Source organism: Alexandromys fortis, unplaced genomic scaffold, assembly GCF_014885135.2.
Source record: "Alexandromys fortis isolate MF-2015 unplaced genomic scaffold, M_Fortis_MF-2015_v1.1 scaffold_39, whole genome shotgun sequence".
NCBI lineage: Eukaryota > Metazoa > Chordata > Mammalia > Rodentia > Cricetidae > Alexandromys > Alexandromys fortis.
Genome location: NW_026067918.1, coordinates 8,987,193 through 9,255,554, shown reverse-complemented (window position 1 = coordinate 9,255,554; position 268,362 = coordinate 8,987,193). Strand labels below are relative to the sequence as shown.

Below are 268,362 nucleotides of genomic sequence, written 5' to 3'. Positions count from 1 at the left end.
TATTTATTATGTATATAGTGTTCTTGGCACCAGATCTAATTATAGATGGGTGTGAGCCATCATGTGGTTGCTGGGAATTGAACTCAGGACCTTCAGAACAGCAGTCAGTTCTTTTAACCTCTGAGCCATCTCTCCAGCCCATCCCTGAATAAATTCTTGAGAGACTTTACCCAACTCTCGTGGCATCTCGCTACCAAGGAGCATGAGGCAAGAAAATGACTGAGACTTCAAGGCCAGCCAGGGTTATAAAAGCCACTTTTGTTACAGGTTTAAAACAGGGAGGCTGAATAGCACCCCTTCCTTGCCATTGCTGTGTTAATTTTTAAACTGGCTTCTCCTGTAGCTCCTTTTCCTACCAAGACCCCCTAGCACACTTTCTATAGTCTGGGGGTGTCTAATGCAGTAGCTCAGGCCAGACAATGGCTCCCATGAATTCTATTTAAAATTAAATCTGACTTCAAGTCCCCACAAGCCAGGATTTATGCTTAAAAAGAGTCCAAGGGCAAGCCAGGTGGTGGTACAGAGCGGGTCTAGGACATCCAGGGCTACACAGAGAAACCCTGTTGTGAGAGTCTCGGGGGTTCCCCCTTTCCTGAGCCTCAGGCACCGCCTCTGGTCCTCCGTCTTTCTGAGAGGCTCCAGGCACTGGACACAACTCCTCTCTCCCCAGGCTGGGGCACTCAGGGACACTCCAGCTTCTCGCCTCTGTGAAGCCTTGATTCAATAATAAAAACCTCCTAAGGGACTCTCAGGTCCCCAGGACATGTCCCTGTGTGCCCTCTCTGTCTTACGGCGACATGCCTGAAAGTAAGAGTCAGCTTCTTTCTAAACGAGGTCACTTTGTCCTTTGTTTACACAGCATTAGATTATGCTCTTGTCTTCACTCTCCCATGAGCCTTTAGAAAGAAGTTTCGAGGGCTGCCAAGGTCCCGGGGTCTGAAGGGTTCATTATTTATTTATCCAGCCACCCTGCTCTCTTGGGCGTTCAGCACCGAGTCTAAGTTCTCCAACGTTGAATGGAACACATGCTCAACAGGCCTGAAACCCTGTCTGTGAATTAAGGTCCAAGTTGTTCAGTCACTTCTCTTCCCAGGAGAGACCTTGTAGTGTTGCCGTGCGTGTGTGCGTGTGTGCGTGTGTGTGTGTGTGTGTGTTGGTGCACGGCCGATGAGATGGTGCAGCTCGGTAAAACCACTTTCTAACAAGGCTGAAAACCTGAGCTCAATCCCCAGGACTTACATGGAGGAAGAAATGACCCCCATAATTTGTCCTCTAACCTCCAATTTTTTATTTTAACTTTGTGTGTGTGTGGGGGGGGGGGGGAGACAGGTCTCACCGTGTAGTCCAGGGTGGCCTCGAACTCACAGGGATCTGCCTGCCTCTTCCTCCTGAGTGCTGGGATTACTGATGTGTGCCACCATGCCTGGCCATCTCACATGGTTCTTTTTTTCTTTTTTTTTTCTTTTTTTTTTTTTGAGACAGGGTTTCTCTGTGGTTTTGGAGCCTGTCCTGGAACTAGCTCTTGTAGACCAGGCTGGTCTCGAACTCACAGAGATCCGCCTGCCTCTGCCTCCCGAGTGCTGGGATTAAAGGCGTGCGCCACCACTGCCCGGCCTCTCACATGGTTCTTGAAGCTGGAAGTCCCATGGGGGAGCCAGTATGGTCGGTTCTGGTGAGGAGGATTCTCTTCCTCTCAGTGCCAGGCAGCTACCTACTCACTGTGTCCCCACATGCCGAAGAAAGGGGACACTCTGGTGTCTTTTCCTCTCCTCAGTGATGCCCCCTTGTTGGGGTTCCACCTTCATCTATGCCCCGTTACTGCCCCAAACCTAAAGTCATCTCCTGGGGGTCGGACTTCGACATCTGAACTTGGGGGCAGAGACCTTCAGTCAGTGACAATGAGCGCCAGCCAGACGAGGCATCTGGGGGCTGTTGCAGGGCCTAACCTGGTGCTGGGGGCACTATGGGGTGACCAACTGCTCTCCTTCCGGAGCATTGAGCGGCTAAGGTGGAGAGGACGCCTCCTTTGCAGCTAGGCTGACCCTGGCACGGAGGGGCTCCTGGGGAGCTACTTCCCCTTTCTTCTTGTGGAAGGGAAAGACGGTAGGACTGCTTCGCGCTCAGGAGCTGGGAGCAGCCGACCTGTCTGCTCACTGGATCCCTGGGTGACTTTGTGGACTGGCGCCTACTTCCCTGCCCCCCACGGGAAAAAAATGCCGTGCACACGTTCCGAAACTCCCTGCGTTATTTCTTCAGACGTTTATCCTCTGCCTTCTCGGATAAGACTCAGGCTTCCAAATTACTTTATTTCAAAGAGGTCAGAGGAGAGTGGGCGGGGAAGGGAGATAGGGGGCGGAGCTCAGTTGGTAGTGTTTGCCCGGTGCGCACGAAGCCCTGGGTTCCATCCCTAGCAAGGCACAAACTGGGCAGGTGTGACGTAGGCCTGTGGACGCAGCACCAGGGCTGTGGAGGCAGGAAGGTCAGAGTTCAAGGTCGTCCTCAGCTACACAGTGAGTTGAGGCCTTTGGGCTACAAGATAACTTGTTTCCCCACACACCCCTTAAAAAAAAGGCACGAGTGGGTGTCACCTACAGGACCGGCTGCTTACTGGTGAGAAGGGAGGGCCACACTTTTTGAGATCACAGAAATCTATATGGAGTGTGGCAAGAAAGTAAAGGAAAACGGTTTGGTTCTCCTGTCCTAGAGTTTGTTTTTATTCTAAAAATTGCTATTCTAAACAATGGGGATCCGCCGATTTCTTTTTGAGAGGGGCTTCCGATCAGTTCCTCATGCACGGGGCTCACGCTGGCTGACGTGTGGAGGCTGGACCGCGAGGTTCGCGTCTGCTTAAGCATAGCGAACAGAAGCACAGACTTGGATCTGTGGGGTGGGTGCGGTGGGACCCGTGGGATGCTCCCATCAGTAAGTGCTGGAGGTCTGAGATGTAGGGAGGCTACTGTGGATGGATCCCACGAAGGAGCTCTTGGTAGCCCTAGTCAGGAGACTTGTGAATGGGGAAGGGGTTGGAAGGAGTTACCATACACTTTCACTATTACACTATTCCATTTTTGGCTCAGACCTGAAGCAATGGGTCCAGTCAGCGCTGGACTGGAGCTGGCAAAACCGCACATAACTCCCCATTCGGTCTCCCTCGGGTATCTGTCACAGCATGAGATCAAACACATTCTCTGACAACTGAAGGTAAGACTAGCTGTAGTGTTAGCGGTCACCCAGGGACCCCAACAGTGGGTAGGCTGAGGCAGACATTGAGTTTGGTGTCACCTGGGCTACATAGGGAGGTCCGGTCTCAAAGGAAAAAAAAAATAGCCAAAGAACTTGATCATAGGGGGAGAGCTTTAGGAAGGGGGTCACCTCAGAGAGAGGGGCCACAGCACTGGTCACAGACGGGGTTTCACAGAAACAAGGCAAGGGGCATGCTTTCATGTGGCTGCTAGGGTCGTGAACATGGAGTGTTTGGGGGTTTGTGTTGTTGCTTTTAGAGACAAGGTTTCTCTGTGTAGCCTTGGCTGTCCTGAACTCGCTCTGTAGCCCCAGCTAGCTCTGAACCCACAGAGATCCGCCTGCCTCTGCCTCCCAAGTGCTGGGATTAAAGGCATGCGCCATCACTGCCATGCCTGAATGTGGTATTTTTTTAAGTCCCTTCCTTGCATAAGCTATTTATCAGTGGGGCTGGAGAGATGGCTCAGGGGTTAAGGGCAGTGACGGCTTTTCCAGAGAACCTGGGTTCAATTCCCAGCACCTACATGGCTGCTCACAACTGTCTGTAGTTCCAAGAGATCTGTCACCCTCACATAGACATGCAGGCAAAACATCAATGCATATAAAATAAAAATAAATCATTTTTAAAAAGCAATTATTTTAAAAGCAATGAGTCTATCCTGGCAGACGCTGTGGTTCCACCCTTGTGTTACTGCCCCTGGTATCTGGTCCTTGGGTAACACAGAAATGGCAGGGCAGAAAGGGTTGGAGGGGAAGGGGGGGAAGGACTGGTACCGTGCCTTAGTAGGAAGCAGATTCTAGAGTAAGGCCAGAGTGCTTAGGGTCCTCCTCTCGTGGTCCCCGGAGCTTACATCCTTGCTTGAGAGGGAGCTGTGTTTCACAAGTATAATCAGGCCTGAGGCTCACAACCTGTGCTCCCTCAATGAGCCAATTAAAGCCGCTACATCAGGGCCTGAAGAGATGCCTCGACAGCTAAGAGCACTGGCTACTCTTCCTGAGGATCCAAGTTCGGTTCCCAGCACCCCTTAGCTTCGTGCCTGGAGTTCTAGCCCCAGGGGATCTCAAGCCCTTTTCTGACCTCACATGGTGCACAGACAGACATGCAGGCATAACAGGTGGTGGTGGTAGCCTTTAATTAATCCCAGCACTCGGGAGGCAGAGGCAGGCGGATCTCTGTGAGTTCGAGGTCAGCCTGGTTTACAGCGGGAGTTCAGGACAGCCAGGGATACATAGAGAAACGCTGTGGGGGGAGGTAGGGGGAGTCAACGTGGAAAGCAGAAAACGGAGATGCACTCAATGTGGCCACATCGGGGAAAGGGAACCCCCACAAGCCTGTATCCGGGCTAAAATTTAAAGAGCAGGCCAAGGATTTGCCCCTTGACCACTGACCCTTCCCTGCGGGAGCCAAGTCATGGGAGCTGGGTGAAATCTCTCTGCCAGAGACAAGTCCCCCTTGCTGGTGCCTTTTCCTCCTCCCAGCCGGACGTTCCCGATAAAGGAAACCCCCATTTCTCTGGGGTCCAGAGACACAAATGTCTCTCTGGAATGGCTTCACGTCGGGCGTCCCGCGTCCGCACCGGGCTCGCCGAGGCTGAGGCGCTCTCTGCTGCTGGGGGCCAGGAGCGGCTGTGATTGAGGAGCCAAACTGGCGGGAATGCAAGCTCGCCTCACATGCAGACACACGGGTAGGGCCTGGGGGACGGCTCCACGACGAGGCTCTGGAGCATTTCAGGACGATTGCCAGAATCCAGCGAAAATAAAGCCCGGCTTGTTCACTCGGGCAAGGGGCGGAAGCCGAGCGCCGATTGACCATAGAGGCGCCAGGCTAGACTGTCTCCGGGCTCTGCAGCGGACATCTTGACTCCTGGCAAAAAATACTTTTGAAAACGTCCGAGGCCTCTACTAAGCTGGTTGCACCACCCCAAACCGTGAAGTTAAATACCTGTCCCGGGAGACTCAAAAATCAAGCGTCCACGCGAACCAGTAGCGCACCCGTCAGAACTGGCTCTCGAGGCGACGCCGCCATCCCTGCCCTTTTCCGAGATGGCGGCGGCGAGGACGCTCTAGCCGCCGGCCTGGGTTCCGCGGAGGCGTGGGGACGGCGGCGGCTGCGCGTGGGTGTCCCGCCCCCTCCCTCCCGCACCTTCGCCGGTCGCCGCTGTCGTCGTCACAACTGCGCCCGCGTCCGGCCCCGCGCCTCGGGCCGGAGGATGCCCAGGAGGCTGCTGCTGCCGCCCCCGCTGTCCGCGTGCTCGGTCCTCCGCCTGCCGCGGGCTCGCCCCGCCGCCCCGCCGGCCATGAACGCCGCCCGCACCGGCTACCGAGTCTTCTCGGCCAACTCCACGGCCGCCTGCACCGAGCTGGCCAAGCGCATCACCGAGTAAGCCGGGGCGGTCTCGGGGTCAGACGCTTCGGGCCGACTCCCATCCCAAGCTCGGAGGTGACCGTCCCCATTTCCAGCCGTCCCTAACGGGACCGGCTCGGTGGGTCGAGCCTCGGACCGAAGGCGTTGGAAGGGCAGGGAGAAGGAACTCAGAACTACAGTGGGGTGGGCAGAGAGAGCTATGATTCCAAGTACGTTGATCAGTTGCACATACACACACGCACACACACACAGGCTTTGCCTAGGGGTGTGTGCAGGTGTGACTTCAGGGGACCTTGGGGGGGTTTGCCTGTCGTCTGTCACCTCGCTGACACTGGGTGAGGGACGTGGTTGGTTGGTTGGTTTTGGTTTTTCTAACCTTGTAAAATATTAGTGATTCTATGGGACAGGGATGGGAGTGTGAGCCTGAGCTTAGTGGGAAATATTGGAGGTGAGTCCTGCAGGTCGGGGCGTCCCAGTGGCCCCCGATAGCACACGTCTCGTGTAAGACCCCTTTGCTCCTTTAGAGAAAACTAGAGCCCTCTTATAAAGCGCCGTAAGGGCCCTTTTTAAAATAAACTTTTTAGAAATATATAACAAAATTTGTCCCCACGTTGTTTAACTTGTTCTTTGGGCTTTGTTCGCTGCTGAGGAGGCTTCGTTCTGGCTCTGAGCGGACTGGCCTTGAACTATCCGCCTCCCTTTGCAGCAGAGCAGGAATAGTGGGATTAAAGGCCTTATGCCACCACACCCATCCTTAGTTTTTGATTTTTGAGATAAGATCTCTGTGACCTAGGCCAGCCACTGTTACCTTCTGGCCTTAGCCTTCCAGACGCTGGCCTCACCTGTCTGTCCAGGCTTAAATGGCTTGACTTTGAACATTTAAGGTCATTTTCCCGTGTTGGGAATTCTTATCTCCACCTGTTGTGTTAGCACTTGGACTTTGAGGTGGGTTTAAGAGAGTACAGGAGGGCAACTCTGCATTCTGCTGCCTGCTTTCTGCTTCTAAGCCCTGTTTATGGCCTTTCTAGTCAAGGCCAACCACGGGGCTCACTCTGAAGCCTCAGTTTGTTTACCTTGGGTCATATTTACTCGGTTATGAGCTTGCCTTGAGTAAGCCTAAGGGAAGGCTTTAAAAATGAGTGGTTTGCCTTTTTTGTTATGCTAATGGTTCAGAAAGCCTTGAAGTTGTATAACAAACCTTGTTAAAACGCAGTGTCTGTTATTACATGGTAGAGCTTTTGCTGCGTTTATGACTGTGCTCTTTTTGAAGTCTTGGCTGGCCTTCACATTACAGCAATCCTCCTGCCTCAGCTTCCAGAATGCTGGGTTGATTAATCCCCGACTCCCTTTTTCTTGTGTAATAGGCGTCTTGGTGCTGAATTGGGGAAATCTGTTGTGTACCAGGAGACCAATGGAGGTAAGTTAGAGTCTTTTTGTTTCATTTAGGGTTTGTTGCTGCCCTTTGGGCAGCGTCTCATAGCCTAGGCTGGCATGACCTTGATCCGTCTCCCTGGTGCTGGGATAGCGAGCATGCCCACTACTCTGGCTTCATTTCCTTTCTCCATTAGATAGAGAGGCATCCAGGCCTCAGCTCAAGATCCTCTTGCTTCTGCGTCTCCAGTAATACCACATTGGCGTTGGGCTCCTTCTCCTAGGAATCAAACGTGGGTCATCAGCCTCAGTACTGAGTGCCTTTACCTTCTGTGCCATCTTGCTGGATCAGCCCTTGTTGGTTTGGAACTGTTAATGCCCAGATCACAGAGTCACCCCCAAACCAACTAGGAGATCGAGTCTTATCCGTAAAAGCTGAGAGCCTTCATTCTTACACAAGTTTGCAAACTCCGTCTCTGTGTGTCCAAAGAATTGCAGTGATCAGAAAGCCCTTAGTTCCGTTAGGGTTGGGTTTTTATAGTAGCCCAGGTGGGGGCGGGGATGAGGGATTTCTAATGTTCAGGACCCCTGATTGGCTGACATTTGTTTCGGGCTGTCCTGGTGAAAAACGATGGGTGTCTACAATGGTTGGAACGTTAAGAATTTTCTTTGGATGACCTGTTCCTGGGTGGGGCCTGGGTGGTCTCCATTTTTCTTGGAACCAGGTATTGCTTTAAACTACTGAGACTCAGGCCTCTGTTGTCAAGGCTGGGTTCTCCAGGAATCTGCTACAGAACTGAGGATGGTTTTGAGTTTCTTATCTGCCTGTTTTAGCCTTCCTTGGTCTGGGATTGTGGGCATGTACCTGTTGTTGGGTTTTATTTTTACTATCTGCTCTTTGGGGGCCCCCTCCCAGCTCCCAGGTAAATACACAGAGACTTATTCTCACTCATGAATGCCTGGCCTTAACTTGGCTTATTGGCCAGCTTTTTGTTTTGTTTGTTTTCTCGAGACAGGTTTTCTCTGTAACTTTGGAGCCTGTCCTGGAACTCACTTGGTAGACCAGGCTGACCTCAAACTCACGGAGATCCACCTGCCTCTACCTCCCAAGTGCTGGTATTAAAGCCATGCACCACCACCTGGCTTAGCCAGCTTTTCTTAACTTAAATTATCCTTCTACCTTTTGCCTCTGGAGTTTTACCTTTCTCTGTGCTAGAGGCCTTTCTTTCCTCTTACTCCATTGCTGACTGCTGAAGTTTCTTTCCCTCCCGGTCCTGCAGCCCAAAGTCACACAGAGGTCTACATTAATTATAAACTGATGGGCCCATTAGCTCAGTCGTCAGCCAGACGCAAAGGAAGTCAGACACAGAGCAAGCAAGATGTGACTGCCTCGCTGAAAAAGGTATCAAGCCATATGGCTGACATACACAAAAATTATGGTTTGTAGCCAGGCGGTGGTGGCGCATACCCTTAATCCCAGCACTGGGGAGGCAGAGGCAGGCGGATTTTTGTGAATTCAAGGCCAGCCTGGTCTATAAGAGCTAGTTCCAGGGGGGCTGAAGAGATGGCTCAGAGGTTAAGAGCACTGACTGTTCTTCCAGAGGGCCTGAGTTCAATTCCCAGCAACCATATGGTGGCTCACAACCATCTGTAATGAGATCTGGTGCCCTCTTCTGGCCTGCAACATACATGCAGGGAAAACTGTATACATAATTAATAAATAAATCTTTTAAAAAAAAAAAAAAAGACTGTGGGAGCCTGAAGTGACCCCTGCATGATGTGACGGGGCCAGCCAGCAGCTGGGGGGAGGGGGGACTCCCACAGCTTTCAGCAGAGGGAAAAGAGCCTGAGCAGAAGACAGCAGGGATCAGAGGTGACTATCTGAGGAAGACACAGAATGGCAGACAATACTTTGGATTTCTTCTGTTTCTTTTCTTATTGTAGTTTTCTTGTAGCTTTGAGACAGACTCTCAGGTGTAGCCCAGGAGCACCCTAGACTCTCCCCTTCCTTCTGGTTCCCAAGGGCAGGAATCGGAAGGACTTCTTCCTTAGAGGGCTAAATCACATGGTTCACAGTTTTTCTCTTTTTGCTTCTTCTACCAAAAAACTTGGGGCTTGTGTTTAGTTTCCAGCTGCCTGAGGGTTTCTTCTCTGCTGGTTCCTGGCACAGCTGGGTTTTCTGTCCCGACTCCAGGCTCACACTGTTGCAGTGAGCAGAGGCCACAAGGGTTGCAGTGAGGGAGTGTCTGCTCGAGCAGAGGCCTGCAGCCTGCAGGTAAAAACTCTAAACTCAGACGGGTGGGGTTGGCACCACACCTAGCCGGTCCAGATCTCCTCACTTGAGCACTCCTCATGTCCCTTCTGCTAGGTTGTGACACTTGGCTCAAGTCTGGCTCCTTCTTGTTCCATAGAATTCAAGGCCACCAGGGGCCCAGGGAGGTGGGGGAGGTGAAGGCAGGTGACAAGCTTGGGCCCCTCAACCCTGGGTCCAACCTTCTGTGAACAGGGCACAGGCATGGGGTGTGCACCTCCACAGGCATTTTGGGGACAGTGTGTGCAGGGCACACATATAGCAAGTGGTCAATCAATGCTCACCCACTGGATGGATGTGGCTATCTGCCATGAGAGCCACCATGTCTTCAGATGTGTTGGGACAAACAGGGTCCAGGCAAGGGGCAGAACACATAAGCACAGTTCGTGGGGGCCTGGCCTCAGGGAGTTCTAACCAAAGGGAGGAGGCAGCTGTAGGCCTCTGGCATCAGAAGAGATGGAGACAGAGACACAAAGACAGAGGGCAGACAGGGAGACAATACAGGGACAGAATGTGAGGGCTGATCTTGCCAGCTCACCACATCTGGAACAACGAGCCCAAGCAGCTGGGCCCACCTGTAGAAGACTCTCTTGACTGGACCCTAACCTGGCCACACCTTCTGGTGGCAGCCTGCATAAAAGGGCACAGAAGGAATCGTTTGCTCTCTGCCTGCTTGCCCTCTCCCNAAAAAAAAAAAAAAAGAAAGAAAGAAAAATAAAAAACAAACAAAAAAAAAAGAATTATGGGTTGATATAAATTGTAAGAATTAATAAGAAGCCTGAGCTACTGGACTAATCAGTTCATAATTAATGTAGGCCTTTGTGTGTTTATTTGGGACTAAACGGATGTGGGTCCTGCTGGGACAGAAACCTCTGGGTGGCTGGGCGACTGGCCCTTGGCATCCTCCTCTCTTCCTCTTATGCCTCCCTCTTCTCTTCCTTCTTCTATTTATTCTCTCTGCCTGGCAGCCCCGCCTGTCCCTCTCCTGCCTAGCTGTTGGCCATTCAGCTCTTTACTAGACCATCAGGTGTTTTAGGCAGGCAAAGCAACACCGCTTCACAGAGCTAAACAAATGAAACATAAAAGAATGCAGCACATCTTTGCATCACTGAATATTCCACAGCACAAACAATTGTGACACATCTTAAAGTCATATTCCACAACATGCCCAGCTTGATGGGTTTTGTTAGTTTGTTTTTAACATGGTATTGCTTTGTTTCCTTGGCCCAATAGGATTTGCCACCCAGGCCTGGAACTTGGGGTCCTCCTGTCTTAGCCATGTGGAACCGTCACACCTCAAAAGCTGGCGTATTTTTACAAGTAGATAGCGCTTTAAGTTTTGTTTATGTGTGGTGGTATGCAGGTGTGGGGGTGAGTGCATATGGTGGTGTGTGTGTGTGCACGCGTGGAGTGCACATGGTGGTGTGGGTGCACTTGTGGAGTGCACGTGGTGGTGTGGGTGTGGTGCATGTGCAGAAGTCAGGATGAGCTTTGGGGCTCAGTTCTTTCCTGTTTTGTTGAAGCAGGTCTCCTACTGTTCCTGATGCTTTGCACATACAACAGGAGTGCTGTGGTTATGGATACCAGGCACTGTGTGTCACCATGCATGTGTGTTGTGTGTATGCATGTTTATGTTTGCATGCCTGTGTATGTATGTTAGGGACTGAGCTCAGATCTTCAGTCTTGCATAACAAGTGCTTGTACTCACGTGTGTGAACTTTCTAGCATTAGAGGTCTGTGTCCTTGGTCCTCCTGTCTCTTTAGATTCTGACTGTTCCTCCTTGCTGCCCCCTCCTTCCACTTGGGTGCACATAACAGTGTAACACGTAGAGGAGAGACATGTAGAATGTCTTCTACTCTGGGTTCTGTTTGGTAAATATGTCTTAGGCTTGTCTCACCAGGACATCAAATGATAGCATGAGCAGTCTGGTGTTGGGAACAGGACTGAACTTCCTCCTTGGTGGGGGTGGAGATGGGCGGTGGATTAGTAGTGGTGCTTGTACCTGTGATGTCAGCGCTGGCGGGGCAGATGCTCACAGGCCAGCCAGCCTAGGAGTGCCGTGAGCTGAGAACGAAGGTGACACACACACTCACACTGCATGGCCACCTGTGCGTGTGCACACACATATACATACACACACCCACACTGCACGGCCACCAGTGCGTGTGCACACACAGACATACATACACATGATTCTCTTTCAAATTCTGTCCTGTTTTCTTTCTTTTTTTAATCCAAATGTATGGATTGTTACGCTGGGTTAGTGGCCCCGTTTGGCTTCCCTCTGGGTTGTGTGGAAAACTAATTATAACATGAATGTTTGAAGGTGATGGCACTCCTAGGCTGACTGTCCTACATAATCAGGAGAGCGCCATACCTCGGGGCAACCTGCTCTTCTTTTGGGGAGAGGGTAGTCTAAGATAAGGTTTCTTTGTGTAGCTTTGAGCCTGTCCTGTAATGCGCTTTATAGACCAGGCTGCCCTGGAACTCAGAGATGAGCCTGCCTCTGCCTTCTGAGTGCTGAGATTAAACGCGTGCACCACCACTACCTGGCATCGTCCTGCTTTTATTTGAGTGGAAACAGACATTGAAGAGCCAGGTGTTGTGGTTCACGTCTATGATCTCAGCTCTGAAAAGGCTGCAGCAAGAGGAATGCCATGAATTTGAGTCCATTCTGGGCTATACAGGGGGACAATCCGTCAGGCTTACCAAGTAAGGCCCTGCCTCCAAAGCCAAAATCAATCCCAGGGTCATAATGACATTTAAGGAGTGCACACTAAGAGAATGTGTGAAGGTCATGCATTTTAACTAGCATCCTGTGTCCTTCAGCCAGCTTCTAAGCAGCTTTCTTCGTTCAAGATTTTGTGTGTGTGTGTGTATGGGTGAGAGAGGGGGAGGAAGGGAGAGGTGTGTGGTGTCAAGAGGCTAGGAAAGGGCATCGGCTCCCAGGCTGTCCAGTGGGTGCTGGGGGTTGGGAGGCTGGAGGAGGAGGATGCTGAAGAGGCTCTCCTTCCTCTGCGTCATTGCTGTGGGTCTCTTCGTCTCTGGGACTGCAGCAGTGTTCCAAGTGTCAGCAGCTTTCTGTCTAGCCCACTCCATTCCTATGAAAATACTTTCAGATCTTTTTTGGGGGGTGATAGGGGACTAGTTGAAGGGATTGAATCCAGGATTTCACCTTGTCCGTGCCAGGGAAATGTTCACTACTCAGCTACTTCCAACCCTAAGATGCAGATATTCTTGAGCCGCGGTTGGCTCCTCCTGCACTGAAAGGCTGGGACTGGAAGTGCTGCAGATCTAGGCTGCCGGTGATGCATTTCACATCTGAGGTGCTGCAGGGTCCACAGCGTCCCAGGGCTTTTAGCTTTGGGAATAGTTTGGATTTCAGATTTTAGATTAAGATGCTCAGCCTTGTGCACCCCCTGGTCTCCAGTCGGGTGGGTCACATCCTGAGCTCTGCTTTTTCCACTGTCTCCTTGCCCGACCTGTTTCTCACAGCAGCCGGCAGCCTCCCCCTCCCCCAGCTTTGGGTGTCTCACATTTTTTATGTGTATTAGTGTTGTTCTACTTGTGTGTCTGTGTGAGTGTGTTGGGACCCCAGGAAATGTAGTAACACACAGTTGTGAGCTGCCATGTGGGTGCTGGGAGTTGAACGTGGGTTCTCTGGAAGAACAGCCAGTGCTTTTAACCTCTGAGCCATCTCTCCAGCCCTCAAAAAGCTTCAGTGGGGATTCTTTCTGTTTTGTTCGGTTGTTTTTGAGACAGGGTTTCTCCCAAACATAGCTCTTCTGGAACTTGCTTTGTAGACCAGACTGGCCTGGGCTTATAGAGATCTGCTTGACTCCCTAATACTGGGATTAAAGGCGTGTGCACCACACCAGCTCTGTGTTGTTGGCCTCTGGCTTCCTGACCCCTGCATCTTCTTTCTCATAGTCTGCATCCCAAGTGGTCCCCAGTGCTCCCCGCTTCTTGTAAGACTGCTGTTCTTGCCTTGCTCTTGGTGACCTGTCTGTGGCATGCTGGACCATCCCATTGGTCTTGGTCCCCTCCGGGACCAGCGCAGGCCCGCCACGGATGCCCCAGTGTGTAGAAACCTAACTCGTCAAGCTTCGGCTTCGTTACCTGTCGCAGCCCCTTCCTTCAGCATCTCATTCATGTCTTCGTTTGGTGATAGCTTTTGGAATGGTTTGGACTATTTGACACATTTTTCTTGATTTTTGTCTTTTTTTTATATGTTTTTTTTTTTAGATTTATTTATTTATTATGTATACAACATTCTGCCTCGATATATGACCGCACGCCAGAGGAGGGCGCCAGATCTCAGTACAGATGGTTGTGAGCCACCATGTGGTTGCTGGGAATTGAACTCAGGACCTCTGGAAGAGCAGCCAGTGCTCCTAACCTCTGAGCCATCTCTCCAGCCCCCTTGGTTTTTCTCTTTTACCCCCAGCCTGGCCACTCTGTGTATGAGTATTTTAGCTACGACTTGGATTGTCCTGGGGTCGGGGAGCAGCACTGTTTAGAACCCTTATTATTCTACCTGTTGTCTGTTTATTGCACCGTGGACTGTTTAAACTCTAACACTTTTTTTTTTTCCTTCAGAAACAAGAGTTGAAATCAAAGAGTCTGTTCGTGGCCAAGATATTTTCATTATACAGACGATACCCAGGTAAGACTTGGTGCCCCTTGGGGAGTCCATTTCCTCTGAGAACAACAATCCAGGGTTGGTTTCTGTTACTGTTTTGTCTTAAAATATAAATTTGTGCTTGACTGGAGACCAAGGCAGAAGGATAATTCAAGGCCTTCTTAGATTATGGAACCAGTTTAAAGCCAGACTGGACAACTTAGTAAGACCTGCCTCAGAAAATAAATGAAATTGCCAAGCATGGTGGCACACACCTGTATCTTAACACTCAGGAGGCAGAGATGGGCAGATCTCTGTTTCAGACTAGTCTGGGCTGCATAGCAAATTCCAGCCAGCCAAGGCTACCTAGTGAGACCCTGTCCTAGAAAAAAAGCAAAAAAAAAAAAAAATTCTTAGCATTTATTTAATGGAGGGGGGCTGGCTTAGAGGTTAACACTGGCTGCTCTTGCAGAGAACCTGGAACCAACATCCACATGGTGGCTCATAACCATCTGTAATGAGATCTGGTGCCCTCTTCTGGCATGGAGGTGTACATGCGGGAGGAACACTATATATAATAAATACGTCTTAAAAAAAAAAAAAGACCATTATGGAGGTGAGGGTTCTGTGTGCCGTGTACATGGAGAGAGCCGAGAACAGCGTGGAGGAAGACCTTCTCTTGTTCTCCCGGGAGTCCTGGGATGGATCTAACCCGGGTCATCAGTGCTAGCCGCAAGCAACCTTACTCACTGAGCCTTCTCACTGGCCTCCCCAGTGGTTTTGACATGCATTTTAGAAGTGAGAGCGAAGGGACTAAGGTAATAGCTCGGGGTGGAGTACTTACCTGGGTTCAGTCCCTAGCACCGTCGGGAATATGAGAGAAGACCTGAGGGAAATGGGTTACAGTCCTGTGCTTTTCCTCCTTTACCAGCCTTGGACGAGGGACCTTCAGTCAGAAAGCACGGAAGCACTTTGCAATCTTCCTGGACACTGCTAGGTGTAGGCCCAGGGCCGTCTTAGCTGAGTCTCAGTGCCTTGTTGTCTTTCTCCTGACTGCGGGGTTTTGATGATGACACATATGTTCGCCTGATGTTGTCTCTGTTCTAACCCTGTCTCCACTAGACAGCTGACTCCTGAGCCAGGTAACTGAAGCTCTGCCTAGACATGTCTTCCCTGAGGAGCTGATAGTTGGTTCAAACAGCGTATGATTAGAAGGCTTTTGTTTCCTAGGTCCTCCTCGGCTTTAAGAGCCTGGTCCCATGGCTGCTCTGGGCCTCCTTCAGTTTATCCTTTGGCAGCGAGCAGTGTGGTGCATTGTCATCTCCTTTCTCTGATGCAAGATTCTCCAGGAGAGAAAGCAATTTTCATGGAATCCTAGGCCCTTAGACTGCCTGACTGTGGAGCCCTTCAGCCCCAGGCGACCCAGCGTTTTCACTAATCGTCCTCCAAATACAAAGGTCTAAGTCCAAAGACAGGGCCAGGTGGCAAAGAGACACTCTTGGCTGCCCTGACTGGCTTGTGGAGGCACAAGGGTGCGTCTTAGACAGACATTGAGGAATCTTGGCTGCACTAAGCCTTGGGCTGCAATAGAAGCTGGAACTGGAGCTTTGCTTTCCTTTTTCCTTCCGGAAAGTCATGCTGGCTGCTTTTGGGGTGACTAGTGAGCCGTGAGCAGCCCTTAAGTGTAGCTGTTAGATTGTTTTCATGGTGTGTTTGGATGGCTGAGACTCTTGATGCCTGGGCAAGGTATCTTCTGATATTTATTTCCCTTAACCGCCAGGGGCCACATTCAAGTCTTGATGTTAGGCAGTGACTCACCAGGCTATTCCACCTGCTTGTTTTTGTTATTCGAGATAATGGTTTCTCTGTGTAGTCCTGGCCATCCTGGAACTTGGTCTGTAGACCAGGCTGGCCTTAAACTCAGAGCCACCTGCCTCTGGCTCCCCAGTGCGGGGCCTAAAGGTGTGCCGACACTGCCTGGCTAAGTACTTTTCTTAATGGTAGGATTGACCTGACAAGACTGAGTCTCTTCTGATTTCTGAAATAGGATCTTGATGTGCAGCGCAGGCTAGCTTCCAGCTCGAGTTGCTCCCCACAACCTCCTGAGACCTAGGATGGAGGTGTATATCACCAGGCCAGCAAAACAACTTTGTTTTTCGGAGACAGTGTCACTCCTTAGCCCAAGCTGGCCTCAAGCTTCTGACTTCTTGTTCTTCGCTTCCTAAATGTTTATTACAAGCCTTATTCCACCAAGCCCACAGGAGGCTTGCATGACGCAGTTCCCAAGACTATTTGGTGTTAGTTTCTCGTTGCTGTGTCAGAACACATTACACATTAGCTGGACGATGCAGAGCATTGTGGTACTTGGGAGCCCCAGGCTGCAAGTCACGCTGCAGGTGCAGACAGGAGGCGCAGGCGCCAGCTTGGTTCTAAGAATTACTTTTTAATTTACGTGTGTTTGTGTGTCTGTGCATGTGGCGGTTCAAGCCTTTAACCCAAGCACTCAGGAGGCTGAGGCCAGCCTGGTTGGTCTGCATAGTGAGTTCTAAGGTGGCTATAGTGGGACCCTATCTCAACAAAACAACCACAGCAGAAAGCAGTGATCCTCCTAAATTAGGCATGTGCCCTCCTCGTACTGACTCAAAATTTTGGATTCTGTATATTTTGAAATCATTTGTTATTACTATTATTTATGCATATGGGTGTTTTTTGCTGTGTACCACATGTGTGCCTGGTGCCCACTGAGGTCAGAAGAGAATATTAGATCCCCTGGAACCAGAGTTCCAGTTGTGAGCTGCTGTGTGGGTACTGGGAACTGAACCTGGATCTTGTGGAAGACCATTGAGCTATCTCTCCAGCCCCTGAAGTTCCCTCAGTAGCCAGGTTATTATTCTTATGTGTCATTGTCAGTGTGGAAGTCACAGTCCTCTGTCAGTGGGCAAAAAAATAAAAACCCTCAGTGTTTTCAAATTTTATTTCCTTTTGTGCATCTAAGGCAAGGTCTCCAGCACTGAGCTGCACGTCCTACTTGGTCCTTCCCTGGGGGTCGCCATCCAGGTGCTGGTCTCAGTGTGGGAGAGCACTGCCAAGGTCCTTTGTGGGTGGAGGTTTGCCCTGACACAGTTTTTGTTCTTAGCCTCTCACGGAAGCCAAGAGTGCTCAGAACAAATATTTAAGCCAGGCTTGTGGAGTGACCCCGGGACCGTGACAGAAGACAGCGGCATGATCAGATAGCAAACAGCTGGCACAGGTCTCAAGTTGAAGTCTGGGTGAACAGCCAGGAGAATTTTATTTAAACCCAGTGTCTCTGTTTGTAGCCCAGACTGTCCTTGAAGGAGGAGCTTGGGTACAGATGTGAGCCTGTCTTGAGGAGAAGAAGACTTTCCTTTCCTTCCTTGAGTTTGGGGATTTAAAAGTCACGGTTCTCTTGTATTTGTTAGGCAGTGTCAAGGCAAAACCCAACCTCTCCAGGTATTTCCTGTCTTCTCCCAACCCCCCATGTCTTTTTAGATCTGTGTGTGCACACATGCACCACGGTGTGTGTGTGATGTTAGAGGCCGACTCTTGGGGGTTCTCTGGTGCTGTTGTGTGCGTCCTGGGGGTTGAGCTCAGGTCTTCAGGCGTCACAGCTGCACTTTACCACACACCTAATCCCATCACTCAGCAGGTAGGGGCAGGAGGATCTCTGCGAATTCAAGGCCAACCCAGTCTACAAAGTGAGTTCCAGGACAATCAGGACTGTTACACAAAGAAACCCTGTCTCGAAAAACAAAAACAGAACACCATGTAGAGGGCAAGATAGGTCAGTGGGTCCCTTCCATCAAGCCTGACAGCAGTCCGGACCCTGCATAATGGATCTCTACGTGGGTGTTAAGATGTGTGGGTCTGCATACACACACACACACACAAATAATATTCTAAAAATTAAGTAGAATTGCAGCAGCCTGGTCTACAAGAGCTAGTTCCAGGACAGGCTCCAAAAGCTACAGAGAAATCCTGTCTCGTAAAATCAGGAAAAAAAAAATTGAGTAGAATCCGCATAGGACTTACTTGCTATAGATAGTCAGTTGGTGAAGTGGGGTGGGACTAGTGCTTTTTCAGGTCCAAACAGTCTTATGCACACACACACACACACTACACATTGTGCCTTACTTCCCTACCCCAAATTAATTTCTGTTTATTGAAAATGAGAGTCGTCAGAGCTGAGTCTAATGTGAAGTATAATTACCCCAAAGAGAGACAAGACTGTTGGTGAGATAGTTCAGCGTGTCCCACTTACACATGTGACTACAAGAACCAGCAGGATGAGCTTGGAACATTCCTAACAGACAAAGCAGAGGCTGCCTGCCAAGTCCTCTAAACCCTGCTAGCCACAAAACAACCGCCTGTGTTCGGTTTGTCTCATGTCTCAGCAGTGGATAAAGCCAGCAAGACAAAGGCTCCATTGTCACTTTCCTGATGATACAGGTTGAAGACTTGAGGATATTACTCTTTTTGTTCTGTTTTTGAGACAGGGTCTCCGTAGCCTTGGGTGCTTGGAGCCCACTGTGTAGCCTAGGCTGCCCCCAGACTCACAGAAATCCTCCTCCTTCTACCTGAGAGCTGGCTTTGAGAGCCACGTCACCACGCTCGACCATGGTGGGGAATGTTTTGGTATGTTACTGGGAAGAGGAAAGATGGAAGTAAGATTATTATGTAGGAAATGGTGAATTCTGAGATGGGGATCTCAAGGTCAGTTCTTATTGGCTGGCCCTTCCCTTAGTGCTCTGCAGAACCCATGGCATCAGGCCGATGTGTATAGCACATGCTATAACAAGGCCAGCTATCTTTATCTTCTTCCAGCTCTGCCTGGGTTCTTGTTGAGGGTCGGTGTATATAATGTTGGTAAGGGAAGAATAAGTATGGACGTATAATTTTGGATGAGGAGCATTGCTACTTGAATTACGTACGCTGCTTAGGATAAATGCCTATGGCAAGAGTGGTCGTGTGTTCTGATCTTCTCCCAAGATGGGCTGCCTCCTGGCTGTTTGTCCCCAGCCTCACCGAGCGATAAACTCAGGCTGCTCCATGCATAATTGATGGTTGAACTAAAATTAGCCCAATGGTAGGAATTCCCAAGTGCCTGGAAAGTGTTTGGTTGATTTTTGTTGGTTGTACCAAGACTGTCTTCTGATCCTTTATGCTAGCCTTAACACTGTTCCCTTGGAAAGAAAAAACTGTCAAGGAAGGGGACTCAACCAGGGAGCCCCTGGTTGTCTTGAAGATGAGCCTGTAAGTCAGTTGTACATACTTGCACTCTGAGAGAAGTGTTTTGTGTTTCAGATTTATTATTGCGTGTTTGTGTGCAAGTGCCCTCAGACCTGACAGGGCATTGGATCTTTTTTTTTTTTCCAGAGTTAAGAAAAAAAGCTAAAAGCTTTTTATTTTTAACCTTTTAAGTTTATCCTCTTACTTGCGGGCATTCTGTTTATCAGGCAAACGCAGAAACCTGCCTTGCCGTTGCTCACAAAGGACAGTGGCGCTGCCTGGTGCACATCTTCGCTGTTGGTGCAGTTGAAGTTTCTTGTAGCCCTCCAGCTCAGAAGAGGTTTGGAAATCTTGTCCTGGCAGGTCTCCTCCCATCATCACTTGACCAGACATGGCCTGTGTGTCTCCTGGTTCACCCTCAGACAGCTGCCATTGCTGAACCAGACATGGCCTGTGTATCTCCTGGTTCACCCTCGGACAGCTATCATTGCTGAACCAGACATAGCCTGTGTGTCTCCTGGTTTACCTTCAGACAGCTACCATTGCTGAACCAGACATGGCCTGTTTGTCTCCTGGTTCACCCTCAGACAGCTACCATTGCTGAACCAGACATGGCTTGTGTGTCTCCTGGTTCACCTTCAGACAGCTGCCATTGCTGTTGGCATTGGATCGCACAGGGGATTGTGTGGGAGCCCCTACACTCAGGATCTACAAGGACGTTATACACTTTTACTGCTGAGTCGGAAAGATGTTTATTTATTTATTTATTTTTATTTATTTATTATGTATACAATATTCTGTCTGCATGTATGCCTGCAGGCCAGAAGAGGGCACCAGATCTCATTACAGATGGTTGTGAGCCACCATGTGGTTGCTGGGAATTGAACTCAGGCAATGCTCTTAACCACTGAGCCATCTCTCCAGCCCCCATGTTTTTTTTTTTTTCAAGACAGGGTTTCTCTGTGTAGCTTTGGAGCCTGTCCTAGAGCTTGCTGTGTAGTCTAGGGTGGCTTTGAACTCACAGAGATTTCACCTGCCTCTGCCTCTTGAGTGTGCCACCTACCACCCACCACCCTGGCGAGAGATGTTTTTTAATCAAAGACTCCTATAGCGATGAGGTGGTTTGAATGTAACTGGCCCCCATAAGTTCATAGGCAGTGGCACTATTAGGAGGTGTGACCTTGTTAGGTGTGTCAGTGTGGGGTGGACTTGGAGGTTTCCTATGCTCAGGATACTGCCCAGTGACAGTGACCTTCCTCTTGCCTTCTCGTCAAGATGTAGATTGAACCTCTAAAATTGAGTCCCCCAATTAAATGTTTTCTTGTAAGAGCTGCCTTGGTCATGGTGTCTCTTGACAGCAGTAAAAGCAGCCCTACCTAAAATAAGTGGTTATGACAAATGGGAGGAGTGGGTTGTTGGGGTTATTGTCAGTGTGGGCTGTGTCTGACAGTTGATGGGAGTTAGAAGCAGGAAGCACTCAGTGTCTTTGGTAGCTGTTTGTTTCGAACTTGAGTTACAGGTAGTTCGCTGTGTGACCAAGTTCAGGGTCAAAGCGACAGGCAGGGCAGTTTCAAGTCCCAACTTATTTATTAGATAAAACTTTGAGTCCTGAAAGTAGGGTAGGAAATCTGGGGAGGGGGCAAGTCCCAGCCTATGGAAAAAATGACAGAAAATTTCTCTCTATTGGGGGATTTTTTTTAAAAAATGCTGTCTTGCTCTAGGTGGTGGCGGTGCACACCTTCCAGCAGTTGGGAGGTAGAGGCTCTTGAGTTTGAGGCCAGCCTGGTCTACAGAGTGAGTTCCAGGACAGCCAGGGCTACACAGAGAAACCCTGTCTCAAAACAAAAAAACACCACCATCTGGGACAAATCAGCACATATATTGTCTGCCTTTCCCCTATGCCTGTGTCCTTTTCTGCAGAACTCTTTCATTTTTTTTTTTAATTTTGTTTTTTCGTTGTTGTTTTGTTTTGGGTTTTTTTTGGCCAGGCCAGGGTTTCAGCATGTACCCTGGTTGTCCGGGAATTCTCTGTGGACAAGCTGTGGAACTCAGAAAGATCCACTGCCTCTCCCTCCCATTGCTGGAGTTCAAATGTGCACACCATGCCTGGCTCAGAATCAGAACTGGGTCTAAGAACTGCCTTGTTCTCCCTAGTCTCTGGAGTTTGTGATGATCTCATTTCTAACATAGAGTCCTTCGAGGTTGGGCATTTCTTGAGTTTAATATTGGAGGACAAAGCTGTCAGTAAGAGGACGTCCTTGCGTCTGCTGTCAAGAGAGGCAGCCAGCCTGCTCAGCACAGTGGCTTCCAGGTCTGCCCAGCAACCTAGACAGACCCTGTATCAGGGAGGGAGAAGAGACGGGAAGAGCCTAACTGTCCTGCAGATTCAGTGGCCGCATTGGATTCCGCAGCAGGGGGATGGTAGATTGCACTGTCTTTATGTGGGCAGCCAGCCTCCTCCCTGTCCTCTCCAGAGCTGCACCTGGAAAGTCTGCGGTCCCAGAGAACAGGGATTTGAGAAGGAGGTGGTATCTGCCAGAGAGTCAGAGAATCGGGACAAGAGCTTGAGATCTTCCAGAAAAGTCCATCACCTCTGCAGAGTGACATTGGTTCCCACAAGGACAAGCCTTTCTCAGACTCGCTTCAGGGTCAGGTTTCCTTCTCTTGTCTTTCTCAGGAATGTGCGAAAGGAAGAAAGGAAAGGGGGGTTGTGAAAAGTTCCAAGACTTCCCCACTCCTTTCTACCTTCCCTGTGAGAAAGACAAAATGCTTTCTGTTAATGACAGCTGTGGCCTACGTCTGAATTCTTGACTGAGTACCAGCAGGTGTCAAGTGCTATGGTTACTGACGTAGAAGAGACAGGCAGAGATGAGAGCCGGGTCACTGCTGCAGGTGTGAGTGACCGCAGCTGAGAACTCCACCTGACCCAGCTGAAAAGGGTCGTCATTGCAGCCCGCGTAAGGGTGGAGTGCCCGTCCCCCAGATGCTGGGGCCCTGCTGGTTGTTACTCCAGGGTAATTTTTATGTTTTAGAGATGTGAACACAGCCGTGATGGAGTTACTGATTATGGCCTATGCACTGAAGACCGCCTGTGCCAGAAACATCATTGGTGTCATTCCCTACTTCCCCTACAGCAAGCAAAGCAAGATGAGGAAGAGGGGCTCCATCGTGTGCAAGCTCCTGGCTTCCATGCTGGCGAAAGCCGGTGAGTGTGACCAGAGGCCTGGGGTCCCAGAGCTAGATGTAGCCCCTCCCTCCCGCAGGTCAGGTTCCACCTCCGTGTCTGGTTTGGGACCTGTTTCTCTACAGACTCGCTAATGACACCTTGTTTCCTGTCTCGTTGTTCGGAGGGGCATATTCTTGGTTCCCCTCTGTCTCTAGCAGGCGCTGCTTTAGCATTTTCTCTGACCTGTTTGTATTACTTGGCCGCCATTTGTCATCTGTATTTTAACTGGCAGGCTTGTCGTTCTTGTGACCTCCTGCTTCAGGCCGACTCTTTGTTTGCCTCAGTTGGAGGTGTAATTGAAGAGACTTTCTGTCAGTGTCTCCTCTCCCCTCCCCAGCTCACACTCATGTCCTGGGTAGCCTCCCACTCTGTTCCTCGTGTAGAGCAGTGCACACTTCCTGTCTGCTGTCTGAACAGTACTGCTTCTGTGGTCCGGGAGAGCAGTGACCTTTGACAGCATGCAGTGTGTCTGTAGATGTCCCTTTTCCCTGAGAACGCCCTCACACATCCTTCCATTGTAGAGAGGCACTGGGCGCCTCCGTGTCCTGCACTTGTGCCGAGTCTCTTGTTCCTTTGCTTGTTTCTGAGGTAGCCGTGGTCTCCAGCCGCTGGTTTAGATTCTTTCTGAGGGCGAGGCTGTCTTATTTCTCTGCTGCTTCACATGTGCTCCGTATCCGTATTTGATTTCGCTCTTCCTTCTCTCTTTTGACCGCACTGAGGATAGTGCAGCGAGCTCGCCCTTCTGCTGTAGCTCTTGGTCACTCTACTCCATGCTGTTCCTTAGACTGACAGTAGACCTGTGTCCCTGGTTCCCAGTAGCCCTGCCTTCAGGCTTCTGGTAGGAAGCAGGAATTGAACACCTAGTTTATGTCCACTGTGGCCGTTAACTTGTAGGGGAGAACTTTGTAATTTTTTGTTTTAAAATTTCAGGTTTAACTCACATTATCACTATGGATCTTCACCAAAAGGAAATACAAGGCTTTTTCAGCTTTCCCGTGGACAACCTTAGAGCCTCACCTTTCCTGCTTCAGTATATCCAGGAAGAAGTGAGGAGCCTCCAGCAGACCCCATGTCCTCAAAGACATGCTATTTAGTTCCCCTGGCCTCAGGTCTCGCTACTGAAGGCACTTCCCAGGAGGAGCTCTCCGAGGCTCAGGGCCTGCCACAGCCAGAGGGCATCTAGGCACGGAGGGCCATGTCTTCAGACATTAAAGAACAGGCCCTCTTAGCGCCTTCACGCGTGTGTTTTCTAGAATGAGGGCTTTAGCAGTTTTGTCCTGATGTAGCAGTCAGTGCTTTTGCAGCGATGAGCTGGTGATGACAGTCAGCATGAACGCTAGCACACCGATTGCTGGCGTGGGTTCTTAGAGGTCCTGAGCAACCATCCAGATTTAAGTGGTTTTATTTTTTTAAATAATGTTTCAGTACTTTTTTATTTTTCCTCCAAATCTAGATTCCAAATTACAGAAATGCAGTCATTGTAGCTAAGTCTCCTGATGCTGCAAAAAGGTAAATACCCCAGTCGTTTCTGACCCCTGTGGCTACTTCTAAAGTTAGAATTAGTTTGGGAAGCCAGAGCTCTCAGTGTGACCAGTGAAGGTTCATGGGTTCCCATTTCCCACCCCACTGTCGGATCGTCCCTGCGGCTTCGTCTCAGCGCCCCAGACTGCACCTGAGCGCAGTTACTGTTTTCCTCTGGGGGGGCATGGGAACTAGGGAATGCTTTTGGGCAGTGGTCCTAGGTGGTTTCTTAGGCAGTTTATCGGGCATGTATCCCGGGCTGCTTTAGGTTTCCATCATAGCTAAGGGTGACCTTGAAATTCTGAACCTTTTGCCTCTGCCTCACACGCTGCTTGGTTTACATAGTGCAGGGAATCAGACCCAGAACCTCAGTCATGCTAAATGAGGACTCTGCCAACTAAGCCACGACCCCAGCCTGGCATTGATTTTGAAACATCGTTTGAACAAAGCTCTAGAAATGACTTCGTGGAATATTGGGGAGAAGGAACCCAAATTACCCAGAACCCAGCAGTAGTCCTGGCGCTGTTTATTTTAGGATTATTCTGTGTCCCCTCAAAGATGACTGTGGTTTGTCCTGGGATTGCTGCCGTGGCACCAGGGGCTGTGTGTTCTCACCAGTGTTACCATTGCCAACCGTTGTCTTCCTCAGGGCTCAGTCCTATGCTGAGAGACTGCGCCTGGGGCTGGCGGTGATCCACGGAGAAGCTCAGTGCACGGAGCTGGACATGGATGATGGTCGACACTCGCCCCCCATGGTCAAGAATGCTACTGTGCACCCGGGCCTGGAGCTTCCCCGTAAGATTCACTCTGTGGCCTCGCTTTTATTTTATTTTTTTTATAGATTTATTTATTATGTATAGTATTCTCAGTATTCTGTCTGCATGTATGCCCGCACGCCAGAAAAGGGCACCAGATCTCATTACAGATGGTTGTGAGCCATCATGTGGTTGCTGGGAATTGAACTCAGGACCTTTGGAAGAGCAGGCAGTGAGCGCTCTTAACCTCTGAGCCATCTCTCCAGCCCCACATCTTCACCTATAAACAGAAGAAAATTCTGAATAGTATGAATGGCTAAGAATCAGCTCTAGGCTCTTTGGTGTTCAGCTATTTTTAAATAACTGGGTACTGTTGCCTTCACGACCCCTTTGTAAAAGGAGAGCTAGGTGTCCCAGCAGGATGGGTAGGACAGGGCTTGTCTTAACTGACGTCTAGATGCAGTGAACAGCTGTATGTGATGGTGTGGAGTCCAGAGCCTTCGGGTTTACTTTGGTGACATAGGCTTTGGCATCAGGCACCTTTAGTTTGATTAGTGGGGTAGCTCTTTGACCTGATACCTGACTGACTTGCTCCTCTTACTCCACATGTGCAAGCAATCACTCCGCAGACTCTGACAAGTGTGTGCTGCAGCAAGGCTTAAGATGTTTGGAGGAAAAAAAAGTTTCTCTCTCTCTCTCTCTCTCTCTCTCTCTCTCTCTCTCTCTCTCTTTTTTTTTTTTCAAAATTATCTTTGCTATAGCTCAGAAGCAAAAGGTAATGGGGGGATCAGAGTTGGTTTCGGGACCCAGCTCAAGTGTGTGTGTGTGTGCGCACGCTCTCCATCCCATCCCTTTAACACTCTGTTGCTTTTTTGGGTTTCACGACAGAGTTTCTCTGTGTAGACCAGGCTGGCCTTGAACTCAGAGAGATCCCCCTGCTTCTGCCTCTCAAGTATACCACCACTGCCTGGCTGTTGCTTCACTTTCATTTCTAGTTTTGTATATATTTTATATATAAAGAGTTTGTAATGTGCTTTTAATTTTACTTGGGTATTTTGGGTTTTTTTTTCTCGCTTTTTGAGGATTTCATAATTTTATTTATTTATTTTTTTTTGGTGCTGGCTGTAAAAAGAATTTGGCTCTGTCCCTTCCTCCGGCTTACACTGTTGTAGTTTGGGTGCCTTGAGCCTGAGCTCTGGTGCCGTTTGATCCTGAGTACTTGACTGTCCAGATGAGACTGATTCTCACTCGACCTTAGCTCTTAGCTGTGTGCTCTGGAACTGGAGGGAAACCTTTGTTTTGTTTTTGTTTTTTGTTTTTTTTGCCCAGGGCCTGACCTGTGGCTGCACATACTTAGTTGGCATTTCTGTGGCCTCAGTTGATCCAGAGTGGCTCCTCTCTTCTTTGTCGCTGATGACCTTGACACTGAGAGCAACACAGCGGTTATTTTGTAGACTATCCCTTAACTGGGACTTGCTTATGTCCTCACGCTGAGATTCAAATTTGGCAGGAATGGCACAGGAAACACGTGGTGTCCCCTTGCTGGAAAGGCTGATTTTGGCATCTTGGTTGAGCTGGCACTTGGCAGGCTTCCCACTAGGAAAGTTACTTTTTCCTTGTCGGTAGCATACTGTGAATACCCCTTCTCATCATTCGCATCTGTTGACAGCTCTCCTGACTCAGTTATTGAGGTGGCTGTTGACAGGTGGTGTCTTCTGCTGTTGCTAGTTTTGAGACAGTCTTGGCTCTGGAGCCTGGGCTGAGATCTTTCTTCTTCAGCCCCTCCCCCCCCACACACACACAAAGTGCTAGGACAACTAGCGCGCACCACCATGCCTGGCCCCTCTTCCCCAGAGAGTGTGTGTGTGTGTATACTCATGTGAGGTGCTTCCCTGAGGCTGAAGTTAGAGGCATTTTGAGCCGTCTAATGCAGACGCTGGAATCCAAACTCTGGTCCTCATGATTGAACAGCAAGCATTCTTAGCCACTGAGCCATCTCTCTAGCCACCCCCTACCCCACTCCCTTTTTAAGATGCTGTCTTAACGTGTTGCCTACCTGGTCGCAAACTTTGGAGCTGAATGTTACACTTGTTTCAGCCTCCCACATAGCCCCACTTAACATGACCAAGTAGAGCTGAATTCTGCTGAGAACAGGGTCTTGGTGTGTGTGGCCTGAAATTCTCCATCTTCCCGCCTCCACCTCTGGGATTATCATATGTCACCATGTCAGACTGTGTGCAGAGCATTTGTGACTGGGGCATCCTGGTACTGTGGGAAATGAAGAAGGACCTGTTAAAATTGGACCAGAAAATGGTCCAGGACTCCTGCTCAGCCACTAGAAAATTTAAGGTCACTTTTCCGTCTGGCGTCCTGTTTCTGTGAGCAGGGCTGCTCCAGCTCTTTCTCTTGAGTGAGTCAGTCAAGGAGGGTTCTGTGTGTCAGGTTGTGTAGTCGGCTGTGGCTTGCCACCAGGTCATTATTACATTTTCCCCGGTACTTGACTAACTGGGTCCTGTGATTTGTTTCCTAGTGATGATGGCCAAAGAGAAGCCCCCGATAACGGTGGTTGGGGACGTCGGGGGACGCATTGCGATCATAGTGGTATGGAACTCCTCATCATCTTTCACTGTCAGAGGTGACACTGGTGGCTTAGTCAGTGTGGGTTCTCTGCACCCATCTGCCCTTCCTGTTCAGTCTCCTTTAAGAAAGTAATAGAATTTTTACAGAAATGAATGGAAATTAATGGGTAGCTGACAAAAGCCTAGTGCCTCCCACGGGAAATTCAGTACACCATGACCTTCATCTAGGGGTTCCGGGTCCCCTCCGACCAGTTCACACCATCATCCTCACATTTCCGGGCCGTAGGATAAGCTGAAGATGGGGCTTTTCCGATTGTCAGCAGTGGCAGCAGATGTCCCAGTGCCGTCCGCTCTCACACATGAGAGAGTCACATCGTCAGTGGCTCCTTTATCTCTCTCCTTTCTGTGTCACCCTGTCTTGGGACAAAGTAAGCAGCATGCTGGCTCAGTGGAGTGAGTCAGTCAGCTTCAGCTGCCATGTCGCACACACCTAGGACTGGGGCCTTGCTCTTTCTGCTGTCACTCACCCTGCACAGGTGCACCTTTGCTGTCCCAGGGAGCTCCGCTCTTGGCCCGGGCATGTTTTCTAATGTTACTGAAACCATGTGCAGCAGAGAGATGGCGGAGGCAGAGGCTGCTTGTTCGCTTCCTGGCTTCCCAGACCTGAAATAATCACTCAGGAACTGTACTGATTAAATCACTGCTTGGCCAATCACTTAAGCATATTGCCAGCTAGCTCTTATATCTTAAATTAACCCATTTCTATTAATTTGTGTATCGCCACGAGATCGTGGCTTACCAGGCAAAGCTCGGGCGTCTGTCTCCTGGCGGCTACATGGCATCTCTGACTCCACTTATTTTCTCCCAGCATTCAGTTTTCCTGCCCTATCTATTCTGCTCTCTTATATTTCCTGCTCTATTATTCATTAACCAATAAAAGCAACACATATACAGAAGGACTTCCCATAGCAAGATTACATACAACAAAACAGTTATCAAGCAAGAATTATAGTTACAATATTTAGTCCATTTACATCTGGCAAATTAATGAAAATACTCTTATCATCTATTTTATTTTTGTGAGTCTATAAAGTTTTATATCTATCTTTTATTATAACTAAGGAAAACTATAACTACCTATTTCTCAACTTCATCAAAGACTCCAGAAAGGATAACATTACCTAAGTTAGCAGTGCATTGTAAGCAACTTCCAAAACTCCAAAATTGACAGACATCTCGCTGCCTGGACATTCACCTAAAGTTCTTCTGTGCCATTGGGGCATCCATCTTCAGCCACAGATGCATAGTATCTGGCAGATTCTTTCATGAAGCAGGAACTCCAAAGGATCATCTCACCTTTAGGCAAGTTCAGCAGTCATCTCTCTGCGGGTCCTGCATGTCCAGTTCATACAGCATACCATCAAGCAGTCCAGGCAAGAGCAGTTTCTTGCCCAAATGACTAACAAACTCCATGAGGAATCTCTCTGGTGCCCATCTTCCTCTTGAAGTAGCTTGGTGTTGTCAGGAACAGATGTGTCTCACTGTCCTGTAAAGTCCTAAGTTCTTAAAACATTTTAAATGCCATATTCTGTAGTCTTTGAAAAGTTTGAAGAATACCTATCTATTTGAAATATATCTCTGTACATCTAGAAAACCTAATTAACATTACTATTATAGATGATTTTCTATTAATAATTTTACATTGCATTTTTAAATGAATTGCACAAACACAGTACCTTAATCAAGAGCAGAAATATATATAATAACAAAATTGACCTTAAATTTGTATCAATAAATCAAGATCCATACCAATGCAAAGTACCTCTATAGCATATCCCCCTTTAAATGTAAACAAACATTTATAAACAATATTTGGGAATTTGGGTGTAGTTCTATACAAATTGCTTCCTGCTTTTTGTTGGGCGAAGTAATTTTGGGGTTTGCGGAGACCTTTGAGAGGGTCTTGTTCCATCAGATCACATTAGTCTGGAAGCAATCCACAGGTTCTCATCCTCTGTGGAAACAAAAGCAGAACCTCTTTTCCAAAGCAATAAATCCTTAGACCCAGATTTTGAAGTCAATATGCCTTTAAAGTATATATGTTGTTTAGCTTAGCAGCCCATACAATAAAATGTCTCTGTGTACTCATTCACAGTCAGAAAATTCAGAGAAAACACAATAATGTACATAATCCAGACTCTCTGTGTGTTTTCCATCTTTACTCTTTTAATCTGTGATTATCTGAACTCTCTCTTTATTTAAAGACTTTGTTTTAATTTTTAAAACCATTTAACAGTTTATATTCTTTGTCAGGGTCCAGCCCAGACATAAACCGTTTTTCATACCCGAGTGGAGGCGTGGGAATAAAAAACAGCTCAAATGATTTTATCAGGAGGGAGCTTTCAAGGATCCTTCATGAAATCCTGAATTCACATACTGAAAATCACCCGCGTTTATTCTCCAAACAGCTTTTAAACCAAAATGTGAACTGAGGGGAAATCCATTAGCATTCTGTTTTCTAGGTAGTGGGGAGAATGACTGTGGTCACTTCTGCCAAGTGTTGACTGAATTGACACCTCTTCCCAGGTGACCTCCTAAATTACAATAGGAGGAGCAGAGGACATTAGCACATCCTGACCCTTTGCTTATGATGACGTCACCATCACATTGTCCCAAAAGGCTGGGTGACGCCTTCTGTGTGACAGGTGCAAATTGTGCCTTGAAGGTTGCTCAGAATTTTGGCCGCCATAAAATGTAGAAAAATGGGCCTATATAATCCGACCCCTACAATTCATTTTCTTCTCTCTCTCTCTTCCTCTCTCTCTCTCTCTCTCTCTCTCTCTCTCTCTCTCTCTCTCTCTCTCTGAAGCCTATGTACATTTATCCAACACTGTGACCCATTTCGAGGTCTTTTTCCATCTGAATTTGTCTTTATTGTGTGTATATCTGTAATTATTTTCCAACCAGGGGTGTGGGGTTTTTGTTTGTTTGTTTTTTTAATGCTGACCAGGCATGGCTAGGACCAACTCTGAGCTTTGCCTATTGGTTCTGCCTAGTCCAGCATGGCAGAGGCATGCTCACTGCCTCTGAGAGCCATGCACACTGTTCAGGCTTTAGGGTCGCAGCAGATCTATATCACCATTAAGCAATTTGTAACACGCTGCTCACAGACCCCATTTAAGTGCTCGGCCTCCTAAAGAGCCAGAGCTGTTCCTGCAACCAGTATGAACCGGGAAGCCACTGTTTTAAAACTGCAAGGTTTTTTTTGCTGCTAATACTGAGCCAGGAAGACCTCTCTTAAAGAAGCTGCCAGCAAACAGAGCCCATCTGGGGGGAAAACTACGGCTAAACTTTTTGCATGTGTGTCTAGGATTCCTTTCCAAGCTCTCCCAGGTTTTATGTGGATTCAGCTGGCACACGTTGGTACGCCATCTGTAGTTGGAGGTGCTGGCTGTTTATTTCCTGGCTGCCCAGACCCTAATCACTCAAACTGTATTAATTAAATCACTTAAGCATATTACTAGCTAGCTCTTACATCTTAAATTAACCCATTTCTATTCATCTGTATATCCCCGCGAGGTCGTGGCTTACCGGGCATCTGGTTCCTCTGGTCTCACTGACTCCACCTTCTTTCTCCCACCAGTGAGTTTAGTTTTCCTGCCCAGCTCTATTCTGCCCTATCACAGGCCAAAGCAGCTTCTTTCTTCATTAACCAATAAAAGCAATACATACAGAAGGACCTGCCACACCAGGTGGGTGTCTTTCTCTGTGGGGTGGAGAGTGGGTGAAGCCACCTCTCTTTGTAGGATGACATCATTGACGACGTGGAGAGTTTTGTGGCTGCTGCAGAGATCCTGAAAGAGAGAGGAGCTTATAAGATCTACGTCATGGCCACACATGGTATCTTGTCTGCTGAAGCCCCCCGTCTGATTGAGGAGTCCTCCATTGATGAGGTTTGTCTGCCTTAAAGGGCTTAGGACATTCAGCTTGAGTCCAGGCTGCCAGTGCAGTTTCTGGGAATAATAAAGTCGACTCTGTTAAGTTGCCATGCCCCTAGCTAGGCTGCCAACCTGTCAGCAGTACTTTTGGTAGCAGCCACGTTCAGGCAGGTATACATTTAAAAACTCATGTTGACAGTAGAGTCACATTTGGTACCTGATAATGGTTAAGTTTTGAATGGGGCTGGACATTCTTACCTAAGTTCTGAGCCCCTGGACGCCCAGTTTGTAAAGTCTGTACATTGGCCAGGTGGGGTTTACGCTTACAGTCCAGCACTTGAGAGATGATTATAAGTGAGCTTTTTTTTTTTTTTTAAATATTTACTTATTTATTATGTATACAATGTTCTGTCTGTGTGTATGCCTGCAGGCCAGAAGAGGGCACCAGACCCCATTGCAGATGGTTGTGAGCCACCATGTGGTTGCTGGGAATTGAACTCAGGACCTTTGGAAGAGCAGGCAATGCTCTTAACCTCTCATCTCTCCAGCCCTATAAGTGAGCTTTAATCGAGGTCACATATCGAGACCCTCTTGAAATTCAGAACCAAGGTTGGGCTGTAGCTCAGCAGAACACACTGGGTGTATGAAGGGTTCAGCCCCCATACCACTAAAGAAACGTTTTGTTTAGAGCTGGAGCTAAGGGCTCTAAATTAAATGTTAGGTTTGCTTTTCTTTATAGCCACCCCTGACAGACGTGTAACTGTGCTCTCTCCATTGCTTCGCATCCAGGTGGTGGTGACAAACACTGTCCCTCACGAGCTCCAGAAACTGCAGTGTCCCAAGATAAAGACTGTGGACATCAGCTTGATTCTTTGTGAGGCCATTCGGAGGATTCACAACGGCGAGTCCATGGCTTACCTCTTCCGGAACATCACGGTGGACGACTGACCTGAGTGGCCGTGACCCTAAGCCTGCACAGCCATGTGTCGGCCTGGAAGTGGGCTGCGGTAGAAAAAGTCTCTACAGGGCTCGTGAGGAAGAGACTCTAAGATAGGAAAGAAGGCAGGACTAATAAATAGATGACATAACCTTCTCTGTCGGCCATCATCGGCACTGTTCCCTAACCCTGAGCAGACACTGAAAGCCCTACTGAGGTGGAAGAGAAGCCAAAGGTGGAGGCTCCCTGCTCCTTCGGCTCAGAAGTCAGCTCTAGGGAAGGCAAGTGGGGTACTGAATTTGGCCAGGGAGCTGAGTGTCCTCACCCTGGACCCAGGCCTAACATGTCTTAGAGAATCACTTCTCCTTCAGAAACCCCTGTGCCAGCTGCCATTAAACAGAAGCATCTGTGTCTGCCCTCCCTGAGCTAGTCAGGTTAGAGAGGACCCTGTCCCCAACAACTGTGTTGCTCAGAAGTCGCAAATAAAGGTTTCTTGTCTCTCTAGTGTCTTGTCTACTTTGGGGCTCCCTGCTCCCCCTAGATTGTGACAAACCCTGTCTGTTTTATGTGGGAAACTGGGTACAAAACAGGGTGGGCAGGGTCCGTGGTGGAATGGACCACAGATACGTCTCCCGCAGGCTCCATCCCCTTCCTAGGCACTGAGGGCAAATCTGCGTGTGTGTCTGTTCTAGAGAGTGCCGCAGGCCTCCCCCACGCTAGGCAAGTGTTCCATCACTGCCCTGTCTAGAGAGGTGGAGTGAGCAGTGTTGGTTGCCTTGCTTAAGAGATTACACTTAGCATCATGGTTCCAGTCCACACGGTCGGGAGGGCTGCAGACAGCAGAGCTTTCTGTCTAAGCAACTCCAGGTCAGGCCAGGCATCACAGAGATGAGGCTTTCTTGGGAAAGGAAGTGGGCTGGCTTATGGGCTTTGCTCGACAGGAAGGAGTCTTAGTTGTACAATTGTATCTCACCACAGGGAAGTTTCCTCCCCTCTCTTACCCCTTAATGAGAAGGAGGGTTCCCATCCCACAATTAGGACTTGGTGCACAGTGGTCTTTTCAAGCACACAAGTTACCTTCTGTTAACGATCCACATACGGAAAATTGAGCAAAGAACTCAGCCATTAAGACAATTAGCTTGGTGGTAGAAGAAGAAATGTGTGTGTGGTGGGGTGCTCTAGACGTGAACCAGTGCTTCCCTTGGTCAGGTGGCTGACTGGCCTGTGAGCTCCCGGTGCTAGTGTTCCAGGCACGCTTGCCTTTCTGTGTGGGTTTTGAGGATTTAGACTCCTGTTCTCAAGGTTGAGTCGTGAGTGCTTTTACCCTCTGAGCCTTTTCCCCAGCTTCATGGTGTATCTGAAAGTTTTCTGGGTTCCACCTGGTTCCATCCCTGCAGCTGCTTATAAAATAAGCTTTTTGAGACTTAATTATAGTTGTTTGTCTGATGGCTCAGGCTTCTTATTGGCTAGCTCTATATATAAGCCAACCCATTTCTAATCTGTATTGCCACAGGCCCTATTGCTAACTGGTAGCTCTCATTCCTCTGAGGCTGCTAGCATCTCCCTGACTCCACCCTTTTTCTCCCTGTATCTCTGGATTTCCCACCTGGCTCATGGCCAGATTAGCTCTTTATTAACCAATGGTAGTAAAACATTCACAGCATACAGACATCTCACATCATGGGGCTTTTTGTTTGTTTTCTTTTTCGAGATAGGGTTTCACCAGGCAGCCCTGGCCATCCTGGAAGTCACTCTGTAGACCAGGCTGGCCTTGAACTTGGAGATTCACCTGCCTCTGCCTCCCAAGTGCTAGGATTAAAGGCACGTGCCATGAGGTTTGTTCTTAACTAGTCAATTTAGATAACTAGCTAGGTCTGTAGTTTTGAGCTAGGGAGTTAACTCAGTAAAGTCCTTGCCTCAGAAGCATGAGGAGACCTGAGTTCCATCACTGGCACCTATACAGAAGACCAGACACAGTAGCATTCACTTGTAATTCAAAGCACTGAGGGGAGGCAGAGAAGGACTGGAACTTGCTGACTCGCTGGAGGTATCATGACACCCAGTCCTTTTTTTTTAATTCTATTTTTTAAATTTTATTTATATAATTTTTATGTACTCTGCATGTACACCTGCTGGCCAGAAGAGAGCATCAGATCCTAATACCGATGGTTGTAGCCACCATGTGGTTGCTGGGAACTGAACTCAGGACCTCTGGAAGAGCCATCTCTCCAACCCTGACACCCAGTCTTAAAAAGCAAGGTGGAGCTCTTGTGGAGCTCACAGGATTGGCTGACCTCTGAGCCACACATGCAAAAGTAGAGTTGAAAACTAAAGTCCTTTTCAATTCTAAAATTACATTTATATTTCCAGCTATTATTTTCATGTTTCCCTGGTTTAAAAAAAAAAGATATTTTAAGATTTATGTAGCAAAGATTGCTAGCAACCTAGACCAGAGCAGGTTTGAAGCAGTGAACCCCGAAAGCAGGACTGAGCTAGCTACCTGGGTCAGAATGGGCCTGAGACAGCTCCATAGGATCAGGAGCAGATCCAGACCAGGGACATTTTGTGGAGGCAAGATTGAGCCAGCCGCCTGGGCCAGAGCAGACCTGAGGCAGCAAACACCACAGAAGCAGGTACAGGGAGCAACTGCTGAGCAAGTGGGCCGGAGCCAGAGACCACTGTGAGTCTGGGACGTCAAAGGGAGTAGGCAGAAACCAGAAACCTCTGCTGGTCCAGGCGTGAGTCTGGGACCTCTGAGGAACTAGGCCTGAGCCAGGTCCTCTGTGGGTCTGGGCACACCCGAGTCTGGGACCTCCAAGGGAGAAGATCAGAGCCAGAGACCTTTGCAGGAACAATCCCAAGCCAGGGACCTCCACAGGAGCAGATCCAGACCAGGGTCATTTACAGAAACAGGTCTGAGCCAGCAACCTAGACCAGAGCAGGCCTGAAATGACAAACTCCACAGGAATGGAGCAAACCCTGGGAACGCTAAGTGACCCAGGAACACAAAGTGACCAATGGGGTAACTAGAACCATGGCACTGACTGTACCAGGAGGAACAACCATTTGAGGCTTGGATCCACTGGCATTTAAAAGATTAATCACCAGAGTCATAGACAGCTCCAACCACATCAATTAGAGGAAAAAATGAGTAGACAAGGTAAGAACACACACAACACCACAAAGAACAACACGACACCAGTAAAATCTAGAGACCCTACAACAGCAAGATTGAATAACCAAATATAGATGAAGCAAAAGAAAATTACCTAAACAATAACTTCAGGAGAATGTTTAAAACTCTTAAAGAGGAAATGAGAAATTCCCTCAAAGAAATAGAGGAAAAGACAAAAAAAATGGAAGACATTAGCAAATCCCTTAAAGAAAACCAAGAAAAATTAAACATATGAAAGAAACTATTCAAGACTTGAAAACTGAAATAGAGACAATAAAGAAATCAATCACAAGCCGAGGGAATTATAAAAACAGAAATCATGAGAAAATGATCAGGTACCACAAACACAAGCATAAACAGCAGAAGAGATGGAAGAGAGAATCTCAAGCACTAAAGATACAATAGAGGAAATAGACTCATCAGTCAAAGAAAACATTAAATCTAACAAAAGTTTAACCCAAATATCCAGGAAATATGGGACACCATGAAAAGACCAAACCTAAGAATAATAGAGATAGCAGAAGGAGAAGTCCAACTCAAAAGCACAGGAAATATATTTAACAAGATCATAGAAGAAAACTTTCCCAGCCTAAAGAAAGATGTGCCTATGAAGATACAAGAAGCTTGTAGAACACCAAGCAAGATTGGATCAAAAAAATAAAAAGTCTCCTCAACATATAATAATCAAAACACTAAACATACAGAATAAAGAAAGAATATTAAGAGCTGCAAAGGAAAAAGGCCAAGTGTTGACTGAGTTTTCTGTCCTGCCTGGTTCCCACAATCATTAAGTCCCAAAGAAATCACACAGAGGTCTACGTTAGTTATAAACTGATTGGCCCATTAGCTCAGGCTTCTTATTAACTCTTATAACTTATATAGCCCATTATTCTTGTCTGTGTTAGCCACATGGCTCAGTACCTTTTTCAGTGAAGCAGTCACATCTTACTTCTTCTGTGGCTAAGTCAGGGCTACAGACTAGGACTTCCTTCTTCCTAGAATTCTTCTGTTCTCCTTGACCCACCTCTACTTCCTGTCTGGTTGTCCCGCCTATATCTACTGGCCAATCAGCATTTATTTAAAATATAATTGACAGAATATAGACCATTGTCCCACACCAGGGTTAAAAGCACTGGCTGCTCTTCCAGAGGACCCTGGTTCAATTCCCATCAGTCACAGGGCACATCACAACTGTCTGTAAGTTCAGTTCCAGGAGAACCTGACACCCTCACACAGACTTATTTGCAGGTAAAACACCAATGCACATAGAAATAGATAAACAAATAGATAAATTTTGTTTTGGTTTGGTTTTGGAAACCGCCTTCAGGAAGCAATCAGGAGCCATTCCTGTGCATTCAATAGCCCATTAGGAGTGAGTTTGGGTATCTCCCTCCACCATGGGAGGAAGTGCCACCTTGTGTTTTGTCCTGGGAAATTGTCAAAGTCTTTTTGTGTTTGTTGTGGTAATTGTTGCTTTGTTTTCTTTCTCTCTTGACTTATATCTTCAACTCTTCTCTTCAGCAATGGGGAATACCTCATCAACACCCCTAGATTTAACTCTTGCTCACTGACAGGACGTCCAGGATACCGCCAGCAACAACAGTGTGATTGTCAAGAAGAAGAGGTGGGGCCGGGCGGTGGTGGCGCACACCTTTAATCCCAGCACTCGGGAGGCAGAGGCAGGCGGATCTCTGTGAGTTCGAGGCCAGCCTGGTCTACAAGAGCTAGTTCCAGGACAGGCACCAAAAAACTACAGAGAAACCCTGTCTTGAAAAAATCCAAAAAAAAAAAGAAGAAGAAGAAGAAGAAGAAGAAGAGGAGGAGGAGGAGGAGGAGGNCAGAAGAGGAGGAGGAGGAGGAGGAGGAGGAGGAGGAGGAGGAGGAGGAGGAGGAGATGGGTCACTTTTTGTTCAGCTGAGTGGCCCACCTTCAAGGGCAGGTGGCTAGCAGGCAGAACCTTTGATGCAGCAACTATCCACCGGGTGGAGGAGATCATCTTCTGCCCCCGCTATGGCCATCCTGACCAAGTCCCCTGTATGGTTACTTGGAGGGAGCTAATAGACTAGGTAGGGGCACACTTTCCTTAGATTGAATCCTTCTTACTTCCACAGAAGAGCCAAGAGTTTCGGCTGCTAAGACTAGGGCTCCCTCAACTGGTAAAAATGAGAATAGGACAAAGCCTGCTGCTGTATTCCAGGGGGGAACAGCCGAGACAAAGCTTTTTCCACCTCCCTATTTCCCTCAGTCTCCCCTAGCACGTCCTATGGCTCCTGTAGAAGAAGCCCCAGTCCCACAACCGTCAGGGGAGGAGAGCCACCAGCATTTTCTACTCATACCAGGAAGGCAGGGACCCCACACCCGGACTCCATGGTGGCCCTTCCTCTCAGACCCGCTGGCCCTCCTGATGATTCAGGGAACCAACCCTTCCTGGCCATTTGCTACCAGTGACTTGTATAATTGGAAGGCTCAGAGCGCACCACTTTCCAAAGACCTCCAGGATTTGATTAACCTGTTGGACACTTCCTTTTTAACCATGCCCCTACGTGGGACGTTTGCCAGCAGTTGTTGGGGGTTCTCTTTATGACTGAGGAGAGAAGCAGAATCTTAGAGAACGCCCGGAAGCTGGTCTCAGGACATACAGGCACCCCTCTAGCGGACCCTCTGCTAGCCGCAGAAGCCTTCCCACCAACCCGGTCTAACTGGGACCCCAACACACAGCAGAAGGTAAGGGGTCTCTGTATCTACCACCAGGCTCTATTGGCAGGTCTCAAGGCTGCCGCACTCAGGCCTACTAATACAGCAAACATTTATGATGTAAGGCAGGGAAGGGATGAGAGCCCGGCTGCATACCTGGAGAGGTTGATGGGGGCTTTCAAACAATACTCCCCCTACTACCCGGAGTCTGGGGAAGCGCAGCAGGCCGTTATCTTAGCCTATGTCAATCAAGCAACACCAGACATTAAGAGAAAATTACAGTCATTAGAAAGACTAGGAGAGAGGGGCCTAAGAGTCTTAGTGGCTGTGGCGGAAAAGGTTTACAATAAGAGAGAAACAGAGGACCAGAAAGAAGAGAGAAGGGAAAGAGAACGTCGAGAAAGAGAGGAGAAGAGGGACAAAAGACAAGAGAGGAACCTAACCAAAATATTGGATAGGCAGCAAGCTCAAATGGAAAGAGTACTCCTCGTCACTGAGGCAGGGGGACAGGAGGGAAGTATACAATTCCAGCCTAAGCTAGGAAAGAATCAGTGCAGGTATTGCAAGGAAAAAGGACTGGATATTGGGCCAGAGAGTGCCCCCAAAAAAAGGAACAAAAGAGGCATTGGGACAGGCAGTGATGGCTCATACGCCAGGCGGTGGTGGCGCATACGCTGCCAGGTGGTGGCCCACGCCTTTAATCCCAGCACTTGGGAGGCAGAGGCAGGTGGATCTCTATGAGTTCTAGCCCAGCCTGGTCTACAAGAGCTAGTGCCAGGACAGGAACCAAAAAGCTGCACAGAAACACTATCTCGAAAAACTAAAAAAAAAAAAAAAAAAAAAAGAGGCATTGGCAGGATTGGGAAAAAAGTCAACTCCCATCCTTGCTGCCTTGGAAGAAGACAGTGACTAGGGGAGATGGGGCTCAGCCCCCCCCTCCCCAAGCCTAGGGTAACCCTAAGAGTGGAGGGAAAACCTATCTAATTCATGGTGGATACAGGGGCAGAAAGTTCAGTACTTTTGACACCCGAGGGCCCCGTCAAGGAAATAGACCTGGGTGCAAGGTGCGACGGGCACCGAACCTTATAAATGGACTACCCGAAGATCGGTGGACTTGGGAGTGGGACGGGTAACCCACTCATTCCTAGTCATTCCTGAGTGTCCATACCCTTTGCTGGGGCATGACCTGCTCACCAAAATGAGAGCACAGATCCATTTCACCGAAGAAACTCCGTTCACAGGTGGGAGCAGTTTCGTGCAAAATGGGCACAGGTACGCTGAGGCTGCAGGGACAACAGCCCACACGGTAATCTGGGCGGAGGCCCTGCCCACTGGCACCTCGGCCCAGAAGGCCGAACTGATAGCATTAACAAGGGCCTTGCAGCTAGGAAAAGACCAGAGAATCAACGTCTACACGGACAGCAGGTACGCATTGCCACCTTGCACATCCGTGGGGCGATTTACATGGAAAGGGGGCTGCTCTTTCCACTGCAGAGGGAAAGACTATCAAAAATAAACAGGAAATATTAGAATTGCCAGAAGCACTCTGGCTTCCCAAGAAGCTAGCAGGAATGCACTGCCCAGGACATCAGACAACCTAGCAGACCAAAAAGCAAAGGAGGCGGCGACTACAGTGACTCTGCCCCTACTAATTGATCCAGGTCCTCGTAGCTTGCCTCTCTAGCCGAATTATAATTCGGATGAAGAAACCTGGGCTGCCCAAATAGAGGGAGCCTATAAAAAAGATAAATGGTGCTTTCCAACAGGAAAGGTGCTCCTTCCAAGACTGTTAGGGAAGCACCTACTCCAGAGAATCCACTGAACCTCCCACTTGGGAACTCGGAAACTTCGAGAACTGATCTCTGGATCTCCACTAAAGATTCTACAAGCAAACTGTCTTACTGATAAGACTGTAAGAGACTGCAAAGCGTGCCAACTGGTAAACTCCTATAAAACACAGGGAGAAGGGGGGGGGTCCGAATAAGAGGAACTCCCCCAGGTACGTACTGGGAAGTGGACTTCACAGAAGTCAAACCAGGTAAATATGGATATAAATATTTATTAGTCTTTACAGACACTACAGACTCAGGACTGAGGCTTATCCTACCAAACACGAGACTGCCTATGTGGTGGCTAAGAAGTTACTTGAAGAGATCCTTCCCAGGTTTGGCTTCCCACACATGATAGGGTCAGACAATGGCCCTGCCTTTGTCTCACAGGTAAGCTGGGGAGTAGCCACTGCACTGGGGTGTTGACGTATTCGGTCCGTATGATAAATAACCAGACCAGCTCAAGAACAGTTCTCTTTTTAATAATTGAAAAGGGGGGAACTCATGCTACCAGAGTTCCAAAATGGTCCGGCGAACACAGCGGGGGAGAGGGGGGCAAGCGCGCCTGCATCTTCCGGTTTTTCTACCTGGGCTCCAGGCGGCCACACCCTAACCAGATGTGATTGGTTGAACTTCCCCATCACTGGGGGCTGATGGAAATTACATTGTGCTTACCGCCCTCAGAGTTGAGGACAGGTTGAGAGAATAACTCGGACCCTAAAAGAGACCCTTACCAAACTAGTCCGGAGATTGGCGGTGATTGGGTGGCTCTCCTCCCCTGAAATTCCCCATACCAGATGGGGCTGGCCCCTTTTGATATAATGTATGGTCTACCTCCACTCCTTGTGCCTAGCTTGCAGGACGAGTTAATCCTGCCTTTGGAAGAAGTGAACCTCCTAGAGAGCCTAGAAGTGCAGCCCCAAATACAGGCAGATATCTGGCCTCAGGCACTATATTCATCTTCCTCTTCCCATGAGCCCCACAGTTTCGAGCCTGGCAACTGGGTCCTGATCCGCAGACACCAATGCAAGTCCCTGGAGCCACAGTGGAAAGGACCCTATGCTGTCTTCCTAACCACCCTAACTGCTCTCAAAGTGGACGGTATTTCCACCTGGATTCACCACTCCCACGCCAGACCTGTGGCGCCTACAGCTGAGAACTCTAACCAAACAAGTGAAAGATTTGTATGACAAGAACTTTAAATCTTTGAAGAAAGAAATTGAAGAAGACACCAGAAAGTGGAAAGATCTCCCATGCTCTTGGGTAGGTAAAATTAACATAGTAAAAATGGCAATCTTACCAAAAGCAATCTACAGATTTAATGCAATGCTCATCAAAATCCCAGCAAAATTCTTCACAGACCTTGAAAGAACAATACTCAACTTCATATGGAAAAGCAAAAATCCCAAAATAGCCAAAAACAATCCTGCACAATAAAAGAACTTCTGGAGTCATCACAATCCCTAATTTCAAACTCTACTATAGGGCTACAGTACTGAAAACAGCCCAGTACTATCATAAAAACAGACAGGAGGACCAATGGAACCGAATCGAAGATCTGGATATCAATCCACACACCTTTGAACACCTGATTTTTGACAAAGAAGCAAAAAATATCAGATGGAAAAAAGAAAGCGTATTTAACAAATGGTGCTGGTGTAACTGGATATCAACATGTAGAAGAATGAAAATAGACCCATATATATCACCATGCATAAAACTCAAGTCCAAATGGATCAAAGACATCAACATAAAGCCAGCCACACTGAACCTCATAGAAGAGAAAGTGAGAAGTACACTTGAACACATTGGCACGGGGGACCACTTCCTAAATATAACCTCAGTAGCGCAGACACTGAGAGAAACAATAAATGGGACCTCCTGAAACTGAAAAGCTTCTGTAAAGCAAAGGACACAGACAGCAATTCAAAATGGCAGAATGGGAAAAGATCTTCACTAACCCCACATCAGACAGAGGTCTGATCTCCAAAATACACAAAGAACTCAAGATATTGGTCATCAAAAGAATAAATTAATCCAATAAAAAAAAATGGAGTACAGACCTAAACAGAGAACTCTCAATCAAGGAATCTAAAATGGCTGAAAGACACTTAAGGAAATTTTCAACATCCTTAGTCATCACAGAAATGCAAATCAAAACAACTCTGAGATTCCATCTTACACCTGTAATAATGGCCAAGATCAAAAACGCTGATGACAACTTATGCTGGAGATGTTGTGGAATGAAGGGAACACTTCTGCATTGCTGGTGGGAGTGCAGGCTGGTACAGCCCCTTTGGATATCAGTGTGGCAATTTCTCAGAAAATTAGGAAACAGCCTTCCTCAAGACCCAGTAATACCACTTTTGGGTATATATCCAAAGGATGCTCAATCGTGCCACAAGGACATGTGCTCAACTATGTTCATAGCAGCATTGTTTGTCATAGCCAGAACCTGGAAACGACCTAAATTACCCTTGACCAAAGAATGAATAAGGAAAATGTGGTACATTTATTCAATGGAATACTATACAGCAGAAAAAATAATAACATCTTGAAATTTTCAGGCAAATGGATGGAGCTAGAAAACACCATTTTGAGTGAGGTAACCCAGACCCAGAAAGACAATTATCACATGTACTCACTCATAAGTGGTTTTTAAACATAAAGCAAAGAAAACAAGCCTATAAATCACAATCCCAGAGAACCTAGACAATAATGAGGACCCTAAGAGAGACTTACATAGATCTAATCTACATGGGAAGTAGAAAAAGACAAGATCTCCTGAGTAAATTGGGAGCATGGGGGCCTTGGGAGAGGGTTGAAGGGGAGGGAAGAGGCAGGGAGAGGAACAGAGAAAAATGTAGAGCTCAATAAAAATCAATAAAATTAAAATAAAAAAAGAAAAACCAAAAGAAGTTTATGTATTTTCAAAATGAGGGGACCAAACACCAATGGAAATTAATGGCCCAGGTAACCCATCATTTCCAAATGCCTCTGCTAGAGTGTCCTCAAAACTCTGCATCCACAACACTTTCAAGGCTGCTGGCTGAGATGGTCCAACCTCATGGACTACTGCAGCTCAGGGCTCATTATTATCCCAGTTTTCTCAAGGGTCCACCAAAGATAGCACCCCCAGACAACAAGAAAAGCACCCAGATTCCCAAAATATTGGTTATAGATGTTTGTCATCATTTAAGGGGATTGGTTACAAGTTGTTATTGGTAAACAAAAGCTGAGAAAAGAAGATTAGATTCAGGGATCTTGTTCTAAAAAGAAAAATGGGGAGGGGGATACAGAAATAATAGGATAAAAGCATAGATTACGGAATCCACCTTAATCTAAAAAGCAACTACTAGTCTTAAATATTTTACACTGCTATGGATTTTTGTATATTGATACAAATTTTTTTTCAGGTTATTTTTGTTAGAGCGTACTGAATATATGTTCCGACTCATGTTTAAGACATGCAGCTCATTTAACAATTTAATATACATTTTTAGTCGTTGAAAATTACTGCAAACTGTTTAGGATAATAGAAAAATGCAAGTTAGTAGTGAATCGCCTATTAAAATCAAATCTGTAGTCATGTTAAGTATGTTTTCAAGGTCATACACTGATATATTTACATAGATAGACAGGTTGATAGATGATCTTCAAACACTTCAAAGACCTATAGAACTTGGCATTTAATATGTTTAATAACTTAAGGCTTTTCATGACAGTGAGACATGTCTGCTCCTAACAAGACCCATTTACTTCAAAAGAAGACAACAGATATCAAAGAAACTTTGCATGGAGTTTGCTTTCTTTACGGCAAAAGCTAATTATGTGGGCAAAGAAACTTCCCTTGCCTTAATTGCTGACAGTATACTGTCCATGATAAATATATATACAATTAGCCAGGTGGTGGTGGCGGCACATGCCTTTAATCCCCTTACTCTGGAGGCAGAGACAGGCAGAAAGATTTCTGTGAGTTCAAGGCCATCCTGGTCTACAGAGTGAGTTTCAGGACAGGCTTCCAAAGCTACAGAGAAACCCTATCTTGTAAAACAAAAGACAAAAAAAAAAATCACAAAAGTATGACAAAAAGGGAAATTAGATATGAAACTTTAGACTCACAAAGATAAAATAGATAACAATATTTTCTCTGAGCTTTGCCAAATACAAATGGACTGGATATTCTAACTGTAATTTCTACTTGATACCTGTTTTGTTGTATATAATTTAATTATGTTAAAGTTAAAACCTTCCTTTTTATTTAGACCAGAAAGGGGAAAATGCTGTCGGATACTGTTTTCTGATAGAAGACTTCAGCTGAGTTCTGTTTTGAGCTGAATGAGGGTAGGACAGCCTTGCCAGACTCTTGAGTGAACAAAATTATCTAGAAACGCCCCCAAAGAGATGAAAAGACCCCCCTTACCCCCCACACACCTGCCACGGGCACTATATCCCTTAGACCTGCCTACCTAGCTGCAAGTCGCCATGATACCCCTTAAATCATTGTGTGCCTGGTGGCCTACAAGAGCCACCAGGATCTATCTGGCTTTCTCTGTTGAGAGCCTGGAGTCTGGTGGACCCACAGAAAGACACCGCAGCCTCTCCTTCCAAACCGACTTGATGCTCTTGGCCCAGGCCCATTACCCCTTCGTTGGGAGCATTACTGAAAAACTGGAGGCACCTTGGGGTGTGGTCTAAGCCTCCACCGTGAGTATGGTCGCAGTGAGGGCTGGCCCCAGCGCACGTTCTTAGTTAGAATCTCTGCAGTCCCGCGCCTCAGCAACGCGGGGGCTGCAAACCGTGCGCCCTCGTTCCAAACGTCCACTGGCCGGAACGGAGGAGAGGAGCCTAGGGGTCCAGTTTGGAGGCCACAAAGCCACAAGCAGGGTCACCTGCTGAGAGCCCTGGTGGCCCCTTAGTTCTGCAAGGAGCAAGCCGAGCCCTGCTCGCCCTTCTTCCCTGGGGCTCCCCGCGGATCCCAACAGCACACAATGCCGCCCTTAGCAGCCAACAGGGTCACCCTCCGGGAGCTGGCCGACTTGGCGATTGGCACTCCAGAGGTGGGAGCGGTGAACTTCACGGCCCTGCATACCCTGATAGTGGCCATACTCAAGAGCCTCAACCTCCAACAGGTAGCGATTGACTTCCACAACCCGTCGGCGACTGAGCCTGGCCCCTCAGCTGAGTCGATCCGAGATGCCATCAGCACCCCACAAGTGCCAAGCAGCAAAGAGAAGCGCCGGAGTGTGACCAAACAGTCATCTCAGCAGACCCTGGAGAGCCAGATGAAGGACCTGGGCAGCCAGGTCCTGGACCTCAGCAAGCAGCTTAAGAATATGGACAACAAAGTGCAGGGCATTGCCACGCAAGTGGAACACATCTCCACAGGCACTGACCTCTTCCAGGAGCTCCCCAAGACGGAAGAGGAGACGGCTCTGCTGGCCCCACATATATCCCCACGTATATCCCCACAGACATCTCTGACAAAGCCCACAAAGATCTACGAATCCACGGAGATGGTGGACAAGTCTGAGCCCACAGTGGGGATGCCCCCCAAGACAGAACCAAAGCTCGTAAAGACTCAGGAAGATACCAGCCCAGCCAAGGTAGGTAGACTGACCCTGCGGAGCCTCTGTGCCTTCTGGCTACCCTGCAGTTCCTAAGCTGATAGAGGTGCTAGTCCCGGCTTCACACGGCTCCTACTCTCTCGCAGTCCTCGAGTGTGCTCCAAGACCTCATAGAAGAGGTGAAGGTTCTGAAAGAAGCCCACCAGAAGGCGCAGGAGTCACCTGAGCTGAATGTCCAGGTGAGGACATCCCAGGGGCCATACCCCACAAGTAGAGTGATCCTTTGACACAACTCTCCTTTTTTCTTTTCTTTCTTTTTTTCTTTCATTCTCTCTTTCTTTTTTTGTTATTGTATGTTTGTGATTTTTTTTTTTCTTTTCGAGACAGGATTTCATGGTGTCGCCCTGGCTTTCCTGGAACTAGCTCTTGCAGACCAGGCTGGCCTGAACTCCCAGAGATCCGCCTGCCTCTGCCTCCCGAGTGCTGGGATTAAAGGCGTGCGCCACCACCGCCCGGCTTTAATTTTACTTTTTGTGTATGAGTGTTTCGCTTGCAGGTGCGTGCACCCACAATGCATGCAGTGCCTGAGGAGTCCAGAAGAGAGCGTCAAATCCCTGGAACTGGAATTACCGATCTTGACCTTAGTCCTCTACACAAGAGCAGCCGGTGCTCTTACTTGCTGCACCACTCTGCAGCCCATCCCGTTTCCTAGGATCACTAATAACACATCAAGAGGGAGATAGTAGCCGGGCGGTGGTGGTGCACGCCTTTAATCCCAGCACTCGGGAGGCAGAGGCAGGTGGATCTCTGTGAGTTCGAGGCCAGCCTGGTCTACAAGAGCTAGTTCCAGGACAGGAACCAAAAAGCTACGGAGAAACCCTATCTTGAAAAATCAAAAAAAAAAAAAAAAAGAGGGAGACAGTGGTTGGGCAGTGGTGGCGCACGCCTTTAATCCCAGCACTCTGGAAGCAGACTGAACTCCAGGACAGGCTGCAAAGCTACACAGGCCACACAGAGAAACCGTGCCTTAAAAAAAAAAAAAAAAAAATCAAAATAATAAATAAATAACCTAGAGACTTGGTTCAGAGGTTAAAGCATAGGCAGCAAAGGAACGAGGAACGCACACACACACACACATACACACACGTGTGCACGCGCACACACATGTGTACACACACACACACACACAAAGGGGGTGGGAGTTGGGGGTTGGGTTGGGGGGAGAAAGTTGAGATTGAGTAGTACAGGCTCTCAGAAAAAGGAACCACCATCCCGAAGTGTCTTTATCATGTACAGCGGAACAAAGCAGCAGAGTTGTTACATACAGATAAATACGGACGTGGGTGTAGCCAGTGTTAGTTGGAGCGGTCTGTAGGGCAGCAGCCTTCAGCATGTAATTTTTTTTTGGTTGACCTGAACTCAGAGACCCACCTGCTAGGATTAAAGGCATGTACCACCACTGCCCGACTATTTGTTTTGTTTTATTTTGATTTGATTTTTTTGAGTCAGGGTTTCTCTGTATAGCTTTAGTGCCTGTCCTGGTAACTCACTCTGTGGACCAAGTTGGCCTCGAACTCACAGAGATCTGCCTGCCTCTGCTTCCTCAGTGCTAGGATTAAAGACACGCATCACCACCCAGTTCCCACTATTTTTCTTTTTTCTTTTATATTTTATTTATTTTATTATGTATACAATATTCTGTCTGTGTGTATGCCTGCAGGCCAGAAGAGGGCACCAGACCTCATTACAGATGGTTGTGAGCCACCATGTGGTTGCTGGGAATTGAACTCAGGACCTTTGGAAGAACAGGCAGTGCTCTTAACCTCTGAGCCATCTCTCCAGCCCCCCACTATTTTTCTGAAACAAGGTCTCCTTGTAGTCCAACTGGCCTTGAATTTAACTGTGTAGCCAAGGCTGGCTTTGACCTCCGGATCCTTTTAGCCACCTCCCAAGGACTGGGATAATAGGCACGCAGCACCATGCCCGGCCTTTTCTAGATTTTTGAGTTTGGAAGATCTGTTCAGAATCTAGTCTTAGATCCTGGCGGTCAGCACACGTCGTAAAGTACAACTGAAGTGTTGGTCACTTGCTGGGACCCTTGAGAGCTTTTCTCCTGCCCCGGCTCAGACTGGCGGGATGCTGAGGGACCTGGTATTTGATTCTGGAGAGTCAAGGTAGGCCCTGTGCTGCAGGGCTGGAAGCTTTGGCAGTGGGCAGTGTGAGGTAAAGCTAAGGCTAGCGGTCTCAGCCCCACATGAACACGGACTGGGCACACCGGGCACTATTGCTACTGCTGCCTCGGCAACCCACTTCCCTCCTTCCCACTGACAAGGAAAAGAATTGGGAACCTGGCTTTACCTCCCAGATAAAACTGGGCAGAAACCCGGCCCTTCACTGAGAGCCACACACACCTCGTTTCCTTCTCTGCTTTGTTCCGAGGCGCTGTGCATGTGTGTGTATGTGCATGTGTGAGCGTGTGCATGTGTGTACATGTGCACGTGGTGCAGACACGCAGGCTGAGTGACGGCCCATTCCCAAACTCTGCTTCCAGGAGCTCCTTCAGCGTGTCAATGAACTCGAGAAGGTAGTCAAAGACCGAGAAGAATACCTGGTAATATGGACAAGCCCTGGGGAAAGGGCCCCGAGTAGAGGGTTTCTCTTCAGTCTGGTTTCTCTCTAGAGATGGTCCCAACTCCCCTCCCCCACGCCAGTATCTATGTCCTTTCGGGATGAGGTTACAGGCACTCTGCCCCTAAGAGACACCATGTCTGGCTAGTGGGGAGAAGAGATGGCCTTGCCATCTCTGCTCAGGGCTCTATCCAGAGTCGATGGGAGACAAACCAACTGGCCGGTTCTGCCCTCCTGGCTGGTGGCTGAAAGCCAGTGAATCTTTCTGAGGCTGGGAATGGTGGTGGCACCCGCTCAAGCCTGTGGGTCAGCTCTGCAGGATGAATGTGTTATGTGTACTCATGTTCGCACATGTGTGTGTCCGTGTCTCGATCTGTTCCTGACAGGATCAGTTGAATCGGAGGCTGAATCTTGCTCCAGGTACTGAAGAACTCACCTTGGTCACCTGGGAGGAGCTGGAACAAGCAATCACTGATGGCTGGAAAGCTTCAAGAGGGGTAAACCCACAGGGGTCCTGGGCAGTGGCCTTGGGCGGGGTTCCAGAGAACACATCTTATAGTTACCACCGTTCCATATTCTGGTATTTGCATCTTCATGATTTATTCTGTACATTCTATGTTGCAGAGATCTAAAATAATTTTCCCAGGAAAATTGACCTGAGTGAACCGGATAAATTCCTGGGTTTGGGAAGCACACCTTCATGCTCTGTCTCCCTATTGCGATTGTATGTTGCCCCAGCTTAGAGTCCAACGGCAGCGTGGAGAGAGATTAAGCCTCCTCGCACCTAGACTGCATGCCAGTGCCCACACTGTCGAGCTCTGCCAGTGCACCGTGTAGAGGATGCTGCCCCTTCTCCTTTGCTTCTCTAGCTTTTCAGACTTCCTTTACAGCCCATCCTAAAAAGCATTCATTCCTTGACCCTTAGGACCAGGCTGATCAGAACCCCGGAGTGTGACCTAGCAAGAGGCCCCCCGATAATGTGTCTGTCCATCCTGAGCTGGTACACGTGATTGCCACACGCTTGGCAAGCCTAGTTATTTTCACATGACCTTTGTAGACAGGATTCGCTAGGCCACATGAAGAGTTCCAGGTCAGCCACGACTACATAATGAGACCCTGTCTCAAAATAGCTAAATCATAAAAATCTTAATTAAAAAAAAAAGGCTAAGAAGCCGGGTGGCAGTGGCGCACGCCTTTAATCCCAGCACTCGGGAGGCAGAGGCAGGCGGATCTCTGTGAGTTCGAGGCCAGCCTGGTCTACAAGAGCTAGTTCCAGGACAGGCTCCAAAGCTACACAGATAAACCCTGTCTCAACAAACAAAAATCATCAACAACAAAAGCCAAATTGGGTGGTGGTGGCACATGCTTTTAATCCCAGCACTCGGGAAATAGAAACAGGAGGATCTCTGTGAGTTCGAGGCCAGCCTGGCCTACAGAGTGAGTTCCAGGACAGCCAGGAATACAGAGAGAAACCCTGTCTAACAAAAACAAAACAAACAAAGCCTATGAAACACTGAGCTTTGGTGCCTCGCAGGCTAAAGGTCTAAAGGTAAAGCAAAAGACAAAAGTCTTAAAGCTACAGAGAAACCCTGTCTTGAAAAAAACAAAAACAAAAAAAAAGTCCACTTTTCAAGTCCCTGTTGAGAGCCAGGAAGAAGAGAAAAATCCAGGGTAGGCTGGGAAGAGTCAGTCAGTGAGCAAATGCCACTGTCCCGGCTCAAGTTTCGTTTTCCTTAGGCTGCCGCTCTGCCCATACATGAAGCATCCTCAGACAGGCGTGGGCCTCATCTGACACCCTTGACAAAAACAGCATCACCTTGTCTAGGACTCTGTTTCCCACAACTTCTGTCGCTGCTGTGGTCACTTTTCTCGGATTTCGCAGAATGTGTCTTTAGTCTCTGTGCTTAGCTAAATAGCCCCCAAGAACGTCGTTCCTAAAAACCTTCATTATTCCCTCTCAACGACAAGAGACTTTGCAGGTCTGATGAAGTTAAGGATCTTGAAGGAGAATCCCCTGGATCCTGCAGATAAGACGTTTTTACCACAAAGGTCTTTGTAAGAGGCAGGGAGACTGAGGAAGGAAAGTTGTAAATTCAAAGCCAACCTGGGGGTTGTCTTAAAAAGCCACGCCAGGGGCTGGGGCTGTAGCTTGGTTGGTGTTACTTGCTGAGCATACACAGAATGCTGGGGTCAGTCCTTGCACCACTGACAAACTGCGCATAATGGAGCACGGCTGTAATTTCAGCACTCCAGAGGTGGAGGCAGGAGGATGAGAAATTCAAGGCCAGCCTAGATGATTTATGGAGCCCCTGCCTCAAAATAAAGAGTAAAAACAAGGGACTCAGAATACGGCTCAGTGGTGGAGGACCTGCCTAATACTTCCACAGCCCAGGTTTAATGCCCAGCATCACACACTCGCACTCTCTCACACACAGACACACACACACACACACACACACACGCACGGGGCTGCTTTTCTGCAAGGGCCTTAAGTCATCCTAGCCAATACCCAAGATAGCCTTGCTTTCAGCTTCTCCAGTTTCTTAGCGACTGTAACCACTCTCCCTCCTCTTTCCCCAGAGCTCAGATTCATCGTCGGCAACGCTTGGCAAGCGTAAAATGACATTGTCAACATCAAGCGACCTTCCAAGTGGACTGTTTCCCAAGACCCCCGCTGATGGCCAGGCTCTGGGTTCCGCTGGTGGCCCAGAAATGATGCTAGCCAGCGGTGTGGAGCGCCCCCCTGAGAGGATCGTTAGCAGAGACCAGAGCAGAGCCAGAGATCTGCCCTCACGGGCCCGGGAGCCATCCCAGGTCACATCACAAGCAGATCGCCAGAGGATGAGAGAGTCTGCGGCTCCCACAGGCAAAAGAAGAGACGAACAACAGCCTGGCCCAACCCCAAAAGTCGTACCTCCAGTCAGAGACCAGCATGTTGGGGCACCCGCTAGTCAGGACCAAGTCTTGCCAAGTCCAGAGGAGCGTAGGATCGCACCATTTGGCATGGATCAACCTCCAGGGCTCTATCCTGGCCCTTATCCTCCAGCTGTGATGCCCCTCACTATACCTCAGCTGGGTGTATTACCACCAGAGATGGATGAGCAGGGATTGATGCCTCTCGCTATGGATGAGAGTGGTGTAATGCCACCGTCGGTACCTGACAGGGGTCAACAAAGACTGGAAAAAGCTAGTACAACTCAGCTTGCTACAGTTCCACTCAGCATGTATCAGCAAGCCGTGATCCTTCCTAGAACAGACCAACCTGGCATGGAACAGGCTATCACGTATGACAGTGGTGTGGTACCATGGGACACGAGTAGACAAGGGTTGATACCAGTTGGCATAAATCAGCATGGATTTGTAATATTAAGCACAAGTCAGCAAGGACTAATCGCCCCTGGTGTGGATCAGCAGGGATTGGTAATGCCTGGCATAGATCAGCGTGCATTCCCTCCATCTCTTCCAGATCAATATGGCTTGATGTCACCTGGTTTGATGCAAGTTAGTACAGATCGACAAGGCTTTGGACAGCCCAGCTTAGCAGCACCAGGCTTCGCACAACCTGATGTAGATCAGCGAGGCTTGGTGCAGCCCGGCGTCGACCAGCGTGGCTTGGTGCAGCCTGGTGTAGATCAGCGAGGCTTGGTGCAACCCGGTGTAGATCAGCGTGGTGTAGTACAGCCCATTGTCGATCAGCGTGGCTTGGTGCAGCCCGGTGTAGATCAGCGAGGCTTGGTGCAGCCCGGTGTAGATCAGCGTGGCTTGGTGCAGCCCAGTGTAGATCAGCGTGGTGTAGTACAGCCCATTGTCGATCAGCGTGGCTTGGTGCAGCCCGGTGTAGATCAGCGTGGCTTGGTGCAGCCCGGTGTAGACCCGCGTGTTTTGATGAAGACTGGAACAGATAGACGTAGTTCAGCACCTGTTGGGGCCGATCAGCGGAGTTCCGTGCGGGCTGAGGCAGAGAGGCGAAGTTCAGCACCTGTTGGGGCAGAACAGCGGAGCCCAGTGCAGCCTGAGGCAAGCTGGCAAGCTTCAGCACATCCTGGAACAGCTAGGCCGAGTTCAGTGCAGCCAGGGGCAGAGCAACGTGATTTGGTACAACCTAGTGCTGATTGGGATGGTTTGGTACAGCCCAGCACAGACCAACAGCTGGTACCTCCTGATACAGGCCAGCCTAGCTTGATTCAGCCTGGTGTATATCCACCTGATTTGACACAACTTGGCACAGGACAAGGTTTAGTGCAACCTGGCACAGGTCAGCCTGTTTGGGTTCAACCCAGCACAGATCAGCCTAGGTGGGTCCAGTCTGGTGCATTTCTGCCTGGTTTGGTACAACCTAGTGTAGAACAACATGGTTTGGCACAACTTGGAATGGGTCAGCAGGGATTGGTACAACCAGGTGCTTATGCCCCTGGGTTGATGCAACCTGGTATAATTCAGGATAGTTTGGTACAACCTTTTGTGCAGCCTGGTGCAGACTGGAGTTATGCGCAGCCTGGTGTAGATGGACTCGATATGGCACAACCAGGCGCAGTTCAGCGTGGCCTGGTGCAACCTGGGACATTCCCTGGTGGTTGGATGCAGCCTGATACATATTCACCTGGCTTGGTCCAACCTGGTATAGGTCAATATGGTTTGGTTCAGCCAAGTGTAGCACAACGTGGTGAAGATCAGCGTGGTTTGATGCAACCTGTCGTAGATCAACTCGATTGGATGCAACCTGGAATAGATCGCAGTAGTTCGGTACCACCTGGTGCAGAGGAGAGCAGCTTATCCCAACCTGGGATGGGTCAACAGGGTTTGACACAACCTGGCATGGATCAGTATGGTTTTATGGAACCTGGTGCAATTCGGCAGCCTGGAGCAGTTCAGCATGGCCTGGTGCAGCCTGGCTCACTACAGCCCAGGGTAGATCAGCCTGGTTTGTTGCAGCCCAGGGCAGCTGGGCTTGGTATGATGCAACCAGGAATAGTTCAGCCTGGTGCAGGCCTTCTTGGCTTGGTTCAGCCTGGTGTGGGCCCTCTTGGTTTGGTTCAGTCTGGTGTGGGCCCTCGTGGCTTGGTTCAGCCTGGTGTGGGCCCTCTTGGTTTGGTTCAGTCTGGTGTGGGCCCTCGTGGCTTGGTTCAGCCTGGGGCGGGCCCTCGTGGCTTGGTTCAGCCTGGGGCGGGCCCTCGTGGCTTGGTTCAGCCTGGTGTGGGCCCTCGTGGCTTGGTTCAACCTGGTACAGGCCCTCTTGGTTTGGTTCAGCCTGGTGTTCACATGCCTAGCTTGGCTCCACTTGGTGCATACCCTCCTGGTGCTCCTCATCCACGTGGTTTGAGACAACCCGTTTCAAGTCAACCAGGCTTCATAGCACCAAGCATAGAGATCCGTGGCTTTCCACCAGATCTATATCTAACTCCTGAACAAGCCAGGCAAGATAAATTTCCTGTCACGGACCGTCAGGGCCCAGATCATCAAGGCCCGAGAATCCAGTATGACCAAACACAGGCTGTCCTGGGTTACCCTAGCCGAGGACACATGGTTGATGTGTCTAGCCAGGCCTCTTGGGATCCGAGCAGGAAACATGCCTTTGTTCAATTTGAATTGGCGACCCCAGACCAAGACACCACTGACTCCAGCACTCGCGTGTCCTTGAGCTACCCCCAGCAAGTCTCCTCAGGCAGTGAGGTCCACAGCGAGCGGCAGGAGTCGCTGGAAAAATTGGCCCCAAGTTTCCCCATGGCGGTGGAAACATTCCGCCTGATGGGCGAGCTTATTAGCCTTTATATGGAACTGAAGGAGCACATGAAGGATTTGGATGAGCAACTCTCTGGCCAGTCGGACTTGGATAAAGTCCAGTACCTCCTCTCCATGATGGGTGAGTGTCACCGCCTGTGGACGGAAAGCAGCCTTGGCCTTCCTCCTGGGTGTCACCCTATCCCCACCCCCACAAGCAGAGCACGCTCCTGCCCAGATGTGACTCCTCTCACACCCACAGCCGCTGGGGAGGCCTGAGGAACAGACAGGAAGGTGTGAAACTAAGGCAAGGTGGGGGAGGGGAGGGACTGGCCATGTGCCTCACTGGAGGCCAGAGCCTGGAGGTGAGCAGCAAGCGAGAGAGTTCTAGAACGAAGCTTAATGTTTGCTCACTCACACAGTGGTAGATGAGAATGACGGGGGGGGGGGGGGCAGCGGGTGAGACTCTGGGCACATACCGGTCCTCCCCGCTTCCCCTGCCTCCTTGCTCAGTCACCAGAGAAGCAGGACCAAGTCATCTTTCCGCTTAACCTCTGGGGTCAGTTCCTCACCAAGGGAAGGGACTGGAAACAGGCGGGGAGACCAATGGGAACCACACCCTGATGGCAGTCTCCGTATCCCACAGTCAAAAAGACCATACCTCAGGACCTGCAGGAGCAGATGAAGAGCCTAAAGACCTTGACCAAGGAAGTGCGGAAGGACAAGGACAGAGTGCGTAAGGGAGGGTCAGCCTCCTTAGAGTCCTGAGGTGAATCAGAGACTGGGTGGTTTCTGCTAGGCTGGATGCCCACAGGCCCTCCCCCTACGCTGGGGTCTCAGCGGATCCTTATCACCCAGTCATATAGAAAACACAACCCCACCTCAGCCGTGAAGATGGGTACGCAGAGCCTTTAAAATACAGGGGGCCCTGGACACGCATTTGCTCCTCATGTCACATCTAGAGAGAGAGGCCACTGTCAGAGCTTCAGCCGTGAGATGGCAGAGGGCTGGATCTCTCGAGGGCCGCCTTTGGCAGCAGACACTCGGGTCCGCCTGACAGCTGGCCTCCCTGCTTTCTATTTGCAGCTGGAGAAGATACAGAGGCTGATAGAGGGCGACAGCTCTTCAGGGAAGGAAATGAAGCCCAGTCAGCTGACTTTGCAGCTGGGCATCCTCAGGTGACACCCTCTCTCCGCTGGCACCCTGGCTGTCGTCATGGTTAAAGCCCAGGCGGTGGAGGTGGCCTTCTGCCTCCCCCGTGTAGTGACCAGTGTCTCTCGCCTGGATTGTACCAACTCTTCAGGTTACCCTAGTCTGTTCGAGGCCTGGCAGACATCAGCACCAGGACCTGGAGGAGCCCAGAGATGCTATGTCTCCACCACAGGACCCCATTTGGGACTCTTAAACAGGGGTTCCAGATGTTCTCGTCCTGCTGTGTCCCCGACAGCCAGGCCTCTGCATGACTGAGCCCGGAACCGCTGTCCTTTGACATTGCAGGGTCACGGTCTCCGATATCGAGAAGGAGCTGTCTGAGCTGAGGGAGAGCCAAGAGCGAGGCAAGGCTGCCATGGAGAATTCAGTCTCTGAAGCCTCCCTCTACCTACAGGATCAGGTGAGCGGTCCGTGGTCAAGGCCCCAGGGCCTCCACCCCCACCCCCAGAGTTCGAGGCAGAGAGCAGTCCTCCCCCAGTGGAGACCAGTTCCGAGTTACTTTTCTGTTGCTGTGGTAAAATGCCATGACCAAAAGCAGCTTAGAGAAGGGTAGAGTTTGCCATGACGAGGAAAGTATGGCGGCCAGAACAGGCAGCTAGCAGATTCTGTTTGCGTCTGCACGAAGGGAGCAACAGCTGTGGAAACAAGGGTTCGGTTCAGACCTCTGGGGGATGCTTCCTAGCCAAAGCATTGCAGGATGGGAGGGGTTATGGGCTGGGGACAAGGGCATCAGTGTAGGAGTGTAGGAGCTGAGATAGGTTCCTTCACTGCCTCTTTCCTTTTGTGTATTTCTTGTAATTCACCTGTCATAAAATACATCTTTTAGGGGTATTTTATTATTTTTGATCATTTTCTTCCTGCTTTTTGTGATAATATAATTACATCACCTCCTCCTTCCCATTCCTTCCTTCAAGTCCTTCCATAAGCCCTCCCTTATTCTCTTTCAAATTGATGGCCTCTTTTTCTTCCATTGCTGTTGGTGGTCGGTGTGTGCATGCGTGTGCGGTATGTGTGTGTGTGTGTTCATAAATATAAAAGTACAGGGGTCTGAAGAGATGGTTCAGAGGTTAAGAGCACTGCCTGCTCTTCCAGAGGATCTGGGTTCAATTCCCAGAATTCACATGGCAGCCCACAACTGTCTGTACCTCCAGTTTCAGGGGACCTGACACCCTCACACAGCTATACATGCAGGCAAAACACCAATACATATAAAATAAGAATATATAAATCATTAAAAACAAAAAGTACAACCATCTCGGGCTGGAGAGATCGCACAAGGGTTAAGAGCGCTGGCTGCTCTTCCAGAGGACCGAGGTTCAATTCCCAGTCTCCACATGGCAGCTCACAGCTGTAACTCCAGTTCCTGGGTAGCCAGCATCTTCCTAGAGGCAAAACACCAAGGCACATAAATAAAAAGTACAGCCTGCTTAGTTCATATGTCACTTATATGTATGTTTTCGGGGCTATGTTACCATTTGGTATTGGTGTAGTTTCCCTGGAGGAGACGCTGTCTTCTGCTCAGTTTTTTTCGTTTTGTTTTGTTTTGTCTAAGACTGAGGCCCCAAGAGCTCTTCTTTTCTGCACAAGCTTGTCTCTTGGTGACTCATGTGCCACGGGTGTGTGGAGGGAGTGCTGCTCAGGGGGCAGAGGCGTCAGGTTCCTGGAGCTGGAGCTCGAGCTCAGGGGACTCAGATACCTGCTGTGGGTGCTGTGGGTGTAAACTCAGGCTCTCCGGACAAGTCACACAGTCACACGTGCTCTCTGTCACTGAGCCATCTCTCCTGCCCTTCATTCTATTTTTCATCTTTATAAATTGATTTTTATTTATATTCTGGTTCTTTTGTCCTTGCGTGTCCACACGCATACCATCCCCTCAGAGTACAGAAACAGAGGGCCTGGGTTCTGCACCCTCATAATGGCTCACAACCATCTGTAAGGGCAGGAAGAGGCTCAAAGAGTCAAGGGACTCCTGCCAGCCCCAAGTTCACATTGACTCCATAGAGAGCTACCCTACCCAACCCCCACCTCCTCTGCAGTGTTTTTGTTTGCTTTGCTTTTGTTTTCTCTCTGCAATGCTGGGAGGGAACCCGGGCTCCCGGACAAGCCCTCCATACCTGGGCTCCCGGTAGCCCAGCATCCTTTCCAGAAAGTTTCACCTTCCATGCCTCCTGCACTGCCAGGCTCTGGCTACCTGGCCTTCCTGCCTTTCTCCTAACACACTTAAGCTGTTCTTTCTGGCATGTTGCTGGTCCTCATTTCCCAGGAATTCGCTTTTTGTTCTCGAAGGCTCCACTGAGACAGCCAACTTTCCTGAGGACTGACCCAGAGAACCGGGTGCCTTTTTTTTCTCCTAGCAGCCTTCAGCCACGCTGGCCTTCGTTCAGGACCCTTTCTTAGGAAGCTGATGACTGTGTGACCCCAGAACAAAAGGGCAATGCGTTGCATGTGGGCCTGCAGGAGCAAACCCCAGTCCCAGGCAGCCTGAGGCAGGCAGCTCGCCCTGACCTCCCGGGCCTGGCTCGTATGTGTACCTTTCTTCTCGTCCATCCTGGCTGTGCATACCTTCCTCCATTCTGTCGCCTAGCAACACGTGTGTCTCTCACCCTCTCAAATATCTTCCCTAAGCTCCGGCACCATCTGTTTGGTGTCACTGCCCAACAAGAGGGGATGGTGTCCCTTCGTGGAGCCGGGCAGCATCCTTAGCCGGCCTAGGTTGGTTGCTCTTGAATCGAGCTGGCCACCCAGGACCAACCATTGGTGGTAACACACTAAGACCCTGGGAAGAAAGGCAAGGCGAAGGGCCAGGCTGAGCAGCTCTCCCTGGAAGGAGCTTGTGCCTTCAGACCCCAAGAGATCCCTAGCTGTATTTGTGCTTCTCACATTGGCTTATCCTTAAGAGTTTCCATCCTGGCTGAGAGAAGAGACTGCATGTGTAAAAAGCCCGCTGTCCGCACCCCCAGTGCTGAAAGAGCATTGCATCACGGGAGACCATCCTTTTAGAATTTAGCTACAGAAGCTGCGTCCTCACGCTGGACCCCCAGACTGGCTAGAGGGATCTCCCCACACAGGTGCTTCCTTTGTCATTAATGCTGCCCACTGGCCAAAAAAAAAAAGTGTTTGAAAACTGTTTGATGGGGGAGAGTTCAACTGTCTGCTGTGTGCCTGCGGTATCCTCTGTGAGGTGCTGAGGAGGCAGTAACTGTCCTGTGTCAAAGCGGGGCAGAGGCTGAATGTGCAGCGGCAGTGGTGAGATGTGACTTTGGCCGACCTTTCCGCCCCCTTCATGTCTGCCTTGCGTCTAGCTGGACAAGCTCAGGACCATCATTGAGAGCATGCTGAGCTCCTCCTCCACGCTGCTGTCCCTGAGCATAACCCCGCACAAGTCCACCAGCACCCTGGTGCCCGGCCAGATCGACCCTGAGGCCACCTGCCCAGCCTGCAGTCTGGATGTGGGCCACCAAGTCAGCCTGCTGGTCCAGCGCTATGAGCAGCTGCAGGACATGGTCAGCAGCCTGGCTGCCTCGAGGCCCTCCAAGAAGGCCAAGCTGCAGAGCCAGGTGAGTCTTTGCTCGGCTCCTTCACAGGCTGGCTGCAGGTGGCCCCCTGGAGTGGGCCCACAGAAGCCGCGTGGGTCAGGCTCCCACGCTGGCACCCACCCGTTAGCCAGATCCCACATAAGGCTGGTTCTTACCCAGCTCGCCGTGAAGACAGCAGCAGAGCTGGCTTTGAAGAGAGCAGAATACAGGGAGGGTGGTGGACCAAGGCTGAAACAGTGCCCGCTATGGAACACAGGGGCACTGGCACAGCTCCAGGACACAGCTTCCCTCACTTGCCAGCGTTTCCAGAACTTTCTAGACGTCCCCAGGAGGGAAAGCTTGCGGCTGGGGTAGGGGTCACCACCAGATCCTGGTTTCTGCTCTTGGACTCAGGGTTTCAGATGGAGCCCAGATGGTTGCCCACACCTCACCTCTCAGGGACCGTGGGGCAACGTAGCACATCTCTAATAAGCCTCAGTCACCTCTCTGAGGACTCCAAAGGCCACCGATGCCAGTCCATCAACATGTGGGGGACGGGTGACGACATCCAGTTGAGGGACAGAACTGTCAGTGAATGCCACTTGGGGAAGCCAGAATGACTTTGAAGTGAGCATATGTGTTGGGTGATGGTTTTGTTTTTAGCATTTATGAGTTTATTACACACACACACACACACACACACACGCACGCATGCATACACGCATGCATATCACGGCATACTTGCAGAAGTCAGGACGACTTGCATGAGTCAGTTCTTTCTGTCCACCATGTAGTTCCTCGGGGTTGAAGTCAGGTCACCAGGCTTAGCAACAATGATTTTACGTGTGGGGCCACCTCCCGAGCTTTGTCCTTCTCTGTTAAGCCTCACTGCGCAGCCCAGACTGTACTTGAACTTCCGGTCACTCCGCTTCCTGAGTGTTGGGACGACAAGCCGGCATGACCACACCCGACTTTTGCTTGTAGTTCTAAAAGGCAGCCTCCTGCTTATAGGGGCTAAAGGGGGACTGCTTACGGCCCAGCAGCCTCCCAAGAGCCTCCCTGTCACCGCTGCAGGACGAGGAGCTGCTGGGTCACGTGCAGAGCGCCATCCTGCAAGTCCAGGGCGACTGCGAGAAGCTCAACATCACTACCAGCAACCTCATTGAGGACCATCGGCAGAAGCAGAAAGACATTGAAGTGAGCAGGCCCAGGGCACCTGGGGTGGAGCCGAGGCTCATCCCATCCTGCCCACCCCCGCCACTCAGCATCGCTGACTCTGCCTTTCCTCTGTCCTGTGGGTCCCCAGGTGCTGTACCAGGGTCTAGAGAGGCTGGAGAAGGAAAAAGCTGACCGAGATCACCTGGAGATGGAGATCGATGTAGTGAGCGTCTCACCCCGGGAGCCTTCCTGTCTCCTCCCCCGCCAGCGCAGGAGGATGGGATGGGGCAGACTCCGGGAGGAACACTCACGCCCCCCGCGCCGATCTCTGGCAGAAAGCAGACAAGAGCGCCCTGGCGTCCAAAGTGAGCCGGATCCAATTTGACGCCACCACCGAGCAGCTGAACCACATGATGCAGGAACTGGTGGCCAAGATGAGCGGACAGGAGCAGGACTGGCAGAAACTTCTGGACAAGCTCCTGGCGGAGATGGACAGCAAGGTGAGGGCGGGAGGAGGCGCAGGGCGGGCTGGGCTGCTCTCCACGCAAGGTCCTGCTGTCAGACACGCCCACTTTCTCCAAGGCTAGATCCCTTCCCCCATCTACCTGCTGCCTTAAACTCACACGGTGCCCATCTCCCAGCTGGACCGCCTGGAGCTGGACCCACTGAAGCAGATGCTGGAGGACCGCTGGAAATCGCTGCGGCAGCAGCTCAAAGAGCGCTCTCCACTCTACCAGGCAGACGAGGCAGCTGCCATGCGCAGGTGAGTTTCAGGAAGACTGGGGAACCTACAGGTGGCACGCTGGGCAGCCCCAGAGGGCCTTTTCTTCCCAGGACTGTCAATCAGGCGGAGGGACTGCATTTTAGAGTTGAATAACTAAGCAGGGCGTGGTGGCCTTTAATCTCGGTACTGAGATGCACGGGCAAGGGGATCTCTGCGAGTCTGAGGCCAGCCTGGTCTACATGCAACCTGAGTTCCAGGACAGCCAGGGCTACTACACAGAGAAACCCTGTCTTGAAACCCCATCCCCTCAAAAAGTTGGTCGTATCCTTCAGATCATGGTGGAGAGAGGCAGTAGGAGGTGCAAGGTTCTTGGTGTTGAGTTGTGCTTGCTACCCTGAGGCGTGAAGATGGCTAAGACGACCCTTGGGAACCAGAGCCTGGAAATCCCACTTGTGACCACCAGGGGGCACCAGAGGCATACAGAATGCTACAGAAGGCACTGAGTTGGACAGCTGATTCAGGAAGTGTGCCTGGAAGGGATGGTTAGGGCCAGGTGAATGCCCAGGAAGTAGAGCAGGATCTGCCACCTCGTGGACTGAGCTGCCAGGCAGGCCCATCCTACGGGGGAGCCAAACTCTCTGGAGCTCACCTGCTGTGCTGTATCCCATTCCTGACAGGCAGCTCTTGGCTCATTTCCACTGCCTGTCCTGCGACCGTCCCCTGGAGACATCGGTGACTGGACAGTGAGTGTTCACACCTCACCCACAGCATCTGGTGGTAGGGAAAAGACAGCACAACCGGGGGTGTGTCTCCCCGTCCCCATCACCTCACCTCCTGTCCTGGGTCCCCTTCTGTCCCTGGTCCTTCCTAGGGGCCCACGCTGAGCCATTAGGAATGTTCTTTAGAACATGGCAGTGGGTGGCTAGCGCTACCGAGTGGTGGGATTTCTCATGCCCTCCCCTGCTTCTGTCCTGCCCAGAGTCCTCTCTATGACCCCTGTAGTTCCCAGCATGCCCGGGCACCGTTCTATCCGGCCTTATACTGTGTTTGAGCTAGAGCAGGTCCGACAGCAGAGCCGCAAGTATGGGACAGTGGGATCCTGGGTAGGGCAGGGGTGGGGTGGGAGGGGGACTGACTGAGATGGCTCCAGAGGGCACCCTGGGAGGGCTGCTGAGAGTCTCTGCTCAGGATTGGGATGGGGGCGGGCACTAGATTAACTGTGTTGGTTTTGTATGTAAAGTTTTTGTTACATTTTAAGTATTTGTTTTGTGGGGGAAGAGGGCTTTTGAACCTAGGGAAAAACCTTCTGCCAGTCTGGTCCCTCCAGTGACACCTCAGCCCTCAGTCAAGGGCCCATCCATGGTGTGGGTCCCTAGACCAGTTGACACAGGGTCCTGCGGAACAGGGTCCTGGAGCCAAAGGAAGCGTGAAGACAAGGTCCAGGAGAAAAACCTCCGGAGCTCTGTCCAGCCCTGTGACCTGTTTCCCTCTGCCCCGTCTCACAGCCTAAGGCTGGGGGGCAGCTTTTCTCGGGGTGATCTGTCCCAGATGGACCAGAGTGTGGGGCGCCTGCGCAGTATGCACTCCAAGGCGCTGATGGACGTCGAGACCCTGGGTTGACCTCTTTCCTGCCTTCCCCCCCACCCCCCCACCCCGCGTCTCACAGCCTGAAGCTGGGCGGCAGCTTCTTTCGGGGCGATCTGTCCCAGATGGAGCGGAGTGTGGGGCGCCTGCGCAGTATGCACTCCAAGGCGCTGATGGACGTCGAGACCCTGGGTTGACCTCTTTCCTGCCTTCCCCCCCACCCCCCCACCCCGCGTCTCACAGCCTGAAGCTGGGCGGCAGCTTCTTTCGGGGCGATCTGTCCCAGATGGAGCGGAGTGTGGGGCGCCTGCGCAGCATGCACTCCAAGATGCTGATGGACATCGAGAAGGTGCAGATCCACTTCGGAGGCTCCGTGAAGGCCAGCAGCCAGATGATCCGAGAGCTGATGCACGCTCAATGCCTCAGCCACCCGTGCTACAAACGGTAAGAGCACAAGAGTCCCGGGGACACCCAGGTCCCTGAGGACCAAGCTTGGCCCCGGGGGTAAGAGCAAAGGCCTCACCCCATCGCTAGGGATGGGGGGTGGGGTGGGGAATGAAGGGTGAGAGTGTGTGTGTGAGAGAGTGCCCGTGTGAGAGTGTGTGTGCGTCAGAGTGGCACGTATGCGTGGTGTGTGGTGTGTACAGCCTCAGGCTTATACACCAGCCTGTCGCCGGTAACACTTCTGGTGACTCAAAGCGACTCCCGTGTCTGCATCCTAGGGGGGTAGATACGGCAGACTATACCTACTCCACGGTGCCCCGGCGCTGTGGGGGCAGCCACACCCTCACCTACCCTTACCGCCGAAACCGCCCTCAGCACCTGTCTCCGCTGGAGGAGATCCAGATTGCCATGAAGGTCTGATGGGCCGTGGGGAGGATAACCCTGCTAGGCCCCTTCTGGAAAGCCACCCAAAGCCCCATCACTTGGCCCTCTGCCCTGAGCCCCCTCTACCTTCCTTCTCTTCCTCCCTGTCCTAGGGGTTGCTAGGCAAGCATCTCCCCAGTTTCTGTTTACTTTAAAAAAAAAAAAAGATTTATTCATTTTTATTTTATGTGTATGTATGTCGGTGTGAGAATGCCCTGGAATGGGAGTTACAGACAGTTGTGGGCTGTCATGTGGGTGCTGGGAATTAAACCCAGGTCCTCTGAAAGAGCAGCTAGTGCTCTTAACCGCTGAGCCATCTCTACACACACACACACACACACACACACACACACACACACACCCGCCACCTCTTATTTTTGAGACATGGTCTTCTCACAAAGGTGCTCAGGCAGGCCTTGAACTCAGGATCCTTCCGCCTCAGCCTCCCAAAGTAGCTGGGATGTACAGTCCTCGCCCAGTTCAAGCCCCGGGCTCTCTGATGAGTAGAATCCGTCCTTCCTCCCACCCGACTCCCAGACACCACACTACTGCCTTCTGCCACAGGCCTTGGAACACCACTCTCCCTCCCTCCAGCTTGCACTCAGCCCAGACTCCACACAGGGGTCTTGCTTTTTATCGTCCTGGCTGAGCTGGGCTGGTACTAGCTTTATCTCTGAGACTGGCCTTCAAGTCAGTGGGATGCCTGCTGCCTCAGTCTCCCCAAAGCCAGGGCTACAGGCAGGTGCCCCCCTCCTCCACTCCCAGGGAGGGCCCTGAGCATGGCTTGCTGATGGTGTCTATACTCTAAGCCTCCGTGGAGACTCAGAATGTTACAATGATAACGGGCACGCATCTCTCTCCGTAGCATGATGAGGTTGATATCTTGGGCCTTGATGGACACATCTACAAGGGACGAATGGATACCAGGTTGCCAGGCATCCTAGGGAAAGACGGTGAGCTTCCAGACAGCCTTGACTTCCTTCTGGGTTCTTGCTTGGGTTCCAAAGGACATTTGTCTCTCTTGGTACAAGCGTGTCTGGACCATTGGGCCCCAAGCATTTTCTTTCTCCTCCCCAGAGCCAGGTGGCTGTTTCCCGGTGGAAGGCAGCAGCCAGACCCAGCCAATTGCCCAGCAGAGGCTCTATCTTTTCTCCCTGGCCTTCATCCTCACTCACACCCCCACCTCGGAGCTTTCCTACCTCCGACTCAGTTCCCTTGTCAATGCGGTCCAGCCCTAACTGACTTTCCAAAACTCAACAAAGGGCCGTTATCTGATTCCAACACCAAGCCTCCTGAAAGCCCACTTCCAGTTCATAACGGACCATTTCCCATCATGCCTTGAGCCCTCCCTGTTGTCTGCTTCCTGAACCGGGAGCCTGGGCCAGAACTCTCAGTCCCTACACAAGGCTGATGTGTACAAGTCCTCAGAGAATCTGGGCGATGGGTGCATGGAGGGACAGACAGACAGGCAGGTAGATAGGCAGATGAACCGAGTGTTTCTAAGGGGCGTAGCCACAAATTCAGGCTGTAAAAGATCCCACCCTGGCTGGCTCCTCATCGCCATGGGTCCCCACAGCTCTGTGTTGACCTGCCTCCTGTCCTTCCCTGCCCCAGGAATGTCAAAGCACAAGTCCAAGCAGCTGCAGCAGCTCCAGCAGTTACAACAGCTGCATCAGCTGCAGCAGATGCAGCAGCTTCAGCAGGCTCAGCAGGCCCAGCATGCCCGGCCCCACGTGCACAGACAGCCTTCCCTGGGCAACGGCGGCCTGCCACCCTCTCGGCCTCAGAGTGCACAGATGCTGGCTGACAGCAATTCAGGTAGCTTCCTTCTGGAAGCCTGAACGCTACCCCCAGGCCTTTCCTTCCCTCCGGACAGCCTTCTCTTCCAGCCCAGGCTGGGCACGGGAGGGAGAATGGAGAGAACTCAGGTGCTGAATGTTTGGTGTGTGCCAGGTCTGTGAGGTGAACACCGCTTCTGTCCTTCTCCACACAAGAGGACCTAGGGACAGATGCATGCCGTTCTCTGGCTCCAGGCACACAAATGTTCTAAGAGCCAGGCTGTGGGCCCAGGACACAACCACCCCCTCCAACCTCCGCCACTCTGACCCTATCCTATAGGTGTCCTCTAGTCTGGAAAGCCCCCAGAGTCCCTGGTCTCCTCTGAGAAGCTAGACCAGAGAGAAGGCCAAGGGGCTAGGGGCCTCTGGGTCCTACCACACAAGGCCTGTGGTCCTCGCTGGAAGGTGAGGCTAGGGCCTACACCACCAGGTGACGAAGCCAATCTCTCCCCACATCTGTCGTGGGTGTGTGTGTGTGCAGGACCAGCACCCCTAAGAGGCAGGGCGGCTTGCTACCAGTCTGCACACACAGTGTCTTGCGAGGGCTTACAGGAGACCCAAGGATCTCGACACTCGTTCACCGTCCCCGCACCCCAGTTAAGACCTTTGAGCTCTCTGTACCATACCTCCATCCCTGCGCCCATGAGAGCCTGTAGCAGAGATGGGAGGGTAAACTATAAAGGTGGGCACGGCGGCCATGGTACCCCACCGTCACTAAGGGCTTCTCGCTGGCCAGGCTGGTCAGGTGGTTTTGTCTATGAGCCGGTTTTAATTCACACACCTACACTAAAAGATAGAAGCCAACATTAGCCCAGGAACAACTAGGGAAACAGTGTGTGTGTGGGGGGGGCACTGAGAAGGGGAACAGGAAGTGGCCAAGCTGGGATTCAAGGGCTGGCACTGGTAACTAATGAGAATAGGCCACGACAGCGTGTTTCTGTGACTTTCTCCTGGGTCCCTGGCTTTCTTATCTCAGGCGCTTTCTACTTAGAAATACTTAGCATTTAGAAGTTGGAGACTCTGAGTGATGTGGAAAAATTTCTGGTCCTGTCTGAGTGTTGCCTCTCAAAGAACAGGAGGTGTCATCAAAGAGGCTGTTTCTTCCTGGGAAGAAAGGCCGTCCTCCTGCAGGGGGACGTTATTACTAAGGGCTCCCCTCCAAGGATCCTGGAAGGGACTTAAGCATTTACTCAGAAACACCCATGAATGCTTGCACTGTGAGGCCCAGCCCAGCAGCCTGGCTAATGTGGTTCACAATTTGCTTAGGCCTTGGGCAAGCTAGAGGGGACCTTGGTGGGCATGGGGGATCAGGCAGAGCAAGCTGAGCCCCTCCTGTCTTTCAGTTCCTTCAGGGCAAAAGAAAGACAGACCCATCTCCTCTGAGGGGCGTCTCTCCCAGCCGAATGTGGCCCACGCATCCATCCCCACAGAGATGGCAGGTCTGCAGGGCAGCCCATCTGGTCTGAATGTCCACATGGATGTGCCTCCTAGGGAGGGGATGGAGGAGCCCACCCGAGGCCCGAGGTCCACCACTGCTCACTAAATAGAGACAGAAATAAAAGTTTTGAAAAAAAGAGTCTGAGTGCCAGGAGACTTCTCTGCTGTCTTGCTTCAAGGAGGATGGAGTGAGCAGGAGGCAGGTACCCGCTGCTGGCCAAGCAGCTGGGCTTCGGGGCCTTCCCCCATCTGAAGAGCAGACTGTTCCCTGGACAGCAAGTCCAGTTTATGGTCAGAGAGAGCTAGAACTCCAGCTCCAGTGAGTTGTTCTAAGGATACAGGAGCTCAGAAAGGGCAGAATGTTGTACCCAGGGCAGGGAGGATAGCTGGAGCAAGATGCCCGACCTGGTTCTGGGAACCAGGGGACAGGCTGGGCGTCTGGAGGACCAGCCCCAGGCGTTCTGAGTAGGCTGGGACCCATGCTGTTTGCGCACTAGCTCTACTTGGAGGTGAGGTGTATCTGCTGCCTGCTCCCTGGCTGCTGCCTCAGGGCAGCTCCTGGCTCCACACACAGCTTGCAGCCAGAAGAACAAACCCACACTGCTGGGCAGATTTCCATCAGCCATGTTCCACAGCCCTTCTGGATGAGTTGTTGCAGATGTAGCTTGAAAGGCAACCCTGTGGAGGGGCTCAGTGCCCGGCTGTCTGGAGAGCAAGGGGGTGAGCAGCAGAACTCTTAACTGTATGAGGCCGAGGGTTCTGTTGCCCATGGCCACTCAGCCCAGTGTGCTCACCTGCGTTCACCACTGTCCAGGATTCCCGAGGCTCAGGGTCTGGACAGATCAGAGCTCCCGGCACCGCTGCCAGCCAGCTCAATCTTGAGCTGGGGCCTCCAGACAGTTCCTAGGTGCCCCCCACCCAAAAAAAAAAAAAAAAAAAAAAAAAAGACTGGTCCATCTTGAGTTCAAGAAACCCTGAATCGTCAAAGCAATTTCTGGGGGAGTGTGGAGGGACACCCCTATAACCCTACCCCTCTAAGCATCTCAAGGCAGGAGGGGCCAGAGCTCAAGGCTACATGGCAAAACCGGTCTCAAAACGAAGCGGTTTCTATTCCCACCTCAGAATGAGGTGTGCGGAGTGGAAGATGGGGCACCCCCACGGCAGTTTGCATCACTCCCTCTCACATGGGAAAGCATCTGGGGCAAGATGTTCACTTTGAGGTGTGAGAAGAGGGGGCGACAACAGTCACACAGGAAAAAGTGTGGTAGGAAACGGCCAAGAAACGGGTTTCTCACTGCTGGTACCGACAGGCTTGGCCAGGGGCGTCATGAGACGGAGGCTGCCCCGGGAGTGCCCTCCCTTCTCTGCATCTTTCCGGGATCCTGCTTGTGACTGGGTGGAAAGAGCGGCTTGGCCAACGAATCCCGTGGGCACCCCTGAAGCAAGGGGCAGAGCCAGCCCCACCCCCTCGGCTCCTGTTTCTCTCACATTGGTCCCTCTCTGGCAGTGAAATGTCAGAAGGTCGGCTCAGTTTCCCTGGTCTAGAAGCCAAATTCACAAGCCTCACAGGGACACTGCACAAGCATGCCCATGACTTGTCTACAGCCATGAAGGGACAGGAGCCACATTCCCTAAACTAGAAGGGTCAGCCCCCACCACTCCATACTTGGGTATGGCTTGCCCTACCCTTTCTCCAAGTTGGCCCTGCATCTGAATGGACCCTGGCCCATGTCCCAGCAGCCCCTGTCAGTCAGGGATTTCCCCTTACTGCCCGGGAAAGCACAGGTGGGCAGGGGCAGCTCTGGGAGGAGGCCCAGGGGGTTACAACCAGGAAACAAAACCGAAAGGCCAAACCCAAGCTTGTTAAGTCCAACCACGTGTCACAAGCAATGGAGGGTAGCAGGCCCATCACTCTACCCCACCAAGGGGTGGGGTGGCTCTGGCTGGGCCCTAAAGTTTCACTTCACTTGGGGCACTACCCTCCCTCCCCACTCAGTTCTGCATCCTACTCCCTAACGCTCAGGAGTGGCGGGAAGGGTTTAGACCCATGGGAACAGTGTGAGGAAGGGCTCCAGGAGTAACCTCACTCCTACAGCCAGGCAAGCATGCTCAGCCTTACCTAACATTCTGCTTGAGGCTGAGAAGTATGGAGCCACCACCCAGCCCTTGAGGGATCCAGTCTTTGTGGCACCGAGACAGCCTTTGTTGACACATTTGGGTCAAGGCCCCAAGAAATCTGCCCAGTAGAGCGGTTAACAGAGGTAGAGGCCTGAAGGCCACAGCCATTGAGAAACCACACAGCCCATGGTAACAATGGCTTCTAGGCTGAGGGAGAGGGAGGGTACAGCAACTAGGGAAGGACTTGCCCCCTGCCTCTACTCTCCAACAACTAAGCAATGGGGATCAGATCATGTACCCTTGCCAAGGAAATACAACAGCCGCACGACAATACCACTGCTGCCCCAGCCAGAGCCCCAATTGACCTTGCCCACCAAAGCAAAAAAAAAAAAAAAAAAAAAAAAAAACCACAAGCCAGGGAAGTTAGAAAAGTCTTTAAGTTTTTAAATTAAAATTGCACCCTGGTGAGATGTGATTTTTAATCTAGGAACTCAATCCAAAGAGCTCTCCTGAGTTGTCCTCCTCTGTGGCTAGCCAGAGGCTGGAGACCTGTGGGACAGCCAGGACAGTAAGGGATGGGACAGCCAAGTGTCCACTCAGAGGTCAGCCAACTCTTCAGTCCTAGGAGCTCAGCACACTCAGCTGGGGACAGGGTGATGAGTTTCAGGGCCACTGAGGCCACCACCAGCTGAGATGAAAACGCCATCTACCAATGATGGGGCAGGAAAGTCGATGATTCCAACAGGACCCTTTTGGGACCTCCCTTTGGGGTGGGGGCTCCTAATGGCCAACGTGACTTTAAAGGCAGCATATCCACCCAGCTGCAAACTCACTCCATCTGAATGAGCACCCTTGTTACCCCAAATTAGGCAGAGGAAGGTGTTGACAAGGAGAGATTCCCTCACGCGCAGGCCCCCTCACATACATTTATATTCATATATATTATAGTTATATATTAAAAAGAGGAAAAAACTTTCCCAAAGAGAAACTCCTGAAGAACCCAAGTGGCTCAGGATGTTTACTGTACCCCCACCCACAAAAATTCTCCTAAAAAATCTTCCAGTGCGATCTTCAAGAAACCCCGCCCTCATGTCCCCCTCCCCAGCCCTGCTCTGTGTCCCCACAACCCTGGACTGCCCCTGCTCCAGCCCAGTGCCATCCAGTCTCATCTCTGGCCGTCCATGGCTGCCATGGCTTTCTGCTGGGTGGGCCCCTGTGCCGCTCCAGGGGGCCACGTGGGCTGTGGGCAGTGCAGATGATGGAAGGAGTTGGGGGAAGAGGGTGGGATCCAGGGCGTCTGGTGGTTGGGTGGGGATGCGGCCCAGAAGGGGCTGAAGTTTGCAGGGGGCGAGCAGGCCACCGCTGTCATGGGGCTGTTGCTGCTCTGCAGGCTCTCAGAGGCTCGAAGCTTGGAGAACATGGCTAGTGCATCAGGGAAGTTAGGTGGTGTGGCAGGGGTGTTGCTGGGAGTACACATCTGTGGAGAGAAAACAAAGTGTGGGTGAGAGCTACCTGCAAGGTCTTGGTGCCTCTAGTACAGACAGCGTCAATAGACCACCCATCTCCCTCAGTCAAGAGCAAAATCCAAGGGTGTTACCCAGTGTTTGGAAACACCAAGGGGCATGGGAAGCAATGGTTAATTCCAACTCAAAGCTAAGGTGTCAACATGAAAGGACAAGGAGCAGCCCAGGACATCACAGCCCAGCTCCTTTCCTGACTAGGGGAGCCAGCTGGCTTCCTCCACAATCCACCCTCAGATGGCCCCAGGGTGTTAGGCACCATGGAGCAGGCCAGATGCAGGGTCTTTTCCAGTACCAGCCAGGAAACCTGCACTTTCTTGGGGTTTCCATTCATTCCGCACGTTCAGCCAACAGGTCTTGGACTCTGGCCCCCTCCACTCAGATTTCCTACAAGTAGACTTGTTAGCTCAATTCTTCTTTCCGTATTGCAAATGAGGAAACTGAGACCCAAGGGTTAAGTCACGACAGCACGCACCCACAGTAGGTGCAAACTGTGCAGGGTCCCAGGCGTGCAGGTGCTGAAGCCTCTGCCCAACAGCACTCTGCATTCAGGGTTAAGAGCCACTCAGGTCTGGGCTCCCGCACAAACATGCACTCTGCCATGCCAGCCCCAGATGCTAGCAGCACACTCCTTGGGGGTAACGAGTGCCACTGCCTAACCCATGGACTGGGAACAGGTGGATCAGAGCCCAAGACCTACACTACAGGAACCGATTCTGACCTCAAAGCCTTGTCTCCCTTCCTCGGGAGACCGGGAGTCCTTTCAGCTTCTAATTTTAGCAACACTGGCTCCTCCCCAAGGCACAGGGCACTGGGGGGTAGGGGTGGCAGACACAGGACAGGATGCTAGAACTCTGTCACTCCAGTTACAGCAAAGTCAGAAAGTGAGGCAAGGACCCCACCTCAGCCTGTCCTTTGACGCTGTGCCACATCAGCTCCCACGGAACTTGGACCACTGTCTGCTCCAAGGCCCCTACAAGGAGGCCAAAGGCCGCAACTGGGTCTAGCCCCACCCAGACACTTCCCTCCTCCCATCATTGCGCTGCCCACCCCCATGACTTGTCTGCTGCAGGAAACAATGAATGGGGGGTTGTGAGCGGGCAGGGCAGTTGCATCACAGCCCCGTGACTGACTTCCCCAGTCCTCAACAGTCGGCCTGCTCTGGAGAACAGCCTGTGCCCACCTGCCCGAGTCACTTCAGGCAGAGCCCTGGGCCTCTCTGCTTTTAAGTACACTAAAGGCCTCCTGTGATCTCAATGTGTCCCTAGCTGGGCCAAGGTCCTCAGGCTTCCCCTCTGTAACTGCCCGCCTTGCCCCTCCCCCCACAACTGGGGACCCTTATCATTTACAATGCTTCCGCAAACCAAGGCTGGCAGCATGTAGGACAGTCCTTTAGCAGTTATGGCCACTTGGTGGTGACTGGTCTGTAGAGACTGTGTTCATCTCAGAAAGGATCTTGCTAGACAGAGCTCAGACTGACCTGGAGTTCACAGCAGTCCTCCTGCCTCAACCTCCCAAGTGTTGGATTTTCACATTTTTATTAAAGTTTTCTAATTACTTTGTCTCAAAAACAGGACTCCCAGATCAGGGCCGGTGTTCCCTACTGTGCTGGGGAAGCACCCAGCACGTGTCCCTGATGGATGCACTGATTATAACGTCTGTGTTACAAAACCAGCCATCTCCCTCCCCAAGGGAAGCTTCCAAAGGGTATCTCTCACACACACCCGGATGTGCAGAGGTGGGGGAGGGGGAGAAGGAACCAAACAGGACTCCAGTTCAAGCTGGGGCCTGCCAGCTTCCTTGTTCCAAGCCCCTAAGCATGGCTGTGCTTCTCTGAGTGGCCTTGTGGGCAGGAAGGAATTTGGAGTAGGAATGGAGGCAGAGTATTCTCAGGTCCAGGAAGCTAAGTCTGTGCGCGGCTGGCTGCAGGAGAGGGGTCTTGAAGACGATGAATCCTAAGAGCTTGGCTTCAGCACCTCTCACTTTCCCAACTTGCTCCTAGGCTAAGAGCTAGTTTAAATCAAGGCGGAGGCCTTGCTGATTGAAAGAAAACAGTGCCAAAAACAAGACACGGTAGAGGAGCCATATGCAGCTTGTCCCTTGAGAGAGCCAGGGACAAGGACGCTCCAAGAAAAAAATGCCAAAAATGTCCAACAGCAAATCTCGGGAATAATGTTTTACCACCCCTCCCCTGGGCTCAGGCCCTCCTACTTGTTCGGAGCTAATAGATAACTAGGGATTGGAGTGGAGAAGGGATGGCCTGGGCCTCAAGGAAGCAGAGTACCCACTGACCAGGAGGGCAAAGGCTTTAGCCTGGAGCCAAGCTGGAATGAGAAGACAAATGCAGGTTTGAGGCACTTCTGTTTCCTGGACTGTTTGCTTTTTAACGGCCTGAGATTAAAAGAAGTCTTGACCAAAACAAAAACAAAACAAAACAAAACAAACCACTAGCCCAGCGGTGATGGCACACACCTTCAGTCCTGGCACTCCGGAGGCAGAGGCAGGCAGATTTGAATTCGAGGCCAGCCGCCTACAAGAGCTAGTTCCAGGACAGGATCCAAAGCTACAGAGAAAAACCAGTCTCGAAAAACAAAACAAGAAAAAAAAAACCCACAATCTTATCTCGGGTCTATAAATCTGTATATCCTCCATACAGGGCATGTTCCCCCGAAGCTTTGGAAGGGCCATCCAACCTTCGGGGACAGAGCTGGGCTTCCGGAGCCAGGGTGGATCTATGCCTTCCCTGCTTCCTGCAGCACTGGTGTGTGTGTGTATGTGTGTGTGTGTATGTGTCTGCGCGTTGCAGAAACCCACAAGTCCCTACTTCGGTCTCCCTCCCCTGGGCTCCCCAGAGGTCTGATTATCAACGAGTTCCTTCCCCATCTTCTCTACCAGACTCCCCACTCCCTACCCGTACAGGGGACCGTTTCTCCTCCCTCCCCTTCACCTCCCCTCCACCCGGGCCCCTAGGCCCAAGGCACAACGCCCGGCGCAGGGCCTCAGGCCCCGATCCAGGAGGCTGGAGGCGGGTCCCAAAGTTGGGCGAGCCAGCGCCGGCCTGGGAGCGCTCTTTCCTGGAAGACATTTTGGCTCTTTGTTTACATTCGCGGCGCGCCGCTCCCCGGCAACATGGCTGTCACCGGCGCCCTGACAGCGACCTGCCGCACCGGGCGGCCCCGTCCGCGGACCCGAGGGGCACTTACCATCTGCGGGTGGTGGTGGCTGTTGGGAATGTTGCTCTCTTGGAAGAACGTGCTCAGGGCGGTCTGCGGACAAACACGGGCCGCGGCGGCGTGAGCGAGGCCTGGCCGCCCCGGCCTCGCCGCCACCACCGCCGCCGCGGCCCACGCGCGCCCCGCGCTCCCCCGTTCCCTCCCCCGCCGCGGCCCCGGCCCCCACGCGCACCTCGAACTGCCAGTGCGCCGCCTGCAGCAGCTGCTGCGCCTGGTCGGCCGCGCAGCCCGCGGCCAGCACGAACTGGTTGATCATGACCTGGTGCCGCAGCTCGTCCGTGTTCACCGACATGGCGCTGGGCGGCCGCCCCGGGCTCGCGCTCGCAGCTCCGCCGCCGCCGCCGCCGCCGCCGCCGCCGCCCGGCGAATGTTGTGGTTCGGCTCGCGCGGCCGCGCCGACGCCGCAAACAACAGCGCGGGGCGGGGCCGCCGGGCCCAACGTTCGGGGACCGCGAGCCGCCGCCGCTGATTGGCCCGCGCGCCGCCCGGCCGGCCGCCGGCTCCCACACGGACGTTCGATTCGAATCCTGCGGCGGGCCCGGCCACACTGTTGCTCTTCGGGCCCGGCCGCGCCCATTGGCGGAGCCGACGCCGCGGGGGCGCCCTGGCATTGGCCGACCTCCGTGTTTTGGCTCCTCCTGGTCGGTGGTTGGCTGGGGCCGCCGTCGGGGGGCGGGGCCTGGAGCGCTGATTGGCCTACCGCAGGCCCGTTTGAACGCAACTCGAAAGCCTTGAGTGCGCGCTGATTGGTGGAGGCCCCCAGTGTTTGCTGTTGTAGGCGTGGGGGGTGGTGCTGGCCAAGTTCATTCATTACTTCATTGAAACCGAACATGCTCAGCTGGAAAAGCAAGACCGAGTGGCTTTGACTCATTTCCTCTGAAAGATGTGGTCATCTCGAGAAACAGAACGATCAAAATAGAAAACACAGAACCTTTGCGAGCTACTCGACTCTCAAGGGTATTTAAGTTTTAAATAGCTTCTAAACAGTCTCACTTTAAAAAAAAAGGGAGAGAGAGAAAGAAAACTTCTGAAACAGCGCACAGCGTGAGGTCCTGGGTTCAATTCCAAAAAAGGAAACAAAACAAAACAAAACCAAAAACACCACCAGCAACGAAAGAGCCGGGTGTAGTAACGCGAGCTTTTAATTCCAGCACTCAGGCGGGGTGGGGGGAGGGGGTGGCGTAGGCAGGCGTTTCTTTGAGTTGGAGACCAGCCTTGTCTGTGTAGTGAGTTCAAGAACAGCCAGGGCTAAGTCAAGACAACATCTCAAAAAGAGCCAAACACAGGCACACCAAAGAAAGAAAGGCCCTGGTCAGTGGCCGGGCATGCCTTGTATGAACCAATCTCAGGGTTTAAAAACCCAGTGTTTAAAAAAAAATTTTTTTTTTTTTTTTTTGCAGGGCAGTGGTGGCGCACTCCTTTAATCCCAGCAGAGGCAGGCTGGTCTCTGTGAGTTAGAGGCCAGCCTGCTCTACAAAGTGAGTTCCAGGACAGCCTGATTTACAAGAGCTAGTTCCAGAACAGGCTCCAAAACTACTGAAAAACCCTGTCTCCAAAAACAAAAACAAAAGCAAACAAACAAAAAATGTATATGGTTTCAGCATGAAGGTTTTTTTTTCCTTGTCATCCACTATTCCCTGAGCAACAGTGTATGGCACATATATCCATAAAATTTCCATTGTATTGGGTATTAAACTGACTTAAAGATGACTTAAGATACACGGGATGATGAACTTGGCTTATAGGTAAATACTACACGTTGTAGAGTAAAAGCCTCACATATCTGTGGCTCTGTGCCATGGGGAAGGGGGCCTGGGACGATTCCCTCCCTGATCTAGAGGACAGGATTAGGGACTTACTCTAGGAGCCTCTGGTTCCAGACGACTTACACTGTTTTTCATCAGAACTAATTACAGAGTGTATTTTAACTTGTTAGGGGTGTGTAGAACAGAAGGACAACAAGAAGAAAGCAAGCCCTGTTCCTATCCACTCAGCTGCGGGAGGCAGGTGTGTGGGAGTCCGGTCTCCCTGCGTCACCTCCACAGCCCTGTTTTTATTTTACTTAAAGGGACTCGATTTTCCATCTAAAGACACTTGACCGATTTTGAGAAGGATATACAGAAGGGTAAGGTTACAGCCAATGTTTGCATACCAGTTAAAGCGCTGCTAGGAGTGAACCCAGCGGCGGACAGTTTGCCTAGCGCGCAGGAAACCCTAGCTCTCTCCCCAGGGTCCAAGACAACAAAACTGCTTTGGGTGCTGGAACGAGTTAATCTCCTGTGATTTGTCTTTCAGTTTGTTTGTTTGTTTGTTTGTTTTGAGGAAGTAGGAGTGCTAAAATTATTCCTGGTACCCCAAAATTCCCATGGGCTGAGGCCATGAGTGTTGTCGGACAGCCTCAACATCCATGTTTCAGGGGCCCCTAGAGTGACCAAAATCTGTGGACACTCAACTCCTTTTATATAGCACAGCATAACATAGCATAGCATTTGTACATAACCCCTACACATATATTTTAAATAATTTCTAAAACACCCCATGATGATTAACAGGATGTAAACACTATTAAAATAGTTGTACTGTGTTGCTCAAAAAATAAGAAGAAAAGTGTCTGCGTGTTTTAGAAAAGTCCGGACAGACACCGTTTTCTGTCTGAATGTTGTTGTTGTTGTTTTAATTACAGTTTGGTTGGATGCAGAGATGTGGATACACAGAGTGGGCGGCCACTGAACAACTTCCAGCTCTTCTCTCCCAGGTAATTGCAAGGTGAAAACAAGGGACCAGCCAGCAGTCTGCACTGCCAGGCTCTAGGGCCAAGAGCTGCCCAGAACAAGGAAGCACTGTCATCGTGGGCTCCGGACTTTCACAAGTGCATCTAGGTGCCAAACGTGCCCGGGTGGTGAGTAGCAAGGTCTAGCTTGGGTCTAGCCATTTTAAGAGAATGTGCCTATAGCCTCCAGGTCTCAATTGAAAAGCTCTCATGCACACCATGGCCTGTCATCCCAGCCTTTGGGAGGCTGAGGCAAGAGGCTCACGAATTGGAGGCTAGCCTGGGCTATGTAGAGAATTCAAATCCAACCCTCAAGGGAGGTAATAGTTGAAAGCTGACAAACCTGTTATTTCCTGGACATCAAGGCAATTTATCTCTTCCCTAAGGATTATCTAATGTTTTCCCTGTGTGGACACAGCTGTGGACACCTGGGATGGGCGTAACAGTGGGGCTCAGGAGATCTGTGGTCTAAGGTCATTCCAGGAGAAGGCAGGAGAGCTCCAGAGCTGCGCCTGTGATCCGCGCTCCTGCCAGGTGGAAGGGCTTAATCCATACTTAGGCTTCTGAGAATCTGGTGGAAGATGAATGGCTGGGAGCCGAAGGAGTGCCCGGCTCCCTGGACCAGGGAAGAATGAATGAGGTCATGTTTGCGGAGGACTTTGAGCTCTTGAGATGAAAGCAAATCAAGAGGAAGGTGTTATTAACTGAAGGTGTTATTATCTTAATCGGAGAGGACAATGCAAGGCCAGTGAAACACTGCCATAAAAACATGCCCATTAATAACAAATGAAACACAGCGATAGCCTCAGAACAAAATCCTGGCTGCATCAACGGCAGGGCAACAGAGCTGGCGATGATGCAGCAACAATCTGAGTCTGTCTTTCCCTGTGTGGTGCACATGGAACAAGATTGTTGTGAGCCAGCCCCAAAGCAGGCTCACAGCTGCTGGATCCTAACTCTAGGCAGCCCCATGCTCAGCACTTCCGGGGAGCTAGGCACCTCTCCCTTTCATGTGGGGGCCACCAGGAATCCCATTTTCCGGGCGAGGCACTGAGGGACACGGGAGGAAAGGATTCTGCCCAGCATCACGTAGTGACACGTGGTGCTGCACCCCGCTACCTCCTGTACGACCAGTGATCACTTCAGTGGGGCTCAAGTGGTTTCAGAGGCGCTGAGGTATCCGCCGGGGAGGTCCTGAGGGGCAGAAGGGTACCCGCTTGTTTCAGTAATGATAGAGGATAGAGAGCCGGCGGTCCCACCCTCGCCTTCACAGCACCCTCGATTGATTTCCTGGCTATTCCTTTCTCCTTCCTTTCCACATCTTTGTCCATTTTTGTTTTTACTTTGTTCTTTGAGATGGAGTCTTCACATTGCCCAGGCTGGCTTTGAACTCACTAGGCAGCCAAAACTGACCTTGGACATCTGATCCCAGGGTTGGGATCAGAAGCCCACATCAGCTTCCAGGCTCTTCCTCCTTTCTACCTCTTATGCCCTGGACTCAAACAGCTCCAACAAAACAGAGAGAGAGAATTTAAGGGTGCCGAATTCAAGCCAGGTGGTGGTGGCACACACATTTAATCCCAGCACTTGGGAGGCAGAGGCAGGCCTATCTCTGTGAGTTCAAGGCCAACCTGTTCTACAAGAACTAGTTCCAGGACAGGCTCCAAAAACTACAGGGAAACCCTGCCTCGAGAAGAGAGAGAGGGAGGAGGGTGCAGAATTCCTAAGAAGCCTAAAGCTTGGGGAACACACAGAACCCTCCTAGGCAAGGTCAGGTAGTTACCATCACTACGAACAAGATCAAGGTTGGGTGTGTCAGGAAGTTCATTTCATCCCCCACCCTCCTTTCTTCCCTTCCCTCCCTCATTTCCTGCCTGCCTGTCTTCCTCTAATACTTCCACTTTTTTTAATAAAAGGCAGGGTCTTCCTATGTAGCTCTGCGTGGCCTGGAACTTGCTGACTTCAGGGCAAAACTGAGATTTGAGTCCACACCCCCGTGTCTACAATCAAAGGCAATGCTGTCTACCTACCCCTCGCTGTCCTGAAACTCAGTGTGTAGACTCACTATGCACATGCCCCTAAACATACGTTCTACTTTCCAGTCCAGTCAGCCTGCTGGAATCTCCCTAGGAAACACCTTTCCTCTGTGTTGTTGCAGACAGAAAACCACGGCTAATCCCCCAGGGATGAGTCCCTGCTGGTTTATACCAGATTATGTTTTCCACAAACCATCACGAGCCTCACAAAGGACAAAGGCCAGACCACTCCCCGCCTAGGTAAGGCCATTCCCCCAAAGCAGCGCTGTGGCCTGAACACCCTGTGCTGTACCTGGCGGGCAGGTGATAAGACAGCCCCACCTCGGGTTGCTAGGTGTGTCTTAGTCCTCAGAGGAAGGGAGACAAAGGGAGGGAGGGTTGAGGGACTGCCTCCCGCACAGTCTCCTCCTCCTCAAACTAAACTACTGCTTCCTGTTCAGTCGCCAGAATCTCCCTGGGAAAGTAATGCGGAGGCCTCAGAGCTGGGCATTCCAGCTCTCTGATGAGAACAGCTGTCCACTGAAGAGGCTGCGAGCCAGCTCGGCCCTAGCTCTCTCTGTTCTTCACTCTCCTCACTTAGTAGAGCAATATATATGAGAAACAAAGACCCAAAGCCTGTACATCACACACCACACACACACACACACACACACACACACACACACACACACACACACACTCTAAGGAGCCATGCAGGCATCCTCGTACTTTCCTACTGAGCACAATTCAAGAGGTCTAAAGCCGGCACCTTTGCAGTCCCCGGGAAGACCCTTCCCAAATTCCTGCTCTGCTTTCTTCACCTGTCGTGATGGCAAAATTCCCATCAGTCATTCTCCAGTTCTCAATTCCTGACCTTCCAGGAACTACAGTGGCTTTGGTCTGCCTATCGGTGAGACTCGGTTCATCCCTCACATCTCCCTCATATTAGTGGCAGCCCCGAACCAATTGGATACCTCTCTGAACGAGCTGGCTTTTCATCCTTTTCGTGACTCAGTGAGGCAATTCTTATCAAGCTAGCAATTATAGATCATAAGGAAATAGTCCGAGGAGGCTCGTTAGAGCAGAAGCAGGGATGGATTTGGGTAAATAAAGGAAATGGAAGTGGGTCGTAAGCACTCGGGAGCTGAGTGTGGTGGGATATATCTGTAATCCCAGCACTCAAGAGCTCCAGGCAGGAGGACCACTGTGAATTTAGAGGCTAGCCAAGGATACATAGCAAGACCCCCATCTCAAATACCCAAGGAGACCCAGCTCTACCACTCCTGGGTGTGGTAGACTCCGAGACCAAATACTCCTGGGTATTTACCAGAAGGCCTCCAGGACAACATGTCACAGACACTTGCACATCCATGTTGACCGCAGCAGTGTGCACAACAGCTGAGTCATGGAACCAACCTTGTCCAAGAAAAGGAAAGGTGAAGGAAGATGCACTGGACATACACAGTGGAATAAAATATTCTTATACTTATTATCCCATGTGTATGAATGTTTCCCTGTGGGCCTGTGCACCAAGTGCTTGCCGGGTGACCACAGAGGTCAGAAGAGGGCATTGGATCCCATGAAACTGGAGAGACAGGTAACTGTGAGCCACCATGTGGGTGCTGAGAATCAAACCCAGGCCCCTGGAAAGAGAAACGAGAGCTCTCAACTGAGCCATCACCTCTCCAGCTCCTGCACAGCGGAGTTTCTGTCCGCCATAATGAAGAACAAAGTTGCGGGACAGGGGTAACACAGGCCTTTAATCTCAGCACTCAGGAGGCAGAGGCAGGTGAATCTCTGTGAGTTCAAGGCCAGCCTGGTCTACAGAGTGAGTTCCAGGACAGGCTCCACGTATCCTTGCAGAAAACCAGAGACAATCATAGTAAGTGAAGGAAGTTAGTTTCAGCAGGACAAGTACGGTGTACTGCCTCTTATCTGTGTTTCTAGATTTTTATATAGTACACAAAATTGTACACGGATAAATGAAGGTGGAAGTGTGATTGTCCAGGGGAACCGAGGGGGCTGACAAGAAGGGGCAAGGGGAGAGAAGTGAGGGGGAGTGTGGGAGGGGACAGGGCACACCTTAAAAAATTGAAAACAAAAGCCAATGTGGCGACTTGGGAAGTTGACTCAGTTGGTGAAGCATTTGAGATGCAAGCACCAGTCCTCACACCAATAACCAAAATAACACCAAAAAAAAAAAAAAAAGCCTGGATGGGGATGGCGCTCAAAAAGCCCCACTTCAACACATGTTGGGAAGGTGGTGGGCCTGCAGGAGGACTGAGCTGGGGGAGCCCAGGCTTGGTCGGCACCTGCTCTGGGTGTGGAGGGGTGGTCCTTCCTCTCTCTGGGGAAAAAGTGTTGACAAATTGGCCCCAAGATTTTTCAGGCTCACCAGGTTAGACTAAGTTAAGTTGCTGTAACTCAGTGCTACCGTTTTACCTCTCACCCAAGCTAAGGTCAGTGGGTCGAGAAAAACTACCCTCAGGGCAGTGACATCATTTTCCAGACGGTTGACTCTTCCAGCTGGCTAGCTGAAGCCCTGGGGCCTGTTTTTGTAAATAAAGTTTTATTGACACACAGCTGTCCCTATTGTTTGTCATCCTGGTGCTAAGGTTGAGTCAAAGCAAAGTTGCTCCTCCACAGACCACAAAAGCCTACGAAGCTTTCAATCAGCTCAGAAGGAGCACGCTCTGTTACTTCCAGAAGGGTCATGTGATTTCTCTGAAGTGGAGGAGGAAAGGGTGTCATTGGTTTCAGACAACTAGGCTCTTGGGCAATGGTGTAAGCTCAAGATTGTTCACTTATCTCTGCATCTGGGAGTTGATTATTAGCTAATTACCAGTTGACTTATTTTCATTTTCTTTTTTGGTTTCTCTGTGCAGCCTTGGCTATCCTGGAACTCACTCTGCAGACCAGGCTGGCCTCGAACTCACAGAGACCCACTGACCTTTGCCTCCTGAGTGCTGGGAATAGAGCCGTGCACCCAACCCAACTTCCTGCGGTAGCCTACCGAGTGCTGGGATGGCGGGTGTGTCTGTTATGAGTGGCTACGGGTTCACTTATTTTTATTTAGTTAGTTATTTTTCGAAATAGGGTTTCTCTATGTACTTTGATTGTCCTGGAATTTGCTCTGTAGTTCAGGCTAGTCTTGAACTCAAAGATCTGCTTGCCTCTGCCTCCTAAGTGCTGGAATTAAAGGTGTGTACCACCACTACTGGGCCTGAGTCTTGGTCTTTAGACCAGTCTGGTCTGGAACTCATTATGTAAAGCAGACTGGTCTTGAAGTTCGGGTAATCCTTCTGCCCCAGTCTCCTGAGTTCTGGGATTAAAGTCATCAAGTTTAGTTTTATTGTTTTATTTGATTATTGTTTTGCAATACTAGGAGTCTTAGTTATTGTTCTATTGCTATGAAAAGACACCATGACCAAGGCAGCTTATAAAAGAAAACATTTAATTGGGGACTTGCTTTCTTACAGTTTCTGAGGGGAGTCCACGGTGATCACGGCTGGGAACATGGCGGCAGGCAGACATGGTGCTGAAGCAATGGCTGTGAGTTTACATCATTCCCACAAGATGGAGGCAAAAAGAAAGTGTGCCTGGGCCCGGTGTGAGGCTTTTGAAACCTCACAACTCCTCAAACAAGGCCACACCTCCTAATTCTTCCTAAACAGTCTACCAACTAGGAACCAAACATCCAAATGCAAGAACCTATAGAGGCCATTCTCTCTCAGATGCAGGAGCCTAAGGAGGCCATTCTCTCTCAAACCACCTCCTTCAGATTAGAATTCATGGTAAACAGTCACTCTATCATTGAGCTGTACTCCAGCCCCGTGCAGGGATTTTTTAAAATTATTACTTGTTTTATTATTTTATTTGCCTGTATGTACATATTCACATGAGGGTTGTGTGTGCATATGCATATGGAGACCACAGGGTTTTTTTTTGTTTTTTGTTTTTTTTCTGGATTATTTTGTTTTTCAAGACAGGGTTTCTCTGTATAACAGTCCTGGCTACCCTGGAACTCACTTTGTAGACCAGGCTGGCCTTGAACTCAGAGATCTTGCCTTTGCTTTGCAAGTGCAGGGATTAATGGCGTGTGCCCAGCCATGTATGTATGTATGTGTGTGTGTGTATATATATATATAAAATCTCCCTATGCAGCCCTGGCTGGCCTCAAACTTACAGTGATTTCCCTCCCTCTGTCTCCTGAGTACCCCTGAGGATGATGCCATTCTCTAGACGAGGTAGGGGGTGGGGAGCCTGGAGGGTGGGCTACCCAAGTCCAGGATAGGAATTCAAACTGACCAGGACCCAGCAGAGAAGAGAGCAATGTTAAAAGAGATACAAGTTTCTCATAAGACAATAAGGTTCCAGTAACTTCCAAGGCCCTAAGAAGTAATTGGGTGGTGAAGAGGGGAGCATGGGGATGGGGGAGAAGGGGAGACAGGCCTTGTGAAGTGGGGAGGGGGCGGGGAATTGAGAGAGATTGATCTTGGAAAAGTCAGGCATAGGCTCACATCTGTGATCCTAGCAGTCAGGAGAATGAAGCAGGGAGATTGCCAAGAGTTCAAGGTTAGTCTGGAGTATATAGCATGTTTCAGGCCAGCCTAGATTACAGAGTAAACTATGTCTCAAAAAAAGAAAAGAAAAGAAAAAGAAAATCCTGGACCAGAGCTTATTTAAGATAAAGCTCCGATTGTTTTACAGTTCGGTAGTGAAGCTTCCCTGTCCGCAGTGAACAAACCGCGGAGTGCTGTTCCCTGACTCCCAGACGGCAGAGCACACTGATTACTCTCTGGACCCAGCGTGCGGCTGTTCATAAACACAGTGCAGGGTTTGGCCAGAAGAGGAAGGAAGTGCTTAGTGTGCACAGGAGCACTGGGTCGTGCACACAGAAGTGGGAAACCCCCAGGATGTGCCTTGCCAGGTCAACATGCTTGCCCGTCTTGGCCGGGTTGGCTGCGCTCTGAGGCTCAGGGGCAGCTAGAGCAGCCTTGTGTCCTGCCTTCCGGCGGCTTCTAGATCAGAACAGAGCCACTGTCAGAGTTGTGTTTGGAGCCTGAGTGTCAGGACGCACAGAGTAAAAACAACCCCCAAAACCCAGACTGAACCTAAAGGGAAAGAACTGAGCAATGAGATAGGGTGCCTGCCTGCCAGGCCTGGCTGGGAAATGGTTTCAAAAGCACAGAGTTCGCAATTGCATTTCAAGGCGGTTCCATTACTTCTCTGCCAGAGTTCTTGGAGAAAGGTTGAAGACCAGGAGTCTGTGTGGGGGTGGTGTATACCTGGAATCCCATCACTTGGTAGACTGAGGCCAGAGGATTTTAAGTTCCAGGCAGAAAGAGATTCTGTCACAAACAAAACAACCAAAAAAAGACTTCCACGAAGGCAGGCAAGACGATGCGTGACTGAGATCAACATGTACCCGCAACTGGTCTCAAATTCACATTCTTTATCCTACCTCAGCTTCTGCAGGGCTAGGATTTTAGGTGTGACCCGCTAGGTTTGATCCAGGACTTAGTTTTTAAAAAGACGGCAGCCGCAAGGAGGTGAGTTGGGGGAAAGAGAAGAGCAGAGTGTGCGGTCCAGCCAACAATCCCAGCACTTGGGGGGCTGTGCCAGGAGGACTGTGAGTCTCCCATCACCCTGCCTGCCATGGAGACTCTGCCTCTGAAAACCAAAGAAAAAGACAAATCCACCGGGGCTGGCCTGGTGTGCTGGTTGGCTCTGTCATCCTATCTCCCGAGGAAACTGAGGCAAAAGGATCATTTGAGCCAGGAGCTTGAAATCTGCCTAAACTGCCTAGAAAGAGCCGGTCTCATGTGCTGGAAAGATGGCTCACTGGTTAAGAAAGCTTGCTGCTCTCCTAGAAGGGCTGAACTCAGTTCCTAGCTCCTACGTTGGGCAGCTCACAACAACCTGTAACTCTTAATTCCAGGGAATCCTTTGTGGGCAATGCACTGGTAACACATACACACATATATAAATAAAAAAATAAAACTTTTTTTTTTTTTTTTTTTGGTTTTTCAAGACAGGGTTTCTCTGTGGCTTTGGAGCCTGTCCTGGAACTAGCTCTTGTAGACCAGGCCGGCCTCGAACTCACAGAGATCTGTCTGCCTCTGCCTCCTGAGTGCTGGGATTAAAGGCGTGCTCCACCACTGCCAGGCAAAAAGCAACATCTTAAAACCAAAACCAGACCCTGTCTCCAAGAGGAGGAGGAGCAGTGAGCGTGGAGAGAGGCAAGGTAGCGGTCACAAGGACAGTGAGTAGGCCTGAGTCACTGTTGGGTCGCTGCAATAGGCTTTCCCTGTGAGGCTGGTGGACTGGCCATGTTTGAGGGAGACCTGGCTGTGGACTCCTATGAACCTCAGGTGAGTTCCTGCTTCCTGTACCTGGGTGAGCTGCAGCATCTTCCTATTGGAAATGGGAACAATATGGGCACACGGTACCTATTCCTTTTGACTTTGGAGGCTTGGGAGCACCTACGTGTAGCAGGTGAGTTCCTACACTCAGCCTTCTGAGGGAGAAAAGCAGCCATGAGCCATGGGCTCACAGGTTGATGTCAGGGAGCAGGTGGGATTTGAGCTGAGATGGAGTTCGCCTTGAAAGACAGGCATGGGAAGGGCATGCGTGGAAGGCGGTTTTCAAAGTAACACTGTGATCAGGAACAGCAGGCTGTTTTTGGGATTCAGGGGAAATAGAGGGAGGAACTTGCTTGGGGGTGAGTGTCTTTCATAAAGTAAGAGCCACAGAAGCTGGCTCTTTTCCAAACTTTTTTTTTTCTTGGTATGGAAGAGCATATACTCAGGGATTAAAGCATGTGTCACCATACCTAGCCTTTGAGGATTCTGTTTTGAGACAGGGTCTCAGGTAGCTCACTCTGGCCTGAGGAGGATGACCTTGAATTCTCCTACTTTGTTCAGCTGCAGCCTGCTGTATGCTGGAATAACAGGCGTGGGCCGTGGCTTGCTCAAACTCCTTTTCATACATAGATTTCATCTTGAACTATAGAAGACTAAGCAAATAATAAATACACACCTCACGGTGCGTAGGAGGGGCCTAATCCTCCCAACAGCACCTAGATGGTAAATGCTAGCTCTGTTTATTGTCTGGTGGGGCTCTCCCCAGTCTTTGAAGGGCCCTAAGCAGACAGTTATCACTTATATAAACAAGCAATTAGCTGGGGAGTAAATGTGTTATTGTAAGGAACTGCTGGTCAGTCAGCAGTGGACCAGGACAGACTGCCAGTTCCTCCATGCTCACGAGGTACTTGGGAGCTGCTGTCCTCACCCTCAGTGCTGCCTCACCTGGCTTTTTTCTTTTGCTCTTTGGTCTCTTTGCCTGGGAGGGGTTAGATGGCCATGGGGGTTGGGCTGATGGGTTAATGAGTTCATGGACTGCAGCCCTGGCCTCTACTCCAGTTTCCGAGGAGGAAGGCTATGGGATCTCTCTCTCTTGATGTCTCCTGAGCTCACATGTGAGAGTGCATGCTTGTATGTGAAAGAGCATGCAGGCACGTCTGCAAATCAAATGTCATTCACTGGACAGTGGTGGCGCACGCCTTTTATCCCAGTACTCGGAGGCAGAAGCAGGCGGATCTCTGAGTTCACAGGATAGCTAGGGCTGTTTCACAGAGAAACCCTGTCTCGAAAAACCAAAAAATAAAAAAAAAAAAAGAATTAAAATAATCATGTCTCAGGTGCTACCCACCCTGTTTTGTGAGGCTTGATCTCAGTGGGACCTGGCATTTGTTGGGTAGGCCAGGCTGGCTGGCTGCTTAGCCAGCCCCAGGATTTGCCTCTTCCAGCTCCCTAGCACTGGAACTGCGATCCGATCCTGTGCCACAACAATGTTTGGCTTTTTAAATGCGGGTTCTGGGGATCAAAGTCAGAACCTCGTGCTTAAAGACAGGCATGTTACCAACTGGGCTACCTCCCAGCTTCAGCTTCCCTTCCCCTCCACTTTTTTTTTTTAAAGACTGAGTCACTTGATACAGCCTAGGTTGGTTAGAAACTTAGAAACTGTGTGGCCGAGGATGACCTTGAACTCCTGATCCTTCTGTCTCTGCTTCTGAATTAACCTTTCCTCCTCTCCTTCCTCCTTTTTTTTTTTTGAGACAGGCTCTTGCTACTTAACCTAGGTTGGCCTTGAACTCACAATCCCCCAGATTTAGCCTCCTAAGTGCTGGGGATGATCACTCCTGTGAACCACACCTCAAAGTAACAGGGTTTTCTTTAAATTTTTTTTAAACTTATTTTTATGTGTCTGTGTTCTTGTATGAGCTTAGGTACACATATCTGTAGGGGTTCATTGAGGCCCAATGGTGTCAGATCTCCCGGAGCCATCTCTCCAGCCCCAAGAGTGGTTTTCTTCTTTCGATTTGAGCACAGGCACAGAGAAGTTCGTGGGAGTGGAGTGGAGTACACCGCTTGCTGGCGCTGTGATGGGGACAGCTGGGCATGGACACACGCTGGGATTGGGTTTCTGAACTCCTCCCTGAGCTGACTAGTCCTCACAGTTCAGCCTGATAAAACAGAGCCAGAGAGAGGGAAGCAGGCAGGCCAGCAAGTGCAGCACACAGGGAGACTCCTGGGTCCTGAGGTACTGCTGTCGGCTGGCTGTAGCTCTCATTGATCAGGATTGCCTAAGATTCCTTCCAAGTTAAATGATCCAGCCAGTACAGGCATTTTGAGGAAACTCTAGGAGAGGCTGAGGGGGTAGGGACTCTGTGGCCCTGCTGTTGGGGGAAGTGGGAGGGGGGGGACGACAATGAAAGGTGTGTGTGGTGGTGGAGGGGTGGGGAGAATAGAAACACAGAAACACCCTGGGAGAAGGAAGAGAATTTGTTCTCACTTTCCCCCTTTGATCTTCTAAGCAACCGCAGTTGAGTATTTATTTTGTTAGAGGTCTGGGCTGTCACTACACTGCCTCCCCCAGACTCCAGCTTCTCTTGGTAAAGAGAGACAGATGCTGGGCTCTGCGCCTGCCTGGTCCGTTTCCGTTCCTTGGAAGGGTGTGGAGGCAGATGAGTGGATACTGAGCTGAAACATTAGTAGCGCATTCTTTGCTCATTGGCTTTGCTGAGCAGAATGTGTAGCCCCAGGTGGAGTTAGCCCCAAACCAAAGGAAGTCAGGCCAACAATGAGGGAAGTGAAGACAGAAATGGACTGGAGTACAGAAACAAGCTTACAAGGTCTGGTATTTGATGGAAACCATCTGTCATGCCAATGTAGCAAACCAGAACCGACCTCCTAACTCCCGACTTCGCTTTGCTTCTCCTTTTATTCCCCACTCTCCGTCTGTGTGTTTCCCAGCGCATACATGCAGAGGCCAGAGAATAATCTCCAGGAGTTGATTATCTCCTTCCACTATAATGGTTCCGATGAGAGAGGGTTTCAGTTGGTAGACCAGATTGGACTGAAACTTACCACATAGCTCAGGCTTTCCTTGAATTCCACAGAAATCTTGCCTCAGACTCCCAAGTGTTGGATTATAGACAGGAACTACCGTGTCTGGCTTCATCGAGATCCTCTCATAGATGTATTTATTATATTCACCCCTATTTTTTTTCAAAGTAATCCCTGAGTGGTGTGGGAGGTCCTTCTGTCTATGTGTTGCTTGTATTGGTTAATTAATAAAGAACTGGCTTGGCCTATAGTATGGGAGGAGGAAGGTGGAGTCAGAGAGAAGCCATGGAGCCGCACGTGTTGAAACTTTGCTGGTATGCCAGAATCTTGTGGTGATGCACAGATTACTAGAAATGGGTTAAATTAAGATGTAAGAGTTAGCCAACAAGAATTTAGAGCTAATGGGCCAAGCAGTGTTTTAATTAATACAGTTTCTGTGTGATTATTTGGGGGCTGAGCAGTCAGGAATGAACAAGCAGCCTCCTCCAACACCTGAGCAGAAATAATATAAGAGGACTCTCACTTTTCCAGTGCCAGATCCTGGAGCAACAGGTCAGAAACACAGCAAGGCAAGATGGGGACCATGATGCTAAGGGCAAGGTCTACCCTGGACGTCCACCTTGGAGGAGTCCCTGCTATTCAGCGCTGTATAAACACCATTATTCACTTTGTTCTTGACTGGAAAAGTGAGTTAAGTTATAGACCCACCTGAGGTTTGCAGCCACTGGAGCAAAGAGTTCTGTGCTGGAGGACCAACCTGACAATACTTGTAAAAAGGGTGAATTCATATCTGGCAAGAGACGAAATGGGATCCAGGTGTAGGGTGCATATTTGTAACCCCAGTACTTGGGAGGTTGCGGCAGGATGATTTCTGCAAGTTCAAGGCCAGCCTGAGCTACATGGGCCTTAGTCAGAGGTTCCAAAGCCTTTAGGATAGCTACTGCCTGTATTAGTATAGGCTGCTCACCTGAGCAAGATGCACAACTATCTGCAGATGACACTACAAATGGGTGTGTGTGTGTGTGCATGTGTAAACCAGAGAACAACCCCAGTGTAGCGTCAGGAACACTGTCCACCAATGAGAGCTACTGTTTCAAGGGAGGTGAACAGCAACAGCGTCTCTCATTGGTCTGGAGTGCATCATGTAGGTTAGGTTGGCTGTGATCTAGGAATCACTTGTCTCCCTGGGACTCAGACAAACACTTGCCACCATGTCGGGTTTTGTTTTTGTTTTCTTTTATTTATTTATTTTTTCCAAGACAGGGCTCTTCTGTAGCTTTGGAGTCTGTCCTGGAACTAGCTCTTGTAGACCAGGCCTGCCTCTGCCTCCCAAATGCTAGGATTAAAGGTGTGTGCTACCACCACCTGGCTGTGCCGAGTATTTTTATGTGGCTTCTGGGAATCAAATTCACGCTCCATCCAACTTTTGAGACAAGCACTCTACCAACCATATTGTCTTCCCAGCCCGATGTGGGCTTTAGCCAGCTGAAGCCAACGACCAAGGAAGGGATCAGAGCATGTGTGTTGCTGGACAGATCTGGCTTTGGGAGACATCTGTGTTTCTTCAGAGGGACCCACCCCCAATCTTCTGGCCCAGTATGAACTCTGACAGATCTCCCGAGGCATGCGTTACCTCCCTGGCCCCGCTGCCTGCATAATGCTGTGCTCCAGGGTAGTATCTGTCACCTCCTGCCTGCAGGCCCCAGTTCTTCCTGTTGGGGGAACTATCGAAATGAGCACACGTGTTGTGTGTGGAAAATGTACATGTGGGTTGAAAGCAGGGCAGCCAAAAGGAACAGAATGGAAACTCAAAGGGACTAGTTGTCCTAGGTTCTTTTGTCCTGCGTGTCCACCATGCCCGGGACCCTGGAAGGCTGGTTCTCTGAGGGCGTTCTCTCAAGGGACGCTGAAAAATACAGGGATTTACACAAATGAGGAGACATGCTTGGTATTCACACATAATCTCCCTGCACACAGTTGGACCCTCCCTGGACCAGGTTTTCAAGTGAAAAGCGTTTTTATAGCTTGCCTGATAGCTGTCGCTTCTGGATTTTTCCTCTCCTCTGAGTCTTCTCTCTCAGGCATTCTCCCTGGCCCAGATCTCCAGGGAGAGAACAGAAGGAAGCTAAGGAAGGTCCAGGGAGGAATGCAGGCCTCTGCAGCTCCAGGCCAGGCTCCTTGGAGAGATTAGCTGATTACCTCCCCTTTGTCCTAGGCGCGGACTGAGGCTCTTTCCAAAACTTTATCAGTGTGTTTAGACCGTAGATGAAAATTCAAACTCAATTCACAGAAACTTTTGTTGATCCAGAACTTTCTCCAAAGTAGCTATCCCTTTCTCTTTCTCCCATTGTCACTTTCTATAAACAAGTCTTTGGGGGCTGCCATACAGCTCAGTTGGTAGCTTGCTTGCCTATATCCACAAAGCCCTGGATTCACTCTCCAACATCCTGACCACTGAATAGATTGGACATGCTAGTAAACCTAGCACTTGGGAGGTGGAGGCAGGACTAGAATAGAAAAAGGATATATTTTAAAGATTTATTTATATGTATGAGTGTTGCTAATTTTTGTTTGTTGGTTTTTTTTTTCCAAACAGAGTGCCAATACATAGCTCTGATTGTTCTGGAACTTACTCTGTAGACCAGGCTGGCCTCAAACTCAGAGATCCGCCTGCCTCTGCCTCCCATGTGCTGATATTGAAGTTGTGCACCGTTGTGCCTGGCCCTGTATAAGTGTTTTGCTTGAATGTATGTCTGTGTACCATGTGCAGTTCCTTGTGCCTCAGGTCAGAAGAGGCCATCAGATCCCCTGGAACTAGAGTTACAGATGGTTATGAAGCACTGTGTGCTGGGAATCAAACCTAGGTCCTTTGTAAGAAAAGAAGATGAGCCATCTCTCCAGAGTCACCAACAGGGGATCTTGTCATTGTCAGTACTTAGATGGGAGACCCGCATCTTGAAAATAAAAATTGATGTGTTGCTTTTGTTTGTCTATCTGTGGTTTCTGTTGTTTTGTACGAGGCGAGGTTTTATGTAGCCCTAAGCTAGCCTTGAACTCGATGCAACTGAAGTTCCTAAGCCTCCTTTTCTACCTCCCAAAGGCTGGAATCACATGGCTCTAGAGTCTCGGTCCCTGGTGGTTTACTGTCACCTAGCAGGTGCAAGGAAGGACCTGTGTGCAGAGAAAGGAATACGGCTTCAGTTCCTTCCCTAAGATACATCTGGAAGCCCATGGTTAGGCCAGGGGCTGCGGGGAGAGTTCCAAACTCTGCCAGGAGTTCTGGGCCCTGGATGAGTGTGTTTGGAGCAGAGACTTGGCCTCCCTCGGCAACAGCCAACATGAGTGACAGGGAAGGGAGAAAACCAAGGCGGTGGTTCATAACTTTAGCAAAGACAGTTGGTCACTACTAAGAGGATGAATGAGAATGCAGAATACACTTGGGAGGGGGAGGCAGGAGAATCCAAAGTTCAAGGTCAGCCTTGGTAACTGGAAGTACTAGGCTGAGCCAGAAGGTGGTGGCATGGGCCTTTAACCCCAGCACTTGGGAGGCAGCAGCAAGCGGATCTCTGTGAGTTCAAGGCCAACCTGGTCTACCGAGCGAGTTTCAGGACAGCCAGGCTGTAACACAGAGAATCCCTGTGTGTGTCAGGGGGAGTTCTGGGTCAGCATGAACTATACGAGATCTGGTCTCAAAAAGTGGGGGCGGGTGGCAGGGTAAAGGTGCCCGCCAAGCCTGAAGAACTGAGTTCTATCCCCCAAACCCACACAACTGAAGAAAAGACTTCTGTAAGTTATCCTTTGACTACTGGAATCATCTGGTGGCACAGGACACCCACCCACAGGACACAAATAAAATGTAATTAAAAAAACCCAAAGCTTAAATCACAGTCCCCTTACAAACTCCACACACACACACACACACACACACACACACACACACACTAGGAGACAGCTAGAGCTATAAAACAGTTTTACAAACCTAAACAAGGCAAGCAAGCCTTCACTCCAAACTACTCTGTGTGTTGCTGAATATTGAAGTCATGCTGAAACAGTTCAAATTCTTCCTGATCAGTCTCCCCTCCAGGGAAACAAAAACAAACAAACAAAAATATTCCAAAACCTCATCAAATCCACAAATACCGAAATGTCTGTAATTAACTGAGCAATGACGTCTTCTGCATGCCCGAGCTTCTGTTTCGTGGTGTGGTGTGTGTGTGTGTGTGTGTGTGTGTGTGTGCGCGCGCAGGCGCGTACACGGAATCCCTAGGTCTGCTCTAGCTAGGTCTGACCCCCTTTTTGTTCGGGAACTCTTCACCCATAGGCCACACATAGGCCTTTCCAAAGTCTCCAAAGAACAATTCAAAAGGGACAGGCTTGAAAGTGACAATCTTGAGTTGATGCTCGACCAAGTCAAACCCAAAGGCTATCTGAGCTATAGAGGGAAGGGGGCACAAACGGCTTACACAGAGGGGACGGCCACATCTTAGCGGGTCACCCAGCCACCCCCATGCAGTCTTGCTGACCATTTGGGACGCTGGGTTGTCAGAGCATTTGGGGTTTGGCGGGAGGGGCACGAGGGAGGTGGATGCTCCCCGTTGGGGTCTGACCTCGACAGATGCACAGGAGGTGGGGCCCTGGCTGCCAGGGCGGGGCGGCTCGCTTTGGGATTCAGGGACAAAGGCGCGCGAGCTCGAGGCAGGCCTCCCCGGGGCCACGGTGATCGAACCGGGACCCTGCTCGAGCCCGGAGGGGACCACGCTCCTCCCGCCTGGCGCAGCCGGGGCCTCTCGGCCATGGCGGGGCAGCTCCAGGAGATCCAGATGCTTGCCCAGCGTTGCCGCTGAGCCCCGGGTCGCGTCCGCGCCGCAGCCTCCGCGCGAAGCACGCGCCGCCGGCTCCCACCGCAGCTCGCTTCCCATTGGCTGGCCGGCCCGCGGGCGCTCCCGCCCCGCCGCCCCATTGGCTGAGGCCGTCGCGGTCCCTCTCCCGCCCCTCCCTCGCTCGCCAGCCGCCGCTGACATCACGCGGCCTGAGGCGGCGGCGCCCCCCGGCTCAGCCCCGCAGCCCCCTCAAGGTAGAGGCGCCGCCGCGGTGCCCGGCGGAGAATGGTGCGCGCCCTGCAGGCCGCTCCCCGCCGCCTCCGCCGCAGCGCCTCAGCCGAGCGGGCCGCGGCTGGACGCCGACCCCCGCATCGGGCGTGCGGCCGGCCGGCGCGCTGAGGCGCGGAGACGGTAGCCCGGCGACGCCGCGGTCGCAGCCGTCATGGGGGCCCTGACGAGCCGGCAGCACGCGGGCGTGGAGGAGGTGGACATCCCGTCCAATTCCGTGTACCGCTACCCGCCCAAGTCCGGTGAGGGCCGGGCGCGCGCCGGGGGGCCGGGCGGAGGGGAGGGCGAGCGACGCGGCGGTGGCCCGGGCGGTCCCCGAGTCGGCCTCGGAGCGGGGCAGGTCGCGGGGGTAGAGGGGGTGCAGGGCTGGGAGGTGTCCTCCATCCCGGACCCCGGCGACGCCGCGCGGGGACTGCAGGTGCCTGCGGGGTCACCGAGGTCACCGTCCAGCGAGGACGGCCTCGGTGGTCTTCTCTGCTCTGCGCCAGGGACGCGCGCCGCATGCCCGGGATGCGGAGTTGCAGCGACTGCGGGTTTGGAGAGGCATCCCTGACAGGCAGGCACCTGTGCCAGGTGTCGTCCCCGGTTTGGCTCATCCTGGCCGCAGGGCCGGTTAGGAGTGAGTTTCTGTCGGCATGGGGCGGTGGGGGGACGGATGCGAACTTGCTCCTGCAGTCCTTAGCTTTTTCCTGAGGTGTGTGTGTGTGTGGGGGGGAACACGACGACGACGAAGTGAGCAGAAATGTATGGGAATTGGACAGAGTCACTTGGTTTACCCCTTTGCTAGTTGCTGGCAACGGGATGGCTGGGAACAGGGCAAAAGTGTTTTTCAGGCGCATGCCGTCCCTCGAAAAGGTGAATGAATGCCTTCCTCCATCCCCAGCGTCAGCATTCGCATTGCGGGACAGTTTTGACAGCAGAAGAGAGAGAATGACAAAGTAGTCGAATTGAGCGAAGGACAGCCGCTGAGCTGCTGGCGAATGACCCCGCTATCTGTCCTTTTTGAATTAATTAATTTTTTACTTGCTGTTCTCAAGACCCCTGGGGACCCAAGTCTACCGCTTTCCCTCTGTCTTGAGGACCTGCTGGGGCGCTCGATGACAGCAGAGTGTGAGGTGCAGAATTGGAGAGGATTCCGCTTTTCCTTTGATAGGATAAAGACACGCTAATGAGTCGAGCTGGTTTCTCAGCAGTCCATCGGGTTTCTGCCAGGTGGAAGCTGGGACTAGACAATGAACCTGCCTCCCTGCCCGAGTGTGTACCAGCCACTCTGGTGCTCGCTGCTTTTGTGCCAGAGAATGAGCGAGCCCTTGCAGTAAGAGCTGCTGTAGACAGGCCTGAGATGAAGCTGCGGATCCTTAGTGTTTTAATAAAGCTCTTGCTAATTATGACTGTACTTTTATCTCTTAAAAATGCATCCTCAAACCCTGGAGGCTGAGGCAGGAGGATTATTAAGTTTGGGGTCAGCCTGGGCTACACAGTGAGACTGACTCGAACAAAATAAAGCCAACACAACAACAAAAAGGAAAGTATAATTAGCCCCCCCCCCTATGGTGGTAGGATTAAAAATGTCAGCCACTATACCTGACTTGCATTTTGTTTCTTAAAAACGAAAATATGCGGTAGTGGTTTGGTATTTTTTTCTTCCCTAAGTCGCTCAGCTTTTATTGATCAGAATATGGATCATGTTTTGCTGAGCTTGGAGCTTTCAGTAGGGCTTGTTGCCTCAGGAGAGAGAACATTTGCCCTTCCTCCTCCACGGATGGATGGAAATTAGCGATGGTAGATGTTTGAAAGGCTGTTCCCGAAGGATGGTTAGAGAAATAGAAACGGTGTGCAATAGAGTAATGGACCTACCTAAAACCTTTTTGGGGAGATGGGGACTTGTTTTTGAGCCAGGCTCTCTCACTGTTGGCTGGCTACTTGATGTGTAGCCTTGGTGAGCCACAAACCTGGGGCAATCCTCTTGCCATAGCTGCACTGCCCAAATCCTAGGATTACAGGCTTGAGTCACAACATGTGGCTCCAAAGCTTTCTTCACTAACACAGTCAGTGTTTAACAGTCCAAAATAATGCTCCCAATGTAGTGAAAATTCTGATTGATCTCAGTAAAAACCTGGAGTTGGATATTGGGATAAATCCTGAAAGATCAGAGAAGTAAAGGAGCCAGCTACTGGGGAGACCTTTTACCTCTACTGAATCCTCAGACCAAAATGGGCAAGATCCTGTCTCCCTGAATCCTCCGACTGAATGCCCAGAGCTCCTGTCTTCTCCTACCCAGTCAAGTCCCTTCTTGTCTCCACCTTCCTAGTGCTGGGATTAAGGGTGTATGCCACCACTGCCTGGCCTCTATGGCTAACTAGTGTGGCTAGCTCAGCCCTCTCATCTTCAGGCAAGCTTTATTTGTTACAGCGACTTGTTTAGCTGAGACTTTCTTTCTTTCTTTCTTTCTTTTTTTTTTTTTGGTTTTTCAAGACAGGGTTTCTCTGTGTAGCTTTGGAGCTTGTCGTGGAACTCACACTGTAGAGCAGGCTGGCCTCAGACTCACAGAGATCTGATCTGCCTGCCTCTGCCTCCCAAGTGCCACCATCACCTGGCTCAGACTGACTTTTGCAGCCAAGGATGGCCTTGAACTTCTGATTTTCTCAAGTGCTGGGACCAGATGCATTCACCACCAAGCTGAGTTTATTATGTTTGGACCTAAGATTTCTTATGTGCTAGGTGAACGCTCTTACCAACTAAACTATACCCGAGTAGGCACATCAAAATGTTTTGTTTGCTCCTTTTTTGAAAACAGTCTTTCTGAGTATACCAGGTTGGCTGTAATTTTTCTGTTTTCTTCTTTCTTCCTTTTGGTTACATAGGGATTCAGTAGGTAGCCCTGGCTGACCTGAAACTCACTATGTAGGTCAGGATAGCCTTGAATTCAGAGATCTGTATGTCTCTTTCTCAAGTTCTGGGGTTAAAGACATCCACTATGGCATCTAGTTTTTCTTTCCTTTTCTTTTTTTGAGACAGGGTCTTGTTCTGCGGTATAGGCTGACTTCAAACTGTCAATCCTGCCTCAACCTCTTGAGTACCATGACTTGCTCGGTCTTAAACTTTAAAAAAAAAAAAAGGTCTATCTTTTTTTTAGATAGGGTCTCTGTAATCGGAGGTTTCTCTGTTCTGTCCCATCCTGCTTTCCTGCCCAGCTTTATTCTGCCTTGCTATAGGCCAAAGCAGTCTATATTAACCAGTGGGAGTAAAACATATTCATAGCAAATAGAAGGGCTATCCCACAGCCGTCTCAGATAGGCCTGGCTGGCCTGAAACACGTAGTGTAGCGTAGCCAAGTAACCTTGAATTTGTGGTTCTGTTATCTCCACCTCTCCAGCACTTGAATTGCAGGCCTGTACTACCTACCACTTCTACTTCCTGAGTCTCCTCAGTGCGGAGACTACAGGTGTGAGCCAACAGACCTGTGATTTGGGACTCATTTTTTGTTGTTGTCTAGGTAGTGCTGGAGAGCAAACCAGGCCCTGGAGAATGCTGGCTGAGGGTTCTGCTAGTGAGTTATATTCTCTGACAGCTTTAGTCCGTGTGATTTTGATACTGTTATGTCCCTGTGTTTTCCTTCACAGCAATATTTAGACTAGTGTCTGGACAGACCATTGAATATTATCACCTGGGCAAGTTGACATATACAGTGTAAACAAGATGTTCTCTTTAAAATTTTTATGTTATTTTTGTTGTTGGTTTTTTAATTAATTAATTTATTTATTGGATACGGTTTCACTGCGTAGTCCTGGAAGAACAGACTGGCCTTAAACTCAGAGATCCGCCTGACTCTGCCTACCAAGTGCTGGAATTAAAGGTGTGCGCCACCACCTCCCAGTTTATTTCATTTTTTGTTATGTGTTTATGTTGGAGTATGGTTGTGTGGGTTGGTGTGGCTGCAGAGGCACTGTATCATTTGAAGCTGGAGTTACAGGCATGTAGGCTGTTGTGAGCTACCCAGTATGGATGCTGAGAACTGAACCTGAGTCCTCTGCAAGAGCAGTATGGGCTTGTAACCAGTGAGTCATCTCTCTTCAGTTCCTGGCATCTTTGTCTTTCCTTCCTTTCCTTTTTTTATTTGAGACAATATTTTACTATATTGATCAAAACTGTTAATCCCCATGCCTCGTGCTCTAAAGTAATGAGGATTACAGGTGTATTATTGTACTTGGCTGTTTTAATATTTTTGCTAAGCTGGAATTTTTAGTTGTTACAAGAGTGCTGGAACACATAAAAAGTTTAACAGCTCAGCACGTCTTCAAAAATCACTATTTAAGATGGGCTGTGGTGGCGCACACCTTTAATTCCAGTACTCAGGGGCAGAAGCAGGTGGATCTCTGTGAGTTAGAGGCCAGCCTGGCCTACAGAGTGAGTTCCAGGACAGGTTCGAAAGTTACGGAGAAACCCTGTCTCGAAAAAACAAAACAAAACAAACAAACAAACAAACAAAAGAATGCAGACTAGCAGACTATAAGGTGACCAAGCTTAATTAATAGGTTCTGACCTATTAATATGAATGCTTTTTCATACATGATGTTAGCCAGAGTTAATATACCATACCAATAGAATAAACTAGAAAAGCTTCCTGATTGTATTAGTAGACTCAGACAAAACATTTGCTAGACCTTCCATTCATCTGTGATTTAAAAACAACACAGCTGGGCAGTGGTGGTGCACACCCTTAATTCCAGCACTCAGGAGGCAGAGACAGGCGAATCTCTGAGTTCCAAGCCAGCCTGGTCTACAGAGCAAGTTCTAGGATGGCTAGGGCCACACAGAGAAACCCTGTCACCAAACCAAACCAAACAAAAACAACAAAAATCCCAACAACAAAAACAAAACAAAATAATAAAACAACACTTGCCAAATTAGGACTAGAAAGGAACTTCCTCAATCTGATGAAGGACATTGACAGGAAATACGCATCGTGGTGATACTGATTATTTCCCTGCTAATATCAGGAGCAAGGTGTGAATGGGAGCTGCTCATTGCTTCCCAGCAGCCCAGACCCAAATAATCACATAGAAACTATATTAATTACAACACTGTTTGGCCAATGTCTCAGGTGTGTTCCTGGCTAGCTCTTATATCTTAAATTAACTCATTTCTATTATTTTATATTTTATCGTGAGGCTCATGGTTTGTTACCTCTTGCTTCTTGGGACGTCTCTTTAACTCTGCCTACTCTCTTTGTATAGCTCTTCCAGCCTGGCTATATTCTGCTAAGCCATTGGCCAAAACAGCTTTATTGTTAACCAATGGCAATAAAATGTATTCACAGCATACAGAGGGGAATCCCACATCAGCAAGGGGGAAGAAATCTGCTTTTGACATTCATTTTCCTTCTTTTCCACGATAGAGTTTCATGTCTTCCAGACAAACGAGAAGGAAATCTAGAGACAGTAGCTTCACCTGAAGCTGAGAAGTGGACAAGATGAATGACTGCTAGTGGGTTTCTTTTAGTGTAGTGAAAACATTCTAAAAATAGATAAAGGTAAATGTGCTCAGCCCTGAATATGCTGCAAACCACACACTATGTATTTGATTATATATAATATGTATACATATATATTCAGATCATGTATGTATGCCTTTTTTTTTTTTTAGATGAGTTCCCATATAGTTCAGACTGACCTCGAACTTGCTATGTAAGTGAGGGTAGATCTTGCTTCCACCTCCCACGTGTTGGGATTATAAACATGTATCATTGTACCTTGGTTATACCATTTAAATTAGGTGAATTATATGGTTGGAAGTTGCATTTCAAACCTAAAGGTAAGAGTTAAATGTAAAATCTTAGAAGACATAGGAACTATTTGATCTGGATTATTCAGTAAGTTAGAAATGATACCAAAAGGACAAACCAGCAACATCTTTTTGTTGTCTCCATGCTGGGGATCGAACCCAGGACTTTACAAAGTGCTCTGCCACCCAGCTATCTCCCCAGGTCTCAAAAGCACAAGTAAAAAAATAAAACTGATAACTTGGATTCCTTCAAGATTAAAAACACATTTGTAGTAGAGGTTGAAGAAATGGTACCGTGGATAAAAGGACTCTGCTTTTCCCTGAGGACCCAGGTTCGATATCCAGCACCCACAGCAGGAGGCTCACAGTCATATGTAATCAGCTCCAGGGGCTCCAACACTGGCCTTTGTGAACTCCATTGTTAGACATTTCTCTTAGACAAGCGTCTCCGCCAACACAAATAATTCCAATCAAACTGATTAAAAGATGCCCGTGTTTAATGAAATGCTCCCGGTGGCTCTGGGGAAAGCCTGGAGAGGGGAAGAGAGGAAAGGGGAAACTACACGAAACCGAAGACCATGTGTTCATTCTCTGGGGGCAGTTTAAATAGACTGTGGGAGTGGTCTTGACCTTCCCTGGGGAGGGGTTACCATTTGGCAGGCTTTCTTGACCTTCCCCGGGGAGGGGTCACCCTTTGGTGGGCTTTAGACTGAGGCAACTCCCAGGGGAGGGAGCTTATTCCAGGAACTGGGGTGAAGCTCCCAGCCAAACAATCCGGACTTTTATATAAAGGGGTGTTAGGAAATTGAGGTGATGCTTTCAACCAAACAGAATACTCACGCACACAAACTGATACACAGACACTCCCACATAGTGCTCTTCCAGAGGACCTGAGTTCAGTTCCCAGCACCCACAGCAGAGGGCTCACAACCATCTGTAACTAGCTCCAGGGGATCCAGTACTCTGGCCTTTGCTCACGTGCGTATACCTGCACACAAACATAATTAAAAATATCAAAAATATTTTTTAGAAAGACATTGAAGAGATGAGAAGACAAGATATTACTATGGAAATGCAACTGACAGCCTGGGAGCAGTGATCCCTGGAAAGTGTAGTGACAGAAATTCCATGAATTGTCACTGAGGAAGAAGGCATGGTGGTGCTGCCTGTAGTCCCAGCGTGCAGGAGGTGGAGGCATGGGGATCAGAAGGAGTTCAAGGCTGTCTTTGTGTCTGTGTGGCAAGTTAGAGGCCAGCCTGGACTGTGTAAGATCCTTTCTCAAAAGACACCAATGTCTGTGAGTTCGAGGCCAACCTCGTCTATAGAACAAGTTCCTGGACAGTCAAGGTTACACAGAAACCCTATCTCAAAAAAAAAAAAAAAGCAACAAAACCAGCTTCAATGAGATGCCACTTTATACCCTCTAGGATATGCCTAAAATGAAAAAGGCTGACACTATCAAATGTTAAGAATGCAGAGAAATTAGAACCCTCATGAATTGCTGAGGGAAATGGGAAATGGTACAGCTCCTTTGGGAATTTGGCAGTCTTTTAAATGCCAACTATGGGCTAATAAGATGGCTCAGTGGAAGAAGATACCTGATGTCTTGAGTTCAAGCCTAGGTACCCACAGAGTAGAAGAGAAGAACTAACTCCCCTAATTGCCTTTTGAAGTCTATCATAAGCTATGGCACAACTCTGAGCATGCATATGAAAAAATAAAACTGTAAAATGTAATTCTTTGTTAAACATGAGTTTAGCTTTCGATCTATCAATTCTGCTCCTGCAATCAGTTCAAAAGGAATGAAAATAGGGACTGGGGAGATGGTTCAGTTGGTAAGTGCTCACCAAGCAAGCCCAAGGACCAGGTTCAATCCCTAGCACCTGTGTAAAAAGCCAGGCAGGCGATATGTGTAATCCCAGCACTGAGGAGACAGAGGTAGGTGGATCCCTGGGACTCAGTGACCAACCCGCCTAGCATACTTGGAGAGTTCCAGGCCAGTGAGAGGCCCAGTCTCAAAAGACAAAGCCATATTCTGATTTCCGTTCAGAATAAATACATTTTTAACTTTTTTTCTCTGAAGATTTTTTGTCGGCTGCAACACTCACAAAATAAATAAGTAAACAAACAAATACTTTGGAAACCTATGAATTATTCGTGAAGATTTCCATCAACAAAAGGTATATAACTCAGTGTCATCCTCAAGCCTTAAGGCACCTCTGCCTATGTCCCACTGACCAAAGTGGACCCTGTGGACCAAAGAGCTCAATGACAGAAGACAGACCATGGCTGAGAATCAATAGGAGCAGAGAGAGATGAGGAGCAGTGTAGATGGATGCAAACCTCCCTGCTCTGCATAAATGCACGCACACGGTCTTTGCTGCGTTGGTTTGTGTGTACCCAGTGCTTACAGCCTTAGGGCATGAACCTGTTTGGCTTTTCCTTTCCTGTACTGCACTGTGGAAAAGAGGGACAATGCCTGAGATGATAAATGCTCACATTGATAAAGCCCAGGGAACGTTTCCTTTCAGGCAGAGGCAAACAAAAATTGTAAATCAGACCCTTTAGTCTCAAAAACATTTTGTTTTCTATACCAAACCACAATCTTTTGTTTTACTTATCTAGTGGAAGGACCAGTATGTTCAACAAACACTCCTCATCCAGAGTAAAATGGGAAATGAAACAGACTGAAGATCGCACTGCATCTGAAACTAGATAGAAAGTTTAGACCAAGAGATGTTTCAACACATAATTACTATGTAACATGCCAGAGAGTAAAACACACTTCCCAGTATGTTTATACTCCAAGTAATGGTGCTCTACTTATTGTGGTGAAATTCTAAACCCAAACCTTCAAACTTTCTTGAGTCATGAAAATTTTATATTGTATAGGACAGACATATGTAAACAGAGGTGGAGTTTTTCTTTTGTCCCGACTGCCTGATCCCAAATAAGCACACAAAAGATTCTATTAATTACAGAATGCTCGGCCTATAGCTCAGGCTTACTACTAACTTGCTCTTACAACTTAAATATACCCATTTCTATTAATCTATATTTTGCCATATTGTTTGTGGCTTTACCTGTCCTCTAGCATCTTGCTTCACTGGCAGCTGGCTCCCATCCCCAGACTCTGCCCTTCTTTCTCCCTGTATTTTCAGTTTGACTTTCCCACCTAGTATTATTCTGCCTTCCTGTAGGCCAAATCAGCTTTATTATCAGCCAACAAGAGTAATACATATTACAGTGTATGGAAGGATTCTCTCACAGCAGACATATAAATAATTTTAGATTTTAGCCACTGTCTCATGCTAATAGTTCTTGCTGAGAAACCTTTTCTTTGTATATTTTTTCTTATTAAGGTTGCATCATAAACAGATAGATACCCTCCCTGCCTGTAAGTGGAAAATATTAATCTTGCTATTAACTTTTGGACTAATTGAGTTATGTACCTGATTATTCCAATAAATGGGACTGTATTTAAAAATAACTTTTTACTTAATGTAGCTCAGCAACAAAGCTCAATAAATTTAATATGGTCACAGCTGGTAAATGCCAGCATTGGGATAAAATCTAGCTCTCTTTTAAGCTGAAGCCTGTGGTTTGTTAACTTTATTGCAAAACAAATAAATAAAACCAAATAAAAAAAATTGGGAGAAGGTAGTTGTTAGCTGCCACAGCACTTGGTCCAATTGACTAATCATATAACAAATGTTTTAATAAATAACGAAGCAGAATGGTTGATGATGAGGTTCCAGAAGCGATGGCTTGAGAATGGAAGGGATTAATCAGTTGAACCGGGGGCTGCAGCAGCTTAACAACTGCCCTCTTCCGTTTTTTTGTTTTTTGTTTTTGCTTTGATTTTATTTATTTATTTTGTGATAAAGCCAGCAAAATACAACTTTCACTTAAAACAGAGCTAGATTTTATCCCAACGTTGGCATCTCCCAGCTGTGTGACCACATTAAATTTGTTGAGCTACATTAAAAACAGAAGGACTAGCTGGATGTGGTGGTGCACACCTTTAATCCCAGCACTCAGGAGGCAGAAGCAGGCTAATCTCTGTGAATTTCAGACCAGCCTGGGCTACAGAGTGAAACTGTGCTTCAAACAAAACAAACAAAACCCCAGTGTACCATGGACCACTGCCAAATATAGCAACACAGCTCTAATCCTAGCACTTGAGAGGCAGTTTTTGTTCATTGAAACAAGGCCTTGCTAGACAGTTCTGAATGACCCGGTATTTAACTGTGTGCCCAAAGCTAGCCTTGAAATTAGAGCAGAGCTCCTCCCTCAGCCTCTCAGAGCTGGGATTGCAGATGGTACAGGAATGAGAGTGGACCCCACAGGCTCATATATTTGAAAGCTTATGTCAGTCATTTGTTGGAGTGTTTGAGAAGGATTTGAAAGTGTGGCTTTGCTGGAAGGGGTGTGGCTGTCACCGGGAAATGTGAGGTTTAAGAAACCTTTGCCAGGCCCAGTATCTCACTCTGCTTGCTGCCTTGATTCCTATCAGCAAGTAAAGCTCTCAGCTCCTGCCCCAGCCCCATACCTGCTGTTTTCCACCATGATGATAATGGACTAGCCCACTGAAACTGAGCAAGCCCGATTAAAGGCTTTCTTTTGTAAGAGTTGCCATGGTATCTCTGCACAGCAGTAGAACAGCGAGTAAGACAAAGGTGTTGGCCACCGTGCCTGGTGAGGCAGTGGGATAGTGCCAGGCACACTGGAATGCTTTGGAGGGCTGAAAAGGTTCTCAACTGGACTTGTGGTGATAGTTACCAAAACGACCGAGTTGTGCAAGGCATGAATTCCGTACTGGGTATGTTACTTCTCAGTAAAGCCATTAGTCTTTCTGAATAAAATAAAGATCTCGATCTCTAAAAGGATGGAATTAGAGGGCACAAATGGCATTGGGGGTAGACTTTAAAAGCCGGTTACAGAGTCCTGGGCTACTTGAGCCCAGGGTAGATAATAGCATTCACCGTGGCCTGGAGACTGGAAATGTCTTTGAGAGATTAAGAGACTGACAGATAGCTTAGTCAGTCGGCAAGCCGTCTTCCTAGACTGGAAGTGAAATTTGGCAGGTAGTCCAGGTGTGTGGTGTGGATGAATGCATACATCTGTCCCCCCAGCACTTAAAAGTGGTGATGGGAGGATGGAGAGCTTGAGGCCTGCCTGGGCTACTTCAGACCCATCATGGGTACACAATGACGTCCTGTTTCAGAAACAAACAAAACCAAACCAAAAGAAATGTCAAACAGGAAGGAGCCAAAAGAAGAGCAAAACTAAGTTGAAAGATTTTTCTTATTGGCTTGTTTTTTGAAACAGGGTTTCTCTGTGTAGCCCTGATTGTCCTGGAACTCACTTTGTAGATCAAGCAGAGATCTGCCTGCCTCCATCTCTATAAGACAATCAATCCCCAATGACCTCCTGCCCCACATTCCTGCCTGACTGCTGCCAGGGCCTACACTGAACGCATGCTGTACAACTCTAGATACCAAGCTGGCCTCTTCTAGCTTTTGTTGTTGGGCTATTTTTTCCCTTTCTTTCTCTCTTTCTTTCTCTCTCTCTCTCTCTCTCTCTCTCTCTCTCTCTCTCTCTCTCTCTNTTTTTTCCCTTTCTTTCTCTCTTTCTTTCTCTCTCTCTCTCTCTCTCTCTCTCTCTCTCTCTCTCTCTCTCTCTTTCTTTCTTTTTTGAAGCAGAGTATCTCTGTGTAGCCCTGGCTGTCCTGGGACTCACTATGTAGACCAGGCTAGCCAGGAACTCACAGAGATCCGCCTGTCTCTGCCTCCTAAATTCTGGGATTAAAAATGTGCACATCACCACTTAACGTTTCCTATTCCTCTTGGGGCAAGGCACTCTCCATGTTAAATGAACAAATGAGTAGCTTGTCTTGTTTTCCCAGGGCTAAGGGTGGAACCCAAGGCCTTGCAAAGATGTTAGGCCACTGAGCTACATCTCAGCTTTTAGGTTTTTTTGTTTTGCTTTGTTTTTTCAGACTGGATCTCAATATGTAGCTCGGGCTATATAGCTATAGGCACATACCACCAGAATCTTCTTTTCTAATTTCATCTGATGTGTAAGAAATATTCAGTCCCTGATGTATAGGAAATACATCTCACTCAGAGGCAACAGCAATGGCTCAGTTTATTTGAGAAGACTGCCTTCTACTGAAGGCCACCAGGCACCTCCCCTCTATCAATTATGCGCTTGGAAAATAGGGCCAGCAAGTGCATGTCAGAAATAATGGGTAGTGGTGCTGTCCTGGGGGCACAGTGTGTGCCGCATCGCATTGCATGCTGGGTCCCTGCAGCCAGACTGTGTTTCCAGGTTCAGCTGGCTCCTTCAAGCTGCAGCTCAGGGTTGCTTTGATTTGGGTGCTGCCACTCTGTGCACGTGTTTTCCTGAGCGTTTGAGAACTACCTCACACTTTGGTGAGTGATCTTAGCCACATGGTTGGGTTTAATAGGCCTTTCTGGACTAAAGCTCCATGTTTAGAAAGTGAAATCTGAACGTCCAGTTCCGGTTTTCTGTTACAGAGGTCTTCTCCCTCTTCCTGTGGCTTCTCTGTAGCCAAAAATGCTAAAACACAGTTTTTCAGCTTGCTGAAAAATCTCAAAAAAATCACAGTTGACTGGGAGTTTAGAGTTATCCTAGCTGTATTACACATAAGGCTTTGTGGCTTCCTAATTTCTTTGTGTTAATTTGAGAGTGGGGGTATATATAAGAATTGGCAAAGATTTCTAAGGTTTGAATCCTCTTTGGGGATAGTTTGCCTTCCAGTCAGATTAGAGGAGTTTGAGGGTGCAGGGTGTGGCGCCACATGCCTGTTATTTAAGCACTTGGGAAGCAGAGGCAAGAGTTCAAGGCCAGCGTCAGCTACTTTAGCAAGTTTGAAGCTGTGTGAGACCCTATCTCAAAAACAACTCAAAACAAACAAACAAACAAAAAGCCCTTGAAGTTTTGAGTAAGAGGAATTTGTGTCCCTGTCAAAGTTAAAACACACAACTAGATCAGAGGTTCTCAACCCTGCTAATGCTGTGACTTAAAACAGTTCCTTGTGTTGTGGTGACCCCCAACCATAAAATTATTTTCGATGCTACTTCAAACTGTATTTTTGCTACTGTTACGTTTTGCAATGCAAATATCTGTGTTTTCTGATGGTCTCAGGGGACCCATGACCCATGTGAGAGGGTCATGACCTACAGGTTGAGAACCATTGCATTGGCTGCTTGCCAGCGTCCCTAAGCTTCTTGTATTTACTGTTGAGGTCGTCTCACTTTGTAGCTCAGACTGGCCTTGAACTTCGGGTCCTCACTCCTTCAAGTTCTAGGATCACGGTTACACGCCCTCACGCCTAGCTGCTTCCCTCGTGTGGTGTGAGTGTGAAGAGCCTTCGCTGGCAGGATTATGGAGGTATGGAAGTGTGGACAGGCAGGTGCTGAGACTTCCGTATGTGGATTAAAAGATCAGGCAAAGATGAATTGTGTGTGTAAATATGACTGATACCGGTAGTTAAGATTCTCAGATGCTCAGGAACCACCTCAGGTTGATGTGGGAAATTCAGGATCAGCTGAGCCTGGTGGTGTACGCCTGTAATCCTAGCAACTGGGAGGCTGATCAGGAAGATCCGTGAGTGCTAGGCCTGCATGGGCTACACGGAGTGGAACTCTGTTTCAAAAAACAAACGGGCTGTGGTAGTGGTGCATGCTTCTAGGAGGCAGGTGCAGGCAGATCTCTGTGTTCCAGAGCAGCCTGGTTTACATAGTGAGTTCTAGGCCTGCGTGGGTTACACAGAGTGACACCCTAACTCAAACAAAAACAAAACCAAGTAGCAGCTAGGGAGCTAGCTCAGTAGGTAAAGTGCTTGCTATGTAAGCATGAGTCCCTTTAGTTCAGTCTCTTGAACCCGTGTGAAAAACTGAGTGTGATCTGCTTGTAGATTAAGCCGTAGGAAGATGGAAACAATGAATCTCTGGACTCACTGGCCGGCCAGCGAGTCTAGTTGGTGAGCTGCAGGTCCCAGTGATATTGATCTTTGGCACTTGACACACACACACACACTGTGTACCCCACACACATAATGTACACCCCACAGACAACATTGTATATCCCATACACACACAGCATATATACCCCACCCACACACACAGTGTATACCCTCCTACACAGTGTATACCCCCAACACATAGCATATCCCCCATACATTGTATACCCCCTCACACACACAGTATACACCCATCCAGACTATCAGTAGCAGAATACAAATGGGTTCATTTGTGGACAGTCATGGACTTACTTTCCTGCCTTTGGTTAATGGTATTTTTAGATCAGGATGAGGATTCAAGCTTGTTACAAGAACAGTAGTGACCTCTTTTGTCTGTTGTTTGGGGTTGTCTGATATGGTTTTGCTGCTTTTGTGCCAGGCTCTGAAATTAGGAGGAGAAACTGATCTGATTCTCATTTGAAGTCTTAGCCTCTTTTTTTTTTTTTTTTTTTTTTGCTCCGTCCAGTCTGACATCATCTGCTCGGCTGATTCTCTTTGTTGTCGCTCTCCAGGCAGCTATTTCGCCAGCCACTTCATCATGGGAGGAGAGAAGTTTGACTCCACACATCCAGAAGGTTACCTGTTTGGAGAGAACAGCGACCTGAACTTCCTGGGAAACAGGCCAGTGGCGGTAGGGGTATAATCTTTTTACTGACTGTTTTGCTTGGGCTCAGTGAACAGTTCCATCAGCCCTGGGACAAACAAGTTTGTTGGTGCAACAGGGGGCTTGAGGAACCAGGTGTGCCCATAGGCTGGGGGAAGCCCAAGATAAGTTGTTGCAGTCTGGGGCAGGGTGGGGAGGTGGGGGCCGAGTCTCAGAGCTTGGAGCTTTCCCAGGGATCCATACTTTGCCATAAAGAGCCCTGGCCGGTGCCCTTGCTTGCCCACCCCATGGCCCAGCCCCTGTTTGTTTGTCGCCTCCTCTGTTTATTATCTGCCTTGGCTGTGTTTACTGTTGTGCACTAGACTAACAGAAAGCCGGGTACAAAACGATAAACCTTGGTCAGTGTTTGCTGAGTGATGGAATGAATCTCCCCTGGTTTCAGAGTTGCACGCAAGTGTGCACTTGGGAGGCCCAGGTGAGAGGGCTACTGCACGCTAAAGGCCATCTTAGGCTACATCAGTGGTTCTCAACCTGGGGCTCAAAGGACCCTTTTACAGGACCACACTGTATCAGATATTTACTCTATTGTAATTAGCAAAATTACATGAGGAACTATCTTAAAGGGTCATAGCATTAGGAAGGTTGAGAACCAGTGGACTACATAGTGAGATCCTGTCTTGAAACAGAAAACAAAAACAAAATAGAATACACTTTTCTTCTTCTCCTCCTCCTCTTCCTTCTTTTCTTGTTTTTTTTTTTAAACATTCTATTCCAAAGAGTCTAACTTTTTTTTTTTAAGATTTATTTATTGGTTATATATACAATATGTTTTCCTGCACACCAGAAGATGGCATCAGATCTCATTATAGATGGGTGTGAGCCACCATGTGGTTGCCGGGAATTGAACTCAGGACCTCTTGAAAAGCAATCAGTGCTCTTAACCTCTGAGCCATCTCTCCAGCCCTTTTTTTTTTTGGTATTTTGAGACAGGGCTTCTCTGTGTATCTTTGGCTGTCCTGGAACTCACAGAGATCCACCTGCCTCTTGCCTCTGCCTCCCTGAATGCTGGGACACACCTGGCTGAATACACCTTTCTTAGCCATTTGCTCATCTCATTCCTCAAAACTTCTGCTGTCCTCTCTCGGAGTCCTGAGCGACAAGGGCTATAGGTATGGTCACTGCAACTGGCTCAGTAGCAGGAGCCACAGAAGATCTGCCAGTGGGGGCTGGAAAGATGGCTGATTTTCCAGAGGACCCAGGTTCAGTTCCCAGCAGTCACAGGGCAGCTCACAACTGTCCGTAATTTCAGTTCCAGGGGAACCTGACACACTTCCACAGATATATGCAGGCAAAACACCAATGCACATAAAATAGATAAACAAATAGATAAATCTTGAGAAAACAAAGAAAACAAAAACATAGCAGTCAAGTTGCTCTTGAGTGTTCTCTGTGTGCTGAAGAAGCCCAGATGCTGTTCTCCACATGAATACCTCGCCAAAAGAGGACTCAAGTGTTTCTGAACGCTGGAGAGTCAGTCTGCCATGATGGATAGGTGCTCCATCTCCAGGCCTCAGAGGGTTGTTTTATTTTATTGGGTTTTGAGACAGCTATGTAGCTGACTGTCTTGGAATTCATTATGTAGACCAAGCTGGTCTCAAACTCACTGTGGTCCACATGCCTCTGCCTCCAGAGTGCTGGGATTAAAAGTGAACAACCAAACCCAGTCTTTTTTTTTTTTAATTGTTTCACTTGGTATAGTGAACTTATTTATGTGGAATAGGGCACTCCTGGCAATCTTTCTGCCTTGACCTCCTGAATGCAGGTTTGGAAGCCTAAGCCTCCACATCTACCTGTCCTGGGACTTCCTGCCACTCTCCTTTCATCTGCGAGAGACCTGAGGTTCTGAAAGTTGAGCAATGGTAGCAGCTAGCGTGTAGGAACTGTGTCCTTGGTCCTGGGCCCTCTGCAGGTGTTTGACATAAACTTTTCTCACCATCTCATAAGTAGGTCTTCCTTCCTAAAATCAGTTCTTCCCGTTGCCTCTTGTCACAAACCTGCCATGCGCGTGGGACAGATATCACATTTGCGGGAGATGTTAGGAAGAGTGGAGCTGCAGAGCCACTGGGTTCTGTAGGAACTGAGAGTAGAGGGAGTGCTGTGACGGATTGCTGGGCGGCTGTGCAGAGGGACTGGGGCGGGTGGGAAAAGGGTTCTCACCTGGAGTGAGGCACCAAGTGTGTGTCTAAAGGCATTCCTGTGTTTGTAGACTTGACAAACATTTACTGCGTGGCCACCATGTGCCTGGTACCCTGTGGTATGTGCTGTAGACACAGGCTGACGTGACCGCCCTTGTTCTTCCTGAAACAAATAAGGGAGGCAGCTGGCCTATGGCAAAGGCAGTGGAAGGGCGAGTGGGCTACATTACCTGGGAGGTTTTCATTCCTCAGGCTGTGGGAAGATTTTAAAGAATTTGAGCTGGTGAATGGCTTGGATAAATTATGTTTTTAGAAGAGTGCCCTGGTAATGGACTCTGTCTGAGCTTTACTTTTAGTTTTTTTGGGACAGGGTTTCTCTGTGAAACAGTCTTGGCTGTCCTGAAACTCACTCTATAGACTACGCTGGCCTTGAACTCACAGAGATCCACCTGCCTCTGTCTGCAGTGCTGGGTTTAAAGTTGTGCTCCACCATTGCCTGGCTTAAGCTTTAATTTGAAAAGATTGTGTTGTTGGTAGTGGTAGTTTTCATCTTTTCTGTCTTGGGTGACCCCTCTTCTACTCTGTGGAACTGTTTCCATAAGTACTAAAATAAAGGTGCAGCCAAGCGTGCTGCTGCTCAGCTGATATTACAGTCTTTAGGAGGTTTTCACGAATTCAAGGTCAGTGTGGGCTGAATGGCAAGTTCTAGGCCTGTCTGTCTGTGCTACGTAAGAAACAACACACACACACACACACCTTCTGCTCCAAATCAGGTTATGACAGATGAGGACACGTCCTAACTCACCAAGTCAGTTTAGAAAATGGACTTGATGTCTGAATTAGCTTCCTTTTTTTCTGTTTTCTTTCCTCACATGTGAGGGGTGTGTGTGTGTGTGTGCGCGTGCGTGTGTGTGCGCATTTCAGTGACCTCTTCTGGCTATAAAGGTGACTTACAGGGCTGGAGAGATGGCTCAGGGATTAAGGGCAATGACTGCTCTTCCAGAGGACCAGGGTTCAATTGCAGCACCCACAGGACAGCTCACAACTGTCTGTAACTCCGTTTCAGAAGATCCGACACCCTCACACCAATGTGCATAAAAATAAATACATCTTTAAAAAAAAGGATGACTTGGGGCTGGAGAGATGGCTCAGAGGTTAAGAGCACTGACCGCTCTTCTGGAGGTTCTGAGGTCAATTCCCAGCAACCCACATGGTGGCTCACAACCATCTGTAATGAGATCTGGCGCCCTCTTCTGGCCTGCAGGCATACATGGAGGCTGAACACTGTGTACATAATAAATAAATCTTTAAAAAAAAAGATGACTTACAGATAAGCAAAAGCTCCTTTCATATAGGCTAATGCATGATGGCACACTTTCCCAAAGGTGAGTCACCTTGTTTACACCTCCATGCAGGCCCCTGAATGACTGAGCTCCTTCTGAATTACTAGGTAGCAGCCTTGACCTTTACGTATGAGGTCCCTCCCTGCCATGGAGTATTGACATTGTTGTTCTTGTTGGTATGTTTTTGTAGCTGTCATTATTAAGTATGTTTGATACTGAACAGAAGTTTTGTTTTTAATCATATTAAGTTGGGTGTGGGGGCCCATGTCTGTAAGCTGGCACTTAAGAGGCTGAGGTGGGAGGATATCAAGTTTGTGGCCAGTCTGGGCTACATATGGAGACACTTTCAAAAAAGCTAACAGGCCAGCTGTGATGTCTCACACCTGTAACTCCAGCACTTGGGATGCAGAGGCAGGAGAATTGTTGTGAGGCCAGACTTTGCTACAATATGAGACATTGTCTGAGAAATAAAATAAAATAAAAATACTATACATCATGTGTTTTCTTTCTCTCCCTACATGACTTTTGCTAATAATAATGACCCACATGTATTGAACCCTTCCTACCTTGTCAGGCTGGTGGTTCTGAGTACTACATGTGTGTTATCTCATTTCGTCCTCAGCCTAATGAGAACGGCACTCATGAGGATTGCCAAGCCTGTTCGGGAGCCATCAGAATTTGATCCCACTGTCTGCTTCAGAGCCCTAGCTCTCTTCTGTTTTTGTTATAAGGTCAGGTGTACCCAGTCCTTTCTGAGTCCTGGCCATGATCCGTTTGTGTGGGTTGGATCACCAAGAGCATCTGTGGGTTTGGTGGATCTCTAAAAGGATCAAGAATTGCCATGCCCTCCTGGAGTGCCTCCTGAAGCATTCCCTCCCAGAGCGAGTATGTGGTATGTAATTCCATCTGCTGAGCTGACCTCTGGGCTTTGCCATGGATGCTCTTTATGTTTGATTAGGGGACATCCTGAAACTGAGAGTAGACACGGAGCTTTAGTTCTGAAGAAATGACTTCTACTCTCAAGTGACAGGACTGGGTGTCAGCTAGTGAGCATCAGGTTACAGAGCAGAGGACATCCTTTTAAAGCCCTCCAGCAGCAGGGGCAAGAACCACTCCTCTTTCCCAGGGCGGGGGGGGGGGAGCGGAGCAGAGAAATGTGTTGAAATGAATCGTCATGTTGAAATAGAAATGCCACAGACCTCCTGGCTCCTGGGGTTTGTAGAATTTAACAGGTGTTTCCTGTCGTTTCCGAATGGGCAGCTGAAAAGCCTTCCCTCTGCCCAAGCTCGCTGTGGCTCCTACTGGAGTGCTAGGAATGGAACACTTAGAATACTTCATCAGGGCAAAATGTTAATCAATTCTTCAGGGTCGGATCTGAATGAATGAGTGGATGTATCTACAAAAAAATGGCTGAAGAGAGTGGGAATCAAGATTTAAAGTCTTATTTAATCTAGCCATGAAACCCTCTGACCTTGGTAGGTCCCAGATTGCTCTCATGAAGTGGGGCTGGTTCTGACTCTAGAGGACTGTAATGCTTGGCAGATGCCTTCAGGCTGCTGGAGGAAAAGCAGCCTGGAACAGTCATGGCTATCTTTTCAGCATTTCAGCCACTTACCTCTCCAGCTGCTGCTCATTGTGGGTGAATGGACCATCCACTGTATTTTTACTTTGTTACAGGCTTATCTTTATAGTGCTCCATATTAAACACATGGCCTCGTGCACATGAAGCACTGAGCTGCACCCTTAGTGCGTATATAATTGGTTGAGGTACTGGTTGGATTTTTGTTGTTGTTGTTTGTTTTTAGCAGGGTTTTCCTGTATAGCCCAGGCCGACCTCAAACTCAAGGTACTCCTGCTTTATCTTTAAAGAGATGGGGTTACTAGTGTACACCCATATTCCCAGCCTCTTCAGTGCCATGTTAAGTGATACCCAGGCTTCTGAAAGTCTCTGGGAACCACAGTGGAGAACCAGTAAAGACTGTCCCTGCCTTGGAAAGCGAAGGCTGAGCAGGAGCTGCACCTTTGTTCCCTTATTTAGATTTGGTTTGCTGAGGGAAACTGTTAAAGCTCTAAGTAGTCAGTCGGGGTTGTTGCTCTCTGCAGCGCCTTCCTTCTCTGTGCTGTTTGTAGCCGGGAGTCCACACGATATTCCTTCTGGTTGTGGCAGAGCTGCTGCATTTAGTCCAGCCCTGATAGTGCACACTGTGTTGTGTGCTCTGAAGTGGAGTCCGTTTTGTAACTTCCTCCTCATGTGCTCTGCAGCAAGGGCAATAAGCGCTAAGAAATGTATGTGTGTTTTGCTTCCCTTTCTTCTAGAGAAGTGCTCAAAAGCTGTGCCAAATGCACCACCCACAAATTGTATGTTTTTATTAGCATGTGTGCAGGTGAATGCATCATTTTTCCTAGCTTTATAGTGCTGGGGTTGGAATCCAGGGTCAAGCCATTGCCAAGCAAATATTCTACCACTGAGCTACACCTCCTGAACAAGAACAAGGTGGTTATTATTATTATTATTATTATTATTATTATTATTATTATTATTATTATTATATAAAGATAGTCTCTTATAACCCAGGCTATCTTCAAACTTGCTGTGTAGCAGATGCTTGCCCCCACCTTTCAAGTGCTGGTTTTACGAGTGTGCCAGCGTGCTCAGCTGTGCCAACGTGCCCAGCGAGAGACAAGGTTTACTAGTGTGCCAACGTGCCCAGCGAGAGACAAGGTTTACTAGTGTGCCAACGTGCCCAGCTAGAGACAAGGTTTCCTGTGTGCCAACGTACCCAGCTAGAGACAAGGTTTACTAGTGCGCCAACGTGCCCAGCTAGAGACAAGGTTTCCTAGTGTGCCAACGTACCCAGCTAGAGACAAGGTTTACTAGTGCGCCAACATGCCCAGCTAGAGACAAGGTTTCCTAGTGTGCCAACGTACCCAGCTAGAGACAAGGTTTACTAGTGCGCCAACGTGCCCAGCTAGAGACAAGGGTCCCCCCGCCCTGTCTTTAAATCTTTTCTGCCTGCATGTCATGCACACATATGACAGTCAGAGGGTAATTTTCAGGAGTTGGTTCTCTCCTTGCACTGGGGGTCCCGGGGATCAGGTTCAGGTCATCAGACATGTACATGTGGTCTTGCTGTGCTGCCTGGGATGGCCTTTTACTTCTGAACTCAAGTGATTCCAGCCTCAGTTTACTAGGGAGCTAAAACTATTGGATTTACTGCAGTGCCCATCTCAGACCAAGGTGTTTAAAGGAACTTAATTAGGTATATTAATTTGTGAAATAGGATTTTTCACAAACAACCTTGTGGGAGTGAGGTTGGGAGACAGGGAGAGAGGACTTTTCTGTCAGCCATTTGCTATTCCTGTAGAAAGCAGGGCTGAGTAAGCAGACTCTCCTCTGGCCAGGATGTGCTGAGTAAGTGCTATGGAGAGGGGACAGCGCCCTGGCACAGAGAGTGGACCCAGTGTTCTAGAGCAAGGGCATCTGAGAAAGTCACCACCTAGGGGCTCGAGCACGATGTCCAGGGAGGAAGACCTGGGGAAGGCATTGGAGGAAGAAGAGAGCAGTGTAGTGCACTCGGGCTTCCAGAGCAGAGTAGTCTGTAAGGACTGGGTTGTGGGATGCAGCTTAGAGCTGATAAGACAATGGGCCCATGTTTGAAGGGCTGTGACTACTGTACCAAGTGTGCTTTGCACTGACGGGCTTTGTGAGTGGATTAAGGTGATGATCAGTCACCAAGCCTCAGAGAGGCAGGAGGTCATTTATTTTAGGGCTTGTGCTGTTGTTTTCTTGATGTGGTGACACACTAACCCTAGACTCGGGTGGAGATGTCTAGTTCTGTTTACTGGGGAACCCTGATCCAGAGACCACCCCCCCCCTCCCCGATTCACTGGGCCTTTGAAGGTAGCTCACTCCTGTAATCCTAGCACATGCAGAAGTCCAGAACAGGAAAATTCTGTGAGTTAGAGGCCAGCTTGAGCTACAGAATGAGACTTTGTTTTGACAAAAAACACACACGGGCACACAGGCACAGGCGGTTTGGGTTGGCTAAGGTCAGTGAAATAGGATGTTGCATGCTTTGAAACATCAGGGAGTGAGTGTAGTTTTATCTGTCTAGCACATAAACTTCAGGGTTTAGTTTTGTGAATTAAAATAATAGAAAGAGGTCACAGTGGAACCTGGATTTATGAGGAGAGGGAAGAAACTAGGAATGAATTATGGGGTGAACGAGGAACATGGCGTGTGCATGCTTGCTGTAAACCTAGTGCATCCTTGATGGCAGGAATCTCAAGACCACTTTAAATTCCAAACATACTGTACTCACTAGAAGAAGAAAGAAGAGTAGAAATTGTTTCTGACTTTTCGTTTTATATTTTCATTGCTGGGCATTAAACCCAGTCCTGTTGGATGCTAAGTAAGCTCTCTACATCAGAGCTATACCTCCTGCCTTCTCTGTTCTTTTCTTTTTTTTTTTAAACATTTTTTTTTTGGCTTTTTGATTCAAGTTTTCTCTGTGTAGCTCTGACTGTTATGGAACTCACTCTGTAGTCCAGGCTGGCCTCGAAGTCAAAGATCCACCTATCTCTGCCCCCTGAGTACTGGAATTAAAAGCGTGTGCTACCACCACCTGGCAACTTTTAAGATATTTTTATTTTACATGCATGAGTGTTTTTACCTGCATGTGTGTGTATGTGCCGCGTTCATATGTGCCCTCAGTGGGCGGAAGGCAGTGGTGGATGACCTAGTACTGAAGCCACAGACAGATGTAAGCCATTGTGTGAGTGCTGGGAACTGAACTCAGGTCCTCTGCAAAAATAAGTGCTCATAGCAGGTGAGCCATCTCATCCGCTCCTCATAGTAGGTCTTTAGTTGGAGATCAATTAATATTCTGAGAGAACTCTGATGGCATGCAGCGAAGTGTAAAACTGAGTGCACATGACCAGTTACCCAAATAAGACCCCAGGTCTCAGCAGAAGTGAAGAGCACTCTGATGCATGGGAGCTGACGCTGGTGATGACCCATAGGAGAGGCAGAACCAAGATTATAGCAACAAGAATATCTTCTAGGCCCTCCCAGGAGATACAGCCAGCTGGGGAGTCTTCCTGACTTATGGCCTGTTCTGTGTAGAGACTTTTGAAGGCTTCCTCCAAAGACTTATCATATTTCCCATTTCTTCAAGGCCTGACAGGGGATATATTATTATTCAGGTCCTTCAACACCTCTGGCATAAAAAAAAATCCCTCCTCTCTTACTGATATATGAGCCTCTGGTGGGGTGGCCAGGAGGACAAATGGGGGCAGGTCTGTAGGGCAAGTATTGTCTTATCAAATGTTACACTTATTGTGTAGTCTTTAGCAAAGAGGAGAAGGGTAAGGACGGGTACTTCCATTTTCAGGGGGAGGGAGTAGCCCCCTTCACAAGCCCAGTGAATCTGGATATCTGGGATTTTCCAGTAAATATACCCAGACACCTCCATCTCCTTCACACAGCAGACTTGTCTTCACTGAGAGACCAGTGCTTAACGCCGCAGCCTTTCCTCTTTCATCCGCACTCCTCATCTGTCTGTCTGTCTGTCTCTTGTAGCTCAGGCTAGCCTACAACTCGTTTGAACTCCTGATCCTCTTGTTTCCACCTCCCGAGAGCAGAGATCATGGGTATGAACCACCATATCTATAACTTTATGCTGTGTCTTGCATGCAAGGTGGGCATTCTACTAATTAACTCCTCAGCCTCTCATTGTTTGGTTTTGAGCCAGGATTTTCTTATATAGCTTAAGGTGGCCTTAGGTTCCTTAGGCTCCTGCCTTAGGCTCCCAGGTTCTGGGATTACAGGTGTGCAGCCTAAATTCTGCTGCTCTGAAACACTGTTTTGTGCCTGCAGGAGATGATTGTGTTTCAGTGTAGCTAGAGAAAGCTTTCTGGATGTTAAGAGTTGGATTTACATTGTTGATTGCGTATCTGAGGTGTCGTTTTCTCTCTTTTTTTTTTTTTTTTGTTTTGTTTTGTTTTGTTTTTCAAGACAGGGTTTCTCTGTGGCTTTGGAGCCTGTCCTGGAACTAGCTCTGTAGACCAGGCAGGTCTCGAACTCACAGAGATTCGCCTGCCTCTGCCTCCCAAGTGCTGGGATTAAAGGCGTGCACCACTATCTTTTTGATACGTGATGTCTTCTGGGTTTTTGTTTGTTTTGTTTTTTTGAGACAGGGTTTCTCTGTGTAGTCCTGGCTGTTCAGGAACTCGCTTTGTAGACCAGGCTGGCGTTGAACTCATAGAGATCCATCTGTCTCTATCTCCCAAGTACTGGCTTTAAAGGTGTGCACCACCACAGATGGCTTGCATGGATAGCTTCTAATAACCACCGTCAATTCTATGGTCTTGCTCTAACCATCTCTCCTATACCTGCTGTCCCAGAGACATCAAACCAGCCATTGTAGTAAAGGGTCACATGGCTCTTGTCTTCCTTCACCTTGCAGAAAAATTTACAGAATTCCAGGGACCGTTTATCACACCTATGCCCCCACAGTGGCTCCTCTTCACTGTCAGGTGGGTAATTCACCTCCAAAATCCCATCTGTAGGAACCACTGCTGTTATGTTTTGTTCCGAGACAGTCTTGGTATACAGACCTGGCTGGTTTTGAGCTTGATGCTTCTCCCACCTCAGCCTCCTCAGTGCTAGGATTCCAGTCTCACACACCATGTCCAGGCAGGGTCTACCTGAGACTACAACTAGTTCTGTTATCTTCCCTTGGTCTTTTCTCTTTGTGTAGGTCTGTGACCATTTCCTCTCCCAGTCTCCTGTAAGTTGATTCTTCTTAGACGTCCTTAATCCCTGTACGGCCCTTTCAGCACCTCCAGGCACACACATGCGTGCAGGTGTGAGCTGCTGGCGGTGACTACAAGGCCTGTTTTTAATGCTCAGTTCTTCAGGTTTCAGATCTGTGTGGTCAGGGCTGAGCAGCACTGCGTAACTCCATATTTTCCACCAGTTCTCCAAGCTACTCTTCAAGAAGGAGAGTTAATCCCACACATGTGCTCTAGAATGTGAACTGTGTGTCAGTAGTGTATTGTCCAGACTGGGGAATGGACAAGCAGTATAGTTAAGGCTTCCAAAGCCCAGGACAAGAATTTTCCTTATAAAAGATTTTGCTTAAAATTTGTAATAGCTGTAGTGTCGTTTCCTGTTACTAATAGTAATACGCAGCTCACCCTGGCCTCGGTCTTCTGTCCGTTGCTTCTCTGTCCCTCTTCCACATTCCCATGCTACTGAGCTTCAGTTTGTGTCAGCCCAGAGTTGTGCAGAACACTCAGGTGGTTTTTGCAGAGTTTGGTGAGACAACATTCACTGGCCACAAAATAAGGCAGTGTAAGCATCACACAAAGTCTCACAGGTAAGAGTGCACCACAGAAACTCGGCTCCTTAGTGTAGCAGAAATTTAATCTGAGGCTGGTTGTGATGGCACACACCTTTAACCCTAGGACGAGGGAGGCAGAGGCAGGTGAATCTTTGTGAGTTTGAGGCCAGCCTGGTCATAGTTTATTCTAGGACAGCCAAGGCTATGTAGAGAGACCTGTTCCAAAAAAAGGGGGGGGGTGTTAATCTGTATTAGCATCTAGCTATCTACAGTAATGGATGTTTGATGTTTTCTTCAAGTTATTTGTTTATTTGGAGAAAGAATCTCTTGTAGCTCAGGCTTACCTTCATCTGCTGCTCTGCCTTAACCTCCCTACAGCTAGGATTACAAGTGCACACCACGTTTGTGTGTGGGGGTTAGTGCCAAAGTTCATCTAAAAGGGCAGCAAATGTAACCATGTCAAGTGTGTGCCACCATGGAAGACAGCAGGTTCTCTGTGTAGGAGCCTGTGAAGACGCTTTTGTCTTTTTAAGCTGCTTCACCTCTCACTGAAAGTCTGCTGCTTTCAGTGGAGCCTGCAGAGCCATCCCAGGCTGTAGGGAATTCTCTGCCTTCTCACCCGTTACACACTGGCCCTCCTGCTTCTCCTAATGTACCCCTCACAGATTAATGTGCAGCTCTGTGCCTAGCAAATGCGGCCTTTGGCTGTTTGATTTAAACACTGGAAAGAATGTGTTTTGTCATCTGCAGAGAGCCAAACTATGAGGATGGGAAACAGGTCCCTGGCTGCCAGTGCCTGGGGCACAGGCGAGGAGGGTGACTCAAGGTTGTTGGGGGTTTGGAAATCTTGGTTTTATTTATTTATTTTTTGTTTGCCTGTCAACTTGACACAAGCTGGAGTTATCTGGGGAGCAGAACTTCTATTGAAAAAAATGTCCTCATCACATGACTTCCCAAGCAGCTTTTGGTCATGGTTTTATCACAGTAATAGGAACCCTAACTAAGACACTGTCTTTCTTTCTCTCTCTTCTGAAATAGAGTCTCTTACCATGTAGTCCTGCCTAGCCTGGACTCATAGAGCATTGCCTGCCTCAGACTCCCATCTCAAGTGCCGGGATTCAAGGCTTGGCACCCACTAGTGTTGGAATTTATATTTCTGTTGGAGATTTGCTTCTCAACCCCAGAGGCTAAATCCCAACATTATGGGGAAACCTATAATCTCTCCAGAGTCATAGCAAAGTGTTTTCTAACTGCATTTATGCCAGATGCTCTGGAATGTATAGATAAGAGCTATCTAATTGCTTATATTTCATTTGCATATTCTTTTAAAATGTATTTTTTGTTATTTTTTAATTGTATGTATGTGTATGAGTATTTGCACATGTGTAGCAGCAGGTCACTTGTTCATCCCGGCCACCCAGAACCAAAATAATCACACAGAAACTATATTAGTTAAATCACTGCTTGGCCCATTAGCTCTAGCTTCTCATTGGCTCTTACATCTTAATTTAACCCATCTCCATTAATCTGTGTATCACCATGTGGCTGTGGCTTACAGGGTAAAATTCCCAGCGTTTGTCTCTGGCGGGCTACATGGCTTCTCTCTGACTCCACCTTCTTTCTCCCAGCATTCAGCTTAGTTCCCCTCCCTCCAGCTCTGTTCCTCTATAGGTCTGCTGTAGGCCCAAAGTAGTTCCCTTATTTATCGATGGTCATTACAGCATACAGAGGGAAATCCCATATCACACATGTGTGCAGGCACCTTCAGAATGGCATTATAAAAGAGAAAAAAACATTAAAAAACAAAGCAGGTGTTCTGTGTTATCACTGTTATCACTAATGATAGCCTGTGTTTTTTGTTTGTTTTGGTTTTTTCAAGACAGGATTTACCTGTGTAGCCCCAGTTGTCTCTGTAGACCAGACTGGCCTTAAACTCACAGAGTCCCCCTACCTCTGCCTCCCGAGTGCTGGAACTAAAGGCTTAAAGGTGTGCACCACCACTGCCTGTGTTTTTGTGGTGCCTTTCAAATCGTTTTACTTTGATCTCGGTCTGCCTGTAGAACAGACAGGGACTGTAACTTTTGTTCTATAGATGGGGACGCTGGTGTCCAGGGACATTTATAATGGCTTGTCTGGAGTGTCCTCTATGAAGTCAGTAAGAGAACAGAGACGAGGTCCTGGTCTTCTGGTTTCTAGTATCACACTTAGGTTATTAAATCATTTAGCTTAAGAAATATTAAATACCAAATAAAGTAAATAAATATTGTTCCACAGGTCCAGTACTGTGGCACACCCAGAACTGAAGAGGCAGAGGTGGGAGGATTGCTACACGCTCAAGACCAACTTGGTCTATGGAGTGAGTTCGAGGCCAGCCAGGCTGCATAGCAAGACCTTGTCACAAAAACAAACAAAGCTACCTGGTAACTTTTTTTTTTAACTTCAGTTATTTCGTGAGTGTTCATTGTGCTTGTGCACATGTGCCCTTTAGTCTGAGAGGCAAATATTCAGTTTAGTGAGTCACATGGGCACATACTGTGCTCTTCTGAGGATCTTGTCTGTAGTCATTCTCCCAGCATCCACTCCTGCATGTGCTGATCTCATCTCACAGGTGGGACAAAAGTCAGGTCAAAGTGGGCTTCCCCTAAAGCTGACAAGGTCGAGCAGCAGCTCACACGCGCACACGCGCGCACACACATGTGCACACACACAGTGGTGAACACGGAAAGGTGGAAGTCGAGTGTGAGGAAGGCACTGTGTGGTTTCAGCCTCTGACTGGAAGTGCTGCTGAGACAGCAAGCTGCTGTGGTGTCCTGCAGACAAACTCTAAGCATCTGGGGTGCAGGAATTTCCTCGAAATGTCTTTGAAACATACTGAAACCTAGTACACTCTCACCCATTTCCTGTTGCCGTGTGGTCCCTTACGGGAAACAGTGCTTATTGGTGTCACATTTCAAAGAAAATTTTGGTTAATTTTTCTGCCTTTTTTTTTTCTTTTTCTTTTTTGGGTGCCACTCAGGCCTTGAACTTGTGATCCCTCTACCTCTCCCTTCTGAATGCTGGGATTACATGTACTACCATACCTAGCAATTTTTCTATTTTGATGAAACAGTTCTGCTAAAGGCTATAAAAGCTAAGGCTTCTAGGCCAAAAAGTCTAACAGGTAACATGTAAGCAACATCCCCAAGGGGCTCACTTATTTCATTCTCTAGCTCAGGCCTGCCTGTCCATGAGTTAGTGAAACAGGAGCTCTGGTTATACAGAAATTAGTCCTGTACTCTTCTCCTTAGGAGCAGACCTAATATATGAATTAACTGTGTTAAGCCATGTGTTCTACTTACTATAATTTTTAAAAATTAATTAATTTTAATTTGTTCTTGTTTACATGTGTTCGCGTGTGTGAGTTTAAGGCACCACCTGTGTGCAAGACCCCATTGAATTCTGAAGAGGGTGCAGATTCCCTGGGACTGGAGTTAACAGGCAGATATGAGTCACCATGCTGGTGATGAGAGCTGAACCCTGGTTCTCTGCAAGAGCAGCAAGGACTCTTAACTGCTGAGCCAACTCTCCAGCCCCTAAAAATATTTTTGTGAGCCAGGCATCAGTGGCACACGCCTTTAACCCCAGCGCTTGGGAGGCAGAGGCAGGAGGATTTCTATGAGTTCCAGGGCAGCCTTATCTACAGAGCAAGCTCCAGGACAGCCAAGGATACCCAGAGAAACTCTGTCTCAGGAAAGACAGACAGACAGACAGAAAGAGAAGGAAGGAAGGAAGGAAAGAAGTAAAGAAACACACACACATACACATTTGTGAATTGCTTTTTACTTTGTAGCACAATTGTTCCCTGTGTGAAACCAGCAGAGCGAATGGCTGTGCTGCAAGCTGATGCTGTCGGTCCTCATCTTACATTAACTATCAGACACTTCCCTTCACTCCCAGTTTCTTACAATTGGGGAAACATAAGTGGTTGTTTATAATTTTTTTTTCGAGACAGGGTTTCTCTGTGTAATAGTCCTGGCTGTCCTGGAACTTAGTTTGTAGACTAGGCTGGCCTCGGACTCAGAGATTCACCTGCTTCTGCCTTCCAAGTACTGGGATTAAAGGTGTGTGCCACCACCTCCTGATAGTTTTTATACTTTTTAAATAAAATGTATTAATTTGTTTTGTGTACACATACATGCATTACACATGCAAGAAGACGTGAGAGGGCTACCTTTAGGAGTTTTCTCCTTCTGTGTGGGTCCTGGGGATTGAACTCAGATCATCAGGTTTGGCATCTGATGACTTTGCTCACTGAGCCTTCTCACTGGCCCCTTCTTATGGATCTTGATTAATACAAACTTTAATCCCATAAATAATCAGATAACTTCTTACTATATGTTTTATTCATAAGGAAATGGAGGCTTGGTAGGGTAAAACAACTTGTCTAAGCCCACATACGCCTTCCTCTGGTAGATCCTGTTTCAAAGTCTGAGTTAACAGATTTTTAATTTTAATTTTTTTTAGATGTGATTTCGCTATGTAGACCAGGCTGGCCTTGAACTCACAGAGATCCACCTGCCTCTGCCTCCCGAGTGCTGGTGACTCCTGAGGGTGTGCGCTTTTGAAGAATGCTGCGGTGCCCTTCTTATTACATCACTTCAAAGGTTCACGGTATTCCTGACCCATACTGATCAGTCTTGATCACTTGGTCCAGGCAGTACAGGTTTATCTACTATAAATCACCTCCTTTCCAAATTTCATTAGAGGCCAGTTACTAAATCCTCTTCCTGAACTTTTGATCTCTGCTTAATTATGGAACTGTGTGGTTTTGTTTTGATTTGTTCTGTTTGTTTGTTTCGAGACAGGGTTTCTCTGTTTAACAACCCTAGCTGTCCTGAAGCTAGCTTTTTTTTTAAAAGAAGGTTTATTTATTTATGCATATGAGTGCTCTATCTGCATGTATGCCTGCAGGCCAGAAGAGGGCACCAGATCCCACTATAGATGGTTGTGAGCCACCATGTGGTTGCTGGGAATTAAACTCAGGTCCTCTGAAAGAGCAGCCAGCGCTCTTAACGCTAAACCATCTCTCCAGCCAAGGACCTAGCTCTTGTTGACCAGGCTGACTTGAACTCACAGAGATCTGCCTGCCTCTGCCTCCCGAGTGCTGTGATTAAAGGTGTGCACCACCACCGCCTGCCTCGGAGCTGTGTGTTTTTACAGATTCTTACCTAGCATAAAAGAACATTTGTACAGATGGCCAGGCTGAAAATTATAAACTTAAGCTATATGACTGATGTTGGAAAATAAGTGGTATGAATTGCTTATTTTTATTACATTTACTCATGGGGATTTTTTTAAACATGTGTTTGTGGGGTACGGTGAGATTGGGGGACGCACATGCTACAGCACTCACATGAAGGGCAGAGGGCAGCTTACAGAAGTTGGTTCTCCCTCTCCATTCTTTGGGTACTTGGGATGGAACTTTAACAAGTGCTTTCGCCACAGAGCCATCTTGTCGGCCCATGAATTGCTTCTTAAGGAATTACCTGTTGTTCTGTCTTTGCTTTACACCTTGTTTAAATTTAGAACATGGCCCTGTCTGTCTGTCCAATTGTCTTTCTATTTTGTGCCGTTTGTTTTCCTTAATAGGAGATCTGCATTTCAGGGTCAGCTAGAGAAAGTACAGTCTCATAGTTACTGATTTAGCAATGGCTTTTTTCCAACGGCCGCATCTCCAGATATACAGGCCAGCCACAGTAGCTGGGACTCTACACATAACTGACTTACAGAACTGTTTCCAGTTTTCATGGTACTTCTCTTTTCTGCGGCCAGAGATGAGATGTGTGGGTATGTGTGTGTGTGTGTGTGTGTGTGTGTGTGTGTGTGTGTGTGTGCAGCATGTGTGGTTTTTCGAGACAGGGTTTCTTTGTGTAACAATCATGGTTGTCCTGAAACTCATTTTGTAGACCAAGCTGGCCTCCAACTCACAGAGATCTATCTGCTTCTGCCTCGTGAGTGCTGGAATTAAAGACGAGCATCATCATGCCCAGCCAGAATATCTTGTCTCCCAGGATATTGGGAGACTCAATAACTCTTATAATGTTTCTGGACTCTCAAGTCAGTAGCTTTAAAGTTGACTATTTCAGTGGGACACAGAAGGACAACTTGGAGTTTCTCAGTTGGAAGACTGTTTTAAGGGTTTGATTGTTTGTGATTTTGAAATGAAGATGAAGAATATTTTGCTTTCACTGCCTTTGTTAGTAATTGGGCAAAACCAAATGTCTCTGTTTTTAAAAATCTGGAAAACTAATACTTTCAAATGTTTCTTTGGGGAAAAGGTGTGTGGGTATGTGCGCACGCTTATATGTAGTATTTTAAAATCCTATCTCAGGTGGCCCTGGGTTTGCCTCTCAGAGTACATGCTTCATGTTGTGTCAGGCATCTCAGAACTGCCTCTTTGAAAGCAGTTGTTTGTGAGCTGTGTTACTAGGAGAGTCAGGAAGTGTGTTTGGAGGAAGGGTAGCCAGTCTGAAAGAAGTGGTTCTGACCATTAGCCATCGTCTACCAGTCACTGGAAAGAAGAGGCGACTGTGTCTGCTCTCAGCATTTTGTCTCCACCTAAAATTAGTTGGCCTTAGTCAAGAAGCCTTTGTAAGTAAAAGCGGCCCGTATTCTACAGGGCAGGCTTTCAGAGTGGTAGTGCGACCGGGTGGTGCTTTAGTCTTCCGAGAAGGGAGGTGTCTTCTCACAGGGACCTGGAGTCAGTGCTCTGTTTGTCATAAGCAGTTCACAGAGCTGTATAGAGTCAGACTGGTGCTGAGTCAAAACCCAGACCCTAAGAAGAAAGAGAAATCTCGCCTGCATGTCATCATACAACATGAGTGTGATTTTGTTTGCCTTGCTCTGAGATAGGCTGTTTCCACATTCTTGTTACCTGTTAATGTTAACAGAGAATTGCTTAACTGGATAATTGCATAATTAAACATTTTGGAAAAAGTCAACATTAGGTGCGATGTCATATAGCTGTGACATTGATCCTGTGTGCTTATTGCCGGGAAACTTGTGGAGTAGTAAGTGGGTGAATAGGGGGTGCTTTCTGGGGTGAGTTTCTTTGGTAGCTAAATCCAAACACAGCATTTTTGTGTACAGAGTAGTCCTGTGACTGACTCTGGTAGTTTTGAGTGGAAAGGAAGTTTTTGCATTTTCTTGGTTTTGTGACTACATCTTCCTGAACTGCTGTAAAGACTAGCAGAAAGTACGGGAGAAAGGAGTTTGTTGCAGTTGAAACAGAACAGGTTATTCTGGTCTACAGCAGGCATGATGGTCTGTCTCAGGGATATGTCTGGTTAAATAGGCAAATCCATGGGCACATCACAGTTTTCAAGTGGAGCCTGAACTATTCTCCGCTGAAACCAATGGAGGAAAAGTCTAAAGCATCACCCGCCTAAAGTAGTCACTGGGAAGCTTTGGGGGCATCTGTAGCTGAGAGATTAGAAGTAGAGAAAGCAGAGGAAAATCAGGCATCAAATTAAAATGGGCCATTATTTTAAATATTTATTTAATTAGTTTATCAAATGATAATATACTATAAGGGGCAGAGCACAGTAACAAACATACTGCTGCCCTTTTTTCCCCAGAGAGATTTGATATAGTCCAGGTTGGTCGTCTTCTTCTTCTTTTTTTTTCGAGACAAGGTTTCTCTGTAGCTTTGGAGCCTGTTCTTGAACTAGCTCTTGTAGACCAGGCTGGTCTTGAACTCACAGAGATTGGCCAGCTTCAGCCTCCTGGGTGCTGAGATTAAAGGCAAGCGCCACCACTGCCCATGCCCAGGTTGGTTTTAAGTTTACTGTGTAGCCTTGAAGTCCTGATCCTCCTTCCTCCACCTCCCAATGCTGGGATTACAGGGGTATACTACCAACCTGGGCTGTAGCATATTGGTTTTGTTTTCTTACTTATTTCTGAGACAGGGTATGTAGCTTTGACTATCCTGGAACTCACTGTGTAGACCAGGCTAGCCTGAACTCAAAGAAATCTGCCTGGGCTTTTGCCTCCCAGGTTCTGGGATTAAAGGAATGTGCATACGCTTGTGTGTTTTAATGTCGATTCCAGGTAATGCGCTGTTTACCACTACAGAATCCCCTAAACTTTTCTGTATGTTTGGAAATGTTATTATACCAAGTTTGGAGAAGGAATATAATATTGACACTTGATTAAGAAGGATGTTAGTGAGGAAAGTGGGGAAATTTGAAGATTTGTAGATGATTTAATAGCTTTCTGACTTTAATAACTTCTATCCCATAAGATGTTAACATTATGGGACTGGAGAGACAGCTCAGTGGTTAAGAGCACCTCTCCTAGAGGGTCAGGGTTCAAGTCCCAGCACCCACCTGGCAGCTCACAAGTGTCTGTAACTCCAGTTCTGGGGATTTAACATCCTCACACAGACGTACATGCAGGCAAAAATACCAGTACACCTTAAAAAAAAAACAAAGTTTTAAAAAATAATGAAAAAGCAGGTATATGGTGGGTACACACATTTAATCCTAGCACTTGGGAGGCAGAGGCAGCCAGATCTCGGTGAGTTGGAAACCAGCCTGATCTACAGAGGGAGTTCCAGGACAACTGGGGCTACACAGAGAAACCCTGTCTCAAAACACGCCCCCCCAATACAGACAGACAATGAAGTTGAGGCTATATGGTAGGTGGATCTCTGAATTCCAGGCCAGCCTCGTCTACACGTGAGTTCCAGACTAGTCAGAGCTACATAAGGAAAAAATAATAATAAAATAAGTTGACCTAGTAGGAAATATGCATCATTAAGTGAAAAAGGCAAAGTGTAAATGGTATGATTCTATTTTTGCAAGCATTTTGACGAATAAACTCAGGGCTGGAGAGATGGCTTAGTGGTTCTTACAAGAGGACACAGGTTCTATTGCCAGCATCTACGGGTAGCTTACAACTGTCTGTAACTCCAGTTTTTTTAGGGGGTTCAAAGCCTTCTTCTGGGGGCTGGAGAGATGGCTCAGTAGTCAAGATCATTGACTGCTCTTCCAGAGGATTTGGATTTGACTCTCAGCACCCACATGGTGGCTGAAACCAGCTGTAACTCCAACTCCAGGGGATCTGATGCCCTTTCTGGTCTTTGTGGGCACCAGGCACACATGTTATGCACAGGCATACATACAGTCAAAACACCAAAAAACACATTTTTAAAAAGCCCTATTCTGGTGCCTGGTGGTGGTGGTGCACGCTTTTAATCTCAGCACTCAGGAGGCAGAGGCAGGTGGGTCTCTGTGAGTACAAGGCCAGCCTGATGTACAGAGCAAGTGCCAGGATAGGTTCCAAAGCTACAGAGAAACCCTGTCTCGAAAAACAAAAAACAAAAAGCAAAAACCTCTTGTGGCCTCTGCAGGCCCCAGGCATGCATATGGTGCACATACACATCAGAAATAATGGAATAATTTTAAACTAAGAAAAGAAGCCCGAAAGCACATATGTGAACCAGCCCTGGCTGTGCACTCCTGACCTCACAGCACTCAGGAAGTTGAAGCAGGAGGTCTGGGCCTAAACTAGGTGTGTGTTGTGGTGATGCACTTAGGACAGGGTGTAGACAGCTTCTCTGTGTATTATCTCTATTTCCACAGCAGTTACATCTTTTTCTATAAACATTCTTTGCTCTTTTAGGTAAGGAAACATATACTCTAAAAAAAAGTCTCACACAAATGTATCTTAGTCTACAACAAAACACAACGCGACCCAGAATGTCAGTGTTTGTTCCTCCAGTGTGGCCTCTGACCTGTGTGCTGTGAAATCAGCTGGTGTGTTTATCAGCGTGTAGACCCCCTGTCCCCACCTTAGAGCAGCTGCATGAGAACGACCCTCGAGAGCTTCAGACAGTGCGTGGGGATGCACTGCACAGTCGGGCCACACTGTGCTGCAGCTCGTTAGCGAGCTCCACATACTTTCTGGATGGTTCTTCTGTTTGTTTGTTTGAGACAGAGTTTCTTTTTTTTTCTTTCTTTTTTTTTAAAATATTTTATTTATTATGTATACAATATTCTGTCTGTGCGTATGCCTGCAGGCCAGAAGAGGGCACCAGTCCCCATTACANTTTATTTATTATGTATACAATATTCTGTCTGTGCGTATGCCTGCAGGCCAGAAGAGGGCACCAGTCCCCATTACAGATGGTTGTGAGCCACCATATGGTTGCTGGGAATTGAACTCAGGACCTTTGGAAGAGCTGGCAATGCTCTTAACCTCTGAGCCATCTCTTCAGCCCCGAGACAGGCTTTCTTTGTGTAGTCTTGGTTGTCTTGGCACTCGCTCTGTAGATCAGGCTGGCCTCAAACTCACTGAGATCCACCCGTCTCTGCCCCCCCCATATGCTGAGTTTAAAGGTGTGCGCCACCACTACCCAACTCTTACTGCGTAATCTTGACCCCTTCCTTTATTTCTAGGGTTGTTCAAAGTGTTGATTCTCCTTTTTTCTTTCTTTTTCTGTTAATTGATTTTGTTTTTCTAGACAAGGTTTCTTTGTGTATCCCTAGCTGCCCTGGAATTCACTCTGTAGACCAGACTGGACTAATGGAGATCCACCTGCCTCTCCTCCCAAGTGCTGGGATTGAAGGTGTGTGCCACCACTGCCTTGCCTTTCTTCTTTTAGACACTAGGAATTGAACTGAATTTTTTTTTTTCAAGACAGGGTTTCTCTGTGTAGCCCTGACTGTCCTGGAACTCACTCTGTAGATACCAGGCTGGCCTGGAATCACAGAGATCCGCCTGCCTCTGCCTCCCGAGTGTGCCACCCCCACCCAGCGCTGAACTAAAATTCTTTAAGTTTTAACTGGAATACAAACTTACTCAACCATTTATGATTTTATTATGTTTTTAGATTTATTTTTGTTATCTTATGTGTGTGTTTTGTCTGCATGTGTGTATGTGCACCATTGGTGTCAGAAGAACATGTTGGATTCCCTGGGACTAGACCCAATGTGGATGCTGGGAACTGAACCCATGTTGCATTCAAGAGGAACAAGTACGCTTAACTGCTGAGCCAACTCTCCAGTGCCCTCCTTCTAATGATGCTGCCCCGGCACAAGTGGGCCAACACTGTGAATTATCATGGAGAAGGGCAGAACCCTCTGGTCAGTGAGGTCGTCAGAAAGAGACAAACACACCTGCACACTGAGTTTTCTGAGGACCTGCAGGGACAGTGCACAGCTCACACTGTTCATACTGGTGTGTGTGCGAGCAGACCAGCCTCCAAGCGCACAGAAAGTCACGAGCTGCTTGCACAAACTTTCTACTAGGCCTGTAGAAAAGGCCCAGCTCTGAGCGTTACTTGCTGCTCTTCCGCTGGACCAGAGTTCGATTCCTAGCACTGATGTTGGCCGGCTCATGCTGCCTCCAACTCCAGCTCCTGGGGATATTAAACCTTATTCTGGCTGCTCCATATACACACAAATCAAACTTAAAGAAAACTTTATTGGAGTGAATTATCTATTTTTATGAATGGATTATAGCCTTTCTTTATGAACAACTGGAATTGCTCAGTACTTTCAAATGGAGTAAAATATTGGTTTCTGGTTTTGTATTTTATTTTGTTTTTGAGCCCACATTGACCTCAGAATTCTTGTGTAGCTGCGGTTGACCTTGAATTCTGATCCATCTGCCTCTACCTCCAAAATGCTGCAATTAGAAGCATGTGCCACTGTACACAGCCAGTTCTGTTCTTATCTAACATGTAGTGTGACCATATTTTCTATGACAAATGATTTTTTTATTCAGATTTAAGTAAGGTTAACAAGATATTTGAAATCAACATGATGAAAACAAGATTTGCAGTGTGTGATTATTTACATTTGTACGAAAGCAGAGACACTACACACCTACCTATTCATGTGTAAAATAGGGGCCTAAAATAGCAGTTCCATCTTTGGACACCAGGTGGCACTTTGATGCAAGAAGTATGTACAAGGAAATAACAGCAGAGGAAAAGGCCAAAGAGAAACTTGCTCTGCAGACACAGGCAGTGGTGCCTTGATTGGCAGGCCCCTGGGTCCACGAAATGAGGTCTCTGGTTGAACCTGAATTATGCTCCGGTGCTGGGTTCACAGTGTTTGGGATTTCAGTCTTTCTTAGATTCAGTTTGCTTGACTCATCCCTCTATTGTCTGTCAAGTTCAGCGCTCAAATGTAGTGAGAACGCTGAACAAATAGGCAAATGCTTTGTTCTTTGAAAACAGTTTAGGGGTTGCCAGGTGGTGGCACACACCTTTAATCCCAGGACTCAGGAGGCAGAGGCAGGTGGATCTCTGAGTTCGAGGCCAGCAAATAAAAACCTTAGGGGAGAATCACCATGACTTAGAAATGTCCATCAGTAGCACACCTTTGTGCATTTGGGGCAAGCTGCTGGTGATGTCTTCCCACATCGCCGTGGCCAAAATGTCCTTTGCTAATCTTCTGCAGTTTCCATTAGATCTCACAGACAGAGGTTTGACATGCTGTGCTCTAAGAAAACTGTTCTCAGTGGAGACCTCACATGTTCTCGTTAACATGTAGAGGAGAAGCTATTCATGTGTACCTGATGCAGTCTAAGTACAGGGTTTGTTCTAGAGCGTTTGACTTGCCTCCAGAACTGGCGTGGAGCTTGTTTGAAAAGGTTTCCCACATGCTCATCGGTTCCAATCATGTTTCTCCTTACTGCTCCTTAGCTCTGGAACCTTCTGAGTCTCAGCTGCTTTTTTTTTTTCTTATGAATCCAAGCCTTGTACACTGAGTTACACACCTAGCTTGGTCTGTTTCTTTGTCTGCCAAACGGGGTGTTAACATTGACATTCTTCATTTGTTCAGTCGGCAGCGGAGTTTGAGCTTCTCTTCTGTTCTGGTCTCTTCTCCAGGAGCTCACAGACTGGTGAGAGAAGAGATGTGACTCATTTTAGGAATAGGAAATAAGAGTATATTGACCTAGGACTAGATGGTGGCTATGGCTGAACAACATGCATGTGACTATGATTAATGCCCCTGGACCGCGTGCATGGAAGTAGTTAAAATGTAAAGGTCATGTTATGTAGGTATGTATATTTTACCATAAGTTTTTTTTTAAATTGTTTTTGTTTTTTGAGACAGGGTTTCTTTGTGTATCCCTGGCTATGCTGGAATTTGATCTGTAGATCAGGCTGACTTCGAACTCACAGAACTATGCCTCCCTCTGCCTCCCAAGTGCTGAGATTAAAGGCATGCATCATCACTGCCTAGCATAATTTAAAAAAAAAGTAAAACAAGGATGGTAAAGTTCTGAGTACCTGAGTTCAGTTCCAAGATTATACATAAAAAGGCTGGGCATGGTGGCACATGATCGTGCTCTCAGTGGTGGGAGGTGAAAACATGAGGCTCCCCAAGGCTCACTGACCAATGGACCGCCAAATCAGTGAGCTTCGGGCCAGTGAGAGACCCTGCCTCAAAAAAATGTGGATGACTCCTGAGGAGTAGTAGACGAAGTTGTCCCTTAGCCTCTTCCGCACGCACAAACACCCATACACATCTGCACCTGCACACACGTGAACATATACATACACACAGAAGTGGGGAGTAGTAGTAGATGAAGTTGTCCCTTAGCCTCTTCCGCACGCACAAACACCCATACACATCCGCACCTGCACACATGTGAACATATACATACACACAGAAGTGGGGAGGAGAATATGGCACATAGTAGGTACTCAGTTTAATGTTTACTTATATTTTCTTTTTTGTTATGTTGAAAATTATCCACATTTGATCCCACTAGGAGGATTTGGAGTTTTTTGTGTGATTGTTTGTTTGTTTATTTATTATGTATACAGTGTTCTGCCTGCATATATGCCCGCAGGCCAGAAGAGGGTACCAGATCTCATTACAGATGGTTGTGAGCCACTATGTGGTTGTTGGGAATTGAACTCAGGACCTCTGGATGAAAGAGCAACCTGTTCTCTTAACCAGTGAGCCATCTCTCCAACCCCAAGGATTTGTTTTTACCAAGTTTTCTGATTAAAAAGTTAGGTTGAGACAGATGGTGGTGGCGCACACCTTTAATCCCAGCACTTGGGAGGTAGAGGCAGACAGATCTCTGTGAGTTAGAAGCCAGCCTGGTCTACAGAGTTAGTTCCAGGACAGCTAGGGCTGTTACACAGATAAACCCTGGCTTGAAAAACCAAAAATAATTAAAAAAAAAATACTACATAAAACTGGGCAGTGGTAGTGCATGCTTTAAATCCCAGCACTCAGAAGGCAGAGGCAAGTAGATCTCTTTAAGTTCAAGTCCAGCCTGGACTACATAGCCCGTTCTGGGACAAACAGGACTACCTAGAGAGACACTGTCTCAAAAAAAAGCAAATAAATAAATAAGGGCCCGTAAAGCTCTTTATATCAGGGCTTTGGGTTTCTCCAGAAGAGTTTTTTAAAAGGACCCAGTACCTGCACAAATGAAATGATTAACTTTGCTACTCCAGGAAAAAATGTTAATCCCAAAGTCATTTATTTTGGCTTTAGAATGGACTTAGTGCTTTTGTCAGATTCTCGTGCCTAATGACTTTTTGCTTAAGCTATTTAAGATTGTTTTAAATTCCTTTAAATGGCAGCCTAGGAAGTAGGGGGTGACGAAATGGGCCACAGATGGGAGCTGGACTAGAATTTCCGTCTCCCTGTACTAAAGCCTCCTGTTACGCTCTTCACAGAGCAGTCTGGCAAAATGACTTTTAAAGTCTTAAAAATATGCTTACTCTTTGATCCAGTAATTCCACTCCTAGGAATTTGTCCCAAGGAAATAATCAAACAAGCATGCAGAATGCAGGGACAAGGGCATCTACAACACACATCAGCAAAGAAGTTAAAACCAACTGTTTAAATAAAGAATGCAGCTGTCTGTATGTGGTGCCAATGTTTGCCATGTGCTTCTAAAAGAGAAGGAGACCTCTAGTCATATACACTGGGAAACAGTGAAGAAGGGGCAGAAATACATTCCGCAAAAACATTGCTAACTTCAATATTGTGATAAAATCACGAGTGATCTTGTACATTTTGTTTTTAAAGCTCTCTGCTTGATCATATAATGCTTTGTCATTAAAAAGCAACTTTCATTAGTAATACACACATAAATACATACATACATATACACACATACATATACGCATACATACACATTTATACACATATTTATATACACACATACACACATTCATATACATACATACATACACAAATAAACACACACATATTTGCTTATGTATCAACAAAGTCTTTTATAGCTGTTTGTGGCACATGCCTATAATCCCAGCACTTTGAGAGACTGAGAGACAGGAGAATCAGAAGTTTAAGGTTATTCTTGTCTATATGAGACACTGTCTCAAGAAACAGAACAAAACAGAAGCTAAAGGCCAGAGAGATTACTCAGCAGGGAAAGGTACCTGCTTCTAACGCTGAATTAGGTCCCTGGGACCTACATGGCCTTGTCAGTTGTCTTATGACCTCCACATGCATGTGCTGTGGAAGTGTGCCCCCAGTCCTACATAAATTACAATAAAAATTTAAGCAGTAATAAAAATAAGCACCAATCTTCACTTGTTATTCTTCTGCCTCTACCTCCTTATGTAGGTATTTATTATAGGCTTGTTCTATCACATCCAGATGACTGTTTTAAAACCATGCTACTCTGAGATCTAGTAGTTCCACTTTCAGACATTTGAGAATGTTTCTTTTCTTTTTCTTTCTTTTTTTTGGGGGGGGGGTGGGCTTGGGGGACAGTGTCTCACTATGTTGCTTTGGCTGTCCTGAAACTCACTGTGTGGACCACACTAGCCTCAAACTCAGAGAAATTGGCTTGCCTCTGTGAGCGCTGGGATTAAAGGCATGCACCACCATTGCCCTGTTGAATGTTTCCTTCCTTCCTTCCTTCCTTCCTTCCTTCCTTCCTTCCTTCCTTCCTTCCTCCTTCCTTCCTTCCTTCCTTCCTTCCTTCCTTCCTTCCTTCCTTCCTTCCTTTCTTTCTTTCTTTCTTTCTTTCTTTCTTTCTTTCTTTCTTGTATTTCAAGACAGGATTTCTCTGTGTTGCCCTAATATCCTGGAAGTCACTTTGTAGACCATGCTGACCTTGAACTCACAGAGATCCTCTGCCTCCCAAGTGCTGGGATTAAAGGTGTGTGAATGTGTTTTCTTAAGTGTCATAGTCAAATATGTGAATTATCAGAAATCCCATTGACAGCATTGAAAGTCAATTGTACTTTATTTTGATTTAAGTTGTTTTCCCAATAAAAATAGCCATATTTAGTCAATGTCTGAAGGCATGATTAGAGCATAACGTGGCGTCCTGTTTCCTGACGCCAGCACTGTGGAGGGACAGTTGTGGGGCCTGGAGACCCACAATGTACTGCGGAGCTACTGAGACCAGTAGGCTTCCTGTGACCCAGCAGGGACAGTCAGCGTCTATGATGGTAGGTAGATAACACCGCCTAGCCTTCTCATAGCTGTCTTTGTGTGTCCCAGCAGAGACAGTCTCTCAGAACACATTACCTCATGGAGCATGTTGAGAGACCCTTGAACTGTATTGCCTGAAGAACAAGAGTACTGAGAACATTTTGCCATCCCCAGTGAAAGTCTTCTGTTCCCCTTTATCACTGTCTCAGAACTCTGCATCGGAAGGTTCAGATGGGGAAAGAAAATGTGTACAAATGATGAAGCCAGCCCAGCCTCCACCAACCCACATGCCTCTAGGCTCCTGTCTACACTGCCTTGTGTGATCATCTGAGGGATTTGTCCTTTGGTGTTTGCAAGCCTCTGCCCTGCACACTTGATGGGCTTCTCTTTTATTCTCACTCCCTAAATTCTTAGGATCCTGTGTGTCCTCCCTGAAGGAAAAGAACTTGTAGGTTCTTCTGTCATCTGAGGTTAAATGGAAAGCTTTTTGTGGTAAACTTGGCCACAGTAAGTCCTTTGTTATTTAGAATTTCAGTAGGGAGTTGGCTTTTTTTTCTATTTAGTTCTCCAATAGTTGAACACTAACCCAAATGAGCTTCGTGTATATGGGAGGGTGGGAGGTGGAAGCAGATAAATCTTGCTTTTTTGGATATTATATTAAATGCTGGTTTTCCTATTAGCACTGACCTTAAACAAGCTGATTTACTCTGTTAGAGCCGCCTCCTCAGTTAGAGTTCGGCTGCTCCTTCTTGCCTCTCTTCACAGTGCTGTTTTTCATTTATCCCAGAGCCCCTTTCCAGTTGGGGACAGTTATGGTCTCTATAAATACACTGCTTCTCCCACTCTGTGTCTGACAGTTTCCTTACGCTGCTCCACCTCCCCAAGAACCTGTGAAGACTCTCAGAAGCCTGATCAACATCCGAAAGGACACGCTGAGGCTTGTCAAGTAAGTTCCTGAGGGCTCAGACCAGGTCCCAAGTGCCCTTCTGCTCGTGGGGCAACAGACGCTCTATGGGAGTCAAAGAGCAGCTTCTGCTAGGGCCCACAGCCTCCTGCCTGTGTCTGAAGGATGCCAGCTGCCAGGCGCTGCTGAGGCACGGGCCCTAAGATAAGGCCTTGTCGTGTTTGTGTAATTTGAAACGTGGGCACCGTTCTGTACAGAAAGAACGTTCACCAGCCCAGGCATTTTAAATATTATCTGTATTCTGTGGATCTAAAACAAAGGGAAAAGAACTATTATTAAGGGAAGGGCTGAAGTCTGCAGATACCCTAACAAGCTATGGAGTAGTAAGGTGTTCAAGTTAGGATATAAAATCCTACTTTAAGTTGGTCATGGTGACATGTACCCAGGAGGTAGAGGCAGAATAGTGTTGAGGCCAACCTGGGCTCTGCTGCAGGACACTATTGGGGGCTGACAAGCTAAGTGGACTCCTATGCATCTGGATGTCTGTAGGCGTGCAGTAGGCTGTCAGAGAGTTTGGGTTGAAATTCAGGATAAGTATGTGAAAAACCAAAGGACTAAAAAGGCCAGTGAGTCCTCCCTTCGGGGAGTTAGGCAGGAAAAGAAGGCCAACCGTAGCTTCCTCTGTGTCAAGCTGTAAATAGCCTTTGTGAAATCACAGCAACACAGCTAGGTGCTGTGCTAATAGGGTTGTGACTTCCCTGCAGTGTGGAGATGTCAGAGCTCTGCGTGGGTCAGAGGGAGGAAGGAGACAAACTATGTCAGCAGTAGAAAGTCAGTAGACGGTGCCTAAAGACTGACAAGACTCAATAACAGGGACAGTGGTGGCACACACCTTTAACCCCAGCACTTGGGAGGCAGAGGCAGGTGGATCTTTGTAAGTTAGTGCCAACCTGGTCTACAGAGTGAGTTTCAGGACAGGCTCCAAAGCTGCAGAGAAATTCTTCTTGGGAAAAAAAAAAAAAAAAAAAAAAAAAAGAGGACCTTTAGAAAAAAATCGTACTGAGTGAGGTAACCCAGACCCAGAAAGATTATAATATGTACTTACTTATAAATGACTTCCTACAGTCCACAACCCCAGAGAACCTAGACAGTGAAGAGGACCCTAAGAGAGACATACATGGATCTACATAGGCTGGAGGAAAAGACAAGGTCTCCTGAGTAAATTCAGAGTATGGTGGTCACTGGAGAGGGTGGAAGAGGAGAGGGGAGAAAGGGAGGGAGCAGATAAAAACAATAAAAACAAGACTTAGCAACAGGGCGTGCTGTTCAGATGTGGAGCTAAGTGCATGCCGCACTTGCAGTGTAGAGGAGGAGAGGAAGGGAGGGGCCTGCTGGTCTCCAACAGCCTGTGGGAACTCAGGCGTAATTAGTGATCGTCACTAAAGTGAAAAGTGATAAAGTGAGAGGCACACGCACTCACACAGGCCGTTTATTCCCCACGGACAGCAGGACCTAGTGAATAGTCTAAATGTCCAGCAGACAACACAGTGATAGCTACAGCAAAAACACAAATATGTCATTCCAAACAGCCAGGTGTGCAGTGTTGTTTTAGGGGGCTAAAGAGGAGTAAGGGTGGTTTGTTTGTTTTCTAGGTAGGGTTTCTCTGTGTAGCCTTTGCTGTCCTGGAACTCGCTCTGTAGTCCAGGCAGGCATTGAAATCACAGAGATATGCCTACCTCAGCTTCCTGAGTGCTAGGTTTAAAGATGTGCACCACCACCTTCCGGCCACCCAGAATATTCTTATTTATTTATTTTGGCGTTTTGCCTGAATGTGTGCCTGTGTGAGGGTGCCAGATCCCCTGTAGTTGGAGTTACAGACAAGTGTAAACCGCCATGTGGGGTGCTGGGAATCGAACCTGGGGCTTCTGAAAGAGTAGCCAGTGCTTTTAACTGCTGAGCCATCTCTCCAGCCCGAAGAGTAAATCTTCTTAAAATTCTGATCCCTGATGGGCAACGGTAGCGTACACCTTTAGTCCCAGCACTCAGGACACAGAGGCAGGCAGATCTCAGGCCAGCCAGAGCTATACAGAAAAACCCTGCCTTGAAAAATAGACAAAACAACAACACAAATCCTGACCCACTTCCTCCAAAGGGAGGATTGTGATTATGGGGGGATTGTGATTGTAGGGGGATTGTGTTTGTGGGGGGATTGTGTTTGGGGTGATTGTGATTGTGTGGAGATTGTTTTGTGGGGGGGTTGTGTTTGGGGCGATTGTTTTTGGGGGGATTGTGATTGTGTGGAGATTGTGTTTGTGGGGGGATTGTGTTTGTGGGGTGATTGTGTTTGTGGGGGATTGTGATTATGTGGAGATTATATCTGGGGGGATTGTAATTGTGGGGGGATTATGTTTTCTCAGATGTGCTGAGGAAGTAAAGAGCCATGGGGAAGAGGCGGGCAAAGCTAAGGTCTACTACAATGTCGAGTTCACCTTTGACACAGATGCCCGGGTAGCCATCACCATCTACTATCAGGCCACTGAAGAATTCCAAAATGGGATTGCCAGGTAAGCTAGCACATCAGGTAAGCTGCTTGCTTCCTGGCCTTCCTGCCCACCTAGGAAGGAAAACCTTCTTTACATCAGGCAGAGTCTGGACATTGAGTTTAATTTTCTTTTCCAATCTTTACTCTTTATTTTAGCTCTCTTCCTGTGGATGTATGGTTTAAATATATGAGCCCAGTAATAGTCCAGGTTCAAGCAAAAAGAAGAAGGTCTTTCTGAGTTAGTGCTGTTGGAAATTGAGAACAGGAGTGAGACCGTGAGAATTGTTAGACTTCTGGACTGAGTTCTAACTTTAGCTCTGCTCCCACTTCACCCATAGCTACATTCCAAAAGACAACAGCCTGCAGTCGGAGACCGTGCACTACAAGCGGGGGGTGTGCCAGCAGTTCTGCCTGCCCTCTCACACTGTGGACCCCTCGGAGTGGGCAGAAGAGGAGGTAAGTTACCTCGCTCAGGGTCCGCCATCACTTCAGAAGGGCCCAGGCACTGACCTAGGGCTCATGCCAGCCGCGGGAACTCTGTCCAGATGCTGGAATGCCATGCTTCACTGGTAAGTCTGGTGGCCCCTCATGCCTTTCAAAGGTCTGCTTAGTTCACATTAAGAATATACCTGTCGGGGGCTGGAGGGATGGCTCAGTGGTTAAGAGCACTGCCTGCTCTTCCAAAGGTCCTGAGTTCAATTCCCAGCAACCACATGGTGGCTCACAACCATCTGTAATGAGGTCTGGCGCCCTCTTCTGGCCTACAGGCATATAAGCAGACAGAATATTGTATACTAAATAAATAAATAAATATTTAAAAAAAAAAAAGAATATACCTGTCCAGTGGTGGTGCGCGCCTTTAATCCCAGCACTCGGGAGGCAGAAGCAGGCGGGTCTCTGTGAGTTCAAGCCCAGCCTGGTCTACAAGAGCTAGGTCCAGGACAGGCTCCAAAGCTACCCTGTCTCGAAAAACCAAACCAAACTAAACTAAAACAAAACAAAAGCAAAAAATAGAAAATAAAAAAATATACCTGTTCTTGTTCATTTTTCTACCCCTAAGTAACCTGTTAGCTGAGGGTACTGTGAGAAAGCTTAAAAGAAAGATAAGGGGGGGGGGAGCTGCAAAAAGGTTAGGGACCTTTATTCTAGGAACTAGATGGTTATCAGTTAGGCAGATGTGGGCAGCTGCAGGTTTGATGGACGGGTTGCAGAGCTGAGGGCAGTGCTTCTGAGCAGTACCCCCTTCTGATGGACCCATGAGCATCCAACCATGTGGCGTCTTCTGTGTCTTCCTTGTCTTTCCTGCAGCTCGGCTTTGATCTGGACCGGGAGGTTTACCCTCTGGTGGTGCATGCTGTGGTGGATGAAGGAGATGGTAGGGGACTTCTCTGCTGTGCCTGCTCCCTCTTGTGATACCATCCCAGCAGAAGCTGTGGGTCTCAGTCAGACTGTATACATTATTTATGTATTCAGTGTTCTGTCTGCATGGGTGCCTACAGGCCAGAAGAGGGCACCAGATCTCATTATAGATGGTTGTGAGCCTCATGTGGTTGTTGGAAATTAGACTCAGGGCCTTTGGAAGAACAGCCAGTGCTCTTAACTGCTGAGCCATCTCTCCAGCCTGAGAAGTGGGGTTTTTAATGGTATCTATAATGTGCCTGTTCTGGTAACCCGGCACCGTTGGTCTACCAAACTGTGGGTTGTGGAGAAACAAGAATTTGGGAGAGGGCTAGCAGTGTGTTGTTTGGCCTTTTTCAAACACATGCCTGTTTCTTTCAGAGTATTTTGGCCACTGCCATGTGCTTCTGGGCACCTTTGAGAAGGTAGGTAACTTTAAGATATTTTTTGTTCTTCTTTCTCATGAGGCCCCTCTGCTGAAAGGGTGCCCCATTGGGACTGTGCTCAGGAATTTTTAGCTCTGCCACCCCCACTGCCATGATCTTCAGTGTCCTCTTCATCAAATGAGTGATCTAGCTGGTCACTACTCCACTCTTGCCATATTCCAAGTCTGTTTCTTCTCTCTGTGAATGCCCAGTGATTTAGTTAGGATTTTTATTGCTGTGAAGAGACACAATGACTACAGGCCACCCTTATGAGGAAAAACATTTAATTGGAGTGGCTTGCTTACAGTTCAGACGTTCAGTCCATTATCATCATGGTGGGACATGGCAGTGTGCAGGCAGATGTGGTGCTGGAGGAGTAGCTGAGAGTCCCACATCTTGCAGGCAGCAGGAAGTCAACTGAGACACTGGGCAGTATCCTGAGCATGGGAAACCTCAAAGCCTACACCCACAGTGACTTCCTCCAACAAGACCACACCTCCTAATAGTACCACTCCCTAAGAGATTATGGGTGCCAGTTACATTCAGACTCCCACACCCCAGCGGGTAATAAGAAAGTAGTCCTCTCTGCTGGTTGTAACATTGTGCTTTTATTCCAGCACACGGATGGGACCTTCTGTGTTAAGCCCCTCAAGCAGAAGCAAGTGGTGAGTATTTAAAGGCCAGAAGCTCTTAGAAACGTGTCCTCTTGTTTTCTTTTTTCATTTTTTTTTTTACTTTTAAAACTACATACTCTTGTTTCCTTCCCCTCTTCTTTCCTTCTCTCTTTCTTTCCTACTTTCTCTCACTCAGAGAAGACGATTTTGGGACAGGAGCACTTTTGTCTGTTAGGAACTATGTGGGTGGCCTGAAAGGAACACTGACTTTTAGTGCCTTTATTGTTTTGGAATTGTTGGTGCCTCCCAGGGTACAGTTATCTTGAGAAGTGAAAGAATAAGATTTGTCTCCTGACATTAGGGTGAAGGAGAATTCTTTTTACTTAAAATGTCATGATGAGAAACATTTCAAACAAAAGGATGAAGTATTGGGTCTAATTCAGAGCCAATTAGAGCCCTCAGCATAAATTATCCTAGCGTTTCTTTTCTGAAATGCAGTTTACTGGACATCTGCCCTCTCCAGGAGCCACCAGCAGGATTGCACATGCCTGCTGGGAGGCCGAGCCCTACCGTGTGCCAACAGTTTGTACTTTTGCAACAGTAGGAGCAGATGCCATAGAAGATAGGGGATAAGTGTAGCCGGTGGCATTGGCAAAGAGGGTCGGAGATACAGGTGGTGGCTTATGCCTTTAATTTCAGCATTAGGGGGACAGAGGCTAGAGAATTGCCTGGAGTTCTAGGCCAACCTCAGCTACAGTAAGTTCTAAGCCAACCTGAGCTACAGAGTAAGACACTGTCTCAACAAAAGAAAAAAAGAATGGTTTGAAAAAACTGGGTGATCAAGCTGGGTGTGCTGCCACGTGCCTTTAATTTCAGCACTTGAAAGGCAGAGGCAGGAAGATCTTGTGAGTCTGAGGCTAGCCTGGTCTACATAGAGAGCTCCAGAATAGCTGAGACCACAGAGAGACCTTCAGAAAACAAGTGGGGAATAGCATGGTGGAGGGAGGGTAGCAGAGAAAGGTGGGGGGCAAGCTTGCCTTTGTTATCAACAAACAAAGGAAGGCCCCCTACAGAAGGATGGTAGATATCCAAAATCCCAAAGTACTCACTTTTTTTAGTTAAGTACTTGCCCCTCTTAATGAAATTGATAATAATTAATAACTCATTAGTATGAATTAGTTGATTTGTGCCTTTCAACACAATTGCTATGCTAAAACGAGTTTTAAGAGAAGCAGAAAAAGCCACAGGTCCCAAGTGCAGGTTCTACCTGCATAGGCCCAGCCCTGGTGAGTTGCCTCAGCCCTGGCAATTTAAAAGGCTACGGTTTCTACAGTAAAATGTTTTATATATTTTCCTGTTTGATGTAGGAGGTCCTTCTATATATGTGTTGCTTTTATTGGTTAATGAATAAAGAAGCTCCATTGGCCAATGATAGGGTAGAATAGAGTTAGTTAGGCTGGGAAAACTAAACTGAATACTGGGAGAAAGAAGGTGGAGCCAGGAGAAGCCATGTAGCCCCACCAGAGACAGACGCTGGAACTTTACCTGGTAAGCCACAGCCACGTGGCTATACACAGATTAATGGAGATGTGTTAATTTAACATAAGGGTTAGCCAGAAATACGCTTAAGCTATTGGCCAAACAGTATTGCAAGTAATATGGTTTCTGTGTGGTTATTTCGGGGCTGAGCAGCTGGGAACAAACAAGCAGCATCTTACAACAAATTGGCGCCCAAATGAACAAGTGGCCTCCTACTACACCTGTTTCTAGGTTTGTCTTAGCAACAGACTGTCAATATCGAGAGTTGGGTAGGAGATCAGAACTAGGCTAGGTCTGTAGGAGCAGAGGTGAGATAGAATATAGGAGTAGAATTCTAAAGAGAAGGGCAAAGCCACCTTTGGCACTAGTAAGGCCTAGTCTCATAGAGTAGGATTAGGCACAGATAATTAAGGTTTTAAAATGGCTCAGTAGGTAAAGGTTCTTGCCATAGAAGTCTAGTGACCGGAGTTTGATTTCTGAACCTATGGTGGAAAGGAGAGAGCCAATTCCTAAAAGCTTTCCACTGAACCTCTACATTATTCTCTGTGGCATGCCCGGACCCATACTCACATACATAAAATAATAATAATAAAATATAAAGATTGGAAGAGAAGTGGGAGGGCTGGGCTGGAGAGCTAGCCCAGTTAAAATCACTTTCTGCTCTCCAAGGGCCTACTTCAGTTCCCAGCACCCACATCAGGTGAATCACAACTGCCTGTAACTGCAGCTCCAGGGAATCACATCCTGTCTTTGGGCCTCCATTAACACACCTGCACATAGATGGTACACATGTGTGCACTCAAGTACACATACAAACACACAAAAATAATCTTTTATTATAAAATAGTAAAAGAGATGAGTGTGGTTTTATGGGTATCCATTTTTAGTGTCTCTTCCCAGGTCAGAAGTCCTGCATCTCCCTGTCAAGACAGGGTTTCTCTGTGTAGCAGTCCTGGTTGTCCTGGAACTCACTCTGTACACCAGGCTGGCATCGAACTCACAGAGATCTGCCTGCCTCTACCTTCCGAGTGCTGGGATTAAAGGCGTGTGCCACCACCACCACCTGGCTCTTTATCTTTTCTTATTGAGGTGGAGTCTGACCTGATACTGCTGTGTAGTCCAGGCTGGCCTCAAATTCATGACAGGTCCTTCTGTTTTAGCTTCTCAAGTGTAAGGACTACAGGCATGTACCACCACATCTGTTTGTGTCTTCCCTTTCTCCCCTTCCTCATTTTCCTTGCCCATTATTTTCCCTTCCTTTTTGTTTAGTTTGATGTACCCCTGACTGGCCTCAAACTAGGCATGGAGCTGAGGGTGACACTGAGCTTCTGATCCTCTGACCACTGTCTCTCCATTGCTGGGATTACAGGCACACACTACCACACCCAGTTTATGTGTTGTTAGGACGCTGTGCATTCTAGGCAAATGCTCCACCAGCTGAGCCACATTTCGGCCATCTATACAACTATTAGAGCTGGAATTTTCTTACACAACGAACGCTTTCACTCTGACATACACCCTTCCATCCCCTTTTGAGTCTATGCCGTTTGTAACTATCTGGAGTAGTGAGCTGCACTACACATGATAGTTTGTAAAATGTTACATTCCTCCCAAATGCAAACGTAAGTAAATGAAAATGTCCCTTCTCTATGTAGACCCTTGAGTTTTTCCATGGTGGCTCATGGGGAAAGGCGGGGCTTCTACTCTTGTCTCACAGTAGTGAGCTGTTCTTGGACTTCACTGTTTGCTATTCAGGTAGATGGGGTCAGCTACCTCCTCCAGGAGATCTACGGGATTGAAAACAAGTATAACACACAAGATTCTAAGGTGAGTTTTGTTAAAAATTCGGGATTTGTTCTTCCTTGGAGGCAAAGTGAAAATCTGTGCTCTGCTGAGGTTTAGTGTGCCAGCCAGGTCCTAGGAGATTCTCATTTTAGATGATCAGTTATGCCACTTTAGAAATGAGCAAAATAGGCTGCTTTGGACCTGCCTTTCTGCTCTGGAGCTCATCTGAGCTCTGCTTCTCAGGAGGGTCTCGCATTTTCCCTTCACCTTCATCTCTGTGTCCTTCTAGGTCCCTTCTGTTCAGACCTTCAGAGGAAGAATGAGCTCAGGGAGTTAGTCCAGTCTCTCAACTTCAGGCAAGCAGTTCCTAGAGGCAGGGGGAGCCAAGTATCAAAAGCCCTGCCCGGGGCTGGAGAGAGGGCTCAGCAGTTAAGAGAACTGGCTCCTCTTCAGTTGACCAGGTTCAGTTCCCAGCACCCTGTGGCAGTTCACAACTGTCTGTAACTCTAGCCCCAGGGGGTCTGGTGCCCTTTTCTGGCATCTGCAAGTGCAAGGCATGCAAAAGGCAAAGCACATATATACACTTAACATAAAATAAAAACTAATTTAAAAAATCACTACATAAACTAAAGTTCAGTGTCATTGTAGATCCTGTTCTGAGTATGTGTCTGCTCTTCAGTCGAGCTTCCTTGTAAGTCAGCTGGCAGTGGAAGGCTCTGTGTCACTGGCTGGGTTTCTCTTTCTGGCCAGGTGGCCGAGGACGAAGTGAGCGATAACAGTGCGGAGTGCGTGGTGTGTCTCTCGGATGTCCGAGACACTTTGATCCTGCCCTGCCGTCACCTCTGCCTCTGTAACACCTGCGCAGACACCCTGCGCTACCAGGCCAACAACTGCCCCATCTGCCGGCTGCGTGAGTCCTGGAGGAGCCTGACAGTGAGGGCTGGAAAGGGGGACACGAAACATCAGAGCACTTGCTGGGTGTAGCAGATGGCGGACACTGAAGGGAGCATAGTTTCTGTCTGGGCTCTGCTCATTCTTAATCCTGAAACAGGATGTCCTGATGTTTTCTTTCCTCTTCACAGCCTTCCGGGCACTGCTTCAGATCCGAGCTATGAGGAAAAAATTGGGCCCTTTGTCTCCAACCAGCTTTAACCCTATCATCTCATCCCAGACATCAGACTCTGAAGAGCATTCAGTAAGCTGGGCTTGGTCTCATGGCCTCTCAGAAACAGATACTCCCTCTTGTGTCCCTGATATTTTTCCTGTGGGTTTTGTTTTTGAGACAGGGTTTGGCCCTGTGACCGTGGCTGGTGTGGAACCTGCTATGTAGGGCTTCAGAAGGTTTCAAGCTCCCAGTGCTCTTCCTGCTTCTCCCTCCCAAGCATGGGGGTTACAGGTGGAGCTAGCAGACATCCGAAAATTAAACTTGAGCGTGCTGGAGGAATTTTTTTTTAGACTGGCTGGGATCATGTTGTAGGAAAACATACTAATATACTAACTCTGGGGCTGGAGAGATGACTCTACAGTTAAGAGCACTGGCTGCTCTTGCAGAGGACCTGGGTTCAATTCCCAGCACCCACATGACAGCTCACGACCGTCTGTAATTCCAGTTCTAGGGGACCTGACACCCTTTTCTGATCCCCAAAGATACCAAGCATACACATGGTACACAGACACGCAGGCAAACACTCATACACATAAAATAAAAATAAATAAATCTTAGACAACTTTCTACTGCTGCAGCTGACACTGAATTCTGGTTCCTGAAAGTTCCTTTTCTCCCTCAGGAGCTTGGAGTCCTAGAGCCATCTGTGGAGTTCACTACAGCGGGAACCAACTCTGGGACTCCCCCAAGCAGAAACAGGAACGAGTGTTTTGGATTTGAATCAGATTTACTATTCTTACTTGAATGCTTAAAGAAAGTGGCTGCCTTTCTTCATCCCTTTTTCTGGCATCAGAGCTTGCAAGCCAAGCGGATGATTGGCCTTAGTGTCATGGTGTAAAGAGACTGTCAGAGTAAACCCGGAAGCTGTGAGGGTTTAAAACAGTCGAGAATGGGTAGGAGTGTGGCTCAGGGATAGAGCCCGTGAGTCTAGCATATGCAAGGCCTTGGGAGGTCACTAGCACTATACAAGCCCCACCCTAGAAACAACTACTTGTATTGCCTTGCCTTGACTAACCCAGGGGTAGAAGAAATTATAGGGAAAATTGGTTAGTTAATTATAAGGGAGGAAATAATTTTAGCATTTCAAGTTACATTTATTTATATATTTATTTAATGTGTGTGTGAGAGATGGAGAAAGAGAGAGGAAGGGGAGAGAGAGGAATAAGTATATGGTGGGGGAAAACTTGTGGGAATTGATTCTCTCCTTCTATCCTGTGGGTCTCCGAGACCAAATTCAAGTCATCAGGCTTAGTGACAATCACCTTTACTTGCTGAAACATTTCTGTAGCCCCATTTTATCAATTTAATCCTTATGAAATAGATTCTAGATGGAATAATTAATTAACTATTAAAACTAAATCAGCAGGCACATCAGTACCTGATTCTAATCCTAGCACTCAGGAGGCGGAGGCAAGTAGAACTCTGTGAGTTCAAGGCCAGCCTGGTCTACATTATCAGTTCCTGGACAGCCAGAGCTACACAAAGAGACCTTGTCTCAAAAAACCAAAAACCCAACAAACAAGCTGAGTAAAGCATTGCAAACCCAGAATAAAGCGTACGTACATGGTTATTCAGTTGAATATGGATTACACAATACTCAAGCAATAAACATCACAAAAGAGTGGGGTGTTAGGGGGAAGGGGGAAGGAGGTCCAGTTGGGAAAGTATTTGCTGCACAAGCTTGAGGACCTGAGTTTGGATTTTTCTCATCCACATAAAGTCAGCTGCAACAGTGAATGCCTGTAATCCAGAGAAGAGGCAGACAGGTGGGGCCGCTGGAACTGGGTAGCTAGTCATCCTGGACACCTGACATCCACCTCTGGCCTCCATGTGTCCTCGTGCACATAGGAGTGCACACACACACCAGACCGCAGGGGGGACATGTAGATTTAGCCACAAAAAGTTTAGCTGAGAGGCTGAGAAGGAGAATGGGAAGTTCAAAGCCACCCTAGACTACATGGTTTGTAAGTGCTGGGGCAGCCAGGGCCACACAGCTAGGTCCCATCTCACAAACAACACACAGAACTGCCACCAACAAAACTTAAACCTGGGGTGGGAGCACACGCCTGCAACCCCAGCACTCAGGACTGAAATCCAAGGATTAAGAACCAAAGACAAACAGGTTAATTACATTGCGAATTCCAGGCAACCCTGGGCTACATGGCTACTCAACTACTGCTACCCAAATTCTTTTAAATAAATGAAATTTTAAGATTAAAAACTAAGTTAATTTTATTACACTTGCCTAGAATATGTAAAGCCCTGGGTTCATCTCTACCACTGCAGGAAAATGAAAATTCCGAGGCTAAAGAGATGGATCAGCTGTTAAGAGCAGGTACTCTCTTGCAGAGGATTCACTCCAGGTGATCACAAGCTCCAGGGGGATCCAGTGCCATCTTCTGGCCTCTTCAGTCACCTGCCGTCACAGGCACATACCCAGACCCAGCACACAGAAACAGAAGTACTGGAGAGATGGCTCAGCTGTTAAGAGCACTTCCTGCAGTTCCTTTAGTCCCAGCACCGGAGAGGCAGAGGCAGGTGGATGTCTTGAGTTCAAGGCCAGCCTGGTCTACAGAGCAAGCTCCAGGACAGCCAGGGCTACTCAGAGAAGCCCTGTTTCACAAAACCAAGCAACCAACCAAAACAAAAACAACAACAAAGAGCACTTGCTGTTCTCACAGAGGACTTGGGTTTGGTTCCCAGTAACCTCATGGCAGCCTACAGCTGTCTATAACTCCAGATCTAGGGAATCCAATACCCTCTTCTGGCCTCTGTGGGCACTATACCTATGTAGTAGACAGACATATATTCAGGGAAATACTCATACACATCAACAATATTTTTTTTATTTCAAGAAAGAAAAGTTTAAAACTTGAGATTCTAAAAAGTAACCAAAGTTTAAAAGCAAACAAAATTTTTAAAGAAAAGGGAACTTTAACAGCACATGTATCAGAAGAAAGTTAATGTCTTTGCTGTAGCCCAGAAGAACAAAGCAGCAGGTAACTGAAGGCAGTACGTCCCTACATAAGACACAAAGTTCTCATACCAGGAGGTGTGGCCAGTTAAAGAGTGATCACTTTTAGAGTGCTCACCTAGGGCCATGGTGAGGAGAGCAAGGGCTAAGGATGCAGCTCAGTCTAGCTTTAGTACTGCATGCAGCCTTGACTTTAGTCTTCGGTGCCACAGGAGAGCAAAAAGGGGCCAGGCGGTCTTGGCGCACGCCTTTAATCACAGTCCTCAAGAGGCAGAGGCAGAGGCAGGTGGATCTCTGTGAGTTCGAGGCCAGCCTGATCTACAGAGTGAGTTCCAGGACAGCCAGGGTTGTTATGCAAAGAGACTCTGTCTCAAAAAACCACACACACACTCACAAAGACCAAAACGGTTCCACCACATTAAAAAATCATTATCATGCGAATTAAAATGAGATACCATTTTTCATCTTCCAAATTACAAAAAAATTGAAAGACACTCCATTTCAGGATCCCCCTCCCAAAAAGCCCATCCCAAAACAAATTGAATATTCTATATTGCTTGTAAGGAGGGTAACTAGGAAAACCCTTGAGAAAACAAACTGGCTTTTTATTTATAAAGAGCTGAGAAACATTTGTGGGGCTAAGAGATGACTCAGTGGATGATAATGCTTGCTGTGAAGGCAGGAGGACTCAAATGCAAACCTCCAGCACCCACATTTCCTGTGCATAGCTGTAACTCCAGTATAGTGGGGCAGAGACAGCTGGATTCTGTCCAAACGGTGAGCTGCAGGGTTAGCAAGACTGCCTCAAAATATAAGTTGGAAAGAGACAAAGAAAGATATCTGGCATCCTCCAGCCTCTGCATGTGGATTCAGGGCACACACCCACACACGTGTGTGCACACACTGTACATAGAGAAAAAAAATGGTTGGGCTCTTCAAAAAATGAGAAACATTTATACATGGTGGCCTAAAGTTGTGACTTAATACTGAGAAAGTGGCCTGAGAGAAGGGGTTTGTTGACTGGGGACACTGAGGATGGAACCCAAGGCCTCCTGTGCTAGGCGAGCATCCTATCATGAGCCACCCCTCAGCCTGAAAACGACCTATAGACAAGGATGTCCACTGGAACACTGTTAGAGCAGGTCATACTGCACCCAGCACTGGGAGATGGAGGTAGGACATAGTGAGTTTGGGGTTACACTGGACTTCGTGAAAGCCTGTCTTAAGAAAAAGGAACTGGGCTGTGGTGGTGCACACCTTTAATCCCAGCAGAGGCATGCAAATCTCTGAGCTTCAAGCCAGCCTGGACTACAGAGCAAGTTCTGGGACAGGCAGGGCTACACACAGAAACCCTATCTTGAAAAGCCAAAACAGAAAGAAAAAGGAAATATTTCTGTTAAATTAAATAAACAAGATTCAAAATTGTTATTTTTAAATTTTATTTATGTTTGTGTGTCTGCCTGTGTGAGAATATGCAAATGTTGGGCACGTACCCTGGAGGTCAGAAGGCAGCATTAGGCCCCTGGAGCTGGAGTTGCAGGTGATTGTGAGCTACTGATGTGGGTGCTGGGATCTGAGCTCAGGTCCTCTGCGAGAGCTGCAAGTGCCCCTTACTACTGAGCCATCTCTCCAGCCCCTAGGATTGTCATTTATAGAGTAGTCATAAATCATAAACAATAGAAATAAAATAATTAGAAAATTACTAGATTGTCATCAAAAGTTACTTTGGGTGATTACTTATTGGTAATTTTTTTACCTATGATGTATTTTGCAGATTTCCTATAGTGAGCATTTATTTCTATTTTCGGAAAAATGGACTTCATGAAGGGTCATTTAGGACCTGTGGCTGGCTCTTCAACACTTTGCCTTCCTCGTGTTTAACCAAAGCCTTTCTTACCAGAACTGAAGCCTAAAAACAAAACCCATCTTTAATGTCCAGTAGGAAGCATGATCATGGCCTAATATAAAAAAATACCTAATTTTTGGCCTGTCTCGATTCTTGTAGTCCTCAGAGAATATCCCACCAGGCTACGAAGTGGTGTCTCTCCTGGAGGCCCTCAATGGACCCCTCACCCCATCCCCAGCAGTTCCTCCTCTGCATGTTCTCGGAGATGGCCACCTCTCAGGAATGCTACCATCTTATGGCAGTGATGGCCACCTGCCCCCCGTCAGGACGCTGTCCCCCCTTGACCGCCTGTCTGATTGCAGCAACCAAGGACTCAAACTCAAAAAGAATCTATCCAAGTAAGTAGTTAGTGCCCAGCAGTGTCCCGCCTTCCTTCCTCAGTGTTATGGTAGTCACACCTAGGTCACACTCTCCCAGTCCCCAGGGCTGCTCACTCACAGAAGACCTGAGAGGCATGCTTGCAGTGGTGAGGGGGATAGAAATAATATGTCTGTGGGTACTTAGGGCCGAGTGTTCTTTGGCAGGGTATGGTTGGGGTGAGGAAAGTCATGTATAGGAGGACACTGAGTAGTATAGACAGAATTCCTTGGGGCCCTGGCTTAATCTGAAGTCAAAGGAACCAAATGGCCCTATATTCTGAACATTTAAATCCATAGGACAGCCGGGTGATGGTGGCGCACGCCTTTAATCCCAGCACTCGGGAGGCAGAGGCAGGCGGATCTCTGTGAGTTCGAGACCAGCCTGGTCTACAGAGCTAGTTCCAGGACAGGCTCCAAAGCCACAGAGAAACCCTGTCTCGAAAAAAAACAAAAATAAAAAAATAAAAATAAATCCATAGGACACACCATAACACAGCTTCTATGGCAAAGGAGGCTGTCTCACAGATAAAGGTATTGAGATGGGGGAGGAGGCTGCTAGTGTTTTTCTCAACGTCAAGGAGCTAGAGGCAGAGGAGTCGCTGTCCTGCCCCTGAGAGCGGGCCTGGTTCCTCCAGTCCTCCCCTGTGTGCCCTGAGCAAGATCGGGCCAGCTCCGATCTCCTGTGTGGACAGTGCATTCAACTGCTCTTCCTCTGGACTTTACAGATCCGTTTCCCAGAATTCTTCTGTGCTACATGAAGAGGAAGATGAGCACTCTTGCAGTGAGTCGGAGACTCAGCTGTCTCAGAGACTGTCAGCCCAGCATCCTGAAGAGGTAGCTGCCTTTCTCCCTCCCTGCGTTACTTGCACCAGGCATCTGTCTGCATGACTCCTTGGTTCCCCTGCTTTTATCTGCTCGCTAGGCCTTTCGGCAATGTACAAGGTGGTAGCTGCAGAGGTTTCCTGAGATTTATGAGTTCCCCAGTGTCTGCAGCCTGGCTCCCCCTGGCCCTTGTGGCACTGACATGCTTGAAAGTGGGGTGATGGTGGGCTAGATGGCTGTGTGGGTCAGCATGCCAGACAGGGAAGGGAACCGTGAAGTTAGGACTGGGGTGGTCAGTTTCAGCATTGGTCCAGGAGCCGGGACCCACAGCGAGAGGGCTGCTGGGAGATGTGCAGGGCCAGCAGGGGACAGATGCCTGCAGCTCTCCTCCATGCACGTCCCTCACACAGACCTTAGCAGTGTCCAGGGCAGCATACTGGGTACCAAAGGCGCTCCAGATGGGAGGTGTTCCATCCTCGGGAGTTTATGTCTAGTTGGGACGGCATCTGTACACAACTACCAGCACTGTGTGTGGTTCATTGCCGCTGTCCTGTCCTTCCTGAGTGACTACCTGGCAGGTGGTTGAGATAGTTCACTCTGTTGCTGGAGATGACCTTGAATTCCCGATCCTCCTACCTCACCTCCCAGGCTGCCTGTAGTTCTAGCACTGGAGGCTAAATCAAGGGGTCACAAGTGTGAGACCAGCCTGGGCTATCTATCAGGTTCAATGCCAACCGGCTACTGAGGCTATCTCAAGAGAGAGGGGGCAGACAGAGTACTATCATGCAGCGTGATGTGCAGTTTCCTTTAGTGGAGGACATCGGGAAAACTGTCATGGAGGGAGAGCATTTGCTGGGTCTTGGAAGTCCGTAGGCATAGGGAGAGAAACATTCAGAGGGAGCTTGGAGCAGGACCAGGGATAGTGAGAGCTCTGCCTTGCAAAGCCCCCTGATAGTCACATGTGGGAGGCCAGGAGAAGCCTCAGCAGTGTAGGCCTGACCTGCCGTGACGGCAAGGCTGTGTTCAGGGGCTGGCGGGTGGAAAGCAGAGGTCCAGTTTGTTTCAGATCCACTGAGCAGGGGCTCCCAACCTATGTGTGGAGGGGTCCTGAAGGCAGTGAGGACCCTGTTGGTTTCATGTTCGTTTCTTTCTAAAGGAAAGCTGTTCGTAATCCCGGGATGTCCCCCAGGGACAGCTGCCGAGTAGCCTGTGTCACTGGAGCTGCTGCCTTTGTGTGCCCCACCAGATGCTGGGCCTCAGGCAGGACCTGGGACAAAGTCACTCCAGGCCCTGGCTGACAGAGTGCTGACAGAAGCCAGCACCGCCTCTCCTGTCACTCATGCCCACAAGAGAGCACCTTGTCCTTCCTGGTGTCTGTTTCCCGTGTCCCTACCCAGCTCTGCTCTTACCCTTCTGCCCATATGCTAGGCTTTTGCTGGTTTCATGTCCCATTGTGTCCTTCACCCCCAGGGACGTGATGTGACTCCGGAGAGTGAGAACCTTACCCTGTCATCATCAGGGGCTATCGACCAGTCGTCTTGCACAGGGACTCCGCTCTCCTCTACCATCTCCTCCCCAGAAGGTACCTGAGGGATCAGGGAGAGGCTGAATGTACCTCGCTCCACTGGTCCCCAGCTCCACTGTGACTTCCTTTGGGGATGGGAACAGCAGAGCTGGTGACTAAATAGGTCCCATACTGGGGAGGGGGCTCTCATTCACCTTCCTGCATGAGGTTCCCTCTACACTGTAGCAGCTGCAACACCGCCTTAGTCCCAGGGTTTCAAAACAGAATTTTGGAAACCTTCAGCCTAAACCTTTTTCTGGAGAGGGCAGCATGGGGTTTTTGTCCACCACTCTTTGTGGCCCTAGTAAAGGACGTGCACATGTTCCTTAATAGTCATGGTCCTGTCCCCTCCCCTAACCTCTTTCTCCACAGACCCTGCTAGCAGCAGCCTGGCCCAGTCAGTCATGTCCATGGCCTCCTCCCAAATCAGCACTGATACCGTGTCCTCCATGTCTGGCTCCTACATCGCCCCTGGCACAGAAGAAGAGGGAGAGGCTCTGCCCTCCCCCCTGGCTGCCAGCAGGGCTCCCTCAGAAGGAGAGGTAAGGGAAGTGCACTTGATCTGCCTCGCTCTCTGCTTCACACATGGGTTCTAGGCAGCTTCATAGATGTCCAGGTACTTGCAGGGGTGCTGCAGGGAGCAAGGCACTCCCTTAGACTGGCTTCTATATGCTACAGACCTTGTGCTCAGGAAAGCTTCAGCTTGGGTTTGTTGTCATAAGAGCTTAACTGGAGAGCCTATGATGACCGTACCCTTGGGGTTTGTTGCTCTTTTACAGGGGACACCAGCAGAGTCCCCAGACAGCAATTTTGCTGACCTTCCAGCTGGAGAACAGGATGCAGAGGTAACGTAGTTGACAGAGAGCAGCATCCTTTCCCACAGCCGTTTTCTCTAACTGTTGGTGTTAGCTGGGAATGGCTGTGTAGAGGAATACTGGAGAAGCCTTCCTGGATGGCATGGGTAGATCATTTAGAAGGGGGTGTGGGTAGGGACCTGGGCACTGTCCTGCTTGCAGGAGACACTGGTTCTAGTGTGATATCCAGGGAGTGAGTTCAGAGACCCTTCTCATGCCTGCTGTCATGCAGTTAGTCTGTGTGCTGGGACCACTGGGTCTCAGGTGCTCCCCACAGGACACACTCCACACCCCACTCAGGAGCCCTGTGCAGAGCTGTGGGTGTAGATGCCCCAAGTGTGCTGTGTAGCCCAGGGCCCACTGTTGTTGACAGGGATCCTTTCAGGGCATCTGGGCAGTAACTGGCCCCTAAAGAGTTTCTGAAAGCATTATGTCCTCATGATTTGTTCTTATATTTTGTCTCTTTTGCTGGTTTGAGACAGGGCTTAACTATGTACACTCATTAGGAATTTAGGCTGGCCTGGAATTTGCTATGGTAGGGCCAAGCTGGCCTTACAGGTCACACTTCAGGTGGCCTTCCTGCTTCCGTCTTCCAAGTTCTGGGATTACAGGCATGTGCCCATACCTCACTTTGATTTGCCCTTTCATTTGACTCTTGTTTCTGCTTTAGTGTCAGGTAGGCTGTAATAAGGACATTCCTGACAGCCCTTTCTAAGACTGACCGAGCACCCCCTGGCCATGGTGGGAAGAATGTGCGTGGATGCAGACCGTGGAAATTACTTCCGCAGGGATGGCTTGTCTTCACTTGGCTCCTCTGACTTCCTGGTAGACTCATGGGGCTTTCCTTCTGTCCTAGGGAAATGATATCATAGAGGAAGAGGATAGATCGCCCGTGCAAGAAGATGGTAAAAGACCCGGTGCTTGCTCTTCCATGTTGCTTTCTTGGGTATCTGCTAAGGGGTAAAGAAAGGGGAACTACCGTGACTTAGTGGCAGTGCTCAGCTAGGTGGCTGTGGGGACTGGTTATCTTGATGGCATGTCAGGCAAACAGGGTATCAGTGACCTTAGTGACTTTCTCAGCTCTTCCTGGGACTCAGAATCCACGGGATTAGAGGGAATGCTGCAGAAGACACTGTGTACTTTCTCTTCCCACGCCTCCTCCTGTGGCAGCTCTCTCGCTGAGCTCCTGGGATGCCCTGGCACCCAGGAAAGGCAGGACTCTGGTAGCTGGTCTGGTTTTGCTTTAGTGAAGAACATCTAAGACGGTGTGGCTGAGGAAGCACGGGCTTCTCTGCTGGGCTCACTTAGGCAGCACTGTAGCCTTTGGTCTTCAGTAGGAACAGTTTTGTGTCCAGTGAGGCTGGACAAGACCTGTCCTGCAGGGCAGGGGAGGAAGAAGAGGGGGCGGTCAGAGAAGTCACCATGCCTATCCCAGAAGCCAGACTCCTTCCCTCTGCTCCCGGGCATGTGCGCCATGGCCTGGACGCGGCTGCTCCAGCAAGTGTCATCCTAGTTGCTTCTGCTTTAGCGCTGGCCCTGGCTTCAGGGTGTCAGGGGTGCTGTGGACTCGACAGCTTCCACTGGCAAGAGGCTCAAAGATAATAGTCCCAAGGATGGCCTCTCTCATTCCTGAACATCTGCCCAGGGATTGCTGCTGTACTGCCTCTGAAGATCATTTCAGAGCTCAGGCCAAAGTCACCCTGAGGGATGGTTTCCCCAAAGAATGATTCTCCTAAGACACACAGGGTGTTCAGGCTATTGCCATCCGGCTCTTCATAGTTTACATGGAGGGTTTTCCTCTCCTCCCTTCACTGAGAAAAAGGGGGAACACCAAAGAAAAACATCACTTCAACTTTCCCTCATGTTCTCACTGACTGTGGCCTTCTGGACAGTCGCTGGAAACATAGAGTAACAACTTCAGTCTCTAGAGAGAGTAAAACATAATTTTGTCAACCGTCATTCTCATACAACGTGCAAAATTATGGAACTGAGGCCGTGAGTTGTCGTTTTTTGCATATGATTCTGCAGAACCTTTGGTCATAAGCATACTCTGCTTATGCCTGAGAGTCACAGGCCTGGACAGGGTACTGTCTCATGGCTGTCTCCAGCTTCTGCCAGCCGTAGCATCATCGGGCTGGCCTGGGTGCAGCTGTCCTCCAGAGTGGTCTGTCCGACATGTCTGGCAGCACTCTGCAGGGATCAGATTCACTAGGGAACAGCAACTAGAAAGGGGCCGGAGGGAATCGGCCAGGACGATGCGAGTACCCGGACATGCCCACACAACTCGGTTCCTTTGTCCTCTCTTTATTCACTCGGTTTATTGTCTTTTTTTTGACACATGATTTGATTTTTTCTTTTTGTCTCCATCCTTAAGACTTTTATTTTGAGGACAGCAAAGTAGAGAAAACATAGCCAGCCCTTGTCTAACTGCCTTAACTCCGTTACAGGCCAGAGGACATGCGCATTTCTAGGCACGGAGTGTGACAATAACAATGACTTTGACATCGCAAGCGTGAAAGCACTGGACAATAAGCTGTGCTCTGAGGTCTGCTTACCCGGTGAGTGGCAGCCTGCTGAACATGAACCTGACGGGAGACACCCTCTGCTCTTCCCCCGCTCTCCCCACAGTCCCCTCTGCCTGTGCTGCAGTTCTGACTAGGAAGGCCAGGGCGTGCGTAGGTGCTGAGAGGAGGCGAAGAGCAGCTCCTGAGAAAACAGGCAAAAGTTCCCAACCCCACCTTCCAGCACAGTCTTACAGACACCATGTCAGGTGGACTGTCCTGTGTTCATCCTCAGGAAGTCTGAGAAGACAGACACCTCCCCATGGAGGCCCTGGAAAGGAGGAATGCGCTTTTAGAATGGGAACCATAACTCGGCAAGGGACACATGTTTGAGGATAACAGAGAAATCTAAAAGCACTTTGTAGGCCAGTGAATGACTTTCTGATCCAGTGAGATTTAGGTCTCCATTGATCACACATGCAAGCCTTGAATCCCAAATGAGAAGCCAGAGGGCAGGGATACGTGGCTCTCTGAGGCCCCAACTTCTCAGCATGCCCATTGCTCTTCATGACATCAAACTGAATCTGCAAAGTGGCCATTTAGTTATTCAAGGCCAGTCACGCTGCACACGCCAATAATCCCAGACTTGTGAAACAGAGGCAGCCGGATCACTGCAAGCTGCAGACCAGGAGCTAGACCCCCCCGAAAAATACTAAAATTTAGCCGGGTGGTGGTGATGCATGCCTTTAACCCTAGCACTTGGAGGAAGGAAGAGGTTCCACTACAGCTAGGGCTGCACAGAGAAACCATCCTGAATCACAATCGAGCACTGACCTCAGTGTGCCCATTCAGCAGCATCAAAGCCCACTTCCTAAGAGCCGTGCTGGGCCAGATGTCCTTCCCTCCTGGTTCCAGCACAGAGGCCCACTTCACAGTGTCCTTGGTAATTCCCTCAGTGTCCCCAGTGAAGACCTGCTTCAGCTTCAGAACAGCCACTCCTGGGTCCAGTGCTTTACTCGCTCGGCGAAGTAGCTGAAGGTATTGAGCCACAGGACCTTCTGTGGTCGCCACTCTCCTTCAGCCTGTGCCAGATACGGTCCCAGCAGGCCCTGGCCCCATACAAGCCTGTGGCAAGGGAAGCCAGTTGCTCAGGAGAGACTTTCTCCATCCTTCCCAAGGGCACGTCAGTTATTCTCTATTTAGTTTGTCCTGCAGATACTGCCCAGGTCCCAGCCTTCAGTGAGACCTGAGAGACAGCATCAGATCACCTGCTTCTCCCGCACAGGCCCCAGGCACACTCCCTTCCCGCCGAGCATGGTGGAGGAGGACATTGATCTGTATGGCCACCTCCTGCCCAGTTACGCCTGGACTGGAGCTGCTGGAGACCAAGCACACTCATCATGCCTTTACACTCCGGGCCTTGCTTCCATCTGTCCGTTCATGTTCCATGTCTTTATGCCAATGTAGGCCTGTCTGTCTGGTTTGCTCATCTTTTAACTCATTTGTGTTCTCTGACTTGTGTGAGAGTCCATGTTCACTCTGTGCCAGCACTGTCCTGCCTCTGCTCAGCCCGACAGCAAGCTCACTGGTGTGTGCATACAAAGTGCTCTCGCTTAGGGCTCTAGACAAGCTTCCAATGACTAATCGGCAAGGGCCTGTGTGCAGCACACGGAAGTGTTTTTGAGGGGAAGAGTTTGTGGGAATGTGTGCATTTCTGTTCAACAAAGACAGGCATGCTTCTGTGGCAAGGATTATGGAAAGGTATCCTTGGTTGGTCATATGGTGAGATGGTGCCTGTGCCTAGCTTTGCCTGTGTCTGTGGTGGCTTTTTGCCGGCCAGCCTCTCCTCAAGGGCATCTACACTGAGCCCTGCTTTTGGCAGAGGGAGCCTGCTGTCACTGTTGAAGCACACAGTGCCATGGAGACCAAGCTTGTTCTTTCTGCCTCCTGACATCCTGCTTGTCAATGCGTGTTCATTATGGGGAGGGGTGCAGTATGGGGACAGAAGAATCCAGAAAGGAAGCAAGCAGCCATGGCTTCCTTGTAGTAATGTCAAGAGCCAGCCTTTTAAAGATTAAATGGGGTTCTCAGTTTGGCCAGACATGAAATCAGTCAGCTGTGACACTGTCAGGAGAGAGACTCGGGTATAAGCAGCACTTAAGCGAATACAGACACTTCCAAGCATAAACATACATACTTAAGTGTACTTGTAGTCCAAGGGCTCTTGCAGGGAGGAGACGTGTCCCCTCCGTTGTTTCTGCCGGAACCACACTGATAGCAAAGGTGCCAGGGTACTCTGTGATATCTCCTGGGTCAAAGCCAGGAGAGTCTGTGTGTGTGTAGGTTCCACGGATCAAGTGCCTTTCACACTCAGTAATGTGCTTACTCTCATCCCGGTCTGAGCGCACAGTGTGCTCACTCCCATCCCGGCCTGAGCGCACAGTGTGCTCACTCCCATCCCGGCCTGAGCGCACAGTGTGTTCACTCCCATCCCGGCCTGAGCGCACAGTGTGTTCACTCCCATCCCGGCCTGAGCGCACAGTGTGCTCACTCCCATCTCGGCTGTGCTCACAGGCTGGCTGGCTCCTCACTCTCCTCGAATGCTCTTTTCCCCACAAGGGTCACTTCCCATAGGTCCTGCCCCTGCTTGAGTCTGTTTCCATCTTCATGGGTGCCACCCCTTCATGGGGGACACATGGAACATGGAGAGCACACTCAGAGGAATGCCACAGAGGGTGTAGAGATCATTTCTGCCAAGAAACCCACCCTCCCCAAGGTTGTAAGGGCCTAAGAGGGTGCCTGTCCATTGCAGCTCTTCCCCTAAGAAGCTTCCAGGCCTTCAAAGGCTCTAAGACAGAGTGTAGATTTCTGGTTCCTCATGTTTGAGCCCAGTACATTCTGAAAGAGCTGCTGAAGGTTGAAAGGGGAATGTGATAGGAACTTGAACTACATGACCATGTGAAGTCTCTGTGGCTTCCAGGAACATTACATGGGTGGCGGGAGAGTGACGTGGGGCAGTGAACATTCTCAGGAGGCTCTGCGTGCTATGTGATGGTGGATTTTTAGTGAAATTACAAACAGTTGTCACACGACTGAGTAACACAGGAGTAGGCCTATGCAGCACAATCCAAAAACACACACATACCTGAAGTTCAGTCTTCAAGCCTCGTGATTTAAGATGTGGTCATGCACACCTTCCTTCCCAGCACTCTGGAAACAGAGGCAGGAAGATTTTCTCTGGGTTCGAGGCCAGACTGATCTGCATATCAAGTTCCAGGCCAGCAGGGGCTGCAAAGGGAGAGCCCTGAGAATGTGTGCGGTAGCAGGCTCTGAGGGGAAAGAGCCGTCACTTTGATCAGCATGTTAGGAGGGACACGGAGCGCCATGCAAGTGTCCCTGTGTGGGCCTCTGGGGGTCTCGTCCTCATTTTGGATGCCCCAAAAGGGAACCAAATGGAAAACACCATTGTGCCCCCGACCCCCACAGGGGGTTCAAGTCTTGAAGTTCTATTTTCTTGTCAGAGGCCTGGGTTCAGCCAGATGTGATGGCACACTCATGGGGGACATACATCCCCTGGGAATCAACGCTGTAGAGAGGCAGCAGCCACGGGGCTGCTATGGACCCTGTGGGTCCTTCCAGGGAAAGGATGCTTCATTCTCTCACCATACCCTCACTACACACAGTCCATCTGCACCCTACCTGCTCCACAAGGAACAGTCCACAGCCTGGCTGGGGTTCCTGGGGCAGCAAATGTTGCATCAGGACATCTATGAATTTGGTCCGGACAACCCAGGACAGCCCAGTGTCATGGATGCTGGCCGCAGTGACCATGATGGTAGTGATGTGGCTGCTGCTGTTTTACTGTGTGTGCATGTGTGTCTTCTCTCTTGTTCACCATTTGCTTTTGGTCTCTCCTACTGAACAGCCGCAGCTCCGGAGTCCTGTCCCATAGACATTGAGGAATAGGTATGACATCTACCAAATTATATAACTGAACAAACCACTCATTTTATCTGGGGTTCCTAACTGAACATTCTTTGCCTGATACGCTTCCATCCGCTCAGAGTGCTGCCTGCCGATAGGAAGAAGCACCTTTGACTCATGATGCAAGTAGCAAACAGCCCAGGTGTGAAAGACCCTGTCCCCCTCCTCTCCTGGGGCTCCACTGTGGACTGCTACTCTAGCCGCAGGAGAAAACACCCACACCAGAACACTCGTGAGGAATGAGCAGTTGGCAACTGTTTCATCTTGGCACGTTTGCCATTAAAGGGCTTTATGTCTTGAGCTTGCTGAATCTGAGGCTGACTGACCATTTGTAAGCTGGTCTCAGCACAACACTACAGTTAGCTGACCTCACTGAAAAGCCCCCCGCCCCCGCCCCATCCCTGCTGCCACACACCTTTCTGAGCTCCAGGGTGCAGAAGTAGTTCCTGCAGAGGTTTGTCTAACAGCCCATGAGATGAAGTCCCTTCCCTAAACATGCCAAGCCCGGAAAGAGTAAGGCCTTACCCGTCATTGTATAAAGAACACACTAGCTCTTCTAGAGAGAATGAAACAGAGAGGTAACGTGCCAGCTAGATAGCAGCTAGAGGGACACAGGGAACACATGACGGTCCCTCAAACCAAGCTGGCAGGGAACTGGCCACAGCACATTTCTGAGTCAGCTATGCTGCTGGGCATACTTAACATGTGACCACATGCAGGCCTCACAGCAAACTTGTGAGGGCCACACTCACCTCACTGGAGATAGGAGAAAGCCAAGGCCCTAAGTGACCTGTCAAAGATCAGACCCCCTGGTACCTATGACTTAGGGACGAGGCCCAGGTAGGTGCAATGCAGATGTGAATGTGAGCAGCGAGAGCGAACACAGGAGTTGGTAGGCTGCATCAGAGCAGACGCAGAGAGATAGCAGGGATGACTCTTCACTGTGGACACAGCGGCAGTCGGGCTGGGAGCAAGGGAGCCCCAGGTGCTCGGGTGAGGAAGAGATAAGTAGAGGTATAGAGGGGGGCTCTGAACACCACACTTTGTCCTACCCAAGGCGTCCCTTCCCTGGCTCTGCTATGCTGCCAGCCCCCTCTCACCCCTGGCTCCCATAGCACCTCCCACAGCAAACAGAGGCTGTAGGTCAGAAGTGTGCTCTTTGCACATCTGCTTGGCTCAGCCTCGTAACATAGGCGAAGTCTCAGAACCAAGCACTTAACATGCAAAATGGACGCTAGGTAAGTTCATGAACAACATGTCTGTCCGTCTGCCCGTGGGTCACAGGCCATGGCTAGTTAGGGAGGAACAGACCTGGAACATGTCAGCACCTCCTTCCCCTGCTCTTCCTCTCCTGAATGACTCGGGCGTCTCAGGTTACACACTAGATTCTGTGTTGGCTCCTGTGCTGCCCTGCTGGAGACACCATGTGGACTTGATCTGTTATGGCTCCCATAGCCTTTGGTTTTCTTCTCCAGGTACCTGGCAGCATGATGACATGGTCGACCATCACAGTGCCCGGTGCCGGCACTTCTCATCTAGCAGCCTGGAGGACGCGGACCTGGAGGACGCAGACGAGAACAGGCCTGGTGTATGGGATCCTTTGGCTGTCTGAGGGCACTTGCACCTGGACCTGGGCTCCCCTCCTGTCCTTGCGTTCCATCTGTCCTCGCTGGACCACAGGCCTTCTGGGCATCTTCCACAAGACATGTGGACTCTGTACTCACATGGAGGCAGGATGCGGAGAGCAGCCTTCTGCCATCCTCATCTCCTGTAGTCATGATCCCTCCCTCTCAGAACCTGAAGCCTTCCTGGTGTGGGCTGATGCTGCTCAGTGAACTGTAACGCAGCAGCCAAGCCCAGTGGGCCGGTTGAGCTGAGGGTTCTTCCTTTAGCCTCCTCTCCTCTAAGGAGTGACCAAGAAGACTGGGGAGTTTGGGCAACTTTGTTTCAGACTCCCATGCACAGGTTCTGGTCGCTGGCACCTCATGACCAATTAGAAACCTAACTTGAAGTGGTCGGGGTTAGCTCCAGGAGGGAGGTCATCTGCACTCTGGCCTCACGGAGCACCAGGAGTTCCTTTCTCAAGCCTAAAGGAGATGGTGGCAGCCAAAGAGTTGGTTGAAAGCCAAATCTGCTCACAGCCATTCTCCTGTGCCTCCTGTGCCCCCAGCTAGGATGATCACCCTTACAACGCCTTGTCCTCCTCAGGTGCAGTCAGGAAGGCCTGCTGGGCCACCCCTGTGTACAATGCTAGCTAGGGCTGACCATCACCATAGCTCATCTTCACTGCAGCCATTGAGAGAGAGGGAGTCTCAAACCCAACTACCCTTTCTCCACCCCCTTTTAATAGCTGAAAAACTAGGCTAAGCTGTGGACCAGTGGTTCTCAACTTGGTGCAAGGAATACCAAGGCTCTGAGGCCAGCTGCAGGATCACCTGGGGACCAAAGGATTAGAAGACCTCCCTTCCCTAGTGTACTCCTCCCTTGCCTTTGGACCTGATGGATGAAAGGGCATGGGCTCACCAGTGCTTAGAGGTGCCGTCCAGGCAGCGCTCGGACAAAGCCATGGCAGCAAGCTGGCAGGAAGTTGTTGGGTGTCCCAGCCTTTTCAGCTCAGTGGGCTTCACATGGCTCTTAAATGCCTGTTTACTAGCTTTTGGAAAAGGTAGTTGTTTAGTGGAACTTGAGATGGTTTGGGATCAGCTTTAGACTTGACAAGTGTGCTTCTACAAAAACTTTCTAAAACACCACTGCCCAGGGTCCTGAGGGATGGGGGTGGGGAGTGGAGAGTTTGCCCTCGGACTTGCTGCCATAGCTGGGGTGACCTTGAACTTCTCGTTTTCCTGCTTGTTCTGCCCAAGCGTTAGGATTACAGACCTGAGCAGCTCTCCTTGTGTGTGGTTGCAGAGACCAGGAGTGTAGAAATCACACTCCTAGAGGGAGGCTGCTGTCGAGCCCGAGGTGCGAGAGACTGAGTTTGAGACCCCAGGCTCCCTTTCTGAACACTCTGTGGACTCTGCCATTTCAAATCCCGCTTGATGCCCTTCCCCCAGCATTCTGACGACCCCTTCAACACTAAGGTTTACACCAGTAAAAGCTAAGCAATAACCACACTTCCTCAAAGAATGAAGCAAGACCAGGGAAGTTCCCTTAGCATTGGGGCGATTGCACACAGACCCACTCCCCTGGCAGGCAGGAGGCAAGCAGTATTCACAGTGTGGTGTGACCTGGAAGGAGGAGGGAGGTAGCCGAGATGAAGGAAGTTCAGGTAAACAGTAGCCACAGTGGCCAGGAACTCTCAAAAAAGAAAGAAAAAGCCATTATGATCAGCCCTTCCCCCTTCCTCACAGCAAGTGCTCAGTTGGCCTAAGCCCCATGAACCAGTATGTAAGGCTAGAGCGCCCATCACTCTGCCTTGATCTTCCTGCCCCCTCACGCTAGCCCACCCACAGGGGTGGACCTCCATCAGCTGCTACACTCAACACGGTCCATCATTTGTCTGAGAGTAGGGTGGGGGCCTTCTCCTTCAAGGCCTTTGGCTCCTCACCACACCACCACCTCATTTTTCTTGCTCTGGGTTCTACAGTGATCTTAGTATCCTCAAAGAGCCTCTTTGCTTTACCTAATTTCATCCCTCCCAGAGTTGATACCCACTGGGGCATCTCCTGGACCCAAACACTAAGCCATCTATTTCACTGGGGAGCTAGTCCTGTCTACCTGGTGTTGGCATGCTGGTTGCTCACTTTTAGGGCCTGCACGCCTGGTGTGTGCAAGTATGTGTGTGTGTGTGTGTGTGTGTGCGCGCGCTGTTTGTGCCGTCTGTGTGCCCTTCACACTGCCTGGAGTACACTTGTTGGCACACTACAGTGGGGACATCAAGATGCAATATTTATGGATTGCTGCATGATGCTTCAAAATGAATAAAACTGTGTACAAGGGAAAGGGGAGCTATTAACCACGAAGTAAGTTCATTTGTAAACGAACAAGCATTCTTCAGTATTTTTACTTGTGGGTGGAGGAATGGGCAAGGCATACTCTTGAGTACCAGACAGAAATTTCTGCATGATCTTGATGCAGAGCCTCCCGCCCAACTCCCATTTCTAGCTGAGCTCTGTCTGCCCCGACAGTCGCCTTAAACTGGAGAACTTCCAATCCTGCAGCTCCTCAATAATTAAAGCTGGTGGCGGCAGGGAAGGCGAGGACCCCGAGTCCCTTATACTTCTTGCTTCCTGTCACTTAACCAGTTCCTGGCTAAATTAGCAGAACAAATAACCTCTCTATGAGGCTGTGGCAGGCCGTGGCTTTCCTGTTTTTATCCACTGGCACTGCATTCTAGGCTGTCTGGGAGGAGAGACACCTCAGCCGATGCCCCTGGAATGCCGGCGTCCGGGAACTTGAGCAGGGCGAGTAGAGAAGCTGCTTACCGGGAGACGCTGGGTTACCCTACCCTCCTCGGTGTGTCTGCGAGCTGTGTGGACGTTTCTGCGGATATAAGCGACAGGTGGCATCAGAGAGTCACACACGTCTGCGGGCACCAGAGAAGACACTCAGGGACCAGGAAAAGGTCTCAGAAACCAAACAAAGGCCACTGGCAGACCAGTGAGGGAAAAAGACTCAAAAGGCATGGTTCCCGGAGGCTTGGTCTCCAGAATCCGGGGCTCGGTTCCCGCAGCGGTCATACCGGACGCGAGGGGGAGGGGCCTCGGGCGGGAGCCGAGTGCCCGCCGTGCGACCTAGCGCGGGGCTCTCGGGCGGGAATGCACAGAACCCAGTCGCAGTGGCGGGTAGGGGGCTGGGTGGCGCGGGAGAGGGCGGCAGAACGAAGGAGTTCCAGAGAGTTGCCGCCAGAGGAGCAGCAAGGGCCCGCGGTCTCCTTGGAGACATGTTGGCCAATGACAGCAGCGGAAGCTGTTTATAGGGGCGGAGCGTCGCCATGGCAGCAGGAGAAGCCTTCCGAGCGTCTACTTAATGCCGGTCCCCGGGCCGTCGGCGCTCAGAGAAGCGCCGTCGGGCGAGGGGGGGCCCGACAAGGGGCACCAGCAGAGCCCTCGAGCTGGGGACAGAGAGCCGCGGGAGGTGGGAGGAACTTCTTCCAGAACCTTCCTCTGGCCCGGCTGCGCTCTGAGCCAGGTAAGGGACTGGGCAGGGCTGTGGGCCACGGAATGGGAGGGCGTCGGGATCTGCTGGCTAGCCATTCCATCGCTCGCCCACGAAAGTGGTGGGGCCGATGACTGAAATCTGAGGAGTTTGGGGGAGATCGCTTCCTGCCTCTCCATAACTCGGTCCTGTGTCCTTCCTTTCTTTCCCGGGACCCTTCATCCTAATACCGCTTTCCAAGGATCAGATGACCTCCCCTGTCCTAGCCGCGTCGCACTGCCCTTCTGGATTATTGGGGTGTGACCGTAGTTTGCCACTCTTTGGGAGAAAAGTTAGATTGGGCCTCCCTACCTTCTTCCCTCGTTGTCGCCAATGCCCCCTCGAAGGGCAGATGGAGAGAGGTAGAGACAAGGGGTCTGACCCTGACCTCGCCACAGGCTTCGAGGAAGAATTGAGGGGTTCCCCCTAAGGCGCACCCTTCACCTAAGGGTCGGGGAAGAGTGCTCAGCTCCGCGTTGCTCCCGCAGGCCCCACATTCGTATTCGGAGAAGGCGACCCCGCGGGTCGCGGAATGGAAGTGAGTGTTCTGGAGGCTGTGTAACTGAAGCCTCGGGTACCAGCGGGCAGGAGAGCGCGGCTGGCCACTCGGCTCAGCCCGTGGATGTTGACCGCCCCCTCGGAGAGACCCCGCAGATATGGCGGAGAGCTGGCTGCGCCTCTGCGGAGCAGGGCCCAGGGAGGAGGCCGGGCCGGAGGGCAGCATGGAGGAACCGGACGCCCTGGATGACAGCCTAACCAGCCTGCAGTGGCTGCAGGAATTCTCCATTCTCAACGCCAAGGCCCCCACTCTGCCCCCGGGGGGCACCGACCCCCACGGTTACCACCAAGTGCCAGGCTCGGTGGCACCCGGGTCACCCCTGGCTGCAGACCCAGCCTGCCTTGGGCAGCCTCACACACCTGGCAAACCCACGTCGTCCTGCACATCTCGAAGCGCGCCCCCGGGGCTGCAGGCTCCGCCCCCCGACGACGTGGACTACGCCACCAACCCGCATGTGAAGCCTCCTTACTCCTACGCCACTCTCATCTGCATGGCCATGCAGGCCAGCAAGGCCACCAAGATCACTCTGTCGGCCATCTACAAGTGGATCACGGACAACTTCTGTTACTTCCGCCATGCGGATCCCACCTGGCAGGTAGGGGAGCAGAGGTGTGGGTGGTGGCCACTCCCTCCTCACTCCCATTGCAGGCTCTGCAAGGCCAAGGAGACACCTGGCTTTGAGGTCAGGCCTCACATGAGAGGGCCCCTGTCAAGTTCTGGAAATTCTCCTCTTGGAGCCAGGGCTTTGGGGTACAGAAGTTGAAGTTTTAGGGGAAGAGGGACCAGTAGGGCACATTGGTTCTGCAGGCCAGGTGTAGCCTCCAATGAGGACAATACTATAAAGAACACTCTTGTCCTACATCCCAGAATTCCTAGACACAGTTCTGACCAAGATGCTTTATCGGAACTGGACTCAAAATGGAACGCAGGTGGCCTCCCTGCCAGGTTCTGCACGCTGCCTTGTTGCCTTTGGTCTCGAGAGTAGGGCAGAGATGAGCAGGATGGGCGTGAAGATCAGTCATCCAGGCGGAGGGGTCATGAGATCATCCTAAAGCCACTGACCCAGCCTCCCACCTCAACTCCTCCCCAGTTTCCTGCCTCCACCCCCCCTCTCAGCCAGCCTCCCTTGGGGGGCAATTACCTGAGTCGGGTGCTTTCCACAGAGGCGCTGCTGCTGCAATGGCTTCGGGTTCCAAGTCTCTGGAACCTGGCACAGGGCAGCCAGTGGGCCCAGGCTGCCGTGTAAACACACAGCCTCGATGGTTGAAGGGGCACTCACCACGCACCTACCTGCCTTGCTAACCTAGCCTGGGATCCTGGACACTGGCATGGTGTGACCAGAACTAAGCAACCAAATGCGAGCAAGGCAAGATAAGGCCAAGTGGACAGTGCTTTAGACAACTTTCAAGAGCAGGGTTCAGGTGGTGGAGACAGAGGCCTAGGGTTGCCCGGTCTCCTCTGAGGCACCCAAGGGCAGTCCTGAGCCATTCCAAATGGCCCTGGCCCTGGGTCAGAAGACCCCCATCCTCTCCCTACTGAGGGCTGGGCCAACTCAGGCCCTAGGAATGAGCCTTCTGCACTTGGCTGGGTAATGATCAACTGAGGGTTGGGTGGAAAGAGAAGGCCGTGGGGGGTGAAGGCCTAGGCCAGCAGCTGGCTCAACAAACAAGCAGTCACTAAATGTCCCACCGCACACACACACACACACACACACACACACACTCCTTTGTCACCCAACCCCCTCCCTTAACCCACTCACTTCACAAACAGAGGGAACCAGCCAGGCAGAGGGAGATGGCAGTCCAGGCCGTGGGGGAGCTGAGGGCTTTGGCCAGGACCTGCAAGCAGCAGGGGGAGGGAGGGAGGGAGGGAGGGAGGGAGGGGGAGGGGGGGGTGGCACTGAGAGCCACCCTGTGGCTCAGAGCTCGGATGACTGAGCAGGCAGATATCCCAGCAACAGAGAACAAAAGCCCCCCCCCCTCCCCACAGCCCCCTCTCCCCACACTCCGGGCTCCTCATGCCCTGTGGCTGGTGTCCCAGAGTCCTGGAGCTACAGCTGCCTGGGCAGGGGCATCGGGCTGATCCATCCCTAGCCAGTCAGAGAAGAGATGCAGGGAGCATGCAGGCGTGCCCGGTGCCACTCCACCGCCATTTCACTGATCCCCCTGTGCGTTTTCTCTTGTTCTCTCGCTGTACCCAGAATTCCATCCGCCACAACCTGTCCCTGAACAAGTGCTTCATCAAAGTGCCTCGAGAGAAGGACGAGCCCGGCAAGGGGGGCTTCTGGCGCATTGACCCCCAGTATGCAGAGCGCCTGCTCAGTGGGGCCTTCAAGAAACGGAGGCTGCCCCCGGTCCACATCCACCCTGCCTTTGCCCGCCAGGCCTCACAGGAACCCAGCACTGGCCCCTGGGGTGGGCCTCTGACCGTGAACACGGAGGCCCAGCAGCTGTTGCAGGAGTTCGAGGAGGCCACAGGGGAGGGGGGCTGGGGCACAGGAGAGGGCAGGCTGGGGCATAAGCGAAAGCAGCCGCTGCCCAAGAGGGTGGCCAAGGTCCTGAGGCCTCCCAGCACGTTGCTGCTGACCCAGGAGGAACAGGGTGAGCTGGAACCCCTCAAAGGCAACTTTGACTGGGAGGCCATCTTCGAGGCTGGCACTCTGGGTGAAGAGCTGAGCTCCCTGGAGGCCTTGGAGCTAAGCCCCCCACTGAGCCCCGCCTCACATGGAGATGTGGACCTCACCGTCCACGGCCACCACATCGATTGCCCTGCGACCTGGGGACCTCCAGTGGAGCAGGCTGCTGATAGCCTGGACTTTGATGAGACCTTTCTGGCCACATCCTTCCTCCAGCATCCCTGGGATGAGAACGGCAGTGGCTGCCTGCCCCCAGAGCCCCTCTTTGAAGCAGGGGACGCCACCCTGGCCGCTGACCTGCAGGACTGGGCCAGTGTGGGTGCCTTCTTGTAAGAAGAAGTCAGGCCCCACCCCATCTCCGGACAGTGCCCAAGTCAGGGCCCAGACTGCCTCCTGAAAAAGGCCCATGGACATCTCAGCACCCCGGCAGGGACTGGGCCAGGTCTCCGAAGGCTGGCTCCGTGAGGCCACACTGCTGCCACCTGGGGGTGTCCTCATATCCAAGCCCAGAAGACTGGGAACTGGGGGCCCAGGACCAAAACTGCTGCCTCCCCCTCATCAGCAACCCCCATATACACAGTGTTTCATTGACCTATGTCCCCCCCAAGCCCTCAAACTGGCAAAGGCGCCGCCCCTGGCCTCTGCACTGTGAGCACTGAAGCCTGGAGGGGTCCTGCCAGGCCAGGGAGGAACTGAACAGGGCCCTCTTCAAGGCTCTGCTTCTCCTCACCCACCCCTGCTGCTTCCCCGGGTCTCTACCCAGAGAAAGTTCCCAGGTACCAACAAATGCTAATTAGACAACGGCAAATTAACCCCCTGGAGGCCCCTCCTGGCAGAGCTTCCCCAGGGCCCTGGCAGCCTTGGCTAGGGAGAGAGGTGGCAGGAGACTGGGGGAAGGAACGGAGAAGGCAGAAATAGGGAGGGGGCAGCAAGGTGGGGGAGATGGTCTCCATGGCCTCTGGGGCCTTTTCCCTGGCCCATCGCTGGCAGAGAGGAGGCTGCAAATGAGATTGAGGCTGACTTGAGGCTGAGAGCAACAGGAAGTTGGGGTTTGGGGTGGTTGGGGCAGGGGCAGCCAAGCTGCTAGGTCGGGGGGAGAGACTAACGTAGTGCATATAGCTGTAGCTAAGACTTCACTGGGAGGGATGCCCAGCTTGCTGGCAGCACTGGAACCAGGAAGGAGACAACCCTATGCCCCCTGTCTGCACTGGGGGAAACCAGGTCTTGCTCCACCCTGACCCCTGGGGCTGGTATCCATATCTACCCTCCATGTGGGGCAATTTAACCTTTTTCATTTAAAGTTCTTTACGATAATTTTTTTTTTTCAAAATAAAACTTTAAAAAACCTGAACATGGTTCATCATTCCAGCTTTTTTTGGGGAAAGGCAGAGTCAAATGTGGTAACTTCGAGGAGGGGAAGTTGACATATTTCTTTCCAATGTCAACAGGGAAATAACCAAAAACTGGGACAGAGAAGATTTGTAGAAGGTCTCCCCTCAACCTAGATCCCTAGGGAAGAAAGGGCCGAGGGGTGGCTCTCTCGGGAGCCCTTGTATCCCACACCTCAGTACCTCCATCCATAACCACGGAAGAGCTGGGCCTGCAGGCCCAAAGGAACAAGAGACAGAGAAAGGTCAGCGCCACCCCTCCCCAAGGACTCCAAAGGCCACTGTACCCTGGTTCAAGCCATCCCCCACCACAAGGGCCTGCCCAGGCTCGCCCGCCCCAGAATCCCAGGACTCCCTCCAGCACCACCCTCCCTTAGCCCTTTCCTGGAGGGACAGACAGGGCGGGAGGTCAGAGGAGCCTCCCGTCTGCTCTGACGTGTGTTTACCAGACCCAGCCTGATGCAGGCTTGGGGTGGCAGGAGCCCACCTTAAAGTAAGGCTCAGTGCTGAGACTCATGCCCACCCCCAGACTGTGAAGTTCTAGGCTGCTGGAGTTCTGATAGTAAAACCAAGGCACAGGGTGTGTATGTCTGGGTGGCCCTCAGGCTGTCCCTTTCAGTCCCCTCACTTGAGATGTGTTTGCCTGGGACCCGTTTCCCCTACCACCACTGCCTCACTTTCCCCTGCGTAGCACCCTCGTGCCCGGCCCATCCCCGCGAGCAGCTGTCTTGCACACAGGTGCACACACAGGAACACACACAGAGAGAGAACAGCAGCACCCAGTGCTGTTCAGAACAGTCCTGCCAGGCCTCCACGGGCCCCTCTTTCCCCTCGTCCTTTATTCCCCTTGTCCCTCAGTCCTTGAGTCTGGCCTGAGGCCAGCCTGGCATTCCCCTGCAGAACACGCTGTTTTCATTTGCTAATTATTCCAGATATTCCAGAAGGGCTCACACACAGCAGGCAGGCGGTTGGGGCCTCCCAGAGCCTATCCCTTCACCCAGCACACAGGAAAAGCCTCTGCTCCACACCTCCCTGTGTCTCTGCCCATCACCTACCCCGCCCCTCTTCTTCTCTCAGACCACAGCACTAAAAGAACAAAGGCTCTCCTGCCTTCTCCTTAGCCTCTGGGATCAGCCTTCGGTCCTGGCCAAGGTGAGCACACCCTTGGTTGACGGTGGGGCGAGTTACTGCCTGCCCCAGCCTATACTGGAAAGAGAGGCAGTGTCTGGGGCAAGCAGAACTGCCCCCTGGATGAATGCAAGGCCAAAGACTAAAGATGCTGCCGGGCAGAACAAGGCCTGCCCTTGGCTACACTTGACATTCACTCTGAACTCCTGAAGATTCTGATGCTCAGGCTGCACCCTGGACCAATCAGACTAGAATCTTGAATGGTGCCCAGCACTGATTTTCTAAGTCTGCCCGTACTGTGAAGGCTTGCCCTGAGGGGTGGGGGCGGCACCCGTCTTCCCCAGAGCAGGACAGCGGATCTCTTTCTCCATTGCTCTCTGTCTAATTCCCTTGAGACAGAGTCTCTCACTGAACCGCAAGCTCGCTGTTTTGGCTAGGCCAGTCGGCCATCAGGTTCTCCTGCAACGGACCTGCCTCCCTCCCCGAGTTCTGGAGTTACAGGCACGTTCAACAATGCCCAGCTTTTGCCATGGGTGCTTGGGGCACCCATGCTTACAAGGTCAAGCCCTCTTACGCCCCTGAGCCGTCTCCCAAACCTCTGTCTCTCATTGCTTTATAGATTCAGCGTGGGTCCCCACCAGTGAGGCTAAACGGAGCATCACTGAGCACTAGCTAGCAAGCCCGAGGCCCGTGATCTCTAAACACTTCAACATGTGCATCCCTAAAACTAGGAGACACATATGACCCTGCCCAGTCCACAGAGCTGCTCCAACCGCCCAGGACACTGTGCCAGCATCACCGTCTTTCCTGACTTCCTCTGTGTGACTTCCCACACACATCGAATCGCCAGACACACGGTGGTTTCGTGTCTGGATTTTATTTATTGGCTTATCTGAGGCACTGTTTTGCATGGCTGCTGGTCTGTGGATATTTTCCTCAGTGGTATACAGGTCCCGGTTTCTTCACAATGCTTAGGGGTTTGTTTTGTATATTTTGTTGTTCTTGGGCTTGAGCTTCCGATTTCACACATATCAGGCATGCACGCTACCACTAAGCTAATACTCAGCATACAGAGTAAGTTTTTATTTTTGAGACAGGGTCTCACTAAATTGCTAACTCTGGCCTTGAACTCACTCTGCACTCCACACAGGCCTTGACCTGCGGCCTTCCCAATGCAGCCTTCAACGTGCCAACGATTCCAGGCCTGTGCCACCAGCCCAGCTGCCTGGTCTTTAGTTCGAGGCTTCAAACCCCTCTTTTGCAGCCACCATTCCCTGAACCCCTCTTTTCTTTCTTTCTTTCTTTCTTTCTTTCTTTCTTTCTTTCTTTCTTCCTTCCTTCCTTCCTTCCTTCCTTTCTTTCTTTCTTTCTTTTTTCTTTTCTTTTTCTATTTCTCAAGACAAGGTTTCTCTGTGTGATAGCCTTGGCTATCCTGGAACTAGCTCTGTAGACCAGGCTGGCCTTGAATTCACAGAGATCCACCTGCCTCTGCCTCTCAAGTACCGTCTGTGCCACCATACCCTGCTGAACCCCAGTATTTTTAAGTATTTGGGAAAGCTGTTTCCCCAGTTCCCAGACTCCCAGCCTTTCTGGCTTCTCTTTGCTCCATGCACCCTCTCCCTGCCAGCTGGGAACGTGGCAGGAGGTGGGCACAAGAGAGGACCCATGCTTTGAGCTTGGGGGCGTCCCATTCTCTCCCTGAGTACTTAATGTTCTATAGGACAGGACACCTTGGGGTCCAGTGACTCTCATCTGGAAGTCCCCAGGGAAAAACCTAGATGCTCTGCAGGACCGAGCAGGATCCCCACCCCCATCCCTGGGCAGCGCCGAGGGAGAGGGACTGGAAGGAAGTGGGGATTGGGCAGGAGTCAGGTACAGCTCAGGCTCCAACCTTGGCTGAGACCCAAAGGTGAACAGGTGTACATGGACTCCAGCAGGGGGTGATGACTGGCCCGTGGGGCAGGCCTGGGCCTGTCCTGTGGGGAGTGAAAGTACAGCCTTGTTAACAATGGGATGGGACAGCAGCCCAGGCCCTCAGACACATTCTTGTGTGAGGAGAAGGAAAACACAGGTGACACCCGAGGGGAAGATGCTGGGAAGGGGAGGGGACCCTGGGAGGCCACCCAGGCCAGGGCTGTGCTAAGTAGTGTGAGCTGCAGCTCAGCAGGAGAGGGAGTACACAGAAGCCCGCGGTGGGGGAAGGGGCGGGCTACTGCCTTCCTCCCAGGGGACGCGCGTGCCCACTTCCTTTAGCTTCTTCCAGGTGAGGCAGGTCACAGCCACCTGGACAGGCGGGCAAGCTGGGACCTGAATGTTCCCTGCGTGCCGTGCGTCAGAATCAGGCAAAGACACCTCAAAGGATGGTGCCCCAGAAGCCAAGGAGCTTCGCAAGAGGGACAAGGAGGGCCTTTCCCAGCTGGCCCTTCCAGCCCCTGCTGTCCTAAATGTCTGGCACCAGGCCCCACCTGCTCTTTGGGTCATAGCACCTCTATCTGAGGCAGAGAGGATGTCTGAGTTCTGAGGCCCCAGGTCCTTTGCCTGGGGTAGCTCTGCTGAGCTCCTAGAAAGGCAAGCCCCCCAGGAACCAGACAGGGCCTGCTGCTGCCACCCCCGTCAACCCACCCTGGCTGTACCCACCTCTGCTAAGGCCTCCACCCTGAATGTGCCGAACTCCTCTGGTCTTGGAAGCTAAGCAGGCCTGGGCCTGGTTAATACCTAGATAGGGGACTGCCTGGAATACCAAGAACTTTAGGTTTAGCCGGGTATGGTGGTGCACACCTGAGGCAGGAGGATGTCTGTGAGTATGAGGCAAGCCTGGTCTACATAGTGAGCTCCAGAATAGCCAGAGCTATGTAGAGAGACCCTGTATCAAAACCAGCCGACCAACAACCAACAGAAAACCCTAAACCAACAGCCGCCCTCCCGACATTGCTGGTTGTCCACGGAATTAGCTGGGACCAGGAAATTGCCAAATGTTCCCTGCTTGCCCGGCTGTACCCATGGGCTCTATCTGTGGCATAGAGTGTTGAGGATCCCTCCGACTTGCCTTAAGCTAACAGTACCTGAGATGAACTGGGTTAAGGGGAAGTAGGGAGGGCAAAGCAGGTTTCAGACCCCGCCAGAGTCTGTTTCCTATGTCCTGTTCCTCGTCAGCGTCAGCGGAGTCCTGGGGGTAGTCAGACAACCTGCCCACCCTGCCCAGTCCTACACCGAAGGAAGAAAACACAGTGGACAGAGTGCTGAATAGCAAATGAATAAATTATGAATTGTTAGGGTGAAAAACAGCAAGGGAGCCTTCGCAAAATGCTTTTGGTAATGCCAAGGGGTTCCCGGGGCACAGACTGGGTTTGGGCACATCCCCAAAACTTTGGAAGCTGTGACTTGACTCAGGGGTGCAGAGTCTGGGGCCAGAGCACTCAGGCTCAGGGAGAATTTGGAGGCTAGCCAACACTGCCTTGTTAGAGAAGAAAGAAAGAGACTCCTTTGTTGACCCTGCATATTTGGGCTCCTTAACTGTGGAAGAGGCAGTGGAGGCCTTGAGTGTTGACTGAGGTCATTGTGCCCAGAATTTGTGGAAGACGCGAACCAGGTGAGGAGGGAAGGAAAGTCATGAAAGGCCGAAAGGCGGGTCTGCTGTGTGGGAAGCAGCACTCAAGCTCCCTCCATCCAAATCCATAGGGTCAGTCCCCAATCTGTACCCTGACCACAAGGTCAGCGGGACACAGCTGTGCCCGACCCAGTCTGCCTCACTTAGCCTCACTCCACCGTACCAGAGAACAGAACTTGAGGATTCCGTGCCCAATGTGCCTATGGTCCTGGGTATGCTGGCTAGTTTTTATATCAACTTGACAGTCTAGAGTCATTTGGGAAGAGGGAGCCTCAAATGAGAAAACGTTCCCACCAGATTGGCCTATGGGCAAGTCTACAGTACATTTTCTTAATTGATTGTGTATGAGGACCCAGCCTGTAGTGCAATTGTTCTCAACCTGTGGGTTGTGACCCCTTTGGGGGCGGAGGTCAAATGACCCTTTCACAGGGGTCACCTAAGACCATCGGAAAACAGATATTTACATTATGACTCATAACAGCAAAATTACAGTTATGAAGTAGTAACGAACATAATTTTAAGGTTTGGGGTCACCACAACATGAGGGGCTGTACTAAAGGTTTGCAGCCCTAGGAAGCTTAATCGCTGCCACAGTAGGTGGTGCCATCCCTGGGCAGGTGACCCTGGAGCTTCCAAGAAAGCAGGCTGAGCAAGCTACGAAGAGCAAGCCATTAACAGCAATTCCTCTGTGGCCTCTGCTCCAGTTCCAGCCTCCGGGTTTCTTCCCTGACTTCCTGGATTATGGAAGCTGAAATAAACCCTTTCCTTCCCAAGTTGCCTTTGGTCATAGTGTTTCATCAGAGCAATAGCAACACTAAGTAAGATATTGGGCCGGGCAGTGGTGGCACACGCCTTTAATCCCAGCACTTGGGAGGCAGAGGCAGGTGGATCTCTGTGAGTTCGAGGCCAGCCTGGTCTACAAGAGCTAGTTCCAGAAGCTACAGAGAAACCCTGTCTTGAAAAAAAAAAAGATAATGGGTGACCATGCTCCGATACTAAGAACAGGGAAGATCCAAGAGGATCCTGAGGCCCCCAACACCTGGTGTTTGGCTAAAGATTAGCCCTGGCGGGACTGGAGATGTCGCTCAGTTGGTATACTATCAAACAAGCTTGAAGCCTCTGTGAGTTTGATCCCCAGCACACATAAATGAGGCTTAGCAGCCTACATGTGTAATCCTAACACTTCAGAGGTAGAAACAGGAGGATCAAAAGTTCAAGGCCACCTAGGGGCTACATAAGCCCTTTTCTCAACAAATAAAGAAATGTAGTTTGAGGCTAGCCTGGTCAACAAAGCAAGTTCCAGGACAGCCAGGGCTGTTACACAAAGAAACCCTGTCTCGAAAAACAAAAACGAAATTAATAAAAAAAACATCCCTGGTTTGATAGGGACGGCCTGGAAGTTTGGAATGGGATGGGGTGGGGCAGATAGATGGACCTCACACACTCACTCACATACACACATGCACGGACACACATGCACGGACACACGCACGCACGCATGCACACACACTCACACACACACACACTCACACACACACACACACACACACACCATTCTGGGTGTTATTGGAGGAAGCAGGGTGTTGAGGAGGGCCTCAGCTGGAAAGCAAGGGAGAAAGAAACTAGCTAAGCACAGTCCATCTGTTTGGACCGGAGAGGCATAAATCATTTCTAAAGAGAGTGATGCACGGCCACCCTCCCCCCACTGCCTTGCCTCCCTACCTTGCTCAAATGTTCAAGCACAGAGACTCCACTTGTCTCTTCTGAAGGAGGAGCTTGTGAGACAACAGGACAGAGTGGGAAGGGTTGGGGGAGCCAGGCACCCAGTTCCACACAGAACAGCCCCAGGACAGGCAGAACACCCACATCTAGTAAAGAAGAGTCATTTTACTGGGGTCACCCCTAACTCTGGTGTGCAGTGGTCCCCGGAGCTGGCAGTTGGTCATAGATGTATTGTCTACCTAGCTTGTTCTGTCTGGTTCCTCCCAGGCCTTTCCCAACAGAATTTGGAAGATAAAGCAACAAATGAAATCCAGCCTTGGAAAAATGGACCGTTTGTGCTGGGACTGGGCTGGGGCTCACTTGCCTGCATGAGGACCCGGACTCCAGACCCCAGCACCTCAAAAACCTGGTATAGAGGGCTAGAGAGATGGACAGCTCAGAGGTTAAGAGTAATGCTCTTCCAGAGGTCCTGAGTTCAAGTCCCAGCACCCACATGGTGGCTCACAACCATATGTAATGAGATCTGGTGCCCTCTTCTTGTGTGTGTATATACATAATAAATAAAGAAATCTTGAACAAACAACCAGCGTTTGGAGCAGGGAATGGCGGCGCATGCCTTTAATCCCAGCACTCCGGAGGCAGAGGTAGGCGGATCTCTATGAGTTAGTGAGTTCCAGGACAGACAAAGACACACAGAGAAACCTTGTCTCAAAAAACAAACAAAACAAAACAACACAACAACAACAACAAAAAGAAAACATCACTTAGGAGGAGAGGCAGGTGGATTTCTGAGTTCCAGGCTGGCCTGGTCTACAAAGCAAGTCCCAGGACAACTGGGAATACACAGAGAAACCTTGTCTTGAAAAACAAACAAATCAACAGACAGGCAGACCAAGCATATTCCTAGAAGGATGGAACCTGGGGTGAAGGTTACTGCCTGAAGGAATGAGGCTGAGGTCTCAAGTCTCTGGATGCTCTTAGCAGCCTTGTCAGACGGGCGTCTGGTCCCTCCCACCCCAGAGTGCCCAGCATGGCTTGGTCCAGAGCCTGGCCCAGCTGCTCTGGAGAATAAACCTTCATGGAATGGGCTGTGAGGACGAAGAGGGAAGGTGGGGTACGGACCAGGACCCACACTCCAGCTCTGTGTTGTGACCTGCTTCAGAATCTAGGGAGAAAACCACGTGACTTCTCTCTGTTACCCCTCCTGAAGGAGTCCTTTCCTCTGTGCTGTGATGTCACTTCAGGTCCCGTCCTCAGCTCAGCTCAGATTTGTTGAAATCTGTCTGATGCCATTGCCTCCCCCCTTCTATTCTCTCACCCTGGGTCCTCTTCGTTCTTCACTGAAGTACAGGTCATATAAATCAAATGCTCAGATATGAGGTCGACCAGCTTTGTTTGTTTGAGGGAGCTAAGTGTGTGTGTGTGTGTGTGTGTGTGTGTGTGTGAGAGAGAGAGAGAGAGAGAGAGAGAGAGAGAGAGAGCACGTGTCTGGAGGCCAGAGTTCCGTGTCCGTTCTCTCCTTCCACCTTTATGCGGGTTCCAGAGATTGACCCCAGGTTAGCAGTCTCAAGCTGCTAGCGAGCACCTGTCCCCACGGGGCCATCTTACCGGTTCTCGTTTGTTCCTATTTATAGCTGAGTAGTATTCGCTTTGTTTACCCATTCTCCTCTGATGGATGTCTGGGTTGCTTCCAGTGTGGGGCTATTGTAAACAAGCTTTTATGAACATTTTTGAAGGAGGCTTTTGTAGCGTAGCGCTCTCTCTCTCTCTCTCTCTCTCTCTCTCTCTCTCTCCCTCTGCCTTTCATTTGGCTGGGTTTGGGAAAAGACCTGCACATGTAGGCTGTGTGCCATGTTTGAGTGGGCCACACCGAGATGACCATGAAAGAGTAGGCATGGGTATTGCATGGGTATTGGGCAGAAAGGGAAAGAGAAAAGCAGAGCCGGGAGGCAGGAGGTGTATCCTAGGAGGTGTGCCCAGGGCACTGCTGGCTATCCCACAGGGGTAAGGGACCCTGTCAGGTAAGAGCACTTCAAACACTCTCCCCAATTCCCTAGCACACAGGTCCATGCACGTGTACGTGTGCATGCACACACGTGTGCTCACACACGAGCGCACACGTACACACACTGACCAGTCACACAAGCAGGTCACCCAGCCTCTGCCTCCTCAGTGCTGAATGCACCACCATGAGGGCCCCACTGGACTGACCCCCTTCCTTCTCCTCCTCCCTTCCCCTTTCTTTTCTTTCTATAGTTCTTGTGACTTCTATAGCCCCCTCCCCCGGGGTCCTGAACCTTTATCTGCTGGTTCTATAGCTCAGTTTTGGGGACAACCCTCACCTTTCTTGCTTCATCCTGAAAGTCACCCCAACACCTCAAGGTCACAAGAGTCGGGCATTGTCTGTCTTCTGTCTAACCAGAACTCTTCCGGTCCTCTACTGAAGCACAAAGCACCCTCCTTAGGGCTCCCGGCTACGGTCTGCAGCTCATACTTCCGGAGGAAGGTCGTATGCCAAGTCCTAAGCTTCGGGAGGTCACCACATTAGCTGGCCAGGCCTCTGGCAGACCTCAGGCTCCAAGACAGGTTTTGGTGAGCTGCAGGCCCAGATTCCCAGACAGGAAGCTCCTGCTGGTCTGGAGCAGGGATGCAGCATCTTAGAAACAAGCAGGGCGCTTTAGTCTCAGGGCAGGGGACTCCTGTGTCACCTACAGAGGCAGACATTGAGATGCAGAGAGATGAGGACTCCGGCACAGATGGGGCTGGCTTCTGGGCACCCTGGTACTGTGTGGACATCTGTCTCACTTTCCTTTCCATTCAGTGGCAGACTGCATGTCTCCCCTGCAGGGGAGCTCGAGGTGGGCAGGGGCAGTGTCAGGTTCCCCGTGGTACCTGCCTGGAGTGGGGGCCTGGGTACAAGGCTCAGTGACCGATCAGCGAAACTAGGGCAGCACCAGGGATTTCAGCTGGGCAGTCAGTGGGGACTTGTCCTAGTGTGGACCCCATGCCTCACTGCCCAGCCCAGCTCTCTCTCCTGGCTGTATTGTAAAGCTCCTATTCGTTGGGCCTGGTGGTGTATGGACGCTGAAGAAGACTATGAGTTAGGCTAGCCTGGGCTACATACAAAGACAATTCTGAACAATCATAAAATACTAAAACAGCCTTTATTTATTTATTTGTTTGTTTATTTATTTAAAAAAAAGACACCTGGTTGTATGTGATGTCTTTCCAGGTCGTGTACGCTGACAGCTACACACACCTTTCTTTGGCCTCTCTGCTCATTCGTTCATTCATTCATTCATTCATTCGACAAACCTCAGGCTGGAAGATTCTTCTGCGGGGACTCAAGGCACACTTAAACAGGCTCAGTAAAACCAAACCTTGGTCCCAAGAGTGCACTGGGGCTCCTGCACCCCCTGCCTTGGGGTGGTTCTCAATCAAGGGAATAAGGCTTCCCTTTTCCTACCGCACTGGCAGGATCCATAAGCCCTCTGCTGGGGAGGAGAAAACCTGGCCTTCACCTGCTCACACCCTATTCTCGCACCCTACCCCTATTCAGCGGCTCTAGAAGACCCCCGCATGAGTGCGGCTCACCTCTGTCAGCCACCTCCCTTTGTGCCTGGGGCACTTGTGTTCCAGCCGTAGTGAAGCCGCTTGCTGGTACCTAGGCTGCCCCTCTGAGGCGCCTTACCTCAGTCGTAGCTGAGGCCTGGTTTCTCTCTGGAGACACAGCCTACTTCCCATGTAGTGGATGTCTTCCTTGGAACCATCTTCCCGTCCTTCGAAAACCCATGCTACATCTGTGCCTCTCTGGCCAGCCATGCAGCTGTGGTTGCTTCCCCTCTAACCAGTCCCCACAGTCCTTGTCCCTCCTGGGACCCGCATCACACAGACTCGTTGTGAACCCCAAATTTTCAAAGAAACTTTCTTTTCTGCAACCTTAGTCGGGGAAGAAAGGCTTTCTGCTGTCGCTGTTTTCGCGGCTACCTACACTGACAGGTTATTTGAAGGCCCCCGCTGGGTTAGTGAACCTGCCCAGCGACCGGATTCACCAGCCCTCTTGCCTGAAGCCAGTGCCCCCGGTCCTCATGGTGGGTTGAACCCGCCGCTGCCAAACTCTGCCAGCCTGGTTGCTTCCCTGCAGCGAAAGCGCTGAGTCACGGTCTGGGAACAGGAGCCCTGAGGACCCTGACTTTCAGTTCGTGCGGCGTTTGTGTTGCAGGAGCGCGCCAGGGGCTGCACCCCGGCTGCGGGAGCGCGCTGGGAGCCGCAACTGGGCTATGGGTGCGCTCGAGGGACTGCGACTGTGTGCACCCGGGCTTTGGGAGGTAGCCCAGGATTGTGAGAACGCCGCCGGCGAGGCCATAGTTAGCCGCTGACCTCCCTAAGAAGAACCCAGAGCGATCACAGATCTGGGGCGTGCAGGGCACCCAGCAGGCTGCCAAAGCCGAGCCGCGGGTCCCTCGTCCCACTTGTATCCGGATTCCAGGGACGTTTCTCTCTTCGCCTCGGCTGGGCTTGCACTTCGCTCTCCCCCTACCCAACCTCTATTCCGAGCTCAAGCGTAGCCCATGCGAAGGCAAGCGAGGGGCGCCCCCTGGCGGTCTCTGCCCGGCTCGACGCCTCCCCTCCGCGATGGCCGCCCGGCTCTAATGTCCCCCGGAGCTGCCTGAGGCAGGGAGGCACAGCAGAGAGACGCCCCTTTGCCCTCACCATTGTTCCCGAGCCAGACGAGGATACAGGAATAGTGAAAAGGTTGTGGTTTGGAAAGACAAGAGGTGTGAACCAGTGTGCACGTGTGTGTGAGAACACTAAAGGATACGTATGTAAATCAAAAGGTGCTGTAGGCGGTGTGGGTGTGCATATAGTTAGTGTGCACGTGAGTGTGAGTGGCCTCTGAATGGAGCCCTGTGTGGGTGGCTGGGGTATGTCTGAGTGTGGTGGGCAGGGGCAGGGTGTCTGTCTTGGTGACCTTCGGTGTCCAGGTGACTAAGTTTACCAGGTCCAGAGACAGCGGGGATAACTGTTAAATATCTTTCCTTCACAATGCTCAGGGGATTGAACCTAGGGCTCCAGATGCCAGCCACTCCACTCTCTTTTTACCCCTCCTCCCATCAGGGTCTCATCATGCTGGCCTGGTACTTGTCATATAAACCAAGCCAACCTCCAGCTCACAGCTGGTGGCCTGCCTCTGCCTCCTGAGTGCTGGGACTAAAGGTGTCACCACACCTGGCTCTCTTTTTAACTTCTTTTGTATTTAAATTTTAATCCTTTTTAAAAAGAATTTCCTTCATGAGTACTGGCCATATTTCTCACCCTTCCCTCTCCCCCTCCAGCTCCCTGCTAGGGTCGAGCCCCTCCCCATATGACATTTCTCGCGTCCACATTAGCACGTAGCTGGTGCCATTGCAGGTCACGTTTAGGCAGCCATATTGTTTGAGATTTCATGGGTGTGATGTCCCCTGTCGTGTCTACAAGACACGATCTAGCAGCCTTCTTCCTGGTCCTCTGGCTCTGACAACCTTTCTGAAAGCTACCTCTTCCATGACCTTCTCTGCCTTTTGACCTCTGTGAACCTCTGCAGTAACCTCCATCCGCTGAAAACAAAAATAGAAACAGCTTCTTTGGCGGAGAGTGAGGCCACAATCATGTCGGTCTAACTATAGGAGTTATTTATTTTATTTTGTGTATAGGGCGTTATATGTCTGCCTGTGCATCGCGTATGTGCAGTGTTCAAGGCTAGGAGAGAGATCCACATGGTTGTTAACTGTTATGTGGGCACTGGGAAAAGAACCAGGGTCCTCTGGAAGAACAGCCAATGCTCTTAACCACTGAGCCATCTCTCCAGCCCCTGGGCTTTGGTATTTAGAAAACAGTTAGAAGTTTACTGGTTTAGGAAAATGGTTGAAATAGGTTCTCATCTAAGGTCTGTGACCATGAACTCATGTATCCTGGTCTTGAAGCCATTCTGTAGTCCAGGTACGTCTTGAATCTGAGACAATCCAGCTCCAGCACCAGTTGGTGTTATAGCCTGTGCTACGGAATGACCCTTCTGTACACTGTGAGGATTTGTCACTAGGACTCAATAAAAGAAGTTTAATAAAAGGCTGATTGGCCAGTAGCCAAGGGAAGATAGGTGGGATAACCAAATAGGATACTGGGGAGAAGGAGAATAAGAGGTCTCCAGGAGATGCTCCAGGAGATGCAGGGGGAACAAGGTGTGTTGGAGGATGGATGGGTAAAGCCATAAGCTGTTATATAGATTAATAGAAATGTAAGAGCTAGTCAGTGATAAGCCCGAGCTATCGGCCGAGTATTTATAATTTATATTAAGTTTCCGTGTCTGTTTGTTGGGAATTGGTGGGCGGGAAAGAAAAGTTTACCTAGAGGCCTGTTCTGCCAGGCCAGATGAGTGTCTCCTTGGTCTGCTTTGTCATACAGCTCTAGCTCAGCTTGGCCTAGATCCCCACTCTCTTTAAAACCCACAGAAAACTGAGCATGGTTGTGCGGTCTATAATCCCAGCACTAGCGAGGTGGAGGCAGGAGGATCATTCTAACCTGGCATTCATAGTGAGTTCCAGGCCAGCCTGAACTACAGTGAGATCTTATCTAATGAAACATATGAAAATAGGGAGCTGGAGAGATGGTCAGCAGTTAGGAGCATTGGCTGCTCTTCCAGAGGACCCAGGTTCAATTCCCAGCACCTACATGGCAGCTCACAACTGCCTGTAGCTCCAGTTCCAGAGGATCCAACACCCTCACACAGGCATACGTGCAGGTGAAACACCAATGCACATAAAATAAAAATAACCATAAGAAAACAGGTCGGGAAGACACCTTTGAGGGTCAAATACCCACATAAAAGCCAGGCATAGAATGTGTTTAAAACCCAGAGACAGGAGGTGCCCGAGGGCTTGCTGGTTAGCCAGGTTGGACAAGATAAGGAGTGGAGTGTGCCGCCTCTTCAGTCAGGTTAGTTTCCTGGATCTTTAAGAATAGCCTGAGCTGGGCGGTGGTGGCCGCACACCTTTAATCCCAGAATTTGGGAGGCAGAAGCTGGTAGATCTCATAACGAGTTCTAAGCCAGTTAGAGAGAGTTACATGATAAGACCTTGTCTCAAACAACAACAACAAAAAGAACAGCTTGGGGTGGGGGGTGAAAGTGTGTGGGGGGGTGATGGTGGGGGGGGGGTTCAATGGTTAAAGTTCTTGTCCTGCAAGTGAGGACCCACACCCACAACCCACATAATTGCCAGTTGGGCACAGCAGTTTGTAATTCCAGCCTTGAAGGAAGGCAGAGATAGGCATCCCCGAGCAAGCCTGCTAACTAAACTATGTCTGCACGCTCTGGGTTTGATGGAGAAAACCTGCCTCGATTATTGAGGCTGAAGATTAGTGGAACATAATTTCATAAGCCAAACTTGGACCGCTACACCCACAAGCACCCGTAGAAATGGGCTTATCACACACACACACACACACACACACACACACACACACACACACCCCACATGAAAAGAGGAAAAAGAAGAAATGGAGTAGCCCAGACTGGCAAAGATAGTTTGGAGGGTAAAGACGCTTGCCTCACCAAAAGTCCCTGAGATTCGCAGTGAACTAGGTGACAGATTATCTAAACTCAGGGCAGAAAGCTGGAGGCAGGAGCTGATGCAGAGGCCTCGGAGGAACCTGCCTTGTTCAGACTGCTTTCTTACATACTCAGGGCCCCCTGCCCAGGGCGGCACTGCCCACCGCGAGCTGGACTCCTCCGGACTCCTCCACAGCAATTATTAACCGAGAAAATGGCCTAGGGGTTGGCCTACAGACCAAGCCCACGGAGGTGTTTTTTGCAAATGAGGTTTATGCTTCACAAATCCTCCAAGCTAATTTCACCTCGGCAAAACCCAGGCAGCTCACCCTCCCACCTCACAGGGGAGCTCCTCTTTTGCTGTGTCATCTGCGGCCCTCACCATGGCCTCCCCGCTGTCCACAGCCCTGCTTCAAAGCCCCCGACTCTCTCGGACCTACCCTCGGTGGGTGCGTTGCTGGGTGGGAGGCTGGATGGGGGTTGTGGGTACTAGAGGAAGGGATACGAATTAGTGCTGCTGCGGGTTGTGCCTGATTCACGTCAGAGAGGCTCATGGGGGCCTCAAGGATACACTCAGCTTTCCTTCTCTGGGACTTGGGGGTGGCATCATTCCCTGACACTCTCGGAGTTAGCTTCTTTATGCATTTGTTCACCGTAGATTTATTGAGTACCCTAAACACCTACTAGGTAGGGCCAAGGCCAGGAGGTAGGAGGCAGCTGGGTTTTTCTGGTTACCATGGTGATTCCATCAGTCCAGTGGCCTGGCTGACTCCCTCCTTCTGTCAGTCAGCTGTGAAGAGAGTGGTCCTAATTGCATTTGATCCATCCAGCAGGCTCCCACTGGCCTGGCCCCTCCTCCACTCCTGCTCCTGCCTGTGAAGCTGGGTACAGTGACTCACTTGCAGTGTGGGAGGTGGAGGCAGGAGGATGAGGAGTTCCAGGTCACCCTTGGCTACATGGTGATTTGGGGTTTCAATCTGGGCTACACAGATTCTCACAAATAAGGATAAATAAAAATTAATGGCTGGAGCCATGGTTCAGTGGCTAAGAGCCCTGGTGCCATCCTGAAGATCAGAGTATGGATCCCAGCAGCCACTAGCAAGCTGGGCATCATTACTTATACGTATAATCCCAGCTCCAGGAAGGAACAGAGGTAGAGGGTCCCTGGAATTTGCTGCCTTCCAGCCTGCTCAAGCAAATCTAGGGTAAGAGCCTGCCTCAAGGGATGGGTAAAACAGGAGGTGGTGGTACCGGCCTTTAGTCCCACCACAGGCAGAGGTGGCAGATCTCTGAGTTGGAGCCAGCCTGGTCTACACAGTGAGTTTTAGGCTAGCCAGGACTACACAGTGAGAGCCTGTCTCAGACGAACATCAAAGGGCCATCTATGCAGAGAGTGGCAGAAGACCCTGGATGCCCTTGGCCTCCGTGGCTGTGCTCACCCACACATCCACTCCCACGGAAATGCACTCACACCGATAAACACACAAATCAATAAATCTTAAACATTAGCAGAGGCAAATACCAGCAACAGAGGACAACCACATAAAAGAGAAACTTTTCCTGTAAGTGGTGACTAACGTCTTTAATATCTAAAGAATTCTGAAAAACCAATAAGAAAATGTGAATAGCATTATAGAAAAGGGACAAAGGGCCAGGCAGTGGTGGCGCACGCCTTTAATCCCAGAGTCCAGAGACAGAGGCAGGAGAATCTCTGGAAATTCAAAGCCAGCTTGGTCTACAGAGCGAGCACCAGGACAGCCAGGGCTGTTACACAGAGAAACCCTGTCTTGAAACCCCCTGCGAAAAAGAAAAGGGACAGAGGGCATTATTTCATAAAAAAATATGAATAATAAGATAATCAGACTAGTTTTTAAATGAAGAAAAACACATAGCATGGCATTTAAATAATTTATTCACAGGATTTAAAAAAAAATTTTAGCCTAGCGTGGTCTACATAATGAGTTTCAGAATGGCCAGAGCTGCATAGTGAGACTCCATCTCTTATTATTTAAATATATAGGTCTTTTCAATTCTGCTCCAGGGCCAGAAAACACTAATTTGGAGGAAGGGAGCTGTCGATTCCCCAGGAAGGGCACAAAGCCTAGAATGAGGAAGTTAAACCAAGAGCACACCATCATGGGAGGGATCCCCATGCCTTCTTCCTCTCTTCTTCCAGCGTCCTCCCTCCAGGGAGAGACTCTGTGAGCAGCGGCAGGGCACTGGGCTATTATTGGCATCTTTGCTTAGCTGCCTTGGGTTGAATATAATTGGAGAGTTACAAGTTTCACTGCATTCATACTAACTTGTCAATACACGCCAGGCACGGGAGTGAGAGTCATTTAGCCTCTTTTCCTATTCTGTCCGTGTTTCAGTCGTGACGGTTGTCATAAACATAACCTGCTTTTCATAACGGCCTGCTCGGGAGTCAGGCTGTCAGCGCTGCGAGCCAGCAGGCTCCTGTGCTCTCTCGCTGGCTGGTGAAGCAGAGGCTGGAGCCTCAGCTGTCCCTCCTCCGAGCCAGCTGTGTTGACTCGGGACAACCTAAGGAAACAGTGCTTCCTCTGCCTGGGAAGGGAGACAACAGCTGGTCCCCACTCCCAGTTTAACGTTAGGATTACAAGAGATAGTGCCAGGATGGTGTTTGTAACACGGATGTGCAAACAGAAGGCTCTCAGCGCTCGGTGGGTAGCTGCCAGATTACACCGAGACACTGAAGGCATTTGAAAAACCTGCAGAAAGGCTCATATGTCCTTTGTTGTTGTTAAGCTAAGTAGGGACTCATATCCCAGGCTCTCTCGTGCTCTCTCTCTCTCTCTCTCTCTCTCTCTCTCTCTCTCTCTCTCTCTCTCTGTGTGTGTGTGTGTGTGTGTGTGTATGCTGGTTCTCTCACTGGTATCAGGGGCTCACTCATTACACTGCCCTGGACAGTCAGGGTCTCCGTCTCCCAGCATGGGATTTGAAGGCCTATGCCACCATGGCTGGCTTTTTATGTGGGTCCTCACCCTTTGAGTGGCAAGCACTTCCCCAACTGGACTGAGGTGGCTCTCCAGTCCTGACCTGGAGTTTCTGATCCTCTTGCCTCCACCTCTCAAGTACTAGGATTAGAGGCAGTGCTGGGGATCAGACTCTGGGCTTCACGCAAACTCCGAAAGCACTCCAGAACTGAGCTCCATCTCCAGCTTATTTATGCACACAAGAGAAAGCCAATGATATTGTCTAAAGAAAGCCAGTGATAACATCTAAAGAAAGCCTTTGCACTTGCCTAATTGATTATTTTCCCAGGGCTGGATGCCTGACTCACAGACACCAGCAAAAAAGTCACCCACACCTCTAACAGCAGCAAAGATCGTGCAGCTGGGGCAGGGAGGGATCATGGGAGGTTTTGCAAGAGCTGATGCAGATCCAGCTCCACAGGGCCCTGATCCACTGGTTTCTCCTTCTCCAGGGGTCTCAAGTAACCGAGAGCTCTGGAGAGGAAAGCAGTAGCCCTGCAGGCACACAGACCTGCTCAGTCACAAACAAGAACCAAAGGACTGATCCCAAAGCTCCTGGTTCATCAGAGGAGCCAATGGCCGGCAGGTATTTACTGTGTTACTCTGTGTGGACTCCATCTCCAGACATGGCCCTAGCGTGTGATCTGGGGAAACAGTCTCCAGACATGACCCTTAATGCGTGATCTGGGGAAAAAGTCTCCAGACATGGCCCTAGCGTGTGATCTGGGGAAACAAACTTGTCACCTCATCCAGAGCTTTTATTATAAATCAGGGGCTCAGGAAAGTGGCCCAGCAGTTAAGAGCACTTAGTGTTCTTCTAGGGAGGCCTGAGTTGGGTTCCCAGCACCCACATGGCAGCTCACAACTGTAACTCCAGTTCCAGGGCATCTGATGCCTTCTTTTGTCCTTCCAGGGAACCAGGCACACAGACTTCACATACATGTAGGCAAGACACCCCCACCCCACACACACCATAAATAAATCATGACCTGGTGAGATAGCTCAGTAGAGTAAGACATTTGCCACCAAGATTGACACCTGAATTCAATCCCTCTGGGACCCACACATGGGAAAGAGAAGACTGACTCCAACCTGTATACCCACTCCATAGGATGTGTATGCTCTCACACACAGAAACACAAAAATAAATGTATTAAATCTTTTTTATTTTAAATCAGGTGAGCTGGGTTTGGTGGCGCACACCTTTAATCTAACAACACCCGGTAGGCAGAGGTCAGCCTGGTCTACATAGCCAATTTCAAAACTACAGAGAAATTGTCTCAAATAAATAAATCAGGTGCGATTTTTGTTTTCTTGATTTTTGGTTTGGGGACAGAGTCTGACGCTGTAGCCTAGGTTAGCCTGATATTTACTATGTAACCCAAACTGATGGTTGACCTCCTGCCTCAGTCTCCCAGAGCGGGAAGTGTGAGCCAGCATTCCCAGCAGGGGTCTGTCTTTCAAAGAAGCAGGCAGAGCAGTCTCAGACGTCAGGAGCCAGCAATTCCAGCCACACTCAAGATGGCTTCAGCTCGCCACTCCCAACATGGCGCCACCAGCGCGTCCAGGGGGCGGGGCGGACGGCGGAAGTGGGTGTGACCGGGACGGAAGCCGAGCGGGCGTCTGAGCGAAGTCAGCGAGGAGTGGGATCGGGGCTGTCCGCTGCGATGATCCCACCGCAGGAGGCTTCCGCCCGGCGGCGGGAAATCGAGGACAAGCTGAAGAAGGTGAAGCAGGGGAGAAAGTGAAGCCAGGGCGCCAGGGCGCCAGGGCGCCAGGGCGTGGACTGTCGGGGATGGGGGGTGGGGTGGAGAGACGCGGGTGGGGGTAGGCCGTGGGGGCGGGCGGTGGTAGGCTCCTCCCTCCGCCGGCTCGGGGTGACGTCGTCGTCTCCACTCGGGGTGACGTCGTCCTCTCCAATCCTTGCAGGAGGAGGAGACGCTGTCCTTCATCCGAGACAGCCTGGAGAAGAGCGACCAGCTCACTAAGAACATGGTGAGTAGCCCCTCAGCTGGGAGGCCGCAGACAGCCCACCCCCGGCCGCAGCGGAGGGGCTAGTGACGGACGGGTCCCGGGCCCGAGTCCAGCGTGGGTAGCAACGGTGGTACTGTGTGGGCTTCGCTAGCTGCTCCCTGGTCTTCGCCCCCTCTCTAAAGACACCGCGGGTCTGGACTTGTGTGCTGTGCAAACGTTTACTGATTGATATACCTTGTAGATGGGCTGGGACTGAGCCCTGTCATTGTCATTCAGGTGCTGCGTGCTCGCCTGGAAGGCTGGTTCCGTGAGATCACGCAGCTAAATCCCAAGGGCTTTTGGGATTACATCATCACAGAGAGCTAGCGGATCTTAGACCTAGCCCTTGTTCCACAGCTTATTATGAGGTTCTTGGTGGGCAAGACTTGTTTTGGTTAGTTCAGCTACTAAAACAGACAACGCCATTCTCCCAGCGTGTCTGTGAAGGGACATAGAAATCAATGCCTGGTCTTCTTTCCATCTTCCTCTTGGAGAGGCAGCTTCGCTTCTGCCTCTCTCCCCACTTCTCTGCTTCCCCCCTTCTCTGTCTCTTTTTAAAAAAAAAAGAAATCAATGCCTGTTACACTCTGGTATATGATGGGTGCTTTAACATGCTTTTATATCATTTTTTAAAAATGTTTTTATATTGTTTTTTCGAGACAAGATTTCTCTGTGCAGCCCTAGCTGTCCTGGAACTCCATTTGTAGACCAGGCTGGCCTTGAACTCAGAGATCCACTTGCCTCTGCCTCCCCAGGACTGGGATTAACAGTGTATCCCACCACCCACTTGCTTCTTTATTCTTAGAGGAAACTGGAACCCAGATTGAGTAGATTGAGTAGATACAAACCTGCATTTGTGTTTAGTCACACAATAATAAATATAATAACCAGGAGAGGGAGCACGAGCAAGGAACTCAGGACCGCTAGGGGGGCACCCACACACTGAGACAATGGGGATGTCCTATCGGGAACTCACCAAGGCCAGCTGGCCTGGGTCTGAAAAAGCCTGGGTTAAAACCAGTCTCGAACATAGTGGACAATGAGGACTACTGAGACCCCAAGAACAATGGCAATGGATTTTTGATACTACTGCACCTATTGGTTTTGTGGGAGCCTAGGCAGTTTGGATGCTCACCTTACTAGACCTGGATGGAGGTGGGTGGTCCTTGGACTTCCCACAGGGCAGGGAACCCTGATTGCTCTTTGGGCTGACGAGGGAGGGGGACTTGATTGGGGGAGGGGGAGGGAAAGGGGAGGCGGCGGTGGGGAAGAGACAGAAATCTTTAATTAATTAATAAAGAAATAAATAAATTAAAAAATAATAATAAATATAATAAAGTCACATACTTCTTTCATGAGATTCGCCTTTAGGGAAAGAGGTTTTGAAGGTAACAGCAATGTATTTGGGACTACTCTTCATGAAGCCACTTCCTGTTCAGTTTAGGAAAATGTCAGAGAGAACAGAAATTGAGATTGAGCTTTAAAGAGTAGAAAGGAAGCCGTCCTGAGGTGATTATCATTTCTTTTTATTTATTTATTTAGGTTTTTCGAGACAGGGTTTTTCTGTAGCTTTGGAGCCTGTCCTCTTGTAGACCAGGCTGGCCTCAAACTCACAGAGATCCACCTGCCGCTGCCTCCCGAGTGCTGAGATTAAAGGTGTGTGCCACCCTGCCCAGCTTCATTTCTCTGTTAAAAGTTTACTTTTACTCTGTGTGTATTTGCTCTGTGAGTGTGCAGTACCTTCAGGGGCCAGAAGAGGGCGTCAGACCCTCTGGCAGTGGAGTTCAAGGCAGTTAGTTGTGAGCAGTAATGTGGATGCCGAGAACTGAAGTCAGGTCCTCTGCAAGAGCAGCCAGTGCTCTTAACCCCTGAGCCATCATCCCTCCAGCTCCCTAGGGTGATCATCTTAGGAAGAATTAGTTTGATGTTTTTCTTGCCTGAAGACGAGCATCAGCTGCTCCTCCAGAGGGCCTGGATTCAATTTCCAGCACCCACATGGCAGCTCTCAACTGTCTGTAAATACAGTTCCAGGGGATTTGGCCTTCTTGCAGAGACATACATGCAGGACAAAACAAACAAACTCAATGCGCATAAAAATAAATCTTAAAAAAATTAAAAAGAAATTTCACCAGTTTATCTTGAATCACGTATCATATACTAAATTAGGGACAAGCCCACTGTGTTCCTTCCTGTATGTAGCTTACTGTCTAGAAAACCAAAAAAAGGTAAGAGATGCCAGGATAACCCTGAGACCTGAGAGCCAGAGGCCTTCCTCCCGCAGGTGTCTATCCTCTCGTCCTTCGAGAGCCGGCTCATGAAGCTGGAGAACTCCATCATCCCCGTGCACAAGCAGACGGAGAATCTGCAGAGGCTGCAGGATAATGTAGAAAAGACATTATCCTGCCTGGACCACGTCATCAGCTATTACCATGTAGCCAGCGACACTGAGAAGATCATCAAGGAGGGGTGAGTTGCGTGCAGAGGTTGCAGAACTAATGTCTCCTGGCCCAGTGACTCTAGGCTCTAGAAGGGAAATAAAACATATTTGAGCTTAGAGTCTCTCATGTGCGTTCTCTCCCCCTCTGGCATACCATGTCCTCAGCCCATCATTTTAACCCCCATTCTTCAAGGCTGATCCAGTGTTTTTTTTCTTCCCAGTCCCACAGGCAGATTGGAAGAATACCTGGGAAGCATGGCCAAAATCCAGAAGGCTGTGGAGTATTTTCAGGACAACAGCCCAGACAGTCCAGAGCTCAACAAAGTGGTAAGAAATCAGTGGGATCCTGTGAGAGAGATGAGACCTCCATCCCGGGTCCACTTGGCTATTTTAAGGACTGACCTCCCTAGGGTCAGTAGTTTAGTACACCAGTAGCTGCAATACCACAGCCCCTCAGTGGTAAACCTGTCTTTTGAAAGGTGCTTCTTTGTGTGTGTGTGTGTCTGTCTGTCTGTCTGTCTGTAGATGTGTGGGTGGATGCATATGCATCCGTGTGTATGTGGAGGCCAGAGACCAACCTGAAGAGACCAACCTGAGGTGATATTCCTCAGTAATGAGGTTTTGTTGTTGTTTTTTTTTTTAAGATTTATTTTTTTTTTAAAGATTAATTTATTTATTATGTATACTCTTCTAGCTAGCATGCCAGAAGAGGGCACCAGATCTCATTATAGATGGCTGTGAGCCACATTGCTGGGAATTGAACTCAGGACCTCTGAAGAGCAGTCAGTGCTTTTAACCTCTGAGCCATCTCTCCAGCCCTGACGTTTTTTGAGACAGGGTCTCTCACCGGAGCTGACTCACTGATTAGGCTAGACCAGCCAGCTGCTGCATCCCAGGGATCTGCCTGTCTTTACACACACACCTGAGCAAGGGTTAAACCACCTGTCACCATATCAGGGCGGTCCTCTGACTTCTGCAACACTGTAGCACCTGTGCACATGTTTTTATTTTTGTTCTTGAGACAGGGTCTCACTGTGTAGAGAGCTGCCTGATTCTGTCTCTCGAGTGCTGGGATTAAAGGTGTATGCCACCACATCCAGGCTCATACCTAGCTGTCTAGGTGGGTGCTGGGATAGAACTTAGGTTTTTGTGCTTGCATGGCAAGCAAATTCCTAACTGACCTGTCTTCCTCGGCCTTGGCTTCTCTGTTTTAGTGTAATGTGGTTTGTTTTTGTTTTGTTGTTGTTGTGACAGGTTTCTCTGGGTAGCTCTGGCTATCTTGGAACTTGCTCTGTAGACCAGGCTGGCCCCAAACTCCCAGAGATCCACCTGCCTCTGCCTCTGCCTCTCGAGTGCTGATTTAGCATAATGTGTTTAAGGTTCATCTGTTTGCAGCATACTGTATCAACTTACCTGCTTGTTTCTTTTACAAATCCCTTCTTGACTAGAGGACAGTTAGCAGTGAAAATGAGAAAATAATAAACTAATGCTTGTTAAGCAGAGTTTGGCCTGTGAACATCAAGCATTTTTTGTTTATTTTTAGACAGGACCTCAGTGTTGTCCTGACTGTCCTCAGACTCACAGAGATCCACCTGCCTCTGCTTCTTGAGTGCTAGGATCAAAAGTGTGCGCCACCACACCTGGAGCAACCATCAGTTTTGAGAAACTGAAGGAAAGGAAATTGCCAAGTCAGGCTTCCCAGGGTTTCTTCTGTGCTTTGAAGGAGGAGTGGCTGGGGTTCCGGAGGCCCAAGGGCAGGAAGGAAGGGGCTGCAGATCCCAGCTCAGCAGCAGCAGCAGCCTCTTTCTCTTGTCCTCGCAGAAGCTGCTGTTTGAGCGGGGGAAGGAGTCCCTGGAGTCTGAGTTCCGCAGTCTGATGACCCGGCACAGCAAGGTTGTCTCCCCTGTGCTCATCCTGGACCTGATCAGTGGTTATGATGACCTGGAGGTCCAGGAAGATGTGGCCCTGGAGCACCTGCCTGAGGGTGTGCTCCAGGATGTCATCCGCATCTCCCGCTGGCTGGTGGAGTACGGCCGGAACCAAGGTGAGCAGCACTGGACAGGGCTCCTTGTCCAGAAGAGTGGCAGCTTTCCCGCCACCTCCCCCAGCATTTTCTCTCTCTCTCTCTCCCTCCCTCCCTGACATGAGCCACCTGACATGGGTACTGGGAACTGGACTTGGGTTCTCTGAAAGCAGCCAATACCTATACCTCACACCCCCCAACATAGACCAGCAACAAAAACAAAGGCAGAACAAAGCAGAAAAACACATGCTACCAACACAAGCTGGTAGGGTAGGTGGTAGCTCTGTGGAGAGGGATTGCCTGGCATACGGGAATTCCTCGCTTGTTCTGTTGGAGGATAGCTTTTCCCTTGGAGACTCTGCCTGGTTTGAGATGGGATTAACCAGTGGCATCATGGCCTCTGCTGCCCTGCTGTACAGACGTGAAGCAGAGTGGGGGCCCCGGCCGCTGGCATACTTCTGCTCTGTCTCTCCAGACTTCATGAATGTCTACTACCAGATCCGCTCTAGCCAGCTGGACCGCTCCATCAAAGGCCTGAAGGAGCATTTCCGCAAAAGCAGCTCCTCCTCTGGGGTGCCCTACTCCCCTGCCATCCCCAACAAGAGGAAAGACACACCTACCAAGAAGCCCGTCAAGCGGCCAGGTGAGCTCACCCTGACCATTTATGTAGCCAGAGAATCACAGGGTTATCTTTGTCCACTCTGGGGTGAGCAGTATCAGTCCATGTCTGTGGTCACCCGGCTCCTAGGGACACAGGATAGAGCAAATGTCCCCTATCCAAAAGGCCCTGTAGATTCTTGTACCCAGCAGCTATGTGATTTCCATAAGATTTGGGGTTGGAGAGGCAGGGCCACTAGTGTGCTTAATTGTCTCTGAGGCAGGGTGGCAGAGGCCATAGGTCAGAGTGACCTGCTAGGTCTCCTTCCCCTTGCTGTGTGGTCCGGTTGGGTGAGAAGGGGCAGGCACCCCAGCTTTCCAGAGAGCCAGATGAATATAAACTGCTCCTTAGTTGGAAAGTGGGCTTGGCATAGAGGTGGGTGCAGGCAGTGAGACACCGCTCTCCTGGGAGCAGCCCACTGTCCACTCCTCCTGACCTCATGTCCATATGGTCTGTGCTCCAGGCTAACTGTCTCTGTCAGCCTGGCAGTCCACAGCCCCAGGAGAGATAGGATGTTCCAGTAGCACCAGGAGAGAAAGCCAGTGGGCTGGAACGAGCGCCTGTGTGGGCTTCCAGCTGCTGCTCAGGCCTGGCTAGGGAGCATGCTCTCCTAACAGCAGGCCTTGAGTAGAGCGCACACCCTCGTTTTCCAGTCCCCAGCCCTCCAGGCCCTTTGGAGCAACCTCGTCACCTGCTTCTCAGGCTTGCTTAAGGTTGGAGACACGGCCAAGAGAGGCTGCCTTCTGGGCTTGGTGGCCTCTGCAGGACATGCATTGTCTTCTACCCTTTAGTGAGGGTTCTGGACACCCCAGTAGAGAACTTGCTGTAAACAGGGACTCTTCTAACCCCCCTGCTGGACCAGCTGCCTGCATGCTTGGGGTCCATGCCTTCCTATGGGGAAGAGCTGTGTCCATGAGGCTCCCAGGGCTCAGCTGCCCTGCTCACTTCCTCTTCCTCCTGGTTCTTTGACAAGCCAACTAGGCTTCAGGACCCTGTTTGCCCTGCTCCAGTGTCCACTGGCCTGCAGGTTCTAGCCTCTCAGAAAGAGGGGTATGACCTACCCCAGGGCTCTCCATCAACTTAACCTGTCCTTGTGGAGATGCAAAGGACTGTGAGGACCCTGTGGTTCTGTAGGGTTCTAGGAGTTGGCAGGAGTGAGTGGACTCAGACTGAGGTGAGGGTGATGGAGTCAGGCCCTCAGGACATCTGTCCCCACTCTGAGGACAGAAGAGTTTGGCCTCATTGATGAGGCACCAACCTCAGCATCTGCTCTTCTAATTGGGCACCTGATGGACTCGGTTGCTGCCAGGTCGCTTCCCCATTTCCTCGCAGCCAGTGTGCTGGTTAGGTCCCTACTGGGCCCACAGGCCATCTGCTCCTGGGTAGGTTGTGGGGCAGGAATCTGATTCACTCATTACTAGGGTGCTCACTGAGGAGGGAACAAGGAGAGAAGCAGATGTGAGCTGGCCTGCCAGAGTTAGTGGTAGCTAATTTCAGTGTGGTACAAACAGACCGAGCCAGCTGAACCCTGCATAGCCTGGTGGGTGCTATGAGGACAGCAGCCTTGCATTCAGCTGCGGAGGAGTCTCAGGAAAGGTGGTACAGTCCGGCTCCTGCATGACTCACCTCCCCGGTACATTTGCTAACTAGGAGCAGTGCCTGCTGGCTGACAAGCTGCCTGTGTCCCCACACTGTGGGCTCTGAGATGTCTTCATCCCAGGAGCCGGGCTGCCACACTTCATTTTTTCTCAATTGTGATGCTATCTGTTCTTTTTCCCCACGGCAAGAGCTAGTCGCCTTTACCAGCTACTTGCGGGTGGTGGCTCCTGTAGCCCCTCCTAGCTTTTCAGTTTGTTACCACTGCTACGTCAGCTGAGTGTCTTTTGGGGTGTGGGAGCCTCCATATCCATCATAGCTCTGCAGGAAGCTGAGACCTGTTTTCCCAACCCCAAACCCCTCAGGGCCGCCTGCCCTAGGCTGCTGTCTGGCTTATGTCCCAACGCTGAGCATGCTCAGGGAACTCAGCCTGGAGTTTCAGCTGGTCTCCAGGAAACCCCCAGGTTACCCTGTCCTGCCCTTAAGTGTGAGAGCTTTCCTGCTAGGCCTTCAGCCCACTCCGCTATGACGCTACTCAGCAGAACCTTTTCCTTCCCAGCTGGATCTTATGCCCCTCCTTTTTGTCACCTCCTGTCCCTCCTAAAGTGAACTCAGATCCAGAACTGAGGGTCAATGCCAAGCCCAGGGCTGAATTTGGCCACACTTTCTGCTCTCCATCCTTCAGGGTCTCCGGTGACCCTGGCAGGACCTGCTGGCAGAGGTGTTGAGGGGCACTTGCTGTTGGGGTGGGTGTGGGCTGGGCAGGTGGAGGGCCGCTGCTGTTTTCTCTCACTCATTTCCTAGGTCTTCCTCTCTCCTCTCTGTGGCTCTGGTGACAGGGACGATCCGTAAGGCTCAGAACCTTCTGAAACAGTATTCCCAGCATGGTCTAGATGGGAAAAAGGGGGGCTCTAACCTCATTCCTCTGGAAGGTAACCACCCTGTGTTCCTTTTCCGTCACCCCACTTCTACTATGAGTCCACTCACTCATTAGGCAGGGCAGAGCCTCTCCCAGGAGGCCTTGGGGCAGATCCTGAGGGGGCTGGGCGGGAGTGGCAAACCCTTGATGCTCCTCAGTCTTCAATGGGCCCAAGGACAAGTTTCATGACCCTGGCTTTGTCCTGCCTGGCTCTGCCCTTCCTAAGGTTCGTCCTCCCTGTCTCTGTCTTTGTGTCCTGTGTAAACTTAGAGAAAATTGTCTTGGGACAGCCCTTTCACGCCCAGATCAGCAGGGCAGGACCAAGTTGGTCAAAACCTCCTGGCTACTGCTCTGTAAAAGGGAGCTTCTTGCAGCTAAGGGGACAAGGCTGCCTAGAGGACATGTTCCTCCTCCGCTGCCAGGAGAGGGACAGCCAGTCCAGCTGTGGTGGTGGACCCACCTCCTCCAAAAGAGTCACCCTGGGACGCAAAGGATGACTGTCCTCACTCACTCAACACCGACATTTCTCAGTTTCCCTGGGGCCATGCACCTTCTCTTGGCCTCCCTGTGTTAGAAAGCAAACAGCCAGGGATGGTCCTAAGCACTCCCTGAGAGTCAGGCTTGAAACGGCTGTTCCCAGTGGGGTTTGAGGTAGTAGAGGGGCTCAGAGCCCTCCTCGGTGTTCCCTCCCTATGCCCCATTTCACGCTCCACTCTACTCCTGGAGATGAAGGGCTTCTTCCCTATACCCCAAGGGGCAGCTGCCTGTCCCCTGGATAAACGCTGCTTGTGTTTGTGCCGCTGACATCTTGCTAGGCCACGAGCATGATTTCCGAATTAAGCACCTGTCTGAGGCCCTGAACAAGCACGGGCCACTGGCCAGTGAGTATTGTAGTTCAGCCCATGGCAGCTGCTGACACTGCCTATGAAGCATTCCCCCGGACGGCCTGCTCTGCTCTGAGGACGGGCCTGGACTGTGGCCTGGCTCCCCCTCCAGTCTCCTTGCCTCTTGTGAGATGGAGTACATGCTTGGCTCTTGGGGCCTGGCCCGAGGAGAAGCTGCGGCATGGTCTTGGAAGGCAGGCAGGAGGGCAGGTGGCTGCTCCGAGGTCACGAGCTGGGGTATCTCACTTTTGGAGCCGTTCATAACATATGAAACCAGACTGCCCTGTCCTGGGGCCCCTGCCCATCTTCCCATAGTGGGATGCGCTCTGCTCCTAGAGCAGCTGAACAGGGAGCCCTCTGTCTCCGGGGCTCATTATCTCTTCTTGGATGGTTTTGCTTTGCGGAGATAGAGTCTCACTATGCACCCCAGGCTGGCCTTGAACTTGGTCACCCTACCCCATCAGCCTGAATGCTGGGATCATAGGCGTGCATCACTTTTAGCCTCTTCTCAGAATTAACTCCTCTACACACACACCAGCCAGCCTCGTAGGCCATAGCCCTCTGCTCCCTCATACTTCTTAGGTCTGGTGAGATTGGTAATGACTGTTATAGGAGCCTCATCTCCCAGATTGAGGACCACAGTGACTGCCTCTTAAAGTGGACATTGCAGCCTGCCCATCCCACACTGCCCTCTTCCAAGCCCAATTCAGAATCCTCAGGCCTGGGGTCAGACGACCTTACCCAGGACACTGGTTTAGGAACTTTCCTTCCCTCGAGCTTTCTCCACCACCTCTCGTGTTTGCTCCGGGGCCATGAGTGCTGCCTGTGCTGAGTGGACTTGGCACCTGCTCTCCCAGACCTGCCAGAGCCGTTCTCATGGCAACCTGTCACATAGTCTCTCTTTCTGCTCACTGCTGCTCTGGGCTAGCCCAGGCGCTGGAGAGACTGAGACCCCAGGCACTCAGGAGCACGTTGTCCCTCCAGGGAGAGATGACATGCTGGATGTGGAGACTGACGCCTACATTCACTGTGTCAGCGCCTTTGTCAAGCTGGCCCAGAGCGAATACCAGCTGCTGACGGACATCATCCCCGAGCACCATCAGAAGAAAACCTTTGACTCCTTGATTCAGGTCTTACCCTGCCCTCCCTCAGCTCTGAGCACCGGCCCATGTGACTTACTGCAGAAGCTATGGGGGAGGGGGGCAGCCTGTCACCCGAAACCCTTGACTCTGGTGTAGTCCATGACCCCTCTCCATCCTTCACACCCACAGGGTGCCCCCACTGTCTCTAGGAACCTGCTCTGCTCTGCACCTTCCTAACAGGGTCCTTGTCCTTCTCCCAGGATGCACTGGACGGACTGATGCTTGAGGGGGAGAACATCGTGTCTGCTGCCAGGAAAGCCATCATCCGCCATGACTTCTCCACAGTGCTCACAATCTTCCCCATCCTGCGGCACCTCAAGCAGACCAAGCCTGAGTTTGACCAGGTGCTCCAGGTATGTGGGCCTTTCTCACACGGCTTGCTTTATTCCATGCGCTCCTACTCTCTTCTGAGGTGGCTCTGAGGGGCTTTGAACAAGTTAGGATGCTCACAAGGTAAGAGAAGAGCTCTAGCTAATCTTGAACTGGAGAATGCGGCTCTGGAGTGAGGCTAGGAATTAGACACACAGCCCTCTGGAGAGGACAGTGAAAGGACTCTGATGAAGATGTCAACCATCCTTCCTCAGGGCACAGCAGCCAGCACCAAGAACAAGCTGCCCAGCCTCATCACCTCCATGGAGACCATTGGAGCCAAAGCACTAGAAGACTTTGCTGACAACATTAAGGTACCTGCAGCCCCTTTCCCTTTCACCAGACCCAACTTGCTCACTGAGCTCTGAGGACCCCTCAGAGAGCAAGCCTTCAAGAGAGTCAGGTTTGCTCTGTAGAAAAACCCCTGCACTACTGGTTTCCTGAGGAGACCCTCTGGGCTCTGCTGTTTCTTCCCCGGCACTGATGCCCTCGGAGGCAGACATCCTTGTCTTGCTCAGCTTCTGAGGCTGTGGGGCAGCATAACACCGATGTACCAGGAGGTGGCGCCATAGGAAGACCAACTAGGGCTCACAGTGAACCAGAGGCCAATGGTGAGAGCCCTTTTCTGGGAACCAGGGGCTGTTTTTTTTCCTTCCCACAGAATGATCCAGACAAAGAATACAACATGCCCAAGGATGGCACCGTCCACGAGCTCACAAGCAACGTAGGTGATACTCAAACGCTGCTGGCGAGGTGGGACAAAGAGCACTCCAGCTCAGACGCTGGGGGTACAGCACCAGTGGGAACCCTCCCTGCAGTCACTGGTGGTGAGGGGCCAGTTCCTCCAGCACACAGGCCCTCTCGGGCAGCCAGAGTCCAAAGATAGCACTTGACTTTCCGGTTGCTCTTGTCACTGTGAAGACCCTTGGCACAAGACCTGCCCTGCTAGTTGGAAGGGTGTATAGGAAGCCATTACCTTGGGCCTACCCCTGACCCTCTCGGGTGTGTTCTCTCTACCAGGCCATCCTTTTCCTACAGCAGCTTCTGGACTTTCAGGAGACGGCAGGTGCCATGCTGGCCTCTCAAGGTACACAACACCCGAGTTAGGCTTGACTGTGCCCTTCTGCCCCCTCTTGCCTGGGGACATAGAGTTAGGCCCCTAGGAGGCCCCTAACTTGCTCTGGGTGAGGGCAGGGTGTGCTCATCCTGCCGTGCCCAGCTTTCATACTCCTCCACTCCTCCTGCATCATCTGCCTACTCTGTTGCTCCATCTCCTCGCTGCCCCTTGGTGGGGCTGGAGCTTGTGAGGCTGGCATGTAAGGAAGGGTGCTCTTCTGGGCGTTTTTGTTTGGGGGGCAAGACGCCAAGGAGCTGCTGGTTCTCTCGGGCTGCGCTCTCCAGTGTGTTCTGGTCTTGAGTTAGTTCGGCTTGGTGTGTCTGCTGGCTGTGTCTGGCTGTCATGGGGGAAGGTCTGCTTGGCTTGGGGTGACACAGCCATTTCTAACCTGTTTTTTGCACTTTTGCATCTTCCTCCTCTGTTTCCCTCCTCCCCCTCTGTGTGCACTGCCTGTCACTCCGTAGTTCTTGGGGACACATACAATATTCCTTTAGACCCCCGAGGTAAGCAGTGTGTCCCCCAGCCCCATTCTCCCCTCCAAAGCCCGGTGGGTAAGGTTCCCAGGGGACCAGTTCTCAGAACCCACTGGGGGCAGGGCAAAGGGGCATGAGTTCTTTAAGGATGCCCTCATTTTCTCCTTTTCCCTTCATAGCTGCCTTCTGTCTCCAAGTCTATCCAGGCAGTACCCTAATGGGTCTAGCACCCTAAGAACACCCCCTGGCTAGCCTGGCCCTTCCTTCCCCTTGGCCTGCTGTGCATCAGCAGGGTCGGGGGTTCAGGAGCATGTGAAGAGAAGGTGAAAAGATAGGGTGGCCCTGTCCAAAAACCCTTGCTGTTGGCAAATACGTAAAAGGATCTAATAGATACCACCCATCTTATGTTGGGGACTAGGCTGGGAAGGTGGGGAAGGCGTTGGTACCCTACGCCTCTCCTACCTGCCTGCCTGCTATCATGGGTAGGCTCCTTAGCCCATTATTGTAGAAGATCCAGAAAGAGTCCATATGCTTCCTGTAGCTCAGCAGGTGCCCATCTCTGCCTGAGCTCTTCCTTCAGTCCTGCCTGCCCCAACATTTCCTCCTCTGCCCCTGGGGTGTGGAAAGGGCCCTCAAGGGTGACCATTGCCACCACAATAACAGCACATCTCCTCTCAGAAACCAGCTCTTCGGCCACCAGCTACAGCTCCGAGTTCAGCAAGCGCCTGCTGAGCACCTATATCTGTGAGTCTCCCTGGCAGAACCCCCCTCCCTGGCCTCAGTGCTGTCCTCTTATTCCTGGGTCCCTCCCTGGCCATGGAATAGTAACCTGCATTCTAGTTCAGGACTCTAGCTCTAAGAAGGGCTTCAGAGGCCTGGGAGTCAGAAGAACATGGAAGAATTGTCAAGACAGTGAGCAGGGCAGGCCCTAGTGTTCGGATCCTGTGATGTAAGTGGCCCTATCTTTCTGAATAGGCAAAGTCTTGGGAAACCTGCAGCTGAACTTGCTGAGCAAGTCCAAGGTGTATGAGGACCCAGCACTGAGCGCCATCTTCCTACACAACAACTATAACTACATCCTCAAGTCCTTGGAGAAGTAAGTGGCCCTGCCTTGGCTGGGCAGCCATGCCAGCCTCTGCCTTCCAGGACCGGACGCTGCATCTGCAGCCTCCTAGCCTTGTGTGCTTCAGTCTCTGGTCAGCAACCAATCCTCCATTTGAGCTCAGGAAGGTTTCGAATGGGAAGCCGCCAAGGCCAGCGATTTCTGGACCCCAGGAATTTCTTCTCTTTCTCTTCTTCTTCCTCCTTCACTCAGGTCTGAGCTGATCCTGCTGGTGGCTGTGACCCAGAAGACTGCTGAGCGTTCCTACCGGGAGCACATCGAGCAGCAGATCCAGACCTACCAGCGCAGGTAAGAGGCCACCAGCCCTCTGCGGTCCCTCTGAACCTACCACACTTCCTTGTCAGCCCCTCATAGCATGAGGCCAGCAGCTCCTGCTGTATCACTGGTAACCCACCGTCTGTTTTCCTTCTTGGGGTTCGTTGTCAGTGCTAGGACTCAAAGCCAGGACCTTGCACGGGCTGAGTATGGAGCGGCCACTAGCTAAGCCCCAGCACTCATGAGTGGAGAGAGAAGCTCCCTCTTCCTCCCCATAGCCTCTTCAGAATGGTCTGCCAAGTGTCATGACTAAGAATTGTTGCAAAGGGGACTGTCAGAGATGTGAACAATGCTTAGTCCTGGAGAACAGCGGGGTTGTGAGAGCCCTTGAACTTGGAAGGGTTCTGGGTGTTTCTCTGGTCCTCTGGTTTCCTTGGCCTGTTTCTTTCTGAGTGTCTCCCACTTCCTTCCTGTTTATCTGTCCTCTGCTCCCTCTTTTCCCATCTGTTTCTCTCTCTTAATTTGCCACAATATTGATGTGAACTCTGGTCGGCAACATTTGTTCAGTTTATCGAGCGCCTGCTGCTTCCTGTTCCTAATTGTCAACGCGAGCAGCTTGAGCGTTTTCCGTTCCCAAGGAGAGCATCTCTGACCCAGATAATTCCTACTGCCCCCACCTTCAGTAGACTGAGAGGTTTGAAAAACAAACCCAGCTTTTAGGGAAGAAGTAGCTGTCTGAAGTTGCCCCTCTCTGTCTTCTCACCCTGCTGTCTGGCAGCTGGTTAAAGGTGACTGATTACATCACAGAGAAGAATCTTCCGGTGTTACAGCCTGGAGTCAAGGTAGGCCTAAGGCCTGTGCGAGGAAGGGGTGTCAAGCATCTCTCTGGACGGAGATGTGTGAGGCCATGAGGGCGGCAGGAGAGGGTTGGGGGCAGAAGAGGGCGTCATGGTTCTGCTCTGAGCAAGGCCTTCTCTGTTGCTTCCCTCTGCTCTCTGGACCCCCAGCTCCGGGACAAGGAGCGGCAGATAATTAAGGAACGTTTCAAGGTGAGTCAAGGGCCTCCCTCCCGCTGATTGCTGCTGCCACCTCAGCCACAGAGACCCAAAGCTTTTGTCTCTTGGTCCCTCCTTCCTACCTGTTTGGTGGTCAGGGCTTCAATGATGGCCTTGAAGATCTGTGCAAGATTCAGAAGGCCTGGGCCATTCCAGACACAGAGCAGAGGGACAAGATTCGACAAGCTCAGAAAACCATTGTCAAGGAGACCTATGGGGCCTTTCTGCACAGGTGAGCCCACCCCCTCCTGGGCCCTCTGCTGCCCGCTTTCCAGGTAACCTACATGCTCCTTTCCTCAGGGAAGTAAAAGTTGCAATAGGGTAGACAGCATGTTTGGTGCTCTGGGCTTTGGAATGTTGTTTAGAGGTACCCCTGCCATCTTAGCACCCGGTCAGAGGGTTAGGGGAGCTCACACTTAGGCTGAGAGTGGAGGTTCTCTCCCCCTTGACCTCTTACCATGGTGCCTGGTCAGGTATGGCAGCGTGCCCTTCACCAAGAATCCCGAGAAGTACATCAAGTACCGTGTGGAGCAGGTGGGCGAAATGATCGATCGCCTTTTCGACACCTCTGCCTAAGCCTGCCCGTGTGCTGCCTCGTTCCTCCAGACTCCCACGTCATTGGACTGATTTAGTATACCCCTGCGCCGGGAACCCTGTCCCTGCTGTTTGCAGCTCCCCTGCGGCCCACATCTCCTGTCACACTAGCACTCGCCCAGAATATGGGGTCCTCTCACGTTGGGCTTCATTGTGGAGTGCAGCCAGCAGGGGCCCCAAGATGACTTCGGAGACAGAGGCTGATGCCCCTAGCTGCTGTGTGGGAGCCAAGAATGAGATGACAGACTCCACCCTGGTCTACTTCCATCCTCTTCAGCCCACAGATGAGCGGGCTCAAAGAACAGGCCAAATGGCAGCCAGCAGAGCTGGAGGCCAGGTTGTCATGTGACCTGCTCCCTGGGACTTGTGCAGTAGCCCCAGTTCTCTGGAATGCCCTGCTACCTGGGAGTCCCCTGGTGACAGGAGGTGGGAGGGCTCTTTCTCTGGTCCCTTTGGATCTAGCACACTGTAACAAGTGTTTGGAGGAGTTGTAAACCGCCCTGTGGGGGCAGCCCCTCGGGTATCTGTTCCCTGGCTCCCAGCTTCTGTGCTCACAGCCCAGGGCATGCAGCGGTGGCTACAGAAAGTTTAGCCTAGAAGCATGAGGGGCAGGGAACTGGCGGACAAAGGGGAGCAATTCAGGAGCAAAGTGTGAGGCTGTGAGGGTGAAGCTGGGCTGTAGGTTGGCAATGAACAGCTGTGTCAGGAAGGCAGACCCTTAGGGTACATTTGGGTGATGGCTTGTTTTGCTTTTATACACGGGGCACTCGGGATCCATGTGCCTCCTGCTAGAGAATGGAGCTGACCCTCTTTAGAGACAGTGTCCTAGCCATAGGAACTGTGCTGTACCCTCAAATCTGTATCCCTAGGCCCCACCCTGTTATAGACTGGGTTGTCCACCAGGAGGCTACCTTGCTAGGGGCCAGGTCACACTTGCACGCGTCCCACATCCAGACTGGCCACATACATGACCTGACTGCACACCACACTCCCACATACATGACCTGACTGCACATCACACTCCCACATACATGACCTGACTGCACACCACACTCCCACATACATGACCTGACTGCACACCACACTCCCACATACATGACCTGGCTGCACATCACACTCCCACATACATGAGGAAGAAGGTGGCTCAGCAACTGTAGCTCGGCCTTTCCTAACTCTTTCCTCTTCCAGGAGCTGCTGGCAAGGAAAGGAACTGTCTTCCAGAGCAGAAAGGTGAAAGGGCTTCTTAGTCCAGAGTGTCCCTTCTTTAGTTGGACTAATTAAAGTTTGGGTCTGGTTCTTCCTAAGCCTCCTCCAGAGGAAGAAGCACCGTTGAGAGAAATTTGCCAAGCATGAGCTTCTCTCAGGGGCCATCTGGGCCTTTGGGGGGAATGATTCTGCCTGGCTTCATAAATGCTTCTACCTGGGGAGAGAAAGATGGCACCCAAGCCAGGTGCCAGCAGACAGATGCCGAAAGCCTGCAGCCACCCAGTCTCCGAGTCTGGCCGGCTGCAGGTGTGCAGCTTACCACTCTGCTCTGTTCCATCCCCACGAGCCGCACTCCCAGGATGGGCCTTACCCTTGCCTACCCTCCACACTAGGTCCTGGACTCTTCCCATCACTCAGTTCCCCTCTGGGCACAGGCTTGGGGCTGCTCTTGTCTCCAGGGCTATGTCTCCATGGCAGCCTTGGTGCTGAGGAAGTGCAGCAGCAGGTGAAGAAGTCAGCTGCCGTTGGAAGGGACGGAGGCTGGACCTGGACCCAACTGGTCTTGGTGGGAGCAGGGGAGCAGGTCTTACTGAGCAGTGGATTACAGGAAGAAGAACTGGACAGAGCCTGCACTGGGGAGGAGTGGAAGGCAAGGAAGTCAAGCAACAGTGTCACTTTGTAGGCAGTGCACATAGTGGTTTGACCCTCACGCATCGGCCAATAGCAGTGTCTCCCTGGGAACCAGCCCCACCAAGATGGACTTGGGCTCAGTGTTCTTCGGGTACATCTTGGAAGGAAAAAGGCATTTCCTGGGTGTGGAGAGAGCAGGCAGAAGAGAGACCACCATGCCTCTGGGGATATTTATACCATCACTCCCCTCCACCGGGCTCTGCCAGCCTCTTCCCAGGTGGACTCTGTCACTGGGAAGCAGGACATGGGATGCCCGAGTGGGACCTGAGCTTTCCTGTCATGAGCTGCATGTTCTTTCTTGACACAATCTCCTCTACCACATGGACCTGGAACTCCAGCTCCGTCACTGAAAGGGGTAGGATACAAGTCCCGGAAGCTGCAGGCTTCTGAGGGCTGGTGGGAGAGGGAGCCAATCCACAAGGTCTCCCTGGCCTTTGGGGGCAAACCGGATGGCCTCCAGTTAAAGAAGAGCCTTAGACGCAGTTGAGTTGTCCTTGTGGAAATAAATGCACTTGACAGCACTTCGTGGCAGGGAGTTGATTGCAGATTCGTCTCTGTCCACTGTCTCTCACCAGAGACACTAGGGCCCGTGGGGCAGTGACGAGGCTTTCCTGGGAGCACTGTGACACCTGGCGAGTTTGTGCATGTGTGTTGGGTAGCTGCGCCTTCAGTTGCCTTTGAGGATGAGCCTCTAAGTCTGGCACTCTTGGCCCAGACACTGTAGCTGGGGAGAAGAGAATGAAGTGACAGGGACCAGTTACTGTGGAGCAGCTCCGAGAACTGGAGCTGTGACTCTGAAGGACGACTGTGAAGAGCCTCGAGGGACTGGAGATGGATGACTTGGAGGGAGGCACGGACGCTGCCTCTCTGTTCATTCAGCTGCCCTAAGACTGAGATGGGATGATGGGGGTGCATGCTGACCTAATAGCCCACAGAACCTTGTTCCTGGAGACAAGCGCCCCTAACATCCCACTCAGTCTCATCCCCCAGGCTCTCTGAGCGCAGTGTTGCTGAAAGGGTTGAAACTCGGGCTACAGTAGCTGTGGTCAACTCCACATGACCATTGTGCTGCACTCAGACCTGTGGGTCTGGGACCGTTCAGTCCACCATAGCCTACAGGGAGAAGCACCACGGCCAGAGCCCAGCCCTTTCTTGTGCTGCCACAAGGGGAGACTTCAACTCCAGTTTTGCCACCCCCACCTGGGTTTTGCTAGAGAAATTCCTGCTCCTGCTACTGTGGTAGCCACCAAAAGGATAATATTCTCCAAGAGGCATCTAGAGATGGGGTTGGGAAGGGGTTCTGTGGTGCCCACCTGAAATTTCTGCCTCACACTTCCTGGATAATGAGTCTGGGTATCCAGAGTGAATTCCAGGGCAGTGGGACTGCGTGCTGGGGATGCACACTAACATTCCAGATTGGACGAGGTCAGGTTTATATCAGGACCCGAATCCTAACACTTAAAACCTTAAGCCCTCAAGCCAGGCTGTGGTGGCACATGCCTCTAATCCCAGCACTGGGGAGGCAGAGGCAGGTGAATCTCTGAGTTCAAAGCCAGCCTGGTCTGCAAAGCAAGTTCCATGACAGGCTGCAAAGCTACAGAAAAGTCCTGTCTGGAAAAACAAAAACCCTTAAGCCCTCAACCTACCAACTGCTGATCCTGGGAGCTGGGTTTCTAAACCAAGAGCGGATTGGTGCTGAGCTAGAGGAAAGCTAGGTGTAGCTGGATCCACAGAGCCATCAGGGTCTGTCTGGGCAGAGCAGTGGAGCCTAAATTACAACCTCCATTCAGCCCATTCTGAGCCACTGGATGGAGCCAGCTGCTCTGTGCAAGGGCTCAGCCTTGGACAAAACACTTCTCCCATCCAGTTCCACAAACACACAAAGCCAAAACTCAGGGTCCAGCCCCAGCCACTGCACCTGCCTCGGTGCCCCCCCTACTCTATTTCCAGCATCTGGAACTCATTGCCCTATGAGGCAAGACTGGGATCTTTTTGTTGTTGTTGTTGTTTGTTTTTTTGAGACAGGGTTTCTCTGTGGTTTTGGAGCCTGTCCTGGCTGGAACTAGCTCTTGTAGACCAGGCTGGTCTCGAACTCACAGAGATCCACCTGCCTCTGCCTCCCAAGTGCTGGGATTAAAGGCGTGCGCCACCACCGCCCGGCAAGACTGGAATCTTTGTCTCCTTTCCTTTTTCCTTCTTTTTATGTGTGTTCTCTCTGTATGCCGCACACCAGAAGAGGGCTTCAGATCCCATTCCAGGTGGTAAGCCACGACGTGTTCATTGGGAACTGAACTCAACCTCCGAAAGAGAAGCTCTTAACCGCTGAGCCATCTCTCCAGCCTCACTGTGTCTCTTCTACAAGCCCTAATTAGGGTTGGGGTGCAGGCTGTGTGCTTTAGTGGTGCCTTTGACAAAAGTCAGCACACTCCATTATGTGCAATGGGGACCTCCATGTCCTTGCTGCTCCTTAAATACTGGGGACAGATAGAGACCAGTGACCCAAAACCCTGTTTAGCCGAATTAACTTGCTCCAACCTGAAGTCTTAGAATTCATCACTGTAGTGTATGTGGAGTGGAACCTGTTGGAAGGTGACTTTTTGACCTCTAAGCAAAATTTAAATGCTGGTTACTTGGTCCCGTGCAGTTGTAGGCAGGGAAACAAATACAAGGCCCAGAGTGGAGCACTGGTCAAGCTGCCCTGACTTCAAGGCCTCAGGAGCCCTCCGTGTGGTTGTGCATAGACAAACTAGGCACACAAACACAAGCGATGCTTGTCTCCCGTCAGTCAACTTCAACTCATGGCAGTTGGCTGATGACCTAGGTATATACAACTAGCAACTTGTGGGGGCACATGTTAGGCAACACTGAATCCCTAGCTTCGGCTAGGGACTTTAATTTTTAATGGTTAAGCTAAGCAGCCTGCACCCCACTAGGAGAAGCCTCCCACACCCTGTAAAGTCCCAGAGGCTTTTTACCCCAGGCTTTGGGGCTTCATATTATAACTCCAACATGCACCACAGCATATGAAATGATTTGAGCCTTTTAAGAATTTTATTATTGTTCAGACTGTATCTCATGTAGGTCAAGGGGGGCTCAAACTCCAGGGCTCCTGCTTCTCTCCTTCAACTTCCCAAGTGCTGGGATTGAGGCTTATGTCACGTGACTGTGCGGTTTAGTAACAAGAGAACATTTCCTTACAATTTTGAGTCTTTGACTGCAACCCTCGAACATCCAAGCATAACCCCCAGGTGTCCTCAGGTCACACTGCAGATGTCTTTAGATGCCCTTTGATCCTTTAATAGACCGGATCGAGGGCCCTACTTGAGGATGTGCAGTTGGGAAGCGCGGGTGCCGGGACAAGGGGCCCTGCTGCCTCGCTCACGTGTGTAAGATCTGTGGACTCGCGGTCCAGCACACTGCCACTATGATTGCCAGGTGCCAAGACGCACACTCGGCCTGAGGCTTGCCTCGGGGCGCGGCACAGCAGGCCTGCGCAGATTTTGCGGAAACCCTTACGGAAATGCTTAGAAACCAGCGCATAAACGATGGGGTTGACACACGAGTTGGCGTAAGAAACTAGGTGTGAGAGGATGCGCAGCGCATAAGTGGCGCGCGTGAGCGGGAAGCGACCAAACCACACGCAGAGGATAAGCGCGTGATGAGGCATCCAACATAGGCAGAATAGCGCGGCGACAATGACGATCATGCGTGTCACCTTGCGTTTGGCGAGCTGGGAACCTGAGCCTGCCGCCACTGGGTCGACTGTGCGCCAGAGGTAGCGCAGGGTGCGCGCATAGGTCAGACTGAGAACCAGCACCGGCAACAGGTAGCTGAAGACGAAGGTGCAGAGGTCCATGGCGCGGCGTCGAGGCGCGCTCCATGCTGGGTGGCACACGGTCAGGTTGGCCAGCTGCGACTGACGGTAGTAGCTCAGGTAGGGACCGGAGAAGAGTAGCGCTAGCCCCCAGATGAGCCCGATGGCCGCCAGCGCGTTTCGAGGTGTGCGCAGCTCGCGGGAATGCAGCGGGTAGCGGATAGCCAGATACCTGAGGAACAGTGAGGAGCAAGGATGTGTCGGGTAAGCGAGAGGATTCACTGCTAGGCCACCGCCAACCCCACCCTCGCTCTGGAAGAAGGCATTTAACAAAAAGGTTATATGGCCTATGCCTGGAAGGCAGACCCAGTGTCTCTGATGCTAATTTGATCCTAGAATTAGGACAGGACCAAGAAGCAAACCAGGTGGGAGTCTAGACCGTTCTTGGGTAGTCTCTGGCAATGTGCCGCCGGTTTACTCCATTTGAAAAAACATCCCAAAACCACCGAAGACGAAAAGTTAGAGAGTTTGCCTGGACTCCTGGGGGCAGGGATTATTATCCTCTAGTGACAACCAGGGAAGGCCATCCCTACTGCCTGAGGCTCTGACAGACAACCTGGAGAGGACTTGGGTTAAGAAACTGCAAGGAAATTCCTGGAGAAAGCGGAAGTTGTGTGCATCCCACCAGCCGACTCGGAACCCACACCTGCACTCGGTGGAAACGGGAGGAGAGTGGGGATCATGGCACTTCTTGGCTGCTCTTTCGTGGGGAGGTCCAAGTGGTGTGGAAAGGGGAGGAAAATAACAGAATCGGATCATTTCCTCCCTGGGACCTGTTCCTAGTGTCTTTTCCAGCCAAGATTCCTCCAGAGCATTCTATAAGTTTCTCTTTCTCTGCTCTTTAACTAGAGCAGGAGCATCAAACCGCTGGCTTCTCTGGCCAGGAGCCTTGACCTGGAGGGCGTTTGGGGGACAGCTAGGAGCCCCCACTCACATTGTCTTGGGCTTCAGCATGGATCCTTCCCAAACACAGCCCAGTCCCAAGCCTAAGGCACCAGACAACGGGTCCACGTCCTGAGTTTGGCGCCAAGAACCAGATGCTTCCCTGCAGCTCTCAATTTACCATCTGGCTACCCGAGCAAGTTACTTAGACACTAGCTCTGAGGATGGTAGCGTTTCATAGAGGCATTAAGCTCAAGCACTAATAATGTGAAGTCTCCAGGGAGCTGATTTCTCCAGCCTTTGAGGTCTGAAGACCAACTTATAGAGGGACAGTCTTAGTCACTGACTTTAAATCCTTTTTCTCCTCCGCTCCCGCTTGGATATCACTGCCTCAAGCCACTGTGATTTCCGTCTTCTCGCCCACACTGTGCATCGCTCCTGGATCCCTAATTGCAGCTCCAGCCCAAGCCTGTATCAGGGTACCAGTTCTCAGAGACAACGGAATGCTCGCTCACCTGTCTAGAGAGACGACGGCCAGTGTGAAACTGCTGGCGTGCATGGTGAGGAAGATGAGGAAATGAACGGCCTTGCAGAGCAGCGAGCCGAACACCCAGCCGTCCAGGGTGTAGATGGTGGCCTGGAAAGGCACGCAGCACAGGATGAAGCACAGGTCGGCCACGCCCAGGTTGAGGATGAATAGGTTGGTGGTGCTGACTGCCTGGCCGCCGCGCAACAGCACGGCTAAAACCAGCGCATTGCCCACGGTGCCCACGAAGAAGATGAGCGCGAAAAGCAGGGGCACGAGGACAGCCTCGGGCTGCCAGCCGCCGCTGCCGGCTTCCTGGCTGGTGTCCTCGGTCCCCGGGCTGCCTGAGCCGTTCATGGTGTCACCGAAGCGGACGCTGCCCTGGCTCTCGCAGCCGTCCTGGTCCTAGTGAGCGCGCAGCTCCCTCGCTGCAGCGCCCCAGCGAGACTCTGCCCAGCTCCAGGAGCGAGAGCAGGGGTGCGCAGGGAACGGGAGGAGGAGCGAGCATCCAGAGTGCAGGACCGTCCCCCGCTGCGCCCTGCCTCCAGAAGAGGTGCTGTCGGCTCCGCGCTCCAGTCCTGGGATTCGCCCCGGCTTTAGACCGAGTCAGCTCAGAGCGGTGGAGGGACCAGGGTGCGGGCGGGACGTGGGGTGCTCTTGAGAGATCCACCCCACTACCCGGAATAAGGGGCTGACACCGGGTCCAGGAGCCGTCCTTGTGATCGCCCTGCCCCCAACACACACACACACACACACACACACACACACACACACACGACAGACAAAGTGGACCCGCCAGTCATACAGTCCATGCCCCCTTCCAATTCTGACTCACTTCACCCTGTCGCACAGGAACTCCAAAGAGTAAAACCCTGAGGAGGAGGAGGAGGAGGAGGAGGAGGAGGAGGAGGAGGAGGAGGAGGAGGAGGAGGAGGAGGAAAGGAGGATTTGTGTTGTTGTTTGGTTTGAAACCGGGTGCCTCTGTGGAGCCCCAGTTGGCCTTGAACCCACAACCCTTCTGCCTCGGTCTCCACTGCTGGAATTACAGCCATGCCCCAACATGCCTGTGGCCAGAATGGGTATTTTCATCTCGCTCCCTTTTTTCCATCCACCAAATGTTTTCCCTCTGAACAGGCACTACTGTTGAAGGGACACTAGCCCACGGGAGCCTTGCCCTTCTCCCCCATCCCTCTGCCTTGCTAATAGCCATTAGATTACATCCCTAAAGCTGGCCCCCAAGCTATTCCCTCATTTAACCACTTCCTTCTCCAGAGGCAGACCACCAAAGTCCAGCTATCAAAAGTCCCCTTTGGCTCCCCTAATTCACATGCCCAATTAAAATTAAATACCTCATCCAAATTTGGGATTTCCCCTCTGTATTTTTATGAACTGCCATTTTTCTATGTGCCACATCTGTGACCTCTCTATCCAGAGGCAGTCCTTTGTCCCTCTGGGACAAATACCTCTGTCCCCTTCCCCTCCTTCCTTGTCCCTGTCCCCTATCTCCTTGACCGTCACATCCTTGCCCATTCTAACACAGACCTTCCCTTCTTCTCTTAAAAATTACACCTGCAATTACATTTGCTGCTGAGTCAGAAAGCCTAATCCCGGGTCCAGGAGAGAGCCCCGATATGCAGAGGTCTCCTTCAGCTGCCAGCCTATGAACTTCACCTCAGTTATGGGATGGAATGGGCCTGGAAACACTGCCTTCAAAGAAGCATGAGGTAAGACTACTAGGAGAAGGGTTGGAACGGTGACCCAGTCTTTAAGAGTACTTGCTGCTCTTGCAGAGGACCCAGGTTTGGTTCCCAGCACCCACATGCCAACACCCATGACTTCTGGTAACTCCAGTAGCAGGAGGTCTATACCCTCTTCTGCTCCACAGGCTCCTGAACAAATACGGCGCACATACACTCACTCACGCAGGCACGAACACCCCACTCCCACACACAAACCAAACACAGAACGCAGGGAGGTGTGAAACTGGAAGCCAGTTTATTAGTGGATCAAGTCTTGTTACCATTCAGATCTTAACCAGGAACATTCTTTTCCTAGAGCCGGGCTTGTTGAATCAGACTTGGAATGTAAGCACTCAAGAGGCTGGAGTTGGAGGATTCAAGGCCAGCTGGGCTGCAGAGTGAGTTCTAGGCCAGCCTGAGCCACTCAGTGAAACCCTGTCTTAAGGTTTGGAGATGTGCCAGGTGTGGTGATGTACAGCTTTAATCCCAGCACTCAGGAGGCAGAGGCAGGAGAGTCTCTGTGAATTCAAGGACATAGTGAGTTCCAGGGCAGCCAAGACCACAAAGAGAAAGGAAGAAAGAAAGAAAGAAAGAGAGAGAGAGAGAGAGAGAGAGAGAGAGAGAGAAAGAAAGGAAGGAAGAAAGGTGACATTATTTATCGGTGTGTGTGTGTGTGTGTGTGTGTGTGTGTGTGTGTGTCCTGGGCATTGAATCCAAGGTCCCATGTGTTCTGGGCAATCACTCTACCACCAAGTCATATCCCTACAGCAGAAAAATTATTTAGCCGGACGTGGTAGGACCCATGGGCACATCTATGGTCCCAGCTACTTAGGAGTCAGAGGGAGAAAGACCATTTGAGTTCAGTAACTCAACACCAGGCTGGACAACACAACGAGACTCTGTCAAAACAAAACCAAAACCAAAACATAACCAGTGCCTGAAGAGATGGCTCAGTGGTTACGAGCACTGACTGCTCTTCCAGGTTCAGTTCCCAGCACCCGCGTGGCAGCTCAGTCTGTAACTCCATTTCCGGGAGATCAGACATTCTCACGCAGACATACAGGCATGCAAAACACCAATGTACAGAAAACAAAACAACGTGTGCCGTGGAGCGATCCTTTTGCACACTGTGAAGATGTGTTGATCTCACTGTTAATAAAAAGCTGACTGACTGGTGGCTAGGCAGGATCTTCAGGACAGAGAGACTCTGGGGGAAAAAGAAAAGGTGGAGTCCTTGAGTCACCAGAGTCGTGAGCCAGATGTGGAAGAAGCAACAGGGGAGTTCATACATGAAGTAAACCAGCCTCAGGGCAGCACATAGATTAGCAGGAATGGCTTAATTTAAGTTACAAGAGCTAGTTAAAAACAACTATAAGCTATTGGCCGAGCATTTATAATTAATAATAAATCTCTGTATAGTTATTTGGGAGCGGCTGCCAGGACACAGAGAAACTCCACTTACGATGCACACCAGACATTTGAATATAGTGGAGGTGAGGAAACAGCCCACTACTGGGGAGAATACATAAAGACAGAACAGGAATACCTTCTGCCATAAGGTAGGTGTGTGGTTGTGTCCCTAAGTCGCGGTTGGTGTCGCTGAGTTCAACAAACAAGGAAAGTGGCCATTGTTGAGGGCGAGACTTCCTTTAAACTTCTTGTGAGGGTGGAGAAATGACTCCATAATTCAGAGCACTTGCTGCTCTTGCAGAGGACCTGGGTTCGATTCCCACCCACAGGGTGGCTCATAACCATCTGGAACTTCAGCTCCAGGGGATCTAATAGCCTCTTCTGACTTCCGAGGGTGCTGCACACACTGGGTGCACAGACACACAAACAAACTCTCATACTCATTAAAAATCTGAAAAAAAATTTAAAATTTGTAGTTTTTTTTCGGGGGGATGGGGAGAGTCTCTTCTATGTAGTCCTGGATGTTCTGGAACTCACTCTGTAGACCAGGCTGGCCTCGGACTCACAGAGATCCTCCTGCCTCTGCCTCCCGAGTGCTGGGATTAAAGGCGTGTGCCATCGCCGCCCAGTCTGGCCTGTTATTTTCAATTGCTTGCATGTATGTGCCTGTTTATCTGTATGTACACCTGCATGTGGTGCTTGTGGAGGCTAGAGAAGGGCTCAGGACTCCTTGAACTGGAATTATAGATTGTTGAGAGCCAATGGAGAGGGGGCTGGGACAGAACCGGCCCCCCCCCCCCTTCCACTGCATGTATCTGAGACAGAGTCTCCTGTAACCAGGCTGGCCAAAGACCTGGAACATTCCATCTTCCTGCTTCTCCCTCTGACGTGCTAGGATTTCAGGCCCGGTTTATGTGGTGTTGAGGCTTGGACCCAAGACTTCATACATGCTAGAGGAACACTCTAACTGAGCAGTATCCCTGGCTCTGTCCTTTTCCACTGCGAGGGTGGTGGCATTTAGTCTAGTAAAACGAGGAGGCTGTGAAAGACTTTGACTACAATGCTAACATACTTGCACTTTCTTCCCTAGCAGCTTTAAACCACAGTTCACACGCTAAACCATGCACTCATCTAAAGTATTTGTTTGTTTTTTGGTTTATCTCTGGAGCTGGGTGACAATCATATTCACCCATACATGTTATTGAAACAGTCTGATATACTAAAAGATGTGGTGATCTTTTGTGTGTGCTCTAACAAATAAAGCTTGCCTGAAGATCAGAGGGCAGAGCTAGCCACTAGTTAATCACAGAGGCCAGGCAGTGCTGGCACACACGTTTAATCCCAGCACTCAGGAGGAAGAAGCAGGAAGATCAGGAGTTCAAGGCCACCCTGGGCTATGCCCGATTGAACTGAAAGAGAAACAGAGCCAGGCAATGGAGGTGGCTCATACCTTTAATCCCAGCACTAGGGAGGTGGAGACAGGAATATAAAGTGGGTGGAGACAGGATCTCAAGCGCACTCAGTCTGAGGATTGTAGAGATATGAGCTCTCGGCCATTGAATCTGAGGATTCTGTAGAGGTAAGAACTAGTGGCTGGCTGCCCTGCTTCTCTGAGCTTAAGACCAATTAGGATTTGCGCTACATCTGGCACCCAATGAGGTCCTGGGAGTCGCTGCTTCTTCCGCCCTGGCCTGACCACAGCAGAGGGCATCTGTTGCAGTCATGTACGCTGTGATTGCAGCTCTAGCTGCTTCGTATGGTTTGGGTTCAGGGTCTGAATCGGACTCCGACAGTGAGGGCAGTCAGTGTCGGCCGCCAGCCGCCGGCTCTCTCATGCACTTGACCAAATCGCCTTCAGCCAAGCCCTCTCAGACAGTGGCGGTGACTGGGCTCTGGAGGTGGCAGTTGAGGAAGATTTGGAGACTGGAGTTCACCTTGACCCTGCTGTCAAAGAACTTCAATATAATCCTACCTTTGAGATTGCTCCTATGGCTGCTCCAGAAATGAGATTTCTGGACATCTAGAGCAGCTCATATCAATATGACTTCATGTTTGAACAGCAAAGATGGACATTTGTGTTTGAAATTGGTCAGAAGAAACAGAAAAGAGGAAAAAGTTCAAAGAAAATGATGCTTCTAATATTGATGGTTTCTTGGGACCATGGGCAATTTTGTGGATGAAAAAGATGTAGCCAAACGTTCAGAAGAACAAAAGGAGTTGGATGAAATCACAGCAATGAAGTGAGATGTCCTTCTGCATGTGTTGCTTTTATTGGCTAATGAATAAAGCTGTTTTGGCAAATGGCTTAGCAGAGTAAAGCCAGGCAGGCAATCCTAACAGATATATATAGAAAGAGTAGGCAGAGTCAGAGAGACACCATGTAGCTGCCGAAGGAGACAGATGCCAGAACCTTACTGGTAGGCCACACCATCGTGGTGATTCACAGATTAATAGAAATGGGTTAATTTAAGGTGTAAGAGCTAGCTAGGAATATGCCTAAGCTATTGGCCAAACACTGTTGTAATTAATATAGTTTCTGTGTGATTATTTGAATCAGGGCAGATGGAAAATGAACCAGCAGTCTCTGTTTACACAGTAAAGAGGCAGAAAAAAGGCAAATAGGAAAAGGGGAGACCTGGGGAGGAGAAGACAATCTTACACATTGAAGAAATGTATGACATTCAAGGCGGGTCCTGCGTGCACACACCTCAGGATGTCGGTGTTAATCTACAGTCATCTGGGCCACCTGAAAATGTTGTCTTCTCCAAAACCAAATTCCTGTGTGGTCTGGACACACAAAGGTGTCAGTGTGGTCAGGCTGTTTCCTCTTTCTGGATGTCTGTTGCTGTCTTGTTCCATGGACTGTAAAGTTAAGCTATGGGAAGTTTATGGAGACCGGCGCTGTCTGAACACATTGATTGGTCACAGTAAAGCTGTGAGGGAATCCGTGTCAACACTGCAGGGACACAGGTCCTCAGTGCGGCCTGTGACAGGTACCTGAAGCTCTGGGACACAGAGACGGACAGGGTAAGCCAAGGTTTACAAACCAAAAAGCACCCTATTGTGTCGGGTTCAATCCCGATGAAGACAAGCAAAATCTCTTTGTGGCTGGGACATCTGGCAGAAAGATTGTACAGTGGAGAGATTGTTCAGGAATACGATCGGCATTAGGGAGCTGTCAACACCGTTGTTTTTGTTGATGAGAACTGAAGATTTGTGATTACGTCTGGAGGAATGATGTAACTAATGACTTGGAAAGGTAGCAGACCCTTTGCCATCCAACCGAAGTGGAAGGAAGGAAAGGACCGATGCCGTCCGATATTGCCTAGCTGGCCTGAAACTTAACCAGGTAGCAGAGCTGGCCTTGAACTTTGTGTCCTCCTGCCTCAGTCTCCTGAATTCTGGGATTACAGGCATGAGCCACCATGCCCATTTTAGCACCCACTTTAAGTGGCTATCCTATTGTCACAGATGAGGGAACTGGTTCATGGCGAGACTGAGTTTCTCGCCCAGTATCTTTGCATCCACAATGATTGGCACAGGGCCTGGGACAGCCTTAGAACTCGAGAGTCCGGGTGTGACCAACCCCAAAGATTCCTGTATGTCGTCCTTGGACTGACTGACGGTCACACAATCTAGACAAGGTCACTGGTCTCAAGCCCTCTTGGGGACACTGCCTTCTGGCTGAGGTCCATGTTTGTCGCCATCAACCTCAGAAAAAAAGGGTAGGTGCAGTTACATTCAAGGCCGGTGCTCCCTAGAATGGGGACGCTCATTTCTTGAGTCCCCTAGCTGAAATACATTGCAATCAGGAAACCCAAGTGTTTAGGCTTTCGCTTTTTCTCCCCCCTCCACCCCAATTTCTTTAAATAAGGTCTAACTATTCAGTCCAGGCTGACCTCGAACTCGAGGCAATCCTCCAGCCTCAGCCTCCCCAGTGCTGGGATTAGAGGCGCGCGCCACCACCCTTCGGTGCAGGGATGCATGAGGCGGGTCTTTCTCCAGTCCTCCAGCCCTCGGTGGACTGGAGGTGGGGTAACACAGTCCTCAGGAACGCCAGGACCTACAGCCACCCGGGACGCGCAGGCGCACAGCAACACGCGGCTAGGCATAGGAAAAGTCCTCCAGTGTCCCATCGCCCGGCTGGGAAGGAGCCGCTCTCTCCGGTCGCGCGTCATCTCGTCTCCTCTACCCGTCCTGCTTTGCGGCGCAGGGGCAAGATGGCTGCTGAGAAGCAGGTCCCGGGTGGAGGTGGTGGCGGCGGCGGCGGCGGCGGTGGCAGCGGCGGAGGCGGCGGCAGCGGCGGTGGACGCGGTGCCGGAGGGGACGAGAATAAAGAAAACGAACGCCCTTCAGCCGGATCGAAGGCAAACAAAGAATTCGGGGATAGCCTGAGTTTGGAGAGTATCCTAGAGCGGTGGCCTAACTAGCAATGACTACGTGTCGATCTGGAGGGCTGGGGGCGGGAGAGGCAGCGGGTGCCGGCCCCAGGCTGCGGAGGCCGAGGCGTGCGCTTTCCTCTGCTCTTCCTTTTCGGGACTCACAGGGCCAGGGTTTGCCTCTCGTCCGGGCTTTCCTCGCACGCTCCTCGCCTTCCAAGGATTTTCCCCAGGCGGTGTGGAGATGCTGGGCAGCTTCCCTCCGTTGCCCCTCAGATGTCCAGCTGGAGGGCTGAGCTGGAGTTGACACCCTGATCACCCCGCGGGGCGCCGGGTTGGCACCTCGAGCCCCTGAGCTGTGGAGAGGAAAGCGCAACCTTCACTTTTCAGCGTAGGGCCATGGTCGGACAGCTGTTAGGTGCTGGGTGCTTTGAAAGGCTTCTTACCTGTGTACTTTGTTTTATATCATGTGTGTGGTCTTCTGAGTAGGTCTGTAGGTATTTTGTCTTGTCGGGATATTCGCGAAGAGCTGGAGGAATCACTTTCTTGGATGTATGGGTCCGCGTGGGTGTAGGTGCGGGTGTAGTGTGTGCAGGTCAGAGGTCAACATTGTCTTAACTCACTCTCTGCCGTATTCTTTGAGACTGGGGCTCTCACTCTAGAACTGGATTTTACCGTCTTCGATAGGAGCTCACTACAGGGATCTTTCTGTCTCTGGGATGACATATGCAAACCACATGCCTTTTTCCATGGGTTCTCGGGAATTACAGTTGTGTCTTCAGGCTTAGACAAAAGTCCTTTAACGACTGAGCAATCTTGCCAGCTCTCAGGAATCATTTCCTGGTTTTTATTAGTTTATATATCATTTGTGTGGTTGCAATAGTAGTACGTGGCTTTTTTTGGTTCTGTGTGTGCTTTTAAATGTTTTAAAGTGGTTTTTTTTAAATATTTATTTATTTATTCATTATGTATACAATATTCTGTCTGTGTGTATGCCTGCAGTCCAGAAGAGGGCACCAGACCTCATTACAGATGGTTGTGAACCACCATGTGGTTGCTGGGAATTGAACTCAGGACCTTTGGAAGGGCAGGCAATGCTCTTAACCTCTGAGCCATCTCTCCAGCCCTTAAAGTGTTTTTTTTTATGTGTGTGTTTGTCTGCATGTGTGTGTGTGTGTGTGTGTGTGTGTGTGTGTGTGTACGTACTACATGTGTGCCTGGTACCCACAGAGGCCTGAAGAGGGTTCTGGATTCCCTGGAACTGGAGTTACAGATGGTTAAGCGCCTCCATGTGGGTGCTGGGAATTGAACCTGGGTTCCTCTGAAGAGCAACAAGTGCTCTTAACCACTGAGCTGTCTCTCCAGCCCATTTTTGTGTTTTTGAGACGAAAGTTTTGCAGCGTAGTCCAGTCTGGCCTTGCTCATTCTTTCTCTGTACCTTCTGAGGGTTGAGATTAGAAGCACACGACACCACTGCCTGGGTCCTTTGTGCTTTTTGAGATGCATATCAAATGGAGATGATTTAGAGGGACTTCTGAAATAAAACAGCTTTCTGTGTAAATTCTCCTGGACTTGTGGCTTTGCTTTTGCTCTGGTAGTGTTATGTCTTTTTTTTTTTTTTTTTTTTGATTTTTTGATCTGTGCATTGATGTTCTGCTTGCTTGTATGTTTGTGTGAGGGTGTCAGATCTTGGAGCTACAGACAGCTATGAGCTTCCATATGGGCGTTGGGAACTGAACCCAGGTACTCTGGAAGAACAGTCACTGTTCTTAACCACTGAGCCATCTCTCCAACTTGTATCATTTTTTTTTTTTTTTTTTTTTTTTTTTTTTTTTGGAAACTGGCTTATCTTGGTTGACGTGTGTTGATCATAGGTTTTGGAAGCATTGTAGCTGTTAAGGAAAGTTAAGTTTGGCCAGCACTGGCAGCACCGAGACGTGTAGTTAGCCCCTGCCATACATAACCAGTCTGTTTGCATGAGTGCTGTGTGAGGTCCAGGTGGGCAGCATTGAAATCCAGCAGCTTTGTTTCGTCCAGACTGCCCTCCCCTTTGGTCTGAAAATAGTAACATCTGGGACAATTCACTCTTCTGTAAACTCAGCCTTGTCCTTTGACAAGATAACTGTTGAAAATGTTGATGAAAGAATCCAGGGTTAGAGTCCTCAGGCTCTCACGGGTGTTCAGAGGTCGCCTGCGATCACTGGAAAACACAGGTATTCACATCATGATTCATAACAGTAGCAAAACTACAGTCATGAAATAGCAATGAAAATCATTTTATGGTTGGGGGTCACCACAACATGAGGATCTGTATTAAAGGGCTGCAGTCCTAGGAAGGCTGGGAACCACTGCTGTAAGCTTTTCCTTGATCTCGGCTCTAGTTCTTCAGATTATTAAGGAGTCCCAGCAGCAGCATGGCTTACGGCATGGAGACTTCCAGCGGTACAGGTCAGTGTCCTGAACACAATGTGGCAGTAATTGTGATACTTTATAATGTGGCTGCTTTTGTTAATTTCCTGTTCACTGCTGTATAAAAAAGTATGCCGAGATGGTCCAGCATTGCGTTTATATTGAGTCTTCAAAAGGTATGTAACTTTTTTTTTTAATATTTATTTATTTATTATGTATACAATATTCTGTCTGTGTGTATGCCTGCAGTCCAGAAGAGGGCACCAGACCTCATTACAGATGGTTGTGAACCACCATGTGGTTGCTGGGAATTGAACTCAGGACCTTTGGAAGGGCAGGCAATGCTCTTAACCTCTGAGCCATCTCTCCAGCCCTTAAAGTGTTTTTTTTTATGTGTGTGTTTGTCTGCATGTGTGTGTGTGTGTGTGTGTGTGTGTGTGTGTGTGTACGTACTACATGTGTGCCTGGTACCCACAGAGGCCTGAAGAGGGTTCTGGATTCCCTGGAACTGGAGTTACAGATGGTTAAGCGCCTCCATGTGGGTGCTGGGAATTGAACCTGGGTTCCTCTGAAGAGCAACAAGTGCTCTTAACCACTGAGCTGTCTCTCCAGCCCATTTTTGTGTTTTTGAGACGAAAGTTTTGCAGCGTAGTCCAGTCTGGCCTTGCTCATTCTTTCTCTGTACCTTCTGAGGGTTGAGATTAGAAGCACACGACACCACTGCCTGGGTCCTTTGTGCTTTTTGAGATGCATATCAAATGGAGATGATTTAGAGGGACTTCTGAAATAAAACAGCTTTCTGTGTAAATTCTCCTGGACTTGTGGCTTTGCTTTTGCTCTGGTAGTGTTATGTCTTTTTTTTTTTTTTTTTTTTGATTTTTTGATCTGTGCATTGATGTTCTGCTTGCTTGTATGTTTGTGTGAGGGTGTCAGATCTTGGAGCTACAGACAGCTATGAGCTTCCATATGGGCGTTGGGAACTGAACCCAGGTACTCTGGAAGAACAGTCACTGTTCTTAACCACTGAGCCATCTCTCCAACTTGTATCATTCTTAATAAATATTAGAATGCCCTAGTTTTATTATGAACTCCAGGAAGGAGGAAAAACTTGGATTTTTTTTTTTTTTTTTTTTTTTTTTTTTTTTTTTTTGTTTTCTGGCTTATTTTTTTTGACGTGTGTTGATCATAGGTTTTGGAAGCATTGTAGCTGTTAAGGAAAGTTAAGTTTGGCCAGCACTGGCAGCACCGAGACGTGTAGTTAGCCNAAACTCCGCCTTCCTTCTCCCAGCATTCAGTTTAGTGTTGTCGTTTAGTGCTGTTGTCTCTCCCCCCAGCTCTACTCTTTTGCCCCATCACAGGCCAAGACAGTTTTTTTTTTTAAATATTTATTTATTATGTATACAATATTCTGTCTGTGTGTATGTCTGCAGGCCAGAAGAGGGCACCAGACCTCATTCCAGATGGTTGTGAGCCACCATGTGGTTGCCAGGAATTGAACTCAGGACCTTTGGAAGAGCAGGCAATGCTCTTAACCACTGAGCCATCTCTCCAGCCCCCCAAGACAGTTTTTTTATTAAACAGTGGCATTCACAGCATACAGAGGGGAATCCCACATCAATTCTGTGAATGTGTTCCTGTTAGGCTTATATTCATGTATATTCTGTATGTACTCATAGTGTGCAGTTGGTTTTATGACTTATAAGCTAATATTTTGATACTTAAACTGACTGAGGCTTGGTCAGCAGAAACCCTTTCAGATGGGCTCTTTGACATAACTGACCCCAGTCTTCCCTTATTAAGTCAGGTATTTCGTGGTCATATTTTCACATATAGTAGATTGCATCCTTTTCAGATGCAGCTTTATTTTATTGGGATTGAACTCAGGACTACTGCATGCTTGGCAAGATCTTTATTACTAAGCTACAACCCCATCTCAGAGTGCATCTGTCTTAGGTGTAGTTGGGTTAGTATATTCTTATTTTTTTTTTTAAATTTATTTATTTATTATGTATACAACATTCTGCCTCCATGTATGCCCGCACACCAGAGGAGGGCGCCAGATCTCAGTACAGATGGTTGTGAGCCACCATGTGGTTGCTGGGAATTGAACTCAGGACCTCTAGAAGAGCAGCCAGTGCTCTTAACCTCTGATCCATCTCTCCAGCCCCCGGGTTAGTATATTCTTGAAACAGGGTCTTTGTAGTACAGTGACCTCCAACGTGCTGTCTTGCCACCTGCCGAGTGCCTGGTTTACAGGTGGGCACCTGACTTATGTTTTCTTTTTTTGGAGGTAGTCTTACTCTATAACTCTTACCTTAGAATTGCTATGTAACCAGGCTAGCCTTGAACTCTGATCATCTTAAGTCAGCTTGCCGCATGCTGGTTGTTCAGGTGTGGGCCTCCATGCCTGGCAGTCTCAGGTTGTTGTTTTTCGTTTATTTTATGATCCTGGAAGCTATACACAGAAGCTTAGACACACTGGTATGTGCTCTGTTGCTGTGTTCATCCCTAGGTCTTACGTTTTGAGGCAGCATCTCACCATGTGGCTCGACAACTGTCTGTAACTCCAGTTCCAGGGGATCTGATGTCCCTTCGGGCCAGTGCCCATGGAGTGCAGAAGAGGGCATTGGCTCCCTGGAGCTGGAGTTACTGCTGGAGGCTATGAACCGGCCACCTCATGTGGTGCTGGGGACGCAGCACGGGTCCTCGGGAAGGGCAGCAAGTGATCTTGACCATCAAGCCTTCTTTCTCACCCTTCGTTTTAGTATGTTTTTATCTACTTTGTGTTCACATGTTTTGTATGTGGGTACGTGCATGCCAAGGCACACATGGAGAGGTCAAGGGACAGCTTGAGGAAGTTAGTTCTCTCTTCCTTCCATCACGTGAGTCCCAAGGATGGAACTTGGGTTATCGGCTTGTCATTGGCTCGGCAGCTGATGTCTTCCCACTGAGCCATCTCCCTGACCCCAGTTTTGGCCTATTGATGGCATCCGAGGAAGAGTCACTAGGGTTCGGGGCCAAGTGGAGCAGCGTAAGGAGAGCGAGGAAGCAGAGAGCAGAGTTCAGGAAGTTCTACTCTAGTTACAGGAAGTTTGTGTGTGTGGTGCACACATGTCCCTTTTAACAGAATGAGCCCACACTCACTGGGTCCCCTGCACCAACGTAACCTGGCAGCCTGTGAAACATTCTCTGTGCTAACTGCTCCCTTGCTGGAGGAAATTCTGAGCATATTCTTTCCTTGTTTGGGGTTGCACTTGGGTGTTGTCTAGTCACATGACTTCAGTTATTCAGGCGCAGCTTGATGATAGCTGGGAGCAGCTCTCTTCCACGGTTTTCTTACACAGCAGGTTTTCATGAGAACAAGCCTCACCAGGCTGACTGTTGCTAGTAAGCAGATGCTGATTGGTGCTGTCCTTGTGTTGGGGGACTTGAGCAGCTCTGAACTTGTCTGGCACAGCAACTGCTGCTCCTCACAGCTGTGCTCTCATGTGGGCCACACCTCCACAGAGACTGTCTCGCACTCTCTCGTATGTTTCTTTTCCATCCGGCAGCAAAAGTCGATCTGTACTCTAGCCTGCTACGTAGGGTGAAGCTTGTCCAGCTCTTTGCTCCTTAGGCAGAGACTGTAGTTACACACCCAGTCCAAAGCACAGGGCTGGCTCCGTCTTTCTTTCATTTTGAGTTTCTTATAGCATATGAATTTATAAACACAACAATGGAACCAAAACAGATGAATCTCTTTGTTATTCTAGAGACCTAGTAATAAATAGGGATCGAGGGCATTTTGATTTCAGATTTAGACTTTACTACCTATTTGTTTATTTATTTGGGGTTTTGGGACAGGGTCTCATAGCTCGGGCTGACTGTGTAGACAGAATTTGTTTCAAACTCTTGCCTCTGTCTTCTTGCTGTATGTGCACCGCCATGCCTGGCTCTTGTGTTTAGTCCACGTCCTGGCAGCTTTAAGAATGTGTGTGTGTGGAAGCTGGGTGGTGGTGGCCACGCCTTTAATTCCAGCACTGGGGAGGCAGAGGCAGGCAGAGGATCTTCCTGAGTTCGAGGCTAACCTGGTCTACAAGAGCTAGTTCCAGGAGAAGCTACAGAGAAACCCTCGGGGCGGGGGTGGGGGATGTGTGTGATTCTGGAGGCTGGAGAGATGGCTCAGCTGTTAAAAGCACTAACTGTGCTCGGACTCTAGTTTGAGTCCTACATGATGGCTCCTAACTGACTGTAAGTCCAGTCTCAAGGGAGCTGACATCCTCCTCTAGCCTGTGAGGGTACCAGTCACATAAGTGGTGTATAGGCATGCATGTAGGCAGACCCATACACATAAAAATTAAGAAAAAAAAAATCTTTAAAAAAACTATGATAATGAGGTAATATTTAAATATTTTAAGCAAGACATTTGGCTAACACATGTAATCTTAGCACTTGATAAACGGAGGTAGGAGGATTACCTTGGAATTTGAGGTCAGCTTGGTCTATCTGGTGAGTTCCATACTTGATTGGGCCTCAGTGTTAGACCTTATCTCAAAAAGCCAAGAAGGGGGAAAATCTAATCATTTTATATTGTAAATTAGATGCTCTGGTGCTTTGACGTACAAGTCTGTAGAATTCCTTTGTCCTCTGTTGTTGCAGCAGTCACATTGGCCCTCGGGTTTGACAGGTGACGTCACTGTAAGCAGTCCTTGGAACCTTTGCCCCCCTTTATTATAGACTGTTCTGTTCAAAGTACTACTGGCTGGGCTGAATGGACCTTGATTTGTGTTTCCTCACAGGGGCTATTGCTCTCGAAGACAAAGGCGTCTCCGGAAAACACTCAACTTTAAGATGGGGAACAGACACAAATTCACCGGAAAGAAAATAACCGAGGAGCTCCTGACTGATAACAGGTGCCAGGCTCTAAGTTCTGGACTGCACAGTGCCAGGTGGCACATCTGGCTCTTGAATTCTCTCGTGTGCCTGCCCTCTGAGCAGCTCTGCTCTGTGGGGTGGCTGTGCTGTGCTCCTCCTGCATCTATCGGTGAAGAGATCCAGTAGCTTGCTCAAGAGCTGTGCGGGGGTTGGGGTGTAGTCCAGCTTGTGGAGTGCCTGTCTGGTATGCACAGAACCCTGACTGGGATTCCCGGTAGCTCACCTGTAATCCCAACACTTGGAAAATGGAGGCAGGAGGATCAAGACTTCAGGGTCATCTGGCAGGGCGGTGGTGCCACACATCTTCAACCTCAGCACTCCAGAGGCAGAGGCAGGCGGATCTCTGTGAATTTGAGGCCAGCCTGGTAAACTCTGTTAAGTGAGTTTAGTTCTAGGACAGCCAGGGCTGTTACACAGAGAAACCCTGTCTCAAGAAACAAAACAAAAACAAAAAGAATTCAGGGTTGTCCTTGGCTGTATAGCAAATCTGAGGGCAGAATGAGTTGTGTGAGGCCCTATCCCCGTCAGAAAAGACAGTGTGTGGAGTAGTTTCTGGAGCTTCGGTGTGGACCAGCTTCTTCTCTTGCCTCCTGTTTGCAGGCTGCAGAGGCAGCTTATTGCTGGAGTGCTTCCATGCAAGCATGTGAGAGAAAAACCTAGGGAGTAACCCAGCACAAGGAAGGGGCAAGCAGCGGGACCCCTGGGGTTTGCGGGTGAGCCAGTCCAGCCAGTCAGTGAACTTAGCAAGAGACTCTATCTCAGAAAGCAAGGTGGAGACTGTAGAGATGATGCCGTTGTTGACCTCTGACCTCCGAGTGGATGCACATAGACATGCACACACAGGTGTATATACCACACACAAAACAGTTTTGTTTAGCTCATTTAAGTATTGTTTACTTAGACTGAGGCCTTTTACCAAAAAAAAAAAAAAAAAAAAGTCTGATAGCCAGGTGTGGTAGCACATGCCTTTAATCCCAACATTTGAAAGGCCAAGGCAGGGAGGTCTCTGTGAGTTTGAGGCCAGCCTATAGTGCAAGTTCCAGGACAGCTTAGACTACACAAAAAAAACCCTGTCTCAAAAAAAGAATCCTGAAGATCATAGCAGACTTAGGTTACTGCCCCATCAGGAAGTACAAGCTGTGTCTGTGTTAGGTATTTAGTGTAGAGTGAGGTGAGACAGGCTGGAGCCCCCCCAGTCACACAGCTTGCAAGAAAGGCCGTGGGCTCCAGCACAGGCTCTAGTGCAGTGCTTCATCACTCTTGTTTCTTGGAAGTCTGTGTGCTTGCTTGCTTGCTTGCTTTGAGATAGGGTCTCACTTTGTAGCCTAGGCTTCCCTGTATTTATGATCCCCCTGCCTCAGCCTCCTATGTGCTGGTGTTCCCGGTGAGCACCACCGTGGCCGCATATTATCTTGCACTTAAGCTCTTGATTTCTACCTGGGCTCCAGTCCTAGGCTGGCCTGGTTTGAGTGGTAGAGGCTCTTCAGTGGGCTAGCCCTAGCAGGTGACTAGAAACGTGAGGTGGAGCCTAGCTGGTTCAGAGATGCTGGCCTGGAGCCTGTGCTGTGAGGATGGCGTCCTGAGGGAGGGACAGGGCACTGTCCCTCAGAGGAGAGCCTTCGTTCATCTTCCACCCTCTGCTGTAGGTACTTGCTGCTGGTTCTGATGGATGCAGAAAGAGCCTGGAGCTATGCCATGCAACTCAAACAGGAAGCCAACACCGAGCCCCGAAAACGGTTTCACCTGCTGTCTCGCCTTCGCAAAGCCGTGAAGCATGCCGAGGAACTGGAACGCTTGTGTGAGAGCAACCGCGTGGATGCCAAGACCAAGCTAGAGGCTCAGGTAATTGTCTCCACATCCAGTTTTCCTTTATTGTAGAGACTCGAGTCATGCCTTTAAAAAGAACTACAGCTAAACAGAGCAGTTTGTTACCTTATACAGCCACAGCCTCCTGCGGCCAGGCACATGCTCCTGTAGCTACAGCCCTGCCCTTCCTCTCAGAGGGTGAAGTTAGTGTCTCTTATTTTCAGCTCTTAGATTTTCATAATTAGCTGTAATACTTTGATGATAGTCAGGCTTCTTTTAGTACATAGGTAGAAAGTTTTATATTTTATACCTGGGAAAGTGCCCAGAAGTAATTTTGGCAATCAGTTTGTTTTTAGAGATGATAGATAATTATATTCAATTATTTTAAGTTATTTTATGTGTGTAGCTGTTTTGCTTGCATGTCTGTACTCTGCACCCATGCTGGGGATGATAGATACTAAAGGTTATATTCAACCTGGTTTTGTTTTGTTTTGATTTTTTGAGATAGGGTTTCTCTGTAGCTTTGGAACCTGTCCTGGAACTAGCTCTTGTAGATCAGGCTGGCCTCAGATTCACAGAGATGCCCCTGCCCGAGTGCTAGGATTAAAGGCATGCACCACCACTGCCTGATTTGTTTTTAATTATTCTATTTATTTATTCATTTTGTTTGGTTGGTTGATGGGTTTTTTGAGACAGGGTTTCTCTGCAGCTTTGGAGCCTGTCCTGGAACTAGCTCTTGTAGACCAGGCTGGCCTTGAACTCACAGAGATCCACTTGCCTCTGCCTCCCAAGTGCTGGGATTAAAGGCGTGCGTCACCACTGCCCGGCTAATTATTTTTAATGTTTGAGGATGTTTTATCTGCACGTATGTCTGTGCACAATGTGTGTGCTTGATACCCACAGAGGCCAGAAGAGAGTTTTGGTTCTAAGTTAAAGAGAGTTCTGAGCTGCTAATTGGGTTTTAGGGACTGAACCTGGATCCTCTGAAGGAGAAGCCAGTGCTCTTAACTATCCTAACCACCGAGCCATTTCTGCAGCCCTGTTTTTTTGTTTTGGTTAGGTTTTTGATTTTCCAAGACGGCGTTTCTCTGTAGCCTTAGAGCCTGTCCTGGAACTTGCTCTATAGTCCAGGCTGGCCTCGAACTCACAGAGATCCACTTGCCTCTGCCTCCCAAGTGCTGGGATTAAAGACGTGTGCCACCACCACCTGGTTCCTGTTTTTGTTTTTTTTTTTTAAACAGGACCTTATATAGTCCAGGCTTAACTTGAGCTCACTTTACAGCCAAGCCTGAACAAGTCCCGAGATTATAACCATGTGTTCAGGTCTTTTTCTTCGGGAGTGTTAGAGCACAAGGCTTTCCGTCCAGGTTGGTGCCAGCCTCTCACTATCCCGCCTCAGTCTCTTGAATGCTCAGGGTTTGAAGGTGTGCACTACCATGCATGGCAGTTTTGAACCTTAACAAAAATTATTATTGGGTCTGATGTGTTTGTGTGTGAGTGCAGACATGCACGTCCAATGATATGTTTGTGGAAGTAAGAAACATTGTGGGGAGGTTTGACTGCCAGGAGTCAGACTCAGGCTTGCACTGAAGCACTTTTGCCTGCTGAGCGTCTCCAAGGCCAGATAGTGAACCTCTGATGCTTATGTGCTGGTCTAGAAACTGGGTACTAAGTGAAATGAAGTAAGATGCTCTGCCCTTGGGGGCTGGAAAGATGATTCAACAGTTAAAAGCACTTGCTACTATTCCAGAGGACCGGGGTTCAATTCCCAACACCCACCTGGCAGCTCACAACTGTCTTAACTAACTCCAGTCCCAGGGGATCCAACACCCTTACACAGACATGTGTGCAGGCAAAACACCAGTGTACATAAAAATTACAAAAAAAAAAGGACACTCTTACCTGAGCTGTACCTCTGGTGCCCTTTGTTTTGAAGGTTTCTCCTAGGGAGAAATGAACCATAAATGACCTGTGTGTCACACTTTATCATTTTATTAAGTTTTTCTCTTTAAAAGTCAACTTGATGGGGATGGAGAGGAGGTCAGTGACTAAGAGCACTGGCTGCTCTTACACAGGTCCTGGGTTCCAGCATGGCAGCCCACAGCTGTCTGTAACTCAGGGGCTCCTCCGATGCCCCCTTCTGTCCTCCATCAGCACCAGGCACACATGTGCTACACAGACATATATGCAGGCAAAACACCTGCACACATTTGAATAAGAAAGAAAAGTTAACCTGATTTCAAGGCATGGTGGCACACACCTTTAGTACTAGCGCTCAGGTGGCAGAGGCAGTGGAACTCTGTGAGTTCCAGGCCAGCCTGGTCTTCACAGTGAATTCCATGCTGTCAAGAGTTAGAAACCATCCAGGGAGGGGCATGGGGCTAGAGCTCTGGTCACTGTGCTGAAGCAGGTTCTTTGGGCTGAGCATGACCTGCCTAGGATGTGCAGAGCCCTAGCTTCCTTCCATAGCACCCCAGAAGCAACTCAGAAGGCAGACCTGAGAAGCCCGCTGCTTAGCAGTTCTTTTCCACCCCTTGTAGGCCTACACAGCTTACCTCTCAGGAATGCTGCGCTTTGAACATCAAGAATGGAAAGCTGCCATTGAGGCTTTTAACAAGTGCAAGTAAGTCCTCCCAACCAGACACAGGGGCTGCTCTAGTTAAGGCACAGTCTCCGTGGAAGTTAGGACAGTTTTCCTTATAGCAAGTTTATTCTCTTTCTATCCTTAGACTATGCTACTCCTTAGTCAGTAAAATACCTTCAAAGGGCTTGTGTTTTTATTTTGACCATGTGTTTTTTTGTGAGTTTGTTTTCCTTAAATATGGCTGCCATAATGTCTGCCATGTGTCTGACGTTTGTTTGCTTGCAGAACTATCTATGAGAAGCTGGCCAGTGCGTTCACAGAGGAGCAGGCTGTGCTGTACAACCAGCGTGTGGAAGAGATCTCGCCCAACATCCGCTACTGTGCTTACAACATAGGTGAGCAGGCACCAAGGCCTTGTTCTTCCGCGGACATGGTTTGCTGGGAGGCTTATATAACTTCTCTGTGTTAACATCCATCCTTGGCCTGAGGGTGTTTGCCTGTTTGGTCTCGGTTCTCACTATGTAGACCAGGCTGGCCTCACACTCTAAAGCCCCACCTGCCTCTGCCTCCCAAGTGCCGGGATTAAAGGCGTGCGCTGCTATACCTGGCTTGGCCTTAGTTCTGAAGACAGCAAAAGCAGAGCTGCTGACGTATACTGCGGCACGTGAACCCGTGTACACACAGGGTGGTGATGGTGGTGATGGTGGTGAGCTGTCGGTGACAGCCTCACTCAATCTACAGACTGGCTCTTTGGCTTCTGTTTGCATCCCTTTATCTTCTCTACTCCCCAAGAGGGCTCTATTTTACTTTCTCAGAGGAGTTTCAGGTCCACAGTGAAGCTAAGTGAAAGATGCGAGGATTTTTATGCACGTTCTGAGCCCACGCCTGCATAGCCTCCCCTCCCACCATCTCCCACAGATGTTTTTATTTATGTGTTTGTGCCTGCCTGAGTTTATGTGTACTGTGTGTATGTGTTGCCTAAGGAGGTTAGAGGAGGGCATCAGATCCCACAAACTAGGGTAGCTGACTGAGAGCTGCCTGGTAAGGTTACTGTGAACTGAGCCCAGGGCCTCTGTAAGAGCAGCAGACGCTCTTACTACTGAGCCGTCTCCAGCCCGCCAGGGTAGTACTTTTGTACAGTTGCACCTACGTTAACATGCCATAATGTCTCAAAAATCTATAATTAGTCCTACGGCTCAGCTTGACATTGGGTTCTTGAAAATTTAGATCAGTGTAATGACATGTATAATGACATGTGTCCACCATTCCTACCAGTGTTTTCAATGCCCCAGTCAGTTTGTTTTTGAAAAAACTTGTCTTCAGAGCAGATAGTGTTGACCTGCTGTAGTAATGAATGGGTCCATTTCATTAAGGGGAAAGTACTGTCACTCTGAATAAAAGATTTCTCTCTCTCTCTGTCTCTCAGGGGACCAGTCAGCTATCAGTGAACTCATGCAGATGAGACTGAGGTCTGGGGGCACAGAGGGGCTCCTTGCTGAGAAACTGGAGGTAATCTATGATATACATGTTTATGGGAGGTGATTTGAAACAGTCTAGACACAACATGTAATTCAGCCCCTGGGGAGATTTGCTACTAATATATGTGTCTTTATAGTTGTAGCTGCATTACAAAGCTGTTCCCTTAATATTTAAGTATTTAACTTACATGTATATTTATCATCAATATGTGCATATTATATATATGTCTACTTTTGTGTGTGTGTAATCCTGACTGGCCTGGAACTCGGAGAGATCCACCTAGCTCTGCCCGCTGAGTGCCAGGATCACAAGGATCCATCAATGAACTTGATTTCTACCTCGCTGTGTGGCTTTGATAGCCTGGATCTTACTGTGTGGACAAGGCGGCCTTGAGCTCCTAGAGATCTGCCTGCCTCTGCCTCCCAAGTGTTAGGATGAAGGTTTTCAGGCTCATACTATAAGCTGATCTTGAACTCATGATAGTCCTGCCTCGGCCTTAGAAGTGTTGGGATTACAGATGTGAGCCATTATACCTGAAAACTTTTTCTTCCTGAACAAGCAACGTAGATTCATAGAAAAAGTAGAAATGTAAAAAATTGGAAGTATTTGACTTCCCATGAACTAAAATTCATGATATCAGAGAAATTTTGAATAAGTAGAAATCCTGTCTGTTTTCAGGGTGTGCTGTGTCAGTTGTAGAAAGAGACAGCTGGTAGGTGGCACTGTTGTCACCTGTCACACTGCCACTGTTGACACTTTAACTGAAAACTGTATTGCAGGCCTTGATCACTCAGACTCGAGCCAAGCAGGCGGCTACCATGAGTGAGGTGGAGTGGAGGGGGAGGACGGTTCCGGTGAAGATTGACAAGGTGCGGATCTTCTTACTGGGACTGGCCGACAATGAAGCTGCGATTGTCCAGGTGAGGAGGAGGGGCCTGTGGTGCTCCCAGCTGTGTTTCTGAAGGTCTCCTGGAGTTGAAGCTGTCGTCCCTCAGGGTGTTCATTTCTCCCAAAACCCAAATGGTCTTAAAGCTGTTTGGGAGTTGGTAAATCTAGAGATGCATTCCTTTGTCTAAGTCAAGCAGTGGGGAATTACATTCACGGGGTGGAGGGTTTTACAGTGACCCTTGGGGGCGGGGGGCAGAGAAGGTTTGCTCCCTGCAGAGGTGCACAGCAGGCCAGCAGGTGGTGCAGCTGCTTAGACTTCTGGAGTCTGACCTGTGTCCTCACCTTTGTGCCCTCAGGGCCACCTCTCATTCCTGGGCCCTTCAGGAGAGCCTGGGTGAACCAGAATGTCTTGTTCTGCATGTGCTCTCCATGTAATAGTCGTGCAAAAGCTGTCCTTGACAGCTACTTACTGCATAATTGCCTGCTTGTGGCTGAGAACAGCCAGGGGCAGTCCCAGAGACACAGGTCCTGGAGCACTTGCTTAGTGAGGCAGCAATGACTGAGGCTCTTGGAGCTCCTCCACGGGAGGGGAAGGGCATCTTCTAAGACAGCGAGCTTCTGACCATGGCCTCTTGGGTATTTCTGAGGCCTGGCAGTTACCAGTGAACCCCAGGTCATGAATGGGACCTGGAGTCTGCGTTGCAACTTGATGAGGATGTTGAGCGTCCAGACTTTCCAGCCACTCTCCACGGTGGCTGCTTTGGGCGGGGGCAGTTTTCAGTAATTGAAGGATTTATTTAAGTACTGGTCTGTATTGTACGTCCCTCTGCCACTTTCTTTTGCTTTGCGTAAAGGGCAGAATGTTGGAACAACACCAGAAAGTTTTTCTTAAACTAGAAAATTGAACAACTAATAGAACTAATTTTTTGCTTTTGTTCTTTGAGACAGAGCTTCTCTGTGTGTAACAGCCCTGACTGTCTTGGAACTAGCTCTTGTAGACCAGGCTGGCCTTGAACTCACATTGATCCATTTGCCTCTGCCTCCCAAGTGGTGGCATTTAAAGTGTGCCTCTACACCCAACTTGAAGAACTAATTTTATTTTAGTTTTTTACATTTATTTTGTGAGGGCGCACACACACACACACACACACACACACACACACACACACACACACGTGTTTGGGTTTTTTGTGACTAAGGACTGACATCAGATAGACACCCTAAAGCAGTTGGAGGGGCTGGGACTTATGGTAGCAAGTATACTCATGCTGGAGACCTCAGTTCAATCTCTAGTACCAGAAGGAAGAAGGCAGTTCAAGACTGACCAAAGAAGAAACTAGGAAGGAAAAAATAAAATGAAAATCCAGTCAGTATGTCAGCTCATCTAGTCATTACTCTAAGTATGTGCTTGTAGAATTAAATCATGCCTTCTGTTTGTCCTCCGTCGTAGCACACGTAATAGCAGTGTGCTTCCTAAGTGCCGCCTTGCCTGTCTGTTCATCAGACCTGCGCTGCGCGCGGCTCATTGAGGATGCAGCAAAGCTTTCTGTAGAAGAGGTTTTGTCGTTTGTTTGGTTTTGGGTTTGCACGGCTGGGGACGATACCCAGACCCTAAAGCATGCTCGGCAATCACTCTGCCGTGGACTTACGCCTCAGATGGCTTTCCTGTTTTGTTTCAAACAGGTTCTCAGTCCTGGAACTCGCTCTGTAGACCAGGCTGGCCTCAAACTTGCAAAGATCCACGTGCCTCTGCCTCCTGAGTGCTGGGATTAAAGGTGTGTGCCACCATATCTGGCTTTTTCTATATTTTAAATTACTATCGAGAATAGATTTCTCAAACTAAGCTATTTTATATTATATCTTATATATAAAGAGCTGTTTATATCTATTAATTTTTTTAAAAGATTTATTAATTTTTTTATGTACGGTGTTCTGTCTGCATGTGTGCCTACAGAACAGAAGAGGGCACCAGATCTCATTATAGATGGATGTGAGCCACCATGTGGTTGCTGGGAATTGAACTCAGGACCTCTGGAAGAATAGTCAGTAGTCTTAACCTCAGAGCCATTTCTCCAGCCCTATCTATTAAATTTTTATATTTTATTTTTTACCATGTGTGTATGGTCAGTCCATGTACGCATGTGGAGGTCAGAGGTCAACTTAAAAGCAGTCAGTTTTCCCCTTCCACTGTGTGGCTCCTAGGTATTGCACTCAGGTCTTCCGGCTTCATGGCCAGCACCTTCTAATCCTCCCACTAGGGAAGCGGAAGCAGGCAGATTTCTGTGAGTTCCAGGCCATCCAGGGCTACACAGTGAGACCCAGTCTCAAAATAAGTAGATTTGATTTTTTATGTCTTGAGTAGGATTGAGAGCATTTACCCTTTCCTAAAAAAAGGAAAAACCCAAACAAACAAAACCTTTTCTTTAGCGTATTTCCTTGTGTTTCTGTCTTCTGGACCTCTCTCTGGGTGTGGGGTGAGGCTTGGTTCCTGTGCCCTTGCTTCTCCTATGGGTGTGGTGGGGAATGTGGCTAGACTTGCCTCGTGTGTCTCTTAGTCACACTGCACCATCTTCAGCAGTCCCTACCTGCAAGTGAAAACAGCCCAGGACCCCTTCAGTAGTGGAGACGCTGGAGCCCAATCCAATGGCCTTGCCCCGGCTGGCCTGGATGCCCCGCTGGAGAAGAGAGCCCGAGGTGCCCCCCCCCCCCCCCCCCCCCCCCCCCGCTTGGAGTTTCATCAAACAGATCTAGAATTTTCTGATTGACCTAGTAGGCTTCAGACCCTATGCCATAGGCACACCTGGCAGCCGGGTCCAGCCAAGCTCTACATTCTTACGCAGGGAGTTTGCCCTTTATGTGTGGAGCACATTCCTGCTGGTTCCGCAGCAGACGGGACTGCTGGGATGTGGAGAGGGAGTCCTGTCTCTGCATGTCGGGAGGCGTGCCTCCTTTCAGGAGTCATCTTGGCATCAAGTATAGGTTCTAGAATAAATGTGCTGTTAATACATAAAGACTTCCTGTTTGGAGACATTTTGCCCTGGGCAGGAAGATTCATGACAAGTTCTCTGATACTTGGTGGTCTCTGAGTCACTGAGCAGTGTGGGTGGCACATGACAAACACGTCTTCCCCTTCAGACATGCCTTTTCCTTCACTGTGGAAAATGTTCATGAAACCCCAAATGCAGTGTAGAGCATGTGGGAGCCGTGGGAAATCTGACCGCCGATGACGGCTGTGAAGAGGGCTAGCATTCTGGCTTCCTTTAACATTTCTCACCAATAGGAGGGAAGACAGAGCCTCGTTATTGCCCGCTGTCAGACAACCCCACCCATCTGAAAGGAGCGCTCTGGTGGATCTGTGAGATATGTGGGTTCAGACAGGTGCTGGGCTGACCGTGCTGCGGCTGACTGAGTCCTAAGTGGTGCCGGGGTGGTCATGTGTCTTACTCAGTTGTCACAGTTCCACCGAAATCTTACATTGAAAATTTAGAGCCCAGCAGTGGTGGCACACGCCTTTAATCCCAGCACCTGGGAGGCAGAGGCAGGTGGATCTCTTGAGTTCAAAGCCAACCTGGTCTATAGAGCAATTCCAAGGCAGCCAGGGCTACACATAGAAACCCTGTCTCAAACAAGCAAACAAAGAATTTGGTTAGATGGTTATGAGGAATTGCACTGGACAGACAGTACTGTGATGTGCTTGGGTTGTTCCGTTTAAATCTCAGTTAAATGCTGATGCATGATGCCTGCCGCACTGCGGAACATGGCTAGAGCACCGTCCGTCCTGCGCTGTGCTGGTCCGCAGGCTGCTCTGCTGCGGGAACCAGCTGGTGAGGCCTTGTTTGCCTTCAAGTTACAGGAAGCCATGGCCCCGATTTGGCGCCAGTTAGTGAGGGACAGGAAAGTCAAGTGACCTGTAAGTGGAAGGGTCTGTTGGTTTACATTGGGCAATCCACAGAGGAGATTCTTTACTCTGGAAAGTAGAGCTTTTTCTCTAAGCTCCTTCATCTCCTCCAGGAGTGGGCCTTCTGGGCAGGCTGCTGGGCTTCCTGAGAGGTTGGTTAGATGTTAATGTTTTTCAGGTTGACTGTTAGTTCTGTGGAAAGTCAAACATAACCATGGAATGCTGCTGTTTTCATTTCACTGGGCCTGCCAGTAGCACGGGTCTGTGTGCTTTCCGCTGTTTGTCGTTCCCTGCTCTGTCAGATTCTTTAGGGCGGATAATGTGGTGTGGCAGGCATTCAGTGAGTGAATCACTTGGTCATCTATCCAGGCCGTGTAGCGGAGGGTGACGCCCAGTACTTGTACAAAGATCGTCAACTCGATCCTGTCGATCATTTCTGCCCAAAAGCTGTTCTGCGTTGGCCACATATGTATGGCACTGGATCAGGACGTCTAGAGAAGACAACTCAGTCTGGCATTTAAGAGAAATATCTTTTGGTGGGATAGTGATTAGTAATGTGTTTTGTGCTTGACTCTAAAAGAAATCGGCTCGTATCTATAAAGGTGTTTGCAGGCCTCTCTGAGCCATGCTGGCGCCATATTCAGGAGTTTGGCTGGGGCTGCCCACAAGAGATTGTCATAGGTGAGCTTGCTGACTGTCCACATTTCTTATAGAAGGAGGGTGCCAGTAGGGCCATAGCACCCTCACCTGAGTATCCAGCCGCCTTCCCAACCAGGTGCATGAATTCTGCTCTAATAGTACAGGACCTTGGGGGAAAGGCTGAGGGAGGGGACTCCATCTGCCCAGGCTTGGAGGAGCCATTACCCCTGTTGGGCACAAGCCTTCCAGTGGGAGAGCTTTAAGGTCACCTATTCCTGCCTGTGGTCCCTCACCCTCATTGCTCTGTAAGCCAGATAAACTCATTGGTTCCCCAGAGTGAACAGTGGAGTTAGTTGTGCATGTGTTGGTCACTGGGACCAGTGGAGGGAGGGATGTTTTCGTCTAGGGAAGGCATTGTAGCAATAAAAGGGCAGTTCTGTTGGCGTGCAGCAGCTTGACAACAGAAGGGGAAGAGACATCTGCTGTGTTCTTTCCTCAGTGTGAGGAAACAGCATCCTGGGGAGTCTCCCCCACGGGCACTTGGTGACGGCCTTCGCAGAATCATTGGAGGTGCGTTCTGTGATGGGGAGACACTCCAAGCACAGGGCCCTGGGAGCTTGAGGTGACTCCTGCAGATGTGGCCATCTTCAGCGTGTTCACCTTTCCTGTGTAGTTTCCATCGTAGTATATGGCAGATAAGAACATCATATGCACAAGTGACACGCTAAGGGATTCATGAGGCTGGAGTTAAGATCACGTATGTTAAGTGGCTCACAACTCTAGCTCCAGGGGATCTGATGCCGCCTGGCCTCCATGGGTACCTGAACTGTATGTACACAGACAAGTGTGTGTGTGTGTGTGTGTGTGTGTGTGTGTGTGTATACACACACACACACACACATTATTTAAAATAAAATAAAAACCTAAGACTATCTTGGGTCAGGTAAGTGTGTTAGTGCGGTGGGAGGATCATATTACTACCGTGCCCTCCTCCGTTTTGCTCAGAACGGTCTTTTGCTGCATTTGCCACTGTTTAGGCTGAAAGTGAAGAAACAAAGGAGCGGCTGTTCGAGTCCATGCTCAGTGAGTGCCGAGATGCCCTGCAGGCCGTGCGGGAAGAGCTCAAGCCTGACCAGGTGCGACCATCTCCTGCCTGGCGCTGCCTCCTCCCCATCTGTCCTGTCCTCAGGGTGGCTCAGGGCCCCTGCATCACCATTAGCCTTTGGGGCGTTTGCAGATTGATCAGCTTGTTAACAAGAGGCCTATGGGCTCCAGGTTTATGACTTCATTCTCATGGCCTCTTCTTCATAGTGATCATCCCATGGTTTCAGCCTCTTGTCTCCAGGAGCACTCCTGGTGTGTGGTGCTCCCCTTTTCCATGGTGTGATCCGTTCAGGCACCATTTGATATCTCTGGGTCACCACACTCTAGTCCTCAGTATAATGTCTCTCCCTGTTGATGACTCCACTGTCAGGGTTCTGTTGAAGCAGAATTTAGAATCTAGGCATGTAGCCCAAGGTGGACTTCAGTTCTTGTTCCCTCAAGAGCTGGGCTTGCAGAGATTGATAGCCATGACTGCTTTACACTGGTTCTTGCACAGCATTTTAACTTACACAGAGATGGCCATAAAGGTGAGGTGGTGCAGAATTGTAACATTCTGTAGACAGAGGCAGGAGGATTGCCAGTTGGGTAATTGAAAAACACTTAAATACTCACACCTGCAGTCTCTTCTACCTCATGCGGTAGCATCTCCATGGATGCTGGCGGTTAAGGATGCAGATTGCGCTGGGGCTCTTCCCGCCGTTCAGCTGACAGAGCAGGGGAGCCAGGGGAGCCTACTCTGGGTCTGAAGGGCCCCTCTGTGGTGCCGTGGTCTCATGGTTCTATACACTGGGTCTTGAGCGTGCTAGGCAAGTCTCTGGGTTTTGTTTGTGTTTGCTAGTTTGAGCCAGCGTCTCATTAGGTGTCCTGGACTGTGAACAGACGTGGGCCTTCCTTTCTCAGTCTCATGATAGCTAGGACTGCAGGTGTGTGTCCCATACCTGGGGACTCTGAACCGAGTGTTTGGGGTAAAACACCGAACAGAGGACAGGAACCCTAACTGGCTGTTGCTCAGCATCTGTCACTCAAGGCAACTGGGTAATCTTGTCATGTTGTAATGTTGTCTGAGGGTGTGACACTTGAATCTGTGGGTTTTACTTTTTTGACTTCTTTACCTTTTCAGAAACAGAGAGATTATACCCTCGATGGAGAGTCGGGAAAGGTTTCTAATCTCCAGTACCTGCACAGGTGAGGGGAGTTGACTTCTGTGTGTTTGTGCCAATTTAGATTTTCATGTTATGTGTATGGGTACCTGCGTGTGTATCTGTGCATCACATGTGTCCCTGTGCCTGTGGAGGCCAGAGAGGGCATTGGATCCACTGGAACTAGATGTGAGTTACTGTGTTGCAGAGTGGGTGCTGGGAATCAAACCCTGCCCTCTAAAGAGCAGCCAGTGCTCCTAACTGAAGATCTATTTCTAGAGCCAGGCTGGTCTTGAACTCATAGAAATCCACCTGCTTGCCGGGCGGTGGTGGCACATATCTTTAATCCCAGCACTCGGGAGGCAGAGGCAGGCGGATCTCTGTGAGTTCGTGGCTAGCCTGGTCTACAAGAGCTAGTTCCAGGACAGACTCCAAAGCTACAGAGAAACCCTGTCTCAACCAAAAAAAAAAAAGGACAAAAGAAAGAAAATGAAATTCACCTGCCTCTACCTCCCAGGTGCTGGGATTAAAATTAAAGGCATGCAACACCACCACCACCCAGCTTGCTTGCTTGTTTGCTTTTTTTTTTTTTTTTAATAGAAAGTTTCATGGATTTGCATGTACTTCTCTGTCTTGTTCAGTGGGCGCCTGTGTTGCTCAGGAGAGAGAGCTAGTAGTTAGTCCTTGGCTGCTGTTTAGTTTGGTCTTTGTTTGCATGGTTCTGTTTAAAGCTGTGGGGCATTGAATGGGCCTTTTGGTTTGGTTTTCATATATATACATTGTGTGTGTGTGTGTGTGTGTGTGTGTGTGCGCGCGCGCGCGGAGTCTGACCCGGATATATGTCTGTGTGTTGATCCTTTGGATCTGGAGTTAACAGAAGGTTATGAGCTGCCATGTGGGAGTTGGGAATTGAACCTGGGTCCTCTGAAAGAGCAGCCAGTGCTCTTAACCACAGATCCACCTCCCCAGCCCTCACTTTTTTTTAATTGTGTGCATACTTGATGAGTTTGTGGGGGTTCATGCATGTAAGGTCAGAGGACACTTTGTGAAGCTGGTTCTCTCCTCTCACCTTTCCGTGGGTTCCAGGAAGGAATACAGGGGTCCAGGTTTGTGTAGCCAGCAGCTTCGCTAGCTAATCTATTACTACAGGCCTTGGCTTGTGTGGGTGTGTTATTTTTGTTTTTGTTTTGTTTTGTTTTTGTGCAGGATCTCACTGGTAGCCTGGGCTGGCCTCAAATTCTTGAGAATCTGTTATGAAGTTTGACCGCAGGGAACAGACTATAGACTCAATCCAATTATAATTAAAACATTTATTAGATGCTAGCAAGACCAACAGTCTCTGAGCCAAGTTTGAGATTGCTATGAAGGAGGGGTGTGAGGGAGGACTTTTAAAGGGGAAAACCACACAAAGACCTTCGATATCTAGGCAAGCAAGTAAAAACTCTTCTGTTCTGACAGATTCAGTGGCTAAGGCAACTCAGAACAGTCTCTGGGTGTCTGTAAGCAAGTTACAGAAGCAAAGAAAAACACTTCTAACAAGTAGACAGTCACGGCTGTACATTTTGAGGGGTCACTGAGTCAGGATTACTGGGAAGGACTTTCCTTCCAGGGACTGGAGACAAACAGCTGGTGGATACCAAGATAGATGGCTAGCATCAAATGGAACTTCTTTAGATAGAACAAATCCTCCTCCTCGATCTTCTGCATGGAATTTGAGGCATGAACCACTATCCTAGCCTCAGTCAGTCCCTCTGGAGCTGCTGTGACCTAGAGCTCCCTTTCCTCTGTCTCCCAGGCTCTCCACTGTTCTGAGCATCTCAGCTCAACTTAATTACACCTGCAACTCTGCATCAGTCCAGAGTGTGCCTGGCTTTTTCCTGTGCTCTTGGTCATTGGCCACCCATCTGTGTTCTTGTGGCCCTTTCAGTCCCACTGTGTGTTTGCTGCTGCTTCTGCGGCACAGCAACAAATGTGCCCTGGGCAGGGCTGTGTCAAACTGCTTGCTTATGTTCTTACAAGACTGCTGCTTTTCTTCTACTTGTTTGTTTGTTTAGCTTTAGAAACAGCCTTTGTTTGCGGCCTGGCCTGGCCTGGAGTTTGCTTTGTAGGGCAGACCTGCCTCTGACTCCCAGCAGTCCTTCCCTCTCAGCCTCCCAGGAGCTGGGCTTGCAGACCTGAGCCAGTGTGCTGGCCCCTTTTGCTCTTTTATGCACATGATTCAATTCTCTTGTCAGCTTCATTTTTCTTTCTCTTCCTTTGAAATAGTTACCTTGTTCAGTATAAGGTTTTTTGATATTTGTTTTGTTTTGTTTTGTTTTTTGTTTTTCGAGACAGGGTCTCTCTGTGGTTTTGGAGCCTGTCCTGGAACTAGCTCTTGTAGGCCAGGCTGGTCTCGAACTCACAGAGATCTGCCTGCCTCTGCCTCTCCCGAGAGCTGGGATTAAAGGCGTGCGCCACCACCGCCCGGCCTGGATATGTTTTTTAAAAGGCGTGTTGGGCCATCAAGTCGCACTAGTAGAAGAACACACGGGGCCTTGCTGCTTCATCTCAGAGAAAAACGAGGAGTATCCTTAAGAAAAAACAAAGTGATATATTACTTGAAATTCCACTTCTCACCCAACTTCCCTTTGTATTTGACTTTGAAATTTTTAAGTTTCTTGCTGACTGCTTAGAACTTACACAGTAACTGTGGTCCTTCCTCCCCTGTGTTTGGTTGTTGTTTATTTTGTTTCAGCAGAGGTGGAGTTTACTGAGAGACTCTGTTGATAGTAATGGATGCTTCTCGTAAATACTCAACTCCCAGAGGCCCAGCAGAGTGTAACTCGGTGACAAGGTTTGCCTAGCATGCCTGCCTTAGGCCCCCATACCAAACACAACACACGCACACGCGCACACACACCCTCTTCCCTTGTAGTACTTGATCTCCAGTCTTGGGGGGTTGGTATTTGTGATTGTCAGTTGACTGTCAGATGACTCCCGATCCTTGATTATCACACAGGGTTGGCCCAAGATGTTATCCTGTGTAATCAGCCTGAGGAGAAAGAGGCTCCTAGAGAGCTCCACACCTGTGTGTGGAGCCCAGAGTCAGAGCTGAGCTCACCTCCTGACTGGAGCAGGGCCTCTCAGGCTGAGGACGCAAGACAGTGAAGCCCTTGCCCTGAGGTCACCTTCCCACCTGCAGAGAAGGCTGGTTCAGGCTGTGGAGGGCAGCTTTGGTGTAAAAATGATGAGTCAGGAATCAAGTACCTTTTGTATTTTCATGGAACTTTGTAAACCTATACCTACTTGTGTATAGCAACTACTTTTAGGAAAATTTCTCTCATAACCTCTCCTATTTCTCAAATTTAATTTTTCAGTTATTTTAACATTCTTTACCTATTCTTCACTTGGTGTCTTTTATGCCCACTGTGGCTGAGGTCTCCCGGCTCTGCACACGCTCCACTGAGCTTTCTCCTTCTCATCCATGTGTAGCCTCAGAGTGAGTGGGCCACATGGTGACAGGCTGCTGCTTCCTGAAGACTGGGAGCTCTGAGGCCTTGGGAAAGGGTGTGAAGGGTCAGAGAACCCTGCGTGTGGCCCCTAGCCCCACCCCCACTGCCCCAGTCAGTCCCCAGTCTCTCCAGTATTTCTCAGAACATGACTGGCATGTGCATTGCAGCTACCTGACCTACATCAAGCTGTCAACAGCCATCAGGCGGAACGAGAACATGGCTAAAGGGCTGCACAAGGCTCTGCTGCAGCAGCAGCCAGAAGACGACAGCAAGCGCTCTCCCAGGCCTCAGGACCTCATCAGGCTCTATGACATCATTCTGCAGGTAACCCCTGGGGCCTGGAAAGGCAGCCTGCCCTCTGCTATCTTGAACACAAAATGATTTGGGTAGTGAAGGGCTGTTGAGAGCCAGGAGTGACTAGCAGAAGACAAAGAAAGGTCTTGGAGTAATCAGAAGCCTCGTGCTCCATATTTCAGGCACTTTGAGGTGATAAATGCCCCCACAGGCATTCACTAAGTACTTTCCAAAGGTCTGAGGGCATCCAGACTGAATCCATACTGTGTCACCGACTGAGAGTTGGTCAGTTAGTAAGCTTGTTACACATAGGCCAGGCATGGTGAGTCACACCTGAGATCCTGACACTGGGGTGCCCATGCAAACTGTAGTGAGTTCAGTGGGATCTTGACACTGGGGTGCTCATGCAAACTGTAGTGAGTTCAGTGGGATCCTGACACTGGGGGTGCCCATGCAAACTGTAGTGAGTTCAAGGTCAGCGGACCCTGAGTCTTTAGTCCTCTGCAGAGAACCTGAGTTTGGGTCCCAGGACTCAGGTCACACCCTCACTCACAGTCGTCTGTAGCTCCAGCCCCTGGGGATCTGACTTTTCTCTGGTCTCTTCGGGCACCTGCACAGGTGGCATACACAAACACACATACACATAAATAAAACTAAAACATTTTTTTAAAAAAAGATGGTGCTGGACCTTTAATCTCAGCACTTGGGAGGTAGAGGCAGGTGGATGGATCTGTTAGTTTGTGGCTGATGCCAGCTGGGTCTGTCGACATAGTGAGTTCCAGGACTGCCAGGGCTACATAATAGACCTTGTCTCAAGAAAAAGAAGCCGGATGGTGGTGGCGCACACCTTTAATCCCAGCACTTGGGAAGCAGAAGCAGGTAGATCTCTGTGAGTTTGAAGACAGCCTGGTCTACAGAGTGAGTGCCAGGACAGCCAGGGCTGTTACACAGAGAAACCCTGTCTTGAAAGGAAAAAAAAAAAAAAGAAGAAGAAGAAAACATAAAAACAAAAAGAAGAAAAAAGAAAAGTAGAGAAGAGTTGAGAAAGATGCCTGATGCTGACTTCTGCCCTCCATGTGCACGTGCATACATGTAGGTGTATAGGTGTATGCGTGCACACACCAACTGCCTGTCAGATGAGTGGACGGTCTAAAGGTGTTCCGGTCTGTGTGTTCTGAGGAGTCTCTGAAGGCTGGAGAGAGGTGTTGAATGGTGAAGGACAAATGCACTTTTGGTGTGGGGACCGGAGGGGACACCAGGCCCACACTGCCAGGTCGCTTTCCTGATTCCTACTGTTCTAGTGTGGACGCTGTCTCTGCCCTTGTCTGTCCCTAGAAGGTCTTCTGACAGGATCACTCTGAGGCTCCTCTTATGGATTTTCTTGTTGCATCTGTTGTACAGAATCTGGTGGAATTGCTGCAGCTTCCTGGCTTAGAAGAAGATAGAACCTTCCAGAAAGAGATAAGCCTCAAGACCCTGGTGTTCAAAGCTTACAGGTAATGTTCTTCAGGATGAGCAGGGTTCTGCTGCAGCAGTAAGCTTCGCAGCCGTCCTGCCCTGTGGGACACACGGTCATTGGAGGACGCTCGGTGTTGACAGGAAGTTTTTATAGGGAGTCCCCAGCAAAGATGGCAGCAGTCAATTCAGAGTTCTTCATCTGCATTCTGGGAGACTTTGGGCTTCCCTTCTCTTGCTTCTTTCCTCCCAGTGGAAGCACTGGAAGAGCCAAGCATTGGAAAGGGCATTGGCGGACTAGTAGAACAGCCGGTTCAGGGAACCCAAGCTGAGCAGGTTGAAGCTGGGCATCTCAGTTCCTGAGATGAGGCCAGGTGTGACTCACTCAGAAGTGGACACTCAGCAAAGCCAGGGATCTAGGCAGACGGCAGAGGAGCATGTGCACGCCCTCATCTTTCACTGGCTCGCTTGCTCTTGGACTCCCTAGGGCGCCCTGCCTTTGCTCATCAGGGGCAATACTAAGGTTCTGTTGGGCCCCGTAAATCTTGGTTTGGTTTTTGAAAAGAGATGGATAAACAGTTGTGTCTTAGACGTGTAGGCAACGGTGAATGATTGATTAGGGATGGATAAACAGTTGTGTCTTAGACATGTGGGCAACGGTGAATGATTGATTAGGGATGGATAAACAGTTGTGTCTTAGACATGTAGGCAACGGTGAATGAGGGTTCCTGTTAGATCTGATCAGCATTGCTCCCGAAGTGTGCCAGCATCCTGATTGCTGACGTGTGCTGAGGGCTAGGGTGGGGTTTCCCAGACCAGGATCCAGAGTTGAGAATCCTGTTTCCAGATTTCACATTGAGCCTGACAGCAAGGGCAGCCTGGCGGCAAGCAACTGTTGCCTTAGAGCGCTGTGACTCTTTCCCCATCAGGTGTTTTTTCATTGCTCAGTCCTATGTGCTGGTGAAGAAGTGGAGCGAAGCCCTCGTGCTCTATGACAGGGTTCTGAAGTACGCAAATGAAGTCAGTTCTGATGGGGGCGCCTTCAAGAACAGCCTGAAGGTGAGCTGGTGATCTCTCCTTGTTTCCAAGCTTCGGTGAGGGGTACGGGGTCTGTGAGGAGACAGCAGCTGGAGGCTTCTAAGGAAGCCCTTCCTCTCCCATCATCCTGAGTCATCTGTGGTGTGACCTACCCTGCTCTAGGCCTGAAGAGGACGTAGCTGTGACAGATAGCATTTCATCCAGCTGTGGTGGGGCACACCTGTTACCTTACCCTGCAGAGGCTGAAGCTGAGGATTAGGAGTGTGAAGCTACTCGAGGCTTCAGAGCAAGCTCAGAGCCAGCCTTGACTCCACAGAGACAGAGTAGAAAATGCCACTTCTCCGATTAAAAAGAAACAAACCCTTGTATTGTTCTCAGATTGGCTACTCATTGAAGTCATCTGACAAAAGTTTTAAAAGATTGATGTGTCCTCATCAGAGGCTCTGGTTTTGACTGGGGTGGGATCTGGAGTGGACACTGGAGTTTTTGAAGCTCCATGGTGATTCTGATGTCAAGCCGTGACCTTCTTCCTGCATAACACCTGCTAGGGACTGGCTGCCTTTGGGATGCAGTCTCCAGCACTTGCAGCCTGCTGTCCAGCACGCAGGCAGTGGAGGCAGGAGGAGCTTGAGTTCCAGGCCAACCTGGGCTGCATAATGTGTAGACCTTAAAAGGTTAAATAAGCAATAGCTGGCTACGTAGAGGAATCCATGTTCTGTAAGCAGAGCCTGTTTAGAAGCAAAGCGGGTGTTACTGGTGTGGTCACAGGCCAGGCCAGCACAGAGTGGCTGCTGTGTGTGCACAAAACACCATGCCCAGAGAGCCTGGCTTTGCCCTCTGGAGAGCACATGGGTTGTTGCAGCCACAGTCTGGCTCACTGTTTGTGGAGACAACTGAACCTGCATTGTTCAGAGTGCTCAAGTCCCGGACTTCAGTCCTCAGCATGATGAGGGCGATGTCAGAGGCCAGTAATATTTGAGAGAGAGGAGGGATGGGTGAGAACACGGCCACGTCAGCATGGTAGAAGCGGCAGCACACGCCCTTAATCCCAGCACTCGGGAGACAGGTGGATCTGTGTGAGTTTAAGGCCAGCCTGGTCTACAGAGTGAGTTCCGGGACAACCAGGACTACACAGAGAAACCCTGTCTCAAAAAACAAAAGGAAGTGGTGGGGCAGGCTGGCATCATGGCTTCCATCTGTAGTCACAGCACTGGGGAGGCTGAGGCAGGAGAAGCACCATGAGTTTAGCCAACCTTGGAGCCTTAGTGAGACCCTTGTCTCTGAAGGAGGGGGAGGGGGAGGCAACTGCAGAGAGGTGAGCTGGGTGAGGCCTGGGCATACCACCCTTGTTCTTGGGGGGTGGCCCAGCATTTGCCCTTGACATGGAGGGGCTCTCATTTGCCAGCTGGACGTCCAGAGCTCCCCCACGTGCTCCTGAAGATTAAGTTAGCAGTTGTATACACTCTAGGTGTCGGGCCTGGGCTACAGGCTGCATTGAGCTTGACCAGCAGGGTGCGGATGCTCTTTTGGGTGGGCATTGTTTTCAGCTGTGTCGGCCTTTCCCTTGAACTTGGTTCTCCTGCCTCTACCTCCCAGGTGCTGCGATTACAGCATTAGCCACCAGGCTAGTAGAGACTTTTTTTTTTTTTTTTTGGTTTTTTGTTTGTTTGTTTTTGAAACAGGGTCCCAGAACTCGCTCTTGTAGGCCGGGCTGACCTCAAACTCAAAGATCTGCTTCTCCCCAAGTACTGGGATTTTAAAGGCATGTAGCACCACTGCCTGACTGACTTTTTCTTTTTCTTTTTTTTAAGTCTAAAAAGTCTCACAGAGCCCCAGTGGGGTCACCTAGCACAGGCTCATGAGGCTGCTGCTCCGCCTGGCCTGCTGGTGAGTGTGTGTTGTCTGTTACTGCAGGACCTGCCTGATGTGCAAGAGCTCATCACTCAAGTGCGGTCGGAGAAGTGCTCACTGCAGGCTGCAGCCATCCTGGGTGAGCTGCCCCAGACTTCTGTCACTCTTCCTCCACACCCACACCACTGGTTTACCATAGAAAGCATTGTTTGGGTTACTCTCTTAAGACTGCTATTTCCTGGCCTTATTGTCTACCACACAAGGCACTGACTGTGCAGAGGGATTGGAAAAGCCCGGTCGCTGCCCCTCTCTTCAGCATCTTCCAAACCCCACAGCTCCTAGGGATTAACCATAGTAGATCTGGGCTTTGTCACTGTTTATTCCCCTTCTTCAACCAGGAGGGAAGCCTCACTCTCTCTGTCCCTGCTGACGGGCTTTGCTCGGTATTTAGAGCCATGCTGACCACCGTGGTGGAAAGCCTTATGTGGCAAGCATGTGCGGAGTCCCCATCCTTACTGAATCCCTGTGAAATTTTCAGATGCAAATGACTCCCATCAAGCAGAGCCCTCTTCTCAAGTCAAAGACAATAAGGTAAGGCAGCTGTGGCATTTTGGGGAGTAGGAGGACACTCCACCCCGATTCTAGGAACTCCCAATTCTTCCCTTTTCTTGCACAGACGACTCAGATGTCTTGCTAGTTGTCCATGTCCCCAGGGAAGTAGAGAACAGTCTTGCCTCAGTGTCAGTAAATAATGAAAGCTGGGGGCGTGCGGCTGGAGTGAGAGCAGTCAAGAGCGCTTGTTGCTCTTGCAGACCCCCAGGTTTGATTTCATGTAGCCATGTGAAGGTTCATAACCATCCCTAAGTTCAGTTCCAGGGGAGCTAAAGCCCTCTTCTGACTTCTGCAGGCACTAGGCATGCGGGTGGTATGTTCAGGCAAAACATTCATAATACAAGAAAGAAGCAAAAATAATAATAGTAACAATAATAAAAGGTAAGTTAGGAACATGCTGTGTAGGCATCAGGCATGTGTTTGCATGTGCCCATACAAACTGAGACTGAAAGAAAGCACATGTAAGCTGCGTGCCCAGCACAGTAAGCATGCCACTGTGGGCCTTCTGATGAACATTCTGATCTGTCTTCCAGCCTCTGGTTGAACGGTTTGAGACCTTTTGCCTGGACCCTTCCCTTGTCACCAAGCAAGCCAACCTCGTGCACTTCCCACCCGGGTTCCAGCCCATCCCCTGCAAGCCTTTGTTCTTTGACCTGGCCCTCAACCACGTGGCCTTCCCCCCTCTTGAGGACAAGTTGGAGCAGAAGACCAAGAGTGGCCTCACAGGATACATCAAGGGCATCTTTGGATTCAGGAGCTAACCAGGCTCTTCCTCGGGGGCAGGGAGGCCCTGACTTACTCTATATTGTGAGACAGACCCAACGAGTTCCATGGCATTAAATCCAGGTCTACAAATGGCTGGCGGGCAGAGCTCAGCATCTCAGCCCTGAGTCCCTACATCTTGTGTGTTTGTGACTTACTTTCATAACCTGTCATCTGCTGGGCCCAGAGTCGCGGTCTCTGTCCCCTGTGCCTCCTGGGGACTGCTGCTGTCCTGGCCCTTGTAAGCCATGGCTGATCACTTTTGGTCAATGTGTTTGGGGGTTCCGTACCAGACTCTGGGGGTCTTGGGAGTGTTTGTCCTCGGTCCTCAGTCCAATGGATTTGAAACAAACTCCTCCTTTCTGTGAGCATCCAGAATCCCCTGAAGTCTGTCAGTGACTGAAACATGGGCAGTGTACCCCAGGATTACGGTCAGCCTTACCCCTCCTCCGAGAACAAGCAGAGCTCTCTATTTTTAACTATGTTACACGTAAACAATGAAACCAAATCTTCTATTAAAAGACAAAGATGATGGAGACTGTGCCCATTCTTTCCATGTCTTCCCTCATCGGCCGCTGTCAGAGTGCTCATCTGTGAGTGCAGATGCCATCCCACTTCCATCCTCTTCCTCCATACCCCGTCACTGTTTTCTGTGGACATACTTTTCTCTAATTTCTGCTACAGCATCAATAATGGACATCCCAACAAGCGGTGTAAGAAAGAATAAACCTGTCGAGTCCCTTTGGAGAGCAAAGGTTCTTTGTTCTGCCATGGAGAGGGGGGAATCCACCAGGAATGAAATGTTGGCTCCCTGTGGTTCAGACCAGAACACACTGGATGGAGTGAGGGTAGACTGTATCCCAGCATGCATACCTGCATACTGGGTGGAGGAAACATGCCGGGTTCCCGGAGACGCCTTAGGCAATTACTTGGGCATCAGGGAGCCTCAAAGCTGTTTATTACATATAATTTTGTCTGTTCTGGGACTCAGATTATTTTTTTGTTTTGAAGTTTAACTATCTGCTTGTGATTTAAGAATTTCCTTTGCCCCCCCCCTTGCCTCCCTCCCTTCCCTCGCTCTAAAGATAGAGCAAGATGGCTGACAAGAGCTGACAGCTGGCTTTAGTGCGATGGGCGAGGGGGTGCCAGGTCATATCGTTTTCTTTGGGGATTGGTGATGGAGCCCAGGTCCTGCACACACTGGGTCTACCCTACTTCTTGGTACTACAGCAGCACAGGCCGTGGCCATGGCTCTGTGTTGGAGGGAGGGGCCCACTCAGCCCTGAAATAACCATACAGAAACTGTATTAATTAAATCACTGCTTGGCCCATTAGCTCTAGCTTCTTATTGGCTAACTCTTAGATCTTAATTTAACCCATCTCCATTAACCTGTGCATCACCAAGTTTCAGTGCGTTTGTCTCCAGCAGCAGCTCCATGGCTTCTCTCTGACTCCGCCTCCTTTCTCCCAGCATTCAGTTTAGTTCCCCCCCCCCATCTAGCCCTGTTCCCCTACAGCTCTGCTATAGGCCTAGAGCAGTTCCTTTATTAACCAGTGATATTCACAGAATACAGAGGGGATCCCACATCAGCTCTGCATTTCCCTGCACGCATCCTCTGCCCCTTTGACTTATTCTCTGCTCCAAGGCCCTGCTGTGCAGGAAGCCTTCAGTCCATCTTGTGCCAGTGTCTACGCACCATGAGGGACAGAGTTGAAGAGTCTTTTCTGCTGTGACTCGGTTTTCCTCATCTTCCTAGGAAGAGAGAGGGTTCTCTGTCTCGTTCTCACCCCGCAGCCCCTCTCGTTCCCCAGTGGTAGAGATAGAGGCGCGCGCGCACACACACTGTTCTGGGGGTGCTCTTCAGGATGCTTCAGTGGTTTTTCCTTCCTCCCAGTGTCTCTGCCTTCAGCTCCCTGAAAAACACTGGCCATTGCCAACCTCATGCTGACCATGACATGATGATGTAGAACATTGCTTTTGGGACACAGTGTATTTACGTAAGAAAACGGGCTTGGCGGGGGTCAGAACTGAGGTCTCTAGCTCATAAATTTTTCATATTGGCGGGACTCATGGACATTCATGCAGATTGAGTCACAGTCCTTAGGCCCAGGAAGTGGGCCCTGTTCTATTGTGGCTCACTTCCCTTCCTAAAAGGACTCCTGTCCCTGTCTGTCTTTTATCTTCCTGATTGACAGGGGACTCCAGGGATAAGCTAGTCCTGCGGTGTTTGTTTTGTGTGTGTGTGTGTGTGTGTGTGTTTTTTTTTGTTTTGTTTTTGGTGTGTATGTGTTCCAAGACAGGGTTTCCCTATAGCTTTGGAGCCTGTCAAGAGTAAATTTTTGGAACCCCTGCTTGCAGTAAGACACTGCCAGGCTTGACTCCAGTGTCCTTGCCCTGCTAGCGACTGAGCCTCATACCCAGGCAGTGAGGTGACAGCCCGTGATGACCAAGCAGTCCTTTTCTCACAGTGGCCCTGGACTGCAGGAAGTGCTTCTTCCTAAAAGCTGGGGTGCTGGCTTCACCCTGTCCAGGAGAGAAGGGCCCTGCTCACTGTCATCCGCCATGACGGCACACCATTAATTACACAGAGCAGCCAGTCGCTCGCGGGATTCTACGCAGCCCCTTGCTCTCTATGGCCCCGAGAGCTCAGCACCTTCTTTTTTTTTTTTTTTTTTTTTTTTTCAGCACCTTCTGAAGGCAGAGAAAATACCCAAAGATAGCAAAGCTATGTGCTGCTTCTGACTTACTTATTTTTATTTTGAAGACAGTTGTTGCTACGAAGGAGACGGAAAGCAGATTGAGCTGCAGAATTTATGGGGTGCCCCAAAGCACGAGAGGATAAACTGAGAGCTGCCTGTACCCTGACGGCGCCGATTGGAACAATCCAACCTGCTGCTCTTTTAGCCTTAGACACACTTGCCTGGTGGCTGCCAGAGGTCTGCAGAGCCTGGAAACATCTGTGGTCAGGGGCACTCGTGGGTAGGCGGGAAGCCCAGCTGTCCCCATGTGCGTGTGAGGCCTCAAATGTCTACAGGGTTATTGTTAACGTGTAGTTTCCAAAACTAATCTCAAATGACACATTTAAATTGATTTCCTCTTATCAGGAGGGGTGCACACATTCCGTGGTGTGGGTGTGGAGGTCAGAGGCAACTTTCAAGGGTCCTCTCCTTCCACCGTGGGTTACTGCCCTGGGCGCTGTGGTTGGGTGAAGCCTGGCAGCCCTGGGTGGTTTTTCTGTTTCTAGTTACTTGGTGTAGAAGGCCCTGAGCGAAGAGCCACAGCGCCCTCCACACAGTCCTGGTGCTGTCTCGGTCAGGGGGGCTGTGCCACCTTCTGCTCCTCCCCAGGCAGCCCTTCCTCTGGCATTCCACTTTATCAGACACCCCGCCAAAAGAACCTCCCGCAGACAGCCCTGCAGATTCCTGTGGCCCAACCTTGTGCATCTGATGAAAGACGGATGGAAGGAGGCTTCTCCCAACTCCCCCACCCGGCTGTCCTCTCTAGGCCCAGTTGGAGGACTTGGTGGGCGGCTCCTCTGTTCCTCACTGGGGCAAGGAGCATAACAGAAGGAAGTCATTCAGGTTATTCAAAGGTCAGAGGGCAGATCCTGTGCAAACTAAGGACCATTTCCTACTTCCAGGAAAAAGAGGATCGCCTCCATCTTCTTCCAGGGTATGAGGTCCTCTGAAGGAGCCCCTGAGCTGGAAGAGGCTTGAGCCCTGGCGTCTTTGCCAAGTACCCCGTCAGGGCCTGGCTGCACTTGTACTTAGCTGTGCTGTGTGGTTCCCGGTCTGCTCAGCCCTCCTCAGACCCCATAGGCCCCGTAGCTGGTGTTGCAGACTGGGGGCATGAGCACACCGCCACCAAAGTCACAGGGAGAGGGCTGGAACACTCTGGGAATCATCTGATCTCCAACCTCTGGATCCACAGAGGAGGATGCAGGGCAAGGGACAGAGAGGACCAGAAGCCATGACCTACAGGGGTGGAAGTGGACACCTGCTCGTAGTCAGACCTACGCTTCTGAGTCTTCTTGTTCTTGTTTCTTTCTCGGTTTTAGAGAGGGTCTTGGCATGAAGCCCAGGCTGTCCTAGAACTCACTACGTAGACCAGCTTGGCCTCAAAGTCGGTATCAATCCTCCTGCCTCTGCCTCAATGGTACAGGATGTATTCCTGGCTTGTGCTATAGAATTTTTGTTTTGTGGTGGTCATGGAGGCCTGACTGGCTTTGAAGTTGTTACATAGCTGAACTTTGAACCTTGAACCCCTGACCTTGTACTGGGGTAACAAGCCTTGTCAATACACCCACCTGTATCCCAGAGAATTCCAATGGGAGCCACAGATGCAAGCCTCACCTGTAGTAGTGAGTTCACTAAAGCCACGTTGTAAATGTTAACTTGACTCGTGAAATAACTAGGCCAGCTTGAAGATAAACAATTATATTTTTACTTTTTATAAGGGGAAACTCACGCCATGAGAATGGGAAGTCCAAGTTCCGCTGTGTCCCGCGGGAATCACCCAGTAAGTGCGAGCACCTGGTCCGTCCCAGTTCTTCTTCCCTGGGCTCCAGGTAGCCACGCCTTAATTAGGTTCCACTTCTTAGGGGTGATTGATTAACAAAGCTTCCCCACCCCCCACCCCCGTCACCATGTATTTATTTATTTTAAATTTTATTTTATTTTAGGTTTTTCGAGACAGGGTTTCTCTGTAGCTTTTTGGTGCCTGTCCTGGAACTAGCTCTTGTAGACCAGGCTGGCCTCGAACTCACAGAGATCTGCCTGCCTCTGCCTCCCGAGTGCTGGGATTAAAGGCCTGCGCCACCAACACCTGGCTTTATTTTTTCAATTTTTATGTGAATGCTTTATTGCATGCTTTCATATGCACAACATCCATGCAATGCTCAGGGCAGAAGAGGGCATCAGATCCCTTGGAACTGGAGTCACAGACAGTTGTGAGCCACCACATGTGTGCTGGGGATTGAGCCTGGGTCCCCTGGAAGAGTAGCCAGTGAGTGCTCTTAACTGCTGAACCACCTCTCCAGCCCCTAGTTATTTATTTTTAAGACAGGGATTCACGCAGCTCCAGCTGGTGACCTTGAACTGCTGTCTCCCTGCCTCGGTCACTCCAGTGCTTGCACCTCAAGTGTTACCGCGCAGGCTTTATGCAGTGCGGCGTATTGAACCCTAGGCCTCACGAGTGCCAGGCGGGCACTCTGCCAACTGAACTTCATCCCCAGCAGTAAAAGACAAATAAAAAAAAGAGCAGGGAGACAGGCGGCTGTGGCACACGCCTTTAATCCCAACACTTACTAGGGTGAAGCAGAGGCAGGTGAATCTTTGTGATTTCAAGGCCAGCCTCCTATACAAGGGCTAGTTCCAGGACAGGCTCCAAAACCACTGAAAAACCAATCTGCTCAAAACCTCATTGCAACACGTCATTAATAATAACGTGAAGTAAACAGACTTGCCAGGAGGTGGTGGCACACGCCTTTAATCCCAGCATTTACTAGGGTGGCAGAGGGAAGCAGATCTCTAGTGACTTCCAGGACAGCTAGAGCTGTTACACAGAGAAGCCGAGAAAGAGGGGAAGGGAGAGGGAGAGATTTTGTACATGGCTCAGGTTAGGCGTGTTCAAATGTCCAGCGACTACAAGTCTGTGGCTACCGTGTGCAACACTGCAGGTCTCATGGAGACAGGAACACAATCACAGCTCTTTCCATGTCCCTGTTCTTTCTCCTGGGACCCATGCTGCCGCTGTCTGGGTAGGAACCCCCTGCCGAGACAGTTCTGGGCAGCCCTGCTTGCACTGGCCAGCCCTCAGCTGGGAGCCATCTAATTGGATCCTACAGTCATACCAGGGAGTCAGCTCTTGTTTTTTCTTGCAATGAGTCAATTAGCCCCTGAGCCTTGGGCACACACCGGCCCCACAGTGCTCATCTGTTGCCTGGAGGGCTTCCGCAGAGGAGTGGAGCTCTGGGGCACAGACCAGCTGGCCTGGGTACTGTCTACCACCCCACCCCACCTCCCACAGCCACTGCCTCCTGGGCCCGGTACGGACCTCTGGGCCATGCAGTTACTTAAATGGTCCCTTGTGAGACAAGCTGATTGCAGGTGGGGACGGTAGTGTTTAGCAGGAAACTATCACCGGATTAAAGTAGGGGAGGGCTGGGACAGAGGCTGGGTGGCTCATATCCCCGGTGCCATCTCCCTAATCATGCTGTATTGTGCCTAGAGCAGAGGATGTTGTGGGCCACCTTGTTTCCTATGGCTGTTTGCTCTGGCAGGGCCTCCTGTGGCCTTCTCCATACACAAACACAACACACGGGCACACACACACCCATTGCTGCTATCAACCTCTTCAGGAACAAAAACTGAATCTTCCTCTCTAGTTCGGTGGCCAAATTCAGTAGCTTCTCAGTGAGATGTAGCCGCGAGATGACTGGGCCTCTTCCGTCGCCCTGAGGCCCTGCTAGAAATTGCCCTTGATGTGAGGAAAAGCCACGGAATCAGTGCGATAACCCCACACTCAGCCTGACTTGGCAGAAACCACAAGGGTCACTCAGTGGCTTTTCTACCAGGAAACCGGACAGAGGAACAACCAGGGTACCATGAACTTTTTGGTGACCTCTGCGAGGCTTAGCTGTAGGGCTGACCAATTCGGGTAGTGACAGGGAAGGTGTACAATGGGTAGCCTGGCCTCTCTGAGGCTAGCATTAGAATCTTCCGTGGGTCCTAACCATGCATGGAGCTGTGGGACCCATGGGGAACCAGCTGGGTAGCACCTACATTTTTAAAACATCAGGTGTGAGCAGTGATGGTGGCTCACATCTGTAATCACAGCACCGAGACTGAGGCAGGAAGGTGGATTGCCAGCTTGGGCTACACAGCAAGAGCCTGTCTCAAATTTAAAAGAAAAAAAAAAGTTGCCTGGTGGGACTATCTCCCAGCCTCCCCGTGGGAGACAGAGCAAGGCCCCGGTGGCCCCACCTCTCCCTCTCCCGAGCTATGGGTGGGGGCCTGGCTGATAGTGGACCTCTGCGCAAGGGGCCTCGGTGTTGGCTAAGCCCAGTTCTAGGACCCGCTGAGCCATCGCCTTCCTATGTGCTTAGGTCGGTCTGTTTAGCCTTGCTCCGGCCACTTCCCCACCTGGGTGTGACCGCTGCTCTTTAGCTGGGCGTGTGGGTCTAACAAGTCCAAACCTCCGTGGGAGTCGCGCTGGCGCCCCGCCCCTGGGCTGTGCCCTCTCCTCCCAGACTGGTTGTGCAGGAGCTGGCCGCGCACGTCGGGGCGGGCGAGCGGGCGGGCGCTGGGGCATGCGCGGGCCGGGCCTGACCGAGACACCACACCTGCAGGGAGGGGCCTCCCAGAAACTGCCATCCCCCGACCGCCGCCCCACCTCTCCAGAGCCCGGCTAGTAGCCAGCAAGGACGCGCGTCGCCTTCCCGCCCTCCTGCCAGGAGAGCCCAGCCTGAGCCAGTACCTGCTTCACCACCATGTTCAAGGGGCTGAGCAAAGGCTCCCAGGGGAAGGGGTCCCCCAAAGGCTCCCCAGCCAAGGGGTCCCCTAAGGGCTCCCCCAACAAGCACAATCGGTGAGCGGGGCCCCTGGGTAGCGGTGCTGGGATCAGGGTGGTGCAGGGCCCCGGTATCCCAGCTATCTGGGAGCCCAGTTCTGGCATTTGCTGTCCTGAGGCCAAGGGCTCCTGCTTCCGGCCTAGGCTGAGCAAGGGATGGATAGCCTGCTGCCGCCCACATTCTCCTGCTGATTGGGAGTGCGAGGGGGGCATAGGTGGAGGGTGGCCTTGCAGAGGTGCTGGACAAGGTGACTGGGAACTTCAGAGTCTGGCTCCCTGTTTGCCACTCTGATTGTCCACTGGATTGGATCAGTCCTGGAGCGTGGGCCCAGGGTGGGCAGGACCAAGAAGCTGAAGAGAAGGGTTTTTGAGCTGGGTTACATCCCGCACCTAACACACTTTCCCCCAGGTTCCAGCCCTGGGTCTTGGCTGTGAAGAGTCAGGAGGCGTTTTTCATGGGGGTGAGAGGAGGTGGCACCACGCTCCCATCACCAGCTCTCTGCAAAGAGACTTGGCCATGTTCTTCCGCTCACTGGCCCCAAGCCCTCTGTCGGAGGAGGTGGCAGCCTGCCTGGAGTCAGGTGTTGGGGTGCAGAGGTGTGAAGATAAGATGAAAGGCTGAAGTCTGGGTACCCATTACCTCGATAGGATCAGGGTGCCAACCCAGAGGCTGGGCATCTGGGCGGACAGGAAAGACAGCGGTAAAGACTCACTAGACTGACCTGTCCCCACAAGGCACCAAGCCCAGCCCAGGGTGGAGTGCACGTTCCCGGTGGAAGTATTCTCTGGGGAGACCCAACCTGAGGCTGGGTGCTCCCTGGAGTCCCGGAAGCCTCTTGGCCTTGCCTTCCGGACCTCTGTAGCTCTTTTCACACGCCCCCCCTGAGGGCTCCTTGTTCCCCTCAGAGGTGCCTATTCAATTAGCTCTTCTTTATTGAGGACCTTGGTGTGCCAGGACTGCCCTAGGCTCTGGGGCTGCCCTGCAAGAGAAAGAGTGGTGTCCCTACCTTCAAGGTGCTCGTAGCAGTACAGGTTAGCCGAGTGGTGGAGGTAGTAGCAGTGCGTGCCTTCAATCCCAGCGCTCAGGAGGCAGAGACAAGAGGATCTGTGAGTTGGAGGCTAGCCTGATCTACAGAGTGAATTCCAGGATAGCTCGGGCTACACAGTAAGATCCTGTCTCAACCTGGGTTTGAGTCCCAGCTCCCACATTCATTAACAGCTGTAACTTCAGGTCCAGAGCATCCTTGTCTGGTCTCCACTGGCCCCAGGCCTGCTCACGGTACACAGATGTAGGCAAAACATCCATACACATAAAAATAAAACAATACGCCCTGGGTGCTAACCGTGAGGGTCTGAACTGGGTGTTTCTCACGGCTTAATTCTTCAAATGCCAATGAGAACTCTGTGTTCAGGGCCGGGCATGGTGAGTCCCAGGCCAGCCTGGGCTACAGAATAAGACTTGTTTGTTTGGGGTTCTTGTTGTTGTTTGTGTTTTTAACGATACTAATAATGATGATAATAATAACAGAAATAACAGTAATAAGTAAAGCCAGATGTGGAAGCATATCTCTGTGAATTCAGCCCCTCAGGAGGCAGAGGCAGGATGACCAAGCCTCTCATGGTTATGTACCGTGTACTAGCAAGGAGCAGCAAACTGAGGCCTTCTTGGCCACAGACTTCTCAGGTGGCTGTGTCTTCACGGGCACTGCCCTATGAGGGTCCAGGTGCAGCTCAGCTAACACTTCTGGGTTCCTTGGACTGGTGGCTCCTGCAAGGTGCCATGCACAAGAGGCCCTAGCAGATGGCTTTTCAAGTCTGCCTGCTCCTCTCCCTCAGAGGCAAGCTCACAGGAGGCGCTCTGCAGAGCTAGGTGGAGGACACTGAAGGAGGCCTAGGGAGGAAGCTGGGGCAGTAGGGGGAGGGGGGCTGTGAGGGTCGAACAACAGGCTCCCTGATGCTGTGCTAAAGGGCAAAGCAGGCCAGAGGCCCGGCTCTTCAGTCCCTGGAGGATATCGGGGAACCCCAGCCATCTCTCTGTCCCAACACTGGCTCCTCCAGGGAGTCACTAAAGTCTCCATACTGCTGAAGTCCCTTGGGCAAGAAGAATGGTGGGGGCAGACGAGGCTGGAATGGCAGGAAGTTGGGGTGGGGACATGCCACTACTTCCCTGTCTTCGCTCAGCTCAGCTGTGCCTCCTGAAGCCAACTGGGCTGTCTTAGGTAATTGACTTTCTCCCTGGGCCACCTCCCCACACACCCCAGGAGGCAGGTAGGTGGTTGGACAGGGTTTGGAGTGACTGAGGTATATATACATGCTTTGTAGCAGCACATGGCCCTGGACTGTCGCTTTCCAAACCCTCTGCAGTGGACAGGGGGACAGTACCCTCATCCCTGTCTAGGGCTGAGCACCTCAGAGCTCAGATGATGGACTCTTCCCTGTGGGAGGACAGGGGAGGTGCCACATGGCAGGCGCAGAGGGCCTTCCTGTAATGCTATCCTCTATCCCTGGTCGCCCTCCAGGGCTGCGACCCAGGAGCTGGCTCTGCTCATCTCCCGCATGCAAGCCAACGCTGACCAGGTGGAGAGGGACATTTTGGAGACTCAGAAGAGATTGCAACAAGTAAGGACCCTGCACCAGGGACTGGGGGGGGGGGCAGAGGCCCAGAGTCAATGTCTGGAGGTCCCCAGAAGGCCTTCTGGGAAGAGGGACAGACAACCTGCCTAGCCCTCAACCGTCCGCAGCCCACCCCAGTCACAGGGAAGACTCGACTTTCTTTCTCTGTCACACTTGCTACTTCGGGAATAAAATAGAGGGACCCTTTGCTATCTGACCTAGGTATCCTTGCCACCTGCCACACGGATGTCCTAGCCTCCTGCTTGGTGGTCCCCCAGGGTCCCAGGGCCGAAGTGGGGGCGGGGTTCAGTCCAGCAGGAGCAGGTCAACAAAAAACATGGATGTGAGGCTTTGGGCCCTGCACGTGGCTCTGTGTCTCACGCCAGGACCGGCAGAACGGCGAGCAGAACCAGGCTTTGGAGCACCAGCAGGAGACTGGCCGCAACCTGAAGGAGGCCGAGGTGCTACTCAAAGATCTTTTCCTGGATGTAGACAAGGCTCGGCGGCTCAAGCACCCTCAGGCTGAGGAGATCGAGAAGGAGTAAGTAAGCTGGGCCTCACCCTGGAAGCGTGGGGGTCCCTGGAGAACCCAGCCCAGCTCTGACCCCGTGGCTACTACCCCTTGGCAGCATCAAGCAGCTGCACGAACGGGTGACCCAGGAGTGTGCAGAGTACCGCGCCCTGTATGAGAAGATGGTGTTGCCGCCGGATGTGGGACCCAGGGTCGACTGGGTGCGCGTGTTGGAGCAGAAACAGGTTGGGCGCCCTTGTATCAACGTATTCTCCAGGATCTCAAACCCACACCCGATGCCGTCAGAGAGCAAGACAGAATGTGTTTCCTGGGGCTTTGAATTTGAACCTGGAGCTAGCTCAGGAATCTAGAAGGGGAGCCAGCAGGGCAGGCGGCATAGCCAGGGAAGGCTTCCTGCAGAAGCCACTGAGAGGTGGGAGGACTTGGCTGGGTCACAGTGAAGAGCGAGGACCTCCCAGGAAGGCACAAGGCTCTTGCCCGGAGGACTGGGGTAGGATGGGCAGTGTGCACACCAAGGCACACGACGCTGAGAGGTTTCATTTGATGCATTGTGATGACAGCCAGGGACTGTGGGGAAGGGCAGGTCCTTGGTCCGGCTGGCCACATCCAGGCAGCTCTTGCTGAGGTTTCGGGATACAGATAACACTGGTGGGACTAAGGACTGGGCTCTTCTGCAGAAACTGGTCTGTGAGGGCCAGTACGGGCCCGGGATGACAGAGCTGGAACAACAGGTGGCCGAGCACAACATCCTACAGAGGGAGATCGAGGCTTACGGGCAGCAGCTGCGGACGCTGGTGGGACCCGTGAGTGCATCCCTGTCCGGCCTGGTATCACAGCCAGGCGGATCTGCTGGCCTTCAAGGAAGAGATGTTGGTGGAAGCGGTTCAGATGGGGGGCATCACCCTACACCCTGCTTCTCACTGGCCCTGTTTCTCTCTTTGGCTGAGGCAGGATGCAACCAACATCAGGAACCAATACCGTGACCTGCTGGTGAGCTGGGAGATGGGCTGGGCCTGGGTGCTGCGGTTGGGGGGACCTCCTTACCTGGACCCTGCCTGGGGTCACTGGTACCACCTCTGTCACCTTCTCTCCTGAGCGCAGAAGGTGGCCTCATGGCGCCGGCAGAGTCTGGGCAGCTTGTACACGCATCTGCAGGGCTGCACTCGGCAGCTGAGCGCCCTGGCGGAGCAGCAAGGCCGTATCCTGCAGCAGGATTGGAGTGACCTCATGCCTGACCCCACGGGTGTGAGGCGAGAGTATGAGGTCCGTGGGGACAGGCGCAGGCAGTGGGGGTGTCTAGGGCTATCTTATTGCTGATGGCTGTCTCCACTTCATTCGTCTCTAGCACTTCAAGGAGCACGAGCTGCTGGCCCAGGAGAGGAATATAAACCAGCTGGAGGATGACGCAGAACGCATGCTGGAGCTTGGCCACCCGGCCGTTGGACCCATTCAGGTGTGGAGGTCCCGCCCGTGAGCCCCCAATCGGGATGGCGGGCTGGTGGGTGTGGTGACACCCCAGTACACACCCTGCTGTGCTCCAGGTCCACCAGGAGGCGCTCAAGATGGAGTGGCAGAATTTCCTGAACCTCTGCATCTGCCAGGAGAGCCAGCTGCAGCACGTGGAGGACTACCGCAGGGTGAGCCTGTGGCTGGGGACCAGGGTGGTGGCAGCCAGCCAGGGAGGGGGCTTAGGGCAGCACAGAATACAGGGCCCACTGCAAAGACAGAACCGTGGCGTTGAGCCTGCAACCCCGTAGGGGAATGATGTCGAGACTACATCCTTCACCCCTCGTGAGTTTATTTTCTAATTCTTAACTGTTTTGGAGACAGTATCTTATGAAACCCAGGCTGACTTCAGATTCACTCTATGGCTGAGGATGACCATGGACTTCTGGTTCTCTAAGTGCAGGCATGCGCCGTCACACCTAGTTATGGTGCTAGGGATTGAACCCAGGGCCTCTCTACACACCCTAAGCTGAGCTATATCGCCCGCTCACTGGCGCCTGTCCTGTAGACCAGGCTGGCCTCAAACTCACAGAGATCCGCCTGCCTCTGCCTCCCGAGTACACCACCACCACCTGGCTCATTTTTCTTTTTTTCTATATATTTATTTATTCTTATTTCATTTGCATTGGTGTTTTGCCTGCATGTATATCTGTATAAGGGTGTTGGATATGCTGGAACTGGATTTCAGACAGTTGTGAGCTGCCATGTGGTTGCTGGGAATTGAACCCAGGTCCTTTGGATGAGCAGTCAGTGCTCTCAACCGCTAAGCCATCTCACCAGTCCCCCCTCTTTTTTAATTTTAAACTATTTGTCATATGTATGTCTGAGTCTGAATATGTGCAGATGAGTGCAGGTGCTTGGGGCGGTCAGAGGCAGGAGGATTTCTATCAGTTCCAGGACAGCCTGGTCTACCTAGCAAGTTAAGGCTAACCAAGACTACATAGTAAGACCCTGTCCCAAAAATTTATTAGTAGCTGGGCGGTGGTGGCGCACACCTTTAATCTCAGCACTTGGGAGGCAGAGGCAGGCCGACCTCTGTGAGTCTGAAACCAGCCTGGTCTATAAGAGCGAGTTCCAGGACAGCCAAGGCTACACAAAGAAACCCTGTTTAAAAAAAAATTAGTAATAATAAAATAGCATGCAGGGTCTAGTGCGATGACGGTGAGAGGAAGGGCACTCAGGGAGCAGAAAGCAGGCGTGACAAGCCTGAGGCTAGCCTGGGCTACTTACTGAGGCTAGCCTGGGCTACTTACGGAGACTCTATCTCAAGAAAAAAGGAGAGGAAGACGAGGAAGATAAGTAGCTAGGGGTGCAGCTCAGTAGTAGAAGACAGCGTGCACCAGAGCCCTGAGTACAAAGAAACAGCGGGTTGTCTTATAACACACTAAAAGCTATTTTCAATGAACCAAAAACGCCCCATTTGTGGACACTCCCTTTTAAAAAGGTCCCAGTGCCTGGGTAGCTGTAGCTGGTCTTCATTTAGCTGGTTGAGATTTAACCTGTTTTTGTTTTAAGCTGGTTTGAGCATAGCTGGTCCGGGTTTAGCCTGACTCGAGTGAGTTCAGCCTGGTCAGGGCTCCAGCTACTTTGCAGGGTCCCTGAGTAGCAGGTTTTCCCCGGCTCTGCCCTTGACTCTCTGGGTGACCTTAGTTCCAGGAAGAGGCGGACTCTGTCAACCAGACCCTGGCAAAGCTCAACTCCAACCTGGACACCAAGTATGGCCTCGTGGCTGGGGACTCCTTTGGCTCTGCCACAGAGCTCCTGCTACAGCTGGAGGTGAGATGTCCCCATGCGGCCCCGCTGGGCCATCTGCATCTTGCTCCTGGGCGTGGAGCTGACTCCAGAAAAGAGGTCCCTAGTTCAGCTCCAAGGCCCCCAAGAGAAGGGCTGCGCCAGCAGAAGCCTTGACCTTCCTACATTTCAGTATGCCTCCTGCAATGTGACCAGAGAAGCTGGGGGAGCTCTGAGGACCCCGTAGCTTCTCCTCTGGAGGCCTGTGTGGTACTAGCTAGTGCCTTGATCCTCATCCATCCACAGCCAGTCTGATTGAGACTTCTCCCCTGATGGAGGCCACACCCCTCTTGGGAGATAGAAAGCTGGCAGGTGGCTTCCGCTGCAGCCTGACCTGAGCTCCTGCTCTCTGGGTCCCCCACAGGCAGAGGAGAAACAGCTGGCTGTGACCGAGAGGGCCGTCGGGGAGCTGCAGCAGCAGAGTCGGAAGGTGGCCCCACTGCCACAGCGCAGGACCCCACCCCAGCAGGCCCTGCGCGTGGACAGCATCTGTGACTGGGACTCAGGAGAGGTGTGAGCGCTACCTACCCTCCTTATCCACTCCACCCTGCCCCTCCCTCTTCTCGCTCCTTCCTTGACCCAGCCCCACCCCTCTCCAGTCTGTCCCACCTCTGATCTGTCCTCATCCTTACCCCAGCCCCTCCCACCCCTCCTCCGACTCCCTTCCGAGCCGCTGACCCCACCCATGCCTGTCCCCAGCACCTACCCATCTTGACCCTAGCCATCTCTCCAGCTCCTGTCTATCCTTGGTCCCACACGAGCCCCTCTCCTCTCCCTCAGGTGCAGCTGCTTCGGGGAGAGCAGTACACACTCAAAGACAATGCTGACCCCTACACATGGGTGGTTCAGGGTCCCGGAGGAGAGACCAAGAGCGCCCCCGCAGCCTGCCTCTGGATCCCAGCACCAGACCCTGATGCTGTAGCCAGGGCCTCCAGGTGGCTCACCCCAAGATGCCCACAGGCACCAAGGCCCATGTTTCCCCTGAGGCGGTGGGAGCTAGGGCTGGACAGGTAGAGAGACACACTTCTCTCATCTCCTCATTCCAGGCTGGCCACGGAGCTGCAGACCCTGAAGCAGAGACTGTCTACGGTGAAGAGCCGGCTTAAGAACGCTGTGGTAGAACCCTTACCGCCTGGCCAGCAGGGTACCAGAGGATGGCCAGGGAGGGGCCTGATGGGAGGGCCATGGTGGTAGGCGGTACTCCATCTCTAGGCCCAGTCCGTCCTCCAGATCTTCCATACCCTGCGCACACCCAGGGAGAGCCCATTTTAGGCAGACACGAGGTAGGCCTGAACCCTCACTGGCACTTCTGTCCTCAGCTCCAGCAGGCTCAGCTCCAGCTGACCCACAGGCTCAGAAACTCCTGACACATATGACCCAGCTGGATGGGGACCTGGAAAAGATAGAGAAGCAGGTGCTGACCTGGGCTCGGACGCCGCTGAACCGGTCTACCCCGCTGACAGACCTGGAGGACCGCATTCAAGGCCATGAGGTACGTGAGCAGCACTGAGAGCCTGGGAAAAGAAAGGGTCCCGCTCTGAGGCTCACACTCCTGGGGCCGTAGACTCAGAAAACTGGACTCCCATCCTGGTTCTTCTATGGCTCTGTTACTTTGGACATGTTGCTTTTCTGAGCTTCGGTTTCCTCATGTCCGGGGTGATCCCCAGATCCTTCGGGTATCCTGAGGGTGAAAGTCTGACCATGCCTGGCCAGAGAGAGACCCCCACACCGCCGTTTCTCTGGCGAGGGTTGTGGGTCCCTCAGGGAAGTCAGCAGGGCATGGAAACCCTCCCTGGAGGGCTGGGGAGATGCTGTGTCAGTCAGTGGTGACCACCTTTTTGGACACATGAGCCCAGCGCCCTGGAAGCGCCCTGGGTAGAAGCCCAAGCACTCCAGCTAGCCTTCCAAACCGGTTTCTGTTCAAATACAGCACGCCATTTAGTGTTTGGCTTTTAAAAATGCGAACTGTGTTCATTCACATTGTTGTATAACCTGTTCTGGTCTATCTGCCGCACAGCTTGGATGGAGGGAAGGTAGCAGCTCAGCCCGCAAGGGAGGAGGGCAGAGGCTATGAAGTCAGGTGCTGCACATAGATGCTCTCGTATTGTGGGGGGAGGCTGGGTACTCATTGGAGGGTCTCACAGATGAGACGTTCGTGAAAGGGAGGACGTGGGTACAGGATGTCGGAGGCTGATGAATGACCCTGCCACACCAAAATAGGTCTGTGGCGTTTTTTTTTGTTTGTTTGCTTGGTTTGAGACGGAGTCTTCTGTTGTGGCCCATACTGGCCTCAAGCTCTTGGCCCTCCCACCTCAGCCTCCTGAGGGCTGGGGTTACAGCCGTAAGACACCGCGCCCGGTGGTCCTTTGGTTTTGGTGTCAGTTGCCATATCACTAAAAGCCCAGTTCACACATTTGCCTTACGGGATGGGTGAATTAGTTGTGATATAAGATCGGCGGGCAGCAGCCCCAAGTGGGCTGAGCCAGGGCTCTGCCTGCCCAGCCTGAAGCCGGCAAGCAGTAGAGTGACGGTACCAAGCACAGGCCACGGTGTGGTGTGCCTGGTTCTTGTTGCTGAGCGCCTGATAGACGGGGCCTCATGTCATCGCCCACTTCATCATTCCTCAGATGAAGAGATGGGAGGTGAGAAAGGGTGTCCGGCCCTAGGACTGTCCCCTGGGGGACTAGAATAGCCAGGCCTGGCCTCCAACTTTTACGATGCCTTCGTGCGCATAGGGTCAGGTGACCTAGAGATCTCTGACCTGTGTTCTCTGCCCACTCCACCCCTGATCCAGGGCACAGCCCAGCATCTCCAGAGCCTGGGAACTGAGAAGGAGGCAGCCCAGCAGGCCTGTGAGGCCTTTCTGTCTACTAAGCCTGTGGGCCCGGCTGCCCTGCAGCTGCCTGTGGTCCTCACCAAGGTCAAGAATAAGTATAATGACGTGCAGAGCCTGTGCCGCCTCTACGGGGAGAAGTGAGTGCTCTGGAGGGGGCATCTGGAGGGAGTTGGCGGTTATGACTGAGCTAGTGACCGTCACTTCCTCACCGCAGAGCCAAAGCTGCTCTGGGCCTGGAGCAGCAGATCCAGGAGGCAGACAGGGTCATCCGGGGCTTTGAGGCCACCCTGGCCCAGGAGGGCCCCATCCCTGAAGGCTCCGGGGCACTGCAGGAGAGGGTCGGTGAGCTTCAGGTAGGCTCAGCGGCAGATTCCTGGTGGAAGGGGCAGGTGAGGCACGATCTGGCTATCCCACGGAGCCTGGAGCACGCATGCTTCCTTCTGGCCCTTTATTCCCCCAGCACCAGCGGAAAGAGCTGCTCCAGCAACAGGCCTGTGTGCTGGGGCTGCACCGCCAGCTGAAAGCCGCGGAGCACGCCTGTGGTGCGCTGCAGAACAATTTCCAAGAGTTCTGCCAAGACCTGCCGCACCAGCAGCGCCAGGTGCGCGTCCTCACTGACCGCTACCACGCCGTGGGAGACCAGCTGGATTTGAGGTGAGCGGACTGGAGGGGGGCTCAGGCACTGCTGGCTGCCGCTGCGCTAGTGACAACCTCTCTGAGGCTGTTTCCTCCCTCCACAACGGGGTGATAAACCATACTGACTCGGGGCCCGTACCTGTTCCAGGCAGGCACCGTCCACTGTGTCTCTGAGATACAGAGGACCTACAGGGGCTCTCGCTCAGGCCTTCTGCTCCGTCTCAGGATGGAGACACTATCAGCCTCCTCTGTGTACCCCTCCTCAACCCTTCCCTGGAGGTCAGCTCTCACTCCCATATGGGACCTTGTCCTCTGGCAGGGAGAAGACCCTACAAGACGCCAGGCTCATCTACCAACAGTTCACAAATGTCAGGGACAACCTGAACTCCTGGCTGGAGCAGCTGCCCCGCAACGAGGTGCAGCCCAGCGACGGGCCCAGCCAGATCGCCTACAAGCTGCAAGCACAGAAGGTGAGGGGCCTGGGCTACTCGATGCTCTGAGTCAGAGCCTGGCCTAGAGCCTCTAGCTACCTGTTCTTTCCGGTCACCTCCCCTCAGGGACAGCTGTTTGTATGCAGGAGGCCAAGGTTCCAATGCGAGAGAGGTCTCACAGTTGAGGCCAGGAGGTTTGGGGGCTTGGAACAGCACTTTCCTCTGGTGGGATTCCAGCCGTTGTGTGCCCATCCTGATCCTTGTCAAGACTGTAGGTGAGGAGCCAGGAGTGCAGGGTACAGACCCCCCTCCTGCGGGCAATCCTCCCGCCGTGGAATCTGTCCATCCCAGGGCTGCACCTGATAACCGCTTTCTGAGACCAGACGCCAGTGCCCCCTGGTGGACACTTATGGGAGTGAGGGCAAGTGACCTGGGGAAAAGGTAGAGGAGAAATGACCCACTCAGAGGACTGTGGTCCAGAGAAAGAGGCAGGGACAGACCACCCAGGTCCTTCTCAGCACAGGAAGGAATCTGGACTTGACGTTTCAGCATTGAGAGCCCCGGGAGAAGAGGGTCACCCTCAGATTGTTTGAAAGTGGTCTATTGCTCCAAATGGACAATGGATAAAAGGGGTGTGGATGGAGATAGGGAGGCCTCAGGGGAGCCAGGGCAGAAGTCCGGGGGGATAGAGGGCCCAGTACCATTACCCCCCCCCCAAAAAAAAAGAAGTTTGAATTCTTAGAGCATTGAGACTTTTGTTTTTATTTGTTTGGTTGGTTTTTTTTTTTTTTTTTCAAGACTAGGTTTTTATGTATACCCTGGCTGTCCTGGAACTCACTTTGTAGACCAGGCTGGCCTCAGACTCAGAAATCTGCCTGCCTCTGCTTCACAAGTACTGGGATTAAAGGCCACCACCGCCTGGCGGTTTTGTAGGGTTTCTCTGTGTAGCTTTGGAGCCTGTCCTGGAACTCGATCTATAGACCAGGCTGGCCTTGAACTCACAGAGATCCCCTGCCTCTGTCTCCAGAGTGCTGGGATTAAAGACGTGTGCCACCGTCGCCTGACTGTTTTTCATTTTGTTTTTAAGAGTCTAGATAAATCAAAGAGCATAGCCAGGGTTCAGAATGATGGGTGGGATGCCCAGTGGTTCCCAGAGTCTGGTCTCTGACCGGTACCATTGGCGTCACCTGGAAGCTTATTCAGCATGTTCTTCAGGACTGCAGAGTCCCTCACTGGGCAGCTGGGGCCAGCGATCTTTGGCCTAATGCCACTAAAGTTACAATGGGAGAATCTCTGGGCTGAGACAGAATTCCTAGAGCCATCAGACAAGGTCCCAGAGAACAGTGTCAGAGAAGCCAAGCACCTCTGGGTCCCCTTTGCCTCTGTGTATCTGGCTGCTTGTGACCCTGGAGATGCCGGTTGGTGGAGAGGAGCCTTTCCCGGCCCCTGTGACTCTTGCTTCCTCCCTGGCAGAGGCTGATGCAAGAAGTGCTGGGCCACGAGCAGGACCGGGCCACAGTGTCCCGCCTCACCCAGGACCTGCAGGAAGCTCTCCAGGTGAATGCTTTTACTTTGGCTTCCCCGCCTTATCCCCCCCAGCCTCCATCCCTCTTCCAGACTCCGATCCTCCATGCTCCGTCTCTGGTAGTGACTGTTTTCCCTGTTCAGGACTACGAGCTGCAAGCAGATACCTACCGCTGCTCCTTGGAGCCCGCCCTGGCAGTGTCAGCGCCTAAGAAAGTCCGAGTGATTTCCCTGCAGGAGAGCATCCAGGCTCAGGTGAGGCGGGTCCTGGCAGGGCCTAGCGGCTGGCATTATTAACTCCGCAGTTCCTCAGGCCAGAACTGACTCCCGTCTTCTCCCCCACTTCGCCACCTCCAGGAGAAGAACCTCGCCAAGGCTTACACGGAGGTCATGGCGGCCCAGCAGCAGCAGCTATACCAGCTGGAGTTCGCTAAGAAGATGTTGGAGAAGGTAAAGAGACAGTGCCCACCCTGTCCCCACGGTAGCCCATCTGGCCTGGGGTTGGCCTAGATGTCATCCTTTCTCTCCTGCAGCCTCTAGCCACTGGAGGGTTTGGGCATGAAGATTTCTCTAGACGTTCATACAGGGCTGTCCCTATTCCAGGCGGACCCTGGAGATGGCCTCTAGTCATTGCTTAGCCATAGGCAATCCTCTGATGGGGACCTGGCCTCTAGCCCCAGAGAGCCAAGAAACGCTCCACCATCAGCCGTAGGGCCCAGTCACACTGGTGACAGCCCACCTGGGGTCTCCCTTGCTGGTAGAGCAGAAGCCAGGAGCTCTCTATGGTTCCCATGACTGACCACCTTTTATCTTCCGGAGCCATATTTCAGCTTCTACTGGAGAAGGTTGGGCCTGAGAGTCAGGAGGCTTGGGAGGGTCTTGTGGGCACTATCTGCTGCAAAGGACCTGGACCCTGCCTTCTGCCCTAATACCATCTAACTGAGCTCAAAATCCCATGTCTTAAGCATTCCGTGTCTTCAGCTCCACGACCCGGGATCTACAGAAAGCAGGGAGGGGTCTCTGACCTCAGAGGTGGGGTACAGAAAAATGGGGCTTTAGTCTTTACTCACTTCAGCTCTCTCTCTCTCTCTCTCTCTCTCTCTCTCTCTCTCTCTCTCTCTCT

At 50.2% G+C, this 268,362-nt stretch overlaps 10 protein-coding genes, 1 long non-coding RNA gene and 1 pseudogene across 21 annotated transcripts in view; 9 read left to right on the top strand and 3 right to left on the bottom strand.

Annotated features, from left to right (window-relative positions):
- Positions 1-5,327: 5,327 nt before the first annotated feature.
- On the top strand, positions 5,328-32,616 carry Prpsap1 (phosphoribosyl pyrophosphate synthetase associated protein 1). Its single transcript, XM_050140299.1, has 10 exons — positions 5,328-5,620; positions 6,970-7,022; positions 13,888-13,954; positions 22,189-22,361; positions 23,313-23,428; positions 23,836-23,891; positions 24,553-24,698; positions 27,189-27,259; positions 31,044-31,190; positions 31,965-32,616. Exons 1-10 carry the CDS (start codon positions 5,451-5,453, stop codon positions 32,121-32,123), a joined length of 1,158 nt encoding a protein of 385 aa, XP_049996256.1. The 5' UTR covers positions 5,328-5,450; the 3' UTR covers positions 32,124-32,616.
- A 12,185-nt stretch (positions 32,617-44,801) lies between these two features.
- On the top strand, positions 44,802-66,186 carry Qrich2 (glutamine rich 2). The gene is made up of 21 exons (XM_050140434.1): positions 44,802-45,416; positions 45,524-45,616; positions 47,929-47,988; positions 48,392-48,502; positions 50,586-52,833; positions 52,972-53,865; positions 54,370-54,455; positions 54,810-54,901; positions 55,221-55,335; positions 58,238-58,492; positions 59,525-59,647; positions 59,757-59,831; positions 59,944-60,108; positions 60,250-60,371; positions 61,010-61,075; positions 61,312-61,413; positions 62,160-62,360; positions 62,639-62,774; positions 63,649-63,736; positions 64,398-64,601; positions 65,965-66,186. The coding sequence occupies exons 1-21, from the start codon at positions 44,802-44,804 to the stop codon at positions 66,162-66,164; spliced, it is 6,051 nt and encodes a 2,016-aa protein (XP_049996391.1). The 3' UTR covers positions 66,165-66,186.
- Positions 66,187-68,595: 2,409 nt separating this feature from the next.
- Ubald2 (UBA like domain containing 2) lies at positions 68,596-73,457 on the bottom strand. Of its 2 annotated transcripts, XM_050140449.1 has the most exons (3): positions 73,102-73,449; positions 72,900-72,962; positions 68,596-69,653 (listed from the first exon to the last, which is right to left on the bottom strand). In XM_050140449.1, exons 1-3 carry the CDS (start codon positions 73,219-73,221, stop codon positions 69,342-69,344), a joined length of 495 nt encoding a protein of 164 aa, XP_049996406.1. In that variant the 5' UTR covers positions 73,222-73,449; the 3' UTR covers positions 68,596-69,341. The 2 variants fall into 2 exon arrangements, with proteins under 2 accessions (XP_049996406.1, XP_049996407.1); XM_050140450.1 differs by lacking the exon at positions 72,900-72,962 and having other exon boundaries at positions 73,102-73,457.
- Positions 73,458-92,136: 18,679 nt separating this feature from the next.
- Positions 92,137-163,267, top strand: Rnf157 (ring finger protein 157). Of its 6 annotated transcripts, none has more exons than XM_050140044.1 (20): positions 92,137-92,474; positions 106,579-106,697; positions 134,842-134,930; positions 137,306-137,452; positions 137,769-137,886; positions 138,739-138,805; positions 139,210-139,253; positions 139,871-139,918; positions 143,162-143,233; positions 143,942-144,101; positions 144,274-144,386; positions 149,336-149,574; positions 150,321-150,429; positions 151,888-151,999; positions 152,354-152,523; positions 152,761-152,826; positions 153,692-153,752; positions 155,283-155,393; positions 159,262-159,302; positions 160,796-160,931. In XM_050140044.1, exons 1-19 carry the CDS (start codon positions 92,387-92,389, stop codon positions 159,300-159,302), a joined length of 1,974 nt encoding a protein of 657 aa, XP_049996001.1. In that variant the 5' UTR covers positions 92,137-92,386; the 3' UTR covers positions 160,796-160,931. The 6 variants fall into 6 exon arrangements, with proteins under 6 accessions (XP_049996001.1, XP_049995999.1, XP_049996004.1 ...); XM_050140045.1 differs by having other exon boundaries at positions 92,138-92,474; positions 153,692-153,740; XM_050140042.1 differs by lacking the exon at positions 159,262-159,302 and having other exon boundaries at positions 160,796-163,267.
- On the bottom strand, positions 153,760-166,728 carry LOC126500312 (inverted formin-2-like). Of its 3 annotated transcripts, XR_007591306.1 has the most exons (6): positions 166,157-166,728; positions 163,745-163,845; positions 161,844-161,973; positions 160,632-160,878; positions 155,391-156,461; positions 153,760-154,211 (listed from the first exon to the last, which is right to left on the bottom strand). XR_007591306.1 is itself a non-coding variant. In XM_050140053.1 (3 exons), the coding sequence occupies exons 1-3, from the start codon at positions 164,253-164,255 to the stop codon at positions 161,944-161,946; spliced, it is 342 nt and encodes a 113-aa protein (XP_049996010.1). In that variant the 3' UTR covers positions 161,864-161,943. The 3 variants fall into 3 exon arrangements, 1 of the variants encoding a protein (XP_049996010.1); XR_007591305.1 differs by lacking the exon at positions 166,157-166,728 and having other exon boundaries at positions 163,745-164,140; XM_050140053.1 differs by lacking the exons at positions 153,760-154,211; positions 155,391-156,461; positions 160,632-160,878; positions 166,157-166,728 and adding an exon at positions 164,002-164,255 and having other exon boundaries at positions 161,864-161,973; positions 163,745-163,802.
- Positions 164,294-168,988, top strand: Foxj1 (forkhead box J1). The gene is made up of 3 exons (XM_050140052.1): positions 164,294-164,450; positions 164,945-165,610; positions 167,216-168,988. The coding sequence occupies exons 2-3, from the start codon at positions 165,113-165,115 to the stop codon at positions 167,981-167,983; spliced, it is 1,266 nt and encodes a 421-aa protein (XP_049996009.1). The 5' UTR covers positions 164,294-164,450; positions 164,945-165,112; the 3' UTR covers positions 167,984-168,988.
- Positions 168,989-187,678: 18,690 nt separating this feature from the next.
- Positions 187,679-205,148, top strand: Exoc7 (exocyst complex component 7). Of its 3 annotated transcripts, none has more exons than XM_050140049.1 (19): positions 187,679-187,800; positions 188,003-188,068; positions 190,368-190,552; positions 190,745-190,850; positions 192,345-192,567; positions 193,022-193,189; positions 195,640-195,732; positions 197,588-197,733; positions 197,946-198,098; positions 198,330-198,428; positions 198,776-198,838; positions 199,135-199,201; positions 200,383-200,448; positions 200,680-200,800; positions 201,020-201,115; positions 201,861-201,924; positions 202,090-202,131; positions 202,236-202,369; positions 202,611-205,148. In XM_050140049.1, exons 1-19 carry the CDS (start codon positions 187,741-187,743, stop codon positions 202,711-202,713), a joined length of 2,055 nt encoding a protein of 684 aa, XP_049996006.1. In that variant the 5' UTR covers positions 187,679-187,740; the 3' UTR covers positions 202,714-205,148. The 3 variants fall into 3 exon arrangements, with proteins under 3 accessions (XP_049996006.1, XP_049996007.1, XP_049996008.1); XM_050140051.1 differs by lacking the exon at positions 187,679-187,800 and adding an exon at positions 189,629-189,742; XM_050140050.1 differs by lacking the exon at positions 195,640-195,732 and having other exon boundaries at positions 187,700-187,800.
- A 2,544-nt stretch (positions 205,149-207,692) lies between these two features.
- Positions 207,693-210,400, bottom strand: Galr2 (galanin receptor 2). Its single transcript, XM_050140517.1, has 2 exons — positions 209,899-210,400; positions 207,693-208,673 (listed from the first exon to the last, which is right to left on the bottom strand). Exons 1-2 carry the CDS (start codon positions 210,264-210,266, stop codon positions 207,923-207,925), a joined length of 1,119 nt encoding a protein of 372 aa, XP_049996474.1. The 5' UTR covers positions 210,267-210,400; the 3' UTR covers positions 207,693-207,922.
- A 1,161-nt stretch (positions 210,401-211,561) lies between these two features.
- On the top strand, positions 211,562-213,840 carry LOC126500531 (uncharacterized). Its single transcript, XR_007591367.1, has 3 exons — positions 211,562-211,633; positions 211,965-212,046; positions 213,068-213,840. It is a non-coding gene; the product is annotated as an uncharacterized lncRNA (long non-coding RNA).
- A 1,401-nt stretch (positions 213,841-215,241) lies between these two features.
- LOC126500380 (pre-mRNA-processing factor 17-like) lies at positions 215,242-217,026 on the top strand (annotated as a pseudogene).
- A 237-nt stretch (positions 217,027-217,263) lies between these two features.
- Srp68 (signal recognition particle 68) lies at positions 217,264-248,336 on the top strand. Its single transcript, XM_050140207.1, has 16 exons — positions 217,264-217,462; positions 219,819-219,885; positions 224,625-224,738; positions 226,407-226,602; positions 229,107-229,189; positions 229,436-229,545; positions 230,577-230,659; positions 231,409-231,549; positions 237,092-237,190; positions 238,279-238,343; positions 241,956-242,112; positions 243,484-243,578; positions 244,467-244,596; positions 246,490-246,565; positions 246,965-247,017; positions 247,572-248,336. Exons 1-16 carry the CDS (start codon positions 217,279-217,281, stop codon positions 247,797-247,799), a joined length of 1,881 nt encoding a protein of 626 aa, XP_049996164.1. The 5' UTR covers positions 217,264-217,278; the 3' UTR covers positions 247,800-248,336.
- Positions 248,337-255,146: 6,810 nt separating this feature from the next.
- Evpl (envoplakin) overlaps positions 255,147-268,362 on the top strand; it is a 16,966-nt gene continuing 3,750 nt past the window's right edge. Inside the window, exons 1-21 of the mRNA XM_050140498.1 lie at positions 255,147-255,388; positions 257,890-257,989; positions 258,370-258,524; positions 258,613-258,739; positions 259,193-259,318; positions 259,467-259,505; positions 259,617-259,778; positions 259,861-259,968; positions 260,057-260,152; positions 261,672-261,797; positions 262,177-262,323; positions 262,593-262,747; positions 262,859-262,956; positions 263,132-263,304; positions 264,607-264,785; positions 264,863-265,001; positions 265,109-265,302; positions 265,604-265,754; positions 267,189-267,272; positions 267,384-267,494; positions 267,597-267,689. Coding sequence (XP_049996455.1) covers positions 255,291-255,388; positions 257,890-257,989; positions 258,370-258,524; positions 258,613-258,739; positions 259,193-259,318; positions 259,467-259,505; positions 259,617-259,778; positions 259,861-259,968; positions 260,057-260,152; positions 261,672-261,797; positions 262,177-262,323; positions 262,593-262,747; positions 262,859-262,956; positions 263,132-263,304; positions 264,607-264,785; positions 264,863-265,001; positions 265,109-265,302; positions 265,604-265,754; positions 267,189-267,272; positions 267,384-267,494; positions 267,597-267,689 — 2,661 coding nt within the window. The 5' untranslated portion in view covers positions 255,147-255,290. The remainder of the gene's footprint in view (positions 255,389-257,889; positions 257,990-258,369; positions 258,525-258,612; positions 258,740-259,192; positions 259,319-259,466; positions 259,506-259,616; positions 259,779-259,860; positions 259,969-260,056; positions 260,153-261,671; positions 261,798-262,176; positions 262,324-262,592; positions 262,748-262,858; positions 262,957-263,131; positions 263,305-264,606; positions 264,786-264,862; positions 265,002-265,108; positions 265,303-265,603; positions 265,755-267,188; positions 267,273-267,383; positions 267,495-267,596; positions 267,690-268,362) is intronic.

Excerpts from the sequence above, each read along its gene's own strand:
- Prpsap1 (XM_050140299.1), top strand. The coding sequence starts at position 5,451 with ATGCCCAGGAGGCTGCTGCTGCCGCCCCCGCTGTCCGCGTGCTCGGTC. Across the intron at positions 13,955-22,188 it reads ATTATACAGACGATACCCAG|AGATGTGAACACAGCCGTGA; the intron begins GTAAGACTTGGT and ends TTTATGTTTTAG. Across the intron at positions 24,699-27,188 it reads CCCGGGCCTGGAGCTTCCCC|TGATGATGGCCAAAGAGAAG; the intron begins GTAAGATTCACT and ends TTTGTTTCCTAG.
- Qrich2 (XM_050140434.1), top strand. The coding sequence starts at position 44,802 with ATGCCGCCCTTAGCAGCCAACAGGGTCACCCTCCGGGAGCTGGCCGAC. Across the intron at positions 47,989-48,391 it reads AAGACCGAGAAGAATACCTG|GATCAGTTGAATCGGAGGCT; the intron begins GTAATATGGACA and ends TGTTCCTGACAG. Across the intron at positions 63,737-64,397 it reads AGGCATCCTAGGGAAAGACG|GAATGTCAAAGCACAAGTCC; the intron begins GTGAGCTTCCAG and ends TCCCTGCCCCAG.
- Ubald2 (XM_050140449.1), bottom strand. The coding sequence starts at position 73,221 with ATGTCGGTGAACACGGACGAGCTGCGGCACCAGGTCATGATCAACCAG. Across the intron at positions 72,963-73,101 it reads CGGCGCACTGGCAGTTCGAG|ACCGCCCTGAGCACGTTCTT; the intron begins GTGCGCGTGGGG and ends GTTTGTCCGCAG. Across the intron at positions 69,654-72,899 it reads GCCACCACCACCCGCAGATG|ATGTGTACTCCCAGCAACAC; the intron begins GTAAGTGCCCCT and ends TTCTCTCCACAG.
- Rnf157 (XM_050140042.1), top strand. The coding sequence starts at position 92,387 with ATGGGGGCCCTGACGAGCCGGCAGCACGCGGGCGTGGAGGAGGTGGAC. Across the intron at positions 92,475-106,578 it reads CCGCTACCCGCCCAAGTCCG|GCAGCTATTTCGCCAGCCAC; the intron begins GTGAGGGCCGGG and ends GTCGCTCTCCAG. Across the intron at positions 152,827-153,691 it reads CTGGAGAACAGGATGCAGAG|GGAAATGATATCATAGAGGA; the intron begins GTAACGTAGTTG and ends CTTCTGTCCTAG.
- LOC126500312 (XM_050140053.1), bottom strand. The coding sequence starts at position 164,255 with ATGGCGACGCTCCGCCCCTATAAACAGCTTCCGCTGCTGTCATTGGCC. Across the intron at positions 163,803-164,001 it reads GCCCCTCCCCCTCGCGTCCG|AAACGTCCACACAGCTCGCA; the intron begins GTATGACCGCTG and ends TTATATCCGCAG. Across the intron at positions 161,974-163,744 it reads GGGTAACCCAGCGTCTCCCG|CTAGTAAACAGGCATTTAAG; the intron begins GTAAGCAGCTTC and ends CTTTTCCAAAAG.
- Foxj1 (XM_050140052.1), top strand. The coding sequence starts at position 165,113 with ATGGCGGAGAGCTGGCTGCGCCTCTGCGGAGCAGGGCCCAGGGAGGAG. Across the intron at positions 165,611-167,215 it reads ATGCGGATCCCACCTGGCAG|AATTCCATCCGCCACAACCT; the intron begins GTAGGGGAGCAG and ends CGCTGTACCCAG.
- Exoc7 (XM_050140049.1), top strand. The coding sequence starts at position 187,741 with ATGATCCCACCGCAGGAGGCTTCCGCCCGGCGGCGGGAAATCGAGGAC. Across the intron at positions 197,734-197,945 it reads CCTTTGACTCCTTGATTCAG|GATGCACTGGACGGACTGAT; the intron begins GTCTTACCCTGC and ends TCCTTCTCCCAG. Across the intron at positions 202,370-202,610 it reads TATGGGGCCTTTCTGCACAG|GTATGGCAGCGTGCCCTTCA; the intron begins GTGAGCCCACCC and ends GTGCCTGGTCAG.
- Galr2 (XM_050140517.1), bottom strand. The coding sequence starts at position 210,266 with ATGAACGGCTCAGGCAGCCCGGGGACCGAGGACACCAGCCAGGAAGCC. Across the intron at positions 208,674-209,898 it reads GCCGTCGTCTCTCTAGACAG|GTATCTGGCTATCCGCTACC; the intron begins GTGAGCGAGCAT and ends ACTGTTCCTCAG.
- Srp68 (XM_050140207.1), top strand. The coding sequence starts at position 217,279 with ATGGCTGCTGAGAAGCAGGTCCCGGGTGGAGGTGGTGGCGGCGGCGGC. Across the intron at positions 217,463-219,818 it reads GGATAGCCTGAGTTTGGAGA|TTCTTCAGATTATTAAGGAG; the intron begins GTATCCTAGAGC and ends TCTCGGCTCTAG. Across the intron at positions 231,550-237,091 it reads ATGAAGCTGCGATTGTCCAG|GCTGAAAGTGAAGAAACAAA; the intron begins GTGAGGAGGAGG and ends GCCACTGTTTAG.